This window comes from Kogia breviceps, chromosome X, assembly GCF_026419965.1.
Source record: "Kogia breviceps isolate mKogBre1 chromosome X, mKogBre1 haplotype 1, whole genome shotgun sequence".
Taxonomy (NCBI): domain Eukaryota; kingdom Metazoa; phylum Chordata; class Mammalia; order Artiodactyla; family Physeteridae; genus Kogia; species Kogia breviceps.
Genome location: NC_081330.1, coordinates 72,864,730 through 73,153,087, shown reverse-complemented (window position 1 = coordinate 73,153,087; position 288,358 = coordinate 72,864,730). Strand labels below are relative to the sequence as shown.

At 42.9% G+C, this 288,358-nt stretch overlaps 7 protein-coding genes, 1 non-coding gene and 1 pseudogene across 16 annotated transcripts in view; 6 read left to right on the top strand and 3 right to left on the bottom strand.

Annotated features, from left to right (window-relative positions):
• The window catches only part of DGAT2L6 (diacylglycerol O-acyltransferase 2 like 6), a 15,969-nt gene extending 7,814 nt beyond the window's left edge, over nt 1-8,155 (top strand). The window contains 10 exon segments of the mRNA XM_067023171.1: nt 2,964-3,074; nt 3,609-3,659; nt 3,662-3,678; nt 4,047-4,251; nt 5,882-6,056; nt 6,226-6,235; nt 7,392-7,477; nt 7,479-7,562; nt 7,612-7,670; nt 8,007-8,155. Coding sequence (XP_066879272.1) covers nt 2,964-3,074; nt 3,609-3,659; nt 3,662-3,678; nt 4,047-4,251; nt 5,882-6,056; nt 6,226-6,235; nt 7,392-7,477; nt 7,479-7,562; nt 7,612-7,670; nt 8,007-8,155 — 947 coding nt within the window.
• A 36,040-nt stretch (nt 8,156-44,195) lies between these two features.
• On the bottom strand, nt 44,196-45,275 carry P2RY4 (pyrimidinergic receptor P2Y4). Its single transcript, XM_067023170.1, has one exon. The coding sequence runs from the start codon at nt 45,273-45,275 to the stop codon at nt 44,196-44,198; it is 1,080 nt and encodes a 359-aa protein (XP_066879271.1).
• Nucleotides 45,276-59,828: 14,553 nt separating this feature from the next.
• On the top strand, nt 59,829-64,406 carry ARR3 (arrestin 3). Its single transcript, XM_067023207.1, has 8 exons — nt 59,829-60,022; nt 60,144-60,203; nt 60,351-60,418; nt 61,056-61,191; nt 61,376-61,460; nt 61,703-61,775; nt 62,170-62,307; nt 63,810-64,406. The coding sequence occupies exons 1-8, from the start codon at nt 59,831-59,833 to the stop codon at nt 63,895-63,897; spliced, it is 840 nt and encodes a 279-aa protein (XP_066879308.1). The 5' UTR covers nt 59,829-59,830; the 3' UTR covers nt 63,898-64,406.
• Nucleotides 64,407-69,921: 5,515 nt separating this feature from the next.
• Nucleotides 69,922-72,867, bottom strand: PDZD11 (PDZ domain containing 11). 3 transcript variants are annotated; one of them, XM_067023206.1, is made up of 7 exons: nt 72,727-72,867; nt 72,126-72,225; nt 71,626-71,709; nt 71,302-71,358; nt 70,907-71,005; nt 70,619-70,679; nt 69,922-70,468 (listed from the first exon to the last, which is right to left on the bottom strand). In XM_067023206.1, exons 2-7 carry the CDS (start codon nt 72,210-72,212, stop codon nt 70,434-70,436), a joined length of 423 nt encoding a protein of 140 aa, XP_066879307.1. In that variant the 5' UTR covers nt 72,213-72,225; nt 72,727-72,867; the 3' UTR covers nt 69,922-70,433. The 3 variants fall into 3 exon arrangements, with proteins under 3 accessions (XP_066879307.1, XP_058906473.1, XP_066879306.1); XM_059050490.2 differs by having other exon boundaries at nt 72,696-72,810; XM_067023205.1 differs by having other exon boundaries at nt 72,705-72,797.
• Nucleotides 72,868-72,982: 115 nt separating this feature from the next.
• Nucleotides 72,983-211,343, top strand: KIF4A (kinesin family member 4A). Of its 2 annotated transcripts, XM_067024308.1 has the most exons (31): nt 72,983-73,011; nt 73,364-73,504; nt 73,616-73,730; nt 77,037-77,227; nt 79,178-79,270; nt 82,478-82,644; nt 82,878-82,972; nt 132,481-132,597; nt 133,229-133,404; nt 139,817-139,878; nt 154,577-154,709; nt 156,664-156,722; nt 156,837-156,942; nt 161,969-162,025; nt 163,051-163,236; nt 169,534-169,637; nt 170,810-170,954; nt 171,691-171,801; nt 176,610-176,693; nt 177,906-178,019; nt 185,782-185,937; nt 186,059-186,159; nt 190,160-190,289; nt 191,588-191,758; nt 192,137-192,244; nt 193,263-193,340; nt 193,697-193,795; nt 194,567-194,749; nt 208,447-208,563; nt 210,183-210,305; nt 210,580-211,343. In XM_067024308.1, exons 2-31 carry the CDS (start codon nt 73,385-73,387, stop codon nt 210,781-210,783), a joined length of 3,705 nt encoding a protein of 1,234 aa, XP_066880409.1. In that variant the 5' UTR covers nt 72,983-73,011; nt 73,364-73,384; the 3' UTR covers nt 210,784-211,343. The 2 variants fall into 2 exon arrangements, with proteins under 2 accessions (XP_066880409.1, XP_058906355.1); XM_059050372.2 differs by lacking the exon at nt 72,983-73,011 and having other exon boundaries at nt 73,037-73,504.
• LOC131749100 (U6 spliceosomal RNA) lies at nt 190,487-190,593 on the top strand. Its single transcript, XR_009333208.1, has one exon. It is a non-coding gene; the product is annotated as a U6 spliceosomal RNA (small nuclear RNA).
• A 3,820-nt stretch (nt 211,344-215,163) lies between the features above and the next one.
• GDPD2 (glycerophosphodiester phosphodiesterase domain containing 2) lies at nt 215,164-222,678 on the top strand. Of its 2 annotated transcripts, none has more exons than XM_059050407.2 (15): nt 215,164-215,268; nt 215,551-215,654; nt 215,934-216,027; nt 216,192-216,251; nt 216,477-216,575; nt 216,758-216,851; nt 216,997-217,142; nt 217,263-217,345; nt 217,453-217,603; nt 219,557-219,778; nt 219,984-220,132; nt 221,701-221,848; nt 222,015-222,097; nt 222,350-222,378; nt 222,460-222,678. In XM_059050407.2, exons 1-15 carry the CDS (start codon nt 215,164-215,166, stop codon nt 222,510-222,512), a joined length of 1,620 nt encoding a protein of 539 aa, XP_058906390.1. In that variant the 3' UTR covers nt 222,513-222,678. The 2 variants fall into 2 exon arrangements, with proteins under 2 accessions (XP_058906390.1, XP_058906392.1); XM_059050409.2 differs by having other exon boundaries at nt 215,551-215,717.
• A 5,259-nt stretch (nt 222,679-227,937) lies between these two features.
• DLG3 (discs large MAGUK scaffold protein 3) lies at nt 227,938-288,143 on the top strand. Of its 5 annotated transcripts, none has more exons than XM_059050391.2 (20): nt 227,938-228,671; nt 235,467-235,517; nt 235,940-236,064; nt 236,275-236,444; nt 236,739-236,875; nt 237,224-237,368; nt 238,004-238,163; nt 239,816-239,972; nt 240,383-240,485; nt 262,768-262,882; nt 275,476-275,652; nt 275,899-275,974; nt 276,792-276,891; nt 280,567-280,608; nt 281,905-281,955; nt 282,546-282,647; nt 283,435-283,607; nt 284,001-284,110; nt 284,445-284,536; nt 285,612-288,143. In XM_059050391.2, exons 1-20 carry the CDS (start codon nt 228,612-228,614, stop codon nt 285,716-285,718), a joined length of 2,253 nt encoding a protein of 750 aa, XP_058906374.1. In that variant the 5' UTR covers nt 227,938-228,611; the 3' UTR covers nt 285,719-288,143. The 5 variants fall into 5 exon arrangements, with proteins under 5 accessions (XP_058906374.1, XP_058906381.1, XP_058906379.1 ...); XM_059050398.2 differs by lacking the exon at nt 227,938-228,671 and adding an exon at nt 231,204-231,910; XM_067024309.1 differs by lacking the exons at nt 227,938-228,671; nt 276,792-276,891 and adding exons at nt 231,464-231,910; nt 278,805-278,850.
• Nucleotides 253,890-254,424, bottom strand: LOC131748377 (chromobox protein homolog 3 pseudogene; annotated as a pseudogene).
• Nucleotides 288,144-288,358: the final 215 nt, after the last annotated feature.

Here is a 288,358-nt window from a genome sequence, read left to right as displayed (position 1 = left end):
CATTTATGAGGCCAGACCCTGATACCAAAACCAGACAAAACAGCACAAAAAAGAAAACTACAGACCAATATCCCTCATGAATATAAATGCAAAAGTCCTCAAAAACTACTAGCAAATCAAACAAAGATTAATATACTATGGCCAAGTGGGCTCTATCCCAGAATGCAAGTGTAAATATTTGAAAATCAATCAATGTAACCTAGCATATTAACCACCTAAGGGAGAAAAAACACACACAATTATATCAATTGATATAGAAAAAGCATTTGACAAACTTTAATCCATGATAAAATCTCTCAGCAAACTAGGAATAGAAGGCAACTTTCTCAACTTGATAAAGAGCATCTGTAAAATAAAACCCTGCAGGTAACATCATACTTAATGGTGAAAGACTGAAAGCTTTCTCCCTAAGATGAGGAGCAAAGCAAGGATGTTCACTCTCACCATTTGTATTCAACATCTTACTAAAAGTCCTAGCAAGTGCAATAAAGCAAGAAGAAAAAAAAAGAAAGAAAAGCATACAGATTGAAAAGTAAGAAATACAACTGTCCTAATTCACAGATGACATGATCACCTGTGTAGAAAATCCCATTAAATTAAATACTTTTAACATCTACTAAAAAAAAATCCCTCTAAGGGTGTGGAGAAAAGGGAACCTTCTTGCACTGTTGGTGGGAATGTAAATTGATACAGCCACTGTGGAGAACAGTATGGAGATTCCTTAAAAAACTAAAAATAGAGTTACCATATGATCCAGCAATCACACTCCTGGGCGTAAATCTGGAGAAAACCATAATTCAAAAAGACACATGCACCCCAATGTTCATTGCAGCACTGTTTACAATAGCCAGGACATGGAATCAACCTGGAAGCAACCATGGAAGTGTCCATCGACAGATGAATTGATAAAGAGGATGTGGCACATATATACAGTGGAATATTACTCAGCCATAAAAAGGAACGAAATTGGGTCATTTGTAGAGATGTGGATGAATCTAGAGTCTGTCATACAGAGTGAAGTAAGTCAGAAAGAGAAAAACAAATACCGTATGCTAACACATATATATGGAATCTAAAAAAAAAAAAAGATGGTTCTGAAGAATCTAGGGGCAGGACGGAAATAAAGACGCAGACCTACTAGAGAATGGACTTGAGGACATGGGGAGGGGGAAGGGTAAGCTGTGACAAAGTGAGAGAGTGGCATGGACATATATACACTACCAAACGTAAAATCGATAGCTAGTGGTAAGCAGCCGCATAGCACAGGGAGATCAGCTCAGTGCTTTGTGACCACCTAGACGGGTGGGATAGGGAGGGTGGGAGGGAGGGAGATGCAAGAGGGAGGAGATATGAGGATATATGTATATGTATAGCTGATTCACTTTGTTATAAAGCAGAAACTAACACACCATTGTAAAGCCATTATATTCCAATAAAGATGTTGAAAAAATTAATAATAATTCATATTTAACTTTATCTGAGTTTTCTTCTGAAGCTTACCCAGCAAATTTACTCTCATCTTTTATGAGGGTCAGAGGTAGCAAGATTTGTATCCATGGCAATCTTCCCAGAAAATTCATCCCCCTGCTATTTCCTATTTAATTAGTATGCTTACAACAACCACTTCCGCCAGCTCTTGTAAGGGGAATTCAGCCTATCACTAAGGTTTCTTCTACTCCATAACACGAATTTTTTTTTTTTTTTTTGCGGTATGCGGGCCTCTCACTGTTGTGGCCTCTCCCGTTGCAGAGCACAGGCTCCGGACGCACAGGCCTAGCGGCCATGGCTCACGGGCTTAGTTGCTCCGCGGCATGTGGGATCTTCCCGGACCAGGGCACGAACCCGTGTCTCCTGCATTGGCAGGCGGATTCTCAACCACTGCGCCACCAGAGAAGCCCATAACACGAATTTTTTTAATGCCCATTCCATCTTTTTCCTGTTACATTCATCTAAGCCCAAAATGCGAGAGACAAACCTGCTGGCAGGTAACTCTTGAGTTTCTTCCCCTTCTCTGAAACTTTTATCTACTATGATGTTATCTGGTCAAAGAAGTCATTCCTTTAGCTGGGTATTTTTAAATTCACAATGTGTGTACTGAGCCCCTCTTTCTCATGAATGCAGATTTTAAAATGGAATTCAAGTCTCACTGCTGTAAGATGTACCATGTCTGCATTTCACAGCTTGTTGTGACCCTTTGCTAACAGAGATTATTTTTCCTCCTTCTGAACTTTTGAGACATTTCAAATGGGACAAAATTGAACAAAGTAAAACAGTTTCTAATATGTGTTTGTTTTTTTTTTTCGGTACGCGGGCCTCTCACTGTTGTGGCCTCTCCCATTGCGGAGTAGGCTCCGGATGCGCAGGCTCAGCGGCCATGGCTCATGGGCCCAGCCGCTCCGCGGCATGTGGGATCTTCCCGGACCGGGGCACGAACCCGTGTCCCCTGCATCGGCAGGCGGATTCTCAACCCCTGCACCACCAGGGAAGCCCTCTAATATGTGTTTTCTTCTCAGCATCAAACAGCCCATACACTGCAGGCCGCCCCTCTCCACTGGAATGTGCTGACAGAGCAGTTTCACAAAGGAAGGAGGGTTGAGCTTTCAGAAAGGACTTCCTGAGGTCCCAGAATGGGGATGTAAGCCACCGGCCCAAGATGCTGTTTCCTTCCAATTGCCAAGTAGTGCTGTCCTTTGACCCCAGCTGAGGACCTACTCTGAGAACGTCATGGTTCTGCTGTCCTCAGTTAAGATCTCAGCCATCAAGGGGACCCAGATCCAGGGACTCAGAGGTCATCCCGTACCACATCAGAGCTAGGAAGGGGGTAGGGGGTCGGGGGGATGAGGAGAGAAGAGTCTCACAGCGGCCTCGACCTGCTCCTTCACTGCAGAGCAGAGATCGGGGTTATGAAAGGTGTATTAAACTTGAAGGGAACTGAAGGGCACGAACCCTTTGTGTCCCCTCAGGAGCTATTCCTATTCTTCTTCTACCCTACTTTCTGGTGTTCACTAAGTTCGGGATGCTGTCCGTGCTCGCCTTAGCCTGGCTCACCTATGACTGGAACACCCACAGTCAAGGTAAGAAACAGGGGAAGAGTGGTGGTCCCTGTCTGTACCAAGGATGGAACCACAGGGCTGGGGTGGGGGGTCGAAGGAGAGAGTGGGAGAGACAGGGGGAGAAGAGGTGGGGAGAGGAAAGAAGAGGAAAGGGAAAGGAAAAGAGGTCAGGGAGGTGAAGCAAAGGAGAGAGGCAGAGGAGCACAGGAAGGTAGAGGGAAGGGGAGGGAGAAAGGAGGGCAAAGCTCAGCGAGGAACAGAGGTCTCTGCCAGGCTTCCCGGGAAGAATTGAGGCTGGTTTCTGTGTGGGTGCTCCCAGCCTCCTGCTATTTCCCTCCCACCTTTCTGACTGCTCCAGAGGAGCAGGGGCTTCCTGTGTCTCCTTGGGGGTTGGATTCAGGGACAGTACCTATGGCTCTGTGCCCAAGATATGGAAATGTGAGAAGGAGGCCCCACTAGTGACCTGAAGATTTTAGGAAGAACCCTCCACCTCCAGGAGAAGTAGAGGGATTGGCAAGATCTCACCCAGTCTTCCCTTCCCTTCCATACCTGCAGGTGGTAGGCATTCAATTTGGGTACGAAACTGGACCCTCTGGAAGTATTTCCAAATTACTTCCCAGTAAAGGTGACTACGCTTCCTCTGGGTGCCCTCAGTCCCTGTTGCCCACACTCTCCCTCCCTATTCAGCCCCATATTTTCAAAGGCCTTCATGGCCAGCAGTGGACATCAAGGCCCAGAGGCATAATGCAGAGTAGGGACCCAAGATGGATGGGCAGGTGGGGAGACAAATGGATAGCACCGTGCCTCGGAGTGGCAGACCCAGGTCAGCCTCTCTGAGCATCATAACCCCTGACAATCCTGTGACAGTGAAGACATCCCAGTGAATAGGGATTTGGGGCTCCCCAAGGGAAACACAGGCTACCTACTGGGATCTGAGTCCACATGTCCTCTCTTCCTTCTATCCACTACTCTGATTCAATCTCCCTCTAACAGCTGGTGAAGACTCATGACGTCTGTCACAAACACAGCTATATCATTGCCAACCACCCGCATGGCATTCTCTCTTATGGTGTCTTCATCATCTTTCCCACTGAGGCCACTGGCTTTGCTCGAATTTTCCCAGCCATCACTCCTTATGTAGGGACCTTGGAAGGGATCTTCTGGATCCCAATTGTGCGAGATTATGTGATGTCAATGGGTGAGTATTATAAATCATTCCATTCTCTGACCTACCTCAGGGCTCCAACTTCCATAAACCTTGACAGTCAGTCCAGTTCTCGCTTCCTGCTGGAAGAGGACTTAGTAGAAAATGAGACCAGAACACACTGGGCCAGTAACAGGAATATGTGGCCAAGCCTCAGGTTCTGTCCAAGATCTGGGAGGCAGGGTTTGATTAGGCAGCAGGATAAGTTATAGGCATTCATAAGAGTTGCCAAGGATCCTTTCAGAGGAGGAAGCAGAAGGCTGGAGTTCAGGATCAAAGCCAAAGTGGAAAGCAGAAAGCAAAAGCCAAATATCAAAACCAAATATAGGGAAAATGAGGCATGAATGGGACAGCTCAGTTGAATTTTGCCTGACTTTGGGGGGATGTCAACTGGCTTCTTTTGGCCAGTCATTTATGTAGCAGCTCTCATCTAAGAGCATCTCAAAGACACTTTTTTGTGTGTGTGTGTGCTAGGCGGGCCTCTCACTGTTGTGGCCTCTCCCGTTGCGGAGCACAGGCTCCGGACGCGCAGGCTCAGTGGCCATGGCTCACGGGCCCAGCCGCTCCGTGGCATGTGGGATCTTCCCGGACCGGGGCACAAACCTGTGTCCCCTGCATCGGCAGGCGGATTCTCAACCACTGCGCCACCAGGGAAGCCTCTCAAAGACACTTTTAAGTCTTTCATACTAGCTGGTACCCTCCTGGCCCATGACTCTCATCTCCTGAGAACCTCTTTGAACTTGCATAAGACATCAAGGGATAAAGGATAGGCATTCATCAGAATCCAGGACAACTTCCCCATGCCAGGCTTCAAGCCGGGGTACTGTGCCAAATGTCCTTCTCTTTGGATGAATATCCATCCTTCTGTACACCAGAAAACAACTGAAGCCAAACATTAAAAGGTAAGATACATTGATATCTGGAGGGGCCAGGTGGGACCACTAGAGTCCCAGAGGATGGTTCTTCTCCCCTCTGAGGTTTGTATGAACCTGGATCTCAAGGACTGTGGCCTGGAGCCAATGTCTGCCATCCCAGGAGAGAACAGAAGGTGAGCACAGGGCAAAGTTGGGAAGCAGAGGTGAGGAAAGACTCTGTGACTGTTGGAGAGCAGCAAGATGTCATCCTCATTCCATGGTTCGTCTACATTTCAATTTGGCTTGGACAGGATCCTGGGTCTGCCTACTCTCCAGAACCCCCAGCCAATGGCTTCCCTTTGCCAGGTTGCTCTAAGGAGGAAGCAGGATGGTGGTGGCTATTCCTCATTACTCCTAGGGAAGAGAACTCTGGAGAGCCTCAATTGTCATTAGCCTAGGAAGAGTGGAAGACAGCTGTGGTTCCTGGGTAGAGAAGGAAAGGATGGGCTTAAATACTATAGAGCTAAGAGAAAGTAGGCAGAAGAACTCAATGTAGCCCCAACTGTAGTAGCACAGAGCTGCAAGGCAAGCAGCTGACCCTAAGAACCAACCTCAGGGCTAACCCAGGATGTGGAGATTAAAGACAGAAGAGTGGAAGCAAGCACAGTCAGGAGACAGAAGAACTGTCTCCAGAAGGAAGACCCTGGAGGAACCCCTTACTCCGTCCTCAAGCACCAAGTTTGTTATACCACTTGACTCTGGTTTCACAGGTGTGGTCCCAGTGAGTGAGTTGGCCTTGAAGTATTTGCTGACCAAGAAAGGTTTGGGCAATGCTGTGGTTATTGAGGTGGGTGGAGCTGCTGAAGCCCTCTTGTGCCACCCAGGAGCCTCTACCATCCTCCTTAAACAGCGTAAAGGTTTTGTGAGGTTAGCACTGAAGACAGGGTGAGTCCCTAGGTTCTGGTGCCCTATCGTTAGGGTGCCATAGGTCCTCTGTAGCACCTCTCCAGAATGGTGCCCTTCCTTGGGAACCTGTTAGAGGGGTTTCCCTCTTCATTCTGATTGCTTCTCTCTACTCGCTCACACTGTGCCTTAAGGGTGTTTGGGCCTCCAGACACATTCTGGTGGGTACTTTTAAAGCTTGAAGTTGGAGAAAAAACAGTCAAAGACCTTTACCTTCTGCCTATTAGCCTGATAGGCTGGGGGTCTGGGGAAGTGGGGCTTCAGTCTATATCAACCCATGAACTGCAAGGCCCAGAGAACTTACCCAGGGCAAGGAAGGCACTGGGCTTGATGCTGTGGGGATTGCAAAGATGCAGAAGATATGGATACTGCCCCCAAAGAGCATATAATCGGTTTGAGAAATAGAATGCATTCATTCAGCAGTTATTGAACAGCTTCTGTGTGTCAGGCATAGTACTAGGCATTAAGGATATAAAAATAGATAAGACCTGGTCCTTGCCTTTAAGGAAATCACAGTCCAATGGAAGACAGACATATTCACATATAATTACAAAATATATCCAGAAGCCAACCACTTACCATCTCAACTATCACCCCCTGGTTTACCACCCCATCGTCTCTCCCCTGGATTATTACAACAGTCTCCTAAGTGTTCTCTCTGCTTCTATCCTTGCCTCCCTCACATCCAGGAGTCTATTCTCAACCATGGCCAGGATGATCCTATTCAGCGTGAGTCAGATCATGTCACTATTACAAATGCTCCAGTGGCTCCCGTTTCACTCTGAGCAAAACCAAAGTCTTTACAAGGGCCTGCAAGACCCTAAATGATCTTGCCACATCTCTGATCTCATCAGCCACTGCCCTCCCCCTTGCTCACTCCATTAGAGCTACACTGGCCTCCTTGCTGTCCCTCAAACAAGCCACACACTCCTCCCTTAGGGCCTTTGCTCTGGCTGTCCCCTCTGTCTGGGACATTATTCCTGCAAATAACTCTGGCTTATTCCTTTACCTTCTCCAGGTCTTTGCTCAAATGTCTCTTCTCAATAAAGTCTATCCTGACCATCCTGCTGGATCTTTTTCCCATTGCACTTATCATCTCCTCATACATCATCAATTTTATTTCTTTACATATATGGTTTTTTATTGTTCATTATTATTGTTTATTGTCTGTCTTCTCTTAATAAAAGGTAAGCTCCATGAGGACAGAGATTTTTTTTTTAATCCATTGTGTTCACTGATGTGTCCCCAGGGCTTAAAAAAGTGCTGGCATGGGCTTCCCTGGTGGTGCAGTGGTTGAGAGTCCACCTGCCGATGCAGGGAACACGGGTTCGTGACCCTGAGGGCATGTGGCTAAGGTTCTTCCAGAAAACCTTGCAGGACAGAATCAAAAAAACCCTGAGACTGTTTCAGTACCTTCCACGGCCGGGACCTCACTCGAGGATCCTGGGGCTTCCTGCCTTTCAATCAGCCCATTACCACTGTTGATAAGTTTTCCACTATCTTTGGACCACTCTGGTCCTTGATTCCCCCCACCCAGGTCATCCCTCAAGTCTCAGGGGACCCGCCACACAGCTGGGAAAGGCAATGGGAATTCCAGTAGCTGTGGTTGAGGGCAGGGTGGGGAGGACAACTAAACAGATCAGAGTTGTGGCCATTCACAGGAGGGACACAGTTCAGCAGCTGCCATGAGGGCATCATTATTCGCATACATTCCTTCAGCACTCTCTGAGTTTACTCTCATTCTCTTAAGCATGCACGAGATTAGGTATTTGGAGAACATGGGACAGGATGGGGTTGGAGCAGAGGGAAAGAACAAAGGAAGGGGAGGGGACCCAGATACTGAGTTTCAGTATGTGGCTCCCTCTGAGGAATGGGTAATTTAAGTTGGGTGGGGGGAAAGGTCTGATGCTTGTCTCTCCTCCTTCCCCACAGTTGGGGAGCCCCTGCCAATTCCCAAGATTAAGAAGCCAAACAAAAAGACGGTGGACAAGTACCACACACTCTACATCAGCGCCCTGTGCAAGCTGTTTGACAAAGTACAGTATGGCCTCCCTGAGACCCAGGAGCTGACAACCATATAATAGGAGCCGGATTTCCCCGTTATTGAACCCCCAAAGCATTAAGGAATCCAAGTAGGGCCGCATGGAAAGAAGAATCTGGGGAGAGGGGGAGATCTCAGGGTTGAGTGAGGAGGCCAACCAAGCCAGAGAGTACTTAATGAGTCCGGCTTAGAGGAAGGAACCAGAGGGATGGGGAAGAGTGGGCAACAACCCAGTTTAGTAATCAGAGTCTTGTGAGTCCACAGATCTTTTTTGCCCTCTGACTCTAGCCAACTCTGATCAGAGGAACGAGAAGTTAAAGAACACCATGCCCTTTCCTCCTGAGCCTTACTGACACCATCACTATTTAGGCTGAAGCTTAGAAGCCTTGTTGAGAACAAGGATGGTTTGTTTCCTCCTAAGCCCTTGGCCTTTTCCTTACAATTTGGGGGCCACCACAAGGTAAGCCAGGGACCTGAGAGCTATGCTTTCCTGATCCAAAGCAGACACGATTCCCTCAGCTATGATACAGTTCTACAATGGCAAAAACTTTATTAAAAATAATATGCCATTTCTTCTATAAAAATAAAGCTCTAGATATATAAAACAGGATATGACTATTTCCTAATTACTGTGTGGTTCACTACTGGGCTTCCCTGAAACCTAGCCAGAAAGCTGGTCTGTGGAGATCCATTTTCCTCTTCTTTATCCACCTTTTACTCTGTAGCTGACAGAAAAGGTAGAGGAGTGGAACCAGAACTGCTGCACAGTGTAGGAGACAGGACAGAACTATGGGAACTGGCACAGGCATGCCCTGAGTAGCCCATCTCTCCTGATTCCACATAACCACCCTGGGTGAGGAAGGAGGGCACCTACAAGACCACGTACCAGCTGTGAGTCTACTTTATGTCAAAAAGCTACTGCAAGGGGCTTCCCTGGTGGCGCAGTGGTTGAGAGTCTGCCTGCCAATGCAGGGGACACGGGTTCATGCCCCGGTCCGGGAGGATCCCACGTGCCGCGGAGCGGCTGGGCCCGTGAGCCATGGCCGCTGAGCCTGCGCGTCCGGAGCCTGTGCTCCGCAATGGGAGGGGCCACAACGGTGAGAGGCCCGCGTATCGCAAAAAAAAAAAAAAAAAAAAAAAAAAAAAAAGCTACTGCAGGGAATTCCCTGGTGGTCCAGTGGCGAAGACTCAGTGCTTTCACTGCCGAGGGCCCAGGTCTAATCCCTGGTCAGGGAACTAAGATCCCACAAGCTGCGTGGTGCAGACAAAATAATAATGATAACAACAACAACAATAATAAAAGAGCCTACTGCGTACCAGAGACTATGCCATCATTTTCACAGCCTCTGTCTCTGAATAGTAACACAGCCCCATGAGATTGCGATCATCTCCATTTCACAGTAGCTAAAACTCCTAGAGGTGAAGTAACTTGCCCAAAGCCACAAAATCCAGGTTTTGCTAGTTCCATTCCAAAGCTCTTTCTAATTCAAAAAACCACCATACCTCCCATTCCTCATTTCTTGGAGACCTATTAATCAGCTTCATTTTCCTAAATGTGGTCCTGTGACACCCTACTTAAATTAGTCCATAAGTGTGGGTAAAAATGACATGGATTCTACTCCAAGTGGTCCCAGGTTAGGCCTCACGGAAAATAATGTATTAATTAAATAAACTTTTTATAGTGACAGAATGGAATTGAGAGTCGAGAAAAAAACTCTACATTTATGGTCAATTGATTTTTGCCAAGGGTGCCAAGATAATTCAATGGGGGGAGGGGAGAATAGCCTTTTTAATAAATGATGCAGGGACAACTGGATATTCACATGCAAAAGGGTGAAGTTGGAACCCTACCTCATACCATATACAAAAATTAGTTCAAAAAGGATCAAAGACCTACAGTGAGAGCTTAAACTGTAAGACTCTTAGAAGAAAAAGTACGGTAGTTTGCTGGCCTTGGATTTGGCAATAGTTTCTTATATATGACACCAAAACCACAAACAACAAAAGGAAAAAATAGGTAAGTTGAACTTCCTTAAAATTAAACACTTTTGGGCTTCCCTGGTGGCGCAGTGGTTGGGAGTCCGCCTGCCGATGCAGGGGTCACGGGTTCGTGCCCTGGTCCGGGAGGATCCCACATGCCGCGGAGCGACTAAGCCCGTGAGCCCTGGCCGCTGGGCCTGCGCGTCCGGAGCCTGTGCTCCGCAACGGGAGAGGCCACAGCAGTGAGAGGCCCGCATACCGCAAAAAAAAAAAAAAAAAAAAAAAAAAAAAATTAAACACTTTTGTGCTTCAAAGGACACTATCAAGAAAGTGAAAAAACACAGAGAACAGGAGAAATTTGCAAATCATGCAACCGATAAGAGTCTATTATCCAGAATATATAAATAACTTACAACTCAACAACAAAAAGACAACCCAATTAAAAATGGGCAAAGGATTTGAATAGACACATTCCTCCAAAGAAGATACACAAATGAAAAATGGTCAGTTAACCATTAGGGAAATATAATACAAAGCTAAAAATGAGATACCATTTCACACCCCCTAGGATGACTATAATAAAAAAGACAGACAATAACAAGTATTGGTGAGGATATGGAGAACTTGGAACTCTTAAGGTATTGCTGATGGGAACATAAAATGGTACAGCCCCTTTGAAAAACAGCTTGGCATTTCCTCAAAAAGTTAAAGTTACCATATGATCTAGCAATTCCACTCCTACATATATACCCAAAGAACTGAAAACACATGGTCACACAAAAATTTGTATATGGATGACCATAGCACAACTATTTACATAGGCATGCCTGGTTTTATTGTCCTTCACTTTATTTTGCTTTGCAGATAATGCATTTTTTACAAATTGAAATTTTGTGGCAACCCTATGTGGAGCAAATCTATCAGCACCATTTTCCCAACAGTATTTGCTCACTTCGTGTCTCTGAATCACTTTTTTGGTAATTTTTGCAATCCTTCAAGCTTTTTCTTTATTATTATGTTTTTTATGGTGATCTGTGATCAGTGATCTTTGATGTTACTATAAAAACGAACTGAAGCCTCAGATAATAACATTTTTTTAGCAATAAAGCATTTCTTAATTAATGTATGTACATTTTTGTAGACACATTGCTATTGAACACTCAATAAACTACAGTATAGTGTAAACATAACTTTTATATGCACTGGGAAAACAAAAAATTCACATGACTCACTATATTGCAACATTTGCTTTATTGTAGTGGTATGGAACTGAACCCACAACATCTCCTAGGTAAGCCTCTAATAGCAAAAAAGTGGAAACAACCCATAGGTTCATCAGTTGATGAAACAAATGTGGTACATCTATACAATGAAATATTATTCAGCCATGAAAAGAATGAAGTACTGATACATGCCACAACAGGATGAACCTTACAAGCATTATGCTAAGTAAAAGTAGCCAGAAACACAAAGCCATATATTGCATGATTCCATTTCCATGAAATGTCCAGAATAGGCAAATATGTGGATACAGAGAAAGAGAGAGACAGAAAGTAGATTAGTCATTGTCAGGGACTGGGGAAAGAGGTGATGGGGAGTGACTGCTAATGGGTACATGGTTTCTTTCTGAGGTGATGAAAATGTGGAATTAGATAGTGGTGATGGCTGCACAACCTTGTGAGTATGTTAAAACCCACTAAGTTGTATGCTTTAAAATGGTGAATTTCATGATATATTGTAACCGAGTTCAGGCTCATACTGCTTGCTGCACAAGAGGCCACTGAGTTGAGAGACAAAGTGTTGGGGCAAGGAAAAATGACTTTATTCAGAAAGCTAGCAAACCAAGAAGATGGCAGACTAATGTCCTAAAGAACCATCTTAATTCAAGGTAGAATTCAAACTGTTTTTACTGTAGGGAAGAAGAAAGCAAGAAGGGATTAAGATCAGGAAGTGACATGTGGTCACCAGCAAGGGTCCAAGGATGGTAGTGAAAACTTTGTTCTTGGTCAGCTGACTTGGGTTGATGTAAGTCTGGTCACAATGTTCCTTTAAATCTGGACAAGAAAATCTTTATTTTTTTGTTCATATTTCCTTATCTCCCTGTGGGAGACAAGTTTCAGGTGAGGGGTTGTTTGCACAAATCTTAAGCTGTAAGCAAAATTCCTTTAGTGATTAACATGTCTACGTGTAGAGCTAAGCAGAGGTTTATGACTCAGAGATTAAAGCAGCAGAAGAGATAGATACATTATGGAGTCAAAGATGCCAAGCTTCTTCTACAAATAAGATGCAGGCAGGGGACATTGTGGGGAGAGGGGTCTGTCCCCAAGAGGGCCCCACACAGTTCTGCTTTGTTACAATATGAATTATACCTCAAAGAGAAATTAGCCTTTTAGTTTAAGGGAAAAAGTGTGAGCTATATTAAAGTTTCAAAATCATAATAAAAAATTTAATACTTTTTATTTTGAAATGATTGTAGATTCACAGCAAGTTGCAAAAATAGAGTTCGTTTGACCCTTTACCCAGCTTCCCACAATGGTGACATCTTATATAATTGTAGTACAATATCAAAACAGGAAATTGACACTGGTACAATACTGTTAATTAGACTACAGGCCTTATTCAATTATTACCATCTTTATACACACTCATTTGTGTGTGTGTGTATGTGTGCATGTATGTGTGTCTATACAATTTGATCCCATATATAGATTTGTGTAGCCCCCATGACCGTCATGATATAGAACTGTTTCATCACCATAGAGGAATTCCCTCATACTACACCTGTATAATCACATACCTCCACCTTCGTCCCTGTCTCCTGGCAATCACTGACCTGTTCTCCATTTCTGTTGCTTTGCCATTTCAAGGATATTACCATCAGCCTTCAGTATCTACAGTTTCAACCATGGATCAAAAATATTTCATCAAAAATATTGTCAGATCAAAAATATTCGAAGTATTCAGAAAAAAAATCCAGAAAGTTCCAAAAGGCAAAACTCGAATTAGCCACAAGCCAGCAATTATTTACATGGCATTTACATTGTATTAGGCACTATAATATAAGTGATCTAGAGATGATTTTTAAATATATAAGAATGGGACCTAATTCAACTTAAAAGCTTTTGCATAGCAAAGGAAACCATCGACAAAACAAAAAGACAACTTACTGAATGGGATAAAATATTTGCAAACGATATGACCCATAAGGGATTAATACCTAAAGTATATAAACAGCTAATACAACTTAATATCAAAAAACAAACAACCCAATTTAAAAGTGGGCAGAAGACCCGAACAGACATTTTTCCAAAGAAGACATGCAGATGGCCAACAGGTACATGAAAAGATGCTCAATATTGCTAATCATTAGAGAAATGCAAATTAAAACCACAATGAGCTATCACCTCACACCTGTCAGAAGAGCTATCATCAAAAAGATCACATATAACAAATGTTGGTGAGGATGTGGAGAAAAGGGAACCCTCATACACTGTTAGTGGAAATGCAAATTGATGCAGCCACTATGGAAAATAGTATGGAAGTTCCTCTAAAAACTAAAACTAAAAATAGAACTAAATATGATCCAGCAATTTCACTTTTGGGTATATATCTGAAGAAAAAGAAAACACTAATTTGAAAAGATACATGCACCCCAATGTTCATATCAGCATTATTTACAATTGCTAATATATGGAAGCAAACTGTGTCCATCAACAGATGAATGGATAAAGAAGATGTGGTATATTTATATACAATGGAATACTGCTCAGCCATAAAAAAAGAATGAAATTTTGCCATTTGCAACAACATGGATGGGCCTGGAATGTATTATGCTTAGTGAAATAAGTCAAACAGAGAAAGACACATACTGTATGTTATCACTTATGTGTGGAATCTAAGAAATACAACAAACTAGTGAATATAACAAAAAAGAAACAGACTCACAGATATAGAGAACAAAGTAGTGCCTACAAGTGGGGAGAGCGAAGAGGGATAGGGTAAGAAATTAAGAGGTACAAACTACTATGTATAAAATAAATAAGCTACAAGGATATATTGTACAGCACAGGGAATATAGCCAATATTTTATAATAACTATAAAAGGAATATAATGTATAAAAATTTTGAATCACTATGTTGTGCACCTGAAACTAATATAATATTATAAATCAACTATACCTCAATAAAATAAATAAATAAAATAAAATTTTAAATAATAAAAGATAAGGGAGGATATGCATAAGTTGTATGCAAATGCTACATCATTTTATATAAGGGACTTGAATATTTGCAGATTTGGGTATCTGCAGCGAGGTGGGCGGGTCCTGGAACCAATCTCTCTCAGATACCAAGGGACAACTGTATTTAAATGGAATCACACAGTATGTAATCTTTTGAAATTGGCTTTTTTCCCTAAGCATAATGTCCTTAAGATCCATCCAAGGTGTCGTATATCGATAGTTCATTCCTTTTTATTTCCGAGTAGTATTCCATGGTCTGGATGTACCAAAGTTCATGTTACCACTCACCCAATGGAAAACATCTGGATTGTTTCCAGTTTTTGGCTATTACAAGTAAAGCTTCTATAAACATACATGTACAAGTTTTTGTGTGAACATGTTTTATTTTTCTGGCATAAATGCCTAGGAGTGCAATTCATGGGTTATATAAGTAATTGCATGTTTAGTTTTATAAGAAACGGTCACACTATTTTCTAGAGTGACTGTACCACTTTACATTCCCATAAGCAATATATGAGGGAGCAAGTTTCTCTGCATCTTAGCCAGTATTTGGTATTGTCACTGTGTTTATTTTAGTCATTCTGATACATGTGTAGTGATATCTCCTTGTAGTTTTAATTTGCATTTGGGGGAGGGTCAGTCTCAGCCTACCAATGGTGATGCTCTCAGTTAGAAATGCCTGGGGGCACTCACCTGGGCTCTACTACTTGTGGGCGAGCCCCAAGGACATTTCCCTAACCAGAGCCAATTTTGTGGCTGGACTGGCTCTTGTGGTTCTTAGTATGATTGCAAGACCATCAAGGAAATTTAGAAAAAAGAGGTTCATTACTTATAAGTCCTGGATGGTACATAGCACTCTGAGGGCCACACAGAGAAGTCATGGGGAGAGAGAGAGAGAGAGCATGTGAACCTGGGGTTCTGCCTTTATTGGGGTTGAGGGTGGGGTGCTCAGGATTTCACTAGTTCATTCTTTATTGGTGAATTTAAAACATAAGAGTGGGAATTAAAGCATAGGAAGGGAAAAGCAGGGTCACGCATCCTTTCAGTTATCTAGGTCGCCCAGAGCTTTCTAAAAGGGGAACTACAAGAGTGGGACAGCCTGGCTCTTTATCTCATTGTGTAGCTGGCAATGTGTTTATTCAAGATGAATGTTTTTGAAACGGATGCCTCAGCAATCAAAAGCTTAATGACAGGCACTTACATTACAATTTTTAAAAAGCTAATTATTAAGCACTTACACTACAATTTTCCTAATGGTTAATGATGTTGAACATCTTTTCATGTGTTTATTTGCCATCTATCTATCCTCTTCAGTGAAATGAAGACTTTTACCCATTTTCTAATTGGGTTGATTAGCTTTTTGCTGTTGAGAGTTCTTTATATATTCTGGATACTAATCCTTTGTTGAATACATGGTTTACAGATGCTTTCTCCAAGTCTATAGCTTGTCTTTTAATCCTCTTAACAGGGTCTTTTTCAGAGAAAATATTTTTAGCATTGGTAAAGTCCAATTTATCACATTTTTCTTTTATGAATTTTATCAGTTTACTATTGCAGCTATAGCAAATTACCACAAACATAGTGGCTTAAAACAACTAATATATTATCTTACACTTCTGGAGGTCAGAAGCCTGAAAAAGGCTCTCACCAGGCTAAAATCAAGGTGTTGGCAAGGTTGCATTCCTTCTGGAGGCTCTAGGAGAGAATTCATTCTTTGCCTTTTCCTGCTTTTAGAGGCTGTCCGAATTCCTTGGTTCATGACCCTCCTCCAGCAAAGGTGTCATTCCAACCCCTGCTTCTGGCATCACATCTCCTTCTCTGATTCTTACCTTCCAGCCTCCCTCTTATATGGACCCCTGTGATTACATTGGGCCCACATAGATTATTCAGGATAATCTTCCCATCTTTTAATCATATCTGCAAAGTTCTCAGCCACATAAGGTGCAAATTCACAAATTCCAAGGATTAGGACATGGACACTTCGGGGTTAACCATTATTCAGCCTACTACATGGATCTTGTTTTAGGTGTCATGTCTAAGTGTCCCTCACCAAGCTCTAGGTCCCCCAAATTTTCTCCCATGTGTTTTTCTAACAATTTTCTAATTCTACATTTTATATTTAAGCCCATGATCCATTTGGAATTAATTTTTGTGTAAAGTATGAGGGATTAATAAATTTTGTTTATGTATAAAGTGCCACCCTGAGCAAATAGAACCATTGTACCTACTCAGAGAAGGCCACCAAGATGGTTCATCTCTTTCAAGTGTTTTCATTGATAGTACCTGATTAAAAACAGAGACAGCACACATGCCAAAAAAGGAAACTACAGAATAATATCACTTACAAACAAAGATGTAAACCTCTTAAACAAAATAAGGATAAATTGGATTCAGAGTTCCCTCAACAGAATGCTACACCACCAAGAAAGATTTATCCCAGGAATGCAAATATGGCTAAATATTAGGAAATCTAGTCCTAGGACACAATAGGTCAACAGAGAAAAACTGAATGATCATCTTAATACGTGCTTAAAAGGCATACAATAAAATTAAATGTCCATTCTTGATTAAAAACTCTTTAGAACCTAGGAATACAAGATACTTCTGTAATATCATAAATGCTACCTATCTCAGGTCAATAGCCAGCATCATAAAATGAAACCCTATAGACATTTCCTTTAAAATCAGAAACAAACCAAGAATGTCTTTTATCAACACAGTTACTTACTACTATTTTCAGATTCCTGGCCAAAGCAATAACAAGTAAAACAGAATTGAGAGGAACAAATATGGGAAAGAAGGCAACAGAATTATGTTTAGAGGTGATTCCTTTCTTATCACGACTAAAATGCCCACTGTAATACCCAAACTGCTATTTACATTGATACAAATTCAATTGATAATAAGCTGAGGTGTGGGTGAACAAGGAGAAGAATAAGAACAGGGTGGGAGGGGTAGGCAGGGATTCAATTACCTAAGGTCTTGGAGGTCATGGTAAATATTCTGAGTGAGATGGGAAACCACTGAAAAGTTTTGAATGAGGAAGTGACAATATCTGATCCCCTTTATCACTTTTTTTATCAGTTTTCTTCAAATTTGAAAAAAATTTCACTTTCCCCAATATATGAGAAAAGAAATGCCAAATCAATAAAGAATTGAGAGACTATAACTTAAAATTGAAATATGATATTTTTACTCCATTAATGCATAATGAGCCAAGCAATAATTTTGACAAAAACATTGTCTCTCTTAAGAACACATAAAATAGGCAGAGAGATCAAAAGAACACATTTCATCCTGAACAAAGTACACTTCTCTTTTAATAGCTACAACAAGAGAAATTTTACTACGATATGAGAATTGGGGGAGAGGTAATCTGCAGGTCCTGGCACAGAAGCATTGAAGGAGTTCCCGGGAAAGTTAATTGAAATCATTGAAGAGGAAGCCTACTATTTCCATACAGATGTCTAATATCAATAAAGCAGGAATTTTTGTAATCTAATGCTGTCACATATCTCCAATGTCAAGAAATATAAATCAAGAACTGGCTATAAAGCAGAGGTGGTTGAATTGTTAGGTCCTCAAAGGAACTCAGCCATGAAGATTTTATTGAACTAGGAGAGCAAGGGGTCACTGTTCAAGTTGCCATAGAAATTACTCTTCTCTAAACATTTACCATGGGTCAATATGCAGCTCGTTGGCAACAAAAATTTTCCAGAAAGATGACCCTATTTTGAAATGCACTTGGGGTTTCCCTGGTGGCGCACTGGTTGGGAGTCCGCCTGCCGATGCAGGGGACACGGGTTCGTGCCCCGGTCCGGGAAGATCCCACATGCCGCGGAGCAGCTGGGCCCGTGAGCCATGGCCGCTGAGCCTGTGCGTCCGGAACCTGTGCTCCGCAACGGGAGAGGTCACAACAGTGAGAGGCCCGCGTACCGAAAAAATAAAAAGTAAAATGCACTTAGAAGGTCATAAGAGTAATAAAGAATGCCTATGTTCACTTGATATTTAGCAGAAAAATATGACGTCTTCATTCCAAACTTCAAGGACTATATTTTCTTTTTTAAAAGATTGGGATATACTTCACATACCACATAATTCCCCTTTTAAAGTGTACAGTTCAGTGGTTTTATCATATACTCACGATAGTCATCTTAGCCCAGCCCATGAGTAAAAATAACCTCCCCCAGAAAGAAACATTTATAATGTAGCATTTTTAATGTAGCATTTTTTTAACATCTTTATTGGAATATAATTGCTTCACAATGTTGTGTTAGTTTCTGCTTTATAACAAAGTGAATCAGTTACACATATACATTTGTTCCCATATCTCTTCCCTCTTGCATCTCCCTCTCTCCCACCCTCCCTATCCCAACCTCTCTAGGTGGTCACAAAGCACTGAGCTGATCTCCCTGTGCTATGCGGCTGCTTCCCACTAGCTATCGATTTTACGTTTGGTAGTGTATATATGTCCATGCCACTCTCTCACTTTGTCACAGCTTACCCTTCCTCCTCCCCATATCCTCAAGTCCATGCTCTAGTAGGTCTGTGTCTTTATTTCTGTTTTACCCCAGCTTCTTCATGACCTTTTTTTGTTCTTAGATTCCATATATATGTGTTAGCATACGTTATTTGTTTTTCTGCTTCTGACTTACTTCACTCTGTATGACAGACTCTAGGTCCATCCACCTCACTACAAATAACTCAATTTCATTTCTTTTTATGGTTGAGTAATATTCCACTGTATATATGTGCCACATCTTCTTTATCCATTCATCCGATGATGGACACTTAGGTTGCTTCCATGTGCTGGCTATTGTAAATAGAGCTGCAATGAAGATTTTGGTACATGACTCTTTTTTTTTTTTTTTTTGCGGTACGCGGGCCTCTCACTGTTGTGGCCTCTCCAGTTGCGGAGCACACGCCCCGGACGTGCAGGCTCAGCGGTCATGGCTCACGGGCCCAGCCGCTCCACGGCACGCGGGATCCTCCACGGACCAGGGCGCGAACTCGTGCCTCCTGCATTGGCAGGCGGATTCTCAACCACTGCGCCACCAGGGAAGCCCCATGACTCTTTTTGAATTATGGTTTTCTCAGGGTATATGCCCAGTAGTGGGATTGCTGGTTCATATGGTAGTTCTATTTTTAGTTTTTTTAAGGAACCTACTTACTGTTCTCCATAGTGGCTGTATCAATTTACATTCCCACCAACAGTGCAAGAGTGTTGACTTTTCTCCACACCCTCTCCAGCATTTATTGTTTCTAGATTTTTTGATGATGGCCATTCTGACTGGTGTGAGATGATATCTCATTGTAGTTTTGATTTGCATTTCTCTAATGATTAATGATGTTGAGCATTCTTTCATGTGTTAATGTAGCATTTAAAGCATTTATAATGTAGCATTTTTTAGTGTTTTATTTAGTGTTTTGTATTACATAGTTCATAAGGATCTTTTGAAAACATATATTTGGATTTTCTTTTCTTTTTCATTTATTTTCATTATCAATTTTGGTATTTTTAGTGTCAGATGAGTTTTCAGGAACAAATTAGAATGTATTATACTGCACCAGTAGGATATGAATTTACCTTATGACAGCTTAATGACAGAACTTGGTCCAGGAACCAATAGGTTACAAGTTATTTGCAAACAATATGATTGTTTAAAAACTCAAGAGAATAAACTAAGAAATTGTTAGAATTGATAAGAGAATTCAATCAAGTGGCTAAATACAAGATAATATATGCAACAATCAAATTTTCCTGTATACTAATAATAACCAATTAGAAATATTAAAGAGAAAAACCACAGACCCAAAATGGCATCACTTGTGCTAAAGCCCACAATGCCAAAACTAACCTAAACCCATGATAGCTAACCTAATTGCACTTTTGACCTTCCCCAGGAATGTAATCTTAATCAACCAGTCTGGAACTTTCTGGTCAGCACCAATGAGGTAACCCATCATGTGGACCCTCTCTATCTGCCCCACACCCCTCAAGAGTAGGAAGAGGCAATCTGCTAGTTCCCTTCCTCACAAAAAGAAGATGTCTTGGGGGCTTCTCTGGTGGCACAGTGGTTAAGAATATGCCTGCCGATTCAGGGGACATGTGTTCGAGCCCTGGTCCAGGAAGATCCCACGTGCCACAGAACAACTAAGCCCGTGCGCCACAACTACTGAGCCTGCTCTCTAGAGTCCTTGAGCCACAACTACTGAAGCCCACGTGCCACAACTACTGAAGCCCGCACACCTAGAGCCCATGCTCTGCAACAAGAGAAGCCACCACAATGAGAAGCCCGCGCACAGCAACGAAGAGTAGCCCCTGCTTGCCACAACTGGAGATAGCCCGCTCGCAGCAATGAAGACCCACTGCAGCCAAAAATAAATAAATAAGTGAATGAATGAATAAATAAATAAATTTATTTTAAAAAAAGAAGATGTCTTGGCCCAAAATAATAACCCATTCTTTTCTCTTCTTTTTTTATTTTAAATATTTATTTATTTATTTGGCTGTGTTGGGTCTTAGTTGTGGCATGCGGGATCTTCATTGCTGCATGCAGGATCTAGTTCCCTGACCAGGGATTGATCCCAGGCCCCCTGCATTGGGAGTGCAGAGTCTTAGCCACTGGACAACCAGGGAAGTCCCCACCCTTTCTTTTCTTTTGCTAATGACTTCCTCTCCCCAACTTCCTTTCTATAAAAGCCTTCCCTCTTGTACGGCTCCTGGGAGGTTCCTTCTGGTTGCTAGATGGGATGCTGACAGATTCATGAATCATCTAATAAAGCAAATTAGATCTTCAAATCTACTGGGTTGAATTTTGGTTTTTGACAGGATTTAGAGTCTCTCTGCTTACAGTTCCCTCATGGTGTCTTCCCTTGGGAGAAAATGGAGGGGGTTTCCTCAGGGTCTATGAAGATTTGTCCTTGACAGTGAGTGGTGCTTTCTAGGCCAAAGCAAGACCTCAACGCAATGGCAAAACACTATCGTCTGAGTGCACAGCAAAATCAGTAGCCAAGGTCCCTCAGAATTTGTTGAGCTGAAGAATTGAATGGGGTCTCTGCACAGACATCTCTGAACAGGCTTTGTTCAAGAGTGCCACAGGCCCAAGCTCACGTCTCTCCTGTGGCTGCATAACAAGAGGGACAATGCAAAGAGGTCAAAGAGAATACAGATGAGGGGCAGGGTTCCTTGTTGGGGGTGGGAAGAAACCCTCAGACTCACTGCTGCCCCCAGGTCCAAGGCTATCACATGGAGCCTCCCACTTTTTATGCCTCCACAAAAACCACCACAATCTCAAGGCATAAAGTCTGAGGAAAAACTAAGAAAATTTTAGAGCCTAATCTCTGGCTCTCAGGACATGGTGCTTTTTCTCAATAGCAAGTTTGCCTTTTTTTCCCAGTAACTGGAAGAAAACTGAGTATAGGGATGGCCCAGAACTGGGAACTGGTGAGTCAGAAAACAGAGCAGTCATGCTGATAGCTGGAGGGGGACTCCACCCCCTTGACAAAGCAACAGCCTGGAGACACAGCCCCAAAACATCTGTGCAAACAAGTCCTCCCTGAAGACAAGCAGAGTCTGGGAGATGCCTCACTCCTTATCCCCAAGATCTCTCCCACCATATGACATATACAGAGCATCACAGCACATGCTGTTCCTAAAGGATTAGCAGTTCAGCAAATGTGTCAGCATGAATTGCTATCTGTGCCACGTCATTCAGGGCTTTTAAACTGTCATGACACTATTCTTTTGCCATTTCAACAAATGTTTTATGGAGTTCCTACTACGTGACAGGCACTGTTCTAGATGCTAGGATTGGAGCACTGAGTAAAACAGAGACCTTGCCCTCACAGAATTTACATTCTACTTAGGGGAGGGAGATTAAGCAAGCAAGCAACCATCTTCAGATAGTGGTAAGTGCCATGAAAAAAAATAAAGCCAATAAGGGGCCAGTGTGTGATGGGGAGTCCTATTTCAGCTAGGGTGGTGAGGGAGGCCTTCCCTGGAAAGGTGCTGTTGGAACAGACATTTGAATGAAGTGAGGCATCCAGTCACGTTAGCATGGCATGGAGAACAGTTCTAACAGAGGAATCAGCAAGGACAAAGAGCCTGGCATGTTCAGGGAATAACAAGATTGCCTGGCAGACATAAAAAACAAACATATGGTTACCAAAGAGGAAACAGGGGTTAGCGGGAAGGGGGTAGGGATAAATTAGGAGTTTGGTATTAACAGATACACACTACTCTATATAAAATAGATAACTAATAAGGACCTACTGTATAGCACATGGAACTATACTCAATATTTTGTAATAACCTATGAGGGAAAAGAATCTGTAAAAAATAGATATAGATGTATATATAACTGAATCATTTTGCTGTACACTTGAAACTAACACAACATTGTAAATCAACTATACTTCAATTTAAAAAAATTTTTAAAAAGGATTGCCTGGTAACTGGTTGAAGTGGAATGAACAACAGGAGAATGAAAGATGAGGTGACAGAGGTAGACAGGGGCTAATCAAGTAGGACCTCATAAGACAATGTGATAGCATTGGATTTTCTACTAAGTGAGATGAGGAGTTGTTGGAAGGTTTAATTTTTTTTTAGTATGAAAAATTTTAAACACATACAAAACTAGAGAGAATAGTAATCATGAACTTCCATGGAAGTTCTAGATTCTACAACTATTAAGATAATGCCACTTGCTTCATCTATCCCAACTTTTCTTTTTTTTAAGCTGAAGTGCTTTAAAGCAAATTTCACCCGTATGTATGGCACATCTAAAAAATATGACCATTTTCTTATATAACAATAAAGCCATTATCACACCAAAAAAATTAACTATGATTCCTTAGTATCATCTAATACTCAGTCCATAGTCACATTTCCCTCCTTGCCTTCAAAATAGTTTTTTTACAGTTGGTTTATGATGTTCCATCAATTATTTTAATCTACAGCAGTCCTCTCCCCCAGCCCCCCACTTTTTTCAAACCATTGACTTATTGAAGAAACTAGACCATTTTCTTATAAAATGTCCCATATTCTGGATTTGTCTGTTAGCTTCCCCATGGTATCTTTTAAGTTGTTCCTTTATCCTTCCTATTTTCTGTAAACTGGAAGTTAGCCAGAGGCTTGTTTAGATTCAGGTTCAATTTTGAAGGTAAGAGTACTTGATGGGTACATGCTTCACATTGAGGTTATCCCCCTTTTAGTACTTCTGAGATTAATCTGAAGTGTGGGTGGCGATAGCCTGATCTTTTCATTGTAACATTCCACATCAACCTTCACCTCATGGTTATAGCAGTCAGTGATGATCATTACATGTCACAATTATTTCATCAGAAGTTGTACAAGGATGTTTTTCTATTTCTATCATCCTGTCCACACTTATTAGCTCACATAATGCAGTGTACTGATAAGCTTCACTTCCAACTCCAGCCCCTCTAAACTTTTCCTTCCCTGTCTCTACGGGGAAGGTTAATTTGTTTTTTTTTTCTTTCCTTCTAGAGTTCTTTTTCCAATTAGAAGCATTTATATGATAATTTGTATGTACACATATATATTCATATCCCTGCTCTTCTTGACTAAAGGTTGCATAGCTGTATATGCTATTATGTATCTTACTTTTTTCATTTAAAGTATATCCTGGAAATCACTTCATGTCTGTTTCGAGATCTTCCTCATTATTGGTTTTGAGCAAGGGAATGACAAAATCTGACTTATAGTTTAGAAGCTTTCCTCGAGCTGCCTTGTAAAAAATAGAATTTAAAAGGACAAACGCCAGACTTCCCTGGTGGTGCAGTGGTTAAGAATCCCCCTGCCAATGCAGGGGACATGGGTTCGATCCCTGGTCTGGGAAGGTCCCACATGCTGTGGAGCAGCTAAGCCCGTGCACAACAACTACTGAGCCTGCGCTCTAGAGCCTGTGAACCACAACTACTGAGCCCACGTGCCACAACTACTGAAACCCACGTGCTTTAGGGGGCCCACGTGCCGCAACTACTGAGGCTGTGTGCTGCAACTACTGAAGCCCATGTGCCTAAAGCCCGTGCTCCGCAACAAGAGAAGCCACCACAATAAGAAGCCCGTGCACCGCAACAAAAAGTAGCCCCCACTCACTGCAACTAAAGAAAGCCTGCAAGCAGCAATGAAGACCCAATGCAGACAAAATAAATAAATAATAAAATAAAATAATATTTTTTAAAAAGGACAAATACCAAAGCAGAGAGGTCATTTAGAGGCTTCCATCTTGGATCATGCAAATAAAGGCAACACTCTAGGAATGGAGGGGCCTGGGCCCCTGAGAACTTCACTGAGTAGCCTGGCACAATAGCCATTTGATCTTTGGGTCTGAAAGAGAGAGAAATAGATCTTTATCTTATGTAAACTACATTTTATTTTAGATCTCTGTCACATTCACTGAACCTACATCCTAATTAACAAATCATTCTTATTCTAACATGCTCTGATTATCATGACTGGAGTCAAAACAACTGGCTTCTTGTCTTGACTGTATTGATCATGTGACCTTGAGCAAAGAAGAGGTGAGAGAGTGTTCTGGATAGAGGAACAGCATGAGTAAGGTTTCAGAGGCTGTGTAATTTGGCCCTTATCTCATAAGTAATAGAGGACCCCTGAAAGTGGTAGTACAGAAGGAATTCTCAGAAGATTAAGTGGGTAGTAGTATAGAAGGGAAGAGAAACCAGAGACCAGGAGACCAGAATGGGAAGCCAGCCCTAGGCCTTGCTTCTACCCAACGCGTAGCCATTGATGATCCAAGATAACTTATTTCCTCAGTGACTTACCATGGTTAACCTTACCACCATCTCTCTAACTCCACTTCCTACTATTTTCTCTACTTGTTGTTAACTCCACTCCAGCCACAGGATCTGCTTGCTGTTCCTTGAATAAATTCCTTGAACAAGTAGGCTCCTGCCTCAGGGCCTTTGTATTTGCTGTTCCCTCTCTCTGGAATGGCTCTTCTCCTTGATAGCCACATGCCTTCCCTGACCAATCTACCTAAAATGGCAGCCTCATCCCCATCCCCCTTACTCTGATTTCTTTTACTTCACAGAATATATCACCATTTGGCATTATATATTTATTTATTTATTGTTCTCATCCCTCCCTGGAATATAAGCATCATGAGGACAGGGACCTTGTTTAGTACACTGCTGAAATCCCAGCACTTAGAACACTGTATACAATAGTTGGCACACAATAAGTATTTATTGAATGAATGAATGAGATATAAAATCGATTTTACTTATGTTCTTATATGAGTAATTGACTTTAAGAAATTTTAGAGAAAACATGAGGCTAAAGAGGTGAGGAGGGAAGGCCTAGAACGGAACACTCAGCCCTGAGGCTAAGAACATGGAGGAATGAGCTTGAAGAGGAGCTAAGAGGAGCTAAGAGCTTAGCCTGATCCCATTTACAGACTGAAAAGCACTCAAATCGACTTTTGTGGCGATTTTAACGTTTTCTGTAAGTAACTAAACCTGCTATTTTTGCATCTCTGTCTTTTTCCCAAAGTTATTAAAAATTTTTTAAGAACAACAAACTTTTAAAATTTTGGAAGAAAGTATAGAAAAATATCTTCATATTCTCAGATGGGGAAATTTTTATTAAAACAATGCACAAAGGATTGATACATTCACATTAAAACTAAGAACTTTTAAAAATCTCTAAAGAAAGAGAAAAGACAATCTACAAACGAGGAGCAAGATCATTCAACAAATATTACTGAGCACCTACTATGTGCCAGGCACTGTTAATGGTCCCTAGGATAAATTAGTAGACGACTCAAAACAAAATCCCTGCCCCTAAGAAACATTCTATTGAAATGCATATGTTGATGAAAAGGGGCCAGGTACCATCCTAAGTATTTTACATATATTAACTCATTTAATTGTCACAGTAACTCTGTGCTATGTGCCAGGCACTGTTAATGGTCCCTAGGATAAATTAGTAGATGACTCAAAACAAAATCCCTGCCCCTAAGAAACATTCTATTGAAATGCATATGTTGATGAAAAGGGGCCAGGTACCATCCTAAGTATTTTACATATATTAACTCATTTAATTGTCACAGTAACTCTGTGGGTTAGGTACTCCATGGATGAGAAAAATGAAGCTCAAAGAGGTTAAGGAAACTGAGGCACAGAGAGGTTAACTGCCTGAGATCACACAGTTGGTGAAGGGTGGAGCTGGGATTTGAACCCAGTCTGGCCCTAGAGGCCAGGTACTCTATTCCTTATTGTAAATTGGTATACTGACATTCACAGCACCCAACTGACAAAGGATTCGTATATGGACTGTGTCAAGAGCTCCTACATATCATTAAGTAAAATATAACCAATTAAAAAATGAGTAAAAGATGTAAGTAGATATTTTCCAGAAGAAATATGGCCCATAAGTATAAGAACAAATGCTCAACTTCTTTAGTAATTAGGGAAATACAAATTAAAACTGCAACAAGGTAGCATATGACACTAAACTGATTGGCAAGAATTTAAAAGTCAGTTAAAGCCAAGTGTTAGGATATGGAGCAATGTGTACCCACACTCTGCTGAAAGCATATGATATAATCACTTTGGGAAACAATTTAGCATGTCCTAGTAAAACCTAATCTGCACAGAACCTATGACTCAGGAGTTCCACTCCTAGGCATATACCCTAGAGAAACTTTTACACATGAGCACTACAAGACATGGATAAGAATGTCCTAGAAACAGGGTTCGTAACAGCAAAAACAAGCTGGAAACAACCCAAATGTCCATAAATAAGACCATGGATGAATAAACCATGGTACATCCACCCATATTCATACAATGGAATACAAAAAGCAAAGCTACATATGTCAACAAAGATGAAACTCAAAATCTTAGTGTTGAGTGGAAACAATCAAGTCAGAGAGAAATACCATATATATGTGTGTATGTGTGTATATACACACATACACACATATATACACAAAAGTAGGCAAAACTAAACAACATACGTGATAAAACTACAAATAAAAGAAAGGGGATGACAGACAAACACATCAGCATAGAGGTTATTCAAGGTAGGAGAGGAGATGAGGGGAAGGAGATTAGGGAGAGGCACTCAGGGACCTTCGAAGCTACTGGTAGCATATTATTCCTTTAGCTGGGTGGTAAATACACGTGTGTCCTCATTATTATATAAATATTAGTTATTATATATTATAATTATAAAAATGAATAATATAGAACAATATATCATAATAATGTCTTCATTATTATTTCAATTCTTTTATACATATGGCACATCTCACAAAAACACGAAGAAAAGAAAAAGTAGACCCCTAGCCAATCTGTAAAAGATTATATATTCTTTTCAGAAACAAGAAGGTAGGGGAGGAATGGGAAGGCCATGCCCATTTCTGCTGGTCCCCCCGTTGCTCCACATAGGAGCTCTCAGTGTTAACTGGGTGTTAACTGGACTCTGAAGACTTCCTCTTGGCTCCCCACAGTTGGTCTGTGTCCAGTCCTTACCCAGTGGTCACAAATGAGCAGCCCTTGGGCCAAGTCTGTCTGCAGTTGTGTTTTGTTTAGACAGTCCAGTTATTGTCATTTTTAAAATTTTAGATCATTCAGAAAAAGAAAATCCACATACATATATACATACATATGTACATACATTCCTATAGAGAGAGACAGATAAAATAAACATGTGAAATACTGACAATTGTTGATTTGAAGAAGTAGATGATATACAGGTGTGTATTATACTATTCTTTCAACTTTCCTGTATGCTTGAATTTTTTTTTACAGGAAAAAGTTGGAAAAACTAACTTTGAAGGCCTTTAGAAGGAGCATGCCCTCTCTAGTTCACCACAATTCCCACCATTCCCTATTATAACTCTCAGCCTGTTCCCTCATTTCTAGTACCCCTGGTCCCTAGAGACATTTGAGTTTGCAACTGGTAGCTCAGCTTGTAGGGCTTGGCCCCTCTTGCATCTCCATGTCTCCTGCATGTACATGGTTTGTTCGGCCATTCCCACAGGCCGAACAAACCGTATGCAAAGTTTTGTTTTTAGAACAGGAGAGGACAACACAAGCTGATGTAATTCCCCACTACCCTGCAGTAGGGAGGGAAGCCCTCTTCACCCACCTCCCAGCAGCTACAGAAACTTCAGCAAGTGTACTCTACCCTTTAAGACAAAGGTGGGACCTTGAAAAAGTCAAGCCACACCAGTTAGCTTCTCCTAGAAGATAAGATGAAGAATTTGATGATTCTTTATGACTCTCTGGCATCAAAGGTGAAAAGGATGGGGAAGGAAAATCTTCCAGCAACATTAGGGGGCCTGCGAGGTAAACGACTATATCAGGGATATAAAGTATGAGATAAATGTGAAGTATGAGATAAATGTGCCTGGACTTATGAGCTAGAAAGAATCCCTTGAGGGTGCTTAGGCACCAGTTTGCAACCAATAAACTGTTCCTCTTCAGACTGATCAGTGCTTAGTCCCTAAAAGTCCAGTGGCATCGGGGAAACTGAAGCAGCTTCCTAGTTAGCATCTGCCCAGCCATGTTCAGTGATATGACAGGTTCTTTCTTTGCAAACTCTGGTTTTCACTCCCACTGCACTAAACAAATCTTTGATTCCTGCCACCCACAGTTTGGCTATTTCTGCACACACCACACAGCATGAATTCATCCAATTGTTTAGCATGCAAAACAGGCTTAGAAAGGAATAGGCAGATAGCCAGAGGCAGGCAGTGTCACTTGGGGGATAAGGCCATTTTGGAATGGCCTTGCCTTTTGGTTTATTCTTGCCTTGACCTCCACACCTTTGCTGACTTCCCAGATCTTAGAACTTTAACTCGTTTCTGAGATCCAGTTCTCCATAGGACCAGGCAATGGCTTTAGGGAATATTGATGCCTGTCCATCCTTCCCCATGACCTGCTTTGGCTATTTGCCATCCACATCCTATTGCGACAGAACTCACCTAAGGATTTGATGCTGCTGTCATGAATCCTTACCAGGTCAGGGACTGAAGATAAGGAAAAGAAGAACTCTATTACCAAAGCTGTAGCATCAAGATGATACCTTCAATATATAGAGTGGATAAACAACAAGGTCCTACTGTGTAGCACAGGGAACTGTATTCAATATCCTGTGACAAACCATAATGGAAAAAATATGGAAAAGAATATATATGTATAACTGAATCACTTTGCTGTATAGCAGAAATTGACACAACATTGTAAATCAACTACACTTCAATAAAATAAACTAAAAAAAGAAGAAGAAGAAGAAGAAGAAGTTACCTTCAGATGTCTGAGAAGGAAGTGAAGGCCAAGACCAGACAAGTAGCTGCTAAGTTGTGACACAGGGGCAAGACAGTACTTCTCATGTGTAGTGCTTAAGAGGGCAATTCCTACTGCAAAAGTAGATAGATAAAGATAGATAGATAGATAGATGATAGGTAGATAAATAGATAGATGATAGATAGGTAGATAGATGATAGATAGATAGATACGAGGAAAGGGGGACATCCATAAACAATGAGAGTGTGTCATCAACCAAGGGTTACAATTAGTACAATTCTGTGAGGTCATGTTTTAAAAAAAGGGTGGGGGAAGAAAAGAAAGGATCAGTATACTTACTAACAATCAGTTCTCACATTCCCAGGTTTCCTAATTTCTTTTGGCCATCACTCCATTTTCTCTGATACAATTCATGGTGACCAGGACCACCCACATACCAAGGAAATCTCTGTCTTAGGGAATTGCAATCACTCTCATTCTCAGTTCAGGTGAGACTCGATTTAAAAATTTTTTTTTTCAAAAAGAAAAGAACACAATATGAAAGCATAGAAACCAACGTATTGATACAACAGATTTCTTGTACTGATCTTTCCTGGGTACAGGCTGATCTCAGTGATCCACACCTTTCAAGACCCATTTTTCTACACTTCACCTCAGCCCTGGACTTGGCTTGTGTTTAAACGTTCCTGAGCTTGAGTGAAGGTGAAACTAAGCAGCAGCCCTGCCAGGTCTAGTATATAGGGGGCCTTCAAGAAACCTGTTTCCTGAGCTGTTTGGAGAAGAGGGTCAAGCCCTTTCTTCAGACCTAGTCATTTCCCGGCAGAGAGAGGCTGACTCTGCTGACCACACTACCTGGTCCCTGGACCTCACCTGGGTTAACTGAGGCTTGAGGAAGTGGTCCGCTTTTTGCACCAGTAAATCCTAAAAACTGCTGGGAAAGAGGAAACTGAGCGGTGCCCACTGAAGGAGCTGCGGGTAAGTGAGGGTTTCTGATCAGTGACCTTTCACCTACCATTAAAAGACCTAGAAGTCTGACCAGATAGTGAAAGAGACATGTCTAAAAATTAGTGCTTCCTCCATAATAGGAGATTGGTTAAATGAATCATGGCATATCCATACAATGAAATGATGATGTGATGGAAGAAAATTGACATGAAAAAATGTCCATCATATACTCTTAGGTGAAAAAACAGGTTACAAAACAGTACAGAGAATATGATTTCATTTTGATTAAGAAATTATACATATAACTAACATTTATTGAGCTTTAAATATGAGCATATAAATAAACAAGGCACTGAAGAAAAAGCTTTACATTAATTTTTTTTTTTTTGCTGTATGTGGGCCTCTCACTGTTGTGGCCTCTCCCGTTGCGGAGCACGGGCTCCGGACGCGCAGGCTCAGCGGCCACGGCTCACGGGCCCAGCCGCTCCGCGGCACGTGGGATCTTCCCAGACCGGGGCATGAACCCGTGTCCCCTGCATCGGCAGACGGACTCTCAACCACTGCGCCACCAGGGAAGCCCCAAGCTTTACATTAATTACTTACCCTCATGACAACCCAATGGTATCGGTAGGTATTATACTCATCTTTTAGAGATGAGGTAACTGAGGCACTAAGCAGTTAAGTAATTTGCCATAGTTCACTTAAGTGGCAGAGCTGAGGTACAGACTGGGATATGTTGGACTCAAGAGCCCAAACTCTTCACAGTGACACAATATTTATCTCTATATTCATACAGGAAAAAGTCAAGAAAGAGAGATACCAGGATGTGAACAGTTAACAGTTGTTATTTCTGGATTGTGAGATTATGAGTCACTTTTGTTTCCTTTACGTTTCCTTGCGTAGTCTGAAATTTTTATGAATTACATGGATTATTTTTATAATCAGGAAAAATAATAAACCAACTTCCATTTTGAAAAAAGCAAACAAGCCATTGTTTCTAACCTGTAAGCAGCAGACCACTGTGGGGGGCAGGGAGTAACTTAATTATTACAAGCATTCTGGAAATTCCTATATGGCCCAAGCACTGTCTAGAATGAATAAAAAATATGCTTACACATATTTTTTTTCAAATGTCACGATGTATACTGTCATGATGTATAGCTATAGTGTTTTCATTTGTTATATATTTCTCAATCAATGGATATTAAAAATACAACTATTATTATATGGAAGTCTATGACATTTTAAACATTAAAATACGAAAACAAAGGGTGTGATCTGCTGTTAAAAGGAAAAAATATGTGTACAGATCAACACTCTGTAGCTTGAGTGTCTTCTCAACAACTGACCTCTTTTCTTTGGGGGGTGAGGGGGGTGGAAGGAAATAAAGGGGAAAAACTGAAAATGCACAAATTATTAAAAGTTAATCTAGGAGCAGTCTTGAAGAAGACAATTTACAAGGACAAGAGGGCATGGAGAGGGAGTTAATGTTGCACCAGAAAATCCTATTCTGGAAAGACAGAATGCTAATCTCCCCTGTATTGCCAGGGCCTAGTCCTCACCTTCAAGCACAGGGATGTCAACACAGATTCAGGAGATGCTGTAATGCGTGAATGCTCAAGCTTGCTACAGGGCCAGGCTGATATTCAATTAGCAGGAAGAGCTGGAGTGGGGACAGCCCTCCAGGTGCAGAGAAAGCAAAGTATGCAGAACTCTGTCTTTTGCCAAACCGACTCAAAGGTCAACACTTGCCTTCCTTCCTCTCATTCTTCTTTTCCTGTTTTGCAACGTGCCCCTTGTCCTCTATTTCTATACAGCCTTTTGTCCCCCCACTCATGTCCCCAGGACACACTCCTCCATAGGACTCCTGTGATCTCATTACCCAGAAGAAACCACAGACCTCAAACTAAGATACTCACTCACTGATTGTTTATTTAATACTGAGGGCCTAGGATTTTCCGGGCATTATAGGAAGATGCATTTAAAAATAAGATATGGTCCGTATCCCTTTAGAAGCATACCGACTTCAGGTGCGAAAATCAAACAAAAACAAAGAACAAAACAAAACAAAACAAAACCAACAACTCAATTTGCTTCATTGGGCATGAAGTTATAACAAGGTAAGAGATGGGTGGCAGAAAGAAGAATGAGGGCTTTGCTGCCCCCCCCCTTACTTTGGCCTGTACGTGGGGCTCACCCCTGCTCATGGGAGGTGGTGCTGAGGTCTGGAAGACAGGCTAACTCCAAGGGAGAACAGTCTTTGACAGGTCAATGGCAGGGGGAAAAGGAGGGTAGGAAGTGGGATTGTTCTGTATTAAAAGTAAATGAAGGGCTTCCCTGGTGGCGCAGTCGTTGAGAGTCCGCCTGCCGATGCAGGGGACACGGGTTCGTGCCCCGGTCCAGGAAGATCCCACATGCCGCGGAGCGGCTGGGCCTGTGAGCCATGGCCACTGAGCCTGCGCGTCTGGAGCCTGTGCTCCGCAAGAGGAGAGGCCACAACAGTGAGAGACCCGCGTACCGCAAAAAAAAAAAAAAAAAAAAAAAAAAAGTAAATGAAGATCTTGCTGAAGGGCTCAAACCTGAGTCTGATCCAGTGTTTGAATCCAACTGCCAATCTGGGGGAAATACAGACACGCAGCAAGCAGAGTCCAGGCTTTGGGAGATTCTCCAGGTCAAATGCGGGTTGTTCAACAGATAAATGATAAGGAAAAGAAAGGGGTGGAGGGGGAAGCTGGAAACTAAAACAGACCTAAACTCTTACAAAATGCCAAGGTCATAAAAGACAAGGAAAGACCAAGAAACTGTCAGAGACTGGAGAAGACTAAGGAGACACGATGACTAAATAAAACATGGGACTTGATGGCACCCTGGAACAGAAATGGACATTAGTAGAAAAAAATTAGTGCAATTCAAATAAAGTCTGGAGTTAACAGTAATGTTACAATATTGGTTTCCTAGCTGTGATAGCTATACTATGGTTACATAAGATGGTAACATAAGGGGAAGCTGGGTGAAGGGTATAGGGAACTCTCCGCACTATCTTTGCAACTCTCCTATCAATCTAAAATTATTCTCAAATAAAACATTCACAAAAAAGAAATTTTAAGGGTTATAATAATATTTTTAATGGACAAGACTAAACCATAGTCATTAGGGAACTGTGTTTGGGTAATAAAACCATAGAAATGCAAGGGAACAATTCCTCTAAATGTCAAAGATAATGGTTACTTTGGGAGGAGAAAGAGAGTTGTGACTGTAATGGGGCACATGGGAGGCTTCCGGGGTGGGTGATTAACGTCTATTTCTTGACCTAACGGCAGCCACAAGGTATTTGTCTTATAATAATTCATTAAGCCATATTTGTTTTAGGCGGTTTTCTGTATCTGGGTTTTATTTTACAATGAACAATTAAAGAGAGAGACTTAACAGACATGACATCCAAATAAAATCAGTGGACCTTGTTTAGATCCTGATTCAAATTAACCAACTATTGGGTTGGCCAAAAAATTCGTTCGGTTTTTTCCATATGTTGGCTCTAGTAGTACTTAGTTGCCTTTAACTTCATTCGAAACAATTTTGTTAGATTATATTGTGACAGCTGTCATATAAGCGTGCATTTTAAAAAAAACTTACCAAAATTGGTGAATTTTTGTGTAGCTATTTTGATATTGAAGATGGGAGAAAAATAGCAACATTTTTGGCATATTATGCTTTATTATTTCAAGAAAGGTAAAAACGCAACTGAAACACACAAAAAAGATTTGTGCAGTGTATGGAGAAGGTGCTGTGACTGGTCGAACGTGTCAAAAGTGGTTTGTGAAGTTTCGTGCTGGAGATTTCTCACTGGACGATGCTCCATGGTCGGGTAGACCAGTTGAAGTTGATAGCGATCAAATCAAGACATTAATTGAGAACAGTCAATGGTATACAACGCGGGAGATAGCCGACATACTCGAAATATCCAAATCAAGCGTTGAAAATCATTTGCACCAGCTTGGTTATGTGAATCGCTTTGATGTTTGGGTTCCACGCGAGTTAAGTGAAATAAACCTTCTTGACCGTATTGCCGCCTGCGATTCTCTACTTAAACGTAACGAAAACGTTCTGTTTCTAAAACAAATTGTACAGCAGAAACTAACACAACATTGTAAAGCAACTATATGCCAATAAAAATTTTAAATAAAATAAAATGATTATAATTTTAAAAAATAAAAAATAAATTTAAAAAATAAATGGGGATGGGCAATGAAAAGCGGATACTGTACAATAATGTGGAATAGAAGAGATCGTGGGGCAAGCGAAATGAACCACCCCCAACCACACAAAAGGCTGGTCTTCATCCAAAGAAGGTGATGTTGTGTATATGGTGGGATTGGAAGGGAGTCCTCTATTATATGAGCTTTATCTGGAAAACCAAACGCTTCATTCCAACAAGTACTGCTCCCAGTTAGACCAACTGAAAGCAGCACTCGACGAAAAGCGTCCAGAATTAGTCAACAGAAAATGCATAATCTTCCATCAGGATAACGCAAGACCCCATGTTTCTATGATGACCAGGCAAAAACTGTTACAGCTTGGCTGGGAAGTTCTGATTCATCTGCTGTATTCAACAAACATTGCACCTTTGGATTTCCATTTATTTCAGTCTTTACAAAATTCTCTTAATGGAAAAAATTTCAATGCCCTGGAAGACTGTAAAAGGCACCTGGAACAGTTCATTGCTCAAAAAGATTAAAAGTTTTGGGAAGATGGAATTATGAAGTTGCCTGAAAAATGGCAGAAGGTAGTGGAACAAAACGGTGAATACGTTGTTCAATAAAGTTCTTGGTGAAAATGAAAAATATGTCTTTTATTTTTACTTAAAATCTGAAGGAACTTTTTGGCCAACAAGTATAAAAAGACATTTGTATATGGACTGGATATTAGATATTATTAGAGGAGTATTAATTTTGTTAAGGGTGATAATGACATTGTTATTATCAAAGAAAACATCCAAATTTTTGTAGATGCATAGTGAAATTTAGGGGTGAAATGACATGATGTCTTAGAATTGCTTTAAAATACTCCAAGGGGAGAAAAAACAAGAGCTGGGAGATAGATGAAACAAGTATGGCAAAATGTTAATAGTCGTTGAAGATGAACATAAAACATGAACACAAAAATGAAAATTTCTTGCATTCTCTAGTTTTGTGTGTGGGGGCAAATTTTTATAATAGAAAAGTAAAAGAGGGGGACAGTCTCGAACCAGGCTGCCTCAGGGCAACGGCCGCAACAGACATCTAACCCCAGGTGCTCCCCCCGCCCCACAAACCCACAGTGCTCCCTTCCCACCAGCCATCTCCCTGAGGTCACAACCCCAGCAGTCTCAGAGTGGCCTGTGATGTGAGGGGTGTTTCCCTTCTCTGGACCTCTGCGTCACTAGGACCAGATAGCAGCCCTTCTCACCTTTTCTTCATCCTTATGTTCTAGTAATACCAGGAAAGGGAATCAAAGGGCAAATGGGCAAGGCCCAGGGCTCAGACCTGATGGGGCAGTCCTTACCACTCCAGAGCCTGCCCCCTTCAGTGGGTGGTAGATGTGGGGCTGGACAAGGACGGGATAGGGAGATGAAAATCCTCATAACTATATGCGTTCAATATTGGGAGAGCTTCCAGAGGCTAGTGGTACCTTTGGTTAGAACACCGTTCTGGGATCTTCATCTCCTTCAGGCTCCTGGGCATCATGCTTTGTATCAAGCAGCCTAAGCACTTCCAGAGTCTGGTATTTCTGCACTGGCCCCTGAGCAACCTTGCCATATGTGTGTCCTGATCCCAGAAAGCATGGCAAGAAGCCAGAGTCAGAGGCCAGGACCAGATCTGGGGTGACTCACCTCTGGCCTTTGATCATCTCAGTTGGTACTACAGAGTAAAGCCAAGGAGTCTCAAGTTCCCCGAATGCCCTGGAGAAGGAAGAGATAGAGTCTTAGGGGCAGAAAGGACAGGTGGAGGTGGGAGGTGGAACAGGGTCATGTTGGTTATGAGTAGATCTAGCTAGTTTCAGCCACTTCCTAACCCTCACTATCTGGAGAGGAGAAATGAGGGTCATGGAATAAGCGTGATATGTCCAAAATCTTAAGGAAGCATTGGGAGTGAGGCAGAGGAAGCATTAGCATTACAGACTTAGAGAAGTATCGCCTGTGTCTGAACCATAGAATTTTCCATTCTGGGAGGGAAGTGGTAGTAGCATGGTGGGGGTGAGGGGAGACAGAGATAATGTAAGGAATGGTGAATGGGCAAAGGGGACAAGAATGGTGTATGGGGAACAGTAGAAGGCTGCAGATGCTGTATGCATGGAGTATGGGGAGATATAGACAGTATATGGACAAGGGAGGGTGAGCTAGTGTTTTAACAAGAGTTCAAGGATGATGAATATGGAGGGAGACAGGAGACAAGAGGGAAGAGATGGTGGATGGATGGAAGCAGTGGGGGAAAAGCTGGTGGCAGGCAGGGAGCAGGAGTAGGGAGATCGTGAGCGGGCAGGTGGACAGGTATGACAGGTAAGCAGAGAAATAGATCTGGAATGTATGGTAGATGATACAGGGAAAGTTTGAAGGACAAGTGGACATAGCTGATGGACAGGCAGGAGCTGGATTGTGCAGAAAGCCAGGACCAGGGGGCTTGGAGAGTTTGGAGGGCTCTTAATAGGGCTGGACATGGTCAAGTTCTGCTGGCAGCACAAATTTGGTCTGATCTGCCCCCTCATCAGTTTGGATCTTGCAACCATTGTCCATTTACCTGCTGTTTACATCCTAGTGGCCACTACCAGCTCTTTACTTTGCCTGGTTTTTCCTGGACTGGAAGACCCCAGAGCAAGGTAAGACTCATGGACCTAGAAAGAACAGGACTTAATAATGTTCCACCTCAACCTGTAACCAGGCAGTCCCACTTACCATGCCACAGGCCTCTCATCCAAGTTCTCAGAGCCACAGGAGCTAAGCCAGCCAGGACCATCCTGGGGTCTCTTCCTTTTCCCTAGCAGAGCCATGGTCCCTCCAGGCTGCTAGGGAAGCACTGGGTGAGCGGGATGGGTGGGCTTGGCACACACAGACACCATCCCCTACAGATATTTCTATCTCAAGTGGCAGGCGATCAGCCTGGGTAAGGAACTGGTGTGCCTGGACCCACATCAGGGACTATTTTCCCATTTCTGTAAGTGTCTCTTCCCCAGCGTCTCTCACAGTTCCCCAGATACTAAGCATTGATGCCAGATGACTAGGGCTGTCCATAAGGAAAATGAGCATCCCAGAGAAGTCTCAGTGCAGGCTAGACAGACTTCAGGGTCCAACATTGCTACTGGGCTCTCACTACCTTGCTAGTACTTAACTATCACTTCTAAGCAGCACCAAATCCAAATGTAGAATTCTGGTTCCTCGTCCAGCTACACTAAAGTTGATAACTTTTGAGAAGCAGTTTCCACGCACAGGAACTGTAACTGATGTTTTTTAATCCATTACTCCATTGCACTTCACAACAGCCCTGCCAAATAGGTATTACTATCTCCAGTTTATCAATGAGGAAACTGAAGCTCAGAGAGATTAAATAACGTGTACAAAATCATGCAGCTAGTGAGTAGCAGATCAAGGATTCAAAGCCACATCTGGTTATCTGAGTAAAATTGCTATTCTCCTACTACTTCTCATCACCTCCTTCACCAAAACACTGGCTTTCATCACATGAATGAAAGAGAACAGAGGTCTCAGGTGAAGCATTTAGCATAACCAGTTAGGGATTGTGGGATGCAATAGTAGAAAATGTGGGGAAAGCAAAAGCTCAGATATATACCATCTCCTTCACTCCACATCCAGGTTAGCCAAACAGTGAGTAGCCAGTGTAGTAGGATGTGAGATATGCTGGACAGGCCTACTTTCCTTCAAAATATCTTTCCAATGCCCTCCCAACCTCCACTGCTCCTGAAGTACCCCTAGATCTTTAGGCTCCTTGAGCTCTGTGGCCTCTTAACATGGAAATATTCCCAGGAGAAGAAACATTAAGCTGAATTACTGACATGTAATTATTCAGAAAATATTTATTAAGCACCATTTATTAAGCAAAAGGGGTGACAAAATAACAAATATTTATATTTGCTTAGCTGTCTAGATTTGCAGAGTCTTGCCACAATCTGGAGTACCTAAAGCTGAGATTATGATCTTCATTTTACAGATGATGAAACTGTGGCTCAGAGAGTCTGACTCACCCAAGTGACATACCTGAGCCCCACCTTGATAACTAGGGCTCCAACTTGGTTCTTCTGATTTTCAGTTCTATGCTCTTTCCTCTCTATCACAGTAACTCAAGGGGTTTACAGGTAGGAACTCAAAACAAACACACATAAAAAACTTAAATAACAATTCAGGATAATAGTATAAGTGATATCAAAAGACAATAAAAGTGTCAAATGACTGATATAGATAATAATTACTGTAGGAATGACCAGGAAGGTCACTGTGGGTAAGAGTCAGCAGAGAAGGCCTCAAAGAGGAAGTGGGACTTAAGCCTGGCCTTTGACACTGGGTAGGAAAAAGACAGTGGGAAAATAAAGGGAGGGCATTCTAGAGTGTGGGAAAGGAGGAATAAAGGTGGAGAGGTGAGAAAGCGAAAGTCTTATTTGGAAAAATAATGAGGAGATCAAAGTAGCTGGAGAAAAGAGATTTGTACTGGGGAGGAATGGAAAATAAAACTGAAAAAGTGCTCTTGAATTCCTTTTTTTTTTTTGACACAGCACAAGCTTTGACTAAAGAATGGAGAAATGAGAACTAAGTTCACAGATCAACTTCTCATCCACCTGGCAAGAGGGATTTAATTTTATAAGAGTAAAGACAAAGGGAGCAGAAGTGAGGCTAATGATGGGGAGGCATATGCATTAGTGCTCTTGAATTTGACAAAAGGATTTCAACATGTCTTGTAGACAATGGCGAACCATGAAAGAGTTTTGAGTGAGAGAGTGAAACTGAAAGCAGTTTTGGGGCCAATTAATCTGGCAATATGCACTGTATATATCAGTGCTAGGAAAGACTGGCGGCAAGGAAGACCAGTTGGGAGGCAGTGACAGTCAGTCAGGGAGAAGGTGACAAGAGCCAGTATTGGAATGGTAGCACTGGGATCATAAAGGAAGGCCAATTGTAATTGACATGATGAAGGAAGAAATGTCAGAATCTTGTGAAATAGGGAGGGCAAAGAGTCAAAGTTGCCTGAGTGTTTTCAAGTCTATGTGACTTGAGAAAAGAAGATGCCATGAACACAAATGAGCAAGACAGGTAGGGAAACTGGTTCAGGGAGTTTAGTTATTGACATTTTGGGTTGGAAGTAACAATGGAAGATCCAGTGAAACTATCCAGTGGGCAACTGAAGACATAGAGGTGGAGCTTGGGAGAAAGGTCAGACATAGAACTGAGTTGGCCTGGTGTAATGGAAGGAGCTCTGGAACTCAGGGGTCCTGGAGCCTCATCTCTGCTCTGCCCCTAATTTACTAAGTCATGGGCAAGTCATATCTCTGGGCCTGTTTCCTCCTTTGTAAAGTGAGGGGCTGCCCCGGCCCTAGAAGATTTCTGAGATACTCTCAAGGGCTATGAGTCAACTGAATTGTATTCACATGCATATATGTTCTTTCCAAGAGAAAAATCAAGGCTCAGATGAGGGGAGGGGATTAAATAATCCCCAAATGCTATGACTATGACAGATCTTGGAACTCTGTTTACTTAGGGAGTAAAAGAGAAAGAGATGAAGTAATAAGAGAGAGTAAAGTAGGAAAAGAGAAATTTTAAAGCAAGGGGATAAAATAAGAAACTAAAGTTATAAGCATTACAATAAATGGAAGAAATGGTTATATCAAATATGACAAAGGGGGTTTCCCTGGTGGCACAGTGGTTGAGAGTCCACCTGCTGATGCAGGGGACACGGGTTCGTGCCCCGGTCTGGGAAGATCCCACATGCCGTGGAGTTGCTGGGCCCGTGAGCCATGGTCTCTGAGCCTGCGCGTCTGGAGCCTGTGCTCCGCAAGGGGAGAGGCCACAACAGTGAGAGGCCCGCGTACCGCAAAAAAAAAAAAAAAAAAAAAAAAAAAAAAAAAAAAGACAAAGGGTTAACATGTATGTTAAATAAAAATACATTTAGATAGATAGGAATACCACTAAGATACCAATTGGAGAAGGATATGAACAGAGAGTTCACCCAAGAGAAAATGCAAATAGTAAACATATGGGAAAGTGTTCAATCCCATGAGTAATCAAAGAAAGGAATTAATAAGTTAATGTTTAAGCCATCCAAACAGATTTCTAATAAAGTCCAATGCTGGAGCTGCAAGGGAAGTGGAACACTAGCATGTCATTGTGGTGTTGAAAACTGTGCAGTCCTTTGGGAAATCAAGCTCTATAAAAACATTCATGCTCTTTGATCTAGTAATCTCACTCCTGGGAACTTGTCCTAGGAAGAGGATTACAAAGAAGAAAAAAGCTATATGCATTAAAATATTCAAAGCACAGAAAAATTGGGAATTGCCTAAATGTCCAGTAATAGGGGAATAGTCAAATAAAATATAATCTACTGATGGATGTAATTTTATGTGGCCATTGGAATGATAAATATGAAAGACTGTAACACAAGGAGAGTATCTGCAATTAAGTTTTTTAAAAGAAGAATTTAAAATATATGTACACTATGATTGCACTTATATAAAAAATATATATATGTATTATACAAACTGGAAAAGCACAGAATGTGGAAAAATAAAAACAATTGTCTAGGGTTGGGAAGTTGAGGTAAATATTTTCTTTCAAATTTTGCTTTAATGTTGTCACAGCAGAATTTATTAATGTGGTTTTTATAAAAAGTTTTAAAGAAGATATGCAACAGGGTCAAGCGAAGCAGAGAAGTCAAAGAGGATGAAGGCAGAGAAAAGATCATTAAAGGTTTTGCTTATGAGACAATTTGTGTTCTAGGTACAGAAAAGTGTAGGAAGGAAACCAGATCCAGAGAGTTAAGGGGTGACTTTGTGGTGAGGAAATGGGATTCATGGTACTCTTTCCAGATATTTGAGAGTGAAATGAATAAGATGAATAGAATTTGGTTTTTGTTTGTTTGTTTGTTTTAATTTATTTATTTTTGGGTTGTGTTGGGTCTTTGTTGCTGCATGAGTGCTTTCTCTAGTTGTGGCAAGTGCGGGCTACTCTTTCTTGCGGTATGCCGGCTTCTCATTGCGGTGGCTTCTCTTGTTGCAGAGCAGGGGCTCTAGGTATGAGGCCTTTAGTCGTTGTGGCTCACGGGCTCTAGAGCACAGGCTCAGTAGTTGTAGCACACGGGCTTACTTGCTCCTCAGCATGTGGGATCTTCCTGGACCAGGGCTCAAACCCGTGTCCCCTGCATTGGTAGGTGGATTCTTAACCGCTGCACCACCAGGGAAGTCCTAGAGTTTGTTTTTTAAGACTAGATGAAATCAATTACGGAAGAGACTGAAAATGAAGAAGGATAAACAAAGGAAAAGGAAAGAGGGCCACTTCTTATTCTGGGACTGCAGGGAAGAAAGGGAGAAAGACAAAATGAATATAGAAGTAGAGTTATCATGAATGAAACAGAGGGAAGCTGAGATATTAGATTCTCTCTGTTTTTCAAGAGGCAAGGTAACTCTTAAGAGGTCATAGGGGAGGATGAAGTTGGGGTCTTGAAAAGGTAGAAAAGACAAGAAAGAGTTGTCTGGAATGTTCACTAGGAACTCAGCAGGCTAAGGGGAATGGGGACTTAGATGAAGTTCTAACACATAAAGTTTCAGTGGGTCAAGCCAGCCTTGGGATCTGGCTTCACCTGCAATGCCCTCTAGTCCTAGGAGAGAGAAGACTGGCCCAAGGTGAAAGTCAAGGTGTTTAAAATTAGAGTGTGAGGGAAGGTGGCCCAAAAGTAGCAGACCACAAAGTCTGGGCAGTTAGTCTCAGTTAAGTGTAGGGGACTTCAATGGACTGGAGAAATGGAGGAGCCTGGGTCAGCTGTGATGACAGAGCAACTTTGTTAGGTGGGGCTGGTGGGTAGGAGAGGTGATAGGTGAGGAGACTGTGGTCAACAGAATAAAAGGGAGCGAGTGCCGATGAGGAACAGCATATGCAACAGTCTAGGCAGTGGCCATGAGACTGGGAGGCTAGTAAGAAGAAGGCCAGTTCATTAACTCCTAGCGGAAGGGGTCCTTGATGTCTAGACCCGCCTTAACCTTACTCTCCAGAGAGACCCCTTAGAAGCCAGGAGACAAGCAAAGGATCAGAGCTAGGTCAGCAAGAGTGGGGCAAAAGGAAAGGAAGGCTGGAGACTCAAGAGACCAAAGGACTGGAAGGCAATTTCAGAGAGGGTGCCTGGAAGTGTAAGTCTACCCTTCTCACGAATGCCTTCCCAGAAACCCTTACTTCCCAAGGCTTGAGAGTTAGCTCCCCAAATTCCACACCCCACCTCCACTCCTGGAAGTCTGTAAGCACAAAGATAGTGCTGGAGAGGAGTGACTGGATGGGAAACTCTGAGGGGAGCTGTCCTAGTCCCAGTGCCTCGCCCTGCCCTCAAAGTCCTAAAACCTGATCTGAAAGAGCTGGTGACAGATTTATCATTTATCTAGGGCAGGAGCTAGAGAAAGGGGAGAGACCAGTGGAGAGTCAGCTCTGGGCCTCGGTCCCTGTCTCCACCCCAATCTCTGCACAAACCTTCTCCACCCTTTGGTGCTGGAACTTATGCCATAGACACGAGAGCTCCTCCCTTGCATTCTGAGCCATCTACTCTGCCTTTCATTAAGTACGGGAGAGCTGTCAAGTGTGTTCTCAGCAAACCTCATAAAGAAGGGCCAGTCCCATTCCTGTTCCAAAGGCCATTATCAGCTTGGGTCCTGCCCTCTGAGGCTCGTCAAGGTCCCCACCCCATGGGAAGACTCAGGCTCCCTCTCTACCTCATGGCTACCCACCATTCAACAGGGCCATGCCTCTAGCTGCACATGGGGACCCTGGCAGGCAGACTCTCTGGCACGATGCCCTAGTTCAGCGCCTCAGTAGACAAGACTATCCTGTCTTCCAGGGGAAACCAGGGAGTGGGTGTGGGCACTACATATGTCACTTCCCAGGCATTTGTGATACGCTGGTGCCCACACTTCCTGATTCTGGCTATCACTGTCAGATGAGTCAAGCCAATCCTGAGATCACCCCAGCTTCTTCACCCCTCCAGCTAAATGCTCTGGTCTGGCTGAAGGAACGCATGATATACAAGGATATAGGGGGAGAGGCCAGGAGAAGGAGGGCTGGGGAAGATTTCCAGCAGCCTCGTAGTACCAAGAAACAGGACCAGTGGCCCCAGGAAGGGGGCAGAAACAAAGAGAAAGAAGTCGAGGACAAAGAGTGGCTACTAGTGTCTTTGGCTAAAAAGGAGAGGGCAACTGAAGGGTTTAGGAGAGATGGGGTCACACATGATTTGTCTGGCTCCTCCTAAATCTCAGGGTGAGGGCCTCTCTCCAGAGCTCAGAAAAGAGGAGAAAGCAGCCAGATGGGGTGTCACTATAAGGTTCCCTCCCCTCTGCCCTGCACTCACCCCCTTTCTCTCACTTCCCGGCTTCCGTTACAATCTATCTGCCCAAGCCGCCGTCCTGGGGGCTGGCTGTCCACCTGCAGCTGCTGTCCTCAGGCAGGGACACCAGTGCCAGAGAGGAGCCAGCCGTGGGGAGCCGGGGCCTGCCACCCCTGCAGAGCTGCCGGAGCTGACGTCGATACTTGTCCCCAGTGAGCAAATAGAGCACAGGATCCAGGCAGCTATTGGCACTGGCCAGAGGCCGAGTCACTTTATAGACCATGTTGACAATGTTCAGCACCCAGCAGTCAGCTTCCAACAGCCTTGCCATGTAATAAACGGTGCGGGTGATGTGGAAAGGCACAAAGCAGATGGCAAAGACAGTCAATACCACAGCGATGGTGTGCAGCGTGCGCAGACGGGAAGATGACTGGGCAGCCCCTGGCAAGGGCCGATACAGGCGCCGGGCCATGAGCCCATAGCAGACAAGAGTGACCAGGCAGGGCACACCAAAGAGCAGCCCCATGACTGCCAAACTGAAGTGCACGTAGTGGTCAAACTCCTCAGGCCGGGTGGTGTCGTGGCACAAGATGATGTTCCCCTTAGGGCTGGTGGTGACAAAGAACAAGTTGGGCACGAGGCAGCCAGCTACGACCAACCAAACTGCCAGGCAGAGAAGGCCAGCAAGGCGTGGGTGGCCCCAGCGCAGCACCCGCAGCGGGTGGCAGATGCCCAGGTAGCGGTGTACGCTGATGCAGGTGAGGAAAAGGACACTGCAGTAGAGGTTCCAATAGAAGAGAAAGCGGATGAACTTGCAGAGCCCAGTGCCAAAGGGCCAGTGGTTACGGGCTGCGTAATAGTAGACGAGGGTGGGCAGCGACAGGACGTACAAAGTATTTGACAAAGCTAAGTGGAACATGTAGGTGGCGGTCGCATCCCACGGTCGGAGGCAAAAGAGGAAGAACCAGATGGTCAGGGCATTGAGGCCTAGGCCCAGCACAAAGACAACTGCATAGCTCACGGGCAGCAGGATAAACTTGAACTCCTCATTAAACCGGCAGTCCAGCTCCACCTCACTGTTGTCAGGATCTGAGTGGGGGCCTAAGGCTGTGAACGGTGAGGACTCCGTACTCTTCATGGTCCCCCTAGGGGTGGAAAGGGCAGAAGTGAGGGTGGCCAGATTTCCCTGGCCCCCTAGCCCTTGACCTGGGGCAAAAAAGCAGAGAATGGGGAGGGCGATGGTTGAAGCACAAGGGGGAGTTGAGAGGATGCATCTGGGAGTAACCCGGGCCAGCCTGGCTCCTGCCAGAGCTCCCTCAGTCCAGCCCGGGGAATAGTAGGCAGCAGGCAGTGCCAGGGCTCAGGAGGGCAGTCAGTGGGTTTGGGTCGTCCTTCTGAAGCTGACTCTGTCCTTCAGAGCTTGGTTAGCTAAAGGGGGTCAAGGCCTACCAGGACGATCCAATGTAGGAAGATACCCAGACCCAAATTGTCTCCCAGCTCATCACAACTGCTGTGTCCCTGTGAAGAGGGCATCTCTCCATATAGTAACTTCTTTCCCCTGGTCCCAGTGTCTCTGAACTACAGTGATCTCTGATACCTTCCCCCAGCCTGGGCCAGCCCAGAAACCCCATCGCCACCCTTACCCAAGAAACTTGGCATGTCTCCTACCTGCTCTCCTTGAAGCTGAGCCCAGCTGACTCTGTCTCCCTTCCCCTTGGCAGCCAGAGGGCATATCCAAGGGGGCGGGTTTGGGCATGGGACCTGTACCTCCTCCCATCCTGGGAAATCATTAGAGCTAGAAAGGTCCATCAAGATTATCTAGTCCCACCCACTCAGTGCACAGACTGGGAAACTGGGGCCCAGTGAGATTACTATTTAACGGCTCCTAAATGACTGTAGGAGAGAGTACACAAGGAAACGTCCAAGTTGACAGAGGAACAGCCAGGCCACTGGAGAGAACTAAAACTGCAGGAAGATCATAGAAATCTGTATGAGCAGAAACATGGAAAATGAATGTTAGCATGGATAACACATCGAAAGATTTTAGGAAATCTAAACTACTGATATAAATCTTAACTCCACGTGCATATAATTATAAGAAATCTGTATATAGCACTTACTATATGCAAGGCACTGTTCTAAGTGCTTTGTACTTATTAATGGCCCCACAGGCTCTCTATGATGTAGGTATCATGATTGTCCCTACTTCACTGATGAGAAAACGAAGGCACAGAAAGTTGAAGTATTTTGCTAATTAGTGGTAGAGTCAAGATTTCGAACCCAGGAAGGCCAGCCTTTGAACCAGGCTTTAGCAATCCATAATTGCTATGCTTAGTGGCCTCTCTAAGCCACTGGCCATAATCTAGGAAAGGATAAGCAAACATGTTCTGAGAGCCTATTATGTGCTTGGACCAGTTCTAGGCACTGGTAGTTCACTAATAGTAAACAAAACAGGCAAAACCTCCTACTCTAATGGAGCTTACATACCAGTGGGAGTGAAAAGATAATAAAATTAACAAGTAACATATAGAGATCATGATCATTGTTATGGAAAAAAGTAAAGGAGGGAAAGAGAATAGAGAGGGTTTCTGTTTTAAATATTAGGGCGACTTTTGAATAAGGACCAGATGGTTGTGAGGAAGAGGAAACAGAGAGGAGGTCAGAGAGTTTGGCACAAACCAGATCATGAAGGTCCTTGGAAGCCATTGTGAGGACATCTTGGCTTTTACTTTCAGTGACTGGGAAGTCATTGAGGGTTTAGAAGAGACACATATCAGGATCTTATTCACACTTTAGAAAGATCCCTGGCTAGCTCTATGTTGAGAATAGACTACAGGGCTAGGGACAAAGGAGGAAGATCAGATCAGAAGCCATTGCCAATAGAGATGACGGTGGCTTGGACCAGGCCAGTGAAGGTGGTGAGAAGTGGCAGATTCTGGCTAGCTTTTGAAAGTAGAGACAACAATATTTACCGATAAGGGGTATAAGAGAAAGAGAGGAGTCAAGAATGACTCCAAGATTTCTGGCCTGAGCAACTGGAAGAATGGACTTACACCACTGACAAAGATGGGGAAGGCTGTGAGAGGAGTAGGTATGGGGAAAGATGAGGAGCTCAGTTTTCCACCTGCCAATTTCAAGATGTCTATTATGCATGTAAGAGGAGGTGGTGAGGAGGTGATTCACTCCCCGCCAAGGATGCTAGCCCACATGCTTCCCTTACAGACTCCACCCCCTCCTCCTACATACCACCCCTCATCTCTCTCTATCACCCCAGGAGACCCTGGTCTGAATACAGCCAAGACAGTACGGACACCAAGCCTAGATGTTTGAGAGCCTAGTGCTAGGGAACATGGAATTGTCAGGAGCTCTGGGCCTAAGGCTCCTGGGGCTAACTAAGTCTCCGTGATTATGGAAGTCTTAGGCACAGGAAGCAAGCTCTGGGCCTGGAGGACTCTGAGGGTAAGGTGGGTAGTGCTCTTGGGGAGGGGGAGCAGGCTCCAGCAGAATCCACTCTGAAGGGAGCTGGGAAGCAATGGGGACTCTGAACTGATCTTCAGATCCTGAGAATGTTGCCCAGATGGATCCTGGGAGTGAGGGGAGGAGGCAGGGCTGTAGGGGAAGCTCTAGAATCTAGAATCTAGATCTCCTGGAAGACCCAGAAACCTAGATGGGGGAAACCTGGAGATCCTTGCCCAGTGGGGGTGTGGTGGATAAAAGGTAGGCGTGGAGAAAGCAGTCATAGCCTGAGTCCTGGACAGCTGATCGCTGTGATTTTGCACAAAAGGCTCAGGTGTTTGGAGCCAGACGGACCTGAATTCCAACCCTTGTTCTTCCACGTATTAGTTGTGTCACCCTGGATACCTCTTCATGACTGAATTTCCTCATGAGTGAATTGGGGTCAGTAATACCAACCTTTTAGGGTTTTCTGAATACTGAATTGGTTAATAGATGTGAAAACATTTTGTAAACCATAAAATGCTGCTAATCTATAAAGTACTTTGTATTATTTACTTTGCTCCCAGGGGTGAAGCTGGCCTCTTCAGAGGAGGACAAGTGTGATCTGAAGCTTGGCATACACCCAAGGGGACATTCCAGTGTCCACTAAACTAGAGAAGCCCCAGCAGGAGCCAGCTTCCTGCTCCTACTGCTTCAAGCTGGTTCAGCTCTGCCAGGTTTCTGCCAGTCCCTGGACGCAGCTGCAGCTGTCAGCGCTGCCACCACTGCCGCCCAGTGGCTACTTCAGGAAAAGACCTCTCCCAACATTCCCCAACCAGAAGTTAGCTTCTGTTTACGTCACCTGGGCCAAAAGGAATGCATGCCTTATGAAAGGTTGCAGACCAGACCCCTCTCTCCTATGAAACTCTTCCTCACTTTCATTTCTGTGACTTTACTCTGATTCTCCTATTCTTCTGGATGTTCCTTCTGACCCCTTCCCTGGCTCCTTTTTGTCCTCCTTCCTCCAAATGTGACCCTTCTGCAACACTTACTTCCAGATCTCTTCTCTCCTCTTCTCCTTCTCCATTCCTCCATTGTTTCTTTCTCTCTCCTTCTCTCCCTCTCTTTCTCCATCCACTCTCATGATTTAACTTACAAGTTATGAATAATTATAATGACCAATTAGATTCCAGCATACAAATCTCCCTCCAATCAAAATTTCTCTTCAATTGCCTAGGTTTTCTTTATGAAGTGAAAAGACGAGGTCACCTGCTGAAAGTAAGGTGCAGTGTGGAGTGGAATAAGACAATCCCCACAGGCTTGATGGAAAGGAGCAGTAACCTGAAATCCTGGACAATCCAAATTTACTAATAAAATCATGGGAAAGTGACTGCTTCCATATAATTGTACCCAAGTTAGTATTGTCCAGGTGTCTTTTCTATAGTGTTCCCTTTTAGTCTTTCTAAATGTCTGTTCTTTATCTCCAACAAGGCTGTTAACAACTTTAGACTAGAGACCAGTACCACTGTGTCCGGTACCTAGGACAGCAGGGGAAGTCTCTGCTTCTACCATTTGATTTGTCTGCCTCCTCTCCATCCTCCCGCACTGAGCCAGTGCTGTTGTGGAGATCCCACTTAAGCCTGCTGGTATGCTGTCAGCTGCAATAACAGAAAATGCCAACTCAGTTGACTTTAAAATAAGGAAATGTATTATCTAGCATCTAAGTACAGGAGCAGGGAGCTTTAGAGTTGATTAATTCAACAGTTCAACAATGTCATTTAAAAAATCCTGATTCTTTCCATCTTTCTGATCTGCACCCCTCAGCCTGCTGCTCAGCAACTCTCATGGTCACAAGGTGGCTGTTGCATTTTAGGCATTGCATCCAAACATGGAAATACCATTGACAAAAGGAGAGGAAAGCCTCTCTTCCTGTGTGTTTATTTTTATCACTCAGGAAACCTTTCCCAGAATCTCCCTAGCATGCTTCCCCTCATGTCTCAGTGGCCTGAGTTTCATCATGCCTATAACTAAACCAACCACCGGCAAAGAGGATGAAATGACCATGACTGGCTGAGAGGAGCAGAGAGCCAAGTGGAGGAGGGTGGGGTACATAAAAAAGTGGGGATTCTGCCCACAAGAAGGAAGGGAGAGATGCCTATTGAGTTGATAAACAATCCTGTCTGCTAGGATCCTTTATGGAATAACCAGCCCTTCCTCACTCAGCTATCCGGTCATCACTTCCAAACTGGAAGGACTGGTTGGGAATATCACTGGGGTGTGCAGACTGAGGGTGGGTAAGGACCTGAAGATACCTCTCCCATCAATCTATCGCAGGGCCCAGACACTTCACCTTTAGAGATGCACTCCTTTGCCTTCTTACTCTTGCCTCCTCATAAAATGTAAATACTCTTGATCAAAATAAAACTATGGTGTCTCTCTTTGGGAGACTAGTAACTGGAAAGGGACACAAGGGAATTTTCCGGGGAGCTAGAAATGTTCTATACCTCGATCTGGGTGGTGGTTACATGTATGTATATATAGGTGTAGTAGTTTCTTATTGCTGCTGTAAAATATTACCACAGACTTGGTGCCTTAAAACACCATTTATTCTCTTACAGTTCTGGAGGTCAGAAGTCCAAGATCAGGTTCACTGGGCCAAAATCAAGGTATCAGCAGGGCTATGCCTGAACTGTGACAGCCACCCTGCAACCATGAGGGACTATAGGGGAGAATCTGTGTCCTTGCCTTTTCCAGTTTCTAGAGCTGCATTCCTCCATCTTCAAAGCCCAAAGCATAGCATCTGGCTGCAGTCCTCATATTGCCTTCTGTCTCTGCAGTTAAATCTCCCTCTATATCCCTCTGCTTCCCTCTTATAAACAGACTAGTGATTACATTTAGGGCCCGCCCGGATGATCCAAAATAGTCTTCCCCTCTCAAGATCCTAAATTTAATCACATCTGCAAAGTCCTGTTTTGCCATATAAGGTAACATTTATTGGTTCCAGGGATTAGGACCTGATATCCTTGGGGATGCATTATTCAGCCATCCACAGTAGGTAAAAATTCATCAAGCTGTGCAATTAAAATTTGTGCATTTTACTTTTGCTAAATTATACCTCCAGCAAGAAATGCACATACTCCAGGAAAAGAGAGAATGATTTAAGTTCAATCATAATAATGAATTAAAGGCCTATGAGATCTACTTCCCGTTGAGAGTACCATGGACCTGAGTTGAAAGAGGGGCTAAGCTTCAAGTGTGGGGCTGAAGACAAAAATGGGTTGAAGCCTAGTCCAAAAGTACATTCATTCTGATTTTTCACCTTCTCCATAGACACCAACCTTCTCCTCAGAGTCTGGGCTTCTAGCTGTAGCTGAAAATCCCTGAGAAGGAGAGAGTTACAATGACTAAAAGCCAAGGCCCTGGGGTGCATACTAACAAGGAATGGCAAAGGCTAACTCGGTTATTTGGGCAAAGAGATTACAGGACAGCTAGCTCTCCAGTGCCCACAGTGGGGAGTAGGAGATAGGGAAGGCCCAGCCCCCTGAACCACAGTGATAGTCACCCTCTGAGGAACGGACATGCTGTCATGGAGGGTTGAGGGCTGCATCTATGGATAGATACTAAAGCGCAGCCGGCACTATGGTGAGGTGATGTGGTGTAGGGTCCTGTATCCCCAGAGCTTGGATATCCTGTCTCTACATCCCCCATGTCCATGAAGCCTGGGCCTGGGCCCTATGTGAAGGACAGCCAAGAAAGGAAGATTACTTTTGTTGCTACCATTGTGGGGGGACCTGGCAGCTGCAGGACAGTAATATCTCTAATTCCATGAGTGGTCATATGAGGCGAGGGAAGCTGCTTAGAACCTATAGCCTGGACTTAGTTTTAGGGATTGGAGAGAGTCAAGTGCTGGGGGGCAGGAAAGGTTTACTTCAGGTGGGGGTGATATAGATGTCAATTGCTTTTTCCCTCCACAGGCAACATCCTTCCCAGAGAACCTGCCCCTGGGCCAAGAATCCTTTGTTACCTTCCTCTCCAACAAGAAAAGAAGTTCAAGGCTCACAGACATGTGCACACAACTCAACACACTCAGCCTCCCCTGCCCTACCCCACCCCCATGTACGGGAGATTGACTCCTGCTGTGCACATAAGCTGGGATAATCGGGTCTCTAAACATCACTTCAAGAGTCCCAAGTCCCAAGTAGTGGGGGCCTGGGGAAGGGGTGCTCTTTCCCATACCCTTGGCTTTTGTGTGGCCTGTAATAGTTGATCAAGAGATATAGAAAGACTGGAATGTGACACAAGGCTCTCCTTTCAGAATCACAAAGGCCTATACTTTGAGCCCTCCTATTTCTATCCCTCACATTGCTTTTCTTTTAATGTCCCAGAGTCCCCTTTGATCCCGGTCCTCAGGCTCAAGGCCTCAAAAGGCCAAAACCTTGTAGTTCCCTTTTTCAAGCTCCCCTGACTTTAACACCATCAGATTCAACCCCTGACTCCCGCCCTGTCCCAGCAGCAAGAGCCTGCTAATCTTTTAGCCACTAATCTTTTAGCCATTAATCTGCTTTCCAAACTCTTGGCACCTGAGCTATTTATAAAGCAGTATTTCATGCCCCCCAGAACCCTATTCTTCTCCCATGACCCCCACCAATCTAAAAACTCAGAGGACCTTGGGTATAAGAGGTTGGGGAGGCGAGCATAGTGACCAGAGCTGGAGACGGATGTGAGCTTCATCTTCCTCCCCAGGTAATAGTCCAAAGTCCTCTATTTCTAGCCCATACTAGGTCCCATATCCCCTGCCCTTAGCACCCCCATCAATATATCAAGAAGCACTTGAAGGGCACCTTTCCCGACACAGCTGACAGGCACTCAGGCTGAGAGACCCTGAGAGAGACCTCTGGAAGCTCCCCTAAGCTCACCCCTCAAGCCAGATCTAATACACATCAAAGAAAAGCATTAGAGAGATGTCTTCCTCTCTCTAAGTATCCCTACTCCAAGACTTAGCACCCGGGGACATGGATGGAGATAAGGGTGGGAAAATCTGGGGAGGGTGATGAGAGCGATGAATAGGTTCAAGGAAGGCTTTCAACCCCCATACAGGTTTTTGCCACCAACAAGGCATGAAGGTACCAACCTTTTCTCTCCCGCACCTTTCTCCTTTCTTAGCTGAGTGTTAAGGCCACCATGAGGTGAACTCAGGCTCAGAATCCATTGCATGAGCAAAGCCAGAGTCTGGGTTTTGTTCATTCATTCATTCATTCATTCGTGTATCTAACAAACATGTCTTGGTGCCTACCGTGTGCCAGGTGATGTTCAGACTCATCCAGTCCAATTTTCCTCATACTTTCCTGGATGGAGGCCATTCTCCAGACAAATTTCGTCTCTCAAAAGGCTCTCAAGAGTGCCCCAGCTATTTCAAAAAGCCTCACTCTTTCTGGAGAATACACAGTATGGTTAGTCAACAATTCATAAAAACTAGGGAAGGTTTTTTCCCATGTCCAGGATAGTTGAGATTATGGCTGAATAAGTAACCTTGGCAGGAGGAAGAATAGGAGGCATGGATGGTGGTGAGGTGTCTATCTAAGAAGAAAAGGTTACATCCCACTAGGTGTGTCTGGATGGTATACCAGAGCCAGGTAAGGAGAATAGGGACCAAATGATTGAGCCTTCCTCCTTCTTTCCCTTTTGCCAGAAAAGGCTCAACATCAATGCCATGGCCAGCATATCCAGGTAAGTAAGAACTCCTAATTCTCTGAATCTGTGACTCATCACTTACCCAAACCCAAGTACTTGCCTTTGGGGTGAAGGGGTTTGCAACCTCTCCCCAACTTGTGTCTTGGACTCTATCCCAACTGCCTCCGCCTTTGTGTCATTTCCCTCTCCTTGGGCTTCTTCTTTTTTTTTTTCCAGCTCCTCTCCAATCCCACCAGTAAGATTTATTTATTATTTATTTATTTTATTTATTTTTGGCTGCGCTGGGTCTTAGTTGTGGCACGCAGAATCGTGGTTGCGGCGCGCGGACTTCTCTCTAGTTGTGACATGTGGGTTTTCTCTTCTCCAGTTGTGGAGTGCAGGCTCCAGGGCACATGGGCTCTGTAGTTGTGGTGCACGGGGTCCAGAGTGCATGGGTTCTGTAGCTTGCGGCACTCGGGCTCTCTTGTTGAGGCCCGAGAGCTCAGTGGTTATGGCACGCAGACTTAGTTGCCCCAAGGCATGTGGGATCTTAGTTCCCTGACCAGGGATCGAACTTGCGTCCCCTGCATTGTAAGGCGGATCCTTTACCACTGGACCTCCAGGGAAGTCCCTAGGCCTCTTCTAATCCTAGAAATATTTCCTTTTCTCCCCACTTCCCTTTATCTTCTTCTCCCCTTCCCTTCCCTTCCAATCCCCCTCCCTATCCTCTGATTTTCTCCTCATAGGGTGTTTAAGAAGACCTGCTCCAATGGCAAGGTGAGAGAACCTGGCCCAGCTGGGCAAATGAGAGGGCAAAAGGGATAGGTGGGTACGTCCCTCAAGGTCTCAGGGGTTTGGGTTGGGGGCTTCAGGGGAATCCATTCAAAGATGATTATGAGAATAACATGGGAGGTTGTTCCACAACAGCTCTCCATCTACCTGGGGAAATGGGACTTCATGGACCATGTGGACATGGTGGAACCCACTGGTCAGTGAGTCCAAAAAGGGAAAGAGCCTGGGGAGAAGGGAATGGGAGTGAGGGCGTAAAAGAAAGCCAAGAAAGGACCATGCAGAAGAGGAGGCCAATTAAAGAGAAAAATGGGAGGAACCATTCAGGGGTCAACTTCTGTTTCATAGTCTGAGGACCTTTCCTGACCAGAGGGCCATCTCTCCCCCTCTCCACAGATGGTGTAGTCCTGGTTGACCCTGATTACTTAAAAGGTCGAAAGAGTAAGTAAAAATCCTTGTTGGTCTGTGTATGTGCCAGGGACCCCCAACCTAAAATGTCACACATGCCAGACAAGTAACCTGAATGAGTAGAGTGGATGAGTGGACCAGAGGGGTATAAGAAAATATAAAAGTAGTGGGAACTGTGAATGTCTTGTCTGGTGGAGGCTAACCACTGAGAATTTCAGCCCAGTGTGGCCAGATTTTCCAATTGTTAAAGAGGAACTGGAGGGCTTCCCTGGTGGCACAGTGGTTGAGAATCCGCCTGCCGATGCAGGGGACAAGGGTTCGTGCCCAGGTCCGGGAAGATCCCACATGCCGCGGAGCGGCTGGGCCCGTGAGCCATGGCCGCTGAGCCTGCACATCCGGAGCCTGTGCTCCGCAATGGGAGAGGCCACAACGGTGAGAGGCCCGCGTACCACAAAAAAAAAAAAAAGAGGAACTGGAAATGAAGCTTAGAATACGACCTTGAGAGGCCCAAGGTCTGAAAAGATTCTAGTGCCCCTTCCCCAAATGATATTCAAAATAGATATATTTCTAAAGCATAAATGAAATTTTGTTTTTCAAGATCACACAAAATTTACATATGTGCTGAAGTTTTTTTCTAAAATTTCTGATCTTCTCCATTACTGTTGGTGGTGCCTCTGCTTAGACTGCCCATGGAAAGATCCAGTACACCAGAAATCCATATTTTAATGCAAATTTCCTGATTTTCAAATGTTGGCAACTAATTAAAAGATTTTTAAAGGCCTGGATAAATCAAAAAACTTTATTTTTCCATAGGCTGAATGTGACCTTCAGCCTGCCACTTTGCATTTGGTTTTTCCTTTAATTGCATATGTCTTTCCATATCTCCTTTGTGTGGGGAAACCCAATTTTTCCATTAAAAAATCCCAAACAGGGCTTCCCCGGTGGCACAGTGGTTGAGAGTCCGCCTGCCGATGCAGGGGACACCAGTTCGTGCCCCGGTCTGGGAAGATCCCACATGCCGCGAAGCAGCTAGGCCCGTGAGCTATGGCCGCTGAGCCTGTGCGTCCAGAGCCTGTGCTCCGCAACGGGAGAGTCCACAACAGTGAGGGGCCCACGTACCAAAAAAAAAAAAAAAAACCCCAAACAAAGAAGCAAACAAAACAATAACTACAGCAAGTAACAGCAAGCGACATTGCTCTGGCCACAGTATTATAGATCCAGATTACACTGAAATATTGTTTTGCCACTTTTTTTCCTTTTAATTCTTACTCTGTGATCCAATTAGACTGAAAATTGGGTTTGGTTTGAAAAAGGCTCAGAACAAATTGATGGATACTAGTTCAGATGTAACCTTTAGATATTGTGGAATAAACCAGACTTAGTTGCCCAGATTAAACAGTGCAGATAAGCAGTCCACCCAGTTTTAAATATCAGAGGAACTTTGGGTATGGCCAGTAAATTAACCAACTTATTTAAGACTCTCAATTACTCTGTAGTTCTAAAACCTAAATCATTTTTTCACAGTCCTACAAAGTCTTCAGAATAACCTACAGAAAGAAAACTTTAGTTGAAAAAATGCATGTCAACCCAGGAATAAGATGTGTTTTTTCCTTTAATTCTAATCTTCTTCATGTCCCTTAGTAGTTTTATATTATTATTCATTTAAGTGTATATATTTAAGTTTATTCCTTAGCTACTTTATATGTTTTGTTACTTTTATGAAGATAATCTTATTTGCATCATATTTTCCAATATGCTTTTTTTTTCCTTTCGAGATGCATTTGTTGATGTGAAATATGCTTACGCTACACCTTGAATGAAAAAGGCTGGTTGTAGGGCAATATATGCGGTTGTGCGAATAAAGTGCGGTTTAACAAAAATTGATGTGGGATCTCTCTGTATTATTTCTTACAACTGCATGTGATGATCTCAAAATAAAATGTTTCATTTCAAAAAGGCAATGAGAGAGAAGTCAATAGCTAAAGTGGCCTTATGTTTAATTATAGAAACAAAGTTGGGAAGCAAATGCAACAGAAATTAACAGCAGTTATCTCTGGAATATGATGTATGATGGCAGGGCTTTGATTCTCTTTGTGTTTTCTGATTGCCACACAATTAATATGTATTGTTTATATAAAAACACAAATATAAATTAATAACTTTAGAATAGATGTTGAATTAAAAAAAATAAAAGCAAGCTATTTCCTAACACACTAAAAAAAGGATGATTCTAAACTGCCAGAGAGCCAATAAGATCTCGGGGGTGGGGTGATGCCCTCCCCACATGCCACAGCAGGATGTGACAGAACAATTCATCTGATTAACACCTTTACCTCAGGGGCTATTAGATACCCTTCTGCCTGGCCTCACCTGATCTTTTTCTGTCTTATTTCTTATCTCTTTCATTTCCTCCCTTCCCTGGCTTCCTTCCAGCCACCTCTTTTCCTCTTTTTCTCATCTTCTCTGTTTTTTCTTTTCCTTTGCCCCCTCTTTCCTTTTCCTTTTCTTTCTCTCTCCCTTTCCCATTTTTATTGGCATCATTGGGAACCAAGGTGAATTTAATTTGTTGTATCTTTTGAAAATTGTTAAGTTTGTCTTCATTGTGGAAATATTAGAAAGTACAGATGAAGGAGAAAAAGACTGCAATCCTCTCACCCAGAGATAATCACTAATATTTCACTTCATATTTATTCATATTTTCTGAGCAAAAATATCTATATTTTTATTAAAAATGCTATATTATAAATAACATTTTCTAATCTTTTTTACCTATGCAATATGTAAAAATCTATAAAGTTTTAAGTTGCCTAGTAGTATATTGTATGGGTGTACCATAACATATTTAGCCAACTTCAATTGTTGGACATTTTTTGCTATGATAAACAACCCCATAAAGTACATGCTTGTATGTATTTCTTTTCATACTTGTCCAATTATTTCTTTAGACTAAATGCCTAGAAAAGGAATGAATGGCCAAAGGGCAGTCACACATTTTTAAAGGTTTCTATTGCCAAATTGCCCTTCAAAATGGTTGTACCAATTAACTCTCCCTCCTGCAGGGTATGAGGTTTCCCATTGCCCCAGTCATTATAAACACTACCATTATCATTACTTTCAGTCTTTGTTGTATCTTTTGAATATAGATTCATTTTCTTTGCTTGCTCATAATTTTAAAAGCAAATAATCTGGCTGTTTGATATTTTGATCTCTTAAATACAAAAATGACTTGCTTTCTACTAGTGTGTGGCTCTTGGTAGTTTTCTTTTCTTTGGGTCAGGGCTCCTGATTAAAAGTAAGATTCCCCACCCCTGTTCTAAATCTTTCCATCCCTCAGTCTCTGTCACTGTCCTTGGACAGGTATCTTTCTGTACCCCATCCCACACCACTAGTGCACTCAAGTGACTTTCTACTTGCCCCTAATCTTAGGTACTGGCTGCAATGTATAAGTTCATTTATAACTGTTCCACTTTTCTAATATTCCCATGATCATCATCATCATCATCCACATCTAATTTAAATTTCCAAAGGGATTTCTCATACTTCAACTCCTTACAACCATCCTATGAGTTAGGTTGGGCACGTACGAGTCTGGGCTTTGGAGTCAGACCTGAGTTGAAATCCTGGGCTGTCACTTAGCTGCTCTGAGCTCATTTTCTCTACCTGTAAAGTGGAGATAATAATACTTCAGAGGATTATTGTGAGGTCCAAATAACATAGGTAGAGCTCTCAGTGCAGTCCTATTATTGACAGGTGAAATAACTGAGGTTCAGACAACTCGAGGGATTTATGCAAGTCATATTCAAGCCCAAGTATTCTGACCCTAGAGAATTATGTAATGAATACCCTGTACTCACCACCTAGCTTTTAAAAGAATTACAGAATCAAACTGAAGTCTCCTGTGTATCCTTCCCTAATCCCATACTCCTTCCTCCCTCCATCTTTTTCTTCCTGCCTCCACCGCAGATAATTACTATCCTGAATTTGATGTTTATTATTCCCATGATGTTTCTATACTTCTACTCTATATTTATATATCAGTGAGCGACTTTGGTACTGTTCTACATGCTTTTCAACTTTACGTACATGGTATCAGATTGTGCATATCATCCTGCAGCTAGCATTTTTTACGCAATAGTTTTTGAGACTTAACCATGTTAATACATGGAGTTTAGTTCATTTATTTTAACCTCAGTTTAGTATTCCATGATATGAATATACCACAACTGTTTACCCATCCTCCCATTGATAGGTATTTAAATCATTTCCAATCTTATGCTATGACAAACATTGACAAATGAACATTCTCATAGGTATCTCCTTATATACATGACCAAGACTTCCTCTAAATTCATCTTAGGTCATAAGATATGAGAAGATTCAGCTTTACTGGATAGCGTCCAACAGTTTTCCAAAGTGGTTGTATTCATTTGTTAGCAAGTTTTTTTCTGCATTCCTTTGACCAACTACAAATCTCCAGGTCCTTGAATTTTCTCTTGTATCAGTCTTAAGATCTCACTGGTTTCCTTATTAATTGAATTGCCTTCTGTAAAAAACTAACTAAATAAACAAACCTAGGGACTCTGACAGAAAAAAAAAGTGGTTGTACTAATGTATATTCCCACCACAGTGTGTAATGAACAACCTATTGCTCCACATCTGGAGCACTGCTCAACACATAGTGCTGTCAGACTTAAAAGTTTTTGACAATATGATGGGTGTGAAGTGTTATCACATTGTGGGTTTTTAAAATTATTTATTTATTTATTTGGTTGCTCTGGGTCTTAGTTGCGGCACGCAGGATCTTCGTTGTGGCATGCAGGGATTTTTTTTTAGTTGCAGCATGTGAACTCTTAGTTGCAGCATGTGGGATCTAGTTCCCTGACCAGGAATTGAACCCAGGCCCCCTGCATTGGGAGTGCGGAGCCTTAACCACAGGACCACCAGGGAAGTCCTCTCATTGTGGTTTTAATTTGCACTTATCTGATTATTATTAGACTGGACATGTTTTCATACCTTATTGGCCATTCCGTTTTGCTCTTCTGTGCAGAGCCTATTCATAAACTTTGCACACTTTTATATTGGGCTGTTTTTATTTTTATTACTGATTTGTGGGAGTTCTTTATACATTATGAACACTAAACTTTTGTTTGTTATATGTGTTGCAAATATTTCCTCTCAGGCTTTTGCTTGTTTCATTATTTATAAAGACTTTTAATGTAAAGAAGTTTTAAATTTTACTATAGTCAAATGTATTGATCCTTTTCTTTATGGCCATACTGTTTTGATCGTATTACATTGCCTCTCCATGTCCTCCTCTGACCTATTTAAGATCTCCTTTCCTCCTCGGGTCTGACAGGTCACTCTCTTCCTCCTTTGCCTGCAGTGTTTGTCATGTTGACGTGTGCCTTTCGCTATGGCCATGATGACTTGGATGTGATCGGTCTGACATTCTGCAAAGATCTGTATGTACAGGTCCAGCAAGTGGTCCCAGCTGAGCACAGCAGCCCCCAGGGGCCCCTCACAGTCCTGCAGGAGCGACTGCTGCACAAGCTGGGGGACAATGCCTTCCCTTTTACCCTGCAGGTACTGACCCCAAGTCCTGGGTAAGGCTTCCAGGGAAGATTAAGAAAGGAAGCTGAAGAAGGAGAACAGAGGAAAGGGGTCCCTGTTTCTTCTGTTTGCTGACCTCCTTCTGATCTTTTAGATGGTTGTCTACCTGCCCTGTTCAGTGACACTGCAGCCAGGTCCTGATGATACAGGGAAGGTGAGGTCTGGGTTCTGAGAAAGAGGGACGGGGGATAAATGGACAAGACTAGAGAAAGGGACAGCTAAGGGACGGGATCAGACATTTCCATGAGGAAGGGAGGGGTAGTGTCAGAAATGAGTTCTTCTCACTCCTGCCCCTTTGCAGGCCTGTGGTGTTGACTTTGAAGTGAAGAGTTTCTGTGCTGAAAACCTGGAGGAGAAAGTCTCCAAGAGGTATTTCTTTGGTCCTCTCCAAAATCCCTGCCTCCGGCCTGCGCCAAAAAACAGATCTTGCTCTCAGGACAGAAACAGCCCTACTTCTAACCTCTGTAGCACTGTCACCACCAACTCAGATGCCCAGTTCTGATTTCCCTCTGACTTCTCTTCTTTGCTCTAGGGCAAGGGTCAGCAAACTTTCCTGTAGAAGGCCAAAAAGGAAATATTCAGGCTTTGTGAGCAATGTAGTTTCTGTTGTAACTACTCAGCTGTGCCACTGTAGCGTGAAAACAGTCATAGGCAGTACGTAAATGAACGAGCATGGCTTTATTTATGGACACTGAAATTTGAATTTTACATAATTTCCACATGTCATGAAATATTATTGTGGATTTCTTTTCAACCATTAAAAAATGTAATAACCATTCTTAGTTCGCAAGCCATACAGAAACAGGCAGCAGGCCAGATTTGGCCATTGAGCCATAGTTTGCTGACCTGTGGTCTAGATACCAACCTTGAGGGTCCAGAGGAGTTATCTGACAGAGGCCTTCCACCACCTCCCCTCCCCAAGCAAGGACTGGGCTATGGGGTTAGCATGAGAAAGGTCTGTGGGTCCTAAGGAGACATTCTGGCTGTCCCCTTGGCCTCTACTTAGAGACTCTGTGCAGCTGGTGATTCGGAAAATCCAGTTTGCACCCCTGGAGCCAGGCCCTGGCCCCTGGGCCCAGACTGTTCGCTGCTTCCTTCTGTCAGCTCAGCCCCTACAACTCCAGGTCTGGATGGACAAGGAGGTTTGTGACCCCCATTTCCTGCCCCCTACCATGCAACCCCTCTGACACCCTTTCTTCATTGATCTCCTACTTGGGAAGACAAGGGTGGAAGCCAGGGTGGCAAAAGCACTGAGGAAACAAATTCTAGGTCTTGATCTGGGTGTTCTCCCTCCAGTCTTATAATGGGCCTCTCCTCCTGCTTCAGGTTCAGTGCCACGGCAAACCCATCACTGTTAACGTTTCCATCAACAACTGCACCAACAAGGTCATCAAAAAGATAAAGATTTCAGGTGATCTTCTTTTCCTATCCCCCTGCACCTGGTCCCAAATCCAGAGGTCTTTTTCCAGAACTCTGCCCCACTTACCCAGTCTGCATCCATCTAGGCTTTCCCTCCATTGCAGGCTTATCAGAACACGTATCACTGTCTGTCCATATGCACATCTTAGTAGTGTGCCCGTGTACAAGGGCAGCAAGTTGGGGTCTCGAGGATGACTGACTAATTGTAGTCATGTGTTTTTCCTGGCTCTTCAGTTGACCAGATCACAGATGTCGTCCTGTATTCACTAGACAAGTACACCAAGACTGTGTTCATTCAGGAGTTCATGTGAGCTGGAGCTGGGGCATGGGTCAGAGAGCCAAGGGATAGCGTGGTGGGAAGAGGGCTGGGGTCTGGAGGCAGAGGAGGGAGTTGGGGAAAGAAGAAAGTGGAGAAGAGCCCAGGACTGAGGAACATCAAGGTGAGGGTTGATGTGGAAAGAGGGAGGGATTCTCAAGAGATCTGGAGGGGGGATACCACAAGAGGATCATCAAGTCCTGAGAGAGGGCAGAGGCATAAGGATTTCCCACCAGAGTGAATTGTTCCCACTCTCCACAGTCAGACATGCCAGCTCTCTTGGATACTCCAGTAGTTTCATGGAATCGTGCAAAAAACTGTTGGGAATGAGAATCACTTAGTTGGCAAGCCTAGCTTAAGTTCATCTCTTCTTTTCCTTTGAAAGGGAGAGTATAGCTGCTAACTCCACCTTCTCCAAGAGCTTTGCAGTAACCCCACTCCTGGCTGCCAACTGCCAGAAACAGGGCCTGGCACTGGATGGCAAATTCAAGCATGGTGATACCAATCTGGCCTCTAGCACGATGTAAGCTCAAATGTAACTCCCAACCTTCATTTTCTACCCCCAACACATTGTGTGTGCTATATATACAGTTCTGAGGTTTCACCTTCAATGAAGCCTACCTGTTTTTTAAAAATGTCCCTAGGTCAGTGTTCAGAGCTGCCTCCAGGCAAGAGGGCTGACAGTAAGCTAAATAATACCCATGGGACCAATGGCAGGCTTAGGTCATAGGCAACAAGGAAAAAGTGGAAAGGAAAAATTCCTTATGTTGTACAATATTTTACAACTCATAAAGGTCTTACGTATGGTACTGTTATCTTCATAAGAATCCCATTAAAGTAGGCTGGATATGTATTCTTATTCTACTTTACACTTAACGACCCTGAGGCTCAGAGAGATGAAGGAACTTGTCCAAGCTTGCGTAGCTAATAAGTGGCAGAAGTGGAAAAGATTCTATCACATGTCATCTGGCTCTAACACTGCGATCTCTACAGCAGCTACTCTCTAGTGAAGACAGAAGTTCAATGGAAGCCAGATGAGAAATGGAGAGAAAAGAGGACAAAAAGAAGAGAAATATGATAGGAATTGATATAATTCTATCAAATCATTCATTTGGTCCTATGCCTAACACTTGGAGGCCCTAGTGTAAGATGTGTCTCCCACCAAAAGCCATCTGCCACCATTTAACAAGCATTAATTCTCACTGCCTTTCCCTATGCCTTATCAATCATGTAGCTATGGACTATAATTGCTTGAAAGAGCCTGAGAAATCATACAAACAGCATTATTTTACATATAGAGGATCAGCATCCCAGGGCAATGAAGAGACTTTCCTAAGAGCATATCGTTTTCTGTGTCTTATTTTTCAATCAGTGGGTTTTCATTGAACACCTATTACATGCTTATTCCTATGCTAAGCAATGTGGGAGGGTACAAAGATGTTTAAGACAGTCTCTGCCTTCAGTCAATTTACAGCCTAAACGGAGGACAAAGAGAAATTTAAATGCAATCTAACAGTTAAATGTTAGTACGTGTGGTTCAGACTACAAATCTGATTGAAGTTAATAGAAGCCAGCATAGCTGGAGAGGGCTTCCTAGAGGAGACAGAAGGAGCTAGAGCTTGAATAAGGTGTTGGATCTGGATACCAACAGAGGAAGAAAAGAGTGTTCTGGGTTGGGAACATAGCCTGGGCAAAGGCTAGAAGGTAGGAATCTGCATGGCACGTTATGAGCATGGAGAGAGCATGGGTCTGCTTAGGTTGTATTCCAGGTGTTAGGGAGTTAGGGCAGGAAGGTTAGATTGTTAAGGGTCATGAAAGCCAAGCAGTGTAGTAGTCATATTCAGAGAGGTAGACTCCTGAGCAGCGGGTGACCTGGTAAAACTGGATCTGAGGAACAGAAGTGTGGTGCCAATGAGTAGGAGATCAGAGCCTGGGAGCCCTGCCAGATGACAAAAGGTGCACTGAATGAATTAACCCCCAGCCCCTCCCCTCCAAACACACAACAATGAATACTACCACCTCCAGTCTTCAACCAGGAATGGACAAGGAGCTGCTGGGGATCCTGGTGTCCTACAAAGTCAGAGTCAACCTGATGGTGTCCTGTGGAGGGTAAGTGAGAGTGCAGGGCCTGTCTGGGCAGAGGCTGGGGAGCCACTTCTGTTTTCCTCCCAGTTGGACTGACCCACTCAAGTTATTCCCCACCCCTTCTCCTGGACCAGTTTCCCAAACCTGTGAGCTCCATGAACAAGCCACCTTCCCTTCCAGAAACCCATTCTGTGGTTGAGTTGGCCTTACAATCCTTCATTCCCCTGCAAAATTAGGTTGCTACTAACCATTTCCAGCTGCTAATTTTAGGGTGTCATTCTACCCTCAGCATCCTAGGCGACCTGACAGCCAGGTAAGACACTGTGGGGAGGGGGAACTGGGGCAAGAAGGGGAGGATGTGATTAGGAGACCAAAAGAATGACACGGGAGAATCTAAGGGCATCCCAGGACTGAAAAATTGAGGGAGAGGTTCAGGGAGTGGCCTTGGAGGGAAATCTGTAACTCTACCTTGGGATCCTTGCAGTGATGTTGGTGTGGAGCTGCCCTTGATCCTGATGCATCCAAAGCCATCTAACAGTGAGTGACCAGGTGGGACTCACAGGAACAGTGGTCCTAGGGACCAAGCAGTTCTGATCTCATGAATTGAGGACTGGCAGTTTGGGTAGAGATTGAATAGCAATAGGTAGGTTGGGTGTCTAGGTTTTCAGGGGAAGTTGTGTGTGTGTGTGTGTGTGTGTGTGTGTGTGTGTGTGTGTGCATGTGTGCGTGTGTGTGTGTGTGCGTGTGTGTGTGTGTTGTGTATATGGGAGGCAGAGGGTTAAAAAGGGAGAGGAATGAGTAACAGGACATTTCTTCAGGGAACTTATCAGCTTCAATCCATATTTCCTTCCCTCTCCATGCTTGCTACAGAGGCCGCTAGGTAACAAAATGGGAGGCCTGGAAACCTCGTCCCCCTTCCCCACTGCCACTCTCCATTTTATGACGATGGAAATGGAAAAAAGCTTCCCTGGAGTGTTGCTTTCAATAGGTGTGCAGTGGAAACATATGGTTTAGCTTCATGTCATAGTTCAGTGCTTTTCATACGCCCCCCTCTTTCCCTTTTTGCGTCCCCCACCCTCCACCTCCTGCTCTTCTCCCAATCGTCCTTCCCCCTCATCCCTTCCAGTTTTCTCTTTCTATCCCCCCCGCACCTCCTCACCCTAACTTCTCCCATATTTCATTCCCCCATCCCTTCCCTCCTTCCCACCCTCCATTCTTATTTCCCCTCTGGCCCTCATGGGGGCTTTTGTGTTGGCAGACTGAGGGGGGAACAAAGGAAACAAGCCAGTGTGATCCAAGTGGGGCAGGGGCAGCTGAGAGGGGGTGAGGTTCGGAGTTGGGAAGCAGGGAAGGGATCACTTCTCTGGGATCAGGAAACGGGAGTGGATGTGGAAGACGCTCAGACAGCTGTTCCTAACCCTCCATTTCCCTCTGCTGCTTCCACAAGCTCTGAGGACATGTCATCGAGGAGTTCGCTCAGCAGCAGCCCGGCAGATAGGAGAGCCAGGGGGCTTTGGCGGCCGAGGGGGATGAGAGGCGCTCAGGTGCCTCTGTGTGGAAGCCCCACTGTAACACTCTAAATCAGCATGTCCAGATGTGCCTGCTGATCGCTTTGGTATCTCCTCCTCCTGGAGGAGGGTAATGGAACTACCTTGAATGAGCCACCTCCCCACCCGCCACCCCACATCAGTGATGAGATCTCCTGCAGCATGTGCTTTTCCTCTAAACAACCCTGACTTCCCTCTGGCAAGGCCACCCACCCGTGAGTCCTTCAACTTTCCTTCTGTGCCCTGGTCACCTCTGCCCCCACCCCCACCTATCCCACTCCCACCTTGGAGCTGCGGGCAGCGCCTGAGGGGACATAGCCCTGAGACCAGGCCTGAGGGCGACGCTGATGGTTGGACAGAGTGCTATGTGACCCCAGGCAACAAGTGCCACCCACCTGCCAAGCATACAGCACACCACAAGGCCCACAGCCGAGGCACCCAAGCACCAGTCTCTGCGCAAATCCAAACACTGCAATCCTTGGGGGTTGGGCTTTGGGAACAGGAAGGTGTGATGGTATGGAATGGAATGGGGGGTTCTCTGGGGAATCAATTTCCTCCTCACCCAGGGTGACACTTGGCCTACTTATCATTACCCACTTTATGTACAACAGCTTCGAAGGCGCCTGCTGGGTGAACCCACCGCCAAGGCATCACACAGTACATTTTTGCCCCCTTCTTTGGTCAACTTACCCAGGGATTCTTCTCCTCAAAGTCAGCTATTGTAAGTGTTGAAAAGCTGAGCCAGGACACTTTTCAAGGGCTATTCTCCACTTCCGGGTCTAATACTGCCTGGTTCTGGGGGTACAGGAGGGGTTTGCAGGCGACCTTTGGAATTGACTTTCTAAGATCATGTACTTGGAGAACTGAATAGTGAGTGTTCACTCTCATGCCACTAATCCGGTACCTCAATCACTGAGGCCTATTCATCACAGTAGGGTAGCACCACCCCACATTACCTGTGGATAAAGAAGGAGAAATAAAATGTGAAACCTCCCCAAACTGCCAAATCCTGTGCTGTTTCTTATTCTGTCTGCCCTCATCTAATCTCCAGCTGTAACAAAGTCCAAGTAGCCTTTAATCCTTAAATCTGCTGTTCTGCAGGGTCTTCCTTAATCAAAATAGTGTACTGAGATCGGACCTATTCTAGGATGGTAGGCACTTGGTTTGTGACCATAGCAGCCACTTTTCAGACACCCAATTTCCTTGACTCTTTTTATTCCTTTATTACGTTCTAGCCTTTAAAAAGCTAGTTTCTTTTCTATCTTTCTCCACCTTCTTTCTAAACATTTGTTTTATGCAGGTTCAGCTGCACCTATGGAATGCAGCTGGCCAGAACTTTTGCAGCCTAATTCTAGCAACATTCATGATTCAACTATTGCTGTGGTTGTCTATGACATCACAAGTGGGAGTTATGCCATGTTTTACTTGAAAAGGGGATTGAGGGAAGCAATAGAGAGGTTGGTAAGACTAGCAGAGAGGATAAAAAAATACAAGCATTAGAGCATAAGAGAAAAAAAGACTAGGAGAGAGAAAGACAGGTACGTTATTTTCTCTAAATCTCTACTAAATGTTTCAACTCTCTGCAACACATTGCCCTGTAGACAGGACAACTTTTTCAAGGAAACAGATAAGTGGGTAGAAGATGTACGGGCAGAGTATATTATCATGTTGGTGGGTAACAACATTGATCTGAACAACAAAAGGAAAGGTATAACTGCAACTGCTTCTGGCATACCTAGCACTCAATCCCCATGGGGAGGGTCTACTGTGCTCTATTTACTTGGGAGGAGTTACCTGTGTCAGGGATCAGAAAGGTCATATGGGTTCAGGGCTTCAAGGGTTCCTGGTCCTAGGGATGCAGGTTTACACCTCAGAAGGATCTATTCATATCCACTAACTCTGGGTCAGAAGGGGGTCTTACCACTATCTGGTCCCTCGTATCATTTCTCATTTGTCTAGAGAAGTCTCTACCAAGGAGGCAGAAGAAGAATCCAGAGACCTCAATGTGATGTTTATTGAGACCAGTGCCAAATTCACCACTGCTTATTCTTTTGGATAACCTTGGCTTGTCCTATCATGGGGTGGGGGTAAGGTTCATCTCCCCATGACGCAGTGCAAAGGCCTGGAATCATATCTCTAAACCTGACCTTTTTTCTTTCTTTTGCACACACACACACACACACACACACACACACACACACACAGAGGACTATTCCATAGCATGGTTTCTGCCCTCACTTCCAGAGGTAATTCCTCTCCACTGAAGGAAGACGAGAGTATCCTTTCTCGGTACACACAGAGAAGGCAAACTTCCTTTGCTGAGTTGATGGCCAGGCCAATTTTTCTGCCTGACTGATATTGAAGGGGACTAACTTCACCCCAAAACAGCTCCCTGGTTTGCCTTTAGGTGAAAGGTATCATAAGATAAAAATTCCTTTTCTGTATCTCCTAGAAGATGCCCCTGGGAGTTGAGATTTGACCCCAGCCACTTTATTACCTTCCTTCCTTACCACACATTTCAGTGCTGAAATCCAGCTGGAACCTTCCAATGAGTCAGGCATCAAAAACCGTTGTTCCTGTTGATAGCTTAGGTTACCTCTCTGCCTAATATGATCAACTTACTGCATTTGGGCTTCTCAGTACCAGTCCTTCTCCCCCAACCTCATGTTTATGGTTTAAATACTTGGTCACTTACTAAGCTCTTGTTCAATTCCTAGGCTTAGGAGTAAAACAGAACCCCTGAAAATACTATCAATTTCTCTTGACCACTTCTCACAGTTACAGGGTGGAAAGTTCTGGCAGAGTCCAGGAATCCCACCTGGCCGTCTGTGACTGCTAAAACACATCTATAGGGGATGCAGTTCTACAGCAGCTGGGATACCTCAAAGATTGATACAATTCCTTCTCCACTGTCTTCTTATCTCACCCTCAATAAATGACTGGTCCTTTCACCTCAGACTCTTATTGTTTGTACCTTCTCCATGCTATACCTACACCTCCACAATGCAGTTGCATCATGCTGGTGCCCCAACACAGAACCATTCTAAATACCTCAAAGAACCAATTTAGGGCAGGATTTTTGCCTCTTAAGCCCGTGGCACCTGGCTGGGACTTTTTACCCTGTTTACCACACTTCTTCGATGAGTTAGTTGTTTTAAAACCTTTTAACCACAGACAGTTGGGAGAATCTTGGACCTCAACATTCAGTGGACTCAGCCAATATGCCTTCGTGCAAGTATCTCAGCCTCTAGTTTCTTACTCAGATGGCCACTGGGGGGCAGCAGAGCAAACAGGAGCATATATTCTATTTGGGGGGATTTCCCAGAAAACACAGAGACAGCTAGATTGATTGTACCTCCAGCTCTGCTCACTAGGATGTTGCTGACAATAGCAGCGAGCCTCTAGAAGAGGTACCATAGTAGAACTGGGGTGGGATTTATAGGAAGAACCAGAACTTCCTCACAGAGATGTTACTATTATTTAGAAGTGTTTCCTATATTTGAAGACTTATTCACCTTATTTTAAAATCCATTAAAAACAAAAAAGCAGCATAGAAACCCTGGGTGATTAGTGCTTCGCAGAGTCAGGAAATTGGTTGGTTTGTGCAAAATTTGGAGAGAAGAGAGTAGAGTGGCAAAGTGAGTTAACTGTGGCAACATGAGTAGAAGTGGCACTAAAAGTGCAGAGGGGCAGCCTCCTAATTGTATTGTGATTTTTTAAATCGAGGTATAGTTGATGTACATAAATGTATTGTGACTTTGAATAAAAAGATCTTTAAGTACAAAAAAATTTTAAAAATAAAAATAAAAATTCAGACATCCAGGCTCCACCTCAGATCAGTAGAATCACTCAATGGGGGCAAGGGCCTCAAAATATATATTGAAGCTTCCCAGGATTCTTTCAAGGCAAATTCGGGACTTTCATTATGGGGTACAACTTTGCCCCATACCTCATTAGACAACTTTCTATTCTGAACGGGTACTGTGAACATGCCAATGGAAATGGCATAAGGTGTGGCCTGGAATCTCTAACAATGGATTGCTAAGAACATAGCAGAAGGTTATCTGGGGGCTGGGGTGAAGACAAGGGGGAAATCAGCAGTCAGTACTACTCAACCAACCAGGTGAAAATTGGGAAGCAATTTCTTACTGCTGTCCCTGAAAAGAAATGCATCTAAGCCTCTCCCTTAGTTTATGTTCCCGATGAAAGAATCTGGGAAAAGAGAAGACAGAACTATATTAATACTGCCCCCTGCAGAGAAATGGCCACAGCTCATGGGGGAAGGGGCACTGTTTCCTCCAGTACCCCCTCACCCTATACCATTCCTCAGTTATACTGTAGATAAGCTTCCTGGGTCTCCCTAATGTTCTGAGAGAGATAATTGTGAAATACATATAGTGTTGCTCTGCTGCTTCTAGTGGCTCCTCCCTTTGGAAGAGCTTTTATTTTTATCTCGAAGGCATTTAACACCCAATCAGTATCATCCAAATCAGTATCAACCAACATTTCCTCAGCATTGTGTTTTACTTTTTTGGAGGGAGAAGATAGGAGGAGGGAGTGGGGGAAAATGGGGTTCCACTGAAGTCTCCAAAGTGTATGACTGGTAGTATAAGGATGGGGTGAGATGGCCAGGCAGATTAGGTGGGAGGCCCCCAAGACCTGTAGACATTAATGAAAATGACACGACATATGTGGAATTGCCTCACACATGGTATTCAATAAATGTCAGTTGCCTTCTCTAGCAGGGTTCTCCACAGGCTAAGCGATACCTAGACATAATCATCCTTCTCCTTCCAGGGAATGAAGCCCACCTAGAAAACTAGGGAACTCAAAGTGCAGTACAGGTGGGATAATGCATTTGGCCAGCTGGCTCAGGGCAGGGCCTCACTGTCTCCCCATCCTCCCTACTCCACTCTGCCAGGGTGGGGCTGAGAGTAGAGTTTCCCAAGTGGCTTCCCTGAGGCCTAGCTAGCTCGTCCTAGAAGATTCCACGTGGAGGGCTGTGGGTTGCAACTCTCTAGTGCACAGTCCTCTCTTTCTGGCGGTGATAATCTGGGGGAAAGAAGGAGGAAAAGAGCAGGTTATTTTCCAGCCTGAGCTCCCAACTCCCCATCTCCAACTTGTGGGGCCTCTAGTAACTGGTATTTAAAGAGTTCCTACCGAAGGCCCTGCCAGGTAAGCAAAAAAGAGAGCGGCACTTACTATAGGGAAAGAAGCGGACACGCATGCTGATTTCTCGAGCTGTCTTCAGGATCTCAACAGCCTGGAAGGAACACAGCAGCTTGTACAAATGAAGAGATACAACCCAGGACAGAATCATAACAGAAGGAATGTAGTTTGCCATTCCAACCTTCTGGGTCACTAATAGCTGCTTCCCTCTTACCAAGGAGAAATTCTTTCGTATCAAGTTACACATCAGGCTAATCTTATCCACTGTGTCCTACCTGGAATGGCTTCTTGCCTCACCACAGCCCAGGGTGCTGTGCTCACCTTGCTGTGCTCAATATCTTGGAAATCCACATCATTCACAGCTAGGACTTGGTCCCCTTCCTGAAGTCCTGCTCGATGTGCATCAGAGTCCGGAATCACCTGTTGTTAAGGAGAGAATATACATGATCAAGGTGGGATAATTTCAAAGAATGTAAGTGAATTAAGTGCTATTCAAACGTAAGGTACTATCGGTTGTGTGTGTGTGTGAGACAATGCAGGGAAATGGGTGGCTTGCCAGGTAGGGAGTTTTAAGTGGGCAAGGGTATCCCCACTATGGCCCTTCTATGAGTCTACTAAATCATCCCTTTCCCCAAGCCTTGGGACATCAGAGTTCTGCAACCTGATAACTTAACAAAGGGAAGTAGCAATCCATATTGCCTACCAGGCACACGCACCTTGGAGATGAAGATGCCTAGCTGGGAGGCCTTTCCTCCTCGGATGTTAAATCCCAACTGTAAGACAAGAGCACAGAATGGGGGCTCAATACAGACCACAAACACAAGAACATCTAGTAGCATCACTGTATGATAGCTTGCCTTGTGTCCCTCAGAGAGAAGTCAGAAGTTGTGGAAGTAGCATCTCAGCTTTTCTGCCCATAAAAGTAAATTTCTTTACCTCCTTACCTGCTTCCCAATCTGTCCTCGCAACCGTGGCCAACTTCTGGGCCTGGTACGGACAAATCTCACCTGGAATAAGAGGCAACTGTTCCATAACCTCACCTGAGCTCCAGGTGGCTTCTTCAGTGTGATGATACGGGGCAGAAACTGGGTCAACTCATTGTTGTAGTCTGGGTGGTATACCCTCTGCAAGACACAGCAACCCCAGAAATCTTACTACCAGTCTTACTACCTTCATCTAGAACACAACTGCATCACCCTGAAGCCAGGAGAAGGTGAAGTCATGGATTAGTTTAAGTAGAACAGATAACACTGTCCAAATAGGTAGACGGATAGCAGTGGGGAAATGCTAGCCGCCCAGTAGCTCCCCACTTCTTTACCTCGACAAAATGGAAATCAGGGCTCTGAATTTCCAGAATTCTCTGGTGTAAGTGGACTCTGGCAGGAGGATTCCATAAGAAGTTCCCAATTGGCCCAGTTGCTCAGAATCTAACTTCTGGCTAAGATTCCCTCTCCATTGAGCTTTCTAACCCTGCCATCCTACCTTTCGTATATCATCCCTTGCCTATGGGGAAAAAATCCCTTGTACAGATGGTTCCCACCTCATGAGGAGGAATCCATGCTGGGGGATTCTCATAGGCAGGCAGGAAAACCACTGGGTAGTCATCATAAGGAATCCGGCTGTCCATCTCCAGCAAGGCCCTGAAATGGAAGGGTGAATCAAAGCTGACGAAAATGGTTCAAAAGGGATAGCAGCCCAGTGAGTTTCAGAAAACAACCCCAACCCATTCCAAGGATGTCAGTCTCTAGGCCCGGCCCACTTCTAGGTAGGTGATAAACATTTGGGGAGAGAAGGAAGAAAACTATCAACTTGGCTGAATATCTGGGCTCCAAGCAACCTGTTAGGTACACTATAGAAATGATCTCCTTTCTCACAACAATCCTGCAAAATAGATGTACCGTCTTCATTCTAGAGAAGAGGAAATCAGGAACGCGTCTAAAAACATCTGACTACTTTGGAAATTCAAGGGAGTGCTGACTCCAACTATCCACAGGGACTCGGGGCAAGGTACCGCCCCACATTCCCTAATTTGATCAGTAATGGTGGGGGTCCCCAGATCGGCCCTTCCTTTACCACCAGCCACCTTCCAGATACCCGTCCCGCATCGTGCCTGACTCACGGCGCTGTAAAAATCGTCGTACCAACTCTCCCGCCAGCAGGCCCCAGGGGCCCTGTACTCCTCTCCACCAATTCAGCCTGGGACCCGGAAGCGGATGCTCAGCTGTGGAAAAGGGGCAGGGTCAGGGTGCGGCGGGCAGGCCCTCCTCCTCCCCAACGCGTCTTCCTGCGCGCGCCGCGTGCGTGCTCTGCGCACAGGCTGTCTGCGCTCCGATTGGCTGGCGCCTCCGAGAGCGATTTGAAACTTGGCGGTTAAAGCTGCTGTTGGGACAGGGCGGCGCGAGACCAGGGAAGGGACGTTTAGTTTGGTGAGTTAAGGGGGCACACCTTAGCTCAGGATCTGCCTTTCCCGGTACCCTGGGGCTTTGGTTCTTTGTTGTCGTCTCCGCTGGGCTTCTCCTTTTCATTTCAGACTCCACTTCGCTGTCTTAAGAGGGTCGGGCTGACTGGCAGTCCTGTCGTGGCAAAGTCTGAGGGACAGTGACTTTCCCGAGGCAGCGATCCCGCTGGGAGGGGGAGGCTGCCACCGTAAGATACCGCTGACTTCCCTAACCCACCACACCCTCCGAGGAAGGCCGGAACTGAGGAAGAACGCCTTCCCACCCCTGCCGACCTCCCAAACTTAATCAGCGATCATCTTTCCCCACCCCGCCGCCGCAGAGACGGTGCCGAGGTAGGATCATGAAGGAAGAGGTGAAGGGCATTCCTGTAAGAGTGGCACTGCGATGTCGCCCTCTGGTCCCCAAAGAGATTAATGAGGGCTGCCAGATGTGCCTTTCCTTCGTACCCGAGGAACCTCAGGTGCGTAGCGAGTCCTGGGCCTGCCTATGAACAGCTGGGGCCGAATGGCAGTGAGGGGCGTGGTGTGGCCTTTCATTTTTTTTCTTACTCCTTGTCCCTTTCCTTCTCTAGGTGGTGGTTGGTACTGACAAATCCTTTACCTACGATTTTGTGTTTGACCCCTCTACTGAACAGGAGGAAGTATTCAATACAGCAGTAGCACCACTCATAAAAGGCGTATTTAAAGGTGAGGCTGTTTGATTCTTCAAACGGTTCTTGAGCATACACTGTTTTAGGCACTGTGATTGCGTGCTGCCAATACAGGAATGGATGAAGCATGAGTCCTGCCTTCAAAAAGCCCACAGCCTAAGAACTAACCCACTATCACTTGTACCCTTGAAACTAGTTTTATACTATATTTGCTTTATATGGTTCTGCTCATCTTTGACTTGTATATGTTTCTGTTTGTTTGTCCTGGAACCTCATTAGATTCTAAGCTGTTTGATGGGTGCTGATGAGGATCTACTTGAGGGCCAGGCACTGCAAAGCCTGTTGAGGGACTCAGAGATAAATAACATAGCTTCTGGGCCCTGGAAGAGTTCAAAGTCCAGGGGTAGGAGTGGAAATAGATGACTACATACATACTTTTAAAAAATCTTTTTATATTTTATTGACATTTATCACTTGTGTTTTTTCTTTTGTGAATTTTAAATTTATTTATTTATTTATTTGGCTGTGTCGAGTCTTAGTTGCAGCACACAGGATTTTCATTGTTGCGTGCAGGGTCTTGTTGCAGCATGAGAACTCTTAGCTGCAGCATATGGGATCTAGTTCCCTGACCAGGGATCGAACCAAGGCCCCCTGCATTGGGAGCGTGGAGTCTTAGCCACTGGACCACCAAGGAAGTCCCCATACTTTAAAATACATTAGAAATGTTAAACTTTTTGCTCCTATCTTTAAGAAAAAATATTTTAAAAGTTAAAACCTTTGAGATTTCCTAAAGCCCCCGAATACCCTGGCCAGTTAATAATCTTAATTACATAAGCTAAGGCTTTAGTGTTATTGAAGATCATGGCAAAGTTCTGAAGAAGGGAGCAGTGCCTGAGAGGTGTCTAATTGTTATTCTAGTACAGTGGTTATTCAGGATTCAAAGCAGAGGGCTATTTAAAAGAAGTAGAACCATGGCATACTAGTCCCTTAAAGTTGAAAGGGATATTTGTACATCATCTAGTCTAACTTTCCATCCAAAGATAAATACTTTCTAGCAATATCTCCAAATGAACTTCCAGCATCTGGTTAAATTTTTTTTCTTTGACAGGGATATCAATGGCTCATAGGGTAGTCCTGTTGATTGGTTTTGGACAACTCTAATTGTTTTAGATTATATTGAGATGAAATTTGCTTGCCCATAATTTCTACCCAGTGATGTTAATTCATCCCTCTAGACAAACAGAAGCTTTCTTCCAAGCAACAGCTATTCACATTTTTTTTTTACTTCTTTAAATGATGTCATGGCTCAGGACACATTGAATACTTTGTTTCAAATTTTTAAGCTATTAAAGCAGTAATCTCAAACTTACAGAAATGTTGCAAGAACAGCATTAAGAACTTTTTTTTTCCTGAATCGTTTGACTTGAGTTGTTGACCTGATGGCCCCCTGAATACTTCAGTGTATATTTGCTACAAACAAGAACTTCGTCCTACTGTCCTACATAACTACAATACGACCATCAAAATCATGAAATTAGCATTGCTACCTCACTACCATCTGGTCCTCAGACCTCATTCAAGTTTCACCATTTGTTCGAATAATGTCCTTTGTTGCAAAAGGATCTAGTTCAAAATCATAAGTTACGTTTAGTTGTACTACTTCTATAGTCTCCTTTATTATAAAACTCCTTCAGTCTTCTTTTGACTTTCATGATCCTGACACTTTTGAAGATCACAGGCCAGTTATTTTGTAAACTGTTTTTCTTTTTTTGTTTGTTTTTGTTTTTATTTTTTGGTACGCGGGCCTCTCACTGTTGTGGCCTCTCCCTTTGCGGAGCACAGGCTCCGGACGCGCAGGCTCAGCGGCCATGGCTCACGGGCCCAGCTGCTCCGCAGCATGTGGGATCTTCCCGGACTGGGGCACGAACCCATGTCCCCTGCATCGGCAGGCGGATTCTCAACCACTGCGCCACCAGGGAAGCCTGTAAACTGTTTTTCAATTTTGTTTTGTCTGAAGTTTATTTATGATTAGATTCAGGTTGTACCAAGATGTATTAAGCAGGAATATCACAGAAGTGATGCTGTGTTCTTCTCATTGAATTCTATCAGGCAGCACATGATTTTGATTTGTTCCATCACTATTGATGTTCATTTTGATCATTTGATTAAGGTGATGTCTGCCAGACTTCTCCACTATAAAGTTAATCTTTTTCCTATTTATTTACATATTTGGAGGACCATTATTTGATTCTAAGTCTCTTTTAATTAACCATCCCTCCTTTCCTTTAGCCATTCCTAAAAAAAATATGGTATCCAGACCCTTCATTATCTTGTTGTCTTCCTCAGAATGTACCTCTCACAGCTTAAAGAACACTATAGTTCTACTTTAGTATTCTTAACTTGGGAAACTATGAGAATTATAGTCTTTAGAGGCAATATAAAGTAGAAAGTGATTCCAATATCTATGTGTTTTGTTAACATTGCTCTCAGTTGCAGAGATAAAACCAGTATTTTTCAGTCAGGTCAACAGCACCCTGGGTTTTTGTAAAAAGTACTGAAACTTGGTTTCCCCACTTATTACTGTATATACATATCTGTGGTATTTCAGAAGATTATGGAATGTTATTCTCTTGTCCCAGAGTCATGCCAGGTGATATTAGCAATCTATTACAGTGAAAATCTCAATTTGACATCTTAAGATCTTCCAGAACATCAAGGTCTTCGTTTAGGTGAATAAGTTCTTTCAAAAAGAAAAAAAGCAAAGGACATATACCACATTGAATCATACTTAAATGATGACATTTCTATGAGGAGCCTGATAATACAGTCCAAATGTAGTCTGAGAATTCATATAGGGAGGGATGCTTTCATTGACTGTAAAAAGCAACTTTGTTGCCTTTTCAAATGAAGACTGTTAATCAAAGAAATACTCGTTGGAATCCCTTCTATTTATGCAGCTTCTAAAACTTTCATTTAATTGCCCTAATTTAGATTTGTTCGAAGTAGAGAGAAAGTAGAATTATAAAACTCTGAATGGCTTTTAGACAGTGACTTGGCCACCTTCATTATCTCAGTCATATCGTTAAGTGTTTTACTTCCTAGCTTTTAAGGGCTATCAAGAGAGGCACACATTCAGGTTTGATATTTTTCTTCTTTGCTTATTTGGAGTAGTGCAAAGTCATGGCACTCATATAACTTTTCTTTGTTTCTGACATTCCTAAGAGACCCTTGTGTTTAGAGAGCAGTCTCAATTTTGTTACAAGTAATTGCTGAAGGAAGTAGAGTGTACTGATTGGATGAAAATATTTGAGCATCACCGCGCATGTGACTTCTATTTTGTCAGGATACAATGCAACCGTCCTGGCCTATGGGCAAACTGGCTCTGGAAAAACCTATTCGATGGGAGGTGCATACACTGCAGAGCAAGAAAATGAACCAACAGTTGGGGTCATTCCTAGAGTAATACAGCTGCTCTTCCAAGAAATTGATAAAAAGAGTGACTTCGAATTTACTCTGAAAGTATCATACTTGGAGGTAAATGATTTATCTTTAATTATTCTGAATTCAAATTTATCTTTGGGTAGAAAAATAAATACAAATCAGGTTTTTCCTGGCATGACTCAAATTAATAAATTGCATTTTTAGTAAATTGCATTTTAATAAATTGATAGAGAAAACTACTGGCTCAGTTGGATCTGGCTCCCACCCAGTTCTTTCCCTATTGTCAGAATAGTCTGTTTAATCCGATTGTTAGAGGAGTTGGCATTCCCATATAAAAAGATAATAAGAATCCTTTAATTCCAGTTTGGCCTCTATTATTGATTCCCTGTAGAGTCTGTAGAAAAATATTTGATATCCCTTTAGTGTTTCAAGGCTTGAGTGATAATGCTGCTACTCCATGAAGAATATTATAAAAATTGGGTGAAGTATTGAGCTGTGTAAGTGATGACAGAGTGTTTATTCAACAGATATTTATTGAGTACCTACATGTTACAGGCCCTGTTCTAGGTATTTGGGATATATCAGTGAACACAAGAGATGAAAGTCCCTGCCTTTGTGGGTATTTTCATTCTATTATATATCAGTATACAAGTAGACTGACCAGTTATATCTAACCTCATGACACCAGAAACACACAGTTAGGGAACTTATGGCTTCTGGGAAACTAGCTGGTTGATTCCATAGCAGTAATAAGATGTCTTATCTTTAAGGAGCAATAATTAAATGTATATAATTTAAACATGCAATTATAAATAGTATGTGAATACTTCATCCTGAAGTTGAATCTCAATATGTTAGTTGGTATAGAAGGTATAGAGGTGGAAGATGGGGAGTTAAACATCATTAAGATTAACTTTTTTTTTTTTGCGGTACGTGGGCCTCTCACTGTTGTGGCCTCTCCCGCTGCGGAGCACAGGCTCTGGACGCGCAGGCCCAGCGGCCATGGCTCACGGGCCCAGCTGCGCCAGGCATGTGGGATCTTCCCGTTCTGGGGCACAAACCCGTGTGCCCTGCATCGGCAGGCAGATTCTCAACCACTGCGCCACCAGGGAAGCCCTAACCTTATTTTTTAAAATTTTATTTATTTATTTTTGGCTGTGTTGTGTCCCCACCGCTGCATGCGGGCCCCTCCAGCTGCGGCGAGCGGAAGCCACTCCTTGCTGCAGTGCGAGGGCCTCTCACCGTGGTGGCCTCCCCCGCTGTGGAGAGTGGGCCTCAGCAGTTGTGGCACACGGGCTCAGTAGCTGTGGCTCACAGGCCACAGAGCACAGGCCCAGCAGCTGTGGCACACGGGCCCAGCTGCTCCGCAGCATGCGGGATCTTCCCGGGCCAGGGCCCGAACCCATGTCTCCTGCATTGGCAGGTGGACTCCCAACCACTGTGCCACCAGGGAAGCCCCGAGATTAACCTTCTTGAAACTCTTGATTAACCCAGTTGTGGCCAAGGTGACCAAATGTAAAAATAACTTAGGAACCTGCTATATTAAATAGTAGCAACAGCAATAATAGCAAACAAACGTGGTGCTTACTATGTGCAAACACTGTTTTAGTACTTAAAGTTCTGGTTGTTGTTGAAATATTGGTTGCTAACTCTCCCTTTTGCTTCCCACTTCCACCCTCTACTAAGGACCCATTGCTTACATTTAAACAAAATTGGTGAAGGTGATGTTGTTATGACACCATCAAAGAACTGAATTTGGGCACCCATGTAGCTTTCGTTGTGTCTGCTATTCCTGAGAAACACTCTCTCAAAAGAGCAGTCTCAATTTTGTTACAAGTAATATGTGAATTTATTCCTATAAGTATCAAATGGTTACATGTAGGGTTAAAATCCTTTTCTTAATTATAAAAATAATGTTTGTTGCAAAAAAAATTTTTAATACAGAAAGTCATAAAGAATTTTACAAATCACCTGTGGTCCTACCACTCCTCAATTACCACTGTTAACATCTTGTTTTTACCACTTTGTTTTCAACAATACCAGATTTACAATGAAGAAATCTTGGATCTTCTGTGCCCGTCTCGTGAGAAAGCACCTCAAATAAATATACGGGAGGATCCTAAAGAAGGCATAAAGGTGTGTTTTTCTCTCATTTGGTGTTATTTTAAAATGTAGGCCACTACTAAAGTTTACACTCCTTTTATTTGCCACTGTGGTTTTAAATGACTACTAACATCTCAGTCTTTCAGATTTTGTGTGGTTCTAATTCCCTTTGTTAACCTAGAATTCCTAGATGGGAACTTTTGTGGGGAAGGAAGTTTTATCACCTTCCTATTACCTCTTGAAGGAATGCTAATATCAATTAAATATTTATTGGCTATTTACAGAGTTCTGAGGCTGGGCTGTCCAGTATGGTAGCCACTAGCCACAAATGGCTATTTAAAATTAAATGAACTAAAATTGAATATAATTTGAAATTCAGTCGCTCAGTTACCAGCCACATATCAAGTGCTCAAAAGCTACGTGACTAGTGGCTACTGTATTGGATAGCACAGATATAAAACATGGTCATAGTAAATTCTGTTAGACAACACTGTAATAGACATTGTGCTAGATCTCTGGAATGATATTTAGAAAGTAAAATGATACAAAAATTTTAAATTTATAAGTACCATAGGAAGAAGAAATCGCTTATTTCAGAGGCTTCCCTCACATGGTATAGATGTAGGCTGAGGAGCTGTAGCTGAACAAAGTTTTTTGTTTGTTTGTTTGTTCAGTTTTTTTTTGTGGAATGCGGGCCTCTCACTGTTGTGGCCTCTCCCATTGCGGAGCACAGGCTCCGGACGCGCAGGCTCAGCGGCCATGGCTCACAGGCCTAGCCACTCCGCGGCATGTGGGATCTTCCCGGAACAGGGCACGAACCCGTCTCCCCTGCATCGGCAGGCGGACTCTCAACCACTGCGCCACCAGGGAAGCCCTGAACAAAGTTTGAGGCAAGGTTGGGAGTACTGTATTTGGGAGTGGACCAAATCCAGGAGCCAGTGTTGAAAACAGTCAGAGCTTGGTTCTGGCAGCAGCTTCAGTATTCAGGAGTGGGAGAATTTGAGGTGGGAAGTGGATGGGAATAGGGTAGTACAGACTTAGGAAAACTTGGTAAAATAATACCATATCCATCTTTCTCTCCTTCTTCTCTTCCCTGCAGAGAAAGCTGAAATTTAGGGTGCAGGTGCTTGAGGGGCAGATGCCTATGCTACTGAAATTTTTTTACTTCTGGGTCATTAAGTCATTAGCCAGGCACTAAAACAAGGCTTGAAGAATCAGACTTATTTTGAAAGCCTGATAAGCGTGGGATACAGAAAGACAGTTTGGATAGTAGGGATAAGAAACCTGGGTAAAATGCATGCTGTCACCAGAAAGAATGTTGGTACTGAGCTGGTTCTTGACCCAGTACTAAGATCTTTTATATGTCCTATACCAAGGCAGGAATTAAATCCCAAGCTATTTGAGGGAAAATTTGCAATACAGAGAAGTGTTAAGTTTCTGACTAAAATTGGGGAGGGTAAGGACAAGCTTGTGAGCACTCTTCAGTTGGGATGGATGGAATATGAGTAAGTAAAGAAGTAAGGTTATTCTTATAGTAAGGAATAGCTTAAGCAGGAAAGCAGGAAAGCAGAAAATATATTCCTGGGGGTAATAAGACTAGATCGGTCTGTCTGCATTAGAGGATATGGGTTGGGAAGTAATAGGAGATATGTTAGGACCAGATTATGAAGCCAGGCTAAAGAGCTTAGTTTCTATCCCTGTGAATAGTATGTAAGCTACTTAATACTTCCGAATGAAGGATTGCACTGGCTACTTTTACCAAGTTTTTATCTTACGTGTATATCTCCAACTAGGTTAGCTCCCAGGAGGTTAGGAGAGTATCTTAAAATCTCTTTGTACCCTCATTATCTAGCATAGGGCTTAGGAGTTTGGTGACATTTTAGGAAGCAGGATTTTCAGAAGGCTAAACAAGAATGGGTTGAAAAGGAGAAAAACTAGGATGAGGAAGGAAAATTTAGGGAAACTTTGCCTTATTTTTCAGGCATGAAGTAATATGGGCCTGGATTAGGCAGGTAGATGTGGAAAGGAAAAGGAAACAATGGATTCAAAAGAAGAATGACTGGGAGTTGGTGATAGGTGAGATATGGAGGAATAGCAGGAATTAAAGGTGAATCTGAGGTTTTGAGAATAGAGATCTTAGTAGAAATGAAGAAGTAGTGGAGAGAATCAGTGTTGGTGGAAAGAAGATGAGTTTGGTTTTATAATTTACTGATGTCAAAGTAAGTAGCAGGCAGTTTGAAGTATAGGACTAGAAATTAGGGCCACAGATGTAGATTTGGGAGCTATGGGGTAATAAAATCATAGCATATTGAGGCTATAAGGGACTTCATAATTATCTAGTTCAATCTCCAGAGGCTCCAAGAGATTTTAACTTGTACAAATTCTCCTGGGTAGATAAAGTACCAAGCCTAGGACCCTGTTTTCCTAGCTTCCTAATCCAGTGGAAATTGTGCCATGCTATTTTCCCTAGTGAATATGAGGTATAAAATGGGTCCAAGGTATAGGGAGGAACACAGGGCCACATGGAGGAGAACGTAGCAAAGAGAAATACCATAGCTATTTGTGTTGCCATTGCTGTCCTTAGGGCCAAAACTTACCTTCACTTGGGGCTCCCTGGAAGGCACATATCCATTGCTACCATAAAATCTAGAGGTCTTTTGTAGCTCCAGTATTGACTGGCATCCTTGTCTTGGAGGTCCCCAGCAAAGATTGGAGACCTTGGTTTGCAGTGATCACAGAGTTGCTAGTTAAAACCGTCCTTATGGGTCTTCCCTGGTGGCACAATGGTTAAGAATCCGCCTGCCAATGCAGGGAACATGAGTTCGAGCCCTGGTCCAGGAAGATTCCACATGCCGTGGAGCAACTAAGCCCGTGCACCACAACTACTGTGCCTGTGCTCTAGAGCCTGTGAGCCACAACTACTGAAGCCCACACTCCTAGAGTCATGCTCCACAACAAGAGAAGCCACCTCAGTGAGAAGCCCGTGCACCGCAACAAAGAGTAGCCCCCGCTCGCCACAGCTAGAGAAAGCCCGCACACAGCAATGAAGACCCAATGTAGCCAAAAATAAATAAAATAATTTTTTTAAAAAGCATTAAAAACCCAGCCCTTATTACTGTGACTGTTTATTGAGGTTCTACTGGAACATCAAGGTATTATTTTTTAAACCACCAATCCTTATATTTCTGATGAAGTATTTGAAGTCGAATCATAAGAGAGTTTTTTCTTTCTTTGAATTAGATTGTGGGACTCACTGAGAAGACTGTTTTAGTTGCCCTGGATACTGTTTCCTGTTTGGAGCAGGGCAACAACTGTAGGACTGTGGCCTCCACAGCTATGAACTCCCAGTCATCCCGATCTCATGCCATCTTTACCATCTCCATAGAGCAAAGAAAGAAAAGTGACAAGTAAGTTCAAGTTACAAGTAAGAGTCAAGATTTTTAACATTAGTTCTACTAAAGTTGAATAATAGGTTGCTTCTTGATTTGAAAAATAACCAGACATCAGTACTCTGAAATGAGTAATGAATGGAGCAATTTGGATTGACGTGAAAGAAAATGAGATCTGACAGGTGAGCTTTGATACTCACCTACCCTCAAGCTTGTGTACCATTCTCACTTGTGTCCTGTTATCATCACAGGAATAGCAGCTTTCGCTCCAAGCTGCATCTTGTAGACCTTGCTGGATCAGAAAGACAGAAGAAAACCAAGGCCGAAGGGGATCGTCTAAAAGAGGGTGAGAATAATTAAGGCTACAGTCGTAGATAAAAACTTCTAGTACTCTTATTGCTATTGTTGGTGTCTTGACTGGAATATTTCAGGTCACATTCTAACAGTAGCTACAATTCAAGTTTGAGGCTGATTTCAGAAACAGTGAAAAATTGTTTCTCTCCCTTGCACTCATTTTCTAATTTAGGTATGAGATTTGGATCTGGTCCTTGGTTTGATTTCATCTGGCCCAGGCAAGTTTTAGTTTTAGTTTTGTTTTGTTTTACCCCCAACTACTTATAATTAAAATCAGTATCCTGATTCTGTCATCCCAAGTATTCACTATCCTTCCCAGATGTTGTCACTTATAAACTTCATCAGCATGGTTTCCATATCTTCATTTAAGTGGTTGGATATAAATGATGAAGCTCCTAAGGCTAGGAGAACCCCATGGTATATGCTATTAGAAACCTGCTTCTAGCATGATAATGACCTGGTAATCTGCATGCTTTGGGAATGGTCTTTCAAGCAGTTATTAATCTAGCTAACAAAAATTAACAACCAGCTCCCATTTCTCATTTTTGTACTTAAGGATCTCATAAAAGATTTTGTCAAATGCCTTGCTAATGTCCAGATATACTGTATGTCTACCATATTTTTCATAGCTACTAGCTTAGTAACGGTACAAAAAAGAAATAAGGATTAGCCTAAATTGACTTTTTCTAAGTGAATTCAAGCTGGCTTCTAGTGCTTATTCTTCCATTTCTAGGTTCTTGCAAACCATCCCTATAATAATTTAGAAGACTTATATCAAACTGACTGGTCTGTAATTTATGGAATTAACTTACCTCTCTTTTCGAAAATTGAAATTACATCTGCCCAGTCTTCTGGAACATCCTTCTCTGTGATTCCTCAAATATCATTGACATAGATTCAGTGTTCTTGTTTGAAATTACTCTCAGTTCCCTCAGCTATAATTCATCTGATCCAAGACATTTGAACTATTATTAAAGTAGTTGAGTTCTTGCTTACTACCTTACTACAATGAGTTATTTACTCATATTAGGCTTCAGTTCCCTCTTGGAAACTGAGAAGGCAGAAGCAGAAATAGTAACTGAGGAATTTTACCTCTTTGTCGTTTATCATTATTATACTGCTTGCACAGGGCAGAGACCTATTTCTTCCTCATTCAGCTTTTTGTTCTGAATGAATTTAAAAGTGCCCTTTTTGTTCTATGTTTGTACTTTGAGATTCATCTTTCTTAAGACTATTTTTAAAGGTTCTTTTGCCTCCTCTATCTTTTTTTAGGTGTACAGTCTGAGGTGTTTTGTTTTTTTTAAAATTTATTTTATTTATTTATTTTTGGCTGTGTTGGGTCTTTGTTGCTACACACAGGCTTTCTCTAGTTGCGACAAGCAGGGGCTACTCTTCATTGCGGTGCATGGGCTTCTCATTGCAGTGGCTTCTATCGTTGTGGAGTACAGCTCTAGGCACTCAGGCTCAGTAGTTGTGGCACATGGGCTTAGTTGCTCTGCCGCATGTGGGATCTTCCCAGACCAGGGCTCAAACCCATGTCTCCTTAGCATTGGCAGGCGGATTCTTAACCACTGCGCCACCAGGGAAGCCCTCTGAGTTGTTGTTGTTTTTTTTTTTTTTTTTGACAGTACGCGGGTCTCTCACTGTGTGGCCTCTCCCCTCTCCTGTTGTGGAGCACAGGCTCAGCGGCCATGGCTCACGGGCCCAGCCGCTCCACGGCATGTGGGATCTTCCTGGACCGGGGCACAAACCCGTGTCCCCTGCATTGGCAGGCAGACTCTCTACCAGTGCGCCACCAGGGAAGCCCCCTCTTTTTTTAACAGCTTTATTGAGATATAATTCACATGCCATAAAATTCACCCATTTGCTTTATTGAGATATAATTCGCATGCCATAAAATTCACCCATTTGCTTTATTGAGATATAATTCGCATGCCATAAAATTCACCCATTTAAACTGTACATTTCAGTGGACTTTGGTATATTGAGAGTTGTGCAACCATCACCACAATCTAATTTTAGAACATTTTCATCACCTCCAAAAAGAAACTCATACCCATTAGCAGTCACTCCCCATCCCAACCCCTTTTTCTAGCCCTAGACAACCACTAACATATATTTCATACAAATGGAATCATATAATTTATGGTCTTTTGTGACTGTCTTATTTCACTTAACATAAGGTTTTCAAGGATCATCCATGTTGCAGTGTGTATCATTACTTCATTTTATTGCTAAAGCATATTCCATTGTACAGATATACAACATTTTGTTTGCCCATTCATCAGTTGTATCCAATTTGACTATTTTGAATATTGCTCTGTGAACATCTATATACAAGTTTTTGTGTGACAAATGTTTTAATTTCTCTTTAGGTATAACCTAGGAGTGTTATATGTGGGTCATATGGTAGCTGTTTAAATTTCTTTAAAAAAATTAATATGTAATTAATATACCATAAAACCCCCTTTTTTAAAGTGTACAATTCAGTGATTTTTTAGTATAGTCACAAAGTTGTACAACTATCACCACAATAAATTTTAGAGTATTTTCATCACCCCCCAAAGAAACCTATACCCATTAGCAGTCACTCATTTTTTTCCATTGTCCACCCTCCGCCACCCCACCTCCAGGCAGTGACTAATCCTTCTGTCATTATGGATTTGCCTATTCTGGACATTTCATATAAATGTAATCTTACAGTATGTGATCTTTTGTGACTGGATTCTTTCATTTAACATCTTTTCAAGGTTCATCCATGTTGTAACATGTATCAGTACTTCATTCCTTTTTATTGCCAAACAATATTCCACTACATGAATATATTAAGATTTTATTTATCCATTCATTTGTTGATGGACATTTGGGTTGTTTCCACTTTTGGTTTTTATTAGTAATGCTGCTATGAGCACTAATGTACAAGTTTTCGTGTCGATGTGTGTTTTTATTTCTCTTGGGTATATACCTAAGTGGAATTGCTCAGTCAAATGATAACTCTATGTTTAACTTTTTGAAGAACTGTCAGACTGTTTTTCATAGCAACTGTACCTATTCTACCTTCTTACCAGCAATATATAAAGAATTGTAATTTCTCCATATTCTTAGTTTTATTATGTCTTTAATTATAGCCATCCTAGTGAGTATGAAGTGGTACCTCGTTGTGGTTTTGGTTTGCATTTCCCTGACAGCTCATAATGTTTCATTCGCTTCTTAGCAATTCGTGTATCTTTGGAAAAATGTCCATTCAGATTCATTGCCCATTTTTAAAATTGGGTTATTTATCTTTTTATTGTTGAGTTGTGTGTGTTCTTTACACATTCTGGATACTAGCCCCATATCAGTTATATGCTTTGCAAATGTTTTCTTCCATTCTTTGGGTTGCTTTTTCACTTTATTGATGGTGTCCTTTGAAGCACACATTTAACATTTTTAGATGAATTCCATTCATCTGTTTTTTCTCTTGTTGCTTGGTGTTTGGCATCATATCTAAAAAATCATTGCCTAATCCAAGGTCACAAAGATTTACGTCTCTGTTTTCTTCTAAGAGTTTTATAGTTTTCAATGTTAAATATAGGTCGGAGATCCATTTCGAGTTAATTTTTGTATATAGTGTAAAGTGGCAGTCCAAACTTTAATCTTTTGCATGTAGATATTCAGTTATCCCAGCATCATTTGTTGAAAAGACTATTCTTTACCCATTGAATTGTCTTGGCATCCTTGTCAAGAAGCAACTGGATTCTCAGTTCTATTCCATTGATCTATATGTGTATCCTTTTGCCATTACTACACTGTCCTCATTACTGTAGCTTTGTAATAAATTTTGAAATGGGGAAGTGTGAGGGCTCCAACTTTGTTCTTTTTCAAGATTGTTTTGGCTGTTCTGGGTCCTTTGCATTTTCATATGAATGTTAGGGTCAGCTTGTCATATTCTGCAAAGAAGCCAGCTGGGATTTTCACAGGGATTGTGTTGAATCTGTAGATCAATTTAGGGAGTGTTGGCATCTTTCAATTCTTTCAAGTCCTTCAATTCATAAACATCAGATGTCTTTCCATTTATTTAGGTCTTCTTTAATATCTTTCAATAGAATTTTTTTTAATTTTCAGAGTACAAGTTTTACACTTATTTTGTTAAATTTATTCCTAAATATTTTATTCTTTTCAATGCTTTTGTAAATGGAATTGTTTTTACTTAATTTCATTTTCAAATTATTTATTGAGCTTTGTATATTGATCTTGTGCCTGCAAGCTTGCTGAGCTTGTTATTTCTAATAGTTTTTTGATGGATTCTTCAGGATTTCTGTTTACAAAATCATGTCATCTGTTAACAGAGATGGTTTTACTTCTCCTTCTGGTCTGGATACCTTTATTTCCTTTTCTTGCTTAACTGTCCTGGCTAGAACCTCCAGTACAGTGTTGAATAGAAGTGGCATGAGTGGATGTTGTTGTCTTGTTCCTGATCTTAGGGGAAAAGCATTCAGTCTCTTACTATTAAGTATGATGTTAGCTGGGGTTTTTTCACAGATGCCCCTACCAGGTTGAGGAAATTCCCTTCTATAACTAGTTCATTGAGTGTTTTTATCATGAATTTGTCAAATGTTTTTTCATCATCTATTGACATGATCATGTTATTTTGGTTTTTCTGTTGGTATATTTCATTAATTGCTTTTTGGATGCTAAACCATCTTGTATTCCTAAAATAAATCTAACTTACTGTTTTTATACCTTTAAGGACTTTACTGGACTAATTCTACAACTCCCTATAGTTTGTGGTCACAGAAGTGTCAGCTCAGTTACTTTAGTAGTTAGCTAGTGATTGGTCTCATTTCCTTAAATGCCTTGAACCTATAACTCTTCCAGCATTTGCCTAGGGCTCTGAGTTTGTGTTGCTGCTTACCTTCAATGCTAAGGCTCTTTACTCTGTCTTAGTCTTTACTTCTTGAGCAGGGTCTCAAAGTCAGCCAGAGGTACAACATGAGGGCCTTTTAGGTCTTTACTGACATTTTTAGGTGTTTCCTAAGCATGCACATGGCTTTCTCCAGCAATATATCAGAGCTTTTTCAAGTCCCCAGTGGACTAGAGGTGGGATAGGGAGGGTGGGAGGGAGACACAAGAGTGAGTGGATATGGGGATATATGTATACGTATAGCTGATTCACTTTGTTGTAGAGCAGCAACTAATACTACAATGTGTAAAACAATTATACGCCAATGAAGATGTTAAAAATAAATTAATTAAAATAAAGTCCCCAGTGGAGGGACTTCCCTGGTGGTGCAGTGGTTAAGAATCCGCCTGCCAGTGCAGGGGACATGGGTTCAAACCTTGGTCCGGGAAGATCCCACATGCCGCGGAGCAACTAAGCCCATGTGCCACAACTACTGAGCCCATGTGCCACAACTACTGAAGCCCGAGTGCCTAGAGCCCGTGCTCTGCAACAAGAGAAGCCACCACAATGAAAAGCCCATGCACTACAATGAAGAGTGGCCCCTACTTGCTGCAACTAGCAAAAGACTGCACACAGCAACAAAGACCCAACACAGCCAAAAATAAATAAATAAATTTATTTTTTATTAAAAAAATAAAATAGTCCCCAGTGGACATTTCACTCCCCAGATCTTCCTTTTAAGTTTTCAGCCAGGCTCTTGTTTGACCATGGCTATTAAGTTGGGTGTGTATCATCACCAGATATTTTTCTATATGCATATATATATATATATATATATATATATATATATATATACACACACATTTAGTAATACATTTGTTATATGCCTTTTAAAATTTTGGCATTGCTAAATCAATTTATTTCCTTTTAACTACACAAGTAATACCTGAATCAATTCCTGGTATACAAACATAAGCAATATGGATGAAGATAAAATCCCCCTTGATTTACCACCTAATCCTAATCTAGAGGTAACTACTTTTACCTGCCTGATGGGTAGCATTCAAGATGTTTTTCTGTGTATATATTTTTATTGATGTTTCCTGTTGTTTTTAAAGATAGATTCTATCATACTTCATATATTGTTTTTCAGCTTGCTTTTATCTCAGCAATATATGTTTGAAATCTTTTTGTATTAGTATATAAGTCTACCTCATTTTTACAACTGCTATCTAGGATTCCACAGTATGCAATGTCTATCTTGTTTGTTTAACTATTCCTATTTTCACTGACATTTAGCTTGTTCAGTTCCTGGCTATTGCAAAATGATGCCTCAGTCAATAGCCTTGCATGTGATATACAAGTGAGAGTATTCTCTAGGTTATATACGTGGAAGAGGAATTGCTAGTTTGAAGGGTGTACACATTTCAGATTTTTTAATACTGCTAAATATTGTCCTCTAAAATGTCTGTCCCAGTATGCATGTACCTACAATATATGAGACTATGTTTCACTGTACCGATGACAATATTGGATATTATTGACCTTTTTTATTTTCCCCTATCTTGAACATTGCATGTTATTTTTTTAGAACTTGTATTTCCTCAATTACTTATGAAATTAAGCATCTTTTTATGTTATTGGCCATTTCTCTTTCCATTTCTGTGAATTCCCTGCTCATACCCTTTGTTTTGATTTGGTTTTTTTCTTTCAGGTTGACTTTTTCTTGTTTTTCTTGTTATTTTTCCTATTGACTTTAGGAGTTGTTTCTGTATTCTAGATATTAATCCCTTGTTGCATATATTTTTCTTAGTCTCTTTTTTTTTTTGCGGTACGCAGGCCCCTCACTGCTGTGGCCTCTCCTGTTGCGGAGCACAGCCTCCGGACGTGGAGGCTCAGCGGCCTTGGCTCACGGGCCCAGCCGCTCCGCAGCATGTGGGATTCTCCCGGACCAGGGCACAAACCCACGTCCCCTGCATCGTCAGGCGGACTCCCAACCACTGTGCCACCAGGGAAGCCCCAGTCTCATTTTTTAACTTTGTTAATCTTTTGATTCATGTCTCTTGTGTATTTCTTCCTATATACTTTTTTCTTGAGGTAAAGTTTATATGCAATAAAGTGCACGTATTTTATAATTTTTTTTTTTTTTTTTTTTTTTTTTTGGTGGTACGTGGGCCTCTCACTGCTGTGGTCGCTCCCTTTGCGGAGCACAGGCTCCCGGCCATGGCTCACGGGCCCAGCTGCTTCACGGCATGTGGGATCTTCCCGGACCGGGGCACGAACCCGTGTCCCCTGCATCCACAGGCGGATTCTCAACCATTGCGCCACCAGGGAAGCCCAAGTGCACGTATTTTAAATGCTCAATTTCTTGAGTTTTGATAGTTGTATGCCCTCATGTAACTACCAACCAAAACATGATAAAAAACATTTCCATCTCCCCTAGAAAGTTTTCTTGTGCTCTTTCCAGTCAATCCACCCTTCCCACATTCCACTTTAAGCAACCACTTTCTGACTTCTATCACCATAGATTAATTTTACATGTTCTTAGACTTCATATAAATGGAATTGTATAATTTTTTCATGTGTCTGGCTTCTTTTGCTCCTTAAGATTTTTTGGGCAAATTTTTTTCATGTTCTTGCTTTGATTAATAACGTGTTCCTTTGTACTGCTGAGTAGTATTCCATTATATGATTATACCACTATTTGTTCTTCAATTTTCCTATTGATGGAAATTAGGGTTATTTCCAGTTTTTAGCTATTATGAATAAGGCTGCCCTGAACATTCGTGTACAGGTCTTTTTGTTAACATACATTTTCATTTCTCCTGGGTAATTACCTAGGAGTAGAAGAGGTAGATATATGCTTAATTTTATAAGAAAGTGCCTAACAGTTCTGTTATATGGTTTGTACTATTTTATACTCCAGCAATGTTATTGAAAGTTCCATCTTATCACAGCTTCATAAATAAAGATGTTGTCTTAGAAATTCTAGTGGGCGTCAAATACATCTCATCATAGATTTTTGTTGTTTGTTTTTGTTTTGTTTTGTTTTGCTGCACCACGCAGCTTGTGGGATCTTAGTTCCCAAACCAAGGACTGAACCTGGGCCACGGCAGTGAAAGCGCTGAGTCCTAACTACTAGACCACCAGGGAATTCCCCATCATAGCTTTTTAAAAAAATTTTATTAAAGTATAGTTGATTTACAATGTTAATTTTTGCTGTATAGCAAACTGACTCAGTTTATACATATATATATATCCTTTTTCATATTCTTTTCCATTATGGTTTATCATAGGATATTGACTATAGTGTACTATACAGTAAGACCTTGTCGTTTAATATAATAGTTTACATCTACTAATCCCAAACTCCCAATCCTTCCCTCCCCTACTCCCTCCTCCCCCTTGGCAACCACAAGTCTGTTCTCTATGTCTGTGAATCTGTTTCTCTTTCATAGGTATGTTCATTTGTGTCGTATTTTAGATTCCACGTATAAGTGATATCATATGGTTATTTGTCTTTCTCTTTCTGACTTACTTCACTTAGTATGATAATCTCTAGGCTCATTCATGTTGCTGCAAATGGCATTATTTCATTCTTTTTTATGGTTGAGTAATATTCAGTTGTATATATGTACCACATCTTCTTTATCCATTCTTCTGTTGATGGACATTTAGGTTGTTTCCATGTCTTGGCTATTGTGAATAGTGCTGCTATGGACATAGGGGTGCATGTATCTTTTTGAATTATAGTTTTGTCTGGATATATGCCCAGGAGTGGGATTTCTGGATCATATGGCAACTCTATTTTTAGTTTTTTGAGGAACCTCCTTACTGTTTTCCATAGTGGCTGCACCAACTTACATTTGTACCAACAGTGTAGGAGGGTTCCCTTTTCTCCACACCCTCTCCAGCATTTGTTATTTGTAGACTTTTTAATGATGGCCATTCTGACCAGTGTGAGGTGGTATCTCATTGTAGTTTTGATTTGCACAAAAATTTTAATTTTGATGAAGTTCACTTTATTGGGTTTTTTTCTTTAATGCTTAGAGCTGTTGGTATCCTGTCCAAGAAACCTTTGCATACCCAAAGTGATGACGATAATTTCCTATGTTTTCTACTTGAAGCTTTATAGTTTTAGCTTTTACATTAGTTGTATAATCTATCTTGAATTCGTTTTTGGTTATAAAGTGAGATAGGGGTTGAAGATCATCATCCACCCCCCATGAATCCAGTTCTTCTAGCACCATTTATTAAAAAGAAGGTCCTTTACCTACTGAATTGACTTAGTATCTTGGTGTATTGAGTTGACCATATGTGTGTGTGTCTATTTCTGGACACTATTCTGCCCTATTGAACTTGTTTATTCTTAAACCTTTTATTTATTTTATTATTATTATTTTTAAAATTTATTTATTATTATTATTTTTTTTACTTTTGGCTGTGTTGGGTCTTTGTTGCTGCATGAGGGCTTTCTCTAGTTGCTGCAAGTGGGGGCTACTCTTCGTTGTGGTGCCCGGGCTTCTCATTGTGGTGGCTTCTCTTATTGCGGAGCACGGGCTCTAGGCGCATGGGCTTCAGTAGTTGTGGCACTCAGCCTCAGTAGTTGTGGCTCATGGGCTCTAGAGTGCAGGCTCAGTAGTTGTGGCGCACGGGCTTAGTTGCTCCATGGCATGTGGGAACTTCCCGGACCAGGGCTCGAACCCATGTCCCCTGCATTGGCAGGCAGATTCTTAACCACTCCACAACCAGGGAAGTACCAAACCTTTTTAATAAATACAGTTCATCACAGTATATTTTAATTTCTGGGAGGGCAAGTTTCACTTCACTTTTCTTTTATCAGAACTGTTTTGATTATTTTCTTGTCCAGGTGAATTTTAGATTCAAGTTGTCAGGTTCTATGAAAAATCTTTTTGGGATTTTTATTGAGAACTTAAATTCAGCTTATAGATTAAGTATAACTGAGCCTACCCATCCATGAGCATGAGCTCTCTGCATTTATTCAAGTCTTCTTTTATGTCTTTCAGCAAGCTTTGTAGTTTTCTTAATGTAATTCTTACACCACATATCCTGGTAGGCCTATTCTGGAATATAATAGTTTTTGTTGCTATTTTGAATACCTCTTTTTCTATTTTTATTTTCTAATCCTGTTTAAGTAAATTATTAATTTTCAAATTTCCGTCTTATATCTAACCACATGGCTGAATTGCATTCTTAGTTTCTCATAATTTGTCAGTTGTGTTTCTTGGATTTCCTAGGTAGGTATTCACATTATTTTCAAGTACATACTTTGGCCTCTTCCTTTCCAACATTTATATCTTATTTCTTTTCATATCTTTTTCAGGGTGAGGTTGAATAGTAGCAATGATAGTAATCATTCTCATCTTTTTTTTTCTTTTTTTTTGCTCTAACCAGAACATTGCTAGTGTTTCACCTTAATCTACTGGCAGATAGCCTTTATCAAGTTAAGGAAGTGACCTTTTAGTCCTAGTTTGCTAAGAATTATATATTTTTAAAATAAGAAATGAGTATTGAATTTTATCATTGATTGGGAATTAATGAACATGTAGTTTTTCTTTTTTTCAACCTATTGATAGAATAAATTGTAAAAATAAATTTTCTGTCATTGAATCAGCCCCAATTAATCATGATAAATTACTGTTTCTGTACATTGCGGGATTCACATACTAGTTTCCAATTTAGGGCATTTATATATCTGTTCCTAAGAGAGAGTAGCCTATAACTTTTTTTTGTATGTATGCTCTCCTTGTTTTGGTTCGAAGATTTTGCCAAGTTTTTTATATATTTTTTTAAAATTTATTTTTGGCTGCGTCTGGTCTTCGTTGCTGTGTGCAGGCTTTTTCTAGTTGCGGCAAGCTGGGGCTACTCTTCGTTGCGGTGTGCAGACTTCTCATTGCGGTGGCTTCTCTTGTTGCAGAGCACGGGCACATGGGCTTCAGTAGTTGCAGCACGTGGGCTCAGTCGCTGTGGCTCGTGGGCTGTAGAGCACAGGCACAGTAGTTGTGGCACACGGGCTTAGTTGCTCCGTGGCATGTGGGATCTTCCCAGACCAGGGATCAAACCCATGTCCCCTGCATTGGCAGGCGGATTCTTAACCACTACGCCACCAGGGAAGTCCCAAAAGATCTATTTAAAACTATATATTTTCCTCTAAGTACCACTTGGATATAATCATATAATTTTGAGAAATAGTATGCTAACTGTTCATTTTTAAATAGGAGATTTCCTTTTTAATTTCCTTTTTAACCTAAGAGTTAGGTAGAAGGTGTCTGTCTCTATGTATTCTTTTGTTGTTAATTTCTGATTTATTGCATTATAATCAATGAATGTGTGTGATTTCTGTTTCTTGAAATTTTGTCTGACTCTTCCTTGAGCTTTGTTAATATTCCATATATATTTGAAAAGAGAGTGTCTTCTGTTAGGTATATAGTTCTATGTATACCTATTAGATCAACTCATTAATTGTATTATTCAGAGTCTCCACGCCCTGTCTTGTTATTTACTTAATATGTTGTTTTCTTACATTATGACCAAGGATTTGTCAATTTCTCCTTGTATTTCTTTGTTTATGTATTATATATTTTTAAGCTATGTTACTAGCTGCATAAAGTGTCATGGCATATATCTTAGATGATTATATCAATTTTGTCTGATTAATATTTCTTCACCTACTTTCTCTTTGTTAGCCCTTGCTTGGTATATCTTTTTGCATCCCTTAATTGAAGCCATGTATCTTGAATTCATTCATTCATTCATTCATTTATACCCAATCGGGGGCTTCCCTGGTGGTGCAGTGGTTGAGAATCCACCTGCCAATGCAGGGGACATGGGTTTGTCCCCCGGTCCGGGAAGATCCCACATGCCGTGGAGAGGCTGGGCCCGTGAGCCATGGCCACTGAGCCTGTGCTCCGCAACGGGAGAGACCACAACAGTGAGAGGCCCGCATACCCAAAAAAAAAAAAAAAAAAAAGGATATACCCAATCGGGTGTTCTCTTTTAACAGAGGGTTTTATTCTACATGTTGTTATGTTTGTGTTTGGACTTATTTCTGCCATATCATTGGCTACTAGCCCAATGGCCTACTCCTACTTTGGTACTACAACCAATTACCTTGATTGTTGTCCCAAGGCTCCCTTTTGTTTGCTGGATCCACTACCTTCAAGTCTACACTACCCTTAGAGTTGGTGCCACCTTTTCATAGCAGTTCTCTCCTGTATATTTTTTCTTCTGTTAGTCCGATTCATCTGCTTTCAGTCTCTCAAGGATTTTGCCATTTCTGATCCATCAGTGATAGATTCAGAAGTGGCTTCTGGGCCATTCCAGATTGGTAGGTGGCAGATTTAATAAGCAAGGGAGGGCTTCCCTGGTGGCACAGTGGTTGAGAGTCCGCCTGCCGATGCGTGGGACATGGGTTCGTGCCCTGGTCCAGGAAGATCCCACATGCCGCGGAGCGGCTAGGCCTGTAAGCCATGGCTGCTGAGCCTGTGCGGCCGGAGCCTGTGCTCCGCAACGGGAGTGGCCACAACAGTGAGAGGCCTGTGTACTGCAAATAAATAAATAAATAAATAAAATAAGCAAGGGAACTTAACATGAGGCTTGTGTTGGGCAGCTGCAAGACAAGTGGATCTCCACACCTGCCCACCAGAATCTTAAAGTTTATATAGAGGCTTAACTGAGTTTAGGCATGTACACTGTCCATATGGTCTCAATACGACCTTACTCTCTCAAGGCTGCATTCTTGAAAATGGCTCTAGCTGTGGCAATGGTGGACAGCACATAAGTTCCAAGGACAGGGAAGGGGATGAGGAGCCCCCAAATGCCCAGGTCCATTTCATGGGTCAGTCTGTGGTAATATCCTCTCCAGTATTACCGAGTCCAATCTTGAACTGCTCGCTGCACAACAGGCCAATAAATAAAGAGATGCATTATTGGGGCAAAGAATAGTGACTTTATTCGGAAAGCCAGCAGATCAAGAAGATGGTGGACTAGTATCCCAAAGAACCATCTTCCCAGAGTTAGAATTCAAGCTTCTCTTATACTAAAAGGGGTGTGTGTGTATGGTTGCTGCTACAAACTTCTTGGTGCCAGAATCCATTGATCTTGTAGCTGTCTAAGTAGGTCTGGTCAGAGTGTTCCTATAAACCTCCAATAAGACAAATGGTGTTCTCTGTTGTGCAACATTTTATCTCTATATGAATGGAAAAGTGTTACATCTTTAAAGGGCAGAGCATTGAGAATGGGCTATCCTGTATATTTCACACTATAAGCAACATTCTTAACTTGTAGCAAAAGCAATAGAATACAAAGGTTAAAGCAAAAGAAACAGATCCATTATGGAATCAGATTTGTTCTTCCCCATTACACCATGACCTTCTCCAACATTACCGTCCTTCTCCAGAAGTCTCTTCAGGTCTGGATGGTGTGATTAGGGCCAATTGTCCCCTTCTGAACTGTAGTCTTTGATATAAAAGGCTCAGATGGGCTGGCTTTCAGTCACATGCCCACTCTGAACTACAGGTAAGGTCAAATACTCCACCCTCTCTCCAAGTAAACCCATAGATTGAGGGTTGGGGAGAGAATAATTTTAAGTAAAACGTGCTGTTTCCAGAAGAAGGGTCAAACTACACTGAGTAAACAAAAAGTATATGTGCCTATTAGCAGTAAATAATGGTTCATTCATTCAAGTCATTTAGATAATTAAATGCCAAAAGTAGGAGTTGAAATTATATGTTCTAGGTAATAGGAAACTATTAATCATGGATATAAAGATCTGTTCTCAAAGAATTCTATAGGCTCTTAGAGGAAAGGCAGTGAGTCTATATTTTTTACCATTGTATCCTCAAAACTTAGAATGGTACCTGGCACAGAATGACTGCATAATATATTTGCTGATTGGAGTTAATGTAACTAACTTGAACAATTAATTATCAGTCCCTGTGAGATACCACACAAAACTTTTCAATCTAATCTTACATCTTTTCTTTCTTATCCACTCTCAGAATTTTAAACTAATTTCTGTATTATAATTCTATGTATGGTGATAAATAATATACCTAAATCTCCTGCCTTAACTGCTTCTCTGAACTTCTTAACCATAATGAAACTTTCCTTTTAGACTAGTTTTCTCACTAGTTCAGAATGTTTAAAACTGAACACATTACCAGTTCTCCAAAGTTTGTTTCTTTTTCTAAATATCAATTTAATATATTGTACCACCTTGTGTGTTTGGACTTAATTACAAAAGCTTGAAATCTAAAATCATTTCAGATCTCTTTTCTATCTCTCTGTGCTTGAACAAGTGTGAACTTGTGAAAAAGTTCTCCCAATTCTACTGCCTCACTATTTTTCATATCTGTGTCCTCCAGCCTAATCAATTGTAGGAACTTAGTAGGTACCTTATATAATGTCTGGATTATCAAAATAATTACCCTTATTTTTCAGCTTTATTGAGGTTTAATTGACAAATAAAATTGTAAGATATTAAAGTGTACAATGTGTGATAATTTGATATATTTATACATTGTGGAAGGATTACCCCCCCTTGAGTTAATTAACATATTGATCACTTTTTTTTTGGTGAGAGTATCTACATTAAAGTTGTACTCTTGGTAACTTTCAATTATACAATACAGTATAATCAATTTTAGTCACCATGCTATACATTAGATTCTCAGACCTTATTAATCTTATAACTGAAAATTTGTACCTTTTTACCAACCTTTTCTTGTTTCCCCCAAGCCCCTGGCAACCACTTTTCTGCTCTCTGTTTCTGTGAGTTCAATTTCTTTTGTATGTCCACCTATAAATGATATCATACAGTAAAAAAGAAAAGAAGTGGCTGCTGGCTTTCTCACTTGGCAGCATCTTCAAAGACTTTTAGGAGCTCTCAAAGGAATTTAACTCAATTTCATTAGAGAGTTTTGCCCCTACATTCCGGGTTCCTTTTTTTTAACTTCAGAGCTTCAATTTCCTCATTTGTATAATAGGATTTGAATATATACCCTCACAAAGATGTGAGGATTAAGTGAACTCATATTGTAAAAAAATGTAACATAATTCCTAGAATATATTAGCCTCTTAATAATTATTAATTCCATCTTCTGTGGTTTCACTTGCTCTGAGTGGTGGTTAATAAGGAATATAGGGGCCCTACTGATATTTATAAACAAGCTCAGATGAACTAAGACCCCCTAGGAGCTTGCTAGGGTGTTTGTCATCATTTGAGGTAGATTTTTGAGGATGGAAGAGGCTTATATGGGAATGCGACTTGTACCAGCAGAATTAAGTTTTCTTTAGCTAACAAAATATCATTCCCAAAGCCAAGCCCCCCACTGTTAGAGGGAATAATTTTCTACCTATCAAGAGCTAAGAAGGTTGCTAGCCCCTCTTGGATATTTTCAGACGGTTGATATGTCTCATCAGAATTTTGTTGCATATTGCATTACTGGGGGTGGAGGAAGGAGGTGTACTCAAGTGTCAGATTTGATTTATGAGGCAAAGAAGTTTATGACAAAATCACAATTGAGTCTTAGATCAAGTGGGAGATGCCATTAGCTGATAGGGAAGCTATTGAGAAAGTAAGACACAGGTATATAGGAAGCAGACAGTAGAGAGAAAGATAACGAGTTTGATTTTGGATGTGTCAGATTTGGAATGCATATTAGAAAAGTCCAGGAAGAAAGGGGAAATTCAGAACTAGAACTTAAAAGCAACGTCTGGGCTGGAGATAAATATTTTGAATCTATGGGTGAGGTTGCCCAGAAAGAGTTTTGTAGAGAAAGACTAGATATTGAGAGAGCCAACACTAAATATTAGTGAGGAACACTAATATTTAAGAGTCAAAAGTAAACGAGCCAATTAAAGAGGTTCAAGAGACACAGGATAGTAGTAGTTAAAAAACCAAAGTAGGAGTTTCTAGAACGAAGGGATTGTTACCTGTGTCAAATGTTTCAGAGTGGTTACATAAGATGAAGACTGAAAAGAAACGGATTTGTCCACTGAGGTTTTTGGTGATCAGTTGAGTGGTAAGGAATTGGGGCAGGTTGCATCAGATTGAGGTGTGAATGTAACTACCATTCTGAATGTGGTGTTTATCTTTTCCATTAATTTCCTTATTCTTGTATCTCTTAATGATATGTAGTGGTATTTTGCCTGTTTCTAAACTTTTCATAAGTGGTTTCATAATGTGTTTGTTTTTTCATCACTGATTTTTTCCTCAGTGTTATGTTTGTGAGATTCATCCATCTTGATCCATATAGCTCGGTTCTAAGCTTTTTCTTTAACTAAAGTGTTAAATTTTCTTAGTATAAAGTCATATCAGTGAAAAGAAAATTATCTCTTTGCCAATATTTATTCCTGTCATTTAATTCTCTTATTTTTTGTTTATTAGCAAGAAACATGATGAAGGACACATCCTGGGCTTGTAAAGTTGCTTTCCTTGGGAGGAATCTAGTTTCTGATTTTAATTGGAATAGTTTTAGTGTTTTAATATTTGGAATGATAATTGCTACTGGTTTTGGTAAATGGTATCTAATTCTTTTAGTTGCAGAAAGTAAAGCTGTACTTCAATCTCCTTGAGAGATACTTTTTAAGCTCAAGTTGTCTGCTTCCTTTCAGCAACTCTATTTTATAAAAGGCCTATTCTAAGTATTCTGCTTGTTTCTTTTATTGGCTTCTGGGTCTCCTTACCTGTATTGTTATTTTCCTTTGTCTGCTTATTGGGGCTCAAGTCTAATGCTGGGATGCCCTACATTGTAGCAGCTATGTTGAGTGGAAAAGCCACAGTGATTTCTGCCCATGAGCCAGGACTGTAGCAGCAGGCATGTTGTCAGTCAGCTTGTCACACTCTTGGGAGGCATCAAGAGGGGCCTCTCTATACTCTTGTTCCCTGGTACTGTCCTTGTCTCAAGGTAGGGAGGACCCAATCCAACTCTTCAGTTTCTTCTCAGCATTTTCAGATCCAGGAAAACCTGGCACACTCACATAGGTAATATCACCTGTCCCCTAGGAGTTCATAGAGTCCTGCAGGCCAAGTCTTCACCAGGAACTGTGTTCCCATCCTTGCACTTTGGCTCTCCTACATCAGACCCCAGGCCAGTAGCCCAGAGCTCTCATCTGTTCCAGAGATGAAAAACCCTGCATCACCCCTTATTCTCAGGTCTCAGACCCATCCTGTGACCTCATTCTCTTGGCTGACTGCAGTACCTGCTTGGCTCAAGAACAGAGTAGATGGATCAGACTTGGGAATAGAGGGGATCTGGGATGTCTTTAACCTACCATCTTCCTAAAATCCTTCTACATTTTTTAAATTCCCATGAAGGCATGAGATTATTCATTTTTCTAAAGTTTTTTCACTTTTCTACTAAGTATCATTACCAATTTGATAAGTGAAAAGTGGTATCTCATTTTCATTTCTGTAGTTATTAGTGAATTGAATATACTTTTATATTTATAGACCATTTATATTCTGGATTAAATTACCCATTCAAGGCATTTCTCTCCCTTTAGTCAGTTTGGGTGCTGTACATTTCTTGTTAAGTTTATCCCTACTTTTTGCTGTGAGTTTGAATATAAAACATGTTCAGATCTCTGCCAGATAGATTATAAATAGATTACAGGTGGATAACAGATAGATTATTCAATTGAAGAATAATATACACATAGAAAGTTGCCCAAATCATAATTGTACAGTTTGGTGAATGTTCACAACGTGAATATACCCATGTAACTAGCACTCAGATCAAGAAACAATATTACAAGCATCCCAGAATTACCACTTTGCCCACTTCCAGTCTCTATCTTCCCCAGAGGGTAACCTTTGTGTCTGACTTCTTTCATCCAATGTAAGGTTGCCAAAGAAAATACAGGATGCCCAGTTAAATTTGAATTTCAGATAAACGGTGAATCATTTTGCATGGAGCATATATATATATATTAAAAATGATTCATGCAAGAGGGAAGAGATATGGGAACATATGTAAATGTATAACTGATTCACTTTGTTGTAAAGCAGAAACTAACACACCATTGTAAAGCAATTATACCCCAATAAAGATGTGAAAAAATGACTCATCATTTATCTGAAATTCAAATTAAACTAGATGCCCTGTATTTTTTTCCCTTGCTAAATCTAGTAACCCTAACTCAACGTTATGCTTGTGAGATTCATCCATATTATTGCATGTAGTTGTAGTTCATTCATTTTCATTACTATACATATTCCATTGGTGAATATACCACAATTTATTTATTCTTTGTACTGTTGGATGGGCATTTGGGTAATTTCCAGGGTGGAGCTATTAGGAATAGTGCTGCTATGAATATTCTTGTACCTGTATTTTGGTGAACATATGTACACAAATTCCTTCAATCCTGAATTCTCCTGTAACTGCTACCCTATCTGTTTCCCTTTATAGTTAAGCTCCTCAAAAATGTTTACACTGCTTAGCAACACATGTGATTCACTCATACATTTTTTGGTGAGATATAGCATACCTACAGAAAATTGAATAAATCAGGTATATAGTTTATTAATAATTATAAAGTGAACACTCATGTAGTTACACTTAGGTTGAAAAACAAAACATTTCTAGCACCCATATATAGCCCTCACAGGTCATGATCCCCTCCCTTCCCTCTAGAGATAACCACTCCTGACTCTTGTGGTAGTAATTACTTTGCTTTCCTTGATAGTAGTGCCACCTGTGTATACATCTCTAAGCAGCATAATTTATAGGGCTGGCCAAAAAATTCGTTCGGGTTTTTCCATAACATCTTACCAAAAACCCAAATGAACTTTTTGGCCAACCCAATAGTTTTCTTTACTTCTAAACTTTATATAAGTGGAATCATACTGTATGTAATCTTTTGTGTCTTACATCTTCCATTCAACATTGTATGTGAAAGGTTTGTATGTTGCATATAGCTGTAGTTCTTTTATTTCCATTTCAGTATAGTTTTCCATTGGTATGATTATACCACTATTTATTCTTTCTACTGTTGATGGAACAACAGTTTCAATTGTTTCCAGTTTTTGGCTATTATCAACAATACATTCTTGTTCATGTATCCTGATGCATAAGAATTTTCTAAGGTATGTATATACCTAGAATTACTTGGTCATAGGGTACATATACACCCAACTGTCTTCCAAAGTATTCCAATGTGTGAGAGTCCTGTTGCTGAGCATTCCCCATGTAGTTACATTCCCCATGTTCTGTCAGAATTTTAAATAGTTGCCAGTCGAGTGGGTGTGGAATGATAAACTTCACGTGGTTTTAATTTTCATTACCTGGATGACCGGTTGATCACTTTTTCATGTGTTTATTGGCCATGTATATTTTCTTTTCTGTAAAATGCCTGTTCTATTCTTGCCCATTTTTCTATTATGTCTGTCTCTGACTAATTTTAAAACGTACTTCTTTATATACTGTAGATTCTAGTCACTGTTCAGTTATATTTATTGCAAACACCCCCACATGTCTTGCAGATATCCTCTCCTTCATCTCTGGCTTGTCTTTTCCCTCTCTTTTCATTTATGATTCCTTTATATTATGTCTTCTTTAAGAAATCCTTCAGTACCACCAACATATTCTTGAAGATATTCTTTATTATCTAATAAAAGCTTTACAATTTTGCCTTCACATTTAAGTCTTTAATTCACCTGCAGTGGTTTTCTGTACACAGAATGATGTAGGGGTCCAATTTTGGTTTTCCATGTAAATAACCATTTGTCCTAGCACTACTTATTGAAAAATCCATACTTTTCTCACTGATGAGCAGTGCCAATTCTGTCATTTATTAAGTGCCCAACTATAGCTTGATCTGTTTTGGGGCACTCTATTCTCTTATCTCAAATTAAGTTTTCCAAATCTATGTATATCTCCTCACTTATTTAGGACTTCTTTAATATCTCTCAATAAGTTTCCCTGTAGACATCTTATACATCTTTTGTTCTATTCTTCGGTAATTTGTAATTTGACTCTATTGGAAGTGATATTTTAATCTTTTTAGTAAAGTATATACAAACAGAAAAGTACATATAAGTGAATACCTTGCTGAATTGTCACAAACTGAATAAACACATGTAACCAGCATGAATAGAATCTTTTAAAATTTTATATTCTAACTTTGTTTTGGGCATATGGAAATAAAATTTATTTTCTAATATTGACTTTGTATCTAGGAACCTGATTCACTCTCTCTGTAGTCTGTCTTTACCCACCTTACTAAAACCACTATGTAAAACATCACCAGTGATATATATTTTTTAACATCTTTATTGGAGTATAATTGCTTTACAATAGTGTGTTAGTTTCTACTTTATAACAAAGTGAATCAGCTATACATATACATATATCCCCATATCTCCTCGCTTTTGCATCTGCCTCCCACCCTCCCTATCCCACCCCTCTAGGTGGTCACAAAGCACTGAGCTGATCTCCCTGTGCTATGTGGATGCTTCCCACTAGCTATCCATTTTACATTTGGTAGTGTATATATGTCCATGCCACTCTCTCACTTCATCCCAGCTTACCCTTCCCACTCCCTGTGTCCTTGAGTCCATTCTCTACTTCTGTGTCTTTATTCCTGTCCTGCCCCTAGGTTCTTCAGAACCTTTTTTTTTACTCCATATATATGTGTTAGCATACGGTATTTGTTTTTCTCTTTCTGACTTACTTCACTCTATATGACAGACTCTAGGTCCATCCACCTCACTACAAATAATTCAATTTCATTTCTTTTTATGGCTGAATAATATTCCCTTATATATATGTGCCACATCTTCTTTATCCATTCATCCATCGATGGACACCTGGGTTGCTTCTATGTCCTGGCTACTATAAATAGAGCTGCAGTGATCATTGTGGTACATGACTCTTTTTGAACTATGGTATTCTCAGGGTATATGCCCAGTAGTGGGATTGCTGGGTTGTATGGTAGTTCTATTTTTAGTTTTTTAAGGAACCTCCATACTGTTCCCCATAGTGGCTGTATCAATTTACATTCCCACCAACAGTGCAAGAGGCATTCCTTTTCTCCACACCCTCTCCAGCATTTATTGTTTCTAGATTTTCTGATTGATGATGGTCATTCTCACTGGTGTGAGGTGATACCTCATTGTAGTTTTTTTTTTTTTTTTTTTTTTGTGGTACACGGGCATCTCACCACTGTGGCCTCTCCCACTGCGGAGCACAGGCTCTGGACGCACAGGCCCAGCAGCCATGGCTCACGGGCCCAGCCGCTCTGCGGCATGACGGATCCTCCCAGACCGGGGCACAAACCCGCGTTCCCTGCATCGGCAGGCGGGACTCTCAACCACTGCACCACCAGGGAAGCCCCTCATTGTAGTTTTGATTTGCATTTCTCTAATGATTAGTAATGTTGAGCATCCTTTCATGTGTTTGTTGGCAATCTGTATATCTTTGGAGAAATGTCTACTTAGGTCTTCTGCCCATTTTTAGATTGGGTTGTTTGTTGTTGTTTTGATATTGAGCTGCATGAGCTGCTTGTAAATTTTGGAGATTAATCCTTTGTCATTTGCTTCATTTGAAAATATTTTCTCCCATTCTGACGGTTATCTTTTCGTCTTGTTTGGGTTTTCCTTGGCTGTGCAAAAGCTTTTAAGTTTCATTAGGTCCCATTTGTTTACTTTTGTTTCTATTTCCATTTCTATAGGAGGTGGGTCAAAAAGGATCTTGCTGTGATTTATGTCATAGAGTGTTCTGCCTATGTTTTCCTCTAAGAGTTTGATAGTGTCTGGCCTTACATTTAGGTCTTTAATCCATTTTGAGTTTATTTTTGTATATGGTGTTAGGGAGTGTTCTAATTTCATTCTTTTACACGTAGCTGTCCAGTTTTCCCCACACCACTGATTGAAGAGGCTGTCTTTTCTTCATTGTATATTCTTGCCTCCTTTATCAAAAATAAGGTGACCATATTTGCGTGGGTTTAACTCTGCACTTTCTATCCTGTTCCATTGATCTATATTTCTGTTTTTGTGCCAGTACCATACTGCCTTGATTACTGTAGCTTTGTAGTATAATCTGAAGTCCGGGAGCCTGATTCCTCTAGCTCCGTTTATCTTTCTCAAGATTGCTTTGGCCATTCGGGGTCTTTTATGTTTCCATACAAATTGTGAAATATTTTGTTCTAGTTCTGTGAAGGATGCCATTGTTAGTTTCATAGGGATTGCATTCAATCTGTAGATTGCTTTGGGTAGTATAGTCATTTTCACAATGTTGATTCTTCAAATCCAAGAACATGGTATATCTCTCCATCTGTTTGTATCATCTTTAATTTCTTTCATCGGTGTCTTATAGTTTTCTGCATACAAGTCTTTTGTCTCCTTAGGTGGGTTTATTCCTAGGTATTTTATTCTTTTTGTTGCAGTGGTAAATGTGGGTGTTTCCTTAATTTCTCTTTCAGATTTTTCATCATTAGTGTATAGGAATGCCAGAGACTTCTCTTCATTAATTTTGTATCCTGCTACTTTCCCAAATTCATTGATTAGCTCTAGTAGTTTTCTGGTAGCATCTTTAGGATTCTCTATGTATAGTATCATGTCATCTGCAAACAGTGACAGCTTTACTTCTTCTTTTCTGATTTGGATTCCTTTTATTTCTTTTTCTTCTTGAGTACTGTGGCTGAAACTTCCAAAGCTGTGTTGAATAATAGTGGTGAGAGTGGACAACCTTGTCTTGTTCCTGATCTTAGAGGAAACGATTTCAGTTTTTCGCCACGGAGAAGGATGTTGGCTGTGGGTTTGTCATATATGGCCTTTATTATGTTGAGGTAAATTCCCTCTATGCCTACTTTCTGGAGGGTTTTTATCATACATGGTGTTGAATTTTGTCAAAAGCTTTTTTTCTGCATGTATTGAGACGATCATATGGTTTTTCTCCTTCAGTGTGTTATTATGGTTTATCACACTGATTTGCATATACTGAAGAATCCTTGCATTCCTGGGATAAACCCCACTTGATCATGGTGAATGATCCTTTTAATGTGCTGTTGGATTCTGTTTGCTAGTATTTTGTTGAGGATTTTTGCATGTACATTCATCAGTGATATTGGCCTGTAGTTTTCTTTCTTTGTCACATCTTTGCTTTGGGTATCAGGATGATGGTGGCCTCGTAGTATGAGTTTCGGGTGTTCCTCCCTCTGCTATAGTTTGGAAGAGTTTGAGAAGGATAGGTGTTAGCTCTTCTCTAAATGTGTGATACAATTTGCCTGTGAAGCCATCTGGTCCTGGGCTTTTGTTTGTTAGAAGATTTTTCATAACAATCTCAATTTCAGCACTTGTGGTTGGTCTGTGTATATTTTCTATTTCTTCCTGGTTCAGTCTCGGAAGGTTGTGCTTTTTTAAGAATTTGTCCATTTCTTCCAGGTTGTCCATTTTATTGGCATAGAGTTGCTTGTAGTAATCTCTCATGATCCTTTGTATTTCTGCAGTGTCAGTTGTTACATCTCCTTTTTCATTTCTAATTCTATTGATTTGAGTCTTCTCCCTTTTTCTCTTGATGAGTCTGGCTAATGGTTTATCAATTTTGTTTATTTCCTCTAAGAACCTGTTTTAGCTTTATTGACCTTAGCTATTGTTTCCTTCATTTCTTTTTCATTTGTTTCTGATCTGAACTTTATGATTTCTTTCCTTATGCTAAATTTGGGATATTTTTGTTCTTCTTTCTCTAATTGCTTTAGGTGCAAATTTAGGTTGTTTATTCGAGATGTTTCCTGTTTCTTAAGGTATGATTGTATTGCTATAAACTTCCCTCTTAGAACTGCTTTTGTTGTATCCCATAGGTTTTGGGTCATCGTGCCTCTTGTCATTTGTTTCTAAGTATTTTTTGATTTCCTCTTTGATTTCTTCAGTGATCACTTCGTTATTAAGTAGTGTATTGTTTAGCCTCCATGGGTTTGTTTTTTTTTTGTTTGTTTGTTTTTTTTTTTTTTTTTTTTTGGTCATGGGTTTGTATTTTTTACAGATCTTTTCCTGTAATTGATATCTAGTCTCATAGTGTTGTGGTCGGAAAAGATACTAGATACGATTTCAATTTTGTTAAATTTACCAAGGCTAGATTTGTGACCCAATATATGATTGATCCTGGAGAATGTTCCATGAGCACTTGAGAAAAATGTGTATTCTGTTGTTTTTGGATGGAATGTCCTATAAATATCAAGTAAGTCCGTCTTGTGTAATGTATCATTTAAAGCTTGTGTTTCCTTATTTATTTTCATTTTGGATGATCTGTCCATTGGTGAAAGTGGGGTGTTAAAGTCCCCTACTATGATTGTGTTACTGTCGATTTCCCCTTTTATGCCTGTTAGCATTTGCCTTATGTATTGAGGTGCTCCTGTGTTGGGTGCATAGATATTTACCATTGTTATATCTTCTCCTTGGATTGATCCCTTGATCATTATGTAGTGTCCTTCTTTGTCTCTTGTAATAGTATTTATTTTAAAGTCTATTTTGTCTGATATGAGAATTGCTTCTCCAGCTTTCTTTTGATTTCCATTTGCATGGAATATCTTTTTCCATCCCCTCACTTTCAGTCTGTATGTGTCCCTAGGTCTGAGGTAGGTCTCTTGTAGACAGCATATATACGGGTCTTGTTTTTGTATCCATTCCACCAGTCTGTGTCTTTTGGTTGGAGCATTAATCCATTTACATTTAAGGTAATTATCAATATGTATGTTCCTATTACCATTTTCTTAATTGTTTTGAGTTTGTTATTGTAGGTCTTTTCCTTCTCCTGTGTTTCCTGCCTAGAGAAGTTCCTTTAGCATTTGTTGTAGAGCTGTTTTGGTGGTGCTGAATTACCTTAGCTTTTGCTTGTCTGTAAAGGTTTTAATTTCTCTGTCAAATCTGAATGAGATCCTTGCTGGGTAGAGTAATCTTGGTGTAGGTTTTTCCCTTTCATCACTTTATATATGTCCTGCCACTTCCTTCTCGCTTGCAGAGTTTCTGCTGAAAGATCAGCTGTTAACCTTATGGGAATTCCCTTGTATGTTATTTGTTGTTTTTCCCTTGCTGCTTTTTATATGTTTTCTTTGTATCTAATTTTTGATAGTTTGACTAATATGTGTCAGCATGTTTCTCCTTGGATTTATCCTGTATGGGACTTTCTGCACTTCCTGGACTTGATTGAGTATTTCCTTTCCCATATTTGGGAAGTTTTCAACTATTATGTCTTCAGATATTTTCTTAGTCCCTTTTTTTTTCTCTTCTTTTTCTGGGACCCCTATAATTCGAATATTGATGCATTTAGTGTCCCAAGGATCTCTGAGACTGTCCTCAATTCTTTTCATTCTTTTTTCTTTATTCTGCTCTACTGTAGTTATTTCCACTATTTTATCTTCCACGTCACTTATCCATTCTTCTGCCCCAGTTTTTCTTCTATTGTTTCTTTGTAGAGAATTTTACATTTCATTTACTGTGTTGTTCATTATTGTTTTTTTGATCTTTAGTTTTTCTGGGTCCTCATTAAAAGTTTCTTGTATTTTCTCCATTCTGCTTCCAATATTTTGGGTCATTTTTACTATCATTACTCCCAATTCTTTTTCAGGTAGACTGCCTATTTCCTCTTCATTTCTGTGGTCTTGTGGGTTTTTACCTTGCTCCTTCATCTGTGTGTTTCTCTGTCTTCTCATTTTGCTTAACTTACTGTTTTTGTGGTCTCCTTTTCTCAGGCTGTAGGTTTGTAGTTCCTGTTGTTTTTGGTGTCTGCCTGCAGTGGCTAAGTTGCTTCAGTGGGTTGTGTAGGCTTCCTCGTGGAGGGGACTGGTGACTGTGTTCTGATGGGTGACGCTGGATCTTGTCTTTCTGGTGAGCAGGACTGCATCCGGTTTTGTGTTTTGGGGAGATGGTGAACTTATTTGGATTTTAGGCAGCCTCTCTGCTAATGGGTGAGGTTGTGTTCCTGTCTTGATAGTTGTTTGGCATAGGGTGTCCAGCAGTGTCACTTGCTGGTCATTGAGTGGAGCTGGTCTTAGCGTTGAGGTGGAGATCTCTGGGAGAGCTTTCACCATTTGATATTACGTTGAGCTGGTAGGTGTCTGATGGACCAATGTCCTGAACTTGGCTCTCCCACCTCAGAGGCACAGGCCTGACACCTGGCCGGAGCACCAATACCCTGTGAGCCACACGGCTCAGAAGAAAAGGGAGAAAAAAAGAAAGGAAGGGAGGGAGGAGAGAGAGAGGAAAAGGAAGTTATTAAATAAAGTATTTTAAAGAATTATTTTTAAAAAATTGAAAAGTAATAAAAAAGAAAAAAGAAAGAAAGAAGAGAGCAACCAAACCAAAAAACAAATCCACCAATGATAACAAGTGCTAAAAACTATAATAAAAAAAAAGGACAGACAGAACCCTAGGACAAATGGTAAATGCAAAGCCATACAGACAAAATCACACGAAGAAGCATACACATACGCACTCACAAAAAGAGAAAAAGGAAAGAATATATATATATATATATATATATATATATCTGTATATATAAAAAATAAAGGTAGAGAGTGACCAAATCAATAAACAAATCTACCAATTATAATAAACTCTAAATACTAAACTAAGGTAAACATAAGATCAGAAATAAATTAGATGCAGAAAGCAAACCCCAAGTCTACAGTTGCTCCCAAAGTCCACCGCCTCAATTTTGGGATGATTCGTTGTCTATTCAGGTATTCCACAGATGCAGGGTACATCAGGTAGATTGTGGAGATTTAATCCACTGCTCCTGAGGCTGCTGGGAGATATTTCCCTTTCTCTTCTTTGTTCGCACTGCTCCTGGGGTTCAGCTTTGGATCTGGCCCTGCCTCTGCACGAAGGTCTCCTGAGGGCGTCTGTTCTTCGCTCAGACAGGACGCAGTTAAAGTAGCAGCTGATTCGGGGGCTCTGGCTCACTCAGGCTGTGGTGGGAGGGGTACGGAATGCGTGGTGAGCCTGCGGTGGCAGAGGCCAACATGACATTACAACAGCCTGAGGCACGCCGTGTGTTCTCCTGAGGAAGGTATCCCTGGATCAGGGGACCCTGGCAGTGGTGGGCTGCACAGGCTTCCGGGAGGGGAGGTGTGGATAGTGACCTGTGCTTGCACACAGGCTTCTTGGTGGCTGCAGCAGCAGCCTTAGCGTTTCATGCCCTTCTCTGGGGTCCGCGCTGATAGCCACGGCTTGCACCCGTCTCTGGAGCTCGTTTAGGTGGTGCTTCTTATCCCCTCTCCTCGTGCACCCTGAAACAATGGTGTCTTGCCTCTTAGGCAGTTCCAGCCATTTTCCTGGACTCCCTCCTGGCTAACTGTGGCGCACTAACCCCCTTCAGGCTGTGTTCATGCAGCCAACCCCAGTCCTCTCCCTGGGATCTGACCTCCGAAGCCCGAGCCTCAGCTCCCAGCCCCAACCTGTCCCGGCGGGTGAGCAGACAAACCTCTTGGGCTGCTGAGTGCTAGTCGGCACCAATGCTTTGTGCAGGAATCTCTCTGCTTTGCCCTCTGCACCCGTTGCTGTGTTCTCCTCTGCAGCTCCAAAGCTTCCCCACTCCACCACCCGCAGTCTCTGCCCAAGAAGGGGCTTCTAGTGTTTGGAAACCTTTCCTCCTTCACAGCTCCCTCCCAGTGGTGCAGGTCCCATCCCTATTCTTTTGTCTCTGTTTTGTCTTTTTTCTTTTGCCCTACCCAGGTATGTGGGGAGTTTCTTGCCTTTTGGGAGGTCTGAGGTCTTCTGCCAGCATTCAGTAGGTGTTCTGTAGGGGTTGTTCCACATGTAGAAGTATTTCTGATGTATTTGTGGGGAGGAAGGTTATCTCCACATCTTACTCCTCCACCATCTTGAAGGTCTCCTCCACCATTGATATCTTAATTACCAAAACGAATTGGTTATTTTTAGTGTCCATCTTACCTGACTTTTCTGTGGCATTGACACTTGAACATACCCTTCTTGAAACTCTTCTGGTTTGTGAATGTTCACTTTCCTAGTTCTTTTCTTAACTCAAACTATTCCTTTCCAGTCTCTTTTGCTTTTCTTCTTCCTGTTCCTAATAATATGCTAATTATTGTACTCAGAATGATTTCCTTGACGAGGAATGAGTACCCATCACCTGCTGTTACTTCTTCCTTAGCAATATTGTGGAGGTTCACCCACTTCCAGTCTGTTCCCCCTGCCTCTGCAAAGTCCATGCCTCACCTAGCACACCTAGTCAGGATCCTCCTAACACTTTCACTCCTAGGAGGCATTCCTTCTAAGTACCATGGCCATGTTAATCTTCTTAAAATACCACTTTGTCCATGACACCTCCCCTGCTTAGAAACTAAGTGGCACATCACTGCTTATAGGATGAAGTTGAAAAACTGTAGCTAGGCCTTCCAGAACCTTTGTACCCTGATACCATGTTACCTCCTCAGCTGTCTTTCACAGCTTTCTTGCCCACACTCTCCTCTCCAGCTACATGGCCTCCACAACATGCCCTGCTAATTCTGGCTTCTGTGTACTTTCATCACAGCTGTCTCCTCTTCTCTCCAAGAGTGAAGTCATTATCCCCATCCCCCACCAAACTATCTACAACATAGCCATCTTTCATGGTCCAACTTAAGTCTTGAGGTTTCTGATGTCACCTTTTGTAACCATTTCATCTTCTAATGTATTTCTTCTCCTCTAAAATTCTGTAGTACCAGGAGGCTATCTGGTCATTTTCTGGCCCATCTGTATTTCCAGCTTCATCTCCCAACACTTCCCCACAAACTTCAGGGATCCAGCCACAGCAGTCTACTCATTGCTTTCCAAACAGTACTATTGTTTCAGATCTCTGTGCTGTTGTATATGCTGTTTTTTTTTCTTTTCCCTATTGCCTCAGAAACCTGGTTTCATCAAGTACCCCTGTTCCTCCTGTGTTTTTAAACTTTCCTTCTCTACTGGCTTTTCCCACTCAGCATAGAAGCATACCAATGTGTTTCTCCCATTTTAAAACAAACAAAATCCTTGATCCTCCTCATACTACTGCTCTTTTCCCTTTTCCTTTCACTCTGCTTTTTTGGCAGCCCTCCATCCTCATCCCATTGAAACTGTCCCTGCCGAGATCAACCAATGACCTCAATAACTGAATCCATTAGGCTCTTTTCAGTCCTCCTCTTATTAGTGACTCCAACTGTGTCTGACACCCTGCCCCTTCTTCTGGACAGTCTCATTCCTCCCATGGATCTGTGACACTACCCTCTCCTGGGTTTCCTCTTACTTTTCTGTGGACTCTTTCTCAGGCTCCTCTTATTCCACCCACCCATACTTGAAACATAACCCAGGTTCTGTCCTGGGATATTTTTCTTTCTCTTCCCGCTGTTCAAGCCCATCACCTTACTCCCTCTGCACCACCTTAAGTGGTCTCGCTCACTTAGATGCTTATAGCTCCTACCCATATGCTGCTGATCCCAAACCTCTATCTCCTGTGTATATCTTACATCTACATTTCAGCCTATAAATGTAGTTGCCTGTGGGGCATCTCATGAATGTCCCACAGGTACCTCCCATTCCACGTATCTGAAGCTGAACTCCCCATCCTTCCCTGCCTCTGTTAAACCTGCCCCTCCATTACATGTATTCAATAATATCAACATTCCCCCAGTCACCCAAGCCAGAAACCAGGGCATCACTCCATACTCTTCCTTCACTCTGACTCCTCTTCCCAATCCCATCAGTCACCAAGTCCTGTCAGTCTTACTTTCTCATCTCTCAAGTCACTTTCTTTTCTCTAACCCTACTACCACTACCTTCGTTCAGGCCTTCATCATTAGCTTATAGCATGCTTTCCAACTGGATTCCTTATCTTCAGTCAGGCACCTGTTCAAGTTATCTACCAACCAGCAGCAGCATGTTCTCCCTAAACGGGATATCCCTGCTAAGAGCTCTTTTCAGAGCTCCTCACTTTGCGCCACTCTGCTTAGCAAGGCCTTTGTGCTCTAGCCTTGTCTACCTGGCTAGCTTCCCCTCTCCTCAGCCCTTCGTCAGAATCTGCCTAGCCATACTAAGTGTGCCAAGTTCTTGCTTGTCTATGCGTCTTTGTACATTCTGCTCCCTCTGCTATAAATGCCTTCCCTCTGTCTTCACGTGGCTAATTCTATTTCTCCCTTCACTACTCAGCTCCAATTTCATCCTCTTGAACCACCTCCAGTCCTTTGACCCCCTCCAATTCCTTCCACTCCCACCTCCCTCATCTAGTGCTTACCTCTTTCCTACACAAACACTACCCCAACTCTGTACTACAGTCATCACCTTGCCTGGCTGACTCCCAGTAGACAGCAAGCTAATCAAAAGGAGGAACTATGTCTTATTCATCTTTGAACCCCAGGGGCCTGGCATAGTGCCAGACATATCATCATAGGCCCTCATTGAATGCCTGAGTTCTTTTTCCCTTTTGATTTGACCCGTAGTGCCTACTAATATTTCAATTCACCGTTCAGATGTCACCCACCTATGAAACCTCTACTGTGGGTCGAAGTCTTTCCATCAGTTGGTGCTCCCATAGTGTTTTTTCCTAACACTTTATTATGAAAATTTTCAAAGATACAACAAAGTTGAAAGATTATACAGGAACATCCCTACACCTAGCATCTGGATTCCGCCATTAATATTTTACTATATTTGCTTTATATCTGTCCATTTATCCACTCATTAATCCACATTCTTTTTTAAAACACATTTTTAAAGTAAATTGCACACATTAGTGCACTTTCTCCTAAATTCTTAAGCTTACATATTATTAACTGGAGTTTAATATTTCTTTAGATTTTTAATGTAAAATTTACAATGAAAAGCACAAATTTTAAGTGTATTGTAGCTGAATTTTGACATGCATTCACCTAAAAGCCTGTAATCCAAAGCCTTATCATGATATAGAAGATTATCTCCCTTCCCAGTCAGTTGTCACCCTACCACATCTCACAGCATTCTCCCTTTTCACTGTAATTATATTTGTCTTTTTTTCTCATTAAACTTTGATTTCCTTGAAGGTAGTGACCAGTTAGTATTTTCTTGCCACCTATTCTAAGACTGTGTCTGACACACAGTAGGCGTTCCATAACTGTTGTCTGGCCGGATATATGAATATCTGCCTTATTCCTGGAATATGAGTACATGCTGTATTCATCCTCTTTCTTTCTCATCTCCCACATCCAAAAGGTCTTTTGGTCATGTCATATTTATGTCTTCAACACCTTCTATCTCCTTCATTCCTCTCCCATGGTTCCAGCCCTTAGAGGTCGCTCAACTGAACTATTAAAATTACATCCTTGTATATGTCTCTTTATGCACTGATGAGAAAGTTTCTTTTTTTTTTTTTTTTTTTTGGTGGTACGCGGGCCTCTCACCGCTGCGGCCTCTCCCACTGCGGAGCACAGGCTCCGGACGCGCAGGCCCAGCGGCCATGGCTCACGGGCCCAGCCGCCCCGCGGCACGCGGGATCCTCCCGGACCCGGGCACGAACCCGCGTTCCCTGCATCGGCAGGCGGACTCCCAACCACTGCGCCACCAGGGAAGCCCCGAGAAAGTTTCTTGATAGACACCCAGAAGTAGAATTGTTGGGTCATATTGTAATGAATGTTTTTTACTTTAGTAGGTATTGCAAAATCCTCTCTAAGGAGCTTGTACCCTTTTACACACTCACCAGCAAATATTATTAATTTGATCATTTTTGCTAAGTTGATGGATGCAACATTTTATTGTTGTTGTAATTTGTATGTTTTGATTTCTAGTAAGGTTGAGTGTCTTTTCAGTAAAGTTGCCAAGTAAACCACAGGAAGCCCAGGACATGGATATGCTAGGAATACAGGAAACACAGGACATAATTATACTAAAAACTTATTTGTGTTTTATATGTCCTATATTTTTATCTGTAAAATTCTGTGAATTGCCAACTCAAATACTTTGCTTGTTTTTCTATTGACTTTTTAGAAAATTAATTGGGAGAGGGAGTTCATATATTCTGAACATAAGTGGTCAGTTTTATGAGTTCCAAATATTTTGTCCCCATCTGTGGCACATCTTTTTACTAAGTGTATGATGTCTTTTGTCATATAAAGTGTTGGGTTTTTTATATAAATAGAATTTCAGTGTAGTCATACAGACATAAAGGCATTTCTCCTATGTTTTCTTCTTTAAAAAAAGTCTTAAATCTGTCTGGAATTTATAACTATGTGTGGTGTGAGGTAGCAACTTAGTTTTATGTTTTTCCATATGGATAGCCATCTTCCCCAACAGAATATATTAAATTGTCCATCTTTTCCTCAAAAAAAATAATAACCTCCTAAATGGTTTCTTAAACACCAGTTTTTTACTCCCAAATCTGACTTCCAAATGACTACCAAAGTAATATTTCTGAAATCTAAATTTGATCGTGTTTATTCCTTCGTTAAAACCTTTCATTTGTGTCCATCATCTACAATAGATGTTTTTAATCTGCCTTCTTTTTAAAGCAGAGGAACTCTTTTTAAAATGAAGTCTTAAAACAAATTCTAACAGTTGAAATAAATTAAAAAACAGATTTTAAATTCACATAAATTTATTTTGTAAGTTCAAATTTATAACATCGAGTAGGTCAATCTTCAAACAATAAGAATATTATAGCTATATTTATGATCACAATTTCTTTCTGTATATTGCATATCATAAAATTTTTCATGGTTAAAAAATACAGTACATCCAGCAAAGGACTTGTATCTAGAATATATGAAGAACTCTCAAAACTCAATAGTAAAAAATAATCCAACTAGAAGATGAGCAAGACACAGCAGATATTTCACTGAAGAGGATATATAAATGGCAATAAGCACATGAAAAGATGTTCAACATCCTTAGTCATTAAGGCAATACAAGTGAAAACCACAAGGAGATTTCACTGTACACCTCTCAGAGTAGCTAAAAGAAGAAATAGTAACAATATCAAATGCTGGCAAGAATGTGGTGAAATTGAATTTCTCATACATTGCACTATTGGACATTTATTCCAGAAAAAGTGTATGTTCACCCAAAAACCTGTACGCAAATGTTCATAGCTGCTCTATTTGTAATAACCAAAAACTGGAAACAACTCACATGTCCACCAGCAGGTGAATGAATGGTTAAACAAACTGTGGTACATCCATGTCATGTAATACTATTTAGCAGTAAAAAGGAATGAACTATTAAAACAGACTCCTTGGATGGATTATTATTATGCTGAGTGAAAAAAAAAGGCTAGTCTCAAAAGGTTACATACTGTATATGCCATTTATACATTCTTGAAATAACAAAATTATAGGGGAGAAAGCTTAATGATTGCCAGGGGTTAGGGATTGGAGGGTGAAGAGGTAGGTGTGCCTATAAAGGGCAGCACAAGAGAGCCTTGTGATGATAGTACAGTTCTATATCTTGATTTTGGTGATCATTACATGAAGTTATACATGTGATAAAATTACACAGAACTACACGCACGCACACACACACACACAGAGTACGTGTAAAAATTGGTCACATCTGAATAACATCTGGGGATTGTGCCAATGTTAATTTCCTGGTTCTGATATTGTATTATGGTTATGTGAGATGTTACCATTGGGGGAGGCTGGGTGAATGGTGCACAAGACCTTGCTGTACATTTCTTTTGCAGCTTCCTGTGAGTCTATAATTATTTCAAAATAAAAAGGTTTTTTTTAATGCAGTATAATGAAAAGTAACTTCTTCTCTTTCCCCAAATCCCTAGTCTATGTCTTTAGACATTCTCTCTTTCTGTATAATGGAAGCATACTATGCACTCTGTTCTAATCTACCCTGTATTTTTGGAGATTGTTCCATATCAGTATATACATCTCTACTGTATTCTTTTTCATGTCCATATATTGTATAGATATGCCACTGTATTTATTATACCATTCCCCTATTGATAAACATTTAGGTTGGTTCCAGACTTTTGCTATTACACACTAGCTCCAGTGAACATTCTTAGTTCTTAGTATATAACATGATGGGGATTCTGGATGACAGCTACAATCTTATTTAAGGTTTTGTATCTATTTTTTCTATATTTTTTTCTTGTCACACATTATCAAGAAAATCCTGATTCATACTAATACATAATTATGAGTTGTAAACATTTTTTAACAGCCCACTTTACAATCTCTTCAATTATTAAACTGATCTAGGAGCTTCAGTGAGGAGTGATAGGACATTTAAATTCAATGTTGGATTGCTAACGGTATATTTCCTAATATGTTATATAGTAATTATAAATGTCTAACAAGACACAAAGCTTACAAGAAGCACTGAAACCATCTTTTTTTTTTTTGAGTGCCATTGGCTAAGTGCTTCATATGCACCATCACATTTTCTTTTTTTTTCCAGCTTTATTGAGATATTCTTGACATATAGCATATGTTACATTTAGGGTGTACAATGTGATGATTTGACACATGTATATGTTGTGAAATGATTATACCACAATAAGGTTGGTTAACACCTCCATCCCCTCACATGATTACTGTTTGTGTGAGTGTGGTGAGAACATTTAAGCTTTACTCCCTTACAACAAAGTAGTGGTTACTAGAGGGGAAGGGGTTGGGGAAAGATGAAATGGGTAAAGGGAATCAACTGTATAGTGATGGATGGAAACTAAAACTTTGGTGGTGAGCATACTGTAGGACATATAGAAGTAGAAATGTAATGTGCACATGAAACATATAATGATATAAACCAACATTATCTCAATAAACTTTTTTAATTAAAAAAAGATTTAGCCTCTTAACAACCATCAAGTACATAATACAGTATTGTTGATTATAGTCACCATGCTGTACTTGAGATACCCAGAAGTTATTCATCTAGTAGCTGGATGTTTGTACTCTTTGACCAGCATCTTCCCATTTCCCCCGCCCCTCAGCCTCTGGCAGCCACTATTCTACTCTCTTTCTGTGAGTTCAGCTTTCTTTTAATTCCACATATAAGGTGAGGACACACAGTATTTGTCTTTCTCCATCTGATTTATTTCACTCAGCATGATGCCCTCAGGGTCCATCTATGTTGCAAAAGGCAGGATTTTCTTCTTTTTTGTGGCTGAATAATATTTCTCTCTCTGTGTGTACCACATTTTCTTTATTCATTCATCCAATTAGATGGACAATTAGATTGTGAAACCATCTTTAATAGTATATCATAACATGTTGAGTTTCATATTCATTTGGTACCACACAACCAACTATGACGCAGTGATGAGCACATGAACTGAGTAACTGCCTCTGTCTGGTGTTTCAGTACAAGCTTATGTGCTACAGTGCTATAATTATCTGTACAGTTTTCCGTGAGTGTGCATGTGAACTGGGCAAAAGTCTCATGCAAAGCCACAACCTTAAATTGCACATTTGCAAAAACTTTGAACATATGTACAAATAATAGAGGTATTTTCAAAGACTGCAGAAAAATTAATTAACCTTGCTGCACAAGATAATGTGTCGGTAGATTCTAACACTGTATTGTGAAGCAGTTAGACTCCAATAAAGATCTATTTTTAAAAAAAGATTTGCTTTATAGCACACTGGAATGAACCATTTAAATGCGGTTTTTTTGTTTTTGATGCATTGGGTCTTAGTTGCGGCATGCGGGATCTTTCGTTGCGGCATGCGGGATCTTCGTTGCGACACGCAGGCTTCTCTCTAGTTGTGGCGTGCAGGTTTTTCACTCTCTACTTGCGGTGTGTGGGCTCCAGAGCACATGGGCTGTCTAGTTTGCAGCAGGCAGGCTCTCTGATTGAGGCACAGGGGCTCAGTAGTTGTGGCGTGCGGGCTTAGTTGCCCCGTGGCATGTGGGATTTTAGTTCCCCAACCAGGGATCGAACCCATGTCCCCTGCATTGGAAGGCAGATTCTTTACCACTGGACCACCAGGGAAGTCCCTTAAATGCTGTTTTAAAAATAGTTAAAATAACGTTAAATAGCAGTGATGGTTGCACAACAGTGTGAATGTACTTAATGCCACTGAACTATACACTTGAAAACTGTTAAAAGTACATTTTATGTTATATATATTTTACCACAATAGAAATAATTTTTAAAACAAAATCCAAATTATAGTTGCAGAAACTCTGCAGTATTTTTGTGGTTCCCTAAAGTATCCCTAAGGTTCTGAGCAACACAATTTGAAAACCACTGTCCTACAGGATAAACACAAATACCTGAGCATGACATATCTTTCATGCTCTTTATGATCTGTCCCTAACTGTCCTTTGGCCTCATTATTTGTTAGTCTCTATCTCATAACTTGTATTATTTTCCTGTTGAACTCCCTATAGTTCCTAAATGTATGATGCTGTCTCACAAATATGTGCCTTGACATATGTTACTTCTCTGCCTGGAATGACCTTACATTCTTCTTTCCTACTCTTCCCTCCTCCATCAGTATTGTCCTAGTCATTCTTCACAGTTCAGCTCAAATTTTCAATTCCCGCTCCTATGAGAACCCATTTTTACTATACTTACCTTTTCCTTTAACATTATATTTGCAAATAGTTTTTGTTGGTGTGTCTATCTCCCTTTAGATTTTTAACTCCTCGAGAGTAGGGATTGTGATTTATTCATCTTTCTACCTCTAATGCCTAGCACAGTGCCTAGAATATTGAACATATGCACTAAATGATGATAAGTACTCAGATGTGTGGGGTGAGAAAAGAGGGAGAGTCCAGGATGTCACAGGTTTGTTGTTTGTTGGATGACTGGTTAGGTGGTGAGACAATGAAAAGGAACAGTGCTGGAAGTGAAATAGATTTGCACTGAAAGATGAATTCTGTGTTGTTCAAGTCTGTGTTATGCAATGCCACGTGGGCACAGCCCACTGGAGGTTATTCAGTAGGCAGACAAAATATAGCTTTAAACAATAGGAAAGAGGTCTGGTTTGGAGATGGGAATTTGAGGGAGTCATTAATATAGGTGTTTATTGGAACTCTAGGCAAGGATGAGATAGCCCAGGAAGAGTATATATAGTAAGCAAAGAGCCTAAGACAGTCCCAAGAGAATACCAACATTTAATGGGTGGGTATTGGAAAAACTACCCCATTAAGTAGACTGGGAATGATTGAGAATGGGGGACACAGTAGTCACATGGCTCTGGAGAGGTGATGTGAGAGTTCAGGCTTTCTTTAAATATATTTTCTACCAACCCCGTCTTTTAAGCCTCAAGTCTCTCCTCTTTTCCAAGGTACCTGGTGCCTCTAAGTGAGCAAATTTGCTCATTTCCAAAGAGCAGAGAGGTTAAGATCATGGGCTTGGGAGCCAGACTGCCTCCATCTGAATCCTGACTCTGCTACTTATTAGCTATGTGACCTTAGGCAAGTTACCTAATCTCTGTGCCTCAGCTCTCATATCTGTCAACACAGATAATCATACTTGACGCACACTTTATAGGACTATTGTGAGGATTAAGTAAGGCAATAAGTATAGAGTTCCTATAACAGTATCTGGAGGTGAGAAGATGGTGGAAGAGTAAGACGTGGAGATCACCTTCCTCCTCACAGATACATCAGAAATACATCTACACGTGGAACTTCTCCTATAGAACACCCACCGAACGCTGGCAGAAGACCTCAGACCTCCCAAACGGCAAGAAACTCCCCACGTACCTGGGTAGGGCAAAAGAAAAAAGAATAAACAGAGACAAAGAATAGGGACGGGACCTGCACCAGTGGGAGGGAGTCGTGAAGGAGGAAAGGTTCCCACACACTAGGAGCCCCTTCACGGGTGGAGACTGCGGGTGGCGGAGAGGGAAGCTCTGGAGCCGCGGAGGAGAGCGCAGCAACAGGGTACAGAGGGCAAAGCGGAGAGATTCCCGCACAGAGGATCAGTTCCGACCGGCACTCACCAGCCCGAGAGGCTTGTGTGCTCACCCGCCAGGATGGGCGGGGGCTGGGAGCTGAACCTCGGGCTTCGGTCGGATCCCAGGGAAAGGTCTGGAGTTGGCAGAGTGAAAACAGCCTGAAGGGGTTAGTGCACCACGGCTAGCCGGGAGGGAGTCTGGTTGAAGTCTGGAGCTGCCGAACAGGCAAGAGACCTTTTCTTCCCTCTGCTTCCTGGTGTGTGAGAGGGGTTTAAGCGCGCCGCTTAAAGGAGCTCCAGAAATGGGCGCAAGCCGCGGCTGTTGGCGCGGACAGCAGAGACGGGTGTGGGACGCTAGGGTTGCTGCTGCCGCCACCAAGAAGCCTGTGTGCGAGCACAGGTCACTCTCCACACCGCCCCTCCCGGGAGCTCGTGCAGCCTGCCACTGCCGGGGTCCCGGGATCCAGAGACAGCTTCCCTGGGAGAACGCGCAGCACGCCTCGGGCCGGTTCAGCATCATGCTGGTCTCTGCTGCCACAGGCTCGCCCCGCATCCGTGCCCCTCCCTCTCCCCGGCCTGTGCCAGAGCCCCTGAATCAGCTGCTCCTTTAACCCCGTCCTGTCTGAGCGAAGGGCAGACGCCCTCAGACGACCTACACACAGAGGCAGGGCCAAGTCCAAAGCTGAACGCCAGGAGCTGTGCGAACGAAAAGGAGAGAGGGAGTTCTCTGCCGGCAGCCTCAGAAGCAGCAGATTAAAGCTCCACAATCAACTTGAAGTGCCCTGCAGCTGTGGAAAACCTGAATAGACAGCGAAATATCCCAAGTTGAGAAGATGGACTTTGGGTCCAAGATATACTATTATTTTCCCTTTTTTTCTTTTTGTGAGTGCATATGTGGGTGCTGCTGTGTGAGATTTTTGTCTGTATAGCTTTGCTTTCACCATTTGTCCTAGGGTTAGACCGACCCGGGTTTTTTTGTTTTTTTTTAATAGAAATTTTTCTTCTTAATAATTATTTTTTATTTTAATAACTATACTTTATCCTACTTTATTTTGTCTTCTCCCTTCTTTCTTCCTTCCTTTCTTCCCTCCTTTCTTCCTTCCTTCCTCCCTTCCTTCCTCTCATCCTTCCTCCCTTTCTTCTTCTCCTCCTTCCTTCCTTCCTCTCTTGCTTTGTTCCTTCATTTCTTCCTTCCTTCATTTCTTTCTTCATTTCTTCCTTCCTTCCTCCCTTCCTTTCTTCCTTCCTGCCTTACCTCCCTCCTTCCTTCCTTCCCTCCTTCTTTCCTTCCTTCCTTTTCTTTCCTTTCTATTTTTTCTCCTTTTTATTTTGAGCCGTGTGGATTAAAGGCTCTTGGTGCTCCAGACAGGCATCAGGGCTGTGTCTCTGAGGTGGGAGAACCAACCTCAGGACACTGGTCCACAAGAGACCTCCCAGCTCCACGCAATATCAAATGGCGAAAATCTCCCAAAGATCTCCATCTCAACACCAAGACCCAGCGTCAATCAAGGACCAGCAACAAACAGTGCTGGACACCCTATCCCCAACAAAGAGCAAGACAGGTCTACAGCCCCATCCATTAGCAGAGAGGCTGCCTAAAATCATAACAAGGCTACCAACATCCCCAAACACACCACCAGACGTGGTCCTGCCCACCAGAAAGACAAGATCAAGCCTCATCCACCAGAACAGAGGCACTAGTCCCCCCAACCAGGAAACCTACTCAACCCACTGAACCAACCATAGCCACTGCGGAAAGCCACCCAAAACAACGGGAACTACGAACTTGCAACCTGCAAAAAGGAGAACCCAAACACAGTAAGATAAGCAAAATGAGAAGACAGAAAAACACACAGCAGATGAAGGAGCAAGATAAAAGCACACCAGACCTAACAAATGAAGAGGCAATAGGCAGTCTACCTGAAAAAGAATTCAGAATAATGATAGTAAAGATGATTCAAAATCTTGGAAATAGAATAGACAAATTGCAAGAAACAGTTAACAAGGACTTAGAAGAAATAAAGAGGAAGCAAGAAACGATGAGCAACACAATAAATGAAATGAAAAATACTCTAGATGGGATCAATAGCAGAATAACTGAGGCAGAAGGACGGATAAGTGACCTGGAAGATAAAATAGTAGAAATAACTACTGCAGAGCAGAAGAAAGAAAAAAGAATGAAAAGAACTGAGGACAGTCTCAGAGACCTCTGGGACAACATTAAATGCACCAACATTCAAATTGTAGGGGTCCAGAAGAAGAGGAAAAGAAAGGGACTGAGAAAATATTTGAAGAGATTATAGTTGAAAACTTCCCTAATATAGGAAAGGAAATAGTCAGTCAAGTCCAGGAAGCACAGAGAGTCCCATACAGGATAAACCCAAGGAGAAACACGCCAACACACATAAAAATCAAACTGTCAAAAATTACATACAAAGAAAACATATTAAAAGCAGCAAGGGAAAAACAACAAATAACACACAAGGGAATCCCCATAAGGTTAACATCTGATCTTTCAGCAGAAACTCTACAAGCCAGAAGGGAGTGGCAGGATATATTTAAAGTGATGAAGGAAAAAACCTACAACCAAGATTACTCTATCCAGCAAGGATCTCATTCAGATTTGATGGAGAAATTAAAACCTTTACAGGCAAGCAGAAACTGAGAGAGTTTAGCACCACCAAACCAGCTCTACAACAAATGCTAAAGGAACTTCTCTAGGCAAGAAACACAGGAGAAGGAAAAGACCTACAAGAACAACCCAAAACAATTAAGTAAATGGTAATAGGAACATACATATCAATAATTACCTTAAACGTAAGTGGATTAAATGCTCCCACCAAAAGACACAGACTGGCTGAATGGATGCAAAAACAAGACCCATATATATTCTGTCTACAAGAGACCCACTTCAGACCTAGGGACACATACAGACTGAAAGTGAGGGGATGGAAAAAGATATTTCATGCAAAAGGAAATCAGAAGAATGCTGGAGTAGCAATTCTCCTATCAGACAAAATAGACTTTAAAATAAAAACTATTACAAGAGACAAAGAAGGACACTACATAATGATCAAGGGATCGATCCATGGAGAAGATATAACAATTGTAAATATTTATGCACTGAACCTAGGAGCACCTCAATACATAAGGCAAATACTAACAGGCATAAAAGGGGAAATCGACAGTAACACAATCATAGTAGGGGACTTTAACACCCCACTTTCACCAATGGACAGATCATCCAAAATGAAAATAAATAAGGAAACACAAGCTTTAAATGATACATTACACAAGACGGACTTACTTGATATTTATAGGACATTCCATCCAAAAACAACAGAATACACATTTTTCTCAAGTGCTCATGGAACATTCTCCAGGATCGATCATATATTGGGTCACAAATCTAGCCTTGGCAAATTTAAGAAAACTGAAATCGTATCAAGTATCTTTTTCGTCCACAAGGCTATGAGACGATATCAATTACAGGAAAAGATCTGTAAAAAATACAAACCCATGGAGGCTAAACAATACACTACTTAATAACGAAGTGATCACTGAAGAAATCAAAGAAGAAATCAAAAAATACTTAGAAACAAATGACAATGGAGACACGATGACCCAAAACCTATGGGATACAGCAAAAGCAATTCTAAGAGGGAAGTTTATAGCAATACAATCATGCCTTAAGAAACAGGAAACATCTTGAATAAACAACCTAACTTTGCACCTAAAGCAATTAGAGAAAGAAGAACAAAAAAAACACCCAAATTTAGCATAAGGAAAGAAATCATAAAGCTCAGATCAGAAATAAATGAAAAAGAAATGAAGGAAAGAGTAGCAAAGATCAGTAAAAATTAAAGCTGGTTCTTTGAGAAGATAAATAAGATTGATAAACCATTAGCCAGACTCATCAAGAATAAAAGCGAGAAGACTCAAATCAATAGAATTGGAAATGAAAAAGGAGATGTAACAAGTGACACTACAGAAATACAAAAGATTATTAGAGATTACTACAAGCAACTGTACGCCAATAAAATGAACAACCTGGAAGAAATGGACAAATTTTTAGAAATGCACAAGCTGCTGAGACTGAACCACGAAGAAATAGAAAATATGAACAGATAATTCACAAGCACTGAAATTGAAACTGATTAAAAATCGTGCAACAAACAAAAGCCCAGGACCAGATGGCCTCACAGGCGAATTCTATTAAACATTTAGAGAAGAGCTAACACCTATCCTTCTCAAACTCTTCCAAAAGATAGCAGAGGGAGGAACACTCCCAAACTCATTCTATGAGGCCACCATCACCCTGATACCAAAACCAGACAAAGACGTCACAAAGAAAGAAAACTACACGCCAATATCACTGATGAATGTACTTGCAAAAATCTTCAAAAACTACTAGCAAACAGAATCCAACAGCACATTAAAAGGATCATACACCATGATCAAGTGAGGTTTATTCCAGGAATGCAAGGATTCTTCACTATACACAAATCAATCAACGTGATACACCATATCAACAAACTGAAGGAGAAAAACCATATGATCATCTCAATAGATGCAGAGAAAGCTTTTGACAAAATTCAACACCCATTTATGATAAAAACCCTGCAGAAAGTAGGCATAGAGGGAACTTTCCTCAACATAATAAAGGCCATATATGACAAACCCACAGCCAGCATTGTTCTCAATGGTGAAAAACTGAAACCATTTCCACTAAGATCAGGAACAAGACAAGGTTGCCCACTCTCACCACTCTTATTCAACATAGTTTTGGAAGCTCTAGCCACAGCAATCAGAGAAAAAAAAAACAAATAAAAGGAATCCAAATAGGAAAAGAAGAAGTAAAGCTGTCACTGTATGCAGATGACCTGATACTATACATAGAGAATCCTAAGGATGCTACCAGAAAACTACTAGAGCTAATCAATGAATTTGGTAAAGTATCAGGATACAAAATTAATGCACAGAAATCTCTGGCATTCTTATACACTAATGATGAAAAATCTGAGAGTGAAATTAAGAAAACACTCCCATTTACCACTGTAACAAAAAGAATAAAATATCTAGGAATAAACCTACCTAAGGAGACAAAAGAGTTGTATGCAGAAAACTATAAGACACTGATGAAAGAAATTAAAGATGATACAAATAGATGGAGAAATATACCATGTACTTGGATTGAAAGAATCAACATTGTGAAGATGACTCTATTACCCAAAGCAATCTACAGATTCAATGCAATCCCTATCAAATTGCCACTGGCATTTTTTACAGAACTAGAACAAAGAATTTCACAATTTGTATGGAAACACAAAAGACCCCGGATAGCCAAAGCAATCTTGAGAACGAAAAATGGAGCTGGAGGAATCAGGCTCCCTGACTTCAGAGTATACTACAAAGCTACGGTAATCAAGACAGTATGGTACTGGCACAAAAACAGAAATATAGATCAATGGAACAGGATAGAAAGCCCAGAGATAAACCCACACACATATGGTCACCTTATCTTTGATAAAGGAGGGAAGGATATACAGTGGAGAAAAGACAGCCTCTTTAATAAGTGGTGCTGGGAAAACTGGACAGCTACATGTAAAAGTATGAAATTAGAACACTGCCTAACACCACACACAAAAATAAACTCAAAATGGGTTAAAGACCTAAATGTAAGGCCAGACACTATCAAACTCTTAGAGGAAAACATAGGCAGAACACTCTATGACATAAATCACAGCAAGATCCTTTTTGACCCATCTCCTAGAGAAATGGAAATAAAAACAAAAATAAACAAATGGGACCTAATGAAACTTAAAAGCTTTTGCACAGCAAAGGGTACCATAAACAAGACCAAAAGGCAACCCTCATAATGGGAGAAAGTATTTGCAAATGAAGCAACTGACAAAGGATTAATATCCAAAATTTATAAGCAACTCATGCAGCTCAATAACAAAAAAACAAACAACCCAATCCAAAAATGGGCAGAAGAACTAAATAGACATTTCTCCAAAGAAGATATACAGATTGCCAACAAACACATGAAAGAATGCTCGACATCATTAATCATTAGAGAAATGCAAATCAAAACTACAATGAGATATCATCTCACACCAGCCAGATTGGCCATCATCAAAAACTCTAGAAACAATAAATGCTGGAGAGGGTGCGGAGAAACGGGAACACTCTTGCACTGTTGGTGGGAATGTAAAATGATACAGCCACTATGGAGAACAGTATGGAGGTTCCTTAAAAACCTACAAATAGAACTACCATATGACCCAGCAATCCCACTACTGGGCATATACCCTGAGAAAACCATCATTCAGAAAGAGTCATGTACCAAAATGTTTATTGCAGCTCTATTTACAATAGCCAGGACATGGAAGCAACCTAAGTGTCCATCAACAGATGAATGGATAAGGAAGATGTGGCACATATATACAATGGAATATTACTCAGCCATAAAACAAAATGAAACTGAGTTATTTGTAATGAGGTGGATAGACCTGGAATCTGTCATACAGAGTGAAGTAAGTCAGAAGGAGAAAAACAAATACCGTATGCTAACACATATATATGGAATCTAAAAAAATAAATGTCATGAAGAGATTAGTGGTAGGATGGGAATAAAACACAGACCTACTAGAGCATGGACTTGAGGATATGGGGAGGGGGAAGGGTAAGCTGTGACGAAGTGAGAGAAGGGCAGGGACATATATACACTACCAAATGTAAATTAGATAGCTAGTGGGAAGCTGCCACATAGCACAGGGAGATCACCTCTGTGCTTTGTGATCACCTAGAGGGGTGGGATAGGGTGGGTGGGAGAGAGGGTGACGCAAGAGGGAAGAGATATGGGAACATATGTATATGTATAACTGATTCACTTTGATGTAAAGGAGAAACTAACACACTATTGTAAAACAGGTATACTCCAATAAAAATGTTTAAAAAAACAGTATCTGCCTCATAGTAAACACTATATAAACTTAGCTGTTATTATCACTGTCGTGGTCATTGTTGTCCCTCTGCAGGCACTTTAGATTGAGGCTCCTCCATCTTGCTGAGTCAGTTATTGCTTCTCTACCTGTGCTCTAAAAACACTTTGAAACCTCTTGTCTACGTATATTTCCTCTCCTGTGCTCTGTGATCTTATGGGTTGTTACTTTTTAAATTCCTTTTAGTGGTATCTTAGGGGGAAAATAAATGCTGGTGGTTAGTCTCCTGTGTTTGAACAGAATTTCCTCTAATGCCCTCTGTGTTCTTTTTGTGTATAATTTTATTTGTTACATTGGTTCCTATGAAGCTATATCAATTTTTTATTGGAATAATATGTGCCTAGATAATTACAATTTTATTTTTTGAAAGCCTTTCATACTTTTTCCCTTTTAGCCTTCCTGTACCAGAAACTTAACTATCTTTTTTCCTGAACTTTAGAGATACATTTTCTTACCATCTAGCATACTGATGTCTGACCATGCACCTCGGTCCCCTACAACCAGATTCTCATCATTTTACTTACATAATCAGTTCTAACATGTGTGTCAACTTGAAGGCCAATTTCAAGATACTGCCATTTCCTTCTTCACTTGCAGTATCTTTTTGGTGATAAAATTGTCATCAGAGTAGATAAGGAATTTATTGGGTGCTCTGCTTTCACTGTCATGTAACTTAGCAAATATCCAGATTATCTAAGTTCCTCTATCCTGTTAATAACAACTTACATGTAGGTGGCACTTTATAGATCACATTGGATTTTTATCATAGCCTCATGAGGTAAGGTATGTATTACACCTGTTTTATGGATAAAGGAATGTTTTAGTGGCTTGTCCAAGGTCACACACATTGATAAGTGGGAGAGGCAGAGTTTGAACTAAGATTCTATCTCCCAATCAAGTTCCTTTCCACTCTATCCCCTCTTAGTAGTTACTCCGGTAAGTCTTGTGATCTAGTGCAGTAACAGATCATTCCCCTTCTAGCTAGGCAGACCATAGCTATACTATCATATTACTTCTGTTTTTCACCCTAATCTTCTTGGCTGTGCTACCTGCCTTAGGCTCATACATATTTTCTTCACATATAGAGCAGGGTTTCTCAGCTGTGGCACTATTGACATTTTGGGTGAAACAATATTGGGGGGCAGGGACTGTCCAGGGCATTGTAGGGTGTTTAGTGGTATCCTTGCCCTCTACCCACTAGATGCCAGTAGCACTCCCCCTGACCTCACAGGTTGTGACAACCAAAATGTCTCCAGATATTGCCAAATGTCCTGCAGGAAGCAAAATTGTCCCCAGTTGAGAGCTGCTGCATATAGAGCTGCTTCATTTCTCTTCTGCCTCATTTTTCTCTCCTGTTACCAATATACCCTTTTATTCTAGTTGTGAAACCAATTATAATGTGCCTCCATGATACTTGTGAAGTTCTAGTCCCTTTTTAAAGTTAAAATCTCTATTATTTATTTGTTGCCCTAGTGAACAAATACCCGAAGCTGTTAAGTAGTATTCTTGATCCTCTCCTCACTTGGTCTGTTCTCAGTCTTTTAGAGAGAAGAGGAACTTCTGGTCTTATAATTTTATCTGGGCATTTTCTCCATAGCCATCCTTGATTAGAACTTTTAAGTCTCTGCAGACATATTCTTACCTGTCTTTATGATATATAATCTCCAACCATGTCAAGAATTTTCTCTTAAAAACAGGAAATCAAATGCTATTTTGTGATGATTTCTTTCCAAAGAGACATTTATCTATTCCAAAACTCCAACTCTCATTTGAAGAAAAAAAAATATCAGCCTTTTTATCCTTAAGTCTGTGCTTCTTGCTTAGATCACAGTAACCATAATTTCTTCTCAGGGCTCATCTGGCCATTTATTGTTGTTCCTGTGGAACTATAGATGGACATTTTGCTCAGCAGGTTTGAAAAACCTCAGCAGTCTCTCCTTCACATCCTAGATGGGATATGGGCCAATAAGATGGCACAATGTTCTGTTTGGCTGAAAGGGGGAAAGAAGAGAAAGGAGTGAACTAATATGAGGATTAGTACAGGCATTGGTGAGGTTTGATCAATCTCAGCAGGATCTCCTTCACATCCTGGATGGGATAAGTGGCCCTGAAAAATGATACCCCTTCCAACTCGCAATAAAGGGAGAAGAAAGAGATAGTTGCTTGAGGGAATTGTTTTTGTTTTAGGTTGGGGAGATTTGAGCATGTGTATAGACTGAAAAGAAGTAATTTGTGAAGGAAAAATAAATTGAAGATCTAAGAGGGAGGGGGAAGATCAAGGGATCCAGGGTCCCTGAGAAAATGAAGGGAATAGAAACACTGGCAGAGGCTGAAGGGAAAATAAAGGTAGTTATTTCCTCGTCTGAAACAAGGAGAAGGACAAAGGAATCAGTAACAGCAAAGGAAAGACTGTGAAGTGAGGAGAAGGGAAGGTTAGGGAGCCCTTGTGAATAATTGATCACCATAATGTATTCATTGAAATCATCTACTAATAGAGTGAAGGTAGATTTCCAGTCTTGGAAATGATGAGTGTTTAGAATAGGTGCTGTGGTGAAGGAAGAATGAAGAAGAGAAGATTGTCTATTGACCAAGGATTCAGCCAAGGTGATAGGTGATAGCGTGTTTTATAATGGATGGATCCAGTCCATTTCGTTATGTGACTTTCAGAAACTTACACACACGTGTGCACGTGCACACACACACACACACTCACACACACAATTGGTTTAACCTAGGCCTAGGAATTGACATGGTGGGAATGGCAGAAGGTCATGGATCTAGTGAGTGCTTGGGAAAACATTACTGAAATGATTGACCGCAGGGAATAGGTAATTTAAGGCCCAGTCTGATACTCTACTGGGAGTATTAGAAAGTGTCAATAGGGACTTCCCTGGCAGTCCAATGGTTAAGACTCCGCACTTCCACTTCAGGGAGCATGGGTTCGATCCCTGGTCAGGAAATTCAGATCCCACATGCTACGTGGTGCAGCTGAAAAAGGAAAGAAGGTGTCAGTAAATTTGTAGCCACAATAAGGGTGAAGAACAGGATCCACGAAAGAAATGGAAGGATAGTTGTAGGATGCAGAGAGGAATTTTGGAGTTCAGGATCTTGTAGATATAATTGTTTCAGGTTATAGGGAGTCCAAAGTATGGCTGAATAAGTAAAGTAGTACAGCACTAACAATAATGATGCCATTTGTATATCATTTAACTTTGTTTTGTGTAAAGTATCTTATTAACTCCCCACCACAACCTAACAAGGTGGGTAGATTTGCCTCATTTTATAGAGGAACTTACCCAAAATCACATAGCTAATCAGTGACAGAGCCAGGAATAGAACCTAGGTCTATCTGACACCATTGTCCATGCACTTAACCATTATACTACATAGACTTTCCATGATAAACATAACCATGTGAGGGTCAGGGGCTTTCAAGGGACCTCAGAGATTATTACAATGTTTAAAAAGTAAACCTTGGAATTTAAGAAGTGGAAAAGAACCTTGACTCTAAAGCAATAAGAGGAAAGGTATTTCATTGTGGTATAATAGAAACAGCATAGGATTTGACTGCAATCCTGAGATGGAATCTCAGGCCTACCACTTACCCGCTAGTGGTACCACTTGACCTTAGACAAGCCATTTAACCTTTGAGCTAGTTCTGTCATCAATAAACTGAAAATGATAGTTAAAATAATGATAATAATAAAAATAGCTTTTAATGTAATTTCACAGCATTAATTTAAGCATTAAGTGTGATAATGTATATTAAAAGTGTGATAATGTATATAACCACTTGTAAATAACTATACAAGTGGTTATTGTCATGGTGATCGTTATCTGTATCTCTGCTTTGTTTCCATGGGAAAGGGCAAGAAGTGCCAACAGACTCAATTGTGCATTCACCTTTGTCCTTTGAACTTTGCTTAACTGGAAGAACAACTGTTTGGTTTTTTTTCGTTTTTTTTTTTTTTTTTTTTGCGGTATGTGGGCCTCTCACTGTTGTGTCCTCTCCTGTTGTGGAGCACAGGCTCCGGACGCGCAGGCTCAGCGGCCATGGCTCACGGGCCCAGCTGCTCCACGGCACGTGGGATCTTCCCGGACCGGGGCACGAACCCGTGTCCCCTGCTTCGGCAGGTGGATTCTCAACCACTACGCCACCAGGGAAGCCCAAGAACAACTGTTTGAAACAGGAAGAGAGGAAAGAAAGTAAAATATCAGAGTGGATATCACCAACTTCTACCAGCATTATGTTTATTCCCATTTCAACCCATATCACCTAGAAAAAATACGGCCTGTTTCCCAAAGAGCATAAAAATATCTGATAAGAACACTAAAGATTTTTCTTTTTTTTGCGGTACGCGGGCCCCTCACTGCTGTGGCCCCTCCCGCTGCGGAGCACAGGCTTCGGACGCACAGTCCCAGCGGCCATGGCTCACGGGCCCAGCCGCTCCACGGCATGTGGGATCCTCCTGGACCGGGGCACGAACCCGCGTCCCCTGCATCGGCAGGCGGACTCCCAACCACTGTGCCACCAGGGAAGCCCCTAAAGATTTTTAAATACTGTTGTTTTTCATTTCTATGAAGCTTTCTGTTTGAAAAAAAAAAGAGGCACTCTCAGAAAGGTGAACAAGATTAAGAGGTTTCTTTAAGATTGCTGACTTAATATTTCTATAGGGTCTTTATTTCTTATCTCTTTCTCAGGATAGGTATATATTAGATGTTACCCAGGTAACATGGGTATATGTTAACAAGCAATTTAAATTTTGTTTCCTGCTATTAGGTATTAATATTAACCGAGGCCTCCTATGCTTGGGAAATGTAATCAGTGCTCTTGGAGATGACAAAAAGGGTGGCTTTGTGCCCTACAGAGATTCCAAGTTGACTCGACTGCTTCAAGGTAAGACTAAAGTGCCTCTAAAAATAAGAGTAACTCAGAATGATAGTGCTGAGAAAGCAAAGATAGAACAGGTAGAAAGCCAGATTTTTGGACTATTACATACAGAGCTGTCTAGTTGATAAACAGGAGAGAGATCTGTTGGCAAGCAGGCTTCTAAGGTAATGGAAAAACGTCTTCATATATGGCTTTGAGAGCCAAAAAATCTATGTAGCGTGTCAACTGTACTTAGTACTTTGTACCTGAAAATGAACTTAGTTACTGCCTTTATTACTGCTGATAAGAAGGATTCCCTAAGGAGTTAAGATCTACCTAGGGGGGCATCCAAAGAAATTTTAATCCTAATAGTGACTCCTAACTTACTTGGCCCAGTAAGTTTCTATTGTTTGTTTTAACCTGATTAACTGCTGAAGTCACAGTCTCTCTTAAGAACGAGGACACATGCAATAGGATCTAAACTATATCGTTTTATACAACAAAATTCTTAATGTTTTTATATTGACACAATAGGAAACTTGTAGATACTTAAGAATTTTTTTCTTATAGGTCTGAGATTGAAGTCACAAACCCAACCGGACAGTTTTGCTTGCATCCTACTTGTTTGATTTCATTTCCTTCCCTTGTTCTTTTTCAGATTCTCTAGGAGGTAATAGCCACACTCTTATGATAGCCTGTGTGAGTCCTGCTGACTCCAATCTAGAGGAAACATTAAATACTCTTCGCTATGCTGACAGAGCAAGAAAAATCAAGAACAAACCTGTTGTTAATATTGATCCCCAGAGAGCTGAACTTAATCATCTGAAGCAACAGGTAGAAGGAACTTGACATTTGATGGGAAAAATTACAAGTGTGTGGAATGATAGAGCTCCTATTTCTCAGCTTCTTCTCTACCAGAAGTTTAGAGATGTTGGTTAAGCATTATGTTAGTTTGGGGAAATCTTAAAGTAACTCCTATTAACAGGTTTTTGGTCATATTTAAGATTAGGGAGTGGCACTTGAGATTTCACTGATAAAGTGAGCAGTGAGAGATGAGGCAAGAGATGTAGGCAGGAGTCAGATCCTGAAGGTCCTTATACGACTTGTTAAAGGATTTGGAATTCAACCTGAAAGCTGTAGGGGGCCACTGAAAGATTTAAGTAAGAGGGTAACATTTTGAAATGAGATTACTCTAGCAAGTATATAGAAAGTGGGTTAGAGGTGGGCATGACTAGAAGTAAGAAAATAAATTAGGGTATTATAATAACTCAGGTGAGAACTATGGCCTGAACTAAAGACAGTAGCGATAGAGATGAAGAAAGGGGGACAAATTAGAAACAAATCAAGGAGGTAGAATGTATAGGGCTTGCAAATGTGGTGACACATGTGATGTGGAAGGGTAGGTAGGGAGAATCAAAGTTGATTCCCAGGTTTCTTGCTTGGACAAATGAATAAATGGTACTAATAATCATTGAGTCAGGGAATATAGGAGGAAAAACAGGGTCAGGTAGGGAAATGAAAATGATGAAATTCAGTTTTGGGCATTTTGAATTTGAAGGGCTTGTGGGACATCTAAGTAGAGTTGTTCAAACATGGCTGGGTATGTGGGTTTAATGTAGAGAGGTCTGAACTGAAGATACACATTTGAGAGTCATCAGCATTTAGATGGTATCTGAAGTTATGGTGTGGATGAGATCAAAGAGTGCCCAGCACGTTAAAGGCACTTCCTCAATATTTGCTGAATGAGCAAATGGACAAGAAGAGAGAAGAAGCCTAGACAGAACTCAGGGTTAAAAGCAGCATTTAAGAAAGGGGGAAAGGAGTAGAAGACAAGAGAGATGAAGAAGGAGCAAACAGGCAGGAAGAAAATCAGTGGTTCACGGAAGACAAGAGAAGAAAGTTTCAAGGAGGGCTACTGAAAGTATACATTTATAAAGAAGTGTAAGGTAAGATAAGGGTTGAAAAGTGTCCATTGATTTTTTTTAATCAACAAGGAGGCTATTGATGACTGCAGTGAGAAGAGTGTCAGGGGAATGATAGGAGCAGATTGCTATGGGATGGACAGTGAATGCTAGATAAGGAAGTGGAGGAAGTTGTTAGGCTCTTCTTTCAAGAAGGCAAGATGAAAGAAGACAATAGCTGGTAGTCAAGGGTCAAGGGATGTAAATCTGTTTGTTTTTAAAATATGGACATGTGAAACATGTGAAAGAACCAGTTGGGAGAGACTAAAACTGAGAATAGGGATGAGTTGATAAGGGGTCATCTCTTAGTTGAGATCCTGAGCACAAATAAAGAGGGCTTTGCTTTAGACAGTAGAGGGGATACTTGCCTCCAAGACTAGAAGAAAAGAGGTTAGGATAGGAAGAATACAGTGACACTAATTTAGAGGAAGAAGGGAAATTGAGCAATTTTCAGCCTGACAATCTTTATCTTCTCAGTGAAGTAGGAGGCAAGGTCATCTTCTAAGAGCAAGCAAGCAGATGATGATAGGGTAGAGGGACTGAGGTAACCACAGAAGGCTTAAAATCACGGAAATGGAAGAAGTAGCTGACTAGGAACATGAATTTGTGGTGGTATCAGTATGACTGTGCAGCAGCTCAGTAGCTCTGGCAGAGGAGCTGAGAGGGCAGGTGCTTGGGTTGACCCCTTTGGGGGGGTCAGGTTTTCTTGGTGTAGCACTTTTCCCACTGGGAATCTAGTGTTTCCCAACTGTCTAGTTTTCACTCCATCTCTGGCCTTCCTCCTCAGTGATAATAATTACCATTCATTCAATCTGTTGTCCTCCTTCCCCTCATCCTCCTTTATTTCCTTCCCTCCTAGGGTTCACTATAGAAAATATAAGTAATTTACCTGTTCACAGAATCATCTCAATTGTAAAATACCTTATTCAGTCCTGCTCCTCTATTTCCTTTCATGTGTATTCCTATTGCCAAACATGCTCTTTTTCCTGGTCATTTATTTGTTCATCCATTCCAACAATAAATATTTATTGAACACTGTTGTGTGCCATGTACTGTGCTGGGATACATTGTTAATCAAAGCAGACACAGTTTCTGCGTTCATGGAATTTATTGCCTAGTGGGGGAGGCAAACATTAAATACACAATCATACCAACATATCATTATAAACTGGGATAGTGTGCTATAGGGCACTGTGAAAGTATGGAACAGGATCTTCTGTTAAATATCTAATCTGAGAAGGCTTCCCTGGAGTAGCTACATTTGAGCTGAGATCTGAGGGACTGAGTAGGAATCATCTATGCAGAAAAGAAAGAAGGGGATTCCAGGAAGAAGAAATAGCATGTGTAGCAAAGTATGATGGGAAACAGCATTGACACTCCATCCAGGCTGCCTGGTTTCAAATCCTGGCTCTATACCTCACTAGCTATTTACCCGGGGCAAGTTCTCTGTGCCTCAGTTTCCCTATCTGTAAAATGGAAATAATAATAGTACCTGCTTCATAGGGTTTTTGTGAGGGTTAAATGAGTTAATACACGTAAAGCACTTAGAACAGTGCCAGGCATATAGCATGTCTGCAAAGATCTTGAGTTAGGAATACAGTGCATTTGAAGAACTCAGAATGCCAGTGTGGCTAGAGTGGAGAGAGCAAGGAAAGGGTGTTCCAGTCTGAGACTAGAGAAGAAGCAGAGGCCTGATCAAGGCCTCATGTACTATGTTAAAAATGATTTTAAACAAGGTGGCAACATTGATCATTTCCACTTTTAAAAAATGGTATGGCTGCTGTGTGGAAATGGATTATAGTGGAGCAAAAGTAGACTCATAGAAACCACTTTAAGAAGTTACTGCAGTGGTCCAGAGAGAGAAATGGTGGCTTAGAAACTGATAGAAAGAAGTGACCAGTGGATTAGATAAGGGGTTGAGGGTATGACACCCAGCTTTCTGGCATGTGAAACTGCATATTCACTGACCTAGAGTATACTGGAGAAGGACCAGGTTTGGGATAGCAGACAACTAGGCAGAAATATTAAGTAGATATTTGAATATAAAGGTTCTAAATTCAGAAAAAACTAAGGGGATCTAATAATAGTAACACTCAGCTCCCTGGGCTGATTTGAGGATTAAACAGGATATTATGTCTAAACCATCTTGCGTAGTGTCTGGCTCCAGGGGCTAGACTCAGGCCTCAAAGAAGCTCCCTTCCTTTCAGATTTCCTGTCTCACCTTGGCATTCATATATGATTATGGTTCAAAAAAACCCTTTTATATTCATTATTTAATTTTATCATAACAAGCCAATGAACACAGCAGATCTCTTCATTCCCATTTTAAGACAGTGGGGTCTAAGAAATGAATATAGGTGGTTCAGGGCAGGCTGATGGAGGAACCAGGTCTCCTGATATCCTGCCCTTGACTTTTCCCACTGTCTCTCCAAGATGGAGCAGTAGTGGCTTATCAAGGAACAGAGAAAGCTCTTCTCCCTGCAGTGGTATAGTAACTCTGGTAAGCCTTACTTGCAGGTTGCAAGGGAGAGATAGCTGGATTGGAGAGAACAGTGCCCCCATACCAGCAATTCCTTCACTGATGGACAGCAAATCCCCCCTAAGCTTTCTGCCTGAAGCCTCCTTTTCATAAAATGGAGACAAAATACCAGTTTCTCCCTATCAAACAGCTTTGTTCCCTGTAAATGCTTTAGAAATCTATGTGGACCAAATGAAATCACACGTGTAGTCATGCTTTGGAAATAGTGATGTGATAATAAATGTAAAATACTAGTGTTATTGCATTAAAAAGATCTAAATTGCATTTAAAAAGATCTAAATTCAGAAAGATCTGTGTTTGAGATAAAGGTGGGAGTCAGCACTTTATAGATGGTAATTGAAACCATAGTCAGAGATGAGACTTTAAGGAGAGAATAGAAAGTGAGTGAGCTTTGAGGAACTTTATCATTTAAAGGACAATTGGAGCAAAGATGAACTAAGAGACTTAGAAGATCAACTTGAAGAATAGAAGGAAAAGCAAGAAAGCGTGGCGTCTGGTAACCCAAATGCTACCAAACAGTCAAATAAAATGAAGACTGAAAAATGCCCATGGGATGTAGTGACATGCCGATCATTGGTGACATTATCAAGAATTATTTCAGCGGAATGTTGTGTGCACAAATCAGGTTAGAATAGGTTAAAGAGCAAGTGAGAGAAGAGCAAAAGGAAATGGAGGCAGTGGGTGTAGACTATTCTGTCAAACTTTGTGAAGGAGAGAAATTGGGCAAAAGAGAAAGTGGGATTGGGAAAGGTGCTTTTGTTTTGTTTTGTTTTGCTTTGCTTTGTTTTAAGATGGGAGAGACTTGAACATGTTTTAATCTTAGTAGGAAGGATTCTGTAAAAAGGGAGAAGTCAAAGATATAGAAGAGAGAACGGATAACAAATAGAATAAGATTTTTAAAAAATATTTATTTATTTGGCTGCACTGGGTCTTAGTTGCGACATGTGAAATATTTTAGTTGTGGCATTCAGGCTTTTAGTTGTAGCATGTGGGATCTAGTTCCCTGACCAGGAATTGAACCTGGGCCCCTTGCAATGGGAGCATGGAGTCTTAACCACTGGACCACCAGGGAAGTCCCTAGAATAGGATTTATCAGAAGGCAAGAAGAGTTGGGATCCAAAGCTGAAGCAGAACAGCTCCTCTTTTATCATAAGAGGGAATGGAGAGGTTGATTGCACATTCACTCTGGGGTTTTTTTTTTTGTTGTTTGTTTGTTTGTTTGTTTGTTTGTTTTTGCGGTACACGGGCCTCTCACTGTTGTGGCCTCTCCCACTGCGTAGCACAGGCTCCGGACGCGCAGGCTCAGCGGCCATGGCTCACGGGCCCGGCTGCTCTGCAGCATGTGGGATCTTCCCGGACCGGGGCAAGAACCTGTGTCCCCTGCATCGGCAGGCAGATTCTCAACCACTGCACCACCAGGGAAGCCCTCACTCTGGTTTAAGATCCGTCTCCATGAAGCCTCCTTTGGACTACTTTGGGATTTCATTAATTTGCTTCTTCTCAGAACCCTAAAGTACTTAACTATACTTGATTACTAGCATCTTCTGTCTTGTGTTATTTCTTACTTTTTCAGGCCTTAGTCTTGTCTTCATCAACTAGATTGTAAACTGGATAATAAACCACAAGAGTTTATTCTTGTATCCCCCCCACATTGCATAGCCCAGTGCTAAGTTTGATTTTTAAAATTAATTAATTTATTTATTTATTTATTTTTGGCTGGGTTGGGTCTTCGTTGCTGTGCGCAGGCTTTCTCTAGTTGCGGTGAGCAGGGGCTACTCTTCGTTGTGGCACACAGGCTTCTCATCACAGTGGCTTCTCTTGTTGCAGAGCATGGGCTCTAGGTGTGCGGGTTTCTGTAGTTGTGGCACACAGACTCAGTAGTTGTGGCTTGCAGGCTCTTGAGCACAGGCTCAGTAGTTGTGGCGCACGGGCTTAGCTGCTCCATGGCATGTGGGATCCTCCTGGACCAGGGCTCGAACCCGTGGTCCCTGCACTGGCAGGCAGATTCTTAACCACTGCGCCCCCAGGGAAGTCCCTAAGTTGTTTTTTTTTTTTTAAGTAGGTTCTCTGGAACTTCCCTGGTGGTCCAGTGGGTAAGACTCTGCGCTCCCAATGCAGGGGGCCCAGGTTTGATCCCTGATCAGGGAACTAGATCCTACTTGCATGCTGCAAGTAAGAAGTCGGCATGCTGCAACTAAACATGACACAGCGAAGATCCTATGTGCCACAGCTAACACCTGGCACAGCCAAAATAAATAAATAAATATTTTTAAAAATAAATTTAAAAAAAATAGATTCTCGGGCTTCCCTGGTGGCACAGTAGTTGAGATTCCGTCTGCTGATGCAGGGGACACGGGTTCGTGCCCCGGTCCGGGAAGATCCCACATGCCGTGGAGCAGCTAGGCCCATGAGCCATGGCCACTGAGCCTGTGCGTCCCGAGCTTGTGCTCCGCAACGGGATAGGCCACAACAGTGAGAGGCTCACATAAAAAAAAAAAAATTCTCATGAAGATGCTTAGGTAAAAGAGGCAATTCATCTTCTAAGTACTAGTTATTCATGTAATGCTGATTGTCCTTTTATCATTGAATCATCAACCATGTTGCTTTCTGTAATACCTAAGATATGCCTTAGATTTCATAGGTATCAAGTAAAATTACCCTACTACTAATCATGGTAATTTTGCTGATAAGGGGTAAGTAACTTTTGATTGGTAACTAGCTGACTATTTTTCTTTGCCTTTTCTAGGTACAACAGCTACAGGTCTTATTGCTGCAAGCCCATGGAGGTACCCTGCCTGGATCTATAAAGTAAGAATCATAGACTAATTTTAAATGTATATTCTAACAGAGCCTTTTTCTCCTCATGATTGTTTTCCCCTGATATTCTAAAGTTTCTGGTAGCACTTGGTGTCAAGGTAGGGAACTTAACAAACTTGCTATCTATTTAGGACTAGCGAGTTAGCTTTGAGACAACCTGGTATAATAGAGAGAGCATGGGTTCTGGCCTCAGAAATTTATTAATTGGAATTCTACTATGAGGATGAGCTGTCTCTCCCCTCCCACCATTTATTTATTTGATTATGTATTTATAGCCATATAGACTCATGGGTATTTATTTTATTCTATGCATTAACATCCAATACTAGCATTGTTTTATTGCTTGTTTCATTTGTTGTTTCTGCTTTGTCCACTAGGAGCTCCTTCAGGGTGGCTGTTGTATTCTTTAACACGCTATCAAGTTTTTAAGCATTTCTACCAGATGTTCCACACCCGTCTTCTATTTTCCCTGCCCCAATTCTGGAATCAACAATATGTCCAAGGAGCCCTGGGTTTTTTTAAATTGGAAAATGGTGTTTAGAAACCAGATCTGGGTGCTAGGTGTGCTCATTGTTACTGAGAAGTCATTACTTCTAGGCCCTCTCAGTGAGTAGAGCTAGGAAATATCTGTATGTATAGTAACCCACACATATATCTATATTTTTATGTCTATCTAACTGTGTATATATTAAAAACCTTGATTTTAGACTGATACCTCTGATTCCAGTCCAACACTACAGGGTTTATTCTAATCCTCCCACTCTGCTTATTTATAACTTCTTTCTCCAGCAGTGAAAAACCAGCTCTCATTATCTGCATTCTATTTACTTACTTGTTCAGTTCTAGTATACACATAAAATAACTTTGGAATTGCTAGCCCATACTCCTGTGAGAAACACTTTTAGGAACTAGATTAGAGCATATATGTATAATTTTTTGTCTTTAGGCTTAGAGTATCCAGGCAAGATATTGTTTCCCAGAGTTACTGTTTGTATTGCATTGTGGGTTCCCACTACATCTTGCTTGGTTAGTTTTAACTGTTTGTTTATATTTTGGGTATATGAAGGGTATGTGAAACATTATCATGGTCTAAGAGTCAGAGTTTTACAAAAAGATATACTCAGAGCAGAGAAATGCAAATCAAAACCAAAATGAGATAACACCATACACCTGTCAGGATGGCTACTATCAAAAACAAAAAATAACAAAAAGTAACAAATGTCGGAAAGGATATGAGGAGGATGTGGAGAAATTAGAACCTTTGTGCACTGTTGAAAGGATTGTAAAATGGTGTAACTGCTATGGAAAACAGTATGGAGGTTCCTCAGAAAATTAAAAATAGAACTACCATATGATTCAGCAATCCCACTTCTGGGTATATATCCAAAAGAATTGAAAACAGGGTCTCAAAGAGATATTTGCCTACCCGTGTTCATAACAGCACTATTCATAATAGCTAAGAGGGATTTCCCTGGTGGTACACTGGTTACGAATCTGCCTTCCAATGCAGGAGATGTGGGTTCGATCGCTGGTTGGGGAACTAAGATCCCACATGCTGCGGGGCAACGAAGCCCGCACACTCTAGACCCTGCATGCCACAGCTAGAGAGCCTGTACACAGCAGCTGCTGAGCCCCTGCACTCTGGAGCCCACATGACTCAACCAGAGACAAGCCCGCACACCACAACAAAGAGCCCACGTTCCACAACGAAAGATCCCGCATGCCGCAACTAAGGCCCGATGCAGCCAAATAAGTAAATAAAGATTTTTTTTAAATAGCTAACAGCTTCCCTGGTGGCACAGTGGTTAAGAATCCGCCTGCCAATGCAGGGCACATGGGTTCGTGCCCTGGTCCAGGAAGATCCCACATGCCGTGGAGCAACTAAGCCTGTGCGCCACAACTACTGTGCCTGTGCTCTAGAGCCTGCGAGCCACAACTACTGAGCCCACATGCTGCAACTACTGTAGCCCGTGTGCCTAGAGCCCGTGCTCCACAACAAGAGAAGCCACCACAATGAGAAGCCTGCGCACTGCAATGAAGACTAGCCCCTGCTCACTGCAACTAAAGAAAGCCCGCATGCAGCAATGAAGACCCAACGGAGCAAAAAATAAATAAATAAATAATAAATTTATTTTAAAAAGTAGAATATAGGAAGGGCTTAAACACCTTCCTATATTCTATAAAAACTTAATAAATAAATAAAATAAAAAGTATCTAAGAAGCGGAAGCAATACAGATGTCCATCAGTGGATGAATGGATAAATAAAATGTGGTATATACATACAACAGAATATTATTCAGCCTTAAAAAGGAAGGAAATCCTATCACATGCTACAACATGAATGAAACTTGAGGGCGTTATGTAAGTGAAATAAGCCAGTCACAAAAAGACAAATACTGTATGATTCCACTTATATAAGAAATTTAAAGTACTTGAATTCATAGAAACGGAAACTAGCATGGTGGTTACCAGGGGCTAGGGGAGGGGGAAAAAGGGAGTTGTTATTTAATGGGTATATAATTTGAGTTTTACAAGATGAAAAAGTTCTGGAGATCTATTTCACAGCAATGTAAATACACTTAATGCTACTCAACTGTACACTTAAAAATGGTTAGGATGGTAAGTTTTATGTTATATGTTTTTTACCGTAATTTTTTTAATGTAAATTTATTTATTTATTTATTTTTTTCCTGCATTGGGTCTTCACTGCTGCACGCGGGCTTTCTCTAGTTGCAGCAAGCAGGGGCTACTCTTCATTGCATTGTGTGGGCTTCTCATTGCGGTGGCTTCTCTTGTTGTGGAGCACGGGCTCTAGGCGCACGAGCTTCAGTAGTTGTGGCATACGGGCTCAGTAGTTGTTGCTCATGGGCTCTAGAGCACAGGCTCAGTAGTTGTGGCACACGGGCTTAGTTCCTCCATGGCATGTGGGAATCTTCCCAGACCAGGGATCAAACCCATGTCCCCTGCATTGGCAGACGGATTCTTAACCACTCCACCAACAGGGAAGTCCCCACAATTTTTAAGAAAGAAAAAACCTACAAGAGAACTAAAAGAAAATATAGGCAAAGTTCTGTGTGCACATAGGTGAAGGTAAAGAGCATTCTATGAATAAAAGCAGTGGCAGAAAACTAAAATAATAGACTGGGGGGGTGTGGAGAGTTGTCGTTTACTGGGTATGGAATTTCAGTTTGACAAGGTGAAAAACTTTTGGAGATCCATTGCACAACAATGTGAATATACTTAACACTGTTGAACTGTACACTTAAAATTTACTGGTTAAGATGGTAAATTTTATGTTATGCTTTTTACCACAATATTTTTTAAATTTTATTGTATTTTTTTAAACAGCAGGTTCTTATTAGTCATTAATTTTATACACATCAATGTATACTTGTCAATCTCAATCGCCCAATTCAGCACACCGCCATACCCACCCCACCGCAGTTTTCCCCCCTTGGTGTCCATACGTCTGTTCTCCACATCTGTGTGTCTATTTTTGCCTTGCAAACTGGTTCATCTGTACCATTTTTCTAGATTCCACATATATGCGTTAATATATGATATTTGTTTTTCTCTTTCTGACTTACTTCACTCTGTATGACAGTCTCTAGGTCCATCCATGTCTCTACAAGTGACCCAATGTCATTCCTTTTTATGGCTGAGTAATATTCCATTGTATATATGTGCCACAACTTCTTTATCCATTCATCTGTCGATGGGCATTTAGGTTGCTTCCATGACCTGGCTATTGTAAATAGTGCTGCAATGAACATTTGAGTGCATGTGTCATTTTGAATTATGGTTTTCTCTGGGTATATGCCCAGTAGTGAGATTGCTGGATCATATGGTAATTCTATTTTTAGTTTTTTAAGGAACCTCCATTACTGTTCTCCATAGTGGTTGTATCAATTTACATTCCCACCAACAGTGCAAGAGGGTTCCCATTTCTCCACCCCCTTTCCAGAATTTGTTGTTTGTAGATATTCTGATAATGCCCATTCTAACTGGTGTGAGGTGATACCTCGTTGTAATTTTGATTTGCATTTCTCTAATGATTAGTGATGTTGAGCAGCTTTTCATGTGCCTCTTGGCCATCTGTATGTCTTCTTTGGAGAAATGCCTACTTAGGTCTTCTGCCCATTTTTTGATTGGGTTGTTAGTTTTTTTAATATTGAGCTTCATGAGCTGTTTATATATTTTGGAGATTAATCCTTTGTCCATTGATTCATTCACAAATATTTTCTCCCATTCTGAGGGTTTTCTTTTCATCTCATTTATAGTTTCCTTTGCTGTGCAAAAGCTTTTAAGTTTCATTAGGCCCTGTTTGTTTTTGTTTTTATTTTCATTACTCTAGGAAGTGGGTCTAAAAAGATCTTGCTGTGATTTATGTCAAAGAGTGTTCTTCCTATGTTTTCCTCTAAGAGTTTTATAGTGTCAGGTCTTACATTTAGGTCTTTAATCCACTTTGACTTTATTTTTGTGTATTGTGTTAGGGAGTGTTCTAATTTCATTCTTTTACATGTAGCTGTCCAGTTTTCCCAGCACCACTTATTGAAGAGACTGTCTTTTCTCCATTGTATATCCTTGCCTCCTTTGTCATAGATTAGTTGACCATAGGTGCATGGGTTTATCAGTGGGCTTTCTATCCTGTTCCATTGATCTGTATTTCTGTTTTTGTGCCAGTACCATATTGTTTTGATTACTGTAGATTTGTAGTATAGTCTGAAGTCAGGGAGTCTGATTCCTCCAGCTCCAGTTTTTTTTCCGTCAAGTCTTCTTTGGATATTCGGCATCTTTTGTGTTTCCATACAAATTGTGAAATTTTTTGTTCTAGTTCTGTGAGAAATGCCAGTGGTAGTTTGATAGGGATTGCATTGAATCTGTAGATTGCTTTGGGTAGTATAGTCATTTTCACAATATTGATTCTTCCAATCCAGGAAGAGGGTATATCTCTCCATCTGTTTGTGTCATCTTTAATTTATTTCATCCGTGTCTTATAGTTTTCTGAGTACAGGTCTTTTACCTCCTTAGGTAGGTTTATTCCTAGGTATTTTATGCTTTTTGTTACAATGGTGAATGGGATTGTTTCCTTAAATTCTCTTTCTGATCTTTCATTGTTAGTGTATAGGAATGCAAGGGATTTCTGTGCATTAATTTTATATCCTGTAACTTTACCAAATTCATTGATTAGCTCTAGTAGTTTTCTGGTGGCATCTTTAGGATACTCTATGTATAGTATCATGTCATCTGCAAACATTGACAGTTTTACTTCTTCTTTTCCAATTTGTATTCCATTTTTTAAAATTTTTCTTCTCTGATTGCCATAGCTAGGACTTCTGAAACTATGTTGAATAATAGTGGTGAGAGTGGACATCCTTGTCTCTTTCCTGATCTTAGATGAAATGCTTTCAGTTTTTCAGCATTGAGAATGATGTTTGCTGTGGGTTTGTCATATATGGCCTTTATTACGTTGAGGTAAGTTCCCTCTAGGCCCACTCTCTGGAGAGTTTTTATGATAAATGGGTGTTGAATTTTGTCAAAGCTTTTTCTGCATCTATTGAGATGATCAAATGGTTTTTATTATTCAATTTGTTAATATGGTGTATCACATTGATTGATTTGGTATATTGAAGAATCCTTGCAGACCTGGCATAAATCCCACTTGGTCATGGTGTATGATCCTTTTAATGTGTTGTTGGATTCTGTTTGCTAGTATTTTGTTGAGGATTTGTGCATCTATCTTCATCAGTGATATTGGTCTGTAATTTTCTGTTTTTGTAGTATCTTTGTCTGGTTTTGGTATCAGGCTGTTGGTGGCCTCATAGAATGAGTTTGAGAGTCTTCCTACCTCTGCAATTTTTTCAAAGAGTTCGAGAAGGATCAGTGTTAGCTCTTCTCTAAATGTTTGAAAGAATTTACCTGTGAAGCCATCTGGTCCTAAACTTTTGTTTGTTGGAAGATTTTTAATCACAGTTTCAATTTCATTACTTGTGATTGGTCTGTTCATATTTTCTGTTTCTTCCTCGTTCAGTCTCAGAAGGTTATACCTTTCTAAGAATTTGTCCATTTCTTCCAGGTTGTCCATTTTATTGTCATAGAGTTGCTTGTAGTAGTCTCTTTTGATGCTTTGTATTTCTGTGGTGTCTGTGGTAACTTCTCCTTTTTCATTTCTAATTTTATTGATTTGAGTCCTCTCCCTCTTTTTCTTGATGAGTCTGGCTAAAGTTTTATCAATTTTTTTTATCTTCTCAAAGAATTAGCTTTTAGTTTTATTGATCTTTGCTATTGTTTTGTTTCTATTTCATTTATTTCTGATTTGATATTTATGATTTCTTTCCTTCTACTAACTTTGGATTTTGTTTTCAGTTTCTCTAGTTCCTTTAGGTGTAAACGTTAGATTGATTATTTGAGATTTTTCTTGTTTCTTCAGGTAGGATCGTATTGCTATAAACTTCCCTCTTAGAACTGCTTTTGCTGCATCCCATAGGTTTTGGATTGTCGTGTTTTCATTGTCATTTTTCTCTAGGTATTTTTTTATTTCCTCTTTGATCTCTTCAGTGATCTCTTGGTTATGTAGTAATGTATTGTTTAGCCTCCACGTGTTTGTGTTTTTTACATTTTTTCTCGGTAATTTATTTCTAATATGATTTCAGTTTCTTAAATTTACTGAGGCTTGATTTGTGACCCAAGATGTGCTTTATCCTGGAAAATGTTCCATGTGCAATTGAGAAGAAAGTGTAGTCTGCTGTTTTCGGATGGAATGACCTATAAATATCAATTAAATCTATCTGGTTTATTGAGTCATTTAAAGCTTGTGTTTCCTTATTAATTTTCATTTTGGTTGATCTGTCCATTGGTGAAAGTTGGGTGTTAAAAGTCCCCTACTATGATTGTGTTACTGTCGATTTACCCTTTTATGGCTGTTAGCATTTGCCTATGTATTGAGGTGCTTCCATGTTGTGTGCATAAATATTTACACTTGTTATATCTTCTTCTTGGATTGATCCCTTGATCATTATGTAGTGTCCTTCTTTGTCTCTTGTAATAGTTTTTATTTTAAAGTCTATTTCGTCTGATATGAGAATTGCTACTCCAGCTTTCTTTTGATTTCCATTTGCCTGGAATATCTTTTTCCATCCCCTCACTTTCAGTCTGTATGTGTCCCTAGGTCTGAAGGGGGTCACTTGTAGACAGCATATATACAGGTCTTGTTTTTGTATCCATTCCACCAGTCTATGTTTTTTGGTTGGAGCATTTAATCCTTTTACATTTAAGGTAATTATCGATATATATGTTCCTATTTCCATATTCTTAATTGTTTTGTGTTTGTTATTGTAGGTCTTTTCCTTCTCTTGTGCTTTCTGCCTAAAGATGTTCCTTTAGGATTTGCTGTAAAGCTGGTTTGGTGGTGCTGAATTCTCTTAGCTTTTGCTTGTCTGTAAAGGTTTTAATTTATCTGTCGAATCTGAATGAGATCCTTGCTGGGTAGGGTAATCTTGGTTGTAGGTTTTTCCCTTTCATCACTTAAAATATGTCCTGCCACTCCCTTCTGGCTTGCAGAGTTTTTGCTGAAAGATCAGCTGTTAACCTTATGAGGATTCCCTTGTATGTTATTTGTTTCTTTTCCCTTGCTGCTTTTAATATTTTTTCTTTGTATTTAATATTTGATAGTTTGATTAATATGTGCCTTGGCATGTTTCTTGTTGGATTTTTCCTGTGTGGCACTCTGTACGCTTCCTGGACTTGATTGACTATTTCCTTTCCCATATTAGGGAAATTTTCAACTATAATCCTTCAAATGTTTTCTCAATCCCTTTCTTTTTCTCTTCTTCTTCTGGGACCCGTATAAGTTGAATGTTGGCATGTTTAATGTTGTCCCAGCGGTCTCTAAGACTGTCCTAAATTCTTTTCATTCTTTTTTCTTTATTCTGCTCTGTGGTAGTTATTTCCCCTATTTTATCTTCCAGGTCACTTATCTGTTTTTCTACCTCAGTTATTCTGCTATTGATTCCTTCTAGAGATTTTTTAAAATATAAATTTATTTATTTTTGGCTGCCTTGGGTCTTCGTTGTTGCACACGGGCTTTCTCTAGTTGTGGCGAGCCGGGCCTACTCTTTGTTGCAGTGCGCACTCTTCTCATTGAGGTGGCTTCTCTTGTTGCAGAACACAGTCTCTAGGCATGCGGACTTCAGTAGTTGTGGCACGCGGGCTCAGTAGTTGTGGCTTGTGGGCTCTAGAGTGCATGCTCAGTAGTTGTGGCACACGGGCTTAGTTGCTCTGCAGCATGTGGGATCTTCCCAGATCAGGGCTTGAACCTGTGTCCCCTGCCTTGGCAGGCGGATTCTTAACCACTGTGCCATCAGGGAAGCCCCTAGAGAATTTTTAATTTCATTTTTTGTGTTGTTCAGCACTGTTTGTTTGCTCTTTAGTTCTTCTACATCCTTGTTAAACATTTCTTGTATTTTCTCCATTCTGTTTCCATGATTTTGGATCATCTTTACTATCATTACTCTGAATTCTTTTTCAGGTAAACTGTCTTTTTCCTCTTCATTTCTTTGGTCTGGTGGGTTTTTACCTTTCTAATTCATCTGCTGCATGTTTCTCTGTCTTCTCATTTTGCTTAACTTACTGTGTTTGGGGTCTCCTTTTCGCAGGCTGCATGTTCGTAGTTCCCGTTGTTTTTGGTGTCTGCCCCCAGTGGGTAAGGTTGGTTCTGTGGGTTGTGTAGGCTTCCTGGTGGAAGGGGCTGGTGCCTGTGTTCTGGTGGATGAGGCTGGATCTTGTCTTTCTGGTGGGCAGGACTGCATCTTGTGGTGTGTTTTGGAGTGTCTGTGAACTTAGTATGATTTTGGGCAACCTCTCTGCTAATGGGTGGGGTTGTGTTCCTGTCTTGCTAGTTGTTTGGCATGGGGTGTCCAGCACTGGAGCTTGCTTGTTGTTGAGTGGAAGTGGGTCTTAGCATTGAGACAGAGATCTCTGGGAGAGCTCGTGCCAATTGATATTATGATGTCTCTGGTGGTCCAGTGTCCTGAACTCAGCTCTCCCACCTCAGAGGCTCAGGCCTGACACCTGGCCGGAACACCCAGACCCTGTCAGCCACACAGCTGGAGTGCCTTTAGAATTGGGGAAGCTGGCCTGCAGTGGCTCTCCTTCTGCACTGCACATTAGAATCACCTGCTCCTTCCTTGTTTTGCCCCAAAAGCAGTGTTCCACAGGGAAAAACAGTGACCTTGAAAATAGTCACAGCTCTGATATGACATTTTTTTCCCTTTTTGCTTAGTTGGGATTCACTTGCTCACAGGGGCCATGTGCAGAGGCCTCTCACCTGGCTCTTCTGACTGGAGTTCCTAGTGCGAATGGCTACCACCAACACCTCAGCTCAGGCAGGCCAAAAAATTACTTTTTATGTAGTAAAAAGTTTATCCATCATTTTTTATTGCCTCCAGATTTTTTAGCCTCTAGATTTATTGAGATATAATTTACATACCATTAAATTAACTAATTTTAAGTGTACAATTCGATGGTTTTTAGTAAACTTACAGAGTGGTATAACTATCACCACAATCCAATTTTGGAACATTTCCGTCACCCCAGAAAGATCCCTTGTACCCATTTGCATCACTCCTGTTCCCAGTCCCAGCCCCAGGCAATCACTAATCTGCTCTCTTTTTCTACAAGATTTGCCTATTGTGGACATTTCATGTATGTGGAATCTTGCAGTATGTGGACTTTTTGTCTAGCTTCTTTCATCTATAATGTTTCTGAGATTATCAGTACTTCATTTCTTTTCATTGCTAAATAGTATTCCATTGTCTGGATATACCACATTTTGTCTATCCGTTTACCAGTTGATGGACTTTTGGGTTGTTTCAACTTTGGGACTATTATGAATTATGCTTCCATGAATATTCACTTGCAAGTTTTTGTATGGACATATGTTTTTTACTGGGTAGATACCTAGAAGTGGAATTTCTGGGTCATATATTTAACTTTTAAAGAAAATGCCAAACTTTTCAAAAGTCGCTACACTGTTTACTTTCTCCTCATGTTTCTGGATTTTGCTTGGTAGTTAGGAAGCTTTCTCTATGCCAAGATTAAAGAGGAAATCACCCAGGTTTTCTTTTACTACTTATGTTGGTTTTATTTTTTACATTTCATTTTTCAATTTGGAGTTTATACTTGTATTTGGTGTGGACCTATTTTCTTTTAATATACTTATTTTCCATAACTCAATCATTTTTTCTGACTATAAAAGTGATACCTTGCCTCTTGTAGAACATTTAGAAAAATATAAAGAATAAATCTTTTTTTTTTTTTTTTTTTTTTTTGTAGTACGTGGGCCTCTCACTGTTGTGGCCTCTCCCGCTGCGGAGCGCAGGCTCTGGACGCGCAGGCTCAGTGGCCATGGCTCACAGGCCCAGCCGCTCCGCGGCATGTGGGATCTTCCTGGACCGGGGCACGAACCTGCGTCCCCTGCATTGGCAGGCGGACTCCCAACCACTGCGCCACCAGGGAAGCCCCAAGAATAAATCTTAAAATTTGCCATAGTTTTATCACCCAGAAATGACTGCCCTTCTCTTTGTAACTCTCCCTCTTGGGTTATTTAATCTTGGTTTCCTGATAATATTTTTAAAATGTTGGATAAAGGAACAGAGGAAAGCTTGGATCTCTTAAAGGGTCTCCTAAAGACCTGTTCTAGTATACCCAGTTTAGAAGCAATTGACCCATCTTTCCTTTCAATTTAGCACAGACCTGTTTCATGTAAGACAAGACTAATGAAAACCATTCCAGACTTCCAACTACCTAGAATATCCTATAGGATATAGTTTTAGCTACACAAGTAACAGATTCTAAGAAACAGTTGATGAATGAAACAATATAACTCTATTGTTCAATGTTTTATAGAGAAATAAAGATGCTACTTTTCTCAAAAATGTATATCTTTAGAGACATTTAAGGCTTTTTACAAATTGTACAGTTAATATACATGGGTTTTTTTTGCTTTTTTCCTTAGGTTATATTCTTTTGTGAATGTGTGTCATTGAAGCTTTTGTATAGATTTTCTGCACGTGTTTGTCAATTTTCACATGCTCAACTGACGAATCCTACTAGCTTTGGCAATTAAATAGCATCTGAAAGAGGAAACATTGGTTTACACTGTATTTTCCCCTGTTTAGAGAAACCTTGGAAATTTTTAGAGGAAAAAACTATTGAGTTAAAAGTATCATTACTGGGCTTCCCTGGTGGCGCAGTGGTTGGGGGTCCGCCTGCCGATGCAGGGGATGCGGGTTCATGCCCCGGTCAGGGAGGATCCCACATGCCACGGAGTGGTTGGGTCCGTGAGCCATGGCCGCTGAGCCTGCGCGTCCGGAGCCTGTGCTCCGCAGCAGGAGAGGCCACAGCAGTGAGAGGCCCGCATACTGCAAAAAAAAAAAAAAAGTATCATTACTTTGGAGCTTGTCAACTTGCATGAATGATGCATGGAAGTTTTCAGTTTAATAACAATAAAGAAATCAGAGCCATCTAAACTAACACTAAATTTACCCATAGTTTATTTTTATAATCCCCATTTTAATTGAACATTCCTTCATAAGAGTTCTAGTAAATTCTCAAGAGTGTAATGAAACCCTGTGGTGTGGCCTTGCTCTTAACTATTTGATAAAGAACATGCTAAGATCTTCTCTAAGACTTCATGGAAATCTTAAACTGGGTGAGAGGGCATCTATTCCTGAAATCCTTTTCTATCCTTTCTTGAGATTGAGAACAGCTGTTCCCTGTCCTTTTTTCTCTTTATTATATCCTTGACAACTATTCATTTTCCCCTTCCGTTTCCTTCAGATCAAATCTTCATGTTTCTTCTGATCTTTTTTTGCCAGTCCTATTTTCTAGTCTTTTGAGCAATTAATCCCAGTGGATTACAAAAAAACAAATCAAAACTGCTTCTTATTGATCTGTTTCAGTAGTCTGGAACTGATGGCAAATAATCTGCATAAATGCCAAACGTTCTTTGAAGCTATTTCTGTCCCTTCCACTGCTATTTGAAATGAATACTATTGTTGCCACCACCCACACTAAGCCATTAAAAGTTGATAGACAAATGAACAGGAGGCTGTGGGTCATCAGTTTGAAGGGAGGCAAGCATTTAGAAGGGAGCATTTGTTTATGGAGAGTTGTGAAATGTGTTCTTAGTGGCCACAGGTCATCATTTCAACTTTTTCACTCCTTAAATGCTATTTCCCTAAACTTTACAGATAATAGGTAATTGACTTATGTTGATCAGCTTAAATTTTGACCCTTAGCAGTGTCACTTCTACCTCCCCCATACCTCTTCCTTCTCTAGTTCCTTAATCTCTAATGAGGGATTGAGAATGAGAAGAGGGAGAGAACATGTATCTTAGCTATTAGTTAGCCTTTACTTCTTACCTACGTGGCATAAATAGAAAGATCTTAGGGCTTCCCTGGTGGCGCAGTGGTTGAGAATCCGCCTGCCAATGCAGGAGACACGGGTTCGTGCCCTGGTCCGGGAAGATCCCACATGCCGCGGAGCAACTAAGCCCGTGAGCCATGGCCGCTAGGCCTGCGCGTCCGGAGCCTGTGCTCCGCAACGGGAGAGGCCACAACAGTGAGAGGCCCGCATACCGCAAAAAAAAAAAAAAAAAAAAGAAAGATCTTAAACCAAGATCCTAAACCTAGAGGTTAGTCATTCTTGTTACAACCATTTCTTGCTCTGAATTATTACCTTCCTCCAAACCATGAATTTAAAGTAGTTCAGGTGTACATTTTTATTTATCCAATATACTACTTGGCTGGAAGTATATATTGGAATGAATGCTTTTTCTAGATTTTGGGGGGGGGGTAATTTTAAACCAATCCCACCCAAAGACCTATGGGATATATATTTTAATCCACCTTTGATATAACTGTTATCAATCGGGTACTTTTTTTTTTGGCTGCATTGGGTCTTCACTGCTGTGCATGGGCTTTTCTATAGTTGCAGCAAGTGAGGGCTACTGTTCATTGCAGTGCATGAGTTTGTCATTGCAGTGGCTTCTCTTGTTGCAGAGCACGGGCTCTAGGCATGCAGGCTTCAGTAGTTGCAGCACACAGGCTCAGTAGTTGCGGCACACAGGCCCTAAAGCACGCGGGTTTCAGTAGTTGCAGTGTGTGGGCTCAGTAGTTGTGGTACGTGGGCTCTAGGGCACACAGGCTTTAGTATTTGTGGCGTGCGGGCTCAGTAATTGTGGCTCACAGGCTCTAGAGTGCAGGCAAAGTAGTTGTGGTGCATTGGTTTAGTTGCTCCACGGCATGTGGAATCTTCCCAGACCAGGGATCAAACCCGCGTCCCCTGCATTGGCAGGCATATTCTTTTTTTTTTTTAACATCTTTATTGGAGTATAACTGTTTTACAATAGTGTGTTAGTTTTTCCTTTACAACAAAGTGAATCAATTATACATATACATATGTTCCCATATCTCTTCCCTCTTGCGTCACCCTCTCTCCCACCCTCCCTATCCCACCCCTCTATGTGATCACAAAGCACAGAGGTGATCTCCCTGTGCTATGTGGCAGCTTCCCACTAGCTATCTAATTTACATTTGGTAGTGTATATATGTCCCTGCCCCTCTCTCACTTCGTCACAACTTACCCTTCCCCCTCCCCATATCCTCAAGTCCATGCTCTAGGTCTGTGTTTTATTCCCGTCCTACCACTAATCTCTTCATGACAAAATTTTTTTCTTAGAGTCCATATATATGTGTTAGCATACGGTATTTGTTTTTCTCCTTCTGACTTACTTCACTCTGTATGACACACTCCAGGTCTATCCACCTCATTACAAATAACTCAGTTTCATTTCTTTTTATGGCTGAGTAATATTCCATTGTATATATGTGCCACATCTTCTTTATCCATTCATCTGTTGATGGATACTTAAGTTGCTTCCATGTCCTGGATATCGTAAATAGAGCTGCAATGAACATTTTGGTACATGACTCTTTGAATTATGGTTTTCTCAGGGTATATGCCCAGTAGTGGGATTGCTGGGTCGTATGGTAATTCTATTTTTAGTTTTTTAAGGAACCCCCGTACTGTTCTCCATAGTGGCTGTATCATTTTACATTCTCACCAGCAGTGCAAGAGGGTTCCCTTTTCTCCACACCCTCTCCAGCATTTATTGTTTCTAGAGTTTTTGATGATGGCCGTTCTGACCGGTGTGAAATGATATCTCATTGTAGTTTTGATTTGCATTCCTCTAATGATTAATGATGTTGAGCATTCTTTCATGTGTTTGTTGGCAATCTGTATATCTTCTTTGGAGAAATGTCTATTTAGTTCTTCTGCCCATTTTTGGATTGGGTTGTTTGTTTTTTTGTTATTGAGCTGCATGAGTTGCTTATAAATTTTGGATATTAATCCTTTGTCAGTTTCTTCATTTGAAAATATTTTCTCCCATTCTGAGGGTTGTCTTTTGGTCTTGTTTATGGTATCCTTTGCTGTGCAAAAGCTTTTAAGTTTCATTAGGTCCCATTTGTTTATTTTTGTTTTTATTTCCATTTCTCTAGGAGATGGGTCAAAAAGGATTTTGCTGTGATTTATGTCATACAGTGTTCAGCAGGCATATTCTTAACCACTGTGCTACTAGGGAAGTCCACAAGTACTTTTCTAATATGTTACTTTCTTTGTCTTAGTGTGGAACCATCAGAGAATCTACAATCCCTAATGGAGAAGAATCAGTCACTGGTAGAGGAGAATGAAAAATTAAGTCGTGGTCTAAGTGAGGCTGCTGGTCAGACAGCCCAGATGTTGGAGAGGATCATTTTGGTGAGGCTTCAAGACTAAACTACTACCAGTCTGGATAATATTACCATATCCTCCCTGGAGTCCCCTCCAGGGAAAATCCAAGAACGTTTAATCAAACATACAGAACAATTAAAAGACTTATACCGTGAACACCTATATATCTACCACAAAGAATCTACATGAAGCCCATTTTATTTATTTATTTATTTATTTTAATTAATTAATTAATTTATTTATTATTTTTGGCTATGTTAGGTCTTCATTTCTGTGCAAGGGCTTTTCTCTAGTTGTGGCAAGTGGGGGCCACTCTTCATCGTGGGGCACAGGCCTCTTGCTATCGTGGCCTCTCTTGTTGCAGAGCACAGGCTCCAGACGCGCAGGCTCAGTAGTTGTGGCTCACAGGCCTAGTTGCTCCGCGGCATGTGGGATCTTCCCAGACCAGGGCTTGAACCCATGGCCCCTGCATTGGCAGGCAGATTCTCAACCACTGCGCCACCAGGGAAGCCCCATGAAGCCCATTTTAAAATGGATTTGTTCTAAAATATCAGAGAGGAAAGAACTAGGTCCTTCTGTCACCTTAAGTTCTGCCTAATCATCCATAATACCAAGTAACTCTCCTCACTAAGATTTTAGTTCCTTTCTATCTCCCTTCCCCTAATGTCACATTTCATATCCCATCCTAACAGCTGCCATGGAGAGAGAAAACATCTGGAAAATTAATTTTAACTCCTTTTACATATGGTTAATTTTCAAATAGTGGATCACTATGTAACTGACTACACCAGTTCTGTATCCTACTACATGTGTGATAGTACCCTCCTAGATCAGTGTGTGCTGGCTCTGTCACTAACATTGTTCTACTAGTCTAAATACAACTCAGTCTTTGATAGCATAGTGATTGCCAGAAATGAAAATGAGTTTCCATCAAAATGTAATTGAACATCTGTAATTTATACACCTTCTCGCATCAGTGTACTCCAGTCAAGGAAAGGTAAGCTGCTTAAAGATTTATTTAAAGGGGGCCAAATCCTAGGTCCATTGTAATGTCCATTACTAGCAGAAGGGTGAAAATGGGATCTAGGGGATTTTTTATATACAGTTTTCTATCTCCAGTGCTACATTTTATGTCTTTGAAGTAACTAGAAGCTGTGCTTCACATGTGAGTGTGGCTCACATAACAGACAGTACTTGTTATTCTAGCCATGTACCCATCTGACCTTTATAAGGTTGTTACAATGGCTGCCCAATAGGTTTATTGTTTGATGTCTTGTCAGAACTTCATAACGAGCACAACAGTTTTGTCCTATATAAACCGTCCTTCCCAAATCTGTTGCAGCATCTAGCATGTTACAGATACTGTGACTGAAATAAAATTGAAAATATCAGTAACCCTTCCCAAAATGTAGCTGCCTCTCTGCCATTTCTTCTTCTCTGCCATCATTCTTATGCCTCATCTTTTTCTTGCTTTCTTTTGCTAAAACTAGTCTACCATATCAGATAGTGTAACTTGAAAAACACCTCAGCTCATATTCAGTGTGAGGCCCTTTTATGTTTTAAATGTCCTTATGGTGGGGCTAGGGAACAGTGTAGTGTAGGAGGCAGTTTTAAAGCAAGTGGGTTTTTTTGCAAACAGCAGGGAGTAGCATGCCAGGAAGTATTGCTTTTTCCCCTAGTTGCAGAGTTCTCTATGGAATTAAGGCTTCACACTCCACCCTATAGTCTGAGCTTCATGGCAAGCATAAGACCCAGCTGCTTGGATGCTATTTTTAGTAGCTCATGTTGACTGAAGGGCTAATTTCCATGACTGTTAAAAAACACATTTCTCGCTAAATAACCAAAGCCCACTAAATCCTCTATTACAGCAAAGGAGTTAGCCTCTCTACCTAGGTTTTAATCCATAGGAGCAGAAGAGAGGGCCTAATTAGGTGAGGCTGTCAGGCAGTGCCACTGATGATCTCCTGGGTCTTTGTTGCAGACAGAACAAGCAAATGAAAAAATGAACGCCAAGCTAGAAGAGCTCAGGAAGCATGCAGCGTAAGTTTCCTACCAGATGTTTATTAGTGACCTATACCACCTTAGTACGGAATCACGGACCCACTGGCCTTTGCAGTATGATTAACCCTTGGGTTCCTTTGCTTGAATTTTCAGCTGCAAAGTGGATCTTCAAAAGCTAGTGGAGACTTTGGAAGACCAAGAATTAAAAGAAAATGTAGAGATGATTCGTAACCTGCAGCAAGTGATTACCCAGCTATCGGTAAGCCAAGTAGGGACAGTGTAAATAGGCATATTGCTTTCTTTTGTTTCTCTTGATGCATATAAACATGTCTAACTCTGCACCTTTTGCTGAAACAACTAGATTGTGAGCTGTTTGAGGACAAAGATCATGGATCATTGGATATGATCTGAATATCGAATTAGTTAAATCAGAAAAACTCACAAGGACTTCCCTCGTGGCGCAGTGGTTGAGAGTCTGCCTGCCGATGCAGGGGACACAGGTTCGTGCCCTGGTCTGGGAAGATCCCACATGCCGCAGAGCGGCTGGGCCCGTGAGCCATGGCCGCTGAGCCTGCGTGTCTGGAGCCTGTGCTCCGCAACGGGAGAGGCCACAACAGTGAGAGAGGCTCGCATACCGCAAAAATAAAGAAACACTCATAGATTACATGTGCAATGGCACATTAATATTTCAGTATTTTAATCAAACACCAGAAGCAGCAACACAGTGGTGCAAAATTGCCTGGGTAGCACGAGCAGCAGTCATTGATTTGCTGTCCTTTCAGTGTAGGCTAACTTAATAAGAGGCCTTATACCATACCCCAATTTTAAATAAGCTGGGTTCTGACAGATAGCATAGAGCCTCCAGGGAATACCGTAGCTCTCTTTTATAACCAGTAATAAATTAGTTTGAATGATCATTCCACTATAAGTTCCCATTTTTATTTATAGAACTAGTATAGTAGTTGTGGGGGGGTTTTGTTGGGAGGGTGGTGGTTTGTTGTTTTTCCCAGAAGAAACATTCTTACAGTCCTACAATCCTAAAAGCCTCTTTTTATTTTTGGTGTTCCTTCTCTATCCTAGTACTTAAGCATAGATATTTTTTTGAAAAATTGAAATCATATTATATTACGGGGTCATGGTTGGTAAAGGGGCTATGGTTTGTTTTGTTCCATCTATACCCTCTTGTTTGTTATTCTGAAGCAGGAATGTGTATGTAAGTGCCTGGTAGTAATTCCTAGGTCTGAAACAGAGGTTTTAATTTTACCAGAACAGTGATTCTCTACCCCGGGTCTTGCCCAGTGTTTTCTAGAGTTGTCAAAAGGGTATCACAAAATCACCCACACCTCTATTTTACTCTTAAAGAGTCAGTGAAAAAATTACCATACAATATTGTAGGGGGAATAGTTAGGATGGCCAGTTCAAGAAATTAAATGAGTAAACTTCCAAAAGACTAGAAAGCAGTGTTTTAGAATAAGTAGTACTGTACAAAATTATTATAGGTAGTCCAAGATGACAGTTCATTTTCCTAACAAACAGGCCATAGTAATTGAGAATCTGAACTCCAAAACCAGACAAACCCTGGTTTGAAGTCCATTCCGCTACTCACTAGCTGTGTAACCTTGCTAAGTACTATATTGATATTGAAAGAAAATAATCCAAGTGACTCAAATCGAGGTTAAAGGCATTATTCAGCTGATGTACTCAGGGATCGCCTGAACTCCAAATAACTCCCCAAGTTGAAATAGGATTGGAGTTTCATACAGTGAGAAGGGAGGGGTGTGATTCCTTGTGGTTTGTCTCAGTTGGCAGTTTTTGTTGTTAATTGCTGTGTATCTTTTGGTTGGAGGATGCTCCAGTTTTCATGCTTCTTGCTCAAGAACACTGGTGCAATCCCATCCTGATAAATGTCCAATTATTTTCAAGAGTTGTTCTTGCAAGCCTTTTTTGTCAGTTTGCCAAGGTTCACAGGTGGGAGAGGTGGCAAAAAATCCTCTCTCATGTCTGTTTTAATCCTCTTACATTAGCAATATGAGCATAGTGTGGTGGGAGCCCAAAGGAAGGGGTGATTAACTGCCTAGAAAATTCAGGAAGAAAAAACTGGGTCCTAAAAAATGAATAGGAGTTTGCCACACAGACAGAGGGGAAAGGATGATCTATCTATATAGAGCAAAAGCAAAGAGGTATGAATGTTTAGAACATGGTAAGAACTTCATTGTGGCTGAAGTATAGAATGTGTGCTAGAGAATGGCTATCACAAGGTTAAATTTCACCATCTGTAATCGAGGTGAAGCGTCTTATATATGAAAACTTTGTGTGAACTGCCTCAGAATTCAGATAATATAGACTGCAGAACCCTACTGGATTCAAAGTTTATAAGATCAGAAAAGAGTAATCTAGGACATCATTGTTCGTGGCCACCACACCGATCTTAAAGGATTCCACGCCACCTCTTTGAGTCACATGGGAAAGATGAAGAAGGAAACTAATGGAACCAAGTTAACAATATAAGAGACGGCATATCTTCAGTGAGGATCTGGCAGTATGACTGGTGCCTGGCATGACTGTGGAGGAAGTTGCTAGTGGTGGCTGGCTCAGAGGAACTCTAGAGAATTGCTGTGTCTGTCACTAAAATTCACTTGGCATGCTCAGCAGGAGGGTGCTAAAGATTGCCACAAGCTGATAAAATCCCTGGCTTCCATCCACCATCATGGTCAGGTAGAGTAAACCCTTTTACCCTGGGCTCCTGCTGGACTCTTGAATCAGAGTTCTCTGTGTCTATTGTTTGGAGACCCTCCCAGCTACATATTTTTGGGGAAATACACAACAATGTATCCTGTGGCTTTTATTGAGACTCACTACACTGAAAGCAGAATGTTTTATTTATTTTTTTAAAAATTTTGTTTGTTTGTTTTTTTTGCGGTACCCGGGACTCTCACTGTTGTGGCCTCTCCCGTTGCGGAGCATAGGCTCCGGACGCGCAGGCTCAGTGGCCATGGCTCACGGGCCCAGCCGCTCCGCGGCATGTGGGATTTTCCCGGACTGGGGCACGAACCCGTGTCCCCTGCATTGGCAGGCGGACTCTCAACCACTGCGCCACCAGGGAAGCCCCAGAATGTTTTAAATGTAAGTGCTTGTGCCCTTCATTCTGGATTAAAACTATTTTTATTATAAGTGATGGTTGAACACCCTCTTTTCAGTTATGAAGGCAACCATTGTTCCTGGACCTTTCTCCTAGGGCTTTAAGTGCTAAACTGTACTATTTCTTCCTTTAAAATATAATTCAGGCAAACCTTGTTGCAGTTACCTGTGAGGAAATTCGTGCAGTCCTTTCAGTTCCCACAAAATCAAATTTTTTTTTGTTTTTACCCCTTCCTCCAAGACCAGTTCCATAAAAAGCTTTTTGCATGCCCAGTAATGCTATTGCCTACAGCCTACAAGCACAAACTTCATTTTGGGGTATTACTGGTTAATGTAGCTCAAAATACCTGTTCCCATAATTGTCCAGTTCCCCTGACCATCACCTTCAGCAAATCATGTCTTTTTATTACAAGAGGTTCTCAGTAGCCTTAGAATTAGGGAGAAAGAGGCTGTTAGATTGAAATAAATCCTATTGTTATATATTTACATTTAGGATTATAAAGGCATAATCCTGCCATGTTCATGTAGAACGTGTCACCAAAGCTTAAACCTTAGCATTGTGAAATTTCATTGGGCCAAAAGGTAAACCCACAGTAACAACATGTCTTCTTCAGGGCATGTTGAATTGGATCTACTTGGATCCTGACCTTCTGGAAGGTCCTAGAAAAAGTCTCCAAAAGCCAGTGTCATAGGCCCTACTAATCTAGGATAGGCCTGTAACTAGTCCTTTTACTGAGACTTACTGGGAGAGAGAAAAGGGTAACCATTAACCTATAATATATTGAAGTGCTCTGTTTTTTAAGAAGGATTTAGTATGTCCTGCCCTTGGAGAATCACCAGTAGTGTAAATCATGATGAGAAAGGATGTAGGAATACTGGGGCTTCCTTTGAATTCTCTTTGAGTCTCACTGGTTAGAAATTTCTGGGCAGAATAAGGGAAATGCTTTACAAACAGCATTTACTAAGGGCCTTTTTTTTTTTTGGCCACACTGTGTGGCATGCAGGATCTTAGTTCCCCGACCAGAGATCGAACCCGTGCCCCCTGCACTGGGAGCATGGAGTCTTAACCACTGGACCACCAGGGAAGTCCCATTAAGGGCCTCTTTCACTTCTTGCCTTAAAGGTACTAAGATTCAAGTTTCAATAACTATGTAATGTTTCACTGGGCTGGTGCCAAGACTCCATGTGCTAACCCTAAATTCTTGCCTTGCTATTGAGCCAATAGCTCTTTCATCTATGACCTTAATCATGTGACATCCTGGAAATAATCCTTTCTTCCCAGGGCTTTGCAGAATCACTTAAACAGAAGTGGTAATCTTTATGTTGCAATGCCAAATAAAGCCTAAATTCCAGTGGGGAGAACAGAGCTTGCTCATATGAGAGCCTATAAATAAATTAGTCCTAATAAGTGGTTTTAGGTTTCCCTTTTAGGTGGTTGTTGTTCTAATGCCCAAAAAAGGAATGTGCCCTTCTCTGGGAGGGAATCAGTGCTTACCCTTTCCCTTCAACTAACCACTACCTGAAGTAGCTGCATATGATTGGTTCCTATGTATATGAGGGACAGAGTCTAAAGTGTGTCTGACTTCATGAGCACATTTTTCTGGGGCATTCACCTGTGGCGTTTATTTCCTTGTAGAGTGGGCTCTTGCTACCTTGACTGGATATAAGATAAAAATCAAAAATAATCCTTCATCCTATTCACTTTTCTGCTGCATTGCCTTTATTTGCTATGTCTGGTCTTAGGATGGTATGTCCATGAGAACTGGCTAGACCTGTACATTATAGAGGTAGACTTAGTGGTAAAAAAAATAGAAAAAGAAAGGGTAGAGTCTATAAAGTGGATTGAACTTTGGCCTGCTGGAATGGCTGTTTCACTCTAGCCCAGTGAAATCTGGCAGAGCAGGAGAGGTACAATAAATATGTCAGTGGCCACATGACCCTATTTTTACGAAGACTGCACAATCAACCTTTATAAAGAAGACAGACCCTTGAGGGATGGGAAGTGGAAATGTGGTTGTTGGGGTATATGTGACTACAGAATTGGTCCAACACCTTAAATGGTCTCTATATACACTTGAAAACAACTAAATAACCCATATAAAACCCACTAGTAAGCTCCTAAACTGAGACATCATTTCTCTTTGCAGGATGAAACTGCTGCTTGTATGGCTGCAGCCATTGATACTGCAGTGCAACCAGAAGTGGTAAGTAATTGGCCCTTTGTGTAGAACCAGGAGCTTTAACTGTGCCATTTCTTATGATTTATCACTCACCTGAGGAAGAGACTCCCTGATTGCTACCATCCTCCATAGAATGCCTTGGAAATCCAGAAATCTTGAGTGTAAACCTCAGTTAACTATAAAATCCCTAACTTGGATAGTATCTCCCTCTAATAGTATAACTGCTAATGGGTAGCAGAGCTTCTCAGGGATGCCACTTTCCATATTTGCAGTCTGGCTTACTGATTTCTTATTAGATGCTAGTATTCTGCATCAACTGTCTAGCACATTAAGACGAAGAAGAAAACAAATTAGGAAATTATGGCAAAGTCGAAAAAAGCATTAGAGAAGAAATGGAAGAAAATTTTTTCTCAGCATACGTTTATGTGGATGCAGTAGTTAAGGGCTAAAAGAACCAAGGAAAATATTTTGAGCATTCAAGTTGCAAGAATAGATAAAATGTGTTAGATATTGGCTGAAGGCTATAGAGCAGAGTCAGAATGAAATGATGGACAGTGGTTTGCTTGAGACAGCTTTTTCTCCCTAAAACAAATATATGTTGGTATTTTTTATATTCTGAAAGAAGAAAGATAGGAGGTAATCAGGTGCCAGAGGTCAGCTCTATGAGAATAAATGAAGCCTCTTCTCCATTTCCACCATTACCAAAGTGCCATTGTCAGATCCCTCTCTTCTCTAATAAGGTGAACGTAAGAAGTATTGGCCAGACGCATAAAGGAAAGAGCAAGAAACTTGGTTCACTCTAAAAGAATCAGTTAAAGGATATAAGAAATAAGGTTCCTATGAGAGCAGAGAAATAGGTTAGCACAATTTACTTCTGATGTTTAAAGCAAATGTTTGAGAAGCTACAGTTTTAAAAGAACAGAGGTACTTTAAAAAAAAGGAACAGAGGTACTGATAATGGAGAAGTGGCTGTGAGACTTGATGAAACAGTGCCTAAGGAACTCCAATTGCTTGTTCCTCTCACAAATCATTATCCTGATCTTTTCCAGCAAGTGGAAATCAGTCCAGGGAGCAGAAGGTCTTCTGATGCTTTCACCACTCAGCATGCTCTACGTCAAGCTCAGATGTCTAAGGAGCTGGTTGAGTTGAATAAAGCCCTTGCACTGAAAGAGGCCCTAGCCAAGAAAATGACTCAGAATGACAGCCAACTACAGCCTATTGAGTTCCAGTACCAGGTACAGTATTTACTAGGGCACGTAATGTTCATGTCTACCATCTCTCTTTAGTAGTATGGGAAGAAAGCAGGCACACCGTTTTTGATGATGACAAGGCAACATAATGTGCACAGTACAACTGGAGTTGTACTGCTGGTTAAAAAAAGGATACATTCAGTATAAAGAAACTGTAATTTTCTTTCATTTAATCTAATACCTTGCTTATGCAACAGGTATTTAATAAATAGTTAGATAATGTTATAATAAATGTGGTCCCTACTTGTAGAGAATTTTTTTTTTTTTTTGCGGTACACGGGCCTCTCACCATTGTGGCCTCTCCCGTTGCGGAGCACAGGCTGCGGACGCGCAGGCTTAGCGGCCATGGCTCACAGGCCTAGCCACTCCACGGCATGTGAGATCTTCCCAAACCGGGACACAAACCCGTGTCCCCTGCATCGGCAGGCAGACTCTCAACCACTGCGCCACCAGGGAAGCCCAGAGAAATTTTGTTCTAATAACTATGCTGGGATTCTAAGAAAGGTACATCTCTTAGTAGACAGTCTGGGTTATAGTGAGGATTATGAAGACACTTGTAGTGGATGTCACATGACTTGGCAAATGGCTAAACTGCTTTTCCTAGTGGTAGTCCTAAGTGGCCCTTGCTAATTAATAATCAGGTCTTTACTTAAAGACAAGTCTTGGGCTTTTAGGTTGTCCACAAGGTTACCCTTGCTCCAGACCTTATTTTCCCCTGTAGCCCGGTATTTCCCATACACAAAGGGATGTTAGCAGAACCGGTAGGGGGAAGGGTGGATTGCTTTCCCATTCAGCTATGTCCTACCATCCCCCAAGTCCTATATGCTGTTCTCGACAAATCCCTGTATTACTCATACATTTCTACCACCAGTTCCCCTAAGTTTTCAGAGTAAAAACAAGAAAAGTGTTTCTCCTAAGTAATTTTCACCATTTTTTTTCCATAGGGCAGAAGTTGCTTCCAAAATAACTGAGTTGCCAATAGAGGTGTTATTTCCTTTTTGTTATCACAGTCTTAACTTTTTTGAAAGTTACTTTTTATTTATATCACACAAATGCATGTATATCATTTTTACAGGTCAAATAGTACAATGCTCAGAAAAATAAAAGCAATCTCCTGCCCTACTACCTTCTCCCTTATTCCATAGGCTTATAGTTTAAGTTCTTTAAGCTGTTTCTTATGACATTTACCTCCAGATTTCTAGATAAGAGTTGGTAGTATAATTATGTTACTTTAAAATTTTTGGACATTTTCAATTGACTTCCCACTATGGGAGATGGGAATATAGCTCTTTTATACATCCCCCCATGCACACTGCCTCACCTCTATCTTTCAAAATGGTTATATCACACTTTTTGATTAAATGAATATTTAGTGTTTAAATTTTATGATTATGTAAGTTTTATAACTGAGCTGCATAGTATACTATGATTCCATTTCCTTTCTTATACAGCCTTTTGCATTTCCTGAAGTTAATTTTGGGAGTTCCCTGGCGGTCCAGTGGTTGGGACTGGGGGCTTTCACTGCTGTGGGCCCGGGTCCAATCCCTGGTCGGGGAACTAAGATCCCTCAAGCCATGTAGCACAGCCAAAAATAATAATAATAATCACAATAGTAATAATAATCTCATTTTTTCATTTACTTAGTCTGCTATTTACATGTCAAAAATTTATCTCCAAACTTCTTAACAGAATTATAAAGCTCCTCTCAGCAGTCAAACATACCAGGTAATTTATCAATCCATTTCTTTCTTGAAGACAACCCTCTTGGAATCTTTTGTTCTGGTTTACTTTCTCTAGGCCTACTGCCCAGCCATCAGCCTGGGACCATCGTCCTGGGAACCTGCATCACTTCTCGTCTCTGTGTTGAAACCGATTCCATGTCTTCCTCATTCTTGGGTTACTCCTTTGTGTTGGTGGAGTACAACCCAAACAGCCTTCTGAGAAAGTGTACATGAAAGGAAAATGTTCTAAACCATTGCATGCCTGAAAATAACTTTTTGTTGTGGTGGTGGTGGTGGTGATGGTGGTGTTTCTTACACTTGTTAGTTTGGCTGAGTTTAGAATTCTACAGTGGAAATCGTTTTTCTTCAGAATTTTGAAGGCTTTGCTCCATGGTCTTCTATTCCCAATGTTGCTGTTTAGAAGTCCATTATAATTCCTGATTCTTTTTATTTGACCTGTATTTTCCTCCCCTCTGGCAACTTTCAGGATCTTTTCTTTGTCCCCAAATATTCTTTAATTTCACAATCATGTGCTTTGGTGTGGATCTGTTCTCACTTATTGTGCTTGGTGCTTGGTGGGTCCTTTCAATCTAGAAACTTGTATTCTTCTTTAGTGGGAAGTTTTCTTGTATTATTTCTTTAATAATGCCCATCTCTCTATTTTCTTTGTTGTTTCTTTTCTTTTTTTTTTAGTAAATTTATTTATATTTTGGGCTACATTGGGTCTTCGTTGCTGCACATGGGCTTTCTCTAGTTGCGGCAAGCGGGGGCTACTCTTCACTGCGGTGTGCGGGCTTCTCATTACGGTGGCTTCTCTTGTTGTGGAGCACAGGCTCTAGGCGCACGGGCTTCAGTAGTTGTGCATGTGGGCTCAGTAGTTGTGGCTCACAGGCTCTAGAGTGCAGGCTCAGTAGTTGTGGTGCATGGGCTTAGTTGCTCCATGGCATGTGGGATCTTCCTGGACCAGGGATCGAACCCCTGTCCCCTGCATTGGCAGGCAGATTCTTAACCACTATGCCACCAGGGAAGTCCCTGTTTTTCCTTTTCTTGCACTCCACTTAGTCAGATATTGGATCTCTTAGATTTAGTCTCTGCTTTTCTTATCTCCTCTCTCCTATTTTCTATTTCTTTGTCTTTTTATTCCATTCTCTGGGAGATTTCCTTGCACTCCTTCTGGTGAATTTTTTTATTTGCCTATTTCTAAGATTTTTTAAAATCCTCTAATTGTTCCTTTTTATAGTCTTCTCTTCTTTTTTTTCATGGATGCAGTGCTCATCTCTAAGGATAGAAATTAAATTTTGTTGAAGTTTTCTTCTTCCTGCCTTGCCTCTGTTTCATTCAAATTCCTTTCTTTAGTGTGTTTGATTTGGTCTTTCATGTAAGAAGCTTTCTTCAAATTTCCAGTGATCATTAGTTGTCCATTCATATTTAACAGTGAGACACTAATAGCCAATAGGAAGTTCTGTATGCATAGGTTTCTCTGGGCTGGTCAGTTTCCAATAAAGAAATCTTTCATTTTCCTGCCTGGAGTTGTGTGGGGAGAGTAGTAATATGCCCTATTTCTGGTAACTCAGAGGAAATAAGGGAGTTGAAGTCTCTCCAGTTATATACAGACTTTTATTTAATCCCCTATCAGTAGTATGTTACTTTATCCCTGCCTTTTGCTGTGTCTGCTGCCTATGAGTCCAGCCTGTCAGGTTCAGCCCCTCCAGAGAGGAAACCTCCTCTCCTCATTGTGGTGCTATGGTACAAATTGGCTTATTACTTCTTGACATTTGTCCTATAGGAGTCATAGTTTAGCTTTTCCTACTCTAATTCAGTTACCACTTATCCAACTATTTTCCTCATCCAAAAAAGTTTGTTTATATCTCTTGACTGCTCTCTTCATCCTTGTTGATTTATACCCTTTTGGGAGGTCATTTTAGTGGATTTTCAGGAGAGAGCAAGTTAAATACATAGCTCAATCCTCCATACTAACAGGACATAAAATGAAGCCTTTTTTAGGTTGAACTTTGGCCTTTCCAGGATAAATGAAGGATTAACGATAAGGCTGAGAAATTATTCCTCTCTTCTTATACTCTTGCCTAGAAATGCAGGGACATATGTTCCCCCAGTGTACATCTAACCCTATGAGGGGGTGCTAGTAATGATCTATAGCTATAGCTGTAGTTAGATAACTTGTCCTTTTTTTCCCCTTGGAATCAAATATGCTTGAGCTTCCAAACCTTAAAGTTAAAAGGAAATAAATTCTTAATGTTAACGGTACCTTTTAATCACATGTAAATGTCTCTCTTTTTCTAAAAAATAAAGGTAGTTTTTTGTTCTAAACAATATTTTTCCTATCATTGTAAAGAATTGCTATAGAAAAATCTGAGGAGGTATAAGTTCTTGTTAGTGAAGACTACCATGAATTATAATAGCCCAGGGGTCAAATATTTGAATAATTTCCCTTGTGGAGCCAGTGAGACTATTAACTGAATGTGGCATACATAGTGAAAAGATACTATTTTTTTACCCATCCCATTGGCAAAAATTTTGAAGTGTAGCAATATCAAATGTTGACCAGGGTGCAGGGAAATAAGTACTCTCATACATAGCTAGCGAGAGTGTAAATTGGAATAACCACTTTGGGGACAATTTGGCAGTATATATTAAAATTGGAAATGTGTACCCCCATGACCCTGTAATTCCACCTCTAACCCTAGAAAAACCTTGCACGTGTGCACAGAAGGCATGTACAAGAATGTTTCATTATGGCAACAAAACAATGAGATAGATCTGTATGCACTGATATAAATAAATCTCCAAGACCAAGTTTTAAAAAAAAGGCAAGTTACAGAATATTATCTACATATAATGTAACTCTGTTTATCTTTAACATATTTCAGTAAGTACACACATACACATACATATATGCACGTGTGTGTATATATATTGTTTTTAAATCTATTTATTTACATATATTATTATATATTCTAGGCATTTGCCACAATATATTTAGTAAATACACACACACAGCATTTATATTTCTATGTAAATGTCTAGAATATGTACATGTCCATATACATAGTATATAAGTGTCTAGGAAAAAATGTCTGGAAGATCTGAACCAAGCTGATGGCAATGGTTACTTCTGGGGAGAGGACTGGAATTTTGGCAGGGATGGGGCAGTCAAGGGAACTTGCCCTTTATATGTATTATCTGGATTATTTTTTACAAGAATATTTTCATGTGTTACTTTACACATACACACACACGTTATTGCCAGTTTAAATATACAGGGTATATAAAGCAGTGAGATTGGTCTTCATTAATTAGATTGAAATGACTAAAATTATACTTCATGGAAAATAGCTCTTGCCTATTTAGATACAGCCCCACCTAACCTGCCTCTGCTTCTTTTTGTCATTTCAGTACTGGTCTAAGGCCCTCGTATAATCTTCTTGGCTACCAACCACTCATTCAGCCAGTTTCCTTTAATCTTTTTTTGGTTATGAGAACAGGAAGGAATCTCTTCATTGAGTTTTCCCAATCTTGGAAAAACTACCAAATTTCAGTTTCTAGAATTTGTTTTCTAAGTGCATGCAGAACTGCAGTTGCTATTGAATGCATACATTTGAAAGTCCAGAATATAATAAGAATGTTTGTGCAGCTCTTTACAGTTTACAAAATATCTTTACTTTTTGTCTTATTCAGTCTTCCCAACAACCCTGTGAGGTAGATGGTGTTAGTTGTTTACATAGATAGGAAAACTCTCGGGGGTCCCCAAGACCACCCCCAGGTTCAACGATTCACCAGGAGGACTCACAGGACTCAGTGTAAGATTTATTACAGTGGAAATATACAAAACAAAATCAGCAAAGGTAAAGAGCACATGGGGCAAGGTCTGAAGGAAACCAGGTGCAAGCTTCCAAGAGTCTTCTTCTGATGGAGTCACATAGTATATACTTAATTCCTCCAGCAATAGGTTTTGACAACATGTGTGAAATGTTGTCTATCAGGGAAGCTCCCCCGAGCCTAGGAGTCCAGGATTGTTAGCAGGGGTAATTCATGTAGGCATTCTCTGCCTAGCACATACAAAAATTCTAGATTCCCAGAAGGAAAGCATGTGTTCAGGATAAATCACTGTTTGTACAGTTTAGGCATAATGAGCCACTCTTATCAGTTAGAAGATGGTGGGAATTCTACCAATATCCAAGATCCCAGACACGAGCCGAGGTTCAACTTGCAAGCCAGGTCTGTTTTTAGGATGTCAGTCTCAGGCCTGCCACATTAACTCTTGTTTGCATAGAAACTAAGGCTAAAAGAGATGAAATGGCTTTCTTTAAGTTATTTAGATAGGATGTGCTGGACTCAAGGTTTAAACCCAGGCCTTTGGATTCCAAGTTCGTACTTTTCCCACTACATAACTTCATTCTCCATCAAATCAAGTACAAATGCTTTTAGTGTGCAATCAAAGTGGTAAAGTTGAATGCCTAGTTCCTTAAGACATGAGATGTTGAAGTGATTTTCTTGCTTTGCCTTGTAATGCTTTCTTTCTCTCGACCTGTAACATTTCTAGGATAACATAAAAAATCTAGAATTGGAAGTCATCAATCTGCAAAAGGAAAAAGAAGAATTGGTTCTTGAACTGCAGACAACAAAGAAGGATGTCAACCAAGCCAAGTAAGAAAAAAGTCAATACTATTATTTCAAGTCCCAAACTGTGTGTGAAGAGCCATAGACAAAACAGAGAAGTGAAAGAGCCATTTCTGGCCCCTACAGGATTTAAACCTAATTATGGAGAGGAGACCTAAAACAAAAGAAACGCTAAGGAACTGAGATTTTAAATACCATCTCAAGGTGACAGTAAAATAATGCCATAACACAGCATATGATTAACAGGCAAATAAATTTCTTAGGCAGTAATGGCTCTAAGAGTTCAGAGGCAGGAGATATCATTTCAGGCTGGCATGATCAAGGAAAGCTTTCTAAGAAGTTAGCATTTGATCTGTATTTTGAAAGATTATCAGATCTACCAGACAGCAAGTTTCTTTGTCCCTGTGCTGATGGTAAATTAGTTTGTGAATAGAATTAATATTCAGGCTAGCAAATAAAAAATCAATCTAGTCATCCCTTAGCCAGTTAAGAATAAAACCAAGACAAATTACCAGAATATCCTATACTCCCTTAGACCTTTGCCTTTATTGGCTATTCTACCTTCTTTTTACTTAGTGATTCTGTTATATCTCTCTATAGTATCTAAAGTTCATGTTCTTAAAAGTTATGTTGAATGTTTACTTTCTATCTCAGACTTGTGTAACAATCATCGGAATTATTCCTTACACTCAAGTGAAGTGAAAATGCCTTCAAAGAACCATCCTTTTAACGCAGAGTGGTGAGAGAGTAGTGTATTGAGGCAGCTACATTGTTATTTCGCAAAAAATTTCCTTTAATCTTTTTTTTTTTTTTTTTCGGCATGTGGGCCTCTCACTGTTGTGGCCTCTCCTGTTGTGGAGCACAGGCTCCAGACGGGCAGGCTCAGTGGCCATGGCTTACAGGCCCAGCCACTCCACGGCATGTGGGATCTTCCCGGACCGGGGCACAAACCCGTGTCCCCTGCATCAGCAGGCGGACTCTCAACCACTGCGCCACCAGGGAAGCCCTCCTTTACTCTTTAGCTCCCAGTGTTGAGATGGTTTTGGTTGTTTGAGTGGGATTCATTATTTAAAGATGGCTATGTGACTGGTCGCCTATTTTATATATATCAAGGTTGTGAACCTGGGAGTCTAATATTATGTCTTTTGGAGTCAGACTTTGCTGCTGCTAGTCCTCATTCCTACAACATCTGTGTTTAGGTTGAGTGAGCGCCGCCGGAAACGTCTCCAGGAGCTAGAGGGTCAGATAGCTGATCTGAAGAAGAAACTGAATGAGCAGTCTAAACTTCTGAAGCTGAAAGAATCCACAGAGCATACCGTCTCCAAACTGAACCAGGAAATACGGGTAATAAACTCTCATCCTTGCATTTACCCTATAGAAACTTACAAACATAGGTGTTTTATTTAGAATTAAACTACAGAGGTGTTTTCAGGTGAGAAAATAGCAGGCAGGGCCCATCATTTCAAGTGTTTGAATCTCTACAAATGTCCCTTTTGTAGGACATTTTGCTAGCCATCTAGAATCTGAATAACAGAACTCTGCTTTGACATTCAGAGTTTTAATGTTAGATTCTCTGAAACCAAAGGGCAAGGATACCTTAATATTTAGTGGTGACATTCTGACCACTTTCCATGATCATGTGGAATAATTTTGCAAAGTGGTTGCAAAACAACAGACACCTAGATACAATTTTCGGTCATTGAATGTTCAACTTCTGACATCTACAAAGTGGTGGTTACAGGTCATTGTACTGAAACTATTCGAATACAGTGGTTGCTAGGTAGATTTGTCCTTGAGACTTAGTAGATACTTCCTTGAAATTTCATTTATATGCAGTGAATTTAGGGCTGGATTTAGCTTGTAGATACATTTTTTCTATTATTTCTTCAGAGCATTCATTTGTATAGTCTATGCAAGCATAGCAAGTGGTATTGCAAACGTAATCAGAAAATCTGTTGGCAGGCTTCTCAGCTCAACTCTGGATTTTTTTCTCTCTTCTTAATGGTTAGTCTATCCATCTGTACATCAGCCCAGAATAAGTGCAGATGACTACTATTCGTGCTGGTTTTTGTTTCTACAGATGATGAAAAACCAGCGGGTACAGTTAATGCGTCAGATGAAAGAGGATGCTGAGAGGTTTAGACAGTGGAAGCAACAAAAAGACAAAGAAGTAATCCAGTTAAAAGAACGGGTAAGTAACTACAATTTCTCAAAGTCCTACCTAATGAACCCTTTTCTGGGCTGACTAACATTAAAGCTTCTCTTCAAACAGCTGGTATCTCTAAACATATGATACATTCATGAATTTAACAACTTTTTATTAAATGTCTACTACATGCAAGATACTATCCACTAGATACCATGGAAGATAGAAAGATGAGTAGTATATGTGTTTTGCTCTTGAAGACTGTCTTGTCTAAAGGGGAAAATGAGACATAAGCATGATTTTCTTCAATACAAGAAATAAAGAGACTTGTGCTTTACAAATAATCTAAAATACCAATGTAATTAAGAAAGGGAAGCACACTTCCAGTTGGACTGAAAAGACCTTGAACAATAGAGAGGATTTTTTTTTAACATCTTTATTTGAGTATAACTGTTTTACAATAGTGTGTTAGTTTCTCCTTTACAACAAAGTAAATCAGTTATACATATACATATGTTCCCATAACTCTTCCCTCTTGTGTCACCCTCCCTCCCACCCTCCCTATCCCACCCCTCTAGGTGGTCACAAAGCACAGAGGTGAACTCCCTGTGCTATGCTGCAGCTTCCCACTAGCTATCTAATTTACATTTGGTAGTGTGTATATGTCCCTGCCACTCTCTCACATCGTCACAGCTTACCCATCCCCCTCCCCATATCCTCAAGTCCATGCTCTAGTAGGTCTATGTTTTATTCCCATCCTACCACTAATCTCTTCATGACATTTTTTTTTTAGATTCCATATATATGTGTTAGCATACGGTATTTGTTTTTATCCTTCTGACTTACTTCACTCTGTATGACAGATTCCAGGTCTATCCACCTCATTACAAATAACTCAGTTTCATTTCTTTTTATGGCTGAGTAATATTCCATTGTATATATGTGCCACATCTTCCTTATCCATTCATCTGTTGATGGACACTTAGGTTGCTTCCATGTCCTGGCTATCGTAAATAGAGCTGCAATAAACATTTTGGTACATGACTCTTTTTTTTTTTTTTTTTTTTTTTTGCGGTACGCGGGCCTCTCACTGTTGTGGCCCCTCCCGCTGCGGAGCACAGGCTCCGGACACGCAGGCTCAGCGGCCATGGCTCACGGGCCCAGCTGCTCCGCGGCACGTGGGATCTTCCCGGACCGGGGCACGAACCCGCATCCCCTGCACCAGCAGGCGGACTCCCAACCACTGCGCCACCAGGGAAGCCCCATGACTCTTTTTGAATTATGGTTTTCTCAGGGTGAGAGGATTTTGATAGAGATAAATACAGGCATTCCAGATAAATGGAAGAGCAGGAACAAAGACACAGAGATGACAACTTTGTAGGAATATTCAAGGAATAGCGAATGATCCAGGTGGGATGAAAGATAGCAGGAGAAGATTCCATTGGAAAGACAAGTTGAATATGGATTGTTAAAGATCTAGGAAGTTTGAACTGTATTTTGTTAGCAGTGTAAAATTTTTAAGTTTTTTGAGAAACAAAGTGCTATCAGCAAAGTACTGCTTTCCAAAGATACATATGGGAGTCAGGAGTAGAACAAACTGAAGTATTGAGAAACTGGAGGCCAGAACACAAGTTAAGCAGATATTGCATCATCCAGAAAGATAATAAGGGCTTGAATTAGAGTAGTAACAATGTTCTTGGAAAGCACACTGGAAAGGACATTAATTTGGGGTAATTTTTAGCATTGGCCAGAATGTGATATGCTGGGTCAAGAAATGAGAGAAGTACTTCAGGAATGGTGACATGAGGAATGGTGGCATGAGGAGCTTTGTGGACTCTCTTCCCAGCAAAAGAAGCACAACTGGTGAAATGTATTGTCCTAAGGGCATACAGCAAGGAAACGATTATTCAAGGAAATCTACTAAATCTGAGTAAGAACAACAGTAGTCTGTGTTATATGAGCCACGACCAACTCTCTCCCTTCATCCCCCTCAGCTCCATGTTGCTGAAGCTTTGTTTCAGGCAAGAGCAGCCAAGAGATCTGGGGATCCCTTCTTCTACGCAGCCTCCATGCAAAGGGTGGAAGCTGTATCCCTGCTGCAGAAGACCAGGACTACTGGGGTCTGACTACCATAACCCATCTAATCGTAGGATGTAGATTCCATGTCAGGAGACCAGCCAAGAAAAATAGGGTGTGCTGCCACTGGCCAGCATCCTACTCATAGAACAGAGATGTCACTCAGAGAAGTGGGCTTCTGTCCCCACCCCCAGGTCCTAAGCAGTGGTGCAGAGGGTTCTGCCCAGGGGGAGGGGCAGGCCATAGGAATGCAGCTCTCCCTAAGGGGACTGACTTTATTTGGGGACAGAGTCTGGGGAAGTTAAAACCTAAAGGTGCTGTCAAAAACAATGGCAATTTTGGTGGTGAGCAATTAAGAGGAGACTGGTAGCTCCATGAGAGCAGCAGTCAAAATATTCAAAGATTTGAATATTTTGAATATTTGAATATTTCATTTGACTGCTCAATGAAACAGCAGTCAAAATATTCAAAGATCTAATGACTGAAAACTTTCTAAATTTGATGAAAAACATTAATCTACACATCTAAGAAGCTCAATCAACTACAAGTAGGATAAATGCAAAGAGATCAATCATGTCCAATTGTTGAAAGACAAAGACAAAAAACTTAAAAGCAACAAGATAAAATGACTCATCACTTACAAAGAAATCCCAATAAAATTAACAGCTGAATTCTCATCAGATCAGGAACAAGACAAGAGTATCCACTCTCGCCACTTCTTTTCAACATTGTCCTGGAGGTTCTAGCCAGAACACTTACTTAGGCAAGTAAAATATATGAAAGGCATCCAGATTGGAAAGGAAAAAGCAAAACTGTCTCTATTAGAGATGACATGATCTTGTATGTGGAAAATCCTAGAGAATCAACTGAAAACTATTAGAACTAATACAGGTGTTCAGCAGGGTTACAGGACATAAGTTCAATGCACAAAATTTGGTTGTGTTTCTATTCACTAACAATTTGAAAATGAAATTAAGAAAGTTCCTTTTCGTGGGCTTCCCTGGTGGCACAGTGGTTGAGAGTACCCCTGCCGATGTAGGGGACACAGGTTCGTGCCCCGGTCCGGGAAGATCCCACATGCCATGGAGTGGCTAGGCCCGTGAGCCATGACCACTCAGCCTGTGTGTCCGGAGCCTGTGCTCTGCAACGGGAGAGGCCACAACAGTGAGAGGCCCGCGTACCACCAAAAAAAAAAAAAAAAAAGAAAAAGAAAGTTCCTTTTCTTAATTGGTGCAGTGGTTAAGAATCCACCTGCCAATGCAGGGGACACGGGTTTGAGCCCTGGTCCGGGAAGATCCCACATGCTGAGGAGCAACTAAGCCCATGCACCACAACTACTGAGCCTATAGTCTAGAGCCCACAAGCCACAACTACTGAGCCCATGCGCCACAACTACTGAAGCCCACGTGCCTAGAGCCTGTGCTCCACAACAAGAGAAGCCTCCGCAATGAGAAGCCAACGCACCACAATGAAGAGTAGCCCCCACTCGCCGCAACTAGAGAAAGCCTGCACGCAGCAATGAAGACCCAACACAGCCAAAAAATTAATTAATTAATTAATTTTAAAAGATCTAAATACATGGAACAATAATCCATGCTCATGGATGGGAAGACTTAATATTCTTAAGTTGGAATACCCCCTCAGATTGATCTACAGATTCAACACAATCCCAACTAAATTTCCTCTAGCTTATTGGTAGAAATTCACATGCTGATCCTAAAAGTCATATGGAGATGCAGGTGACCCAGAATAGTCATAACAATCTTGAAAGAGAATAATAAATTTGGAGATATCACATTTCCTGATTGCAGCACATCCATCACCTCACATAGTTACCCCTTCTTTTCAGTGTAGGGAGAACACTTAAGATCTACTCTCCTAACAAATTTCAAGTATACAGTATAGTATTATTAACTATAGTTACTATGCTATACATAGATTCCCCAGAACTTATTCATTTTATAACTAAAAGTTTGTGCCCTTTGACCAACCTTTTCCCATTTTCCTCACTGCCCCCACCCCCTCCCCAGTACCTGGTAATTACCATTCTACTGTCTGGTTATATGAGTTTGACTTTTTAGATTTCACATATAAGTGAGATCATATAGTATTTGTCTTTCTCAGTCTGGTTTATTTCACTTACCACAGTGACCTCCAGGTTCATCCATGTTGTTGCAAATGGCAGGATTTCCTTGTTTGTGACTGAATGATATTCCATTGTATATACAGTTGACCCTTGAACAACATGGGTTTGAACTGCATGGGTATTTTTTTCAATAGTAAATACTACACTACTATACTATCTGCAGTTGGTTGAATCCATGGATGCAGAACCACAGATATGGAGGGCCAACTGTAAAGTTACACACGAATTTTCAACTGCATGGGGGTTGACGCCCCTAACCCCACATTGTTGAGGCATCAACTGTATACACGTACCACATTTTCTTTATCCATTCATTTGTCAACAATTTAGGTCAACTTAGGTTGTCAACTTAGGATGTTTCCATATCTTGATTATTGTGAATAATGCTGCAATGAATATGGGAATGCAGATATCTCTTCAAGATACTGATTTCATTTCCTTTGGATATATATATATATATACCCAGTAGTGAGATTGTCAGATCATATGGTCTTTCTATTTTTAATTTTTTAAGGAACCTCCATACTGATTTCCATAATGACTATACCATTGAAAGACTCTTCAGTTACATTATAAGGTTTTATTTTAGCTAGCTGAATAGCAATGAAAAGTCTGACTCTTTTCTTCTCAGGACCGTAAGAGGCAATATGAACTGCTCAAACTTGAAAGAAGCTTCCAGAAACAGTCTAATGTGCTCAGACGTAAAACTGAGGAGGTAAGAAAATCCAATCTGCTAGGTCAAGTGTATTATCACTTTCAGGCTTGGATGATGGCAGAGTAGTATCCCTTAAATGAGCCAGTGTCCTGAGAAACCAGGGGTAACAGTCTTGACCAGCAGTTCCTAAGTCTTGATCCCTATTTGTCATGAACTGTGAGCAGATAAAAACCTGATGAAAATGGCACTATTCAAATAAGTATTTTTTCTAATTGGGCTTGCTTCTTTCCAAACAAAACAAAACAAAAAGCAGAGTAATTCTGATATATGACATTTCCAGACGCTTTCAGTCTGCAGTGCTTCCTTGAGATTGTGTGCCTCCCCTAGGCTCTAAAGCAGTAGCTGTTCACCAGTGTTATGTACATGGAGACTTATAAATGTGGTTCCTATAAGAATTCAAACCCATAGAATTTTTTCATTTTTCTTGACTAATATGCTAAAAATTAGAATGTTCTTTCTTTTTTATTATATTAATACAAATTCTTTTATTGAAGTAGAATATATATACCTAAAAAGGGCACAAATATTGTGTACATCTCCACGAGTTATTCCAAAGTGAAAAAACCTGTACAACCATCAACCTAAGACAAACAAGTCACTACTAGAACCTTAGAACTTCATCCCAACCCCCCACCTATTCTCTCTCCAAATGATGAGTCCTTCCCTCTTCCTCAGAGGTAACGACTGTCCTGACTTCTAACACTACAAATAAGTTTTCCTGGTTTTGAAGGGAATTACAGAGAATGAAATGAATCTTGTTTCTTTCATTTGGTAGTAGAATTGTAATAAACACCAATGCTGTTGCACGTAGGGGTGGTTTGCTCTGAACTTGCATTTCCGTATCTTTTGGCACAGGTACATGAGCATTTCTGTTGAGTTATACCTAGGGGGGAAATGATGAATCACAGGGATTGTGTATGTTCAATTTTAGTTAATAATGACAAACGATTTTCCATGGTATTTGTACCAAAGTTTACTACCACCAGCCATGGATAAGAGTTTCAGTCGCTCCATATCCTCACTAATCTTGGGATTGTCAGTCATTTTATTTTTCATCGTAGCCACTCCAGGGTTTGAGTAAAAGCATCTCACTGGGTTCTAATTTGTACTTCTCAGATGATTAGCTGTATGAATCATCAGGTACATAATTAATGAAGAATGTTCTTCTTTCTACCCTTCAATTCAACATTACTATGAGCCATTTTTATTTAGGCAGCAGCTGCCAACAAGCGTCTCAAGGATGCTCTCCAAAAACAACGAGAGGTTGCAGAAAAGCGGAAGGAGACTCAGAACCGTGGAATGGAAGGCACTACAGCTCGAGTGAAGGTATGGACAACTTGAACTGCCATTTGTCTTATGTACATTGGGGATAAGAAAAAATGGGGAGTAGCTTTCTTTTCATTTAGAAGTGAATACTACAAAATCTGGAGTTCTACCTGAAAGTGTTATTTCTGAACAGTTGTTAAAGACCATGAGTAGTGAACCCTTTCTATCCCTGCCCCTGTTCAGTTAATTTTTTAACAGTTTTATTTAGGTATACTTGACCTACAATAAATTATACATATTTAAAGTGTACAGTTTAATACGTTTTGACACAGATATGCACCCATTAAATCATAACCACAATCAAGATAAAGTCAATGTCCATCAGGACCAAAACTTTCTTCGTACACCTTTGTAATCCCTCCCTACCCTCCCCAGTCTATTCCTCTATGCCCCATCTCTAGGCAGCCATTAATCTGCTTTCTGTCACTGGATTTTCTACATAGATGATCACATCATCTGCACATAGGGACAATTTTATTTATCCTTACCCACTCTGTATGCCTTTAAAAAAAACTTTCTTGCCTCATTGTACTTGCTAGAACCTCCAATAAAATGTCCAATAGAATAGGTGAAAAGAGGGCATCCTTGCTTTGTTCCCAATCTTAGAGAGAAAGCATTCAGCCTTTCACCATTAAGTACGATATTAGCTATAAGTTTTTTGTATATGTTCTTTATCAGGTTGAAGAAGTTCTTGTCTATTCCTAGTTTGCTGAAAGTTTTTATGATGAATAGATGTTGAGTTTTTTCAAAAGTGTTTTCTGAATCTTCATGAGATTATCTTATGGTTTCTGATTTTTTGAGATAATCTTGAGGTGATCTTATGATCTTATGGTTGGTTTGTTTGTTTTTATTCAGTATGGCAAACGACATTGATTTTTTCCAATTTATTTTATTAAGGTATAACTGATGTACAGTAAGATATACCCTTTTTACTGTAGTTCTGCAAGTTTTAACATCATATACAGGTGTATAACCACCACCACAATAAAAATATAGAATAGTTCTATATTCCCCTATAACACTTTGTAGTCAATTTCTCCCACATCCATATGCTGGCCCTTCACAGACACTGATCTGTATTCTGTCATTATTGTTTTCACTTTGCATTGCATCAGTGTCATATAACTGGAAACGTAAAGTATGGCTTCTTTCACTTAGCATAAGGCATTTGATATTCATCCATGTTGTTGCCTGTATTATTCCATCGTATGGATGTTCCACCTATTCGCCTGTTAAAGGTTATCTTGGAGTCTTTTTTTTCCCTAGTTTTTGGTGATCATGAATAAGGCCACTATAAAGACATTCACATACAGTTTTCTGTATAACAAAGGTAGTCATTTCACTTGGGTAAATACCTAGGAGTGAGATTGCTCGGTCATATGGTAAGTGTATGTTTAACTTTATAAAACTGCCAAGGGACTTCCCTAGTGGCTCAGTGGTAAAGAATCCACCTTCCAATGCAGGGGACGCAGGTTCAATCCCTGGTAGGGGAACTAAGATCACACATGCCGTGTGGCAACTAAGCCTGCACACCACAACTACTGAGTGTGCGCACCTCAACTAGAGATCCCAAGTGCTGCAAACTACAGAGCCCATGTGCCACAACTAGAGAGAAGCCCTTGTGCCTCAACAAAGAGCCCAAGAGCTGCAACGAAAGATCCCACATGCCGCAACAAAGATCCCACGTGCCACAACTAAGACCTGACACAGCCAAAAATAATATTTTTAAAAATCTAATAGGGCTTCCCTGGTAGTGCAGTGGTTGAGAGTCCTCCTGCCGATGCAGGGGACACGGGTTCGTGTCCCAGTCCGGGAAGATCCCACATGCCGCGGAGCAACTAAGCCCGTGAGCCATGGCCGCTGAGCCTGCACATCCGGAGCCTGTGCTCCGCAACAGGAGAGGCCACAACAGTGAGAGGCCCACATACCGCAAAACAAAAAAAATCTAATAATATCAAAACAATAAGAATTTTTTTAAAAAAAGAAAAACTGCCCAATTATTTATCTAGTTGTTCAGTGCTGGTATATAGAAATACAACTGATTTTTGTATATTAAATTTTATCTTCTGACTTTATTAGTTTAGTGGCTCTTTTGTAGGTTCTTTGGGACTCTCTACATAGACAATCATGCCATCTATAAATTGTTTTTATTTTTTTTGGTTTTTTTTTTTTTTTTTGCGGTACACGGGCCTCTCACTGTTGTGGCCTCTCCCGTTGCGGAGCACAGGCTCCGGACGTGCAGACTCAGCAGCCATGGCTCACGGGCCCAGCTGCTCCGTGGCGTGTGGGATCTTCCCAGACCGGGACACGAACCCGTGTCCCCTGCATCGGCAGGCGGACTCTCAACCACTGCGCCACCAGGGAAGCCCTATAAATAGTTTTATTTCTTCCTTTATAATCTATATGTCTTTTATTTATTTTACTTGCCCTGTTGCATTGGCTAGGACATTCAGGATGATGTTGAATAGGAGTAGTGACAGTAGAAACCCTTCTGCTATTCCTGATCTCAGGGGAACAGTATTCAGTCTTTACCAGTAAGTATGACATTAGCTATAGGTTTTTCATAGAGGCCCTTTATCAGCTTAAGGAAGTTCTTATCTATTCTTAGCTTGCTGTGAGTTTTTATCCTGAGTGGATATAATTTTTTTTTGGCCATGCTGCGTGGTTTGCGGGATCTTACTTCCCTGACCAGGGATCAAACCCAGGCCCCCAGCAGTGAAAGTGCCGAGTCCTAACCACTGGACCACCAGGGAATTTCCAATAAGTGTATATAAATTTTGTCAAATACTTTTTGTCTCTAGTTTGTTGATTTGGTGAATGACTTTGATGTTCAAATATGGAACCAGCCTTGCATTCTTTGAATAAATTCCACTTGATTGTGATATATCATCCTTTTTATGTATTGTTGAATTCAACAATACATAAAATTAAAATTTTGCTAAAATAAAAATTTCGTGGAAAATTTTTGCATCTGTGCTCATGAGGGATATTGGTCTGTTGTTCTCTTGTAGTGTCTTTGTCTGGTTTTGGTATCAAGGCCTCTTAGAATACGTTAGAAACTATTGCCCCCTCTTCAATTGTCTATAAGAGTTTGTATAGAACTAATATTGTTTCTTCCTTAAAAGTTTGGTACAGGGACTTCCCTGGTGGTCCAGTGGTTAAGAATCCACCTTCCAATGCAGGGGATTGCGTGTTCCATCCCTGGTCGGGGAAATAAGATCCCACACACCACGGGGCAGCTAAGCCCATGCACCACAACTACTGAGCCCGCATGCCACAACTACAGAGCCCACATGCTCTGGAGCCCATGCACCACAACTACAGAGCCCACACACTGCAACAAAAGATCCTGCATGCCACAACTAAGACCTGATGCAGCCATAAATAAATAAATAAATATTTTTTAAAATAAAAATAAAAATCCTTTAAAAAAAAAGAAGAGGAAGTTTGGTACAGTTCAGAAGTTAAGCCATCTGGACCTGAAGAATGTTTTTGTTAGTTGTTGCTTTTGATGGGGAGGAGGGGTTAGCTGTAATTCAGTTTTTTAAATAGATATAGGGTTGTTCGGGTAATATATTTCCTCTTGAGTGAGCTTTGGTAGTTTGTGTGTTTTGTCTAAATTGTCAATTTTATTGGTGTGAAGTTATTCATAATATTCCTTTATTATCCTTCTAATGTCTGTAAAAACTGTAGTAATGTCCTCTATCTCATTCCTGTTATTGGTATTTTGTGTCTTTTCTCCTTTTTCTTGATCAGTTTGGCTAAGATTTATCAAAGAACCAGCTCATTCTTACAAATGGTTAAAATAGTAAATTTTATGTTATGTATATTTTACCACAATTAAAAACAATACCCCCAAAACCCCAGCTCATTAATTTCCAATCTGACCTTTATTATTTCTTTATTTCTGCTTTGGCTTTAATTGGCTTTTTTTTTTAAGTTTCTTAAAGGTAGAACCTGAGGTCATTGATATGAGTTCTTTTCTTTTCTAATATAAACATTTAGTGCTATAAATTTCCCTTTCAATACTCCTTTAATGACATCCCACAAATTTTGATAGTTGTTTTCATTCAATTCAAAATACATTCTAATTTCCCTGTTGATTTCTTCTTTGATCCACAGTTATTTTAAATGATGTTATTTACTTTCCAAATATTAGGGGATTTTTCCAAATATCTTTCTGTTATGATTTCTAATTTAATTTCATTATGGTTAGAGACTATCCTTTATATGACTTGAATCCTTTTGAATTTACTGAGACTTATTATGGCCTAGAATAGGTCAGTCTTAGCAAATGTTCAAACTGTGTGTACTTGAGAAGAATGTATATTCTGCTATTGTTGGATAGAGTGTTCTATAAATGTCAATCATGTTAATTTGATTGATTGTGCCATTCATTTCTACTGTATTCTTGCTGATTTTCTGCCTACTTGTTCTATCAGTTACTTAGAGATGGGTATTGAAATCTTCAATTAGAATTATGGATTTGTCTTTTTCTTATTATAGTTCTGGTTTTGCTCCATATATTTTGAAGCTCTGTTATTAGAGGCATAAACATGTAAGATTAATTGATCCCTTTATTATTATAATAATAAGTTTATTATTGTGATCATTTTTATCCCTAGCAATATTCTTTGTTCTGAAATCTACTTTTTCTGATAATAATATAGTCCCTCCAGCTTTCTTTTAATGTTAGCATGGTATATTTTTTAAAATCCTTTTAGCTTTAACCTCTGTGCCTTTGTGCGTTTTTAAAGTGTTTTTCTTATAGGCAGCATACAGTTGAGTCTAGCTTTTTTAATCCAGTCTGACAATCTGCATTTTAATTGGGGTGTTTAGACATTTACATTTAATGTGATTATTGATATGGGTTGATTTGAATCTATCATATTGCTATTTGTTTTCTATTTGTCCCATCTGTTCTTCATTCCCTTTTCCTTGTTTTCTGGCTTCTTTTGGATCAATTGAGTATTTTTATGATTCCATATTATATCCTTTGTTGGCTTATGTATGATTTTGTTTCAGATATTTTGGTGCTTTGTATACTAGGGGCATAAACATTAAGGATTAAGTTCTCTTGAATAATTGACTCCCTTACCATTATGAAATTATCTTTTTTTATCCTTGATAATATTCCTCTTTTTTCTTCCAGTTTTATTGAGATAAATTAATAAACAGCACTGCATAAGTTTAAGTGATTTGACTTATATACATAGTAATTTGACTTATATACATCTTGAAATGATTATCACAATAAGTTTAGTGAACATCCATCATTCATATAGATACAAAATTAAATAAATAGAAAAAAAATTTCTTGTGATGAGAACTCTTAGGATTTAGTCTCTTAACAACTTTTATATATAGCATACAGCAGTGTTAATTATATTTATCATGTTGTACATTACATCCCTAGTACTTACTTGATCTTATAACTGGAAGTTTGTACCTTTGACTGCCTCTCTGGTAACCACAAATCTGATCTTTTTTTCTATGAGTTTGTTAGTTTGTTTATTTTTGAAGTATAATTGACCTATAGCACTATGTTAGTTCCTGTTACACAACAGTGATTCAATATTTCTATACATTTAAAAATGATCACCATGATAAGTCTAGTTGCAATATGTCACCATACAAAGATATTACATAGTTATTGACTATATTCCCCACACTGTACATTTCATACCCTTGACTCCTTTATTTTGCAACTGGAAGTTTGTACCTCTTAATCTCCCTCACCTATTTCTTTCCTTCCTCTATGCCCCTCCCCCCGGCAATCACCTGTTTGTTCCCTATATCTATAACTGTTTCTGTTTTGTTATGTTCATTTGTTTTGTTTTTTAGATTCCACTTATAAATGAGATCACACAGTTTTTGTCTTTCTCTGTCTGACTTATTTCACTAAGCATAATATCCTCTAGGTACATTCATGTTGTCGCAAATGGAAAGATTTCATTCTTACGGCTGAGTAATATTCCATCGTATATACATATATATATATCTCACATCTTCTTTATCCATTCATCTATTGATGGCACTTAGGTTGCTTCCATATCTTGGCTATTGTAAATAATGCTGCAGTGAACATAGGGGTACATATGTATTTTCTAATTAGTGTTTTCGTTTTCTTTGGATAAATACCCAGGAGTGGAATTACTGGATCATATGGCAGTTCTATTTTTAATTTTTTGAGAATCTCCATACTGTTTTCCATAGTGACTGCACCAATTTACCTTCCCACCGACAGTGCATGAGGGTTCCCTTTTCTCCACATCCTCACCAACACTTGTTTTTGTTTTTTTACTTTTTATTTTATATTAGAATACAGTTTATTAACAATGTTGTGACAATTTCAGGTATACACACTGCTATATTTAAAATGGATAACCAACACTTGTTATTTGTTGTCTTTTTGATAATAGCCATTCTGACAGGTGTGAGGTGATATCTCATTGTGGTTTTGATTTGCATTTCCCTGATGATTAGCCATGTTGAACATCTTTTCATGTGCCTGTTGGCCATCTGTATGTCTTCTTTGGAAAAATGTCTAGTCAGATCCTCTATCCACTTTTAAACCTGGTTGTTCGTTTTTGTTTGTTTGTTTTTGATGTTGAATTGTATGAGTTCTTTGTGTATTTTGGATATTAACCCATATCAGGTATATCGTTTGCAAATATTTTCTCCCATTCAGTAGGTGGCCTTTTCATTTTGTTGATAGTTTCCTTCACTGTGCAAGAGCTTTTAGTTTGATGTAGTCCCATTTGTTTATTTCTGCTTTTCTTCCCTTGCCTGAGGAGACATAGCCCCCAAAATATTACTAAGACTGATGTCAAAGAGCTTACTGCCTACGTTTTCTTATAAAAAGATTTATCGTTTTGGGTCTTACATTTAGGTCTTTGATCCATTTTGAATTTATTTTTGTGCATGGTGTGAGAGAGTAGTCCAGTTTGATTCTTTTGCATCTAGCTGTCCAGTTTTCCCATCACCATTTATTGAAGAGGCTGTCTTTTACCCATTGGTATATTCTTGCCTCCATTGTCATAGATTTATTGCCCATATAAGTGTGGGTTCATTTTTGGGCTCTCTATTCTGTTCCATTTATCCATGTGTCTGTTTTTGTGCCAGTACCATACTGTTTTGATTACTGTGACATTGTAGTATAGTTTGAAATCAAGGAGCATCATACCTCCAGCCTTTGTTCTTCTTAATAATATTCTTCAATGTAAATTCTATATTATTTGATATTAATATATCCACTCCAGCTTTCTTTGATTACTCTTAGCATGGTATATCTTCATCCAAAAGTGAAAGGTTTCTCAGGGATGGTTACTTTTTTAAAAACTGAATTTAGTTAATTTTGTTTGCTTTTTAAAAAATTTCCATTCATCTATTTTAAAGATTAATAATAGTTATCTATTTATTAAATAGAACAGATAATCTAAATATACTTCAGTTCTATATTATGATTTGTTAAGGACAAAGGTTAAGGAGAAAGTGGAGAACGTAAAGACAGAATACATAGAAATGCTAGGATATCCGGAGAAAGATTTTCTGCAGAAAACTTTTCTTGTGACCTTTTGGGATATTGCTGTTAAAGGCTCTTAGAGCATTATTGGAATTTTTGGTCAGTGTAGGCACAAATGGAAATCTCACTCCTAGTTACTTGGGCTCTGATCCAAGTGAGATTAAATCTGGAGCTGAATATAGCCCATGGGCCAGAGATTCCTCATTCCTAACCCAACATCACTGATTTATCTTCTAGAGTTGGCTTGGAAATGAAATTGAGGTTATGGTCAGTACTGAGGAAGCCAAACGCCATCTGAATGACCTTCTTGAAGACAGAAAGATACTGGCTCAGGATGTGGCTCAACTCAAACAAAAAGTGGAATCTGGGGAGAATCCACCTCCTAAACTCCGCGTAAGTGCCCTATGGAAATACGTTACCAATGATCAGACTCCACACTCCCCAGAAGCCCTCACTACTTTGGAGAATTTCTTTCCAAGTAGTACTTCACCCTCATCCCCACTATTCTTTACAGAGGCGTACATTCTCACTTGCTGAACTGCGTGGTCAAGTTTCTGAGTCAGAGGATTCCATTACAAAGCAGATTGAAAGCCTAGAGACTGAAATGGAACTCAGGTACTGGAACTATGTCTAAGGCATTATAAAAATTTATGCCTTGATTCAAGATAGAACCTATCAATCAGTTATTCAAAAGCTTGTTTTTCAGAAGCTTTGTGATGTAGGAGAAGCAAGAGAAAGTAATGGTTTTTTGAGCTATACACTTCACTAGACATGTTAGATACATTTTCTCATTCGGTCTCTCCCTCTGAGGTATGCCTTGTGAGGTAAGTATCATTCTTCTCACTTTAGAGATCTAAGCTAAAGTTCAAAGATCTTTAAAAAATTGCTAAAGTTTATACAGAACTGGGATTCGAAACTCAGTTTATCTAATTCCAAAGCCTATGGTCTTTATCATATACCACAAGAACTGACTAAAAACAAAACTTTAGAGGAACCCAAGAAATGATACCAGAAGATCAACAACCTGGGAGAAGGAGAATTAGAGATCATCAGCAAAGTAGATATAATATAATGCATAAGTAAAGTATCATGACCATTAAATGAGATTAGAAAGTAAAGTACATAGCATAGTACTTGACATATTAGAAGTGCTCAATGAATACTCTTCTCTTTAATCACTGTTACTTTTTTTTTAAGTATCTGTGAAATCTAGAAGGAACAGAACTTTGACAGATATTTTATAGTGTCTTAGGGTAATAGAATTTTATTGCCCAGAAGACCTTGGAGACCATTTAATTTGTTTTTAGCAACACATACTAGCTGTTTGTCTTTGGATATGTCTTTAAGTTGCTCAACAGTTGAGTTTCTGCTTTGTGCTGCACTGGATGCAGTTGGGATATATAGAAAGAATAGATGGCATTGTCCTTGCTCTCGAGTAGAAACAGTATAATGACTGACAGTGGTGTGTTGGAATTGTTTGTTAAAATTTCAAGATGGTTGTAAACTGTTGAGAGCTTACAATTCCTTTGGTGAGAGTATTTACACTACAGAAACTAGCAAAAGCTACAAATCAGGTCTGTTTTTTTAGGTGCTGTTTGTTAAACATTTACCTGCACACCACTGTGCATAAGTAAATGATTATTTAAATGTAGGGCAGGTGACAGGTAGAGGGCAATTAGACAGAGGTGAGTTTAATCAAGGGAATTTCCCTAAGGACAAGAAAGGGCATTTGATAGATAAAACAACTCTGAAGTGTTCTGGCCCACCTCTTCCAAGAAGCCCTCCCTGACTCTTCATCCCTCACTAATTTTCCTCCTTTCTAAACTCCTTCAGAACTTACAGTACTCGGTCACGTAGTACACATGATATATGTTATCTTTATATTTATTAATTATTTTACATTGATTAGTCTTGTCAATCTAGACAGATTGTAAGCTTGTTAAAGGAAAGGACTATATATTAGACCAGGGTTCTCAAAGTGAGGTCTACAAACTCCTGGGGGTTCTCTGAGACCCTTTCAGGGAGTCTAGGTGACTCCCTGTTTTTATAAGAATATTAAGACATTGTTTGCTGTTTTTACTACACTGACATTTGCCATGATAGTGCAAAAGCAACAGTGGACAAAACTGCTAACACCTTAGCTTGAATCAAAGCAGTGGCACAAACCTGTACTAACAGTCATTGAATACTTCACCACCACACACTCTCAGTTTTACTTAAAAGTCAGTTTTACTTTTAGCTTTGATAAAGCAATAACAATTATTAATTTTATTAAATCTCAACCCTTGAGTTCAGATCTTTTTAATATTCTGTGTGACAGAATGAGAAGAACACATAAACCACTTGTGCTGATGCCAAAGGATGATGTTTCTCTCAAGGAACAGCACTTGTGCAATTGTTTGAGGTGTGAGTTTAACAGACCTCTTTTTTCATGGGACATCATTTTTACTTGAAAGAACGACTGACAGACAAACTATGGTTATTCAGACTTGGGTACCTGGCAGACATTTTCTCAAAAATGAACCGAGTGAGCCTGTCAAGTCAAGGAAAACAAATGACAGTGTTTGTCACCAAAAATAAAATTTGAGCTTTCAAGCAAAACTTAGAATTTTGGAAAACGTGTATCTGCCACTGTAAACTTGACAGTTTTTCATAGCTTTTCTAATGAGACTGGTAGTGATATTAACAATTGTGGTCTTTTTTACATTGTGTAATGAAATGTATTGATTTGAAGGCTCTGTATGACTGTCCAAATGACATGTTACAGAATCATGTTTGAGTAAAAGATCCATTCAGATTGCAAGTAACCACATTTCAACTAACTTTTAAGGAAATTGTTGGGTTTTGGTGTAGTCTCAAAGAAGAATATCCACAATTATCTCAAAAGACTATTAAAATGCTCCTCCTGGGGACTTCCCTGGTGGCACAGTGGTTAAGAATCCGCCTGCCAATGCAGGGGACACAGGTTCAAGCCTTGGTCCGGGAAGATCCCTCATGCCGTGGAGCAACTAAGCCTGTGCACCACAACTACTGAGCCTGCACTGTAGAGCCTGCGAGCCACAACTACTGAGCCCGAGTGCCACAGCTATTGAAGTCCATGCACCTAGAGCCCCTGTTCCACAACAAAGAGAAGCCACTGCAATGAGAATCCCACACACCGCAACGAAGAGTAGCCCCCGCTCGCCGCAACTAGAGAAAGCCCATGCACAGCAACGAAGACCCAACGCAGCCAAAAATAAATACAATTTAAAAAAATAAAGCTCCTCCCAGGAATTCCCTGGCAGTCCAGTGGTTAGGACGCGACGCTTTCACTGCAGTGTCCTGGGTTCAGTCCCTGGTCAGGGAACTAAGATCCCGTAAGTCGCACAGCACGGCCACAATAAAATAAAAAAAAATAAAATGATCCTCCCTTGTCCAGCTACATATCCATGTGCGGCCAGATTACCTTCATTTACATCAACCAGAACATGTCACAAAAGATAAAACGCAGAGGGAGATATGAGAATCCAGCTATCTTCTACTAAACCAGACATTACAGAGATTTGTAAAAATGTAAAACAATCCCACTATTCTCACTACATTATTTTTCGTGTTGGAAAATGTTGTTGTTGTGTGTGTGTGACACACACACTCCCCCACCCTGCATTCATGTCCTTTCCGGACCTTAGAATGTTACTTTATTTGGAAATAGTGTCATTGCAGGTGTAATTGTTAATGTATAATGGATTGTTGTGATTTTAAGTGAATAAATGTTTTTCTCAGTTTTACTTTCTAATACTGTAAATATCTATATGTATAACATACATAAGCAGAATTTCTTAGAGGTCCTCAATAATTTTTAAGAGTGTAAAGGGGTCCTAAGACCCAAAAAGTTTAGAACTGCTATCTTAGATTATTTTAGTACCCATCTTCTTTATAGTACCTTACATAGCACTGCATGTTACACACATGCCGGTATGCTCCCTCTCACTGGACACCTAGAAAATTTGAGAAGGAAGCTATTGATGAAACTGAAATATTGTGTACCTATTGGTCTCAGGCCGTACTTGACCATAAAGTATCTGGAAGCTATAACCAGGGTCGTGGTATCTAGTTTTCATAGAAACTTCTCAGTCCTGTGGCAGGTACTCAGAGATAACCTCTCACGACACCAGCCATAGGTATCAGTTTGGTGTTAGATTCCAGCAAAGAGCATCTACCTGTTTGTTCTTCTGAGATTTTTTTCCTTAAGGTCTCTAACCTGAATCTTGTCCTTGCATAGGTAAGCCACCACATCACTGTTCCAGTTTATGTGGCCTCAAGAAAAATTCACATTATGGTCAATGTGCTACAACAAAAGCCTCACTGAAACAAATCTTTCCAAGTCCCACTATATGACCCACTTATTTCAACCAGTATTTAATAAAATAAAACCATTTGGTTCGTCTTAGCATCCCTTTGTAACAAGATTTGAGATACTGTATAAAACCCTAACCAGATGACTCAATCATTATTTAAATGGTATTTAACTGATACCTCTGTCCATGAAACTATTTGAAGTTTCTCCTCAGAGCTCTTCCCCTCTCCTTGGTGTTGAGGCTACTAGAAATAAGGCTCACTGTTTCTTTCCCTGAAGGAGTGCTCAGATTGCTGACCTACAGCAGAAGCTGCTGGATGCAGAAAGTGAAGACAGGCCAAAACACCGCTGGGAGAATATTGCTACCATTCTGGAAGCCAAGTGTGCCCTGAAATACTTAATTGGAGAGGTAAACATCTCTCTTCCTCTCAGCAATTCGGGGTCTGATTTGGTGGGTTGAAATAAGATGTTAGCCTAGAATACTATCATAGTGTTATTGCCACTGTTTGTGGTAGAAACCACAATGACACAAACATTAGAGAAATAGTTTTATGGGTAAAGGTTGGTGTGGACAAGTACAGGCCAGTCACTTAAAAATATATATGAGTGTTCGCTTCGGCAGCACATATACTAAAATTGGAATGATACAGAGAAGATTAGCATGGCCCCTGCACAAGGATGACACGCAAATTCATGAAGCATTCCATATTTTATATATGTGTGTGTGTGTGTGTGCGTGTGTGTGTGTGTGTGTGTATGAGTTGCAAGTTGATACCTATTCCTGGCATATAGTAGGTGCTCAATAAATGTTCACTGTTGTTATTATGAAAAGATCAGGATGCCATAGTAGGCCACAGGTCAAACGTAAAATATTATACTATACTACTTTTTAAAACACCTCTGACATGTATTATATTCAAAAAGTTTAAGATACAATCTAGGAAAGAGAAAACCTTTGACATATAAAGATTCATCTTAAGGAAAATCCATCTTCACTGACTTTAAAATAAACGTATCATCTTCCACTGTCACAAGAGGAATTAAAATTGATCATCTCTGGTGACTGAAGCAAGCATACAAACTCCGACTCTGCAAGTTTGAGCAGTGCTATCCTTTATGCATTTTTGTGTTGGGTTAGCAGATTTATCCTACTAAGGAAATCCTGATTAGTCTTGTGAACACTGGTGTTTATGATGTTCACCATCTGGGCTAGTAGAGAATATAAAACTAGGCCAGCATAGGATATCAATCTAGCCTGAAGAGCCAGAGCTGTACTCTCGGCTAATGTGTCTACGAGTTCCAACATGTGAACACAGACATTCTGAAATGGGACATAATTATCCATAAGGGTGTGTGCTATGGATTTCTCTTTAAAATTAAGGAAGAACTTGAGTATCAGAATTTGGAATTGTCACATAACGTTTGTGTTAGATTTATTCTTGCCTTGAGGTAGAACAAGAGATTAAATGACCTCAGCAGTGGCTTCCAGCTCTAAGATACCTATCTCAACAGATATCTAGGCTCTTGGTTTGGGTGGTGGTAACTCTATTCAATGGTAGAATCCATATGACATGAAAACATAAGAATGGACTTGGACATGGAAGAACTTTTCTCAGTCCATTTCAAGAAAGCTGACATTTTCCTGCCTAATGAATGGGGAAAGGTGGCCATTCTCCAAATAAACTGATCTTCTTTTATCCCTTCCAGCTGGTCTCCTCCAAAATACAGGTCAGCAAGCTTGAAAGCAGCCTGAAACAGAACAAGGCCAGCTGTGCTGACATGCAGAAGATGCTGTTTGAGGAACGAAATCATTTTGCTGAAATAGAGACAGAGTTACAGGCAGAGCTGGTGAGAGTGGAGCAACAGCACCAAGAGAAGGTAAGCTGGCGAGATCCAAGAAGCTATACTGAAAAACAAACCATTTTTGCTCTTTGTTGTTAGTTAAAAATAATAATAATAATTATGGGGGTATGAAGTTTCCTTCAAAAGACCACATAGTCTTTTCCAATTTTTGCAAATAAGAAACCAGAAATAGAGAAAAATGACTTATCTAATAAGTTTACATATACCAGTGACAATGGCTCTTAGCCTCCAACTTTAATACCAAGATGAACATGATGATACTTCAAGCCATGAGAGCCAAAGAGAACAATTTACTTTGAAATCACAAAGGAGTAAATGGATCACTGCTTGGACTAAACCAGAATTCCTTTTCCTGTCATTCCTTTGGTACCTTTGGGTTGTATCTTTCTGTAGGTGTTATACCTCCTCAGCCAGCTGCAGCAAAGCCAAATGGCGGAGAAGCAGCTAGAGGAGTCCGTCAGTGAAAAGGAACAACAGCTGCTGAGCATCCTGAAGTGTCAGGTATGGAGATGAGGCAAAGGTCTCCAGAGATGGGTTCCCCAGGCCTGACTGAGAATCCTGTCTGATTTATATGACTCTACCTTCAGGAAAGAGTAATTACCTACTGAAAAAAAGCTTTATAATGGTAGCCTTTTATAATGGTAGCCTCTATTGCCTTGTTGCCCTGTTCGATCAATTTAGGGGTGTTTAGGATATAGCCACACATAAGATAACCTCCGTTTTGGTACAGAAATGACAGTACATACTCCATACCAAACTTCAAGGCCTCCTGGTTCTTTGCCTCAACCCTGAGCTCTGAAGAGTTGATAAACTTAAATCATCCAGTAGAATCCTAGGGGCATTTAGCTGTCTCTTCCTGTGCCTGTTCTGAGTTGAGACCTGACCTATTTGTAAAATGCCTGGGGTAGGCATTTCTTCCAGAGGCTGGGAACACCACACCCTTTAGTAGCATGTTGGAGCACTATTTTATCCAACTTAGAGTCTTTTTCCTGAACCACCAGTCTCTACGGCTTCCTTGGCACTGCCCATCAAAGACATAACCAAACGTGTTAAGGTCATAGGCATGAATCCAATTATCATAAGTGCCAAGGACGTTTAATCAGGCTTATTAGTGTAGCAAATAAACTGCCTAATCTGTGTTGAGAAGTGTGGACAAAAGCATCTGTAGACTTCAAAGAAACAGCTGACTCTCTGGGTGGGTTTTTTTATCAGCATCCTGATGTGAATAAGGGATATGAGGCTAGAAAATAGAAAAGAACGAGGAAGGCATGTAGAGCAGAGCCCATGGTTCCTGCAAGTGTGGTCGTGGCTGCTTGGGAGCATTGGAATAGAGGTGGCACTCAGGACACCTAGGAATTGGTGGGGATCAGGAATTTCTCTGGGCGCCAGTGCCTGCTGTGCAAAACCCACCTGCTGCCAGCAAGTTGGCAGTAGTATGTTTTCATCCCTGTGAGTTGTTTGGTAACCCACATGTAGTGCCCCAAATAACCCCACCTATCACTGCATTATCTGGAAATAGGATGAAGAACTTGAGAAGATGCAGGAAGTGTGTGAGCAAAATCAGCAACTTCTCCGAGAGAACAAAATCATGAAGCAGGTAGTACAGCTTCCCACCCACTTAATAAGCCTTGGGAGACCCTCTTGCAACTGAGGCCAGCTCGTGCGAGCAACCCTGAGTATAATGACTTGGCTCAATTTTATGAGATCTACATCTAGTTTCCATGTGGTATGGTCATGTGCATTTCAGATGGTATAAACACATTTTTTAATTTGCTCTTTTCTGAATCTAATACTGATCTTGTAAAGTGGGAGTCCTTCAACCTACTTTGCTCTTACCCTGCCTCGCTTTACCATGGCTTAAGTTTAAGCTAACTTAGGAATCTTTATGTTTTAGCCATGAACACTCTCAGAAGCTGCCCTGCAATGTACACTTTGTCTCTTCTTTTCAAATAGAAATTGAACCTCCTCCAAGTAGCCAGCAGACAGAAATCTCATCTTCCTAAGAATACCCTTCTATCTCCAGACTCTTCTTTCGAATATATCCCACCTAAGGTAAACTTCTCAGGGCATGTGATACCTTCGCATAGCCAAGGTTTGGGGTGAGTGTACTAAAATCACCTTTCAGAAGTAGTTGAGAGTTAAAATTCCCACATTCCAGCATTTCAATTTTCTATGGAGTCCCAAATAAAACTACAGGACAATCTTGAGGAAAATAGGCATTCTCCCTCCCTAGACGGCTGACGTTGGACCATGTACAGGCATTATGCAACACAACTGAGGAGGAGGCGCATAGAAAAGAGCAGCGGGGCTTCCCTGGTGGCGCAGTGGTTGAGAATCCGCCTGCCGATGCAGGGGACGCGGGTTCGTGCCCTGGTCCAGGAGGATCCCACATGCCGCGGAGTGGCTAGGCCCGTGAGCCATGGCCGCTGGGCCTGCGTGTCCGGAGCCTGTGCTCTGCAACGGGAGAGGCCACAACAGTGAGAGGCCCGCGTAACAAAAAAAAAAAAAAAAAAAAAAAAAAAAAAAAAAAAAACAGCAGCGTTCAGCTGTCCATCCAAAGATACTTATCATATCATGAGTCCCTCCCTCCTCCCTCAGATTGCTCAGCCTCTATCCCTTCAGTTTCTCTCCCTTCAAAGACTCTATGAGGCCAAAGGCTAAAGCAGAATTTCTTCTGATTGGTAAAGCCAAGTGGGGTATATCTGAGGGCATCTGAAATCTCTGCTCTGAGAATATAGCTGGCAGCAGCTACTGGGATGATATAATCCACATGTTGTTGTTATTGTTTTTAATTAAATAACCATTCCAAACTTTTTTTCTTAGCCCAAACCTTCCCGGTTTAAAGAAAAGTTCCTGGAGCAAAGCATGAACATCGAAGATATAAAATATTGTTCAGAATATTCTGTGAATGAGCCTGAGGACAGTGACGGTGATGGTGGTGATGGGGACGATGAGGAATGGAAGCCAACAAAATTAGTTAAGGTGTCCAAGAAGAACATCCAAGGGGTAGGAGGCAGCTCATCTCTTTCAGGGGTTCTAGTCATTAGTCTTCACTGCCAGTAAGGGTGTGCCGGCCCCAGACCCTACACCTCAATCCCTCGATCGTGTTCAGAGGCACTGGCTCTGCTGAGGGGTGCTTGTTGGGCCAGCTCTGTATGGAACCGGGGGCTAGTTGAGAGGGCTGCCTGGGTGCACAGGGAGGCTCTTTTCATGTTTTCAAGTTCTGACCAGTCTGAACAAGTAGTAGTGGTCTATACCATCTCATTGAAACTGGTTCCAGTGTGACCATAATAATCTTTCACATTTTTAAAGCACTTTACAGTTTATAAACCATTCTCATATATGTTACCTCTTTTCATTGTCACCAAAAAAAATCCAGTGAGGTGTTTATTATTTGTATTTTACAGCTTGATCTGAGACCCTTGAGAGGGAAATGACCTTGCCCAGGGACATAAAACAAAGTGACAGTCAGGACTTGAAATCAAAGGTTCTGACTCCAAGTTCAGTTTGTTTCTACCACATCATGGTCATATCAGTAAAAATTGTAGACCAGAAGCTGAGTGGGAACTTTAAGATTGAACACACCAAAGTTAAGGCTAGTTAGAAACAATCTGACTTTGAGGCATGCTCTATTTACTTACACAATGATAATCCTACGTATTTATCAAACCTAGGTGTTCTATGTTGAAACATTAACTTCCCAGGCATTACAGTTCATCACTACCCCAACTGTGGCCTGCAGCCACATTCCACTTAAAGAGAACAGCTCACAAATTACCCTAGCTGGATTCCTGGAAGGTTATTCGATTTCATTAGCTGATAGTGCACCACATGGGGAACTGAGCCTTGTAAAGCCACAACACCAGAGAGAAGCAAGTCATGAGGAATAGACAGCCGTGGTGGCCTTAAGTCATTTGGAAAGTCATCAGGAATGCAACATACCATGTACTCTTAGTGGGACTAAGAGCTCATCCTTAGCCTCAGAGAGCTTATAATCTAATGGGAAAACAAGCCAAAGAAATAGGAACACATCACAGGACCTCAGCATACTCATCTCAGGGAGATGGACTGAGGGGCTTTTAAGAGTGACTGTAAAGCCAAACCAAATAGATATAGTTTATGAATATGCCATGAAAGAGACAACTCTTGCTGCATTATAAGACAGAAAGGGAAATACAGTCTTGGGAGCACCTGGGAAGCCATTTTCTGGCACAATGAATAGCATATTGTAAAGACTTGATAGTAGAGGTAGTAGCGGGACACAGAGCTGGGACACTGAGAGAAAATGAGGCAGAACATGTCTGACTTTGATTCACTTACTCAGCAAACACTTATGCTCTCTACTGTGGTTGAAGTGGTAAGCATGAGCTGATTGTTGATGAAAAGGTCAGCCAAGTAATAGGAAGCACAGGTGAGAAGTACACACAGAAGCAAATGGTAGAGGACCTAAAACTCTGGGGAAGGAGTTTCCAAATGGCAAGCAAATGTGGGTATACTTGTCCTTGAGGAAAGCTTATCATACACACATACACACACACACACACACAAACACACACACACACACATACACACACACACAAGCATAGATATAATAGCACTGTTGCTGTAAACTTAAAAAGGAAATATAGGGCTTCCCTGGTGGCGCAGTGGTTGAGAGTCTGCCTGCCAATGCAGGGGACAGGGGTTCGTGCCCTGGTCCGGGAAGATCCCACATGCCGCAGAGCGGCTAGGCCTGTGAGCCATGGCCACTGAGCCTGTGCGTTCAGAGCCTGTGCTCCGCAACGGGAGAGGCCACAGCAGTGAGAGGCCCGCGTACCACAAAAAAAAAAAAAAAAGAAGAAGAAGAAGAAGGAAATATAGAAGTATAGCTAAAAATGCAAGTAAGTGATATTTGCTATCAATGATAAATCCTATCTCTAAAACACTGAGAGATGATTCTTCTCTAGGCTTTTTCCCTGATTTTATAACTTGAGAATATAATTGGGCTTTAAGGAGAGCAAGTTGACATACAATCTAGTTTCTCCCTTTTCGAGGCCTTGAAGTACATGGACTGCTTGCTCTTTGATCAGACTGCTTGTAGACACATCAGCTGTAGACCTTGATGCTTTGCATGAAGGCCATCCTGATTATTATTGTTTCAACCCAGCTGAAGCAGGCTGGTATGAATCACTAGGTATCTGCAAAGGAGACTGCAGCAGGTACCAAAATGATGACTTGTCCAAAGCTAATGCTGAAAAAACTAGGTTTCCTCATTCAGCCATATTTCCTATCTGTACTAAGGAGATGCCAAAGGATAGGCCATGTGCTGTAGTAAAGAAGTGATAGCTTAGAAGCCAGGTAGACGTGAATTCTAGTCTTGACTTTGCCACTGTTTAGTTGGATGGCCTTAAGCAAGTCACTTAATCTCTCTGAGCCTCAGATTCCTTATTTATGTAATAAAGGGATGAGGCTAGAATAGTGATATATAAGGTCCCTTCCAGCACTAATATCCTGAGTCAAAGTAACAGTCAAAGTTGTATAAATGGGTTTTGTTGTTGTTGTTTTTAATAAATGGGTTTTAATAATACTACCTTTATATGGGGTTATATGGTGTCTGAGAAGTTAAAAGAAGGAATATATGCAAGAGCACCTTGTGAAGGATAAAATATCATGCAGGTATTGTTATTAAAGCACTGTAAGCATTTTTACAAATATTCCCATTTGCCCCCTTTGGCAGAAAAGAGGGAGGAGGTATTCTGGTCTCTAGTAATGAAAGAATGGAGTGGATGGAGTGACTTGTCCAAGGTCATGCCAAGTATTAAATATAAGGCTAGAGCCCAAGGCTCCTAATTCCTAGCCTGGTGTCCTTTATGTTGCAATTTTTACAAGATTTTATTCTAAGATGTAATGTAACACTGAAATCACTGCTAGAAGAATTATAGACCCTAAAGAAATAATTCTCAACCCTGGCTGCACATTAGAATCCCCCAGGGAGCTTTTAAACACAGGGATCCTGGGACCCCACCCCCAGATATTCTGATTTAATTGGTCTGAGGTGGGACCTGGCCTTTTTGAAAAGCTCCCCAGAGATTTCTTATGTGCAGCCAGGGTTGAGAACCACTGGCTTAAAGAAACCCTAGAGGTCTTTCATCTCGACTTCCCACTTCTTTTATATAAAGAATCTCTCTATTATAGTGGTTCTCAGCTATGGTGTTGGGACATGCTGGTGGGTTGCTAGCAGTTGTGATACACACGTATACACACACACACCCCACATATATCATATTTGAGATTTTGTCTGTGGCAAGATCTTGCTGCCTCTCTTATATTCTGATCTGCATCTTGGTGTGAGAGAAAATAAGATGAAGCTAAAGCTAGTGCACATGGCATTCGTGTGAATACATCTGTCATGTACGTCATGACTGTTCTATAATACCACTCCCAGGTGTTTATCTAGCCTCTGCTTGCTTGAAAACAAGCAATCTAGTAGGGGGAGGCTCACAGTCATGAGACAGGGCAGCCCATTGTATTCCAAGTAGGTGTTGGAAAGTTGTTCCTTGTTGAGCTGTCCTATAAATCATCCCAGTGAGTCTTGGCTATGTAGAAGTCTAATTGTTCTTCCTTATGATAGCCCTTCAGATGCCACTCTTGTACTTTGGATAAAATAGAGACACATGGACAGGGTAATAGAGTGTTTTTGAGGCATATAATATAGATAAATGTGTAAACGGTCAGAGGACCATACCCAGCCTGTAGCAATCAATGGATCAATGTCATCCTGGCGAGGTGTCTCTAGGACATGTCATAGAACTCTGTCTTTTGCTCTGTCTTATTCAAAGAAGCAAAGTTAGGGGTTTTTTTTGTTATGTCCAGTGTTGGCAAAGGTGACTAAGGTGGGCATTCCTGTCTGTTGTTGTTAGGAGTGTAGTTTGGCATACCTTTCTGGAAAGCAGCTTGAAAATATGCATCAAAAGCCTTAAAAATGTTCCTGTCCTTTGGCTCAATAATTATACACATAGGTATTTATACTAATGAAATAGTCATTGATATGTAAAAAGATTTATAAATCTTTTTTGAGCATCAAACTATGTATCAGGCACTGCTCCTAGGTGCTAAGGATGCAATAAACAGGACAGGTGAAATCCTTGGCCTCATGAAACTGAAGACATTCTTGTGGAGAGAGACTCATAGTGACTAGAAAAACAAATAAAATAATTTTAGATGATAAGAGATAAAAAGAAAATATAGTCAAATCATAGAGAATGATGGGGTAGGAAAAGAGTACTTCGGACGAGTGTTTGGGAGAGGCCTCTCTGAAGAGGAGATATTTAAGCTGAGATCTGAACAAAGTGAAGGAGCAAGTCAGGAAAAAAATCAGAACATTTCAGGAAAAGGAAACAGTAAATACAAAGGCCTCGGGGCAGGAATGAGCTTGGCTTATCAAGGAGTAGCTGAAGAGGCCAGTGAGGCTGGAGGATACTGAGATGTGGGAGAGTACAGTACAAGGTCGGGTCAGAGGGGTAATCATAGGCCTTGTCAATCATGGTAAGATTTGGATTGTATTTATGTACCAGGATATTTGCTGTAACATGATTTATAATGGCAAACAATTTCTTTCAAAACAATCTTAATATCTAACGTTAGGTGACTGGTTAAGTAAATTGACATTTCCACACGATGAAAGACTATATACAACTGTTAAATATTAAAAATCATGGTTTTGATTTTCAGATTTTATAAAGTACTATATATTATTCTCATAATGGGGGCGAGGGGGAAGATGTTTTAATGGTTTCTTTTACCCTCACAACTACACAACAATGGTGATAGTTGTCCATATGAAACAGACTCGAGGGCTTGAATTTAACTGTAAACACAGTATGAATCCACAAAGATATGACAAGGGAAAAAAAGCCACTGTGATTTAGGACTCATTAGCAGAACTATGGAGTTCATAACAAGGGAGGTGTTTGTCTCAATCTGCTTCACAATGGTCACACCACATTTAGAAAGTTATGCTCATTTCTGGATGTCACAATTAAAGATGAACTTGGGCAAATTGGTATATAGCCAAGGTGGTGAGAATTCTTGGAAACCATGTTATGTGGTGAATCATTGAGGGAGCTAGGTATATTTAGCTTTGAGAGGATTTGGACAGAGTGGGACTGGAGAGTGAAAACGATGCCCAGGGTTTGAACATATATGCTGTGAAAGTGGGGTTAAATTGATTTCATGTCATTCCAGATGGCAGAATTTGGTCCTGAGGTCAGAAGTTATATAGAAACTGTTATCATCTCAAGATAAATAGAGCATTGGATAATAAGACCAGGGATGTTTTAGTGGGGCTTCATACATCAAATCAGGCTTTAGATGGTCACTGAGGTCTCCTCTGACTCTAATCCATCATTCTGTGAGCTCTGTCACCTATATTTGTTCCAAGCCAAACTATCCTACTTTCTTCCACCATTTCTCTTACTACATCACTTCCTATAATGCTGGTCACCCACTCCCTTTTTGTTTAATTCCCTCTTTATGATGCACATACACACAGTGGACTCCTGAATGTGTGCACAAGGAAACATACTTATTGATAAAATGGTCTTAATACATGGAAAGCACTTGTAACAGTGCCTGGCACACAGTGATGTCAGCTATTACTACTGCAGCCTTGTTGTAAGTGTGAAATATGGCACTATGAAGAGTATGGGTAAATTGTGGCATACTCAGTGTGTGAAAATGAATGGAACAGGAGCTACACGCATCAACGGATGATAAGATACCATTTATATAAAGTTTAAAAGTGTGTAAGATAATTCCTTACATATTTTTAAAACTCATATGTGGTAAAAAGACATGCATGGGATAATAAGCTCCTAATTCAAGAGACTGCCCCTGGGAGGGAGGGAGGTGAAAGGAATCAGGAAAGCGTAGACAGGAGGCTTCAGTTCTATCTGTGTTTTACTCATCAAGGGAGGGTTGGGGACATGAGTGGGGTTTTTTTCTTGTCTACACTTTTTATATGCCTAAAAAAAATTATGGGGCCCTAAAATACGATATATCATTTCAAATGGAGTCTGACTGACCCAGGGTTTAGTGAAACATTCTCTCCCTGTGATTACTGAACTCCAAATTTCTGCCTGACTGACTTGTTTTTTGACAGCCATTTCACACGGTTGACTCATGAAGCTTGCTGACACCTCAAATCTCTAGTCCCTTTTTACACAAACTACTTTTTTTGGGCTGTACCGCGCAGCTTGTGGGATCTTTTATTTTTTTTAACATCTTTATTGGAGTATAATTGCGTTACAATGGTGTGTTAGTTTCTGCTTTATAACAAAGGGAGTCAGTTATATATATACATATGTCCCCATATCTCTTCCCTCTTGCGTCTTCCTCCTTCCCACCCTCCCTATGCCACCCCTCTAGGAGTCGCAAAGCACGGAGCTGATCTCCCTGTGCTATGCGGCTGCTTACCACTAGCTATGTATTTTACGTTTGGTAGTGTATATATGTCCATGCCACTCTCTCACTTCATCCCAGCTTACCCTTCCTCCTCCCCATATCCTCAAGTCCATTCTCTAGTAGGTCTGCATCTTTATTCCTGTCTTGCCCCTAGGTTCTTCATGACCTTTTTTTTTTTTTAGATTCCATATGTATGTGTTAGCATACGGTATTTGTTTTTCTCTTTCTGACTTACTTCACTCTGTATGACAGACTCTAGGTCCATCCCCCTCACTACAAATAACTCAATTTTATTTCTTTTTATGGCTGAGTAATATTCCATTGTATATATGCACCACATCTTCTTTATCCATTCATCTGTTGATGGACACTTAGGCTGCTTCCATGTCCTGACTATTGTAAATAGAGCTTCAATGAACATTGTGGTACATGACTCTTTTTGAATTATGGATTTCTCAGGGTATATGCCCAGTAGTGGGATTGCTGGGTTGTATGGTAGTTCTATTTGTAGCTTTTTTTTTTTTTTTTTTTTTTTCGCGGTATGGGGGCCTCTCACTGCTGTGGCCTCTCCTGTTGCGGAGCACAGGCTCCGGACGTGCAGGCTCAGTAGTTGTGGCTCACGGGCCCAGCCGCTCCACGGCACGTGGGATCCTCCCGGACCGGGGCACGAACCCGTGTCCCCTGCATCGGCAGGTGGACTCTCAACCACTGCGCCACCAGGGAAGCCCTATTTGTAGCTTTTTAAGGAACCTCCATACTGTTCTCCATAGTGGCTGTATCAATTTACATTCCCACCAACAGTGCAAGAATGTTCCCTTTTCTCCACACCCTCTGCAGCATTTATTGTTTGTACATTTTTTGATGATGGCCATTCTGACCGGTGTGAAATGATATCTCATTGTAGTTTTGATTTGCATTTCTCTAATGATTAATGATGTTGAGCATTCTTTCATGTGTTTGTTGGCAATCTGTATATCTTCTTTGGAGAAATGTCTATTTAGGTCTTCTGCCCATTTTTGGATTGGGTTGTTTGGTTTTTTGTTATTGAGCTGCATGAGTTGCTTATAAATTTTGGATATTAATCCTTTGTCAGTTGCTTCATTTGCAAATACTTTCTCCCATTATGAGGGTTGTCTTTTGCTCTTGTTTATGGTATCCTTTGCTGTGCAAAAGCTTTTAAGTTTCATTAGGTCCCATTTGTTTATTTTTGTTTTTATTTCCATTTCTCTAGGAGATGGGTCAAAAAGGATCTTGCTGTGATTTATGTCATAGAGTGTTCTGCCTATGTTTTCCTCTAAGAGTTTGATAGTGTCTGGCCTTACATTTAGGTCTTTAATCCATTTTGAGTTTATTTTTGTGTATGTATGGTGTTAGGGAGTGTTCTAATTTCATTCTTTTACATGTACCTGTCCAGTTTTCCCAGCACCACTTATTGAAGAGGCTGTCTTTTCTCCACTGTATATTCTTGCCTCTTTTATCAAAGATTAGGTGACCATATGTGCATGGGTTTATCTGTGGGCTTTCTATCCTGTTCCATTGATCTATGTTTCTGTTTTTGTGCCAGTACCATACTGTCTTGATTACCGTAGCTTTGTAGTATACTCTGAAGTCAGGGAGCCTGATTCCTGCAGCTCTGTTTTTCTTTCTCAAGATTGCTTTGGCTATTTGGGGTCTTTTGTGTTTCCATGCAAATTATGAAATTTTTTGTTCTAGTTCTGTGAAAAATGCCATTGGTAGCTTGATAGGGATTACAGTGAATCTGTAGATTGCTTTGGGTAGTAGAGTCATTGTCACAATGTTGATTCTTCCAATCCAAGAACATGGTATATATCTCCGTCTGTTTGTATCATCTTTAAGTTCTTTCATCAGTGTCTTATAGTTTTCTGCATACAGGTCTTTTGTCTCCTTGGGTCGGTTTATTCCTAGGTATTTTATTCTTTTTGTTACAATGGTAAATGAAAGTGTTTCCTTAATTTATCTTTCATATTTTTCATCATCAGTGTATAGGAATGCAAGAGATTTCTGTGTATTAATTTTGTATCCTGCTACTTTACCAAATTCATTCATTAGCTCTAGTAGTTTTCTGGTAGCATCTTTAGGATTCTCTATGTATAGTATCATGTCATCTGCAAACAGTGACAGCTTTACTTCTTCTTTTCTGATTTGGATTCCTTTTATTTCTTTTTCTTCTCTGATTGCTGTGGCTAAAACTTCCAAAACTATGTTGAATAACAGTGGTGAGAGTGGGCAACCTTTTCTTGTTCCTGATCTTAGTGGAAATGGTTTCAGTTTTTCACCATTAAGGACAATGTTGGCTGTGGGTTTGTCATATATGGCCTTTATTATGTTGAGGAAATTTCCCTCTATGCCTAATTTCTGGAAGGTGTTTATCATAAATGGGTGTTGAATTTTGTTAAAAGCTTTCTCTGCATCTATTGAGATGGTCATATGGTTTCCCTCCTTCAATTTGTTAATATGGTGTATTACATTGATTGATTTGCACATACTGAGGAATCCTTGCATTCCTGGAATAAACACCACTTGATCATGGTGTTTGCTCCTTTTAATGTGCTGTTGGATTCTGTTTGCTAGTATTTTGTTTAGGATTCTTGCATCTGTGTTTATCAGTGATATTGGCCTGTAGTTTTCTTTCTTTGTGACATCTTTGTCTGGTTTTGGTATCAGGGTGATGGTGGCCTCTTAGAATGACTTTGGGAGTGTCCTCCCTCTGCTATATTTTGGAAGAGTTTGAGAAGGATAGGTGTTAGCTCTTTTCTAAATGTTTGATATAGTTCTCCTGTGAATCCATCTTGTCCAGGACTTTTGTTGGAAGATTTTGAATCACAGTTTCAATTTCAGTGCTTGTGATTGGTCTGTTCATATTTTCTGTTTCTTCCTGGTTCAGTCTCAGAAGGTTGTGCATTTGTAAGAATTTGTCCATTTCTTCCAGGTTGTCCATTTTATTGGCGTATAGTTGCTTGTAGTAATCTCTTATAATCCTTTGTATTTCTGCTGGGTCAATTGTTACTTATCCTTTTTCATTTCTCATTCTGTTGATTTGAGTCTTCTCCCTTTTTTTCTTGATGTGTCTGGCTAATGGTTTATCAGTTTTGTTTATCTTCTCAAAGAACCGGCTTTTAGTTTTATTGATCTTTCCTATAGTGTCCTTCATTTCTTTTTCATTTATTTCTGATCTGATCTTTATGATTTCTTTCCTTCTGCTAAATTGGGGGGTTTTTTTGTTCTTCTTTCTCTAATTGCTTTAGGTGCAAAGTTAGGTTGTTTATTTGAGATGTTTCCTGTTTCTTAAGGTATGATTGTATTGCTATAAACTTCCCTCTTAGAACTGCTTTTGCTGCATCCCATAGGTTTTGGGACGTCGTGTTTTCATTGTCATTTGTTTCTAGGTATTTTTTGATTTCCTCTTTGATTTCTTCAGTGATCTCTTGGTTATTAAGTAATGTGTTGTTTAGCCTGCATGTGTTTGTATTTCTTATAGTTTTTTTTTCCTGTAATTGATATCTAGTCTCATAGTGTTGTGGTCAGAAAAGATACTTGATCCGATTTCAGTTTTCTTAAATTTACCACGGCTTGATTTGTGACCCAAGATATGATCAATCCTGGAGAATGTTCCATGAGCACTTGAGAAGAATGTGTATTCTGTTGTTTTTGGATGGAATGTCCTATAAATATTAAGTCCTTCTTGTTTAATGTATCATTTAAAGCTTGTGTTTCCTTATTTCTTTTCATTTTGGATGATCTGTCCATTGGTGAAAGTGGGGTGTTAAAGTCCCCTACTATGATGGTGTTACTGTCGATTTCCCCTTTTAAGGCTGTTAGTATTTGCCTTCTGTATTGAGGTGCTCCTATGTTGGGTGCATAATTATTTACAACTGTTATATTTTCTTCATGGGTCGATCCCTTGATCATTGTGTAGTGTCCTTCTTTGTCTCTTGTAATAGTCTTTATTTTAAAGACTATTTTGTCTGATATAAGAATTGCTACTCCAGCTTTCTTTTGATTTCCATTTGCATGGAATATCTTTTTCCATCCCCTCACTTTCAGTCTGTATGTGTCCCTAGGTCTGAAGTGGGTCTCTTGTAGACAGAATATATATGGGTCTTGTTTTTGTATCCATTCAGCCAGTCTTTGTCTTTTGGTTGGAGCATATAATCCATTTACGTTTAAAGTAATTATCGATATGTATGTTCCTATTACCATTTTCTTAATTGTTTTGGGTTTGTTATTGTAGGTCTTTTCCTCCTCTTGTGTTTCCTGCCTAGAGAAGTTCCTTTAGCATTTGTTGTAAAGCTGTTTTGGTGGTGCTGAATTCTCTTAGCTTTTGCTTGTCTGTAAAGGTTTTAATTTCTCCATCAAATCTGAATGAGATCCTTACTGGGTAGAGTAATCTTGGTTGTAGGTTTTTCTCCTTCATCACTTTAAATATGTCCTGCTACTCCCTTCTGGCTTGCAGAGTTTCTGCTGAAAGATCAGCTGTTAACCTTATGGGGAGTCCCTTGTGTGTTATTTGTTGTTTTTCTCTTGGTGCTTTTAATATTTTTTATTTGTTTTTAATTTGTTTTCTTTTTTTAAAGAAGTACTTTTTATTAATTAATTTATTTGTTTATTTATTTTGGCTGTGTTAGATCTTCATTGCTGTGAGTGAGCTTTCTCTATTTGTGGCAAGCAGGGGCTACTCTTCGTTGTGGTGCACGGTCCTCTCATTGTGGTGGCTTCTCTTGCTGTGGAGCGTGGGCTCTAGGCACACAGGCTTCAGTAGTTGTGGCACTTGGGCTCAGTAGTTGTGGCTCACGGGCTCTAGAGCGCAGGCTCAGTAGTTGTGGCGCACGGGCTTAGTTGCTTAGCGGCTTGTGGGATCTTCCCAGAACAGGGCTAGAACCCATGTCTCCTGCGTTGGCAGGTGGATTCTTAACCACTGCACCACCAGGGAAGCCCTGTATTTAATTTTTGATAGTTTGATTAATATGTGTCCTGGCGTGTTTCTCCTTGGATTTATCCTGTATGGGACTCTTTGTGCTTCCTGGACTTGATTAACTATTACCTTTCCTATATTAGGGACGTTTTCAACTATAATCTCTTGAAATATTTTCTCAGTCCCTTTCTTTTTCTTCTTCTGGGACCCCTATAATTCTAATGTTGGTGCATTTAATGTTGTCCCAGAGGTTTCTGGGACTGTCCTCAATTCTTTTCATTCTTTTTTCTTTATTCTGCTCTGCAGTAGTTATTTCCACTATTTTATCTTCCAGGTCACTTATGCATTCTTCTGCCTCAGTTATTCTGCTATTGATCTCTTCTAGAGAATTTTTAATTTCATTTATTGTGTTGTTCATCACTGTTTGTTTGCTCTTTAGTTCTTCTAGCCCCTTATTAAATGTTTCTTGTATTTTCTCCATTCTATTTCTAAGATTTGGGATCATGTTTACTATCATTATTCTGAATTCTTTTTCAGGTAGACTGCCTATTTGCTCTTCATTTGTTAGGTCTGGTGGGTTTTTGCCTTGCTCCTTCATCTGCTGTGTGTTCCTCTGTCTTCTCATTTTGCTTAACTGACTTTCTTTGGGGTCTCCTTTTCACAGGCTGCAGGTTCATAGTTCCCGTTGTTTTTCGTGTCTGTCCCCAGTGGCTAACGTTGGTTCGGTGGGTTGTGTAGTCTTCCTGGTGGTGGCGACTAGTGCTTGTGTCCTTGTGGATGAGGCTGAATCTTGTCTTTCTGGTGGGCAGGTCCACATCTGGTGGTGTTTTGGGATGTCTGTGGCCTTTTTATGATTTTAAGTAGCCTCTCTGCTAATGGATGGGGTTGTGTTCCTGCTTTGCTAGTTGTTTGGCATAGTGTGTCCATCACTGTAGCTTGCTGGTCATTGAGTGGGGCTGGGTCTTGGCATTGAGATGGAGATCTCTGGGAGAGTTTTGCCGTTTGATATTATGTGGAGCTGTGAGGTCTCTTGTGGACCAGTGTCCTGAATTTGGCTCTCCCACCTTAGAGGCACAGCTCTTATGCCTGGCTGGAGCACCAAGAGCCTGTCATCCACATGGTCATGTGGCTATAGGTAGGAGGCCTCAGTTCCTTGCCACATGGATCTCTCCTTAGGGCTGCTTGAGTGTCCTCATGACATGGCAGCTGTCTTACCCCAGGATGAGTGATCCGGCCCACGGTCCCCAGGACTATCGCGACTTCAGCTGCTGGAGCCCCTCCAGAGCCGGCAGCCTCAGTGAGGCTGCCCTCCGCTCGGGCTCCGGGACAGATCAGTGACGGCGGAGTGAAGAGACCCCAAGCCAGGAGTTCCAGCTCTGTGGAAATGCAGGCTCCATTCTTGCTTGTGGAATTTTAGTTCCCCGACCAGGGATTGAACCTGGGCCCTTGGACCATTGGCAGTGAAAGCTCCAGGTCCTAACCACTGGACTGCCAGGGAATTCCCTGCACAAACTACTTTTAATCCAGATCTCCTCCCCACAGCATTACATTTATAAGGCTGATTTGGGGTAAATGTAATGCCAGACTTACATTTATCCCTATTATAACTTTTCTGTCTACCTCCAGCCCATAATTCCAGCCAGTCAAAATATTTTTGAATTGTGATTCTATTATTCTATTATCTTACATGTTAATCATCCTTCCAGCTTTGTGTCATTGTTACAGCTGATAAATATGCCTACCTTGTAGACTGGCTATGAGATTCAAATGAGATTTTGCATTTTTATACATGAAAGTACTCAGAAAACTGTAAAGTGCTGTACAAATGTAAATGATTTTATTTCATATCATCAGTGATTTATTAAAATGTTGAATGATTAAACTGCTGAGGACAAAGCCCAGGCTGACACTAAACAAACTGTAGAAATGTGAGTTGGATGAAAGTACAGCTGGGTAGATCTAAAGATACTGAGCAACTATACTCAGTCCTTAAATATGCCTAATTCTACTCCCATTCATCTCATAGTTCTTCACTTTGGCCATAAAATCATCATGAGGATCTTTGTCAGTTGCCCTGCATTATTATGGTATCCATCCTATCCATCTTTCAAGTATACTATCCCAAAAGTGTGGCATGACTTGTTCTTAGAAAACCTATCGGGGCTCTTGGCGATCATTGTTTCACTAAAGAGAGGACTGAGGAGACAAAAGCTTAGTAAAGTTGATGGTACTTTCCAGTTTTTCTAGAATGGCCTGAGAATGAAGGGAAGGTACTTCAAACCTAGTCTTCTGACTCAGTAACGTGTCTTTCTACAAACCTGCTTTGCAGTGTTCCTGCAAGGGCTGGTGTGGGAACAAGCAGTGCGGGTGCAGGAGACAGAAGTTGGACTGTGGTGCGGACTGCTGCTGTGACCCCACAAAGTGTAGGAACCGTCAGCAAGGCAAGGTAGGATCAGTGCTGTCGTCCCTCACTGTCCTTTCAGATCTCCCAGCAATTTCTTCCCTTTTCCTCTACCTTCCTTCCTGAAAGCCAGAGTCTCCTGCACAGCCCTTCCTACCCTTTTTCCCTCTGCAACCAGAAAAAGACATTTCGCTTCTCAGTCCTTCTTCCTTGCTGCTAGCGTGTCCACACAACCCCTTCAGGAGCCACAGCCTCTCCCAGGAGATTCCCAGATATGCAGCTCCCCACCCCTAGCCTTGGCTGTAAAATTTCTGTACAGTGTCTAAGGCACAAGCAAGGAACAGTAGAGCAAGCATTTACAGGCATACAACCACGCAGGATCAAACTAGTCCAGAGGCTTAGCTGGAATTGTAAGGGCCACGTGCTGAGGTAGCAGCTTCCAGAAAGGAAGTTAATCCTTCTGACATCTTGAGACATCAGTTACTTAGACCCTCTCCATGGGAACCAGCTATTCCATGGCTCTAGGAAAAGACCCACAGGAACTTGGTCTTTCTGATAGGCACTGTTCTGAGCCAAGTTAACTGTAGCTGTTCTTATATTGCTCCCAGGGATAGCAAACTCAGGGAAGCAAAATGTGTACTGAGAAGTGCAGCACCAAGCAGGTCAGATGCCCGAACTTGCCTTATGCCTACCTGTGCCCACGGCAAAAGCTCATTCCTACTGCTCTGTGTGTGATACACAGGAATTTTAGCAAGACTAGTTCACTGTGCATTTCTTAACCATCTATATGGGCGCAGTTTTGCCCTGGGTCTTCCATTAAAAACACTTCTGAGGTAGGTAGTCATTAGAGGACTAAAGTGGCAAGCTAGAGGTCAGGCTAAGAACTGTAGAAGTAGCATTGCAGAAGGACCTTTAGGATTCTCTATGCCCATGCTTTTCTCAGTTTGGGTTCTAGAGTCCTATAGTGGCTCCATGGAAGTGCTTCCAGGCAGAGGAGTGTGGCCCAGCTCAGTTTGACCCCGTGCCAACCAAAGCAACTTGCTCTTTACTTGTTTATATATCGAGTTTCCTCTTAGAATTTCAGTTGGAAAACCACTGATCTAGTCCAATACTGCCATTTTACAGAGAAGGAAACTAAGGCCCAGAGATAAGCTTAAGTGACTTGGTGTGATATTATACAGCTGGTCATGGCGGCTAAGATTAGACCTCAGGCTTCCTGACTCTTAATCCAGTTCAGTTTCCATGACAACAGGCTATAATTCTAATCCAAGCTGTACCACAGAGTCGCCTTGTAACCTAAGCAACTTCTCTCTCTTGGCCTCAGCTTCCTCTCTGAAAGGAAGACCAATACAGGCAACACTCTGTAGAAATGCTAAAAAGTATATTGTAGATTGGGGAGGGGAGAGGATTAAAGAAACGACCAAGGCTCAGCCTTGTTTTAAACCTTGCCTCGTGATGTGTCCTGTGCCACTCTCCTACCCAGTCCTTTGCCTTCAGAGGCTGCCTTTGAGCACTGTGACCTCCCCAAGCAGGGTCACCCTAAGACCTGCTTACACTGACTGATGAGGCCCTCAGAGCTGGTACCTCACTGGCTGAAGGGGAGCAGACTGATTGTGTAACCCTAGTAGCTGAATTTCTAATATCCCTGTCTGCTTGATTCTCAGGATAGCTTGGGCACTGTTGAGCGGACTCGGGATTCTGAAGGCTCCTTCAAACTGGAGGATCCCACAGAGGTGACCCCAGGATTGAGCTTCTTTAACCCTGTCTGTGCCACTCCCAACAGCAAGGTAGGTGGCCTAAAAGCCAGGTGTTCCCAAATGTATTAGCGTCCATCTCTCCATTAGTGCTGACAGAGAGCTGTGGGAGAAAAGGAGGTAAAGGTACAACCAGCTTGCTGGGAACTGGGAACCGGGCATCTGCTAGAGTCTGGTGTTTTCAACAGAGCAATTTGGGGGGTCAACGCATACCACTGGGAGTGTGCTAAACATCTGTAGTGGCTAGGCTGTGCTGAGCCTCTGTCTCTACCCCAGATCTAGTCATAGCTGTCTCTGTCCTTCATAGATCCTCAAAGAGATGTGTGATGTGGAGCAGGTGCTATTAAACAACATGGTTCCAGGTGCCTCCTCCCTTGGCCTCCCAGAGTCAAAACATGTAGCAACAGAATCCCAAGAAAATAAAGCTCCAGAGAAGAAAAAGAAACGAGCTCTGGCCAGCAATATCAGCTTCTTCTCTGGCTGCTCCCCCATTGAAGAAGAGGCCCACTGAAGTTGGACTCATCATATCTGCCCCAGTCTGGCTTGGGAGATGCCTTCACGTTGCAGCCAGAAGGGTTTTTTTTCTCTTGATTCCTCTTGATTTCAGGTTTCTTGCTGTTGACAAAAGGAACAGCACGTTACTGAAAAAGAGGGAACCTTTGTTGGATGTTGGCAACTTCGTGTCCAGCCCCCCAGCCCCTGACGACTACTCTCCTCTCCAGAAGGGTGCTAAGCTACCTGCTGAAGAGAGAACCAACTGACCTTCCTGATGACTCATGAGGAACCAGTCCTCAGTACAATCTAGCTCTCTCTTACTCATGAGCAGTTAGGGCTGTCTTGGGACCGAGGCCAAGGCTGTCTTATCTTTAGGTTGTCTCAGTTTCATGGCAGAGCCTAGCCTAGGTTGGAGGCCTGGCACAGATCTTCACACCACCTGCAGAATGGCGCTGGGATCTTTCTTGTCTCTGGATTTCAAGTGCTTTAATAGTACACTCAATTGTCTTTCAAGTTGCTGAGGTAAATGAAATCTTTTTAAATGTTAATGTTAAGTAAATAAATAAATCTTAGTCCATCTGCTGTTTGGAAAGAGTCTTCTGTGCTAGAGGGAGAAATACAATTTCAACCTGTGTTCCTCCGCCCCTGGGAACACTATTAAGGAAAGTCAGTGAAAGTGCCCAAGCCCCACTGCCTTGTAGCAGCCCTCATCCCCTGAGGGGAGTATGGAGCAGCAAGTCATATGTCTTCATGTGGCTCTGTTATCTCAGGAGGTTAGAATAATGCTAGCAAGGCCAGTGGCTTGACCTTCACTGTAGAGGCTGCCTGACCTCCAGATTTAGGAGGAAGGAACCATATTTACCAAGCATCTCCATGTGCTTGCCACAATTTTGTTTGCTCCTCACAAAAAAGTTCAAGGTGAATAGGTCTCATTTTACAGATAAGAAAACTGAGATACAAAGACGTTAAGTCACTAAAGTCACAAAGTTAACGAGTAATCGAGCTAGGACTTGAACCCAGGTCTGACACCAAAAGTTCTTAGCTGACTCTAGATCGGCAGTGATGGCCATTACTGACAGCCCGCGGCCAGCCTGATTTGGAGTCACCTGGGCATGGGATCATACTGCTGCCCAGCCCCTGGGCAGCACTGCACTTACACCCTGCTTCCTCCTTTGAAAGGGAAGAGGATGGGCGTGGCTTACTCCTCACTCTGCATCTGGGTTCTTCATCTCTGCTTAAGGCGAAAAGGGAGCCAGCCCTGGCCCTGCAGCCTTCTCAGGAGTTCACAAGCCCTGAACGTCATACCCATGCATTCTGAATCCCAGCCCCCTGCCCCGAACAAAGCTCCCAAAGTACCCCCCAGAATTTGGCACATGAAAGCCAAGACTCCTCCAGAATCCAACAGAGTCCAAGCAAAGGAAACTGAAGGACAACCTGCCTAGAGCGAAGCCTTTGGGACTAGGTGACCCTGCAGCCCTTTCTGGCTTCCTGCCAGCAAGCAGCCCTGCTTCTCTTTGCATTTTAATGCCGAGGGAGCAAGGGAGCCTTTGCCATTGCCAACTAGAGCCTCTGGATACAATGGGAAGGCTGAGAAGGAGGGGGCAGGCTCTTGGCCTAAGAGAGCAGGTCTTCTCACTGTTCCAAATCCAGTGTTTGGGGGGAGGGGTAAATGAGCTTATCCCCAGAGAAGACATTCTTTCCCACCAATACTGCACTAGCCCCCAGGCATCGAGCCACTGCCTCAGCCAAAAGGTTGAGAGGGAAGGTCAATCAAGCCAGCCCCCAGTCCCTGGCCCACCCAGAGCCCTGTGCTTTAGCACTAAGCTGACTCTATGGCTTGCTGGCCATCCTTCCCCTGCTGATGGTGTGGTAAAAGTGTCTTTTATATGTATTCATCTTCCAAAAGCCAGTGACCATACCACTATACACTCCTCAAATGATTCTTGGAAAGAGATGGTAGATGCCCTGGGGTCAAAGCAGCGAAAAAGATGCAAATCTCAGCACATCTTGAATGAGCATCTCCTTTCTGGGGTGAGGGAGGAAAGGGAAGGGCTGCTAGTACCACCCAGGCCCTATAAGGCCCACGGAGACCCCTGGTCCAGAAACTGGGTGAAACAAGAAGTGGCATGCAATTCTGAGTTCCCTTCTAGATGCACCTTGCAGAAGCGGAAGCAAAATCCCAAGAGTGAAGGGAGGCTGATGAATTGAGGCTGATGAATTAAGGCTATCCTCCCAGGGAGCTTGAGACTGGATGCTAGACTTCCTCGCACACATACACACCCCTTTCCAGGGGGCTGGCTGGGCCCCTTCTCCTCACTGCCAAGTTGCAAAGTTGTGTGGTCACCTCCCCCCAGCTTCCCGCCCGCCCTCTCCCTCAGCCCTCGCCTCCCTGAGCCGGGACAAAGCCCCAGCAGTGACTAAGAGGAGAACAGGAGGAGGGATAGAGGGATGGGGAAAGCTGCACAAAGGAATTCCTCACCCCAAGCCCCCTGACCGACAGCGAGTAAAGAAGCAGATCTGCTCGCCTTCCCCCTTCCCCCCTCCCATCTTCCCACCCGACCAGGCACGGACACCACAGGCCACAGAGCAGCTGCAGGCCTTGGGAGAGGACCCGCACAGCCTCCTGTAGGTGGCAACAGTGCCACCTGTTTGACTGGTGGGGCTGAGCCTGGAAGAGGGAGGAGGCTGACAACTCGGAGAGGACCTGGGAAACAGTGCAGTGCACAGCAGAGGGCAGAGAGCGGAGCGGACCTGCTGCTGAGAAAAGGTGTGAGGGCTTGGGAAGGCTGGGGGCCACAGGCGGGAGTGGCAGGGCTGAGACCAGCTCCTGCCGGCAGGGATTGGGCCCAGGGATTGAGCAGCACCCCTGGTCAGCTCCCCTGATTGGAGTTTTCTGGCTGCTCAGATCCTGACCCCATCCTACAGAGAGTTCCTGGAGGGAGGTTGGGACCCTGGACGGCAGTGTCTGGGGTGCAGAGGCAGTACCCGAGGTATGGCTAGAGCCTGAGGCAGGCTACTACCACTCGGTCCCAGCATGGGAACAGGCAGGGAACCTCCCTCTGGGTTGGCTTTTTCCTGGGAGGGGTGTCAGGGTGGGGAGAGGTTTCCCTCCTCCTAGCTTCAGCCCCCTAACTTCCATCCCTACCCCAACCCTCCTTTCCTAAGGCAAGGAGAGGGTAAGAAGTGCTGTTTCAGGAGCAGCCACACCCTCCTTTCAGCCACTGTGCACCCCCGAAAGACTCCACAGCTTCAGGGGAGCCCAGATGACAAGGCAAGGGGTCGTGTTCCTCAGACCGCACCCACTTTGGGTGTATCCAGGGGCTCCTTTACATACTCCAAGTCACCTAGAAACCCATTTTACTGACAGCCACTAGTGCGCATGCACATACAAATGCTGACACAAATCCCACACCTTCTCATGTAGAATCAAAATCACACACCCAGCCTAGTCTGGGGAACAGTAAGCCAGCTTGGTCTCAGCGACCTCAAAGCGCAAGGTCTAGGGATCCCCTGCCCCAAGACAACCACAGCCCCCATACACACCTTTGCCCTGTATTTGTTGTACTTTCACCAAAGCGTCCTCAGAGGGTGGGGCCCCTGAGAAAGAAAAGGCGGGGACTGGGTTCCTGGCTGAGGTTGGGGGATGACTGGGCAGGAAGTGACAGGACTGGGGTGAGAGGGCTTAGATGTTCCAGGTGTGTGCAGGCAGGAAAAAGTTTCCTTCAGAAGGTAGGGAGTGACCCAGGCAACCTGTTCCCCTCAAGACTTCCTCTTATTGGTAGTGCCCCCTTGCCCCTGGGAGGTGGAGACAGAGAATCTTTCAGTTCAGGGCTTTGTGGTGTGTGCAATCTCTGTATCCATAGCAACTGACCAACTAGCCACTAGCCAGGCCTCCCTCAGCCCCAGGTCAGGCCTGGTGCCTCTCCTTCAGGTTACTCCTGGTTCCTACGGTGGAAACCTCAACACGGGGCCGCCTGAAGTTTGGCCAGATCTGCCTCAACTTGCTAAACCGTGTTTGCCCCACCCCAGGGAAGTTTCTCCTGAGTCCCCACCCCAGGCAACCTCTCCATCCCCAGATAGGGATGCTGTTGAAAGGCGAGAAGATGGAGAGAGTGGGTGTATATCCTGCCAGGAGGCTAGACCTCCAGGGTGTCCCACTGACTTTCCACGTATGCAGATGAAAGGGAAAGAAAGACCCCACCCCGGAAACTGTCCCCTTTGCTCACCTCCTCATCCAATCTGGCACTTGGGGACGGCCCTATGACCTCTGTTGCTGAGCAGCCGCCCAGGCCTCTCCTCCTCCCCGGGGCTCCTCACATATACTGGGAGGGAGGCTGGGCTCTGCCTTCTGCCAGGGTCCCTGATAGCCAAGTGTCCCTTCCCCCAGGCCCTCACCATGGGTGAGTCTCCCGGCTGCTGCTCCGTCTGGGCCCACTGCCTCCACTGCCTGTATAGCTGCCACTGGAAGAAATGCCCCAAAGACAGGACACAAACCAGCCAGGTAAAGTACGGATGGGGTGGGGTGGTGGGGCAGAAGTCCAAGGCAGAGGCCACTCGGAGGGGAAAAGAAGGCCAGGTGTGTTCAGAGACAGCGGAGGGGAGGGGATAGGGAAGGAGGGGGCTTTCTCTCCCAAGGAGGAAAATCCCCTCAAACATGGAAAGAACTACCTGCAAAAGCAAAGCACCCCCATGCCTGGCAGGAAGCCCCCTTGAGCTGCCCTCCGTTGGGGTCTCTGAGCTGAAGTGGGGCTGGGCTGTGAGCTTCTCTCCTGCCCCTCTGCAGTGTGAATGCATCTGGTTTGGCCTGCTCTTCCTCACCTTTCTCCTCTCCCTGGGCTGGCTGTACGTCGTGCTCATCCTTCTCAATGACCTGCACAACTTCAATGAGTGTGTCACGGACCCCCTTCCTCAGCAGACATGTCAACCTTCTCCCCACCCCGGGACTCCAGGGTGCTCGGTCATCCCCAACCCTGCCTGGCTTGCCCCCTACCCAACCTCCTTGAAAACCCTTCCGTGAAGTCTCCCCAGTCTGTGGAGCCCCTGACCCCTGAAGGACTTCCCCTCACTCCCTTCTAGCCCCCATCCTAGAGCCACCCAGCCCAGCTCCCCTCAGGCCACTATCGCTGCCCTTCCCCCACTCGGATGCCTCCCTCTCCCCTCCCACAGATTCCTGTTCCAGCACTGGGGACACTGGATGGACTGGTCCCCGGCATTCCTGCTGGTCATCTCTCTACTGGTCACATACGCATCCCTGCTCTTGGTGGGTCCCGGGGCAGCTGGTCTAACCTTAGCCCTTCCTTCCCTCTCAGCTCTACCCTGTCATTCTCACCCTGGCCACTGAGGGGAGGGAATTAGGGAGGTGTCAGCCTGGGAAGCCCCCCCGCCCCGTTGGCACCTCACGGCTCCTACCACCTCTGCCCCCAGCTCCTGGCCCTGCTCCTGCGGCTCTGTGGCCAGCCTCTGTGCCTGCACACCGCCCACAAGGTAGAGTGGGGATGGGAGCAAGCGGGAGAGGGGTACACTGGGCCCGGCGCTTAGCCAGTTCTTCTATCCCTGGACACGAGCTCAGGGCCTGAAGCCCAGTAAATATGTGCTGAGTGAAAGGACAGTGGTTGAGTCAGGAGGAGGGAATGGTCCTGGCTTCATAGAGTGAGGGGCAGCCCAGGCAGCCACAAGCCCAGGTTGACACGAAGACCCCTGGCCCCCCAGGTGCTGCTGCTCCTCATTATACTTCTTGTGGCCGCTGGCCTTGTGGGACTGGAGGTCCAATGGCGGCAGGAGTGGCACAGCTTACGTCTGTCACTGCAGGTGAGTGGCTGATATCCAGGGCTCAGCGGGGGAAACCTTCGCCTGTGGCCAACCCCAGGACACAGCTTGCTCCCTGGTGCCTCGAGACTCCAGGTAGCTCTCAACTTCAAAAGTCAGGTCCTAGGAGGAGAAGGGGAGGGCTTCTAGGGAGAAGAGCCCTCCTCAACAGCTCTTGTCCACAGGCCACAGCCCCATTCCTTCATATTGGAGCAGTTGCTGGCATCACTCTCCTGGCCTGGCCTGTGGCTGATACCTTCTACCGTATCCACCAAAGAGGTGCCAACTCAACCTTCCCACACCCGCTCACTGGCCATCAATGCTCCTGCCTCCTGCTGCTCCGTTGTCTGCACCTGAACTCTCCTTTCTGTCCCCAGGGCCCACCACTGTCCTTTCTCTATAGCCTGTCCCCCACTCCCCACAGGTCCCAAGATTCTGCTACTACTCCTATTTTTTGGAGTTTCCCTGGCCATCTACCTGGTGCCCCTATTCATCTCCTCAGCCTGTATCATGGAACCCAAAGACTTACCCCCCAGGCCTGAGCTGATGGGACACCGAGGGGCCCCCATGGTGAGTGCTGGGCAGAATGCTGGTAGGGCAGGGGGAGGGTCTGCTCCTCTAGGCTGCTGCGACCAGGCCTGTGGGTTCCCAGGCTCCCACCCTTCCCTGCCACCTCCTCACCTTTCCCAGCTGGCCCCTGAGAACACCCTGATGTCCCTGCGGAAGACAGCTGAATGTGGAGCTGTCGTGTTTGAGACCGACGTGATGGTCAGGTGAGGGAAGCCGGGGTCCCCTCCCAACCCGACTGACACAGTAGAGAAGCTCCAGAAATGATGACCAGCCCCAGAGCTTGGCCCTCTGACTCCCCTTGTGCCTTCAGCTCTGACGGGATCCCCTTCCTCATGCATGATGAGCGCCTGACCAGGACCACAGATGTGGCCTCTGTGTTCCCACACCGAGTCAACAGCCACAGTAGCGACTTCTCCTGGACTGAGCTGAAGAGACTCAATGTCGGGGCCTGGTTCCTACAGGTGAGGACAGCCTTCTGGAAGAAGCAGCCATGGGCAGGGGCACTCGGGGGTGGAGTTCATTCATTGCTAAGCATCTGCTGAGCCCCGTGTTGGGCGACAGGTATACAGTCTCTGCACTCAGGTCATTCCCTCCTAGTAAGGAAAGCACCTAGGCAACAGGTTGTCAGAATATGAAACCTCCAGCAAGAGCAAGGTCTTTACTGGGTAGAGAAGAGAGAGAGGTCACTGTTAGGCAGGGGGAGTGTGGGAGAGGATCAGGAGTGGTTTCACAGGAGAGGATGCCTGAGCAGCATATGAAGTGAGGGTAGTTTTTAAGATGGACAAGGCAGGGAATGGGAATTCTGGTCAGAGGGAAGAATGTGTGTAAAGCCCAGAAATATGAAGAACCCTTTCCAGGGAACACATAGTGGCTCAGTGGGAATTCCCTGGCAGTCCAGTGGTTAGGATTTGGCGCTTTCACTGCCTGGGCTCGGGTTCGATTCCTGGTTGAGGAACTGAGATCCTGCAAGCCGCACGGCAAGGCCAAAAAAAAAAAAAATGAAAAAGTGGCTCAGTGGGAGACAAAAATGCATGGGAGTCGTGGGAGATGAGACTGGCCAGGGGCCAGGGGAGCAGAGGCTTGGTCTCCGGGGGCTTTGAATGCCAGGCCTAGAAGTGTGGACTTCAATCCTGCAGGTGATGGAAATTATTTAAAAGGATACTTAATTTGTTTAGTTTTTCTTTTCTTGATTACCAAAGTAATACAAGTTCCTTGTAAAAAAAAAAAAAGTAAAATGTCAGAGAAATAACCTAAAATTGAAAAATCTCCCATAATCCAACCTGTCAGTTGGATACATATTCTGAGGGATTAAGACATATCTGAGCGCTTAAGAGTAAAGGATGTCTGAGTTTGAATCTTGGCTTCACCACTTCCTAGCTGTGTGAGCCTAGGCAACAATCCTTAGGGTCTCTGTGCTTCATTTTCCTCATCTGTAAAATGGGAATAATAACAGTACCTACCTTGTAGGATTATTGGGAGGACTAAATAAATTAATACACATAAGTGCTTCTAATACTGCCTGGCACATAGTAAACATTTAATAAGTGTAGATAGCTCACTTTCTCCATGCCAGTGACTAGGAGGTAAAGTCATCTGTTGATTTCAAGGAGAGGAGAGGAGAGTGGCAGAGGTTTGGAACAGCCACCAGGAGGAATGGGAGAGGGAGAAAATCAAGAACAAGTGAAAGGGGCTTCCCTGGTGGCGCAGTGGTTGAGAGTCTGCCTGCCGATGCAGGGGACATGGGTTCGTGCCCCAGTCCAGGAGGATCCCACGTGCCGCGGAGCGGCTGGGCCCATGAACCATGGCTGCTGAGCCCGTGCGTCCGGAGCCTGTGCTCTGCAACGGGAGAGGCCACAACAGTGAGAGGCCCGCGTACCGCCAAAAAAAAAAAAAGAACAAGTAAAAGGATGGCTAAGTGACCCTGAGAACAAAAAATAGGACTACAGTGCCAACAGCCCACGTGGTGTGCTCTGCCCCCCGATTTGAGGGGTGGAGGGGGCGGACATTTGCAGAATTCAGAGTTTGGGATTTGTGGGGCAGGAAAGGAGTTGACGGGGCTGTGGAAAAGTAGTTCAAGCTGCAGATGGACCATGGGTAGGGGATGTAGGTGTGGCCAGAAAGGCGCTGATGGATTGGGAGGAAACCAAGGGGTCAAGATCCCAGAGGTCTCCGTGAGACCCAAGGGAAAGTGTAGTGACAGTGAGGAAGTTAGGAAACCGGGAGGGTAGGAGGTTGGGGCCAGAGTAAGGTGTTAGAGGGTCTAGAAAAGGCCACAGTTTGGAGAAAGGAAAAACCTTGGTTCAGCAGTGGGCTGAAGCTGTACACCAAGTGGGGGTAATGAGTGAAGATAATGAGGATGGGAGGATGGCCTGGAGGCTTCTTCTGGTCTTGAAACAATTTTCTTCTTCTTATAGAGGCGACCCTTCTGGGGGGCTAAGCAGCTGTCAGGCCCTGATCGGAAAGACGCTGAGAATCAGACAGTGCCAGCCCTGAAAGAAATACTGAAAGAAGCTGAAGCCCACAACCTTTCTGTCATGTTTGACCTGCGCCGCCCCCCACAAAACCACACATACCATGACACTTTTGTGAACCAGACATTGGAGACTGTGCTGAGTTCAGGGGTGCCCCAAGCCATGGTGATGTTGCCAGGACCCCAAGTGCTCCCTAGTGCCCCTCCCCTGCCTTCCCTAGGCCATGATGATAATGCTGAGGCTTTCCCCCACCCCAGGGCCTCACCCCAGCTCATATAGCCCATCCTCAGTCAGACCTCTCTGCCCCTGTCCCCACCCCCAGAATCCCTAGGCTTTCCCCAGCTTCATGCCCATCCACCCTGAACCACAGGTCCTCTGGCTACCGGATGAAGATCGGGCTCATGTCCAACAACAGGCACCCCAAATGCGCCAGATATATGGACATCTGGGAGGCCACAGCACTGAGAGGCCCCAGTTTCTCAACCTCCCCTATCAAGACCTGCCACTGCTGGATATCAAGTGAGTGCCAGAGGAAAGGAGCTGAGGGGATCACATGAGGCTTAATGGTGGGGAAGAGCCGAGGCTGGGAAGGCAAAGGTCATTCATTCATTCACTCATACAACACATATTTATTGAACACCTGCTATGTGTCAGGCACTGTTTATTGCAGGCTTTGGGGGTGAAAGAGTCAGAGAATAAACCACTGCACAAAACATATGCATATTCGATAGTGATAAGTGATCTGAAGACAAAAAAATTGGGAAGATGTAGTAGAGATTGGGATAGAGGGGCTAGGGAGGGTCACAGTAGGAAGAGTGGTTAAAGAGGTAGTGTCTGGGCTGAGACCTGATAGGTCACAAAGAGAGGACAATGGGAAGAGCTGCAGAAGAGCAGGAACAGCAGCCTTGTGAGCGAGGGGAAGGCAAGGCTGGCGAGGTAGGCAGGGGCCAAATTGGGTAAGACCTTGTAGGCCACCAGAAGGATTTTAGCTTTCATTCTACACCAAAGAGATTGGTGCAAGAGAGGATGGATCCAGGGAAGAGAGGCGAGAGTCCCAGATGTGAGCTGGGCCCCAGAAGCTGACCCAGCCAGGAAACATGATAGACTTAAAAACATGCAGTTGCCAAGGTCTCTTATAATATCCTTGTGGTCAGATAGAAAAACATGTGGACTGAATGATAGCCCAGTTATCATATTAAGTATTTCAAGGACCTTCCCCCAAGTTGTCACCATGGGAGGAGACACGATATCAGGTTTGGCCCTCCCCTTAGTCTTGTCCTGGTCAACATCGGCTGCTGATCTTGTTTCCAAAAGGCATGAATTGGTAATGAAAACACTGATGGGAAAATGGAGGCCCTGAAAGGTCTATGCACTCCAAGATGACGGGCCAAATGTACCAGGATGAAATGCAACAGAGATACATGTAAAGACCTGTATTTGGGGTCCAAAAGAAGCTCAACTGCACAAAAACAAGAGAGGGAGACACTGGCATTAGCAGGAACATGTGTAAAAAAGACCAGGGCTTTGATTGAACACTGTGAATAATGAATGACACTGCCAAAAACTAGCCTGACCCTGGGCTGCCTTCACATGGGCATAGTGCCCAGAAGGCAGGAGGAGTTTTGCTCTCCTCGAAGCTGGTCCCAGCCCAGCCGGGATATCACCTTCAGATGCAGGCTCCAAACTTCAAAAGGAACATAGGTAAATTGGAGTAAGATCAGATTAGCGAGGTTTGTATGGGGAAGGGAATGATAAGCCAGGTCCCCAGCCCCAGTTGAAGTGACTGGGGCTGTTGGGCCTGGAGAAGAGAAGACTCAGGGGAATGTGGTCACTGCCCCTCAGACCTCTGAAGGGATGTCATGAGACAAAGAGGAGAGACACATTTGTGTGGCCCCAGACAGCAAAGCTAGGACCCATAGGTGGAATCCACCATGAGACAGAGTTGGTCAGGGGCTGCTATGCAAAGGCAGAACTGATGGCTCTGGGGCAGTGACACTGGAGTTTCAAGCACAGAGAGGGGCTGTCTCCCTCCCATGCCTGGAATGCCATGATTCTGGATGTTCCCTATTTCTTCCCCTCCTCCACAGAGCACTGCACCAAGATAATGTCTCGGTGAACCTATTTGTAGTGAACAAGCCCTGGCTCTTCTCCCTACTCTGGTGTGCAGGGGTGGATTCGGTCACCACCAATGACTGCCAGCTGCTGCAGCAGATGCGTTACCCTGTCTGGCTTATTGTAAGGGCTCTGGGACTGTCACCCCTCCTCCTCTTTTCCCATCCCTGCTTCTCCTTAACCCTATCCCTGTTTTCCTTACTTATTGCCCCTCCTCCCCCCATATACTACCTGTGTCTGTATATGGGTCACTCTGGCCACTGACAGGGGCTTTTTTCTATTCCCATAGCCCCCTCAAACCTACCTAATGATGTGGATCGTTAGCAATTGTGTCTCCATCCTGCTGCTTTTGTGGACCTTCCTCCTCCAACGGTGAGTGTTTTGTGCCCCAGCTTTCTGGGTCTTTATTCTCCCTAGGGTCCTGGTGATAGGGCTGATTCAGACTCATAAATGCTGCCTGGGGCTTGGGGTTTGTTCTGTTTGGTTCCTCGGAGATTCTTAGACCCTTCCTTATATATCCAATTGGCTTGAACCTTTTGGGAAAGGCAGTCTGGGGGAACTCGGGGTCAAAAGGTCATGCTTGAAGCTGGCTGAACTCATAATGAGAAGCTTTTCTCCCTATAGGAGATGTGCTAAGGAGAGAGAGAGAACCGGTAAGAACTTTCTCCCCTCACCTCATTTTTCTCCTCCTCTACCCTTCCCCTTGCTCACTCCCTATATGCCCCGCTCCCCAGGCTTAGAAACAGCAGTGCTGCTCACCAGGATCAACGCTTTCATAATGGAGTGAATACCCTGTCATGGACCCCTACCAGCCAAAGTCTGAGGCCTGTGTGCATTGGCCAACAGCAAGGAAGAGAGAATGGCTGAGGTGGAATGTTGGTGGGGTTGGCGTGGGGTGAACTTTGCCAGCAGGAGGTTTTGAACTATGAGGGCCCTCTGCCCAGATGGTGGCATGCCCCAAGCTTCCATGGAATCTGTTCCCCTTGGGATTTTGACCTGAAGTGGTTAGGAAGACACTGAGTCACCAGAAGTTTCTCCCCAAATGAAACTAGAACAGAGGAAGAGGCAAGGAGATTGCCAAGAGAATGTTTCTGATCTGTGTGCACGTGTTCTTGTGTAGAAGGCACAGGGTGTCAGGGACAGGACAGCTTGGAACAGTGACTGAAGGAGATGACAAAACGGCCTTTCCTGGAGAACTATAAGATGATGGAGATATCGACCTGGCTGTCTCCCCTGACATATGCAATTTATCTGACTTCCTGCCTAGAGCCTGGGGGCCAAAGAGCCCATCTAGCCATGTAATTCTGTGCCTACAGGTGGCTTTTGCTGTGCACAGTCTTTTCTTCAAGACACATTCGTTCCTGAATCTTGTCCGTTAATCAGTTATTCAATGAATTGAATGCCCATTTGGCACAGTCTAATCTTTTCAGCGCTGGGGCTGGGTGGAGGATGCACCTTCCATCTAGGGTTGTATGTGACATGACATTGAGGGGTCATCATGGGGACAATCGTGGGTTGGAGGTGGCAAGAGGTCCACCTGGGGCAATGAAGGGCTGCAAGTGGGAAGCAGGAGAGCAGCCGCCACAGGGAGCATTCCGGGTGGCCCAGGCGCGCTGTGCAGAGTTGCGCTGTAGCTCCACCTTGTGGTCACCTGCCCCAAGAGGAGGGCCGCGCCGTCGTCACCCATGACGTACTTGCTGAATGCTACCTGTTTCTTGTGTCCGTTGGGGACCTGTGTCCTTGACTCCATACCCCGAGGGCATGGTCCGATTTCCACAAGTTTTCGCTTCTCTGGGCTGCGCGCAGGGTCAGGTTGCCGGGCCCACCTTCCCCTCGAGGAGCAAGTTCCCCGGTATGTTTGCTGCTCGTGAGTCCCTGGGATAAACAGTTAAGATGACCAGCGCGGAGCTGGCCTAGGATAAGGAGTCTGGTAGAAGTGGGGGAGGGGCTAAGGCAAACACAAGGACAGAAGGGGGCTCTGGCTGACTCTACAGTCCCCACCGCACCCACATTTACCCCGGTTCATGTCTCCACACGAAGGGAAATCGAACTAAGGGTCTGACGAGGTCAGGAGGTTCGGTTCTCAATTCCTCCTCTCTCGCCAGCCTGGGACTGGGGGCGGCACTGGCACCTAGGGACAAGACCCTCCTCAGTTGCAGGGCAGGCCCTGGAACTACAACTCCCAGGATGCCCCACAGCCACTTCCGGTCTCGGGATGGACCAAAGCTAATTTGAATTTGTGTTCCCACCCCTGCCCCTTCCTCCTCCCAGACCCCGCCCCTTCCCTTCTCGCCACCCCGCCCTCGCCATGCACACACATGCATATACACACACAGGCCGCTGTCCACGCCAACATACCTGGCCTGCAGCAGGCGCGGTGGGCGGGGGCATCGGCGTGCGACGGGCTGGGAGGTGGGAGGAGCGCCGGGAGCCCACGCCGCGGCTGCTGCCTGGTCCCAGTCTTCTCGGGGGTCCACGCCGCCTTGGACCGCCTCTTCCACACACTACCTTTTCAAGCTGCATTTCCGTAGTTTTCCCTGTTCCCGATCCCGCCCCTCAGACCGACTGCCGGCCTCAGCTCTGGGGCGCCCAGGTACTGCCGGGCTCTCACCTCTCAGCATGGACCTCCCCCCCACCCCACCCCTACTTTTCTGTCCCCTCCCAGTCGCCCAGCCTCTCAGCCCCGCAGCCTCTTCCCCCCCCCATTCCGACCTGACCCTGACCACATCCAGGGTCTCCAACCCCCGCAGCCTCCACCTCTCAGCTCCCAGGATCTCAGCTGCAGTCCTCTAGCCTCAGAGTCTAGACTCTCGGCCGGAATGCCCCAAGCCCTTGCCCCTAGCCCCTAGCCTTGAGCACTCAGCCCTGAGCCTGCCACCGCCCATCTTTCCTCTCTTCCCAGGAGGGACTGGACAGCTATGGCGCACTTAACCTCTATAAGGTCCTGGACTGGAGGCTGAGATTGATCAAACCTTGAGGGCGGAGGGCCAAGGGGCGCTGCTCATTGGGGTTTGGGTGCAGTTGCTCTCGTTATTTTTAGCTGCTGACTCACAGCTTCTGGCATCCGGGTTTGGGGCTAGCAGGCTGGGCTAGGGGGCTATTAATAGAGCTAAGGCACAGCCCCGACCCAGTTCAGTTTAGAAGCACAGGGAGCAAGGAGCCTCCTTCTGCCGTCGTGCGGCTGTGGAGATGTTGTGGACTGGGGCAGTGGCTGGACCAGGACCTCTCTGGCTGCCAGTACCTCAGCCTGGTATCTCTACCTTGGAACTCTTAAGGGAAAGCCCACGACAAGACTCTGGGCACAGCTCTCCCGTAAGCTTGCCATGGCTTGGGGCTCTGCCACAATGAAGCTCCTGCTGTACTGAGAGTGAATAGATGAGTCCCAAGTGGAGGGATTATTGTGCCCACGGCTTCGGCCTGCTTGGGCCTTCTCCTGGGCCAGAATGCTAGGTTACTAGGAGGAAAAGCTGTGGATTTCTGGTCCCCAAAGGCCCTCATAAGGACGAAATACTTCATCATGGTCCTAACAGAGAGGGCACAGAGCTGACAGGATTTGCTAGCCCCAAACCAGACACAGCACTAGGAAGCTGCCGAATTCTGTGTTACTACCCTGCCATTCTTCTTTTTGTTTCTTTCCCTCTTGTTGGGCTCTGTCCATACTCACAGGGGTCAACAGACCTCAGGATCTCTCCCTACTCCATAGAGAAATCTAATTCAGGAAAGCCACTGAGAAACTTGTCTCCACCAAGGTATGAATGATCCTTTATATATTGTCATTCCTATGGGGCCTTTTTATTTTAATGGGCGAAAGTAGGAGTTCCCCAATCCATGCCTTGGGAATGGTGGGGAAATCTTGATACCTTAGTAGACTAATTACCAAAATTATTCCTTCCCACGCCCAGTGTGCTAGAATTCCCATCCACCAAGGATGCACACCCACAGCAATGCCCCTTACTCGAAAACCAGAAAATTCCTGCTTTCAGCAATCCCAATCTCTGGCTCCCAGGTGAAACCCGAGGGCTTTGAGGCAAGGGTGATTATTTCTCCACACAAAAAGATTGGGGTCACCGAGTGAAGCTGTACTTTCAAGAATGAGCCCAGATTATCAGACAGCAGCGGGCCGCATGCTGCCCTAACCCCATCAGTTTGCTGAGGGAGGGCGCTGGAGAAACGGTGGATAGGAGTGAGAAACAGTTCCTCTTCTCCAAAATCCCTTCTCAGGCTCCTCTGTGGCTTCAGTCTCCGTGCGGGCCTCCGGTTGCCTAGCAACCACGACCGCCTGCAGGGGCGTGGGCTGTTTTCGACCTGTAGGGGCGCCTGTCTCCCTGGGGCCTCAGGCTGGAACTCTAGCAGTTGGGAGGGGATTCCAAATGTCAAAGCATCTCAAGGTTGCTGACTTGCCAACCAAGTCCAGTCTGAGCATCAGAGAGCCTGGAGAATGGGGAGAAGCTCACTATGAATGTAAAGGGATGTAACTCATATTCATTAAAAATGAAAATGTGTGTGTGTTTGTGTGTGTGTGTGAGAGAGAGAGAGAGAGAGAGACAGAGAGAGAGAGAGAGAGAGAGAGAGCAGTCAATGGGGACAGAGTGTGGGGAAGGCAGTTTGACCCTCTCCATTCACTCCAGGTTTAGCAGTGTTTATTCCTCAATCAGAGCAGTTCAGAGGCCCAGGCTATAGGGTGTTTTTTGTTTTTTGTTTTTCCTGATCTACTTTTAGGATGTAGGAAAAGAGTCTAGCACTCTATAGTATTGGCGAACTGCTGAGCATATAAAAGATTTTAAGGTCCTGAGTTACCAGCCTAGCCTAGACTTGGTCATGAAGGAAGATATTCATTCATTTGTTCATTCAACAATAATAATTAACGTTAACCCACTGTGTACAAGGTAATGTGCTAAATGTTTTACATTTAATCCTCACAAAAACCCTATGATGATTTCCATTTCACAGATAAAGAAACTGAAGCTCAAGAAGTAAAGTAATGGCCAAGGTCACACAGCTAGTGACTGGGTTGGGTGTGACTGAGCAACCACTGTGTGCCAGGGTCTAAGAATACAGGAAACAAGACACTCTCTTTTCTCTACCTAATGAACACCTAGTCACCCTTCAGGAGCAAACTAAAAATGTCATCTCTTATGAAACTTTTCGTAAGCCCCTTGCCACCCACAAGTAGAATTGATAACTTGCTTTTTTGTATACCCCTCTGAAATAGCACTTTTCACAGTTACTGTAATGAAATGCTTCTGTATGTCCATTTCTCTAACTTTGAGCACCTTGGTGACAGGGTCTGTTTACTATTCATTGCCACTTGGATGTCTGATAGACATCTCAAACTCAACATGTCCAAAGCTGGACACCTGATTTTTTTCGCCCAAATGACCCCTCCCCTAAAGCGGTCCTCATCTCAGTTGATGGCAGTTTCACCTTTCCAGTTGCTCTGGCCAAAAAACCTTGGAACCACACCTCATATTCAATCTGTCAGCAAATCCTGTTGACTCTCTCTTCGAAATACTTCCAGAATCCAATCACTTCTTATCACCTCCAGTGCTACCACCCTGGTCCAAACCACCATCACGTCTCACTGGCATCACCTCAGTAACCTCCTGACTGGTCTCACTGCTTCACCCTTGTCCCCTGTGGCCTATTCTCCACACGGAAGCCAGAGTGATCCTGCTAAACGCAAGTCAGATCATGTCAGTTCTCAGCACAAAAACTCTCCAATGGCTCCCCATCTCTCTCAGAGTAAAGCCAAAATCCTTCAATGGCCTACAGGCCCTATACAATCTGGTCTCCTACTAAATCTCTGATCATATCCCCTAGTACATTCTCCCTCCCACTCTGCTCCAGCTACTTGGTCCTCCTTGCTGTTTCTTGAACAAGCCAGATGCACTTCTTACCCATGACCTTTGCACTGGCTCTTCCCTTGCTAGGTATACTCTTCTGCATGGCTCCCTTCCTCACCTCCCTCAAGTCTTTGTTCAAATGTCACTTTCTCAGTGAGGCCTACCTTGACCAGCCTATTTAAGATTGCCTGTATTCTAATTTCCAGTTTACAGTAAATACAGCGTATAGAGGAACAAGATAAATGACACCACAAGGGAAAAAACCAGACAAATCCAGAAGTAGGATATTCTACAAAACAAATGAGTTGTACTTTTCAAAAAGCCAATGTCATTAATTTAAAAAAATAAAGATGGGAGACTTCTAGTTCTGGACCCAAGTGGAGTAGACATGCTTCTCCCTATTTCTCCCACTAAGGACAGCTAAAACTCTGTATGTGATATATAAAACAAACATAGGAAGACACTAAAAGAAGGAGAAAAGGACAGACTTGACTAGGTGACTCGACTAAAAACAAAAACATGAACAGAGCCTCAGAGACATGTGGGACTATAACAAAAGGCCTAACATTCATGTCATCGGAGTCCCAGAAGGAGAAGAGAAAGGGTGGGGGTGAAAAGTCCTCAAGAAATGATGGCTGAAAATCCCCCAAATCTGGCAAAATACATAAACCTACAGATTCAAGAAGTTGAACAAACCCTCAACACAGGATAAAGTCAAATCCATGCCAAGACACATTATAATAAAACTTTTAAAAACGAGGCAAAGAGAAAATCTTGAAAGCAGTAAGAGAGAAACACCACTTTACCAACAGGGGGAAAGCAATTCAAGTATCAGCGATTTCTCACCAGAAACCATGGTGGCCAGAAGGAAGTGGCAACAACGTATTTCAAGTGTTAAAATAACTGCCAAGCCTGGATGCTATATCCTTCAGAAATGAGGGAGAAATCAAGTTATCCTCAGAAAAAGGAAAGCTACGAGACCGTGACACCAGCAGACCCACCCTAAAAGAGTGGTTAAAGGCAGTTCTCAAAACAGAAAGGAAATGATAAAAGAAGAAATCTTGGAACATCGGGAAGGAAGAAAGAATAGAATGAGTAAAAACGTAAGTACATACAACAGACTTTCCTTCTTCTCTTGAGTTGTCTAAATAATGTTTGATGGTTGAAGCAATAAGTAAAACATCATCTGATGTGAAGCTCAGTATATGTAGAGGAAATATTTAAGACAACCATACTATAAATGAGACATGGTAAAGAGACCTAAAGGGAGGTAATTTTTTTTACACTTTCCTCATCCTTTTAAAATGATGACACCAGTAGGTCTTTGTGGTGACAAAATAGTTTTGTATTTTGATTGCAGTGGTTGTTACAGAAATCTCTGCATGTGGTAAAATGGTATAGAACTATACACACACTGTACCATTGTCAATTTCCTGGTTTTGATATTGTACTATAATTATGTAAGATGCAATCATTGAGGAAAACTGGGTGAAGGGTACATGGACCCTCTCTGTGCTATCTCTGAAACTTCCTTGTAAATCTATAATTATCTCAAAATAAAAAGTTTTTCTTTTAAGATTGGGGCTGTTCTAGTGGCTAAAGACATGAATGCAATGTGACAGCCTTGATTAGGTTCTGATGTTAAAAAAGATAAAAGGCAAGTTTGGAGAAATATGAATATAGACTGGACATTAGATGATATTAGATGATATGAAATTATTGTTAATTTTCTTAGATGTCATAATCATATTGTGGTTATGTGGGAGAATGTCTTTATTCCCACAAGATGAATGCTGAAATATTTATGGGAGGAGTGTAATGAAATCTGTAACGTACATTTGAACAGTTCAGAAGAAATTGTAGATAGATCGATAAAGCAAATATAACAAGACATTGCCAGTTGTTGGCTCTATGAGGAAGATATATAGGTGTCCCTTGTACTATTCTTTCAACATTTCTGTATGTTTGCAAATTGTCATTTTTAAAAAAAGTTGGAGAGGATATGTGGAGGATACACATGTGATAAAGCAAGTATAGTAAAATGTTAATGAGAATCTAGGTGGCAATTGGCTGTTTGTTCCCTGTAAAATTCTTTAAATTTTTCTGTATGTTTGAAAATTTTCACGTTAAAAGGCAGGGGTAAAAAACTTGAAGAAAAATGATCACAACCTCAAGTCCTTACCTAGTACTCCCAATCCTGCTTTCTCTGCTCTTTTTCTTTTTTCCCATAGCACTTATCACCATATATCATAGTATATACTTCATTTATTTATTGTGCTATTTTTTGTCTGTGCCCTTTCACTAGAATGTGAGCACCCCAAGGGTGGGGATTTATTGTGTTTTGTTCTGTTTGCTGCTATATCCTCAAATCCTAGAACAGTGTCTGGCACATAGCAGGTGCTCAGTGAATACTTGTTGACTTAAGAATGAATTTCTGTAGCCCTAGGGCCTAGGTCAAGGTCTTGCATAGAGTAGGTGTGCAATGAATGTTTGTTGAACTGAGATCTGAGATCTGCAGGAGAACTTAGAATAGACCTGTTGGACTTGAGTGGTTCAGAGTGTGGACTCGAGTCAAATGGCCAGGATTTGCATCCTGATTCTGTCGCTTCCATCTATGTAACCTAGCTGTATTAACATCTCTGAGCCTCAATTTCTTGGTAAATGTCGGATAATAATAGTAGCACCTTGGTAGGGGTTTTGTTTGCATGTAAAGCACTTAGGACTTTGTGAAGACTCAATAATTGGTAGCTAATGACAAAAAGAACAGCAAAAAGATAAGAGTTTTCCCAGCATGTCATCCTTCTTCCATCCTCCAACAGACTGAGCCAGGAGAGGCTAAGGAAATGTCCTTGGATAAGTATTCCCAACTTCTTCTCCAGACACCCGGATTTCTTTCACTTCAGATCTCTTCTTACCTTTCCTTCTGCCCTGGACTTTCTTTACTCTCTTGGCATCCTGAAGCTCTTTCCCCCATCATAACCATGCAGGAGTGGAGTTGAGGAGACAGGAATCTGTGCGCCAGGGACAAACGCTTAGAGCTTTTCTTTCCTTCTGTTCTAAGCTTGAGTCCCTCATTGGTGATGGAAGCAGGTCAAGTGTGAGGTTGCAGTCATTTCGGGGCCTAGAGGTTGAGAGAACAATAGTCCTGAAGAAGAGGCCCTGACAAGAGAGTAGTAACCTCCTAAGCTGCCCTCTTCCTTGGTCCCCTGTTAGGAGAGAGCATCTCCCTCACCCTGCTCTAACATCCCTTCGATCTGTACTGCCGCCTCAAGTCTTTACTTCTGGTGGCCCCAGCTCAGAGCAAGCCCGAGGACCCATTGAGCATCTCCCTGCAACTCCCTCTTGGTAGTGGGGTGGGGTGGAGTGGGCTGAGGTCGGGCTGAAATTGGAGATGAGGGGGCACGAGAATGGGGGCTGAGCTCACCCGTGACACAAGTCCCCTGTCCCTGCCCTAGGGTTGGCCCTACCCCCGATATCTGGGGACCTGGGGCTGAGCCTGGGGGCGCCACTGCCTCTGTTCCTTTAAGGAGCCGCTGTTTAGCATTCCTGCCGCTGCCGCTGCCGCTGCCTGACTCTGCACGCTGATTGGCTGGAATCAACTGAGAAGGGAGCCAGGGAGAGATGCTCTTGACTCCACTCAGATCCATCCTGGGGACCAGTGCGGGAGCGGTCCTCGCAGCACCCAGCTTCTGCCCAGGCTCCCGCTTCTTCTTTGCCGCTGGGCCTTGGCCCAGGAGCCACGACGGGCGACACGGAGCCGCCAGTGCTGGAGGGGGAGCCGTGGGTGCGGGGCAGCGTGGGGGCAGAGGCCCCGGGACGCCCGCCCGGCCCCAGGCCCCGCTCCGCCCGGGCGCCCCCACGGGTGCCCCCCCCTTCCTGGTCAGAGCAGTGTGAGTGTGCCCGGGAGCCTGGCGGCAGCGGCGGCGGCAGCGGCGGTGTGGAAACCGGCGTGGGCTGGGGGGTCCGGGCCGCGGGGGGCAGTGCCATGCACAAGCACCAGCACTGCTGTAAGTGCCCCGAGTGCTACGAGGTGACCCGCCTGGCCGCCCTGCGGCGCCTTGAGCCTCCCGGCTACGGGGACTGGCAGGTACCCGACCCCTACGGGCCAGGTGGGGGCAATGGAGCCAGCGCCGGTTACGGGGGCTACAGCTCGCAGACCCTGCCCTCGCAGGCGGGGGCCACCCCCACCCCCCGCACCAAGGCCAAGCTCATCTCCACCGGCCGGGATGTGGGGCCAGTGCCCCCTAAGCCAGTCTCGGGCAAGAGCACCCCCAAACTCAACGGCAGCGGCCCCAGCTGGTGGCCCGAGTGCACCTGTACCAACCGGGATTGGTATGAGCAGGTATGGATCAGCAGAGGGGTGGTGGTGGGGCAACAACCCACAGGGGCTGAGGAGTGGGCGCCTGGAGGCCTGGGGTTCAGCATGGGCTCCCGGGGCTCCCAGCCCGCAGACCCTGAGCCCTAGCATTGCAGCTGGGCCAAGAGAGGCGGTGGGAAATGTGTGCTTCCCAGTGTGTCTGTTTGGGGGTCTCCATTTGGAGGGGATTGGGAGGAGCTGTGTGTCAGGAGGCAAAGGCATGGCGGAGGGGCACAATCTCCCGTGTGGGGGGATTGGGTTCGCCTCAGCGTGGGCGGGGTGGGGGGTTAGCAGTGTCTCTGTGTCTGGCAGGGGGCGGGAGGTTCTGCGGGGGCTGTGTGCGGTGTGTGTCTCCACAGGAGGGGAAGAGGGGGCATGGTGCTCTGTGTAGGGGGGACATGTGTGTGTGTTGAGGTGTGTGGAGGAAGGCAGTGGAGCTCCTGTGAATCTATGTTGAGGAGCCCATGTGCCCAGCTTGCTGAGCTTCATCCCTTGATGCCGTGAGTCCCTCTCCGTCCTAGTCCCTTTGTGTGTGAATGTGCACATGGACATGTGGGGATGTCTCTCTGAATGTGGAGGTGTCTCTGTAGATGAAGCTGCAGGTTTGGCTGTGTTTGCCTGTGTGTGTGTGTGTGTGTGGCTACATGTATATGTGTGTGAGCATGTGGCTGTAAGTGTGTGCATGCATGTGCCTGTGTGTGTGTGTGTGTGTGTGTGTGCGTGCGCGCGCGCGCGCGCGCATGTGGTGTCCCTGGTGAGAGGCGCTTGACAGGCAAGGGACGGGAGGGGGAGGAGGCGAGAGACACGTCCCAAGCAAGGCTGAGAGGCTGCTGAGAAGGATGGACTCTTTTGTCCAAGCAGCTCTGAAGTGTGTATGTGTACTCAGGGGGTGAGGGGGGGACTGAAGCCAGCTTCCTTGCTCCAGAACAGGCATGATGCCTGGAGCCAGGCAAGGGGCAGCTGCTCTGGTGCAGGGACTGGCCCCGGTGGGGCATCTTCCCCTTGGGTACCGCAAGATGTGGGAGAACTTGGCCCCCCAGCCCTGACTTGGCACAGCTTGGGAACCCCTGGGTGCTGGGCACAACTCTGGCTTCCACTCCCAGCCTAAATAAACTGCCAGCTTAGAAAATGGAAGGAGCATCTGTGGGAGAAGCAGCAAAATGGAGGATGGGCCGGCAGAGCCAGGTCCCTGGCATGCATGGCAGAGGGCCTGTCTGGTTACTCGGCTCTGCAGCCCCCAGGGTAGGGAGAGGGGAGGAGGAGGCTTTGTTGTGGAGGGCAGGTGCTGGCTGCCCCAAACTGGTGACCATCTGGCCACCTCTGTCCCCCTCTGGGGATCAGATGTGCTCTCACTCAGAAGCGAAGGTGGGGACTTCTTGGGGAGAGGAGTCCTCGGTTCCAGCCTTCTGTCTGTCCACACTGACTGTTTCCTGTGTCTCTTGCCTTGGCCCCTTGCCCTCTCCAGCGGATTCTCCTCCATCCTGGGGCCCTACCCTTGTAAACACTCTCTTGTGCTTGTCCTGCTTAACTGGTAGATAGGTGCCAGTCCCAAGGCTGGGCCAGTTGGTCAAGGTTTCTTTGCCAGGGCTGATCCCTGGATGGCTCCTGGCCCTGGGAGCAGGTTCCCTGAGGGGGGTGGTGGGAGGCTGGAGGGTGGACCAGTGGAAGCTGGGAGCTGCTGGGTCTCACCAGAGCTGGACTTGAAGCATGGCTATCACATGTGGGGACACATGGTGTACCAGATGCATACAAGAGCTACATGGAAATCCTTTTGCCTATGTGTCTGTTGCATGGTACTTCAGGCAGTGGTGTTGGTTTGCGGGCTCTTAAGAGCCATCGGTTCTTCCTCCTGGGATCAGGGACAGGAGTAGGGCTGCAGCGAGAATCCTCCCACCAACTCCTAGGGCTGCAGGGCAAAAAGCCCTGGGGCCAGGCTCAGAAAAGGTGGAGGCATGACTTGCCAGCCCTCTCCTCCTCTCTGCTTTTTGAAGCCAAAGCTGTGTGGGGTGTAGGTGGGAGGGGAAGCAGAGCAGGGCATGCAGAGGAGCCCTCACCCTGGGTTTGCAGCTTCCCTCTTCAGATGAGATGAGGAGACCAGAGGTCAGGAAAGGGGCAACATAGCCAGAGAAAGATGGGGGAGGGGCACCAGGCTATCTGGGGAGAGAGGCAAGAGGGCTCCTCCATTCTTGGGGATAAGAGTGAAAGCCAGGGAGCAGGTGCTACTTGTCTGTCCAGAATCACATTTTCACTTGGCAGTGGCCACAAGTAAGTCCTGTCTGAGAGGCCATCTCTGTGGGTTGGTCAGACCAACCCTGTGTTTCCATCCCTTTCCCTTGCTTCTCCTCCTGTGGTTGCATGTTGAAGGCCGTGGACTCGGCTGCCAATCAGTCCATGGGTCATCAGCTTCTCCCTCATGGGGCATCTTGTGCACTCTGCTCCTGTCCCACCCCTGGCTTTGCCTCTGACTCCTGAGCAGATCCCTTTCTGCTGGGAAACACAAAGGGTTCGGGATCAAAAGCCCCTTGATAGAAAATGGATTGACTTCTGCCCATTTAAGGAATTGGGTTCTTGGGGACACAGGAGATAGAATGAGGGTTCATGAGATACTCTGAAGGGGGTAACTTTTCTTTTTCCCATGAGCTTTGCTGGGCAAGGTGATGAGTGGCCAGAACATCAATAGCCTTGGCAGCTTGCTTTACTCAAAAGAGCATGTGGTGGGCTTTCCTGGTGCGCAGTGGTTGAGAGTCTGCCTGCCGATGCAGGGGACACGGGTTCGTGCCCTGGTCCGGGAAGATCCCACATGCCGCGGAGCGGCTGGGCCCGTGAGCCATGGCCGCTGACCCTGCGCGTCCAGAGCCTGTGCTCCGCAACAGGAGAGGCCACAACAGTGAGAGGCCCGCGTACCGCAAAAAAAAAAAAAAAAAAAAAAAAGAGCATGTGGAGATCCAGGTTCTAGCCCCTGCTCCTTCACTAACTCCCAGTGTGCCCTTAGGCACAACCTGTGTCCTCTCTGGGCCTCAGTGTCACTATCTGTCACATGGGAAAGGTTGAACAAGATGGTGTCTGCTGTCCTTCCAGCTCTGACGTGGTGGGAGTCTGTGATCCCAAGTCAGGGAGAGCTGTGGTTCAGAAGGGGTGCAGGTTCCTGTCCAGGCCACTGGGTGCCCCCACGGATGCTGAATGTGGCATGGTTTGCCTGCCATGTTCCATTTCTGCCATCCCCCTCAGGCCGCCCTGCACCCCTCCTAGTGAACCTCGAGGCCCTGTAGCCCAGCCTCTTGGTGAGTGCACCACTGGCTGGCCTGGTCCCAGACAATTGATCTGGGCTAAATGAGCAGCTGGGTTGGGCCTGATATGGCTGGAAGCAAGGGGAGGAGGGCCTCCTCAGGGTCAGCCTGTCCCATCTGTGTCCAACAGGTGTCTCAGGGTCAATTTGGGCTCTCCTACTCTGTGGGGAGTTGGGGGACAAGCAGGTTGACCAGGGGGTGGTGGGGGGAGTGGCGCAGGAGGCACTTAGGGCCCTGCCTGTGTCTTCCCCTAGGTGAATGGCAGTGATGGCATGTTCAAGTATGAGGAGATAGTCCTTGAGCGGGTGAGTCTGGAGGTGGGGCAGGATGAAATGGGAGGGCAAGGTTAGAACGGGGAGAGGGGAGGGCCCTGAACCTTGGTCTCAAGACTTGTGGGGGACCTGCATTGAGAGAATGGGGAAACAGCGGCCCTCAGAGGCTGCATCACTGCATCAATCAATCAACTGACTAACAAATATTAATTGACCTTGCTCGCTGAGGCCTAGGGAATTGGGGAGGGGATGGCTTTGCTGAGGCCTCCACACCAGAATGGTCAGCACAGGCTGGGAATCTGCCAGATTCGTGACGAATGTGCCCCAGCCTGCCATGGCCCCTTCTGAGGCCTGGAGAAGCTGCTCTGGGGGGTGGCAGGGGTAGATGGGGCCCCGGAAACCCTCCCCCATGCCTTCTGCATGAGCAAACTGTGCCCCTCCACTTCCTTCTGCAGGGCAATTCTGGCCTGGGCTTCAGCATTGCTGGTGGCATCGACAACCCCCATGTCCCCGATGACCCTGGCATCTTTATTACCAAGATTATCCCTGGTGGAGCAGCTGCCATGGACGGGAGGCTGGGGTGAGGTGGCCTGGAAGCAGGGCTGGGGATGGCAGGGGCAGGATAGAGGTGAGGGGAGGAGGGCCGCCTGGCAGGATGACCCTTCCATTAGATCTGAGATGGGGAGGGGTGAGGAGGGAGGGGGAGGGGAGGGGAGAGGAAGAGGAGGAGGTGGGAGAGAGGGTGGAGGGGCGGTGGCAGGGTGTCATGCCTCTTGGGCTTCCCCCACAGGGTGAATGACTGTGTGCTGCGGGTGAATGAGGTGGATGTGTCAGAGGTGGTGCACAGCCGGGCAGTGGAGGCGCTGAAGGAGGCCGGCCCTGTGGTGCGGTTGGTGGTACGGAGGCGACAGCCCCCACCAGAGACCATCATGGAGGTCAACCTGCTCAAAGGGCCCAAAGGTGCGGCCCTCTGGGTTCTCGTGTTCTGGCCAGAGGCCCCTGGTTGGCCCTGTAGGAATTGGAAGGGAATACCCTCACTTCCTTCCTGACTCCCTGGTGCAGCTCACAGCCCTTTTCTTGATCTCACATCTCACCTGTACTGATCTCGGGATGGCAGCCTGGTGTTTGAGATCCCTGGGGGGAGCTCCTATGGGGCTGGTGGCTTGGCTGGGTGCAGGGGATTGGGATTGGGATTGACTGCATGCTCTAATTTCTCCTTGTGTCCCTCTCCACTCCCTGCTGGCTCCCGCCCAGGCCTGGGTTTCAGCATTGCTGGTGGGATTGGCAACCAGCACATCCCAGGAGACAACAGCATCTACATCACCAAGATCATTGACGGGGGTGCTGCTCAGAAGGATGGACGCCTACAGATCGGAGATCGGCTGCTGGCGGTGAGACAGCCTTCCCGGGGATGCCCAAATGGCGGGGTGGGGAGGTGGAGCTCTAGTAGCCTCTCCCTCCACCTGATCCTCACTCAGGGACTAGGCATCATGGGAAATTTCAAGAGCATCATCTGAGTTGTGTGTCCCCAGATAGCAAGGCCCTAGTCCTCTTCATGGCTCAAACTTCCTCACCTGTCCCCCCCTACCCCCTGCTTCTCTGCCCCTCACAGCACTGTATTTGGACCTCTGTTAGATAGAGCACTGTTGAATTTCACTATAAGGGCACCCCTCAGTGTTCCCTGGGGAGGCCCTCCCTTCTTATCCCCGGTGCTAGCCCTAAGGCCTCTCCTCTCCTAGGTGAACAACACCAATCTGCAGGATGTGAGGCATGAGGAAGCTGTGGCCTCGCTGAAGAACACATCTGACATGGTATATCTGAAGGTGGCCAAGCCAGGCAGCCTCCACCTCAACGACATGTATGCACCCCCCGACTATGCCAGCAGTACGTACCAGTCTGCCCTGCCCCTGTCCTGAAGCCCTGCCCCCTGGTTTCTGGAGGGGAAGAAGTTTATGCTCCTTGTTAAGAGAGACAGAAGGAGAGAGAGAGAGAGAGAGAGAGAGAGAGAGAGAGAGAGAATAAGACTGGTGCTCAGGAAAGCTGAGCCCAAATCCCAGCCCTGTCCCTTATACCTGGGTGCCCTTGGACAAGTCCCTTTCACCTGTCTTTAGTTTCCCCTTTGGCAAAAAGGAGCTAATGATATATGTGCTGCCCTCCTCATAGGACTGCTGCAAGGATCAAATGAGATCACGGACGAGAAAGGCCTTGGAAAACTGTATCAGGCTATAGAGATGTGAGGGATTATTATTAGTCACACCTCTAGTCATGCCTTTCTTTGTAGATTGCCTTGACTTTAGCTCTTTCTAAGACTCACAGGAGTGAGCTCAGGATTCAGAAAGGGACTGTGGAGGAGGAACCCTAGGGGGTGGAGTGGGGAGGAGCCGCCTGAGGAATCTGCATCCCTTGGTCTGGTCTCTTTGCATCTGAGGTGGGGGGGATGGTTAGCCCTTGGTGGCGGGTGGAGGAGGGTACCACTGGGGAGTGGTCTCGGAACTTTTCTCTCCCTTTCTTGATTCCAGCTTTTACTGCCTTGGCTGACAACCACATAAGCCATAACTCCAGCCTGGGTTATCTCGGGGCTGTGGAGAGCAAGGTCAGCTACCCTGCTCCTCCTCAGGTTCCCCCCGCCCGCTACTCTCCTATCCCCAGGCACATGCTGGCTGAGGAGGACTTCACCAGGTAAGACACCCGTCACCCCCGCCCGGCCCCTCCGCATCCTACCTAGGGATGGGGCGGAGAGGAATCGCTTCTGGCTGGCCACAGTCCTCCTTGTAGTATGGCAAAGAAGAGGATAAAGCCCTCATCGCTCCTGTCTTTGGGTTTGGAGGCCCCCTCTCAAGCCCTTGGGGCCCTAAGGAGGGACAGAGGTGGCTGCAGGGACAAGTTCTACCATCAGGGGGAGTGCCAAGTGTGTGGCCCCTATTCGAAAGTGCAGAGAAAGGGTAGAATGGAGTGTTTAGGGGGCTGAGGAGGTGGAGGCTGCCAGATTTCCTGCCCTGAGACAGTTGCAGCCCCCTCTGCTGCAACCATTCCACGTTAGAAAAGAGAGCAGTTCAGCCGGTGGGGTTGGTCCGGGATGCTGGGAGGCTGGCGGGCCAGGTGGCCTCGCACGCAGGGAACGGCCCCGCCCCACTCTGGCGGCTGCTGCTGCTGCGGAACTGGTTAGGCCGGCAGGGGTTCCGGGGGACAGGTTTGCTGCAGGGTGGGGCCTGGGAGGCTGCTGGGCTGGCTGCAGTAGAGCCGGAAGGGTAGGCAGATGGAGTTGGAGGGGGGGGGGGGAGAGCTGGAGGAGCCATGGAGAGGGCACGCAAGTTCTCAGGCTCCGGCTTGTCCCTGGGCTTGGGCTTGGCTTCGGCCTCAGCCTGGAGGAGGGCTTCGCGGAAGAGGGCCCGGCCGCTCCGCTCCCTGCGGCCTGGAGGGGATGCCAGGTAGGAGGAGAGGAGGGCTTTAGCAAGAGCATCCAGGTCTCAGGGAAGGAGCCTCGCACCTGAGACTGGGAGCAAGAAAGGAAGAGCCTCGGACCTGGGGCTCCTCGGATGAAAGATGCTTAAAGTGAAGGCAGTGGGCAGGGCAAGTGTGCTGAGTCAGGTTGTATGGATATACAGGAGCCGCAGCTGCTCTCACTTGATGACACTGTGACCATTGACAGAGGGATTCCTTAGACATGGTTAGTTGGAGTCGGAGTTTTCATGTGTTTGTCTCCTCTCTTCAGTTAGGCTCCTAAGCTTCTTCTGGGGACCTGGGATTTCTTTATCTCTATCTCCCACATCACCCAGCAAGGGTACATAGTGCTAGCTGTTGACTAAATCTGTTGTTGGGGAAAGTAGGAGGGGTCATAGTTTGTCAGTGGATTTTTGAGACTGCGGAGAAGCATGTATAAAGTAAGTATGCACAGTTTGTGGGTGGTGAGTGCAGTCAACCCCAGGGCCATCCCACAGCCCCTAACTGATTCCCCTTCTTGTGGCCCAGGGTTCAAATCACACAAGTTGGTAGGATGGGAGAATCTGGGGAGGAAGAGGACCAGTGAGTGGGCTCTGAGATATGGTCTCTGGAGCCCAGGGTAGGGGTTTGTTGACCAGAGAGAGTCAGAGACTGTCCACTGGGAAGTTGACTCCAAGCCCTCAGGAAGAAGGGAGGAAGAACAACTGAAACTTGGCACCTGGCAGCAAACAGCAGCCAAGCAGGTTTCAGGAGAGAAAGGGAGCAACAGAGTATCATACCTAGGGACCTAAGTCCTTCTACAGCCATATGGGCCTTGTTCCAGGCTGGCCCTCACAGGGATAACAGTTTATACCTACTTTGTCCTGACCCTTCCACTCCTTTCCCACCAGAGAGCCCCGCAAGATCATCCTGCACAAGGGATCCACAGGCCTGGGCTTCAACATCGTGGGAGGAGAGGATGGAGAAGGCATTTTCGTCTCCTTCATCCTGGCAGGAGGCCCAGCTGACCTGAGTGGGGAGCTGCGCAGAGGAGACCGGATCTTATCGGTGAGGAGACAAAGGCAAGGTGGGAGGATGGGAGCTATGCCAGTCTGAAAGGGAGGAGGGAAGACCTCGCTGTCTCCAAGGAATGCTTCTTGAAGTGGGGGAAGGCTAAGAGCTGGAGAAAACATATTCTCTTTATAGATGTCCTTAGTGAGGGACAGGGACCAGACTTATACTTAAGGAGGAAGTGAGTATCTCTTGGATCTTAACCCTGGCTGACATTTTACCCCCACAAAGATATTATTACGCTAGAGGTGTATCCTTTAGGTCTCATCCTAGGGGCAAGGATGGGATATTGAGAAAGGCATCCAAGTAAGCTTAGGGATGGGCTACCCACCTCCCTCTCCTAACTGCTACAACAGAGGACTCCTTTCTTGCTTTTGGGGTGGCTCATAACTCCTCTCTTTGGACAGGTGAATGGTGTGAACCTGAGGAATGCAACTCATGAGCAGGCTGCAGCTGCTCTGAAACGGGCTGGCCAGTCAGTCACTATTGTGGCCCAGTACAGACCTGAAGGTAGGAGAAGGAAGGTGGAACAAGATGATTTGGGGAGATTAGACTTATTACTAACTGCTGGCTTTTTGCCATCAAAGCCACTTGACTAGGTCCCTTCTTACACTGGTACAGTAACCTCTCCCTCTCTCGTTTTCCTTCTGGACTGGGGTAGGTTTGGACAGCTTGGGAGCATCAATCAAGGCTGTGCTCAAAGCCTGGTGAATAGGGCTGCGATGCAGCTGAAGGCCAGTAGTGGGCAGCAGTTTACGGGAGGAAGCGCAGAGATTGGGGCGACTGGAAAAAGGGGAGGGGGAGGGAGGCAGAGGTGGAGGGCTCAAGAGGTGAAGAACATAACTGTGTTTCCTGCAACAGAAGGGTAGTTCTCAGTTAGAAGGACTTGAGGGAGAAGAGTACCGACCTCTTAAGAGTGCTTGGGCCAAACCTCTATGACCCCCACTTCTCCCCTCATCAGGGTGACCGTGAAACAGCCATAAACGCGCTGAAAAGGTGATGATGCTAGGCTCTCCAGGTAGGGAATCGGAAGTGGACCCCTCTTTCCCTGCTGGGGGCCTTCTTTGTGTTCTGCGGGAGCAGTCCCCCGGCTTGGGCGAGTGGGAGGGGCCGGTTATGCAAATGAAAGCGTTTGATTGGCTGGGGCCAGCCAAGGCCCAGGTGCCGAGGTGAGCTGCGGGGTAGCGCGCCTGAGCCAGCCGGCCGGCGGGGTGGCCATTGGCCGGCCGAGCGCGGCCTCCAGCCTGACGCCCCGCCCCCTGACCCAGGCGGAGGGCGGCGGGCGCCCCTCCTTCCCCCCCTCCCCGCCTCGCGCGCCTCAGGCGTCTCCTCCTCCTCCCTCCCCTCCCCCTCCCCCTCCCCCTCCCCTCCCCCTCCCCCTCCTCCTCCTCCTCCTCCTCCTCCTCCTCCTCCTCCTCCCCCTCCTCCCCCCTCCTCCCGCGTGCCCCGCTTTGTGTCCGTGGTCTCCCGCGCGGGACAGAGGGGCCGGCCGGAGCTGGCGCTTTCTCAGCACTAGACCTGGACTCCGACCCGGCGCCAGGTGAGGTGGGGCGGACGGGGGTCAGGCCCCCTCACAGTCCCCCCTAGCCTCTCTACGGTTCTGTCCTCAGACTCTCTCTTTTCCCACACTGCGCCCCCAACTCTGAGCTCTCCCCGGAATCCCTGGGCCGCGTGTCCCCAGCTCCGCGCGGCGCGCGGCTTTGGAGCCCCTCCCGAGGGTCCCTCGCATTCCCGCGGAGCAATGCGCGCGGCTGAGCCCCAGCCGGCCTCCACCTCTTGGCCATCACCTCTCCCCACCCACGAACTCTGCCCCTTCTCGCCTGGGACCTCTGTCTGCCCCCCAGTCTCCTTCCTGCCGGCGGCTGCGCCCCCAGCAGCTCCCTAATCTCGGTCCCCAGAGGAATTTTCTCCGTCTTCCCCTCCCCCACACCAGTTACTACGCCTCCTTTCCCCCTCACCCCGACCTGGCGACCTCTGGGAACCCCCGAGGTGGGCTTGGTGTTCTCGGGCCCCCCCATGCCCGCTTTTGTTTGCCAGCGCTTGCGACTGTCGCCGACTCCTTTCGCCTCCCCCTCCTCTTTGTAAGGCCGGCCTTTGTCCCTTAGGGCTGCAGCGCCTGGGCTCCTGGGACACCTAGGCCCCAGGGCCGGTTACTAAGGTGGAGGAAGGGCCCTCTCCTGGGCAGGTGCTCTGTTCCGTGATGAGAATGGGGAGAGGCTGGCAGCCCTGCTTCAAAGCCGTGAGGGATCGAAAGCGCCTACCTTTGTCCTTTCCGCTGCCCCCCTACCCCTTGTTCAGCGCCTCAAGCCAGGAGCCTGAAGGCCAACAGGAGAGGGGCCTGCAACCTTCTGCACTAGGCTATTTTGATGGGGACAACTGTCGGGAGGTGACTAACAGGAGAGCTTGTTCGTCTGAGGTGGTGGGAAAGAGGGATGCAAATGGACACTTTTGAGTCATTTCTTTCCATGTTGGGTGTCCAGCTTAATGACAAGAAACACACATTAGGGTTATTGTTTTTATGATGCCTGCGTTTGCTGTTTGCTTCTCAGTGTAGAGCTCACCATCTGATTTTTATTAGCAACCAGTATTTATCCATTTCATGCCCACAACTTAGGCAACGTAGGTTCTGCAAAGAAAATGGTTTCTCTTGCATATTTGTGTGTGTGTGTGTAGGAGAAATTGATGTGTTTCTTTCGGTTTTGCTCACTGATGCTGGGCACATGGAAACAATACTGTGAATTTGTCTGGTGGTAGTATGTTGGAAACTGGTGACTACATGTTTCTCCAAGTTTTGTTAGGAGAATGTAATTGATTTGCATAAAAAGCTGCAAGTTGTCCTGGCTAAAGGGATTCCTTCAGTGTTCATTGCTCTCTGGGCATATTTCTGAGCATTTTTGATGTTTGTCGAGGTGCTATCTTATGCTAGGTCTCTCTACCATTTGCCAAACAAAGCCTTTCTCCTCTTAGGATTTAGTTGAACTACTGTTGTTAAGTCTCTGCCACCCCAATCTCATTTCTTCCTTTGGTTTGGAAAATCCAACAGGGCCCCAACATGCAAAAGCTTTTTTTTTTCCATTCAAAAATGGACCCTTGGAAACAGGTCTGGAGAGACTATCAAGCATTCCATGTTGGGCTCTGAATTTTCTTTGATAAAGTGATAGTTTTTAAGAATAAGGACTTCATGTTGATCATTTTATAATTATGTTAAATACTGTCCTTTGGAGGATTGCATCACATAGGCATTTACAAAGTGAGTAATCCAAATATATGTTTGTTGGCTAAAATGGCAGAGACTATATGTTTTTGTCCAAGTAAGTGTTCATCATTTGTATTTTTTTCACATGGAATGTGGGAGCTGGAAAGGATCACGTAGTCCAACCCCTCATTGTGCAAACCAGAACAGCGACAGGAGAGCAGGGACATGTCTTGCCTAAGGTCATGAAGGGAAAGTTGCTGAGGGTCAGTAATCAGTTTAATCCTGAAGTCCACCAGCTGGGACAAATCGTGCTTGGGAATACTTGAGAAACCTAAGACCTAGTTGGAGCAGAGGAAAGGAACTGGGAAAATAATAGAAGAGAGGGTGAGGGAAAGATTAGAGTGGTCTCCATGGTGGCCCTTGAGGCACCATTGCCAAACCAGTGCAGCCTTTAGCTAGATATCCTTTAGTAGGAGAGCTTAAAAAAAATAGCTTTGACTAATTAGAACAATCAGAGTAAGAACAATTTTTCTCCTTTTTTTAACAGCTTAATTGAGATATGATTCATACACCATACAATGCATCCATTTAGGTGTACAATTCAGTGGCTTTTAGTGTATTCACAGAATTGTGCATTCATCATCACAGTCGATTTTAGAACATTTTCATTACCCCTCTCTTTGAATACATAGAGATGGTGCAAGCATTGGAAGGGTGATAGGTGTAGGACAGTTGCTTCCTGATGTATCTCATCTGGGCACTTAGGGGCTGGTTGGCAGCTCTGACTTTGCTCTAACTGTGAGATTCTTTCATATATCTGGTTGCTTAATGGGTTGAACCCATAATGAAGATAGGAACCTTGTCTATCTATTTAAACTTTGTATTGTGCCTAAGCATGGGTGCTTTACAAATATTTGTATGATGAAGCTTTGGAAAATATTAAAATAGATATAGAAATGCCAAATGATAAGCTACTACAGTGAGAGATGCTGTTTAATAGTTTCACTCCTGATTGCTCCAAACTGTTGTGGACACAGCAATCCTACCTATTTAGCTAAAAATAGCATGATGTTCTTGGGCATGTATAATCCTGCTTAAAATTCAAATTGAAAATTGAAACAACTGGCTCTTGGCAGAGGCTCTCTTCCAATCTATTCTAAAATGAAAAATATTTTTCTGTGACTTGTGGAATTGCTCCACCAAGGGAAGGATGGTTTCCATGTTATAGCATTTTGATTTAGAAACTATCTCCTACATTTTCCTCCCTAGTTGCTTTGTGTCAGCCTCTGTTTATAAACTCAGCTAGTATTTTTCTGGAAAGCCCCTTTGTTTTTAGCATAGATTCTGTACCCCAAATCAGGAGGTGAGCCAGAAATTGGTCACTAAGGTAGCTAAACTGGGAACTGATCCTTTGTGACTAGTCTTTTCAACTGGAATATAAATCCAGACAAGCTAGGGGTACAGGGAATGAGAAAGAACTAGGGTTTTCCATACTTATTTTAAAGTGCTGAAGAAGCACACTTTTCACCATGGAAACACCTTCAGGTAAGGCCTGGAAGAGTAAGGATCAGTGTTGGTAATAACTTGAAAGCATAAAAGGGATATTTTCCCCATAACATTTAAGTTTACCACCCCATCTCCCCTGCTTGAGAATGAGGGATGTAAACATAGGTGCCACCCTATCAGCATGATCTCTTTTGAGAGCACAGAGGTGAAAGTTTATCAAGGCAAAGAATCAAAGTTCTGAAACTCCTGTTGCCATCCTAAAAGAAGGCTAATGTAGGGAGGGAAGAAAATGAATTCCTGTTAACAGCACTTCTATACTGAACAATTTGAAGGCAGCTACTATTGTATTTTTCTTTGTGTCCCAGCACCTAGTCCAGAGCCTGGCACATGTTTTGTTGAATTATTGAGTATGTCTCTGTTCTAGATGGCTTTGTAAGCATTAATCTTCAAGATATCCCTGTGGGATAGGTGGTATTATCCCTATTTTACAGATGAGAAAAGTGAGGATCAGAGAGGTTGAGTGACTTGCTCAAGGTCCCACAGCCAGTAAGGGGTAGAATCACAATGTGAAGTCAGATTTCCTGAGAACTTCGTGTCCAGGGCTTTTGCCAAGAAACCACAACTACCTCTCTCCACAGCAGAGATGCTGTGAGCCCCCTCTCTCTACCCAGAAGATACTGCTCTGAGACTCTTCAGGTGCCAGAAGCTGTTAACAGATGGACTAAAGCCAACTCCCAAATGTCAGCTTTTTTTAAAATACATTTATTTATTTTATTTATTTATTTTTGGCTGTGTCGAGTCTTCGTTGCTGTGTGCAGGCTTTCTCTAGTTGCGGCGAGCAGGGGCTACTCTTCGTTGCGGTGCGCGGGCCTCATTGCAGTGGCTTCTCTTGTTGAGGAGAACAGGCTTAGTTGCTCCGCGGCATGTGGGATCTTCCTGGACCAGGGATTGAACCCGTGTCCCCTGCATTGGCAGGCGGATTTTTAACCACTGCGCCAGCAGGTAAGGCCCCAAATGTCAGCTTTTTAAATCTTGATAACCACAAACTGCTGTACCAAAGGAGGAGGTAACCTGGGAGTAGAGGGGCTGCTGGAAGCCTGAAGGAGACCCCCCCTCCTGCAAAAGGAACGTGAACTTGGGAAGACTACCATAGAATGATATTGTGGGAGGGAACCTCAGGAGGAGCCAAAAGATGGGAATTGGTTGGCTTGACTTAACAACAAATGTGTGCAGGCCTAAGAATACTAATACAGTAAATAGGAATTTCCCATTTCTTCAAGTGAAATAGAGTTGTATTTGTCATTCATTTTTTATGAACTTACAATTCACTCATTTAAGGGTGTAATTCAGTGGTGTAAAATTCACAGCAGTCAATTTTAGAACATTTCACCACCTCAAAAAGAAAAATCCTTTAGCTGTCCTCCCAGCCCCCTCCCCACCCCACTGCCCCACCAACCTCCCCATCCCCCTCAGTGCTACTAATCTACTTCCTGCTTCTATGGATTTGCCTGTTCTGGACATTTTGTATAAATGGATTCATATATGGTCTTTTATGACTGGCTACTCTCAGTTGACATAGTGTTTTCAAGGTTCATCTGTGTTGTAGCATGTATCAGTACTTTATTTCTTTTCAGGATTGAATACTATTCTATTATATGAATATATCAAATTTTGTTTATCCATTCATGAGTTGATGGGCATTTGGGTTATTTCTACTCTTTTGGCTATTATGAATACTATCTTTGAACATCTGTATGCAGTTTTCTGCATAGGCATGTGTTTTTATTTCTCTTGGTTATATATACCTACTGGATCATATGGCAACTCTATATTTAACCTTTTGAGGAATGGCCAGGCTGTTTTCCATAGTGGCTGCACCATTTCACATTCCCACCAGCAGTGTGAGGGTTACAGTTTCTCCACATCCTCGCCAACCCTTGTTAACGAATGTCAGTTTTTTTGATTCTAGCCATTCTGGTGGGTGTGAAGTGATATCTCATTGTGGTTTTCTTTTCTTTCTTTTTTTAAAAAAAATTTATTTATTTATTTTTGGCTGTGTTGGGTCTTTGTTGCTGCGCGCAGGCTTTCTCTAGTTGCAGCGAGTGGGGGCTACTCTTCATTGCAGTGCACGGGCTTCTCATTGTGGTGGCTTCCTTTGTTGTGAAGCACGGGCCCTAGGTGCGCGGGCTTCAGTAGTTGTGGCTCACGGGCTCTAGAGCGCAGGCTCAGTAGTTGTGGCGCACGGGCTTAGCTGCTCTGCGGCATGTGGAGTCTTCTCGGACACGGGCTCAAACCCGTGTCCCCTGCATTGACAGGCCGATTCTTAACCACTGCACCACCAGGGGAGTCCTCATTGCGCTTTTCATTTGCATTTACCCAATGGCTAATGATGTTGAGCATCTTTTCATGTGCTTATTGTTTTGCTTTGCTTAGTCCCCTGATTCTCACGTTGTTTATAAATTGACTTGAGACCAGAGCAAGCCAACTGTTATTACTCAGGTAATTAGAGGGAACCAGGAGGATAAGGGACTACCTTTCCACTCTTATCACTGTGTGCTGGAGGGCGTGGGTATGGATAATTTTATCTAGGAATGCTGACCTGATAAAAATGATAGGGCCCACCTTTAAAAAAAACCAGAAAACCCTCCAGCTTATTCACATACCATACAATTCACCCATTTAAAGTGTACAACTCAGTGGTTTTTAGAATGTTCAGAGTGGTGCAACAGTCAATTTTAGAACATTTTCCTCACCCCCAAAAGAAGTCCTGTCCCATTAGCAGTCACTGCCCATTTCCCCAAAACTCCTGCCCTCACCTCCCCTCACCCAAGGCAACCACTGATCTACTTTCTGTTTCTGTAAAGTGTCCTTTTCTGGCTGGTTCATATAAATGGAGTCATACAACATGTAGTCTTTTGTGTCTGTCTTTCTTTCAGCATAGTGCTTTCAAGGTTCATCATGTTGTAGCATGTAACACCTCATTCCTTTTCAAGGCTGAATGATATTCCATCCGATGGTTATACCACAAATTGTTTATTCATTCTTCTGTTGATGGACTTTTGGGTTGTTTCCACCTTTCAATTATTGTGAATACTGCTGCTATGAACCTCATGGGAGGCTTTTGTGCGGTCATATGTTTTCAATTCTTTTGGGTATATATGCCTAGGAGTGGAATTGCTGGGCCATAAGGTAACAACATTGAACATTTTTGAGGAACTGCCAGACTTTCCCAAAGTGGCTGCACCCTTTTAGGCCCACCCTGTTTTGCAAACTTAGAAGAGAGAAAAATGTTAGCTTTCTTTTCAGTTTTGCCTCCTGGGGCTGAACTTTATATACAGGGGTGTGTGTGTGTGTGTGTGTGTGTGTGTGTGTGTGTGTGTGTGTGTACTTGTGTGCACTGTGCTTTTTTGTCTTCCATGTAGCCTGAGGACATTGTAGCTAGAGTTGGCAAAGAATTCTGAACCTAGCTAGACAGGTGCTTTCTTGTCCTTGTTACATGGTTTGAGGCAAAATCCTAGGAGCTTTGGTGTCTGTAAAATATCGGTTCTTCTGATGGGGTAGAGAGTGATTAGAATGATATAGAGAATGAATTATTTCTTATTTATTTATAGCTTTTTAGGATTTCTTTTTAATTTAATGTGTTGCTTGTTGAAATCTTGACCCTGGTATTTACACTGTTGCTTTGGTTGTTTGAAGCTTTAGACTTACATTCCACAATAGGGTAATTGTTTTATTGGTTTTTTAAAAAAAATTATTTCATTATATTTTATTTTTGGGTGTGTTGGGTTTTCGTTGCTGCACGTGGGCTTTCTCTAGTTGCCATGGGGGCGGGGGGGGCTACTCTTCCTTGTGGTGCATGGGCTTCTCATTGAGGTGGCTTCGCTTGTTACGGAGCACGGGCTTCAGTAGTTGTGGTGCACAGGCTTAGTTGCTCCGTGGCATGTGGGATCCTCCTGGACCAGGGCACGAACCCGTGTCCCCTGCATCGGCAGGCGGACTCTCAACCACTGCGCCACCAGGGAAGTCCCCATGGGCCCCAGTTTTCTGATCTGCAAAATGATCTCACATGTTTCTTCTAACTCAAATTCTGTGTTAGATAAATGTAAGTGAGTTGTGAATTCAATTCACAATTTCCTGTTTGTACCTAGACTGTTGTTGAATCAGTCTTGAGTTAATAACAGTCTTGCTTTAATAAAGGTCTTGTCTTCCCCTCTTCTTTCCTGTGATAAGGCTTTCATCCTCTTGAAATAGATCTTTGTTTAGTTTTCACTGAATTTAGATATCTTAAAAAAAAAGACCCTAGAGATTTGGGGATTTCTCAACTTGATGAAATTAACACATTTTGTATAAATATGTGCATTGGGGATCTGGATACACAGGTGTCCTTCAGATTTTCAAAAAGGAGAAAGAGAATTTTGTAAATCTTGGGTTAAATTCCAAACTAGATTATTAAGAGTTGTTTTGTAAGCAGTCAGAAAAAAGAAGTGGTGAGCACTGGAACCAGTATTGGTTCACCAAAGTCAAATGAATTATGTCAGACTGCCAAATTGCCTTGATGGACAGGGTTACTGGACTGGTAGACCAAGAAAATAGGGTAAATATGGTATATCTAGATTTTAGCAATGCATTGGCAGGGCTTCTTTGGGCTACTCTTGGATAAGATGGCAAGGTGATAATAGTGATAATACATTTAAGTGGATTTGTCTGCAACTGGTTGGGTGATCTGTCCCAGAGGAAAATGATGAAGGAGTCAAGAGCAGTGAGGAGGGGAATTTCTAGTGCACGTGTGTCCTGGCTTCATCCTTGGGCCTGTCTTTTTCAGTCTGCCTCCCCATCCCCCTCAAATTATATTTTATATTATAATATATATAATTTTAAAATATATAATTTTTAAAATTATATTTTTCCTGGATATATAAATATTACATTCAGATTTGTAGAAAATTGGAACATAACAAAATACAAAGTAAAAAAAGTTCAAATCACCTATAAAACTACCTCCAGAAATAACCTTGTGTTTGTGTATATTTCCCTCCAAACTTTTATATATCATATAGTATGTATGTATCTCTTTCAAGACTCGGATCATTGTATTTAAGCAGTCTTATATCCATTCTTTTAACTTAGCATATGTCATGCATATTTTATTAAAATGATTTTTAATAATTAAACAATATTCTATCATGTGTGTGCCATAATTCATGTAATCATTCCCTTATTGGAGGCCTTGTAGGTTGTTTGCAATTTTTTGATTTTATAAATAACACTTTGATGGATATCCTTGTATGAGGCTTTTTGTGAATCTGTGATTGTGTCTTCAGAATGAAATCTTTGGAGTGGAATTACCGGGCCAAAGGATATGAACATGTTTAAGACTTTTGATATATTTGATATATCTTGGTACATTTCTCCACCTCCACCAACCTTGCTAACATGGAGTATTATTTTTTTTAAATCTCTGCAAATTGGATAGGTAAAAATGCTACTTAATTCAAAATCTCTGCAAATTGGATAGGTAAAAATGTTACTTAATTCATATCTTAATTTGTATTTCTTTTTCATAATAGAATTGAACATTTGTGTGTGTGTGTGTGTGTGTGTGTTCATCATTTTCTTTTTGTGTGTGTGGATTGCCTGTTCATACCCTTTCCCCATTTCCCTGTTGACGTGTGTTCATTAGTTCTTACTGATATGTAAAAACTTTAAAGTAGTTAGAATATTAGTTCTTTGTCATATATATCGCAGCGGTTTTTCCCATTTTGCTTTATTATTTTATTTTGATGTACAGATGTTTTGTTTTTATGTAGTCAAATCTATCAGTGTTTTCTTTTGTGTATTTCACCTCTGCCCCTAGGTTTGGAAGGGCCTTTCCTACCCTGAGAGAAAATAAATGTCTACCTTTGTTTTATTGTAGTTATTTAATGTTTTTCTTTTTGCATTTAAAACTTTAACCTGCCTGGACTTTATTTATGATGTAAGATAGGACACTACATTATTTTTGCTCCAAATATTTAAGGAAGACCTTGGTACCATTTATTAGATAATCCATCATTTTCCTGCTGTGTTTTTTTTTTTTTTTTTTTTTTTTTTCGGTACTTGGGCCTCTCACTGTTGTGGCCTCTCCCATTTCAGAGCACAGGCTCAGCGGCCATGGCTCACAGGCCCAGCCACTCCACGGCATGTGGGATCTTCCTGGACCGGGGCACGAACCAGCGTCCCCTGCATCGGCAGGCGGACTCTCAACCACTGCGCCACCAGGGAAGCCCCTTCCTGCTGTTTTGAAGTGCCACCTTTATTACGCACACACACACACAACCACACACACATGCTCATAATTTGGATTTGGGGTTTCTTAATTCTGTTCTGTAATATTTTACTCTGGGATTATCAGAGTAAAATATGAAAAATGACCGCAGATGTTTTGACAAATAACCAGAAGGGTATTTCTCTAGGTCTCAGTTTTTGGGTTCCTTCCACAGAAACTTGACCCAAAAGAGATTCAGTTGATACCCCAATAACTATTGTGAGAGAATTTGTGATCCTATTGGAGTGACTACTGTGAAGAACATTTGAATCTAGATTCTCAATTGACATAGTAAAGCATAGAAATCAGGGAATTCCCTGGTGGTCCAGTGGTTACGATTCCCTGCTTCCACTGCAGGGGGCCGGGGTTGGATCTCTGGTGGGGGGAAAGCCCCCGGCTGCGCCCCCCCCAAAAAAAACCCATAGAAATCAATTACATTATCTCAAGTTAGCAAGCTTAGTCATAAAATGTGTGTTTTGGTCACTGTTGCAGCATTTCTGTGAAGTGGAAAAGATTGTTGTGAACAAGAAGAGTACCTGCTACCTTCAGGGCAAGGTATTCATTCTCATGTTTTCTAGATGAGGTGTTTTGTCTTGGGATGGTTCTTACATAGACTTTGACTAAATGGGTTAAAGGAGCTAAAGGCTTTGTTAATCTTGCATTTGAATATGCTATATGAAATTCTTTTGAATTAGAGAAAAGGCTTTTATCCTGATCTGTTGGGTGATCCAGAACAGGGTGAGGAGAGCCAATGGCCAGGTCCTATGAAAAACTTTTTCTTAGCTTGATGTGAGATCAAAGCATTTTTTATTCTACTCATTTCAGACCAGGTGGCTGAATGTCATGGCACCTTTATATAGTATAGCACTTTTGCTCAGTGGCCCTTCCTGCATCCTCATTAAGCTTTTTAGGGGACAGAAACATCCAGTCAGTAGGGATAATCTGGATTTTTTTATGGATTTTTTTATGCTGATATGGCTTGTCTTATTTTCTGTTTTATTCCCAGTATCTGGACCCTGGTAATGTGTGTGTGTGTATGGGTGAGGAAGCACATTGTGACAGTGCAGGGACCAGAATACAATGACACTGAAGTTTCTGTTCTGGGTTAGTCATAGTTCCGAGCCCATTGTTCTAAAAGTAGAGCTGAAATTATTTTTCTTCAGGCAGCATTTGCCCATATGGAGGTCTGTTTGCAACTTTTATGCCCTCTCATATAGCCTTAAATTCTTTTTCTTGCAATTTATACTCCTTAAATTGGTATTTTTTGACCCAAAGAGTTTAGGATTATTTGCAGATGTGAAGATTTACTTCTTGTAGATCATATTAAAATTTTTATTAGACTAGTCCTAGGTTTGATTTCTTATGAACCTCATTGATTTGGTTCTAAAATCATAATTATGTCAAAATTAGAAGGGATCTGAGAAAATGTCTAGTTTTAGAGGTGTCAGATTCTTTTTTTTGAACATAAAACTATTGACCACTGTTCACCAGTATTTACAATAAAGTAAACAATATACAGTTGAATAACATTCTGATTATTACAAAATTATTGTTTTTCCTGGCTTCTGCTGAACCAGTAACCCAAAATACTGAGAAGATTGAGCCTACGTGTAAGGAATGGGTTGGGGTAAAGTTTGAAAAAACATACAGGTCAAGTTTAGATTAGTAAAGTTTGTTCACTCATTTATTCCTGTAGATCCTAAATTGCCAACATCTCTAACCATCTGATTAGGTTTCCATTAACAAGTCTGAGACACTCCATGTATCACAGTCTTTCAGTAAATACAGCACAGGGATTTCAACTTCTTATAAAAGAATGGTTTGCCAAAAGGAAACTTTAAATGTCCATTTAATTAAGTCTTGCTTGGCTAATTAAAACATACCAGAATTTTTCTAGTTTTTTCATTTGGGTTGACAGAGATAAAATTTTCCTTTCAGGGGTTTTACATATAAAACTGCATTTATATGATGGTAGATATGGATGCAGATTCTGGTAGGGCTGCTTTAAAAAAGTATCCAATTTAAATTGTTTACATTAATTTGTCTAATTAATTACAAAATTATTTAATTTGAAAGGTTAAGACTTAAATTTTCAATTTAAGTTGAAGTGATTTCTTATATTGTTCAAAATGATAGAATCCCAGAAACATGGGCTTATCCATGGTTGTGAAAGGCTGTTTTTGTTTTGGTAAATGTATTTAAACAATAGCCAGAAAACCCCCAACCATTTACATATGTATACACATACAAAAAACCCAGAATGGTCCTTAGGCATATATGAGTTAAATGCAAATTCTAAATTCTGATTGAGTAATGACTATGGAGATTTTCCCCAACATTTAGAAAAACTGTTCTCTAATGCAGAGGAAATATATACCATGGTATCAAACGTTCTTTTCTGCTGAAGGAAGCAACTACAGAAAGCTTTTATTCAAAGTAACCAATGCTACAGATACAAAAACAACCCCCCCAACCCCCTCAAAACCCAACAACTTCCCCAATACTACTTTAAAACGAACATATCAAAACTTGATTTTCATTAGAATGTAGTTATTTCTTCACACTAATCAAAAAACCAAGACCCACATTTTTGATAAATAAATAAATAAATAAATAAATAAATAAATAAATAAATATATATATATATATATATATATATATATATATATATATATAAAGCAATGCAGGGGCTTCCCTGGTGGCGCAGTGGTTGAGAGTCCGCCTGCCGATGCAGGGGACACGGGTTCGTGTCCCAGTCCGGGAAGATCCCACGTGCCGCAGAGCGGCTGGGCCCGTGAGCCATGGCCGCTGAGCCTGCGCATCCGGAGCCTGTGCTCCGCAACGGGAGAGGCCACAGCAGTGGGAGGCCCGCGTACCTCAAAAAACAAAAAAAAAGCAATGCAAACAATTATTGAGCTTCATCTTCTGGACAAGAATGCCAAGTTAGTCTCTCTTCATAAAAAGCAATTACAATTTAAGGACACTTCATATTTGCCTCTTTTGCCAGCACTAAGTCCGCCTCATCTGAATATTTCCATTTCGTGAGAAACATTAATTCTCTACTGCTGTCTGTGGCACCAATTATTCGCTCTGGGTTGAGACCTCTGGCAAAACCTCTTGGTTTATCAGAGCATCTCTTTTCTTCTTTGATTTGCTATCATCAGATTCACTGTCAGATAAAGATTTTCTTTTTGTTCCATCTTTTACTTTACCAGCTTTTTGAGAATTAAGAAATGTTTCAGTTAACTCTGGACAATCTAAATTTTCTTCAGGTTCCCAAGTATTGTCTGCATCTGTAAATCCCTTCCACTTCAGGAAATACTCCACCTTCCCATTCACTACATGTCGGTCCAGTATTTTTTCTACCACAAATTCTTCAGGTTCTGCCTCTTCTACTTTTTTACTCTTTCTATTCTGTTTCTTTCCCATTTTTTGCAATGTAGTTTTATTGGAGGCCATTTTTTATTGCAGACTTGAACTATTATTCACCACCTCCGAGCTGCTCCGGTCCAGGTCTGTGGTTTCTCTTAGAGGTGTCAGATTCTTTAAATAGTAGGTCCCATAATTAGAAACTAACCCAAGTAATAGGCTTCATATTATTTTATAGAGACAAGTTTGTGATTCCAAGAAATGTTGTGCTGTTTGACGATTCATGTACTTATCACCACAATGACAGGTATCTTCTTGATGGGCTTATTTTACTTTTGGCTCCATCCATTTCTTTTGAAAGCATGAGCTATGTTGTTGGGACAGATGCTTGTAATTCATACAAATCCTGAGGGTTTGCGCTCCAAAGGCAACTGTAGAAACCTAAAACACAATTTATACTCATCAAAATCTGTGACTCTCTCATGAGTTCTGTACATTTGCGCAACGGGTGATTCCTCTGAGCTTAGGGCAGCTCAGCAATGGCAAATGAGGGCTGTATGAGTTTGAGATTGGAATACCTTCACTTCCATAGGAACAAACGAGCCTTTGGGCAGCTATTGACTTGTTTTGTGTTGGTAGCCAACCAAGACACATGATGTTATTCAGGCCTGTCTTCCCTACTCAGTATTTGTGTGGGGACTCAAGGTCAGGAAGTTACATTTCTCTTTTGCATTCTATTTGTATTCGCATCTTTCCATTGTTCCTACCTGTCACAATCTGTGTGACTGAAGTCTGTCATCCAGTTGTCTCCCCAGCTTCATTGTCACTTCCAAATTTGGTAGGCATGGTTTTTATTTTATTTTGGAGCATTTACCTTTTATATCTTCATTCAAACCATAGGTAGTCAGTGCTTCATGCAGAGTAAGTACCATTTTTTTGCTTCCCATTGCTTCCTGTCTCTACAACATTTTCCTACCCATAATCAGGTAGAACCACATAAGTCTTCTATGGGTTGAGAAACTGAGCCCCTCTCTGCTTTTCCAAATTACTGACAAATGTCATTTTTTATCCTGAGAAGACAGTTTTTCTGTCATTAGGAACATAGATGCATTTGAGATCAAAGTGTAATAGGGGAGATGGATTTGGAGGCTTGGTTATGTGTCCATTTCATATTAGTGAATATTGTAGTTTCAGTCCTCTTTGATGCTTTATTAAGCTATTAAGTAGGTCTTGAAACCTCTGATATGTTAGTGTTTTGCAGAAGTGGTTTGTGGTTTTGTTGTTCACTTTTTACCATTTTGGGGTCAGTGGAAGGAGAAAGTTTTGTATTCTTTTTTCTTACATTAGTTCCTGAGGAGTCAGAATTTGAGAATTACGGTGTCCAGGTTTGTCCTATTGAATCTTTATAGTGAGTTAGCACATTCAGTAAAGATCGTTGACTCAACAAGGGTGCAGATTGCCATGCTAAAGTTTGAGAAGGAAACAAAAACCACATCAAGGAGCTTACAGTTTTGTAAAGAAAATGACATCACCACAAATTCTGGGCACTAGATTTTTAAAAGGGAGAGGTAGTGGAAGGCCTGGAAACCATGTTAGATGAAGAATGGTTAAGGAAGTAACAATATTTAGCCTGGTGAATAGAGAACTTACTTGGAGGACATGATGGCCATTTTCTATTATGGCTGATATTATCCCACCTTTTCCTGGTCTTTCAGGAAGAAACTCAGAAGCTGCCTTTGATCCTTTCTTACCCTACATCCAGTCAGATGTCAGATTTTCTCTCCTCTAGCTCCAGCATATTTCCTGATTCTTGCCTCTTCTTTCTGTCCTCAGTTGCCCCCACGCTATGTCAAGCCTTTGAAGTCATTGTCTATACTAGTAGAACAGGTCTCTGTTATCTTTGTCGCTGTTTTCCCTTCTGTATTATGTTCTCAGAATAATCTTCCCCCAAACCTAGTTCTAATTGTATCACTTTCCTATTTAAACACTTAACAGTGGTTCCCAAAGCCTAGTAAGAAAAGTCCTATCTCAAACTCTTACAATCTGGCCCCCTAACCTTCCATCACTTCCCCTTCCCCTGTTCACACTCTACCTTCTCTTCAGTCTTATTCAGTAGTCTTGGAACCTGCTCCAGGCTTTCCCAGCTCTTTGATTTTCTTTAAACTGTTCCTTAATACAGTTATGCAGAAGAGAATCCATCATGTTTTATACTGTTTTAAACACCAAAGTAGGACCAGCTAGCAAAAGAGATGGCCCTCAATCCAAGAATTTTCTCTTGAATAGTGTTGTCTAATAATTAAGGAATACAGAGCTTCCCAACATTGGATATATTTGAGCAGAGGCTAGGGGGCTAGCTGGTTTGGATGCTGTAAAGCAGGCCCCCCTAGGGGCTGTAGGGCCTAGACAAAAATAGAAAACGTGGTCCTCTGCTGTCAAGAAACTTAAATCTACATGTGAGGCACCACACTTATTCTCCCCACAATAGCCATAGTAATACACATACACACATGTTCATGTCATTCCTTTACTTAAAATCTTTCAGTGACTTCTTTCTGTTACTCTTAGGATGAAAGCAGAAATCTTTACTGTAGTCCACAAGGTCATGTATAAGCTGACCTCTGTCTACCTTACAAGTCTGATCTCCTGCCAGTATTCCCTTACTTCCCTGTGATCCAGATATTTTGTACCCTCACATATGCTGTTCCTTCTGTCTGGAATGCTTTCTTTATCTACCCCTTTTCCCTGGGCTAACTCTTCATCCTTAAAGGCTCAGCTTAAATGTCACTTCCTCATGGAAACCTTTGCTAACCTCCCATCCCCCACTCAGTAGAGTGGGTCACCCTGTTCGTCTCGTAGCATTTTCTTCATAACAGTTGTCACAATCGTAATTAAAATTGTAATTAAATAGTTGTTTTTTTCATTATTGTAATTTCTGGGAACTGTTTGATTACCATTATATCCCCATCAGCTCTCATAATGCCTGGCACACTGCAGACATTTAGTTAATATTTGAATAAATAAATGAATGAATAAAACTCCTGGGTGGTGAAGGACATAAAGGATGTTCAGTGTCAGGCAGGGAGGAAAATTTCAGGACAACGGAATAATAGGTAGGAATGAACAAATTGTGTTCAAGAGTTCCAGGCAGGCTAGATCAAAAGAGGATCTGTCTAATGAGATCAGCTGAGAGTGACAGGATGATGGTTTTAGCAGTCTTTGAAATTTTAGTTTAGATATTTAAGTTCTTTAGTTGCTGTTGAGTTATTATAGATAACTGGACAGAGGGCTACAAGTTGGCGTTTTAGGAAGGCTTTTCAAATAAGAATCTTAAGCTGGACTAGAGTTTGGAGAGCCCGGGGGCAGACTACCAGCTAGAGCAATACAGCAGTGGTCCAGAGAAGAGATAACACAGTGTGACCTAAATCCAGGTAAGAGATAAAAATAATCATGAGAAAAGGAAAAGGCAATGACAATGGAAGTTAGAAAGAAAGAGATGGATTGAGGAAGCAGTTAGGAAGAACGTCAGCAAAACACTGAGGAAACACTGGTTGTGCACAGGAGGAAGGGGGCTGTCATTTAGTGTACCAGGGAGGTTTGGTATGAAATTACTAAGTAGGGGGAGGCAGAGTGGTCAAGTCTAGAGGTAGATATTTCTAGAGGTAGATAAAGTATCATATAGATGGTAGGACAAGCCCTTTGAATCAGCAGCTCCACCCATAGGAGGACCTTTTCTGTGATTATGCAGAGAGAACATTTGAGGTTCCTCTTTGTCTACTCCAGAATGCAGTCTTGGCTTTACTTTTTCATAACCAAAAGGCTTATTAGAGTTTTTTCCCAAAAACAAAAAGATCAATCTGTCCTTAAAGGTAAATTCTGCCTCTACTTCTTCAGGAACAGAAGAGCTGCTGGAAGCTTTAGACTAGCAGTTTATCCTCACTTCCAGTCATGAAGGTTTCAGAATATTGGGGTTCAGTTTGGTAGTGCCAATTAAATTTATTCATGTGCATGTAATTTGACCCTGCATTTTCACTTCTAGGAATCTATGCTATCGGGATGCTCATACAAATATACAGAGCAGCATTGATTGTAATATAAAAAATTATAAACAATTTAAATGTATGTCTGTTGGGATATGGCTGAATAAATTATGGTCTGTCCATAATATGCAATACTGTGCAGTTATTATAAAGGACGAGGTAGATCACTGTGTACTGACATGAATAGTTTTCCATTATATATCAGAGAGTGAAAAAAGCATGTGAATCTATGTGAGTTGTGAGTGTATATATATAAACGATATATACATGGAAGTAAGTCTGGAAGGATACATACTAAAAATCCTAACTGGTTACTTCTGGGTAGTGGGATGGGGAAATGATACAGGAATGTCCAAAGAAAAAAGTTAAAGATTTTAAAAACTCATGTGCTAGGTTTATAATTTAAAAAAGTGTAAACTCATTAGATTTCTTTGCAGGCACATTGGACGAGGTTTTTTTTTTTTTTTTTTTTTTTTTCTTTTTAAACATCTTTATTGGAGTATAATTGCTTTACAGTGGTGTGTTAGTTTATGCTTTACAACAAAGGGAATCAGTTATACATATACATATGTCCCCATATCTCTTCCCTCTTGCGTCTCTCTCCCTCCCACCCCTTTAGGTGGTCACAAAGCACCGGGCTGATCTCCCTGTGCTATGTGGCTGCTTCCCATTAGCTATTTAATTTACGTTTGGTAGTGTATATATTAGACAGAGGCTTCTTTAGCACTTTCCTTTCCCATGGGATTTGCAGTTGTAGTGCCAATTTTTTTTTTTTTTTTGGAGAGCTTTCCAACCCTCTTGTCCTAACTTCCTTTTGAGACAGGCTGCAGGATACTTACCTTATCTTTTCCCTGAACTAACAAAACAAAATAAAACAAAAATCAATTTTGGGGCTTCCCTGGTGGTGCAGTGGTTGAGAGTCCGCCTGCCGATGCAGGGGACACGGGTTCGTGCCCCGGTCCGGGAAGATCCCACATGCCGTGGAGCGACTGGGCCCGTGAGCCACGGCCGCTGAGCCTGCGCGTCGAGAGCCTGTGGTCCGCAACGGGAGAGGCCACAACAGTGAGAGGCCCGTGTACTGCAAAAAAAAACCCCTCAATTTTGTAATCAAGACCAGCAGTTTCAAATTTTATTTGGAAAAGAAAAAAGGAAAGGAAAATTATTTGGCATGGGAGTTACCTTGATGCTTGTTAAAAATACAGATTCCTGGGCCCACTCAGTAGGTTCTGAGTCAGTGTATCAAGGGGTAGGGTCCCAAATCCTGATCTTTCAGAGGCACCCCAGATGGTCAGTGAGAAATCCTGTTTGGGGGAATGATGTTTGATTGTCCCCTACCCCACCCCCTTTTCTCTCTGATTAGTAAAGAGAATGAGGGAGCAATGACTGACTCACTGTGGATTGTGGATCTTTGTGGATCACAAATGGTTGAGTTCATATGAATGGGGAAAAATGAATATAACACAGTTTAGTAGACTTGAGATTTTGGTAATAAGTGTTGTTTCTTTAAAATAACCTGTTTGAAGTAGGCCTTTTGGATGATAGAGGCTGGTCTGGCGGGCTTCTTAGGCAAAGACTTGGGCCTAGGAGATGCCTTCCAGCAACGGCTTTGTTATGAGTGGAAGTGGAAAAGAGGGACCTTGGCAAATTGTAAGGTCTTAGAATTCAGATGCTTTTTAGGTGAAGCTTTTGTCCTCAGAAAATGAGGCCTGTAATATTAAGATGAGGTACTATCTAAAGACTATTGTAAACAGCTTTTTGTTAGAATTATTTTTTTCTTTGTTATAAACCAAGTTTGTTAATCAGATGCCCACTGTGGGTTATTAACATCTCAAAAAGGTGTTTAAAAAACATATACTCCAATTGCTCCCAACAACTAACCTTGGGAACAAAAGCAAATGGTAATACTTCTTAACTACTTTTCCAAGCCCTCAGTGAAGCTGGCAGCCATCAGTTAAATAAACCATTAGTTTTATTAGTTTGAGAACAGAAGCATCGACTTGGGCAGAGTTTTTTAATCTGCTCCTCGTTTACCCAACAATCATTTATTCAGAGCCTACTTTGTGCCTACTGGACATTAGATAACTCTACAAATAAAAGGCAGAGACTGATGAGCAGCTAGAACTCTAAGGGGATCATCGGAATGGGGAAAAAGTGAATAAAACACTATTTAATAGACTTGAAAGCTTAGTAGCACATAGAAAACAGAAAGTGGCTTCCTTAAAGCAATAGCCTTGTTCTCTTTCTATAGTCTATTTTAAGTGGGCCCTCTGGCCCAGCGTTATCAACCTTGGATTAGGAGCTTTGAGGAAATGGTGGTTTGGTGGTTGTTTTTAAAGGGTTTTTAAAGAAATGTAGTTACTAAGCAACTGCCATGACTGGCTGCTAAGTTGGAGTTCAGTGGGCAAGCCAATTCCAAAGAAGAGAATATATAAACAAGTTGGGAGAGGGAGAAAATGGCTTAAGGATAGATTGGGTGGTGGGTTTTATTTTTCTTTTTTTTTTCTATGTTCAGTGCATATCTCTGCCTTTTACTTATCTTGCTCAAGAAGGGGTTGCTTGGTCAGAAATCTCTTTGTCTCACTCAGTCTCCTTTTAGCTGGTGAGTGGGGAGGAGGGCCAGAAAGGAGCCAACTGGAGAGGGCTGGGCAGGAGGGCTGAGCCTTGGGGCGGGACCCGCGCCTGGGCGGCTCTAGAGGGTAGATAGACCTGCTGCTGCGCGCTTGGGCCGTCCAGGTCTGCCATGACAGATCTGTCACCACCTTCTACCTTTAGATTGGGAAGCCTCATTGATATTGATGTGTTGCCTTGTAACCCTCAGAATAGGGACATTGTCAAGCTGTTGTCTCTCTTTTTTTCTTTCTCCAGCATTTAATGGGTGAGTCAGTGACTTAACTGCTTCCTGCAGGATTTCAGGGACAGGAGTAAGTAATGAGGACAAATCACCATAACGCCAGTGGGTGATGAATGCAAGAGCACATGAGTTTAACCAGTTGGCTTCATTGGTACCAGAGTGAACAAAAAGAAACGTTGTTGAGAAGAGGATATTTGTATGAGTTAGAACTCTATTCCCTCCTGTTTAGGCTTTTTACTGTTTCCCTTTATACCCAACTGAAGGTCAGGTTGCTTTGCTGAGGGAAGGGGAGTGTCAGGTGTTAGAACAGGTGTTTTGTTTTCTGCGTGTAGAGTCATACAGACTAGATGGGGATGCTTCTTGCCAGCCCTCTGTGGTGCATGAAAATGCTTTTGTGGAATTCTTTTTTCCTGGAAATGTGTTTGTTTTTTAAAGCAGTTCCCCAACCTTCAACCCCCAGTATAAATTGTGACTTCCTTTAAAATCAACTTGTCATAATGAAGTATGCCTGTTTTCTACCGTTTTCACAGTCTGTGCCTTAGATATATTCCATTTTATGTGGCAATTATAGACTGGCAATTATAGACCTGAAAAATGTGTGGGGTATGTGTGTGTTTGTGGTAAATGTGAATATCATATTTAAAATGTGCTAGGAGAGTGTAACAGCAAAGTAGCCCTGTAAAAAGCCTTTTATAATAATTGTATGGATAGAGTTAATTTTCCTGTGTCAGGTTTTCTTAAATCGGGCGTAAACCTGTAGTCACCTTTCCAGAATGATGAGGCTTTTTCAGACTGTTGTAATGGTGTCAGTGGGCTACAAAGTTGGACATGGACTTATGACCCCCCCTGACTAGATGGTTTTGGAGGAGAGAGACGTCAGCAGACTTTGGGGTTTGGGAGAATTTCTATTGTAATGTTCAATTGTTACTGAAGCCAAAGACCCTGTTTGTTAAAAGGGAAATAATTCAGGAGAGCTTTGTGATCTTTTCTTCTGATTGTGAGGTTTGTTTTTACCTTTGTACTGCATTCCAATGTCCCCCCTCAAAAAAAAGTCATCTAGAAACAGATCATCTTCTTTGCCTAATAGTGATATAATGGCCTCAGGTCCTTCCCTGCCCCACCACCCTGCATCTCAGGGCCATCTGTTCTCTGCAATCCACTTTTCGGGAAAGTCTCTTTTCCCATCTGCTCTCCTTGGGCCTTAGTGCCTGCTCTAAAGATTAATGAAGGCTGCCCTGGAACCTCTTTCCAGTTATTTTTTTTTAAGGATCAGTGAGCTTTTTCCATTCGATATGTCCAAATGTTACTCCTTTTTCAGGTGCATTCTTTCATTCTACTAGTCTAGGGGTGGAGAGAAATCTTTCTGTGCGTGGAGGAGGTACTCTGCTTATCAAAGCAAAGATTGACTGGGCTGGCTCTGGCTGCTTTGAAGCCAAGGGTACTCCTGGCTCTTTGGCTGCTGGCACACAGGCTTGGTGCAGCTCCTTGGGTTCATTCTTTTCTTGTCCTTTCCCTTGTCTCTCTGACAGAATACAGTCGCTTTGAATCGAAGATACATGACTTGCGAGAACAAATGATGAACAGCAGTATGAGCTCTGGGTCTGGGTCCCTGCGAACGAGTGAGAAGAGGTCCTTGTATGTCAGGTAAGTCTCACCTCTGAGCACCAGGCCTTGTGCTGCACGAGGGGAGCTCTGTGCCAACCCAGCCCTTCTTGTTTAACTAGTGGGGTAGGGAGTGTGTACTCCCAGTACTAAAACAACACTTTGCACTGTATGCTCAGGTTGTGTACTTTATGGTCAGTATCTCCTCCCTTTTGTGAGCTGGCTTCGTTTTTGCTCCTGAATGACTCAGTATGGGAAAGTTTCAGTTTGCTCTAATTGTAAAAGACTGTTGGGTGATTGTTGCTAGTCAGCATTCAGAGAGCACTCAAATGTTCAAAGTACTTTGCTTGCAATCTGTGATTTGAGGGGAAACTTGGCATTCCCCCCTTCCACATATGCATAATAGACATCAGAATTTGCATCCGAGCATATCAGCTATCACTGTGTTCTGGTACTGGGTCTCTTTTAAGAAACCAAAGAACTGACAGGTTGCTGCTTTCTGGGTTTGTTTTTTTTTAATTGTGTTCCCTCAGTCCCTGTGCACTGGTCTGCTGTATCTGAATCATGGGACATGGGATGGGATGGTGTATCTTCCACAGGAAGGGTGGGTGGAACGGATATATAGCATTGAGTGTATTGCTGCTGAAAGCTGTTCTGAGATACTGTCCAAGGCTGAGCTTTTGACCCTTGAGTCACATTATAATACTTTGTCAGGTCAAAGTACAAACCTCTTAGAGAGTTGGATTGCTAAATGAACACTATGGACTCCTCCTAGAATTAGGGATAGTTTCCTTCTTCCTGCTTGGGCTTCTTGGCAAAACCCCAACAGTCTGGGGCAAGTACATTGTACCTCTCCAAGGGTAAAATCCTCAGAAAAAGAGGTGGTAGGATTACTCCTCTGAGCTGTGCGCGCGCGTGCGTGCGTGTGCGTGTGCGTGTGTGTGTGTGTGTGTGTATGTGTGTGTGTGTAATGCTTGTATCAGACTCTTGGGTTAAACTTTTTCTAGTGACCTCTGATACCAGATGTGGGGTGGGGAGGGGAGGCTACAGTTGCTAGTTGCCTGGCAACGTGACATCTACTCTGTCCTTGGGGATAGCCAACCGATATAAATGCTAATTGCAGTTTTTCTCTCGGTGCTTGATTTTCTTCTTCCTTAGTTGCTAGTTCCTGACCCTCCGGCAGGGAGAAGAGCCAAGGGAGCCCATATTTGAGCCTCAAGCCCACTAGAACCCTTCATGGTTCTTTTCTAAAATGAACCCTCAGCTCTACTCCCTCTGTGTTGACAGCAGCTTTCTTCACATTTGCTGTGAAGAGAGGAGAGCGGGAGGAAGGCTGGACTAGTCATTGGTGATCTTTTCAGTCTCCTGTTTTCTGTCCCTAAGCCCTTGCTCTGGATCTGCAGCCTAGACACTGGGGTGCCAATGGGGGGACTCAGAAATATGCTGTCGCCTCCCGCAAAAGGGTAATACTTATGTGACTTGGTCAGGATTGTTCCATTCCCGTGCTTCCAGCCCCCACAGATGTGGCACTACAGTATGTGTGGGAAGCTGATCTTTAGGCAAGACAGTTTCTTTGGAGAGCTTTATTTCTAAATTGCCCCTCTCCACCTATCCTGTGCTAGAGCTCTCCCTGCCTGGGCAGGGGAATGGGGCATCAGCTCTCAACCTGGAAGACCTGGAACACCCTTCTTGTCCTGGAAAGGGACGCATTCCGTCTAACTCTGGGGAGGAGGGTGGAGACTGCACTCTGTTTCTAGTGAATCAGTTTATACAGTTTATATCATCTGCCCTTAACCTTATGTAGATAACATCTGTATCCTCAGAGGAAAGTAAATATGGTTTAGAATAGTGAACATTTGTAATCACTAGAGTTCATCAAGGGAAATAATATTTTATGGCTAGATTAGCGAGCTGAGGTATTTCGCTAAGCTAACCCTCTACCAAAGCCTGAAGCCTGGCTCACTCTATTGCTTTTTGTACCTGTTTTTGGCCTTTTTTTACTCTACAGTAGCTTCCTTTTGTTCAGCATTTAAGTATATTCAAGGTTCTTCCATTCTTAAAAAGGAAAGAAAAAAGTTCCCTGGATTACCAATAGTCCCTTAAACTATTGTCTTGTTTCTCTTCTTCTCCTCACCACATTTGCCACATTATGTGCCAGGAAACACTAGCTCCTCAAGATGTTAAGTCTTGTGTGAAAAATCAATGGTTCAGTAAGTTGGGCAAATGCAGGATTAAACAGAGGAAAATAGGGTTCTTTACTGTGATCAGTCTCCATGAGGGACTGTACTAGGCAGTGTTTCCCCCAAAGATAGGAGCATGGGAGCCTTATTTGGAGAAACTGGTCTTAGCATCCAGGCTGGGAAATATTGCAGTCGTCTGTACTTGCTGCTGCTATTTCTTCAAATTGCCTCTCTTTCAGTAGGAAAGGAAGTGTGCATCTGCTTATCAGCATGGTGGTATGGTTCTAAGCAACTCTGGAAGGCTCCAGAGGGGCAGAAGCCCAACTCTGTCAGTAGTGACTGGTTCGCTGATTCTCTGCCATTGGTCTGACCTCTTCACATTTGTTTCCATGAGTTACCTGCTTTCTTCTTTAAAGGCTCTCTTTCTACCTTGCTGGCCATTCCTCAATACGTTTCATTAGCTCTGCCCCATAAACGGCAATGTCATTTATGTTCACAGCTTCAAATACTGTAGTGTAAATGACAACTCTGATCTCTTTACTGAACTCCAGACCCACATATCAACCACTTGTTGCACAGATGACTGGAGCTGCCCTCCCAGTGCCTCAAACAAGCAGTGTGTTCCAAATGGACCCCCACACCTACTCCTCCTCCTTACTTTCCTTATCTAAATTAATTGTGTCACCCTATCATGTGGAAAAGGGATTAGATTTGTTCTGTCACCCAAGGCAGATCTCAACTCAACATAAGGAAGAAAGAGCTCATGATTAAAACTGTCTGAAACTGGAATAAACTGCTTCTGGAGATAGTAAATTTGATTCTTTGTCACTGGAGGTGTTACCGAAGAGGCTGGGCAGCCATTTGTCTGGGTGTTGCAGAGCGGGTTGAAGCTAAAGATCTGCTCAGAGGCTTTGAGTAGTTCCCAGTGTCTTCAGGATGAAGGGGAACAAACAAACATTTTAAACAAACATTTAGGGGAACAAACATTTAAACATTCTCTTTAAATTGCTTGTAAAATCCTTTTAATAATGCTACGAAGTGGGCATTATTATTCTTATTTTTCAGGTGAGAAAACTGAGATTCCAGTTAGACAGCTAAGAAGTTCCAAAACTGGAATTTGAACCTGGTTCTGACTAGGGTGTGGCTCTCTCATCATTTCCCAAACTTGCTGATAGGAATCAGCTGGCATGCTAGTAAAAGTACAGATTCCCAGGCTCCTCTTCTATCGATTTAGATTCACCAGGTTTGGGGAAATGTATGTTTTTAACAAGCAGTCATAATGCTTAGGAATGACCACTTGTTTGTCACAATAGACATTTCTGTTTCACTCGAACAACTGAACATTACACTTACTTTAGCTCCTGCCACGTGGAAAGCAGTAAAGCACAGGCCTGAGAAATTGGGCGTGGGCGTGGCAGTAGATTCAAGGAAGTGGTAGACATGGTTCCCGCCCTCCAGCAGCTTGCCATCCACACAGAAGATACTGCGCAGCAGGTGGTTAAAGTGAAGCAACCCTTTACAGTGGGATTTCACCTCTAATTCTGTTTGCTGTTGTTTCCCCTTCTGACATGCTCCTCCTCCCTTCCCTTCCCCTGAATCTCTATCCTCCTCTGGTGTGCATGGGGTTGCAAAGCTGTTTTGAAGCAAATAACACCCTCTTGCAGCTGCACCAAGGCTGTAGCAGGTGAAGCCTTAGGGAGCTGCGGCCGCACTAACCACAGGGGAGATGGGATTTGTGGAGCAGGAAGCAGGAGGAAGAAGGAAAGATAACAGTGTTTGGAAACTGAAACTTGGTTTTAAAGTCACTAGTGACTTAATGGAAAGGCCTTTCCCACCCTTCACCATACTATAGAAACATCTCTTAAATAGTATAGGCAGGGTGAACAGAGCCCCTCTTTCTGCCCAGTCTAGGGCCTTTGCTCTGCCGGTTAATTTGCCTTCCACACTAGAAAAGTCCACAAAATATGCCTCTCTTGAGCCTTTTGCTCAGGGTAAGGGTGATTAGATGTTTAAATCAGGCCACTCTGATGTGAAGGTAGTAAAAAGACACAGGGTAGGTTAGAGTTCCAGAGACCTCCACGTTCTACACTTGTATTTAATTTAGTTTATTTATTTATTTCATGAATGAACAAAAGACCTTATCCTCCAAAGCTTGCCAAGAGGCTTGATAGTACATTTGTAGAAATAGCTTTTGAAAGTCTGTTCTGGCTAGCCTGGCTACATTCTTTGCAGTCACAGGACAGCATCAGGCATTTTGGGAGTCCTGGCCTTCTGGTTGGCCATCTGCCATCCCAGTTTTTTTCCCACTCTAGGAAGGAAATCATGCCCCATCTGTAGTCCTGATTCAAGAAACAATGTCAAAAAAATGTCAGAAATATTGGCTGGGTCATCAAAGAAGTCTGGAAGATGCTCCTTCTTCTTAACAAGCAGACATTAATTGTACACTGCTCTGTGCTTAGCCCAGGGTGGTGCTCGGGGGAGCCCAACTTTGTCTTGCTCATTAGTGAGTTTCAGTAGTGGATTAAGATGCCAACGAGGTAATGTTGGCAGGCTTCACTATCTGACAGAATTTGGGAGTGATGATAATCCGCATCTTAAAAAGCCACCACAATTTATGTAGTGTTCAGGGCTACCAGAGGATGGGACAGTTTCCTGTATCAGTGATTCTGGAACTGCCTGTTGCTAGATCCTATACAGACACCAGTCCTGGACTTGTAATCCCCTCAGCTGATCCAACAGGTGCTGTGAACCCCGAATATTCACACATTGTGAGTCTGTGAATGCCCCTCTAACTACATAATTGCTCTCTAAGATCTGAGACTCTGAGGTAGACTAAGGAGAAGAGTGCCCCCTCCCCTGTTCTCCATGTTCCCTTCTTTAAGGTGTGCAAGGGACTCCTGACATGCTGCCAGCTGCACTTGCTCCTCCTGTGATGACCCACCTTGTGTCTACCTGAGTACTCAAGTTTGGACTTTTGAGTTGCTCTTCAGGAGCTGCTAGAAATTTTAACTGTCGCACTAAGGTCAGGGGCTGATGAATGACTGCTGCTTTACAGCCCTCTGCATCCTTTAGATGGACCAGGCAAGGGAGGGGCTGCTGAATTTTTAAGTAGTATGTGCCCTTTATCTGGTACTTTCTGTCTCAGGCAGCTTGGGCAGCTGTAACAAAATACTATAGGCTGAGTGGCTTGAACAATAGACATTTATTCCTCACAGTTCTAGAGGCTGGGAAGTCCAAGTTCTAGGTGCTGGCAAATTCAGGTTATGGTGAGCCCCCTCCCCCCCCCCCCCCCGCTTCCTGGCTTGTAGATGACCACCTTCTTGCTGTGTCCTCATGTGGCCTTTCCTGGGTGTGTTCTGAGGAGAGACAGGTCTCTTTGTCTCTTCCTTTTCTCATAAAGGACTAATGTTAGGATGAGGGCCCCTCCCTCATGGCTTAATCTAAACCTAATTGCCTCCCAAAGGCCCCACCTCAATTACCATTACATTGGGGGTTAGGGCTTCAACAAATGAACTTAAGAGGGGGGAACCCAAACATTCAGCCCATAACACTGACCAAAGGAAGAAATCGATGTCTCCCAACTGGTATGGGAGGGATATACAGTGGAAGAACACTGCAGGATAGTAACTGGGAGGGTGTTCTGTGCTCCCTGCCCCAGCTTGGTCTCATCCACCATTCACGAGCATCATACATGGCCTCAGTCCTCAAAGGGCTTTCCCCAAAGGGATATAATATGAAAGATTAGAAAACTGCAAGAGTTAAATAGCAATAAACAGAAAATATAAAGAAAGATCACTGCTAAATACGTAGTATGAATTTGGAAGAAGGAAATTTGGAGTGGGCAGGGTCACAGAGAAGGGTGGGACTTGGGTTGGGCCTCAGAGGAGCTGCTGATGGTGCAAGGGGACAGGCAGAGCCTCCCAGGCCAGACAGATGGCTGGGACCACAGGCAAAGAGGTGGGCACACTACTAGGTGAGCACAAGGAAGCAGCTACTTGCCTTTGAGGCTGTAGTACTGAAGTGCTGTTGTTTACTTTGCTTTGAGAAACCTGCCTGACCAGTTTCCTCCGTAGTTGCCATTTTCTTTGCATTCCTGTTCACTAAGACACCAGGGTGTCTGGGCCAGAAGCGTATAATTTCTCTGAATCTTTCAGACCCTAAACTTTAAAATTTAGGACCTGAACTGCAGAGACTTTGGGCCTGGTAATCTGTTTACTTTGAGCTGATTATATTCCTGCTTCCCCACTTGGCAGTGAGGTCCCTGCTGAAAGGAAGATTAGGCAAAGTCCTCGAGCGTATGCATCATCCCTGTGGGCAGCTCTCAGGGGATACTATTTGAAAGGTCACCACTTAAACAACATATCTTTCAAGACCTTTCTCCTTAGGAAACATAGGCAGCAGCATTTAAAGCTGCCGCGCTGAAACTTAGCTTGGGAACTCCAACTGCAGACCCTGGGAAGTGAGCATCTGCTTTTCGTGCTGCTGTGACTTGGCTCCGGAAGGTGGCTTCATCACCCACTTTCTGTTTTTACCTGGGACATGCTCTTTACCCTGCTGTGAAGATAAATCAGTATTTTCTGGCCTGGCCATGATGTTTGAGAAATTGTGGGATAACCCAAGATCTGGCTCTCCTTTGCTTCACAGAGGTACATGGCCATAACCAAGGAGAACATATTCAGGGTTGAAGTCAATAATCTTTTATGTAGACCACTCACTGTGATCTTAGGCTGTGGATGGTAATGTTTCCATAAGCTTTGTTCTTTCCTGACATAGTGTTTCCTTCTGACCTGACCAGTCCTTAACTTGGAGGCCACCATGAGATTCTTTATATTTACACCCAGGAAGGATAAGGAGTTTCTGAGGCTTCTAGTCTCCCAACACACCATCTTGTCAGTAAGCTCACACACATGAGATGGGACCAAGGTGACAGAGTAGTTAATTATGGTCTTTCTTCAGGTATCCGGAGAAAATAGGTGTTGCTTTTTTTTCCTGCTCACTCTTGGTTTGAGTCAGAGGTTGAAAAGGTTGGTTGCTGTGTCATCTGGGCCCTGCATGTGTAGGATTTTGGCTCCAGGACAGTTGTTCAGTCTGATTTAAAAGGGGCGGTATGTTACTGCCTTGACTTTCCTTAGTGCTTGCCCTAAGGATAAAAAGGGGCGGGCAGGAGGATATATTCATGTTGTGGAGAAAGGTATTCTTTGATCCTCTTACCAAGCCTGACCAGACGCATTTGTAACAAGGTGCTAATCACTGTCACTTCCTTAGGTTTCTAGGCTGTTCCTAAGAGAGACTGTTAATGCTAGAAGGCCACAGTTTAGCATGCCTCTTAAAGATCTTAGGTAGGTAGTCAATATTTTTTCAAAATTTATTAAGGTCTAATTACATGAAATACATGTCATTTGAAAGGTGGTTTGACTTTACTACTCAGGCCTGTTCTCTTTTACTGGATTACTTCCCACATGAAAGTTTAGCCTGGTAATGATTTTCCTTTTAATTTATTTGGTTGCACCAGGTCTTAGTTGCAGCACGTGGGCTCCTTAGTTGCGGCTCACAGGCTCCTTAGTTGCGGCACGTGGGCTTCTTAGTCGTGGCATGGGAACTCTTAGTTGCAGCATGCGTGTGGTATCTAGTTCCCTGACCAGGGATTGAACCCAGGCCCCCTGCATTGGGAGCACGGAGTCTTAACCACTGCGCCACCAGCCTGCTAATGATTTTTTTTTTAAGTGAGGCAATGAAGTCGGTCACACAGGGCCTCCTAAATGAATGCCAGACTCCTTAGCTGGACTCCAGGCTGTCCACAGGCAGGCCCTGGCCCGCCGCTCTCCCGAGTGCCCGGTGGTAAGGCCAAACGTGGGTGCTGCTGACCCCAGTACACACCCTGGGCTGCTTGCCTCCGAGCTTCTGCTCATGCTGTTCCTTCTAGCCGGAAGGGCCTCTCCCCATCTCTGTCTTTGAAATCTGAACCGTCATCGAGGCCCACTTCAAAGTTAACACCTCCCCATAGATTCCTCAAGCTCGCTATGACCTATGCTCCCTCTGAAGGCTTTTAGGCCTTGGTTTGTCCTACCCTTGTGCCTCTCGCTATGACACACTCTGTCAGATAGCACACTCCACAAGGCCAAGACTCATTTTGCTTCTGTATCTCCCTTCTGTCAAACACAGTGCCCCAAAGTAGACTCAGTATGTAAATAATGGAAGAAAGATATTTTCCAGACATAGCCAAGTGGACAGTTAGCTTTTTTTTTCTTTTTTAAAAATGTGACCGTGACTTAGAGTTTACCATCATACAACTCTAAGATGAGGCCCTGTGCATCTCTGGGACTGGTTTTCATTGTCTGTGAGGCACTTTTCAAGTTCTTAGTCAGACAAAATTTCAGCAGGAAGAGATTTGGAAAACAAATCAAGATCATGACAATGGAAGGACTGTTGAAGGAATTAAGAATGTTTAGCCTGGTAGAGAAGACCTAGGAAGGACTCAGACTCATTAAATGTTTGCACTGGAAAGAAATTTAGAGAATATCAAAGGAATTTCCTTTATTAGATAGCAAGTGGGATGAAATGACCCTTGAGGTTTCAGTGTTCTGCAGAGCTCTTCTCATTTGCTGTTCCGATGGCTAGAAAAGGAAATTCTTGTCAATTCACCTTTTACGTTGTCAACTGAGAATGATATTGTAGTTCAGAATTTCAAATTCAAATTTTAGGCTACTATGTTTTTAACAAAATCATGGTTTAAAAAAAGCGTTGTCCATTCTGTTGTTCACCCTTGCTCATTCACACATTCATCAGATAGAATGTAGGTAAACTTAGGTACTACATTTTATTGGGAAATTGCCTTTTTTACCTTCATTGCCAGGGAACTTGGAGCCAAACAGGTTCCTCATCTGAAGTAAATGACTCAAGTCAGGTGCCTGGGTTATTGACTCCCCTAGCCCCTTTTTTTTTTTTTCTTTTTTAAAAGTGCCTAGAAGAGTGGTGTCTGTTCATATTAGATGCTGATAAATATTTGCTTAATTAATGAATATCCTTAAGAATAGACTATTGTATCATCATTTAAAATATTAGTTTTGAAGAATAGTCAATGATATGGGAAATATTAATGATACAATTTCAAGTGACAAGTAAGGTTGCAAAATTGTGTATACACACCATGTTTATAACTTAGATAAATATGTATTTTTTGATTTGTGTATTTATTACACAATATTATATAATACCACAACAGTATGAAGAGTTACTGCTAAGTTACATTAAATGTGATTTTTCTATTTTTAGGCTTTATATTTTTCAAATATTCTATAATGAGCTTATATTATTTTAATTTAATTTTTAATGAAATTAATGCATAATGGATAGTTTAAAATGTCAAATATTACAATAGCATATGCAAAACATTTAATCCCTTGCCTATTCACCCCCTTTCTTGCTACACAAAGGTAACTGCTTTCAAATATTTTAACTGTAACAAAAAGAAATAGTAAATCTAAATAGCCTTCTATGTGTTAAATAAGGGAGTTAGAAAATAATAGGGATGTAGAAATATAGTCAAATGAAAAATCAGGCATTTATTTCCACCAGGAAAAAAAACAATAGAGGACTTCCCTGGTGGTGCACTGGTTAAGAATCTGCTTGCCAATGCAGGGGACATGGGTTCAAGCCCTGGTCCAGGAAGATCCCACATGCCGCAGAGCAACAAAGCCTGTGCGCCACAACTACTGAGCCTGCACTCTAGAGCCTGCGAAACACAACTACTGAGCCCGCGTGCCACAACTACTGAAGCTTACGCACCTAGAACTTGTGCTCCGCAAGAAGAGAAGCCACTGCAATGAGGAGCCCACATACCACCACAAAGAGTAGCCCCCCTCTTGTGGCAACTAGAGAAAGCCCACGTGCAGCAATGAAGACCCAACGCAGCCAAAAATAAATAAACAAATAAATTTGTTTAAAAAAACAATAGAAAAAGTTTATAGGAAAGGAGGGGTAGTCATCTATGAACACCACTTACATAATGATGTAAAATTAAATATTGTTTAACCAAAAAAATGTGATGTAACTAAATTGGGAGGACAGGGGAAAAAGAATGGGTGAGTGCTATAGAAGACAAATGCATAATGTCTAAAATGTAAAAAACAAAGCAAGAAGAAGCAGTTGTTTAGAAATATGTTAGAAAATAAAAAGAAACAGCTAAAATATTTGAAAGCAGTTCCTTTTTAAATTGAGTTACATTTTTTTGAAAGTCGTAAAAGGAGCACATGCCTGTGGTTTAAAAACAAACCAAACAGTTCCATTCCTGACACGCAGTGGGAACTGCTGGCATTCTTGTTGCCTTGGATCTGTGCTTATTTTGTTTTTACTTAGCTCGTGTTATGTGTTTTAATATTGTAAAGTATCCAAAATTCATCTTGGAAGTAAACTGACCTGTTAGTTTTATTTAAATCTCAGATGTTTAATCAATTACCAATAATTGGATTCCTCATCCAGAAAGTGTTTACATCAACTTTACTGTATGTACTCCAGCTTCTTACTGCTGTTGCCAAAGGTCAATATGGTTCTGTGAGGTGCTAAAATATATATTGGATTGTCCCTTTTATGTTTTAAACTTGTAACCAGTAAACTCTCCCTTCTAATCTTCTACAGACTCATCCTAATCTCTCCTAACTCATTTAAACATCTTTCTTCCCTCCCCAAACTAATTTGTGCAGAATCCAAACTCTGTTCTTTTCCTTACTATATTTGTTTTAATCTTTGAAGCCCATAATGACATTTAGTGTTACTTATTGTCACTTAGGATAAGGTCTTCACCATGCACGTGTTCGTAGGAAGCTCTGACGGAATAGCTTCCTTGCTTTAGGACACTCAGTTTCGAATGCAGTGCAAATGTGTTCAGATTTGATTCTATCACACAAAGCCCAGAAAGAACCTTGGGGATGGAGGGCCTCCTTAATCTGCTGACCTCAGCCTCTCATTGCTTTGAGTGTGTAAATTGAGGGAGATAAAGGGCTTTTTGTCAGAATTTGGGTATTTTCATTTTGAAATACTCTGACAGTGACTTCTTAAGGATTCCATTTTAAGAAGTTTAAGATGCAGATGGGTGTTTCACACTCCACAGTTTTATGACCTTCTGCATTTCATTTGGGCCGGCCTGCACATGGGGAAATAATATGTTTTACTTTGCAGCTTCCCTCTGAGCCACAGATCACTGTATTGCAGGTAGAAGTCTAAGTCTTGGAACTAGTTCTGGGAAATCTGCTGGGCTGTATGTGCAAAGGTGTTAACAGAGAATACGAAGAAGACAGAGCCTAGATTGCAAGTAGAAAAATACAAACTTCTCACTGAAATCACCCATTTGTGGTGACTGCGTATGAGGAGAGAGCCAGTGGATGAGAAAAGTAGACACTTTCATGTAGATGTGTTTGTTCTCTGAGCAGGGGAGCTCTGCTGTCAAGTACCAGCTTCACCAGAGCCGAAGTCAGCGGTGTATCCTGAAGGATTGAACTTGTAGCTTTGGTTTAAATGTTCCTTCAAATCCACCCCCTTTCCCTGCTATCTCATTATATGTGAGGTCAGATTAATGTTCCTAAGTTGTCTTTTGATGTGTCACTTCCTTACTCCCAAATCTTCAGGGGTCACTAGATCAGGTCTATTCAAGACCTCCCCAAATTGGCGCCAGACCTTTATTTCCAGCCTCATTTTCCATGACTCTCAGCTGCAACCAAGCTGGTCTCCTCCTTTTTTTTTCAAGCCTAGATGGAATAGCTCTCTCCCCACCTTCTCCTACCTCTCTCCCCCTTTAATCTTTACTCTGCATGTCTTGTCAGAGGACCTGGCTTCTGTCCCAGTTAGTTTGGTGTGTGACCTCAGTCAAATTATTCTTCCTCCTTGAGCCTCCGTTTCCCCATATATGAGAGAGAGAGACTGAACTGGGAGACTTCTTTATAGGGGCCCCTTCAACTTTATCCTTGTGCGGGTCAACATCAGCCCTAGCTTTTTCTTTCGCTGCCCCAGGATGCACGGCCCTTTTCTCTTTTGTATTTATACAGCATTTACCGTTCATTGTTTGGGATTGTAGTTAACATTTTTGTGTCCTATCTTCAACTACTTTTTAAAGATTTGTTGTAAACTGAGACAGCCCGTTGGCAGAGCTAACTTGTTTCCCTGGGATGTGGCTGAGGGAGAAGACTAGCGAGGGTGTTCTGCTTTGGACTCACACTTCATGTCCAGGAGCTGGGAGGAGATGGGACTCATGAAAGATTTTTTTTCCCTTATGCCCCTTGTTGGGAGAGTGGGATATTTACAATGTCAAGACCTAAAAGAAGGATGCAGTCTCCCACAGAATTCCTTCTGGTCTGCTGTAAGGCTGCTGGGTGTGTGCTGACTCTTTGGGTTGACCTTCCTCTGCCATCCTTCCACCTATTTAGGGTTGAGATAACCATTTCATCCTTCACTGTTTGTTTCCAGGGCCTTGTTTGATTATGACCGGACTCGGGACAGCTGCCTGCCGAGCCAAGGCCTCAGCTTCTCCTATGGTGACATTCTACATGTCATTAACGCCTCTGATGATGAGTGGTGGCAGGCGAGACTGGTGACCCCCCATGGAGAAAGTGAGCAAATTGGTGTGATCCCCAGTAAGAAGAGGTGAGTCATCATGATCATGAGAGAGGTTTTCCTTACCCTGTTCCTGGTATTGATTTCTTTTTTACCTATTATAATATAAGTTGCTTGAGAGCAGTGGATGTGCTTTATTACTCCTTTTTGGTAGAGAGCTGGTGCTCAGGACATGGTTACGATTCAGTGAGTCAAAGATGGCTGCTGTGCCCACTGCACCCCACTGCTGAGACCATACACTGGCAGTAACAGGACTTCTTTCTGACTCCAAAACAGGGTGGAAAAGAAAGAAAGGGCTCGATTGAAAACCGTGAAGTTTCATGCCAGGACGGGGATGATTGAGTCTAACAGGGTAAGTGGGGATCCCCAAGGAAGTCAGCCATATGTGAAGAGGCATAAGAAGCTTGAAGTCTGTCTGGTGGATAAGAGAACTGGCAAGCACAAAAGAAGATCTCTTTTTCAGGGCGCTGGCTCTGTCCTATCAGAATACTGACTGCTTTTCACAAAGCAGAGAGAGCGGGCACCCAACCTCTACAGCCAGTGTATACTACTCCTCCCTGGGTAACTGGCTCTTGAAGATGTGTTGGAGTTGGACTGTTTGGAAGGCTGACTTTCTTGGGGCACATGAAACCACTTGTGGGTGTCTCCCTGGCTGTAGACCCTTTCGGAGCTGTGGGGACCCTGAACAGAGCCTGGCCTCGTCATCCAGCCAGCAAGGCCAGCCCCAGAGCTCCGACCGCCCTTCAGACCAAACAAGGCACGAGGGCTCTCTCCATTCACCCCTTTTCTTCTGTGAGCTTCACAGGCCAAAGAACTTCCGGAGCGGTAGAGGGAAGAGAGACACGGAGTAGATGACTCTGTGTGTATCAGTGGCACCTTAGGGCATGTGTCCAGGAGGCTACAGTGACCTTTATCCTTTAGGAAGTACCAGTGAGTGCTGTGAGTCTGGATTAGGTAGAAACCTCTAACATCCCTACAACATTTTCCTGTAAACATAATTTTCCTCTTACATCAACTTTCATTTAATCTCATAGACTCCATTTGTGAGAGATGGTCTTTTGTTTAGCTCACCATTGTCTCCATTTTAGTTTTTCTTGCATGCTTTAAAATCCATTGTTCTGTTTTTTTTTTCTTCTGTCCTTCCCCTCCATGTTCATGTTCTTTCACAGTCGATCAAAACGAAACGTAAAAAGAGTTTCCGCCTCTCTCGAAAGTTTCCATTTTACAAGAGCAAAGAAAACATGGCCCAGGAGAGCAGCGTACAGGAACGTAAGTAGCAGCAGGGAACAGAGAGCAGGCCACCCACAGCCCCGCCCTCTCTTCCTCATTTGCACCGAAGACTGGGAAAGTGTGTGTGGGTATGGGTGTGGGTGTGTATGTGTCCGTGTGTGTCGGTCCCCCCGTCTGTCCGCCATGTGTGCGTGCGTGTGAGTGTGTGTGTGTGTACCTGCTTATTTGCAGAGTCAGGGTAGAAGTTCTGCACAGGGAGTCGTTGGGTCTTTTTTGTCCAGCTCCTCGCTCTGAAAGAATGTTGGAGGCTCTGAGGTAGAACTGGTTCCAGGGCTTGCCCACCGGAAAGTCGCTGGCACAGGCATTGGGAGTGCCTGGCTGAGCTCTGCGGTGGTGGGTGGTGAGCAGTTATCATCTACAGTGTCAAGTTCAGAAAAATGGTTTTTCAAGAAAACCAAGTCTAGGGATTCAGTGTTGCTCTCCTGGCTTCTTCCTCTTGTGTTTTCTTTCCCTTATCTTCACTCATCTATGTCAAGAGAAGAGCCTTTTCTTCCCTGGATACCTGGAGTTGGGCCTACTTCTTGAATTACATGCACGTGCATATGCGTGTGATGCATAGGGATGTTCACACGGCTCTAACAGACTCACTGTCTTCCCAGAGTGTTACAGAGCCAGCTTTCAAAATAAAATTCTTCTTGCTTAAAGGAATTGACACCGAACGGGGTTTACTAAACATTGTCCAAATAAAGGTTTATTGAGCAACACAAAGCTGGTTTGATAGAAAAGGCCACAAAGCTGGGCTAAATGAACTTGCCATCCTGAGAAATATTCTCTTTCTACCATGTGCCTCAGAGATTAACTGCTCTCACCCTAACCTTAAATACCAGGTCAGGCTGCTAAATTATTTCTCACATGGCTCATGGTGAATTGTAAACTTCTCCTCTTCTGCCTCACAAGGAGGGGTCTCGGGGTCCTGAGCTGTTGGGACAGCAGGAGACTGACTAGTTCCAATAGGGAATGTCCTTTTTCTAGGCCAGCATGTTCCATGGTCATGGAATACATAGGTCATCAGCATCTGGGGTGGCAGCTAGTAGATTACAAGGGTGCCCTCATCCAGATGCAGGCTAGGGCTCACAGTCCTGGGTAGCTCAGTAAGAAGCACTAGGTGCAGTAGGAGGCAGTCTGAGACAGAGGCCTGAGGTGAGGTCACCATAGTTCGTTTACCAGACAAGTTCCAGAACTTCCGTGCTGAGCCCAGCCTGGGGAGGCTTTGCTGTTGGACGGCCCAGCTGAACGGGGGAGGGGATTGGCTGCTGGATAAGAGTTGGAACTGCCTAGTGCTTATTCCCCAAAAGCTGAGCTCATCCCCTGTGGTCTGCACAACTCAGGTCAGCTTGGAAGCCCACACCTCAGACTGCATGAAGCTTTCCTTGAAGGGTTTGGACAGAGTGAGTCAGTATTGGACGAAAGCACCTTGGGATGATGATAATTCTGCCGGCCTGTCTGCCACACATAGATGTTTGATTTTTCATTCACCCTCAGAGGGAAATGGTGATTTCAGGGGCAAAGCAGAGATGGCTGTGTAACTACACATTTAGTCAAAGCAGGTGCTCCAAGCCTTGGTAAGTCACCTGTTTGTCCTGTTGGCCTGTAGGCTATATATAGACCACCTCAAAAAGGTCATCCACTCCAGGACCTTTTGACAGCAAACTGGGCAGCATGAAGTCCAGGTATCATATATGACCTGGGATGTTCTTTCTGTAGCAAAGTTCTTAACCTGGCTATATTTATAGGTCTTCATAATATTTCATACTTCTGTCACTGATGCTCACCTGGCTCTGTATTCTTCCTTCCCCTTGTCTTTTTTCTCTATTTTCTGTCTTCTCCCCCAATTCTTTCCCTCCCTCCCACCCTCCCTCCCTCCCACTTTGTCCTGCTGTCTGTGAAATTAGGACTTCCCTGGGTTAAGTGACGATTATTATGGAGCAAAGAACCTGAGTAAGTCAAAATTACATACCGTTAACTATTTATGGCATGAGTGGAGTTGCTGGGGTTGGGGTATAGGGGACATGGGTGAGGGCAAAGGGCGGAGGGGAGTGCAGTGAGAGAATTTGTGAGAACTGGTACCATAGCAGGAGGAATTAGAAGTGGCTCTGAATGTCACACTTTTGCTCTGGATCCCTGGTACCCTAATAAAAGCCTATCATTCATGTCTCTTTTTTTCCTTTTTTACCTTCAAATGGTGTGGAGCCGTCTTGGCATCCCACCTTATAAGTGAGGGGGGGCAAGAAGTGCTTCTCCAGGGGTGACCACTCAGCTCATCTCTAACCTGTTGTTGAGGTGAGGGGTGCCCACCCATTGTATTCTTCCAGTGACGCAGCGCTAAAGAATTGGACTTAAGAATTAGCTGTTTCAGTCTCTATAAACAGGGGGTAAGAGTACCGTGAAGCCCTTTACCCAGCGTACACCTGGGATGTCCCAGAAGGTTCAGGGGCCTCAGCAGATGGCTGTGGGCTGGCTCCCCACAGAGCATCTCTAAGGGGCTGAGCGGGTGGGAGCCTCGACAGCGTTTTCTGGACTATATATATATATTTAGTGCTTTAGCTTGGGAAAACTCTGACCAACCTCTCCCCTCTGGAAAATAATCCTAGACTTGAAAAACGAAGGGACCTAGATGACAGGGCCTTAGCCTCCCTGCTGTGTGTGCACACAGGCACGTGCACACACACGCGGCCGTGCCGGGCAGGTTCTGTTAGTGGATACTCTCCTTCCATAAGTAATAAAGGCATGATGGTAAAGGGGCTTCATCGGGGGGTTGCTCAGGAACTAGCATGGGTGGTGACTCAGCCAGTCCTTCCTGGGGGCCACAGCATATCACGGTCTGGAACAGTGTCATCTTGGCTGAAACGAGCAGTGTCTCACTCCATAGTTCGTTGTTTCTATGTTTCATCTTCATTCGCCTGTCGTCTTGGGAGCAGTAGGCTTTCTTTGGGCCAAACTGTGCTCTCTGCCTCTTGTGAGTGTGGCTGCTGTGCCCGCTCAGATGCGGGGAGGCCCCAACAGCCTGAGACAGGAGGATCGTCTTGTCTTCCCAGTGTTCTTCTTCATTTGTTGTCTCTGTGTTGTGACGTGTCTGTCTTCTCCTGGACGGAGGAGCATCCCCTTTCACCGCTGGGGCCAAGCCCTCTTTCCAGGTAGCAGTGGCAGGAGGGCTCTTGGTTCCACCCATTGGCCAACACATCATTCCCTGCTGACTGCTCAACGAACCCAGTGCTTAGCCTCTTAGTCCTGCACAATTCTGTACTTCAGGGGTTCTATGTGGGGAGGAAATTCAAGAGCAGCCTGGTCGCTGGGCTTCTCTTTGCTACTGTCACTGCCTGTCTAACATTGGGAGGTGCATTTGGGGATAGGATTTGGAAACCATCCAAGTCAGTTCTTCTGATTCAGATGAAGAGGATGCTGCCAAAGATTGGAAGCTGGTAGTCTATAGGGAGGGCCTTGGCAGCCCCAGAGGGCCCTGGGGACAAGTGCAAGGTGGCTGGGGCTCAGGATTGGAGCTGTGCCTCCCAACTGGTAGCCTGATGTGGCAGGCCTCCCGTGGCCTGACTTGGTTGGCAGTTCAGTGTCTGGCTCTTGGAGCATTTGAGTTTTGTGCCACGTGTGACCTCTCAGTGGTGTGTTCTGAATCAGAGTCTCTTTCTTGTTGGCTTGCAGAGGGAGTGACATCCAACACCAGTGACAGCGAAAGCAGTTCCAGTAAGTGTGTGTCATTCTCCCCCATGTCATGTAGCTCTACCACGTGTCCCAGCCATCCTCATTCCAGCGTTGCATGGCTGCCATTTCTGTTCAGAGGCTAGTGCTTCTTTTAGCCATGTACACTTGGAGATCCTGGAAATGCTGTGGCCATTTTGTCCTTATGGGATGTGGATTTATTTAGGCTGTGGATTAAAGGGGAGAGCATAAGCCCTGCAGATCTGGCCAGGACCTGACTTAAAAGCTTCCCTGGGCCCTGGGAAGGCTGAGCAGCCAGTGAGCAAATCCCTGCCATAGCCACTATGGGCTGTAGGTGCTGCCAGTTTTACAGATTTGCTCAGAGACCAAAAGAAGAATGCCTCCTGTGGGATATTGTTCTGAATTGCCTTTCCAGGTCACTAGTACTTCCTGGGTTAAGGCTTGGTGTCCTTACCTTTTAGCTGGGCTAAATGATCAGATGACTGCCCAGTTTTCCTTCAGAGATCTTGTGACCAGGCCAGAGAAGCCACAATTCAAGCCACATGAACTTTGGGACTACTGGCCTCTCCGGAGTTTTGGCTGGAGGCCCTGAGAATGCATCCTGGGGCTTGATGCAGATATCGCTGCCTTCCCCGGCACTGCCGTCAGCTACTTTGGGACCTCCTAGCGCCCAGTACCACGTCACTTGGTGACTGTTTTAGGAAGAGCTCATCACTGCTAGGATAGATGGAGCTCTACCGTGAGGGGAGAGCAGTGCTGAGCACTGCTCTTAAAGGGCACTGAGGACCTTAGCCCAGCCTTGTGCCACTTTTCTGGTTGCTTCTTCCAGTGAAGGGGAGATAGGTAGACCCTTAAAAGGGGCAAAGTTTAGCTGCATCTTTGGGGACCTGCATGAGTGCCCTGACTCCCTTGCCCGCAGATGAGGGGACACAGGCGGTGTGTCTCGACCAGTTGACGCTTTCCTGTGATTCTCAGCAGAGCAAGAAGGCAACTGAGCACAGTAGACTATTACCTATAAGAAGAGTTCTGAGAAATTGAGGTGGCTTTTGGTGGAGGCTTCATGGCTTCTGGGTCATGTCCCTTTGCTCAGCTATATTTCACTGAACAAGAGGACTCCTGACTCCTGTCCCAGGGGCGGTGAAGGTCTTCCTGTGCTTTCTTGCCAATGGGAAGTAGACAAGCCCAAGGGCAGGTGTTAGCAAGTACCAGCTGACAAGGCTGTTTTCTGGCAGAGGTGGGGGTGAAGTGAACATTGTAGGGAGATGAGGACACAGGGAGGCAGATTATAAAGTGCTAACATGTCTCCCTTTTTTGTTGCAGAAGGACAAGAGGATGCTATTTTGTCATATGAGCCAGTGACACGGCAAGAAAGTAAGCCCCCTTCTGAGAGCCTTGCCTTTGAGCCAGTCTGGTGGCCATGGGGCCCGGCCCAGTGGTTGACCGTGGCAGCAGAGGGGTGAAGGTGGGGAAGTAGGAGGGCAGCCAGCCCCTGGGTGCCTCCTTCTTATCTACTTCTTCCTAGCGTTAGAGAGAACAGGGAAGGCCACCCAGTGTGCATCCCTCACTATACTTTTGCTTGCTGCTGGGATGCTTTCCGAAGGATAGGACAGATTGACAAGGATGGCAGAGGTCGATTTCAGTGGATGTGGCCACTGCTAAAAGAGAGGCTCTGGTCCCTCCCTTCCGTGGCTGCTCTGAAAACCCTTGCTCAGCTGTTGGTGCCCATGCAGAGATTTCTCCTGAATCTGTTGGAAAGGGAGATGCTTCTGATTTCATACTTGCCTTGGACTTAGATATTCTCAAATTAAAGCCTCTTTGATGTCTTTGTAGTTAAAAGGCAGAATGGCTGAATATGTGCTCTCCCCCCTCTGAGCGGCTCCAGAGCCTCAGTGCTCCAGGCATACGGGGGGGACAACAGGCTGTCTGGTGGGGGCCTCACTGTCTCTGTGCTTGCTCTCCAGTTCACTATGCAAGGCCTGTCATCATCCTGGGCCCAATGAAGGACAGAGTCAACGATGACCTGATTTCGGAGTTCCCGCATAAATTTGGATCCTGTGTACCACGTAAAAGCCCAGGGCATCTTTGGGAGGGAGGCGTTGGTGCCCTGGGAATTATTGCTCTGATGTTTTATGGAAAGGGCCTGCGGCCAGGTTCTAGGGTTCTCTGGGAACAGGGTGCATCTAACACCCTGGAAGAGGGAGTTTCCCTGGTGGTCCAGTGGCTAAGACTCCACGCTCCCAATGCTGGGAGCCCAGGTTCGATCCCTGGTCAGGGAACTAGATCCCGCATGCCACCATGAAGATGCCGCATGCCGCAAGTAAGACCCGGCACAGCTGAAAAAATAGTTTTAAACAATGTAAAAAGAAAAAACCCACCCTGGAAGAGATTAGGCAGCAACGCATTCCCCCAAAGCTGATGTGGGGAGAATTAAGACGTCAGGCCGGCCTGCTCACTCCCTTGCAGAGGAGTTTGAGTGGTGGTGGTTGGGAACGATTGGGTGCTTGGGGGTGCCCAGCCCACAAGGTGTGGGTGTGGCCCACTGTTCGGCTTGTGAGGCTTGCTGGCTCCTATACCACGTTTGGCACCCTCTGTCTGCCAGACCTTGGCCCAGGAAACCCCACCTTTCTGGTCCAGTTGAAGCTAAAGCAGATAGCTCCCAGCTTCTAACCTGGCGGTTAGAAGAGATGTAGGCAAGACAAACTTCTTCCCAGCCTCTTTCCCCTGACTCATCTGAAAAGCACTGGAGTGGCCCTGGGGCCCAGCGGTGGTTGCGGGGGAACAAGTCAGCTCTCAGGGGCTTGGGGCATGTCGTTGTCCTTGCACCACAGGGCGTTTCCTCTCTTCCTGCAGATACTACCCGGCCTCGGCGTGATAATGAAGTGGATGGGCAAGACTACCACTTTGTGGTCTCCCGAGAACAGATGGAGAAGGATATTCAGGACAACAAGTTCATCGAGGCAGGCCAGTTCAACGATAATCTCTATGGGACCAGCATCCAGTCAGTGAGGGCAGTTGCAGAGAGGGTAAGGAGAGGCGGAGGCAGTGGCCCTACGAAATTACCCTCAAAGGGAGCACAGAAATGCTCCAGCCAAAGTGCTGCGTGGATCCTCATCCTTCCAGCACATGGCCTACCCAGTGGCAGTGCTGACCAACGCCACGCCCGCTCTGCGTGTTCCCAGCCCTGGGTTGGAGGCATCTGTCTCCTCTGTGCAACTCACCCCAGGACGTCACCCACCTGCAGCTGCAGATGTGGCCTTGTCTGGGTAGTAGGAGCAAAGTGTGGAGCCTGGGTACCTCAGAAGTAGAATCTTCCTGGCCTCTCCGGGCGGCCCCATGTTTCCCACAGGTGGATGTTTGGGTTAGCACAGGGCGTAGACAGGGACTGGGTGGACTGATGCCAGTCTTTGCTTTTTCAGGGCAAGCACTGCATCTTAGATGTTTCTGGCAATGCTATCAAGAGGCTGCAGCAGTCACAACTTTACCCCATTGCCATTTTCATCAAGCCCAAGTCCATTGAAGCGCTTATGTAAGTATTTGCTGAGACTCTCGGCTAGGGGAGGGCCCTGGAAAGGAAATGAAAAATCAAGTGGTTTGTTGGGCAGGGGTAAGACCCAATGGGTGCTCAGTGGAATGTCTTTGCCCCATCCTGTTCACTGGGGGCTCCTTTGGATTTGAGTGCACTTGCGTTTATTACTGGTTGAGCTTTCAAACCTGGAAGGTTTGAGGAATGTTCAGCCTTGGGCCTCTGCTGCTCTCAGAGGGCAGCTGAGCAGCTTTTCAGGGAGCCTGGAACAATCCTTTATGTTAATCAAAGCATAGAACCTAGTTTTGGGTACTGTTTTCTTCCGTGTCTTTGGCAGGGAAATGAACCGACGGCAGACGTATGAACAAGCAAATAAGATCTATGACAAAGCCATGAAACTGGAGCAGGAGTTTGGAGAATACTTCACAGGTAAGTCTCCCTATTGCACAGCTGGGGTAACATGGGAGCAGCTGGACACCTATTCTGTGAGTGTTTCCTAGAGGCCCAGACACCTTGCACAGAGTTTCTGGGTGCTTTTGAGCTCAAGCATTTCCAAAGTACTCAAGTGTCCTCCAGCCAGAGGAGTTTAGCCAGTTTCTGGTATCAACCACCATCACCAAATGCTGCCTTTGATCGTTTTTGTTCGTCTTCATGTCCCTCCTAGATTGTAGGCTCCCTGTTTTAGTTTGTTTCCCTCCCTCCCAGGCTCCCCCATCCAGCACTTGTCCTTGCATGTTTTATGTACTGAGTGAACGTTTGTTGATGATGATGTTTCCCTAGCGTGGTGTTCAGGCTGTCTGTCGGTGTGTGCACACGTGTGCGTGTGTGTGTTTATATGGTCACCTGCTTTAGAAGGATCAGTTCCTAAAAGGTTGGGAAGGTTTCTGTGTAATATGTTGCTTACCTTTTGAAGTACAGGGACATATGTGTGCAAGGTGGTGCTGAGTAAACTCTAGCTGGTGGTCCTACAAGGTTACCGGGGGACAGGATTCATAACTGTCCTCGCATACCTTGGGTCTTGGAGCTCCCTTTTCTGTTAGCATCCGTGTCCTTGTTTGTCGGGTTGACCTCCGACATGGAGCAGATGTGACGGCCCCAGGAGCACGGCACCTTGCCAGAAATTGTGGCTTTTTCAGCTCTTGCTCTGGATAACCAGGATTTTCCACATCTTCTGGTAAGGCTGCGTTAGAATTACCAGCTGCCGGCCTCATGGCAGCCAAGAGGGGCATGATCTACAAGGTCTGGCATCTAATGGGTGCTCAGTAAACATTTTTGAAGAACACATTTTCCTACTAGTTGCTGCTCAGTCTCACTGTCTTAGCAAGTTGACATCAAGCCCCGGGCCTGCAGTGCCCGCCAGTTTCCCCAGCGCCCTGGGCTCCCAGACGGCCGCCTAGTGAATGAGTGGGGCTGAGCTGTGGGACAGTTGGGATGGGCCAGACTGTCAGGGTTTGGGGCAGGGGCTTACTGTGGACCACAGTAATAATTCTGTTTTCCTCTTCAGCCATTGTACAGGGTGACTCACTGGAAGAGATTTATAACAAAATCAAACAAATCATTGAGGACCAGTCTGGGCACTACATTTGGGTCCCATCCCCTGAAAAACTCTGAAGAATCCCCTCCAACCATTCTATTGTGAACAGAAGAAATCAAGTCCCTTTTTCCCTCCTCCCTCTTCATTCCTGTCCCCATGGGGGAGAACAGATGACTACTGTTCTTGTCCCCTTTTTTAGATATGTCCAAAAAATTGAGTTTTCTAGTCCTGTTCTGTTTTTTTAAATTTTTGTTTTGTTTTAGTTTATTTTTTGGGATGATGCCATCTCACTCATCATGTGACTGCGCCCATTCCTGCATGGACCTTTCCCAAGCACTAGCACAGGTGCAAATCCATCAGAGTCATTGTTTTCATAAAACCAAGCAGAAGCAAAGAGAAGAGAGGAGGACTGATGGAAAGACAGACTGGACAGCTGCGCGGCTTATGAAGCGAGCCCCGTGCACCCCGCGAGGAGAGGCTCCCAGGCTTTGCTACGATCTGTACACTGCCTCGTGGCTTGGGACAGCGCGGTCATGGTGACAGAAAGTATCTTATTTATATATAGATATATATATGTAATTTATATAAAATATATAGAAATTATTATATATATATATATTATACACTCATATAATATATATATATATTCACACGCATTTGGACTAGAAAATCTATGGAGACTTCATCAATGGTACTGTGTTATTAGAGAAATGCTTTAATTTTCATATTCCAATCAGATGGCATCTTATATCCCAACTGGTTGGGGAGGGAGTGAAAGTGGTAGTAAGTGCTGTACCGAGGGCACCCGCATTGGTCATTCTCTTGAGAGCTGGGCTTTTCTTTAGGAGGGGTCAGCCAGAGAACGGTGAGGAAAGGGCTTTGGCCCGGGGACCAGAGGCTTGGAGCTGTGACCCTAGAGCCGATGCTGCCCTTGGAGCACAGTCAGGCCCGCGTGTGGGGAGCGAGAGAATGGCTAAAGGTGCTCCCACCGTATTAAATTGCCGATTGTTTTATGCCACCTGATGTGTCTGCATGAGAGGTTTCCTTTTTGTTCATTTTTAAGCTGCTGTTAAACCAAAACCATGTTGTGCTACTGTGTCAGCCTTTTCATTCTTCCAAATTTTACTTTTACTATTTAAGTGAATGTGTAGAATCCAATTTGACCGTGTTCTAAAGGCTCATGATGTTCTGGAGGAGCCGGGCCTCGTGATAGACTAGGTGACCCGGGCATGGCCATCCCATCAGCGGAAAAGGAAGTGGGGGCAGGTGAGAACCGACAGGAGCTGGGCCTCCTACTGTAACGTGTCCCTTCACTCACCTGCCAGGGACATGCTGGGCTCAGCCGAGGCCCTGTCATGGGGCCCACTGGCAGGGACGGGGAGTCACTTGCCTTCCAGCTCTGCACTGGGACAGTGGAACGGCCCTGAGCTTGGCCAGCCGCGTAATGAAAAGTTTGATTTGGGTTTTTTTCGCAGCTGCTTCATATGCCCTACCTACCCCAATCCTTCACCAACAGCTGGTAGCTTACTGTTTCTTCAAGAAGAAAGTAGACTTTAATGCTGTCGATTTGAGCTGTAGAGCTACGATTCACTTACTGTTGAGATGTGAAACCTTGTTGCTTTTTCCCAGAGTCAGACGGCAGTGATTGCGGTCAAGGGGTTTTTTCTCTGACCACAAACGCAGGCAGCAGGTGTGGCGCGGGCCCCGCCCCACCGCACCCCACCCCACCATGCTCCTTTGAAGCCACCATGCTTCCCTCAGCTCCACGCTGGAGGCACGACCCAGGGGAGAAGAGCGGGGACATGCTTGGCCCCACGGTTGAGCCTGTTGTTTCCTAGCCCACTGTGTTAACAACCGGTGCAAACCATACATGTCGAAGATGCTTTGAGTGCTACCAGCCAGATTTAGGAAGTCTGTTAACAGTTCTCCTACCAGCATGATGAGGCTAACTGTAAAGTGTGGAGCCCAGAATGTGGGTAAAGAAAGGGCGGCAGGGCTTCCCTGGTGGCGCAGTGGTTGAGAATCCGCCTGCCGATGCAGGGGACGCAGGTTCGTGCCGCGGTCCGGGAGGATCCCACATGCCGCGGAGCGGCTGGGCCCGTGAGCCATGGCCGCTGAGCCTGCACGTCCGGAGCCTGTGCTCCGCAATGGGAGAGGCCACAACAGTGAGAGCCCCGTGTACCACAAAAAAAAAAAAAAAAAAAAAAAAGAAAAGAAAAAAGAAAAAGAAAGAAAGAAAGGGCAGCAGCTTTACCTGCGCAGTACACTGGATTGGAGGCAAGAGGGGTAAAGTGGTGTCCGATTATGACTCTGGGGAGGAGGGGGTGAGCTGGGAGTGTTTTGATTTCTCTGATGTTAAGTGATGTAGTCTGAGTGATGCTCAACCCTCTACCCCTCCCAGGGAAGAAAAGCAGAGATTCAAAGCAAGCATGACACTAGTTGGTTTACCAGTGTTCCTTCCAAGGAGACATATATTTTTTAATAAATGATAGTTGCAATGAACTGTGGCTCAGAGACCTTCTTGAAGTAGTTGAGAGGAGAGGGTGGGGGCACAACAGTGGGAAAAATGTCCCAAACCTTTGGGGGCCAAAAGGCTCTCTCCTTAGTGACCATCAGCTGACCGAGTCAGGTGTTCCTCTGGATGGCTCTAGACTCCTGTGGTCATAACAGGTCCTTTGTGAAAGCTTTGCGCTCCGTCTTCTACCCCAGCCCCCAAA

Bases quoted from the DNA above. Each gene is read 5' to 3' on its own strand.
- P2RY4 (XM_067023170.1), bottom strand. From the start codon at position 45,275: ATGAAGAGTACGGAGTCCTCACCGTTCACAGCCTTAGGCCCCCACTCA.
- ARR3 (XM_067023207.1), top strand. From the start codon at position 59,831: ATGTTGACGTGTGCCTTTCGCTATGGCCATGATGACTTGGATGTGATC. The intron at 61,192-61,375 runs GTTTGTGACCCC...CTCCTGCTTCAG, and splicing joins AGGTCTGGATGGACAAGGAG to GTTCAGTGCCACGGCAAACC. The intron at 61,461-61,702 runs GTGATCTTCTTT...CTGGCTCTTCAG, and splicing joins CAAAAAGATAAAGATTTCAG to TTGACCAGATCACAGATGTC.
- PDZD11 (XM_067023206.1), bottom strand. From the start codon at position 72,212: ATGGACAGCCGGATTCCTTATGATGACTACCCAGTGGTTTTCCTGCCT. The intron at 71,359-71,625 runs GTGAGGTTATGG...CTTGTCTTACAG, and splicing joins AGAAGCCACCTGGAGCTCAG to TTGGGATTTAACATCCGAGG. The intron at 71,006-71,301 runs GTGCGTGTGCCT...CCTTAACAACAG, and splicing joins TAGGCATCTTCATCTCCAAG to GTGATTCCGGACTCTGATGC.
- KIF4A (XM_067024308.1), top strand. From the start codon at position 73,385: ATGAAGGAAGAGGTGAAGGGCATTCCTGTAAGAGTGGCACTGCGATGT. The intron at 186,160-190,159 runs GTACTGGAACTA...CTTTCCCTGAAG, and splicing joins GAGACTGAAATGGAACTCAG to GAGTGCTCAGATTGCTGACC. The intron at 193,341-193,696 runs GTAGTACAGCTT...CTTTTCAAATAG, and splicing joins AGAACAAAATCATGAAGCAG to AAATTGAACCTCCTCCAAGT.
- GDPD2 (XM_059050409.2), top strand. From the start codon at position 215,164: ATGGGTGAGTCTCCCGGCTGCTGCTCCGTCTGGGCCCACTGCCTCCAC. The intron at 215,269-215,550 runs GTAAAGTACGGA...GCCCCTCTGCAG, and splicing joins ACAGGACACAAACCAGCCAG to TGTGAATGCATCTGGTTTGG. The intron at 220,133-221,700 runs GTGAGTGCCAGA...CCTCCTCCACAG, and splicing joins CTGCCACTGCTGGATATCAA to AGCACTGCACCAAGATAATG.
- DLG3 (XM_059050398.2), top strand. From the start codon at position 231,554: ATGCACAAGCACCAGCACTGCTGTAAGTGCCCCGAGTGCTACGAGGTG. The intron at 236,445-236,738 runs GTGCGGCCCTCT...GCTCCCGCCCAG, and splicing joins CCTGCTCAAAGGGCCCAAAG to GCCTGGGTTTCAGCATTGCT. The intron at 282,648-283,434 runs GTAAAAGCCCAG...CTCTTCCTGCAG, and splicing joins ATTTGGATCCTGTGTACCAC to ATACTACCCGGCCTCGGCGT.